The sequence below is a fragment of the Topomyia yanbarensis genome, chromosome 2 (genome assembly GCF_030247195.1).
Source record: "Topomyia yanbarensis strain Yona2022 chromosome 2, ASM3024719v1, whole genome shotgun sequence".
Taxonomy (NCBI): domain Eukaryota; kingdom Metazoa; phylum Arthropoda; class Insecta; order Diptera; family Culicidae; genus Topomyia; species Topomyia yanbarensis.
Genome location: NC_080671.1, coordinates 2,777,032 through 3,065,389, shown reverse-complemented (window position 1 = coordinate 3,065,389; position 288,358 = coordinate 2,777,032). Strand labels below are relative to the sequence as shown.

The 288,358-nt window shown below is 40.6% G+C and overlaps 9 protein-coding genes and 1 long non-coding RNA gene across 14 annotated transcripts in view; 7 read left to right on the top strand and 3 right to left on the bottom strand.

Annotated features, from left to right (window-relative positions):
- LOC131678923 (uncharacterized) overlaps positions 1-2,941 on the bottom strand; it is a 14,957-nt gene extending 12,016 nt beyond the window's left edge. Inside the window, exon 1 of the long non-coding RNA XR_009303759.1 lies at positions 2,825-2,941. This is a non-coding gene — a long non-coding RNA (uncharacterized LOC131678923). The remainder of the gene's footprint in view (positions 1-2,824) is intronic.
- LOC131678920 (uncharacterized) overlaps positions 1-82,962 on the top strand; it is a 466,403-nt gene extending 383,441 nt beyond the window's left edge. Inside the window, exons 5-10 of one of the 2 annotated variants that reach the window (XM_058959363.1) lie at positions 36,552-36,596; positions 68,518-68,615; positions 68,677-69,015; positions 69,104-69,253; positions 69,342-69,901; positions 80,351-82,962. In XM_058959363.1, coding sequence (XP_058815346.1) covers positions 36,552-36,596; positions 68,518-68,615; positions 68,677-69,015; positions 69,104-69,253; positions 69,342-69,901; positions 80,351-80,783 — 1,625 coding nt within the window. In that variant the 3' untranslated portion in view covers positions 80,784-82,962. The remainder of the gene's footprint in view (positions 1-36,551; positions 36,597-68,517; positions 68,616-68,676; positions 69,016-69,103; positions 69,254-69,341; positions 69,902-80,350) is intronic. The other variant, XM_058959364.1, reaches the window with a different exon arrangement.
- Positions 82,963-110,907: 27,945 nt separating this feature from the next.
- LOC131678922 (adapter molecule Crk) lies at positions 110,908-162,206 on the bottom strand. 3 transcript variants are annotated; one of them, XM_058959369.1, is made up of 4 exons: positions 161,832-162,206; positions 139,526-139,573; positions 138,646-139,465; positions 110,908-115,365 (listed from the first exon to the last, which is right to left on the bottom strand). In XM_058959369.1, exons 3-4 carry the CDS (start codon positions 139,411-139,413, stop codon positions 115,357-115,359), a joined length of 777 nt encoding a protein of 258 aa, XP_058815352.1. In that variant the 5' UTR covers positions 139,414-139,465; positions 139,526-139,573; positions 161,832-162,206; the 3' UTR covers positions 110,908-115,356. The 3 variants fall into 3 exon arrangements, with proteins under 3 accessions (XP_058815352.1, XP_058815350.1, XP_058815351.1); XM_058959367.1 differs by lacking the exon at positions 110,908-115,365 and having other exon boundaries at positions 138,243-139,465; positions 161,832-162,205; XM_058959368.1 differs by lacking the exons at positions 110,908-115,365; positions 161,832-162,206 and adding an exon at positions 139,661-139,789 and having other exon boundaries at positions 138,243-139,465.
- Positions 147,384-149,429, top strand: LOC131678233 (uncharacterized). The gene has a single exon (XM_058958225.1). It carries the CDS (start codon positions 147,384-147,386, stop codon positions 149,427-149,429), a length of 2,046 nt encoding a protein of 681 aa, XP_058814208.1.
- LOC131678231 (uncharacterized) lies at positions 149,607-150,155 on the top strand. Its single transcript, XM_058958223.1, has one exon. The coding sequence runs from the start codon at positions 149,607-149,609 to the stop codon at positions 150,153-150,155; it is 549 nt and encodes a 182-aa protein (XP_058814206.1).
- Positions 150,161-151,642, top strand: LOC131678230 (uncharacterized). The gene has a single exon (XM_058958222.1). It carries the CDS (start codon positions 150,161-150,163, stop codon positions 151,640-151,642), a length of 1,482 nt encoding a protein of 493 aa, XP_058814205.1.
- On the top strand, positions 155,149-156,294 carry LOC131686268 (uncharacterized). The gene has a single exon (XM_058970535.1). The coding sequence runs from the start codon at positions 155,149-155,151 to the stop codon at positions 156,292-156,294; it is 1,146 nt and encodes a 381-aa protein (XP_058826518.1).
- A 12,173-nt stretch (positions 162,207-174,379) lies between the features above and the next one.
- On the bottom strand, positions 174,380-254,133 carry LOC131678921 (sialin). The gene is made up of 6 exons (XM_058959365.1): positions 253,719-254,133; positions 213,463-213,551; positions 176,501-177,414; positions 176,301-176,433; positions 175,940-176,181; positions 174,380-175,870 (listed from the first exon to the last, which is right to left on the bottom strand). Exons 2-6 carry the CDS (start codon positions 213,479-213,481, stop codon positions 175,670-175,672), a joined length of 1,509 nt encoding a protein of 502 aa, XP_058815348.1. The 5' UTR covers positions 213,482-213,551; positions 253,719-254,133; the 3' UTR covers positions 174,380-175,669.
- A 10,315-nt stretch (positions 254,134-264,448) lies between these two features.
- LOC131686266 (uncharacterized protein K02A2.6-like) lies at positions 264,449-268,758 on the top strand. The gene is made up of 2 exons (XM_058970533.1): positions 264,449-265,205; positions 265,352-268,758. The coding sequence occupies exons 1-2, from the start codon at positions 264,449-264,451 to the stop codon at positions 268,756-268,758; spliced, it is 4,164 nt and encodes a 1,387-aa protein (XP_058826516.1).
- A 2,942-nt stretch (positions 268,759-271,700) lies between these two features.
- On the top strand, positions 271,701-274,468 carry LOC131680715 (mitochondrial import receptor subunit TOM70). 2 transcript variants are annotated; one of them, XM_058961423.1, is made up of 3 exons: positions 271,701-271,998; positions 272,209-272,541; positions 272,605-274,468. In XM_058961423.1, exons 2-3 carry the CDS (start codon positions 272,264-272,266, stop codon positions 274,043-274,045), a joined length of 1,719 nt encoding a protein of 572 aa, XP_058817406.1. In that variant the 5' UTR covers positions 271,701-271,998; positions 272,209-272,263; the 3' UTR covers positions 274,046-274,468. The 2 variants fall into 2 exon arrangements, with proteins under 2 accessions (XP_058817406.1, XP_058817407.1); XM_058961424.1 differs by having other exon boundaries at positions 271,710-271,758.
- The last annotated feature ends 13,890 nt before the right edge of the window (positions 274,469-288,358 follow it).

The following is a 288,358-nucleotide window of genomic DNA, read 5'->3' as shown; positions in this document are numbered from 1 at the left end:
CAAACACCATTCTACAAATCCATCAGTGAAAACAAAAATCTCCCTCTTTTTCGAGAAAAATAATAAAGAATTATCCATCAGCAACGATTGAAGCGCTGACGTCACAAAAGCGTAAAGCGCGCTCAAACGGGAAACGGCCAAAAATTGCCTCCCTGCCAGGTACCGCTGATACACAAGCAGAAAAGGGAAGCTGATTCAATTTCCATCAATTCATTTTGCAACCAATTTCCCAGTGTTGGCCCACTCCAAAAGCATAGGAAAAATAGAAAGACATAAAACTTGACGAAAAACTTTTCCTCGGTTGGAACTGTTCTCACATACATACACGTATGCGCACAAACGCTCTCGCATAAAAATCATTTTCATATCATAAAATTGTAAAAAAAATGAAATAAAAAATCATTTAAAATAGTCTCCGCCTATTTTAGATTGTACCCCTCCGTTTCTGTGAATACATTATACAGTCTCTTCGTTTGCTTTTTTTATATCCCCACTCCGTGTCGCAGCAAGCTCTGTGTTTCCATTCGCTTTTTACATCGTTCGGTTGTTCAGAGATGTTGGCGAAGAGAGAGAGCGAGCGAGGCAGCACATTGCACAACGCACTCGCGCCAACCACCAATACACCGTTGGTTGAACTGAACGATCGTTTGGTAGCGGTTACCAACAGAGCAACCGGGAGAGCGAGCTTTCGATTGCATCGTAGCCGTAGTAGATACCGTCTGAGTCCGCATACACGTGACTTTTCCTTTTTTGTATTTTTGAAAAGCTCTCTCTCTCACCAACTTACTGCTGCAGTGTCGACCTCGAGCTACCAAACCAACACAACACCAACCAACTCTCGCACTCTCCGATACCAGAAGCAGCATAAATTTTCGTCAAGTTTTTTTTGCTTCTTTCATCTGTATGTATGTGTTTGAGCAACTTGTGCAAATAAGCCCAATCGCATAGGCAAAACATACACTTTTGAGTTATACTTGTTCAATGGAAATCAACTCTCGTCAGTTCGTTTATACTGCTGAACGATTAAAGACGTGTAACACACGCAACCAGTGTTTGTTTGAGAGACACGCAACCAAACACAAGCAGAAATAAAAAGTTAAAGAAACGAAGCCTTCTAGAGGTATCGTCTCATTATACGCGCGAGCAAAGCCAACTACGTACGCCTCAAGACGAACGGACGGTCGCGAAACCACACGACGGACGGGGTTTGCGAGGTGGCTGGCGCAAGCAAGGAGTAGGTAGTGCACACACCCCGACCGATCCGCGGGTCGCTCTCTTGTGTAATCCCGTTTTTACTATCGCACGGACAACGAAGAAGCGAGAAGAAAAAAAAATTGGATCAAAGATTTCGTGAGTGTTTATCATCGAGACCGATTAATTGCGTGACGAACCTCGAAGGTGAATCATATGTTTTCTTGTTGTTGGCCTTGCTCGGTGGAAGTGTTGTACGTTTTTTGTTTCGGTGAAATGACCAAATATTGGCCCATCCGTTTACAAACCTGCTGCTGCTGGTAGTGTGATTATGCGGTTCGATCCAAGCTAGCGATGTGATAGCAAAACAATAGCAAACTGAAACGAGCGAAGCAAATAGAAAAACAACAAAACGTAGCCTGCTTTGATTCTAGTGATTGCTGTTTCGATAAGATTCAGTGCAAAGAAGTTCCAATCCAGTTGTTAGCTTTTAGTTTTTTTTAAGTCCTTTATTTGTGATATGTTATTGTTACCAACGAACACGACTCCGCTGAGTGAATCTTCTTCCAATATGGTGATATCGAAAGTGCGCTCGTGGGCTTCCAGTCGGGGAGAACATCATCATCACCATCATCATCATAATCATCATCATCGGGAGGACAACAACAATACGGCCATGTCCGTGAAGCGGGAGCTGCTTCGGACTCCGCCACCGGGACAACGATGTAAGCCGAAATAAGTTACATTTTGTTTATAATACACCTTCCTTCACCAAACAAAAATTGTTATTTTGACGGTCATCGCAGGTAGCCGCGCGTTAACAAGCATTGTCTCGCATTTTTCTCGCTGGTGTTTTCACCACAGATTTTATGGGGAGGGTGATGAAACGAGGGTCCTTGTCGGTTTTGTGCAAGAAAACCGTACTGCACGTTATGTACGTTTCATCATCGTGTGTGGAGTTGAGAAAAATGCACCTTACAACTGGTCGCCTTCCGCGATTCCGATTGTGCTGGGTGCCGTCGCTATCTTGCACTTTTTGAATTTTTCGCTTGCTGGTGGCTTGCTATGATTTGCGTCTATGTGCCCTATCACCTATCACTGCTCTGGTGTCGGTCAAAGGGATGAAGAGGGTGAACATTTTTGGCGAATGCATTAGGGGGTTTTTATATTGCTTTCGAATTATGATTTTTATTGAATAATTGATGGAAAAGACCGATAGCCTTCTGTTCGATTTTGGTGCTGGTGGAATTTGCGGTAATTTTCGCAGTGCGGGTGGATTAGCTGAATAGAGTTTGGTTTTTTCAACGTTATTTTTGCGTGGATTGCGTTTCAACGTTTATTCGAAATCGTTGAAGATTTTTAGCAGAAAATGTCTTGACGGATACAAAAACTATTTGACATAAAAGCAAACATGTTAGTATCGGTGGAATTTACAAAGTTATTCTTCAAACGCGAGACTGCGTTTGAATTGGACACCGAAAATCTAGTGATTTTTTTCACCACGCAGTTTTGATTGAGGAGGTGACTAAAATTATGTTCACAGTGATGAGGTCCGACTAGAAATCACGTAGAACCACCGGACATCTCACAAAGTACAAATAATCGGCGAAAAAAATCGAACAAACAGACTTACGTAATTTGGCGTCAATTGAACAGCCATCCTCGCGACGTACTTGTTCGCAGACAACGGCAACATTTTATCCAAGAGCACAACACACACATATGTTAATCATCACTTGCGAAACAAATAATTAGGAATTGATTAATTTCACATCTCAATTAAAGAAATTTATCCCGAATCGAAGCACATGTGGAAAAGAAATGACGAGACCGAAATTTTCACGTGCTTACAAGGCAAGGCCTACTGTTTTTTCACCGACCTATCTGGAAAGCGTTTTCAATGGGTCCATCGCCGCTAGTCTACACTGTATGTTTGCTGTACAGTCAAAGAAATCGGTCGACATTTCGTCCAACGTTGGTGTACCTGTGAAAAAAACACGCTGGACGTTCGGCAGATGTGAATCAAAACCTATTCTCTTTGTCAAATGTTTGACTCAGCGTACTGCTGCTTTTAAAACATCAAGATTTTCTTTTGATTCTAACGGTGTCTCTATATAACATTTCACAAATTTTCAGTAAAAGCGTAACTTGATGGTTTTAGATGTTAAATTTTAAAAGCGACCGAATTGTTATCAACAGAAGAGAATGTAAACAATGAAAGGTTCTCATTGTCAGATAGTAGTTTAAAACGGTTCACTTGTTCTATATTTTCTATTTTAGAGAATCGATTTTAGTTGAACTTATTTCAGTCTTTTTACGATCATAGATTATACACAATGTTGAAGTGTTATCTTATTTATATAACCGTTATTATATTCAAAACAAAAAAATAGACTAAAAATCAATCATAAACTAATGTATTTGTAGCTCTCCAAATCATGCATTTTTGAGTTCTGGGATCATTGGATTATCGAATTTATTAAAAATTTCCCGTTCAGTTTGATCGGTAGCTACTTCGGCGTTTTTTGATGTTTTTGTGAAATTGATTTTATTAATTAATCTATTAATTTTTTTTGGGTTTGGATTTTCGTTAGAACCTGTTGATCTTTGAATCCTCAAATCTTAGAAACCTGAAATCATTAGAATGTTGGATTATCGGAGCATTGAACCGTTGTATTTTCGAATCCTCGATTTTTTTATAAATCATTGGAGCTTGCGATGTCTGTGTCTCTGGATATGTATACCGTTGAATCTTTGGATCAATAGATAGCTCGGTTCTTTCGTATCATAGGATCTTAGAATTTTACATGACTAAATCTTTGAATCTTCCAATCTTTGGACCACTGAACTGTTGAATCTTTCCAATCCAATTTCTAGATCCCACAATTTTCATTTTTTTGTTGTTAATTTGTTATTGCAACTTGGATCATTAGATATTATAATTTTGTGGATCGCTAGACCTTTCTGTTCTTTTAGATTTTTGAATCTTTGAAATTGATTACTGGATCGTTGGAGTTGGGAATTTCTTGCGTTTTGTTTTTTGGATTTGAATCTTTGAATCACCTTTGGAACTAAAAAATATATAGAATAGTGGATTATTTCACGTTTCGATTACTGAATCTTTTGATTAATCATTGGAACTTGTAGTATTCGTGCCTTCTCGTCTTTAGATCCACATATTGTTAATTCTATGAATCTTTGGACCAATGAATCGTTCAGTTCTTTAGTATTTTAGGACCGTTGGTATTCATGGATCTTCTAATTTTTGGTTCTTCGGATTATTTAATCTTTAAAACTTTTGATGTTGGGATAATCTGTTCTTTGAATGCTTGGCCTATTTGGTTCGTTGAATCTTGTAATTCCTGGACCCATTGGATCCTTTTGGCTAGGTGCTCTGGATTATAGGTGATTGGAATTTTTGGTTGTTTAGATCTTCGTATTGTTGGATCTTCAAATGTTTTAATATTTGGTATTCCCAATAGTCTTCTTCAGTGCTTGTCTCACTCAGTCAGATTAAAGCCAACAGCTGAGTAATCCGGACAAGAACGTAGTGATATCTCATCAAAGAAGATTATTGAGAGTGATTTAGATGAGAAGTAAGTTTCAGAATGGTAGCTAGAGCAGTTATTAGTAATGAAACCTAAAACAATTATTTCAAACTGTTTTGATATAAATAGCGGATTGGTTTCCTAACTCTTATGGAATCATTTGTATTAAAATCAATATAATTTTTTATACTTTCAAAGGTATTAGAAACATTAGCTTTATATTCTTTGAATTTGTATTTGAACTTCGAATAATTTGCATAAAAAAATCACTAGACTGCAGCACTGTTACCATTAAATCGGAAGGTTCTATAATTAGCATGTAATACTGTAGATGTATCATTCCCTTCTTCGTGGATTCTTCTGGACACCAACAAATTCGAAATGCTTGCCCTATGTGCTTCCATTTTTCTTCGATGATCTTTTAATGAAATACCATAATCTCTTTTTTGCCTAACATTTCTGGGGCTTTTACCGAAATCTTTATTCTCCTCAAACCAGTGCGTGTTGAGACACTGATGGTTAAATCTTATCAGGAGTCTTTGCCGCTGGTTTGAATGAATCTGAAAAGTTATTTGACGTCCTTTCTGGAGCTGAACTGACCCGTAGCTTCCGGTGACGAAAAACGTTAAAAAAAGCAAATATATCAATCTTCTTACGAAATATCAAAGAATAAAGGATTTATAGCACGCAACAAGTGTGATCTAAGTTTTATGGGCGGCTATAAAACTACCATAGAACCTAGTTCGGTACTAAGGATTCCCTATTATTCGCTAGCTTACCTATACAAGTCAGTACCGTTTCTGGACAATTGAAGCTTGTTTGTAGAGGAGGTATCCAACAATTCTTTTCTCTACAAGGCAAATTGCGTACACGAGGGTAAACAATTCCATTCTGGAGATAGTTAAATATACAATCTTAACGTCTAAGCTATATCTGAATTATTGTTAATCGTATTTGAACAGCCCTATGGCTCTACGAGTAAGCTTTACTGTGCTTGGGATCTTTTTAACATTTATAACTTTTGAAAGATGGATGTGCAATGTTAGGGATACAACTTGAGTGATGTAGAATACACTATTATTCATACAAAATCATATTGATTCCTATATTGCAGTTGAAGCAGCCTATTTTTCAATTTCACTCCAAATTGGACAATCCAGTAACTGGTTTTGTGTTAAAACTGCAAGTTTAAATCGAACCGCCTGTGAATCTTTGGTGGACTTATTTGTCATAACTAACGTGCCCTTTTATTGCGCTTTTAGGACGTATACCCACTTGAGTTAAATTCGGTGCATAATTTCTACGGATTTACAGATTAACTTGTGAAAACTATGGATTTATTATTATTTTTCCCGAATTCTTCTAAAAATATTTGGAAATGTTTCGTATTTGATTTTTTTTATTAATTTTTTATCCTGTACCCCAATGTTGTTGCAGTCTGGTCGCAATCAACCAGAATTCCGAATGATAACTGATCTGTCAAGGCCCGTTTTGAGCTTAGCGAAACAATTTTTTCCTTGACTGCAAACAAGGACAGAAAAATTTCTAAAGTATAGTTGGACCCTAAAACAATACAATACATTGAATTTCAGAATTTCATGCCACCGGTTATTATGATGGATTGATTAGACTAATTTAAACGAGTTCAATCCGAAAGAGTATCGCTAGACAGTACGCCGATGAAAAAGATAAAACATATATAGGATTATAAAGAGCAAAGAGTAAATTTGAATTGATCAAAATTTGTACAAAAAGAATATTTCCTAATTTTTTTTAAAATATAGTTGGGTTTTGCGTTTCGAAACACTCTCACCAGTAACTGGCACAGTCTTGACAAGCAGTTGCTCTAAAAGTCACATGTCTTGTATGATCGCCTAAACAATTTTGGTTTTCTGGTGAGAAGACGTACTCCAAATCTTGTTTTGGAATTGCGAACAAATCGCTTGCTACTATGCAAATTAGAAACTTTGTAATCAATTTCGTAGATTTTCTAATATTTTCAATCTCATGGCATTAAAACAGCAAAAAAAATCTCGTAAGATCGTAGTTTTTAACTTTATTGCAGTTCTTTATTTCGCATGAACTGATGTTCATTAATAGATCTGGTTCGAGAGGACTCCCTTGCGGAATATTATTAATATCGGCTAATTCGAAGAGTTTCGAAATGGCACTGAGAGCGGCAGTTCAAGGTAATTTGTTGTGCACTGGAACGATGAAAACTGATTTCCATAACTGAGGCAAAATTGTGATCGTTCTGTGATATTTTAAAAAGTCAACGGAGTGACTTCCTTAAACAGGCCTTTTACAAAATAACAGAAAAGACACCATTTGGTCTGGGAGATAACGAAGCTTCAAGCTTGGATTCTGATGATATAATATTCAAGTTAATTATGCGTATCGCACTCACTGGTCTTCGAGATGAGCCACTCTACAAATGACTATATCTATCTGCTGCGAGGATATAGTCGACGAACACATTTGAAAACTTCACCAAAGATTATGTATCAGATTCACGGGCCGCGCGCGATCATTCCAGAACACACGCAAATATGCTAAAGGCACACGGTTATGAAATAGAACTTATACACGCGAAGTTACAAACACGGTAGCACACGCGACACACAAACGCACACGCGATAGAACACGTTAACGTACAAATGCTCGAGCCCTTTGCGATAATATACGTGATTGCGGAGTCCCTACGCCCGCACATATCTGAACCGTACAATTAATATCACATTCAGAATCAGGGCTGGTTGCAATTGGCGTTAAGCAGTGTCTAATAGTGCAATTTAGCCTCTTTATTAATCGGAGTTCAATAGCCATTCGCCGTATTTTTGGTGCAATATACGAGAAACTCTCAGTTCTTTAGCAGGAAATCATATCACTTGATTAGGATTTGATTTTTTCCAATTCGGGAAATGAGAGTGCAAAGTTTTCTAGTTAAGAAGAAGAACGAAACGATTGATCTATCGAGTTCAAAGAATTTTTCAGTATATCTTGCCATAGAACGTTGGTAAACCTCATAAAATTATGGGAAACTGTAACGCTGGATTTCATTCGCGTGAGCTCCAAACTCACGCCCAATAACTAATCGCTCGACATTTATCTTTATCGTATCGGCCTCACTGATTGCAATCTATGCGCAAGTATTACCAAGACATCAAGCACGTTGTTTGGTCGTATACAAAAGACCTTGGTGCCAGGCCCCTGTTAGAAGATACCGGTGCGGTGCTATTCGATATCCTAGTAGGTGATATCTTGAAAAGCCGAGACCTGTTTTATATGTCATCGTCATTGATCTACTATTATTTGTAAACCATAACTGTGCAAGTTTTAGCTAATGTGGCCAGCTTCGAAATCGGCGATATTTCTGAAAATCTGAAGGTAATTCATATCTTCGGTTTCGCGCATATACCAGCTATCGCGTTTATTCCACACAGTTGAGCTCTACATGCGTCCGCGTCAGTCAACATCGATCAAAGGCATAGCAATTCTTGTAATCAGGGTGGTAGATATACTGATTTCTGATTTTTTCACGGGTCTACGGATTAACTCGTGCAAGCTACGGAATTTTCATAACTTCTTCAGAATTCTACGGAAACTTTGTAAAAAAATAATACGTGCTCGAACTCTACAATGTATGTATGCCCAATAATCGTAGCGTTTCCTCACACTCAAAATTGGTTCACTTTTCATGATATTTCCTAACTCTGACATGTATGCTTTGCACGATTGAATTCCGGAAACAATCGATCCAGTATCGGTTGATGAATTTGAGTAGGAATAGGATAGAATTCCGAAGAATATTCCATTGAGATTTTGCTCGTATTCTTTCTAACACATTTGAATTAAACTGTTATAAAAGATACTTGTTCAATTGAAGTACAGCTCAACGTGAATTCGCATAATGCGCGAGGTAAGGTTCCTCCCGTTTAAGCTAATATTATCTCTAGGTTGGAAACTCGGAAAATTTCTCGATCGCTAAAAAAATTCAGGTGCCCCAGTGCCATTCAAAAATAATACTCTTTGGTTAGACATATTCAAGTTCATTTGTTTGCATAATCTGCCTGATCCAGTAAAGACTCGATCATTGAATTTATACAAATGGTTTCTGCAGCAAAGTATTGGTCCACGGGACTGGAGACAAATAACATTGATGGTTATTCATAAACCGGGATAACCAGTTTTCGACCACAATTCGTGTCGACCGATTGCACTGCTGGTCTATTACACCTAGACAATTTGGTTGAGGCAAACGACTTGTTATCAAAATTCAATTTATCTTTTGCAACAAAAAAGGCACAAACGGTTGTCTTGCGCTGCTTTCAACAAAAATTCAATTAGCATACGCTCTCTGTATTCTTGGCCTATAAGTCATCTCGGATAAACTTCAGATTCTCACTTAAGTAATATTTCAGATTCTCACTTGAAGTAATATTTGATTGTTTATAGCACTACCTAGTGGCAAAAATGTCCAACAGTTTAATTGCGAAACCTATATTTTCAAACAAAAAATCTTTAAAATAAAAAGTTGTTCTGGAGCCCCCCGACCGATTATTTTGCGATTGCTTGCAAATAAAAGGGAAAAGTCCATTCTACCACATACTGAAGTTTTAGTGACGCCGATTTTATTTTTCGAATAAACTTGTTCTACCAAACATACCGTGATTTGGATGGATCTTTTGGATCTTAGGTCCTAAGATACCTTTAATTTTTTGTATAAATTTTTGGATCTTTGAATCTTAAAACTTTTTAATCTTTAGATCTCTGGACCATTGCAAATTTGTCGCTTTCAAATCAATGCAATTTGGATGCTATTTTATTTGCTGGAACTTCACATACTTATGCATATATTCCCGTCCAATTTCCTTCGATTTTGCTGTTTGTTTGAACCTATTCTAACAAAATAAATGTATATAAGAAATTCCGCATTAAAAACGTTCTCTCATCGTTCAGACAGCAAATAGAATCCTTTACAGAAAAGCCCTAGATCATTCGACTCTCTCTAACTTTCGATGTTTTCAGAAGAAGTGATCCTTCCTCCAGAGCGTGTTTCCGATTGTTCTAATAACTCTACGTCCACCTTCTTTTATATCTGAAATTCCTTCATTTCTGAGCAAACTCTCTAAAAGTGTCCCGCTTGGAAATTTCATTTTATTTCATTTTAACAATTATGTAAGCATTTGATTTGGTATTATCGATAGCTGCATATTTCCCAAAAAACAACCCAAATATCCTTTTCAAATGTAATTGAGTAAAATGCATCAAATCTACAGTTAATATTTGTGCGATGTAGTATACTTCATGAAAAAAACGAGAAACCATGGCAAACCTTTCAGGAAACTAAGTTTTACCTGGAAAACGCCGGAGGGAATTTTACAAGTAAACCGATGTGACCAATGTACCAATTCATACAAATAGGTGGCATTATGGATGGGATTCGATAGACTTGAAATAAACTTCCCCAGATGATAAGATTCTGATCCTAATATAGATTCTTGCGAAAATAAATACTCTTTTGGGACGATAACAGTGATTAACTTGTTTAGTCTAGTAACTCTTGACCATTGATAGCATTGAAAATTGTATTTATTCGCATTGTTTGCCACTGCCAGCTGTCTCCTCTTCTGATCTCGTTCAAACTAGAAGTTAAAAGCAGGAAAGCAAACTAACAAATTTTACCAGCGCCACTTTGTTACTCATACACGCAAAAAAAGAAAAGTTTCTATTAACACGGTTTCGGACAAGTCGAATCTTGGATTCATTTTGGCCCGTAATTCAACAATATGGGTGTTTTCGGAACAGGACTAACGAGTAGATGCCAAATTTCGATGTCTGACGCCATTTTGACAACCAAGATAGCGACTTTGGGCGGTAAACGGATCTACACGTTTATCCTGTTCCGGAAACACCCGTATTGGTGAAATTCGAGCCAAACGCAATCTTCAAGAACTGTCTTTTACACTTCTCCAAAAATCCAAAAGGACTTAGAATAAATTTAAAAAAAACCGTGTTAATTTTCGAGATCCGTGAAAAAAGAAACTTGTTCAAAAATCGTCTAAGTCTTCTGCATTCAATGTACCGCGGCTTTTTTGCTGGGTTTTCGGAATTAACAAGGTTTTTACATGGATTCCGGAATTGACGCGTTTTTTACACGGTACGTATCCGCCGTGTAAAAAGAAACCTTAGTGTAGCTTTGCAAATAAATCATAAGTCAACCTTATTTGATTACAATTAAATCAATAATACAACTACGATCGTTTCAACAATAACATTGTTGATTACATCAATAATGCGACTCGAATAAATGAGAGCAACCTGGCTTTAGTATACAAATAGGATTATAGCAGATTGAATCAATTTGTGAATATTATTAGTGTTAAGATAACAACAATCATTATTACTCAATAATGATTGTCATAAACCAGAGTATTGTTATATTTGCAATGCATTTTGCAGAGTGCATGCAGAGCCGTAGCGTGCGGTTGGCCAGGTTGGCCCCCGCCAAGAATACCAACCTTAGGGGGGGCGCTAAAATCTTGATCTGCTTAATAAATTAAGTGAGGTTAAGTCATAAAATAAGTCAGGATTGAAGTATCATTCCCAGGTACAGATAAAATTATTGTTAGAAAGTCGAACTGAAAAAGAAAGCTAAAGCAGACAGCAAAAAGGCGCATTACTGAGAATCTACCAAAGGCGCCAGAAGACTACGCTACGATCCTGTTAGTTCAGAACAAACAACGAACAAGACAAAAAAATTCAAATTTCAACAAAAATAGTGAAAACTATTGCAAACTTTTTCCACTCGTTTTCTCAGTTTTATAGGAACAAGAGGAGCGGAAATGTGGTCATGGGCAGTAAAGCACGCCGCCTTTATAAAGCTGTTGCTGTAGATCGTAGAGTAATTATCATCAAAAGGATAACTCCAAGCCGTACTATGAGAATTGAAGTCTCCTCAATGCTCCGCAATGTTCTGCACTAATTTGAATCTCTGGTTGAAATGTCACATGAGATTTTTGATGTTCCAGGAAGCGTTGAAAAGCTTTGTTTCTTCTGAATTGTCTAACACCAGGGGCTGTTTTCTTCGGATTTGTGGCAGTGTTTTTTCTTGCAGGCATATTTAGCGACCTTTTAAGAGAAAAAAAATAATTCTTCCGAAGACCCATTTGCTTGTAATTAGTGTAATACTGCATGACGCGCAGCACAAACAACCAACCATGCAAACGATCCTTGTCGAGGAAGATGCAAAGCAGGAAGAAACACCGCATTTTGTCCCGTCCAGTGCGATTGTCGCTCAAAATCTTCGCTCACTGAAGCAAGATGTCATTGAAACAGACAGTCTCGTTCTTCAGTAGATCCACGCATGCCAAGCTCGAATCGAAAACTACACCATCGATCTCAACTTTGTGAGCGGGCATGCAAACGCGTTTGCTTTAGACAAAATATCACAATTCGCAAAGTATCTAGTCACTTTCGAGATAGCTAGCATAGCTGAATATTTCTACGTTTTGCGGAATGTTAGACTACTTCGCGGACTATCTTTGATCTGAAAGAAGATCGGATACGGACGAAACCAGTTCAATGTGTTTAATTTTAAACGGAAGCTCGGAGTCTTTTGGGGGGTCAATTCAGGAGAGTTTATTTATGCACGGACCTAGAGCCGGACGCAAATTGAAAACTGAAGAATAGAAAGAAAGAGACAGAAATCATGGGGGATACGATTTGAAAGACAAGTCTGAATTTGATTGTAAGGGAATAAAGTGGTCATCTATCTACACACGATGTATAAAAAAGCTTGAATCGAGATGGGACTTGAGTTTGGAAATGCAGTTTTTATTTTGTTTTTTTAAGCCAAATGTTTTAAAAATCAATGGAATGTCGAAATCTGATGCACATTCGAGAATTTTTTTGGATATTTATTTAAAGATCTTAGTTTAAAAATTAAAAGTAGCAGAGAGGCAACTTCGTCAAAACAATAGCCTTTTCAAGCCCCAGTATCAACTCAAATCCAGAATTTACCAAGTTCCATAAAGGCTATCTTTAAAAAATTCTGGGTGGCAGTAGATTTCGACATTTCTTTACATCCTAAGCATCAAAAATTCGAATTATGCGGGCCACGACCATCTTTACCGTAACTTGGGATAAGGAAGGAAGTGTTGATGTGGTACTTACTTAACGGAAGGCCCCGACTCAGTGACACTCCCATAAGTACCACGGATGGGGTAGTGGGTGGGTTGTTAGTCAGGATTCGCTTCAAGCAAGCGATGCGACTGAGAATATATTTTCGTGCAGGTTTGAATAGTTTATTGTACACGAAAATCTTCTAGGCATTCTCTGGCTAATCGTTTATCTAGATTGTTTCATCGAAAACAACTTGAACTCCGGACAGCCGGCTGTCGGGAGTGTTGTCGACAATGTAAAATGGACCGTAAACAATGAGTTTAAAAGTGATATGGTGGTACATTCATAAATTATGCCACGCAAAGATTATCCAATACTAACTCTCTGTCATATTACCACGTTATTTTTCCCCTTTATGTAATACGAATCAAATCCTTTTAGTTTTTCCTTCATTTTGTAGTAGCACTTTTATTGATACTCGCAAAAGTGTTCATGTTCTATGGAATTTCCTATATACATGGCGCAATCGTGCGTAAAACGGCCGATTGCGTCAAAGCACATGACGTGCTCCTCTCCCATTTATGTCACAATTAGTCATATCTCTTCCTCCTAATAGCGTGGCAGAATTTATAAATGGTCCTTATTGGTATAATCACAGGCATATTGAGATCCCGTAACTTGAAATTTTCTACCTCGTTCGAGTAAACGTTCCGATATTACAATGAAGACGCGAAACAGAAAAAAATATAAATGCTGCGTTCCTAAACGATATTAACATCATGCACGAATCAAAATCCCCCGTTTCCAAATAGTACGTACTTATTCTTAGCTCAGTATAATTGGCTGATGAGTTAATGGACTAAAAGTAAAGCATTAAATTTGACCATAAAACATTTGTTCCTCGTGCTGAAATGACTGCCGCAAATTGGTAATTGGATTTGAATTGATCTTGCGAATTATCAATTCTCCACCTTCATACATAATTCAAAAGTCGATCACTCAGACAAGACCATGCGTATTTCCCACACGCATTAAAGACCCAGTGGATTCGTTTCCTAGTTGGTCAAATAAACACTGAACAAACAAATAAATTAGTTTGCTCAGTCTAAAACAAAATGGAGATTGCTTAACTATTTGCATTTAAAAAAAAAGATCGGAAAAAATTAGTGACATAACCAAGGTGGTTCATTTTCAAAGATAGCACTGCTGATGAATCACTGTATAAAAATTGGTGATAAGGGACACGGACGAAAATAGCTGACCACCGCCTGGAGTGCTTGCCGAAAGCTGTGTGTCCAAAAAGTTAAAGTTTGTACTATTTAGGTCGATCATATAAACATGTAAGATTCAGCAATAACGGATTACCAGAAGCGTTTGTTTCCCGTAACAAATCAAATAGAATCAAATAGGATCAGAATACTAGAAACAGCGCACGTCGTTTTCTCGATTTGAGAGGATGAAAGGAAATATTTTTATCTGGAATTACAAACATTGTTCGTGTTCTGAGAATGTGATCGAAACACCCTATTTCTTCCTTTGTAACTCTTCAACCGGACTAATTTTTGCTCAGACTACACTGTGTACGTATGACAATCAGTATCGCTAGTGTCAGCAGTGTGAGCAATATACGTTACTTGTCACGCCACCAGCGACTGTAAAGCTACTACATCCAGTAGTGCTTGAAGCTACAAAATAGCACCACAAAGTTAAGAAAGGAAACAAGATAGGTGACCTAAAAGAAATCAACAATCTGCAACACAGCAGCAGTGATGCTGGTATGGGTAAAAGAGTTAACCAAGAACCGAATGATCTACTCGTACAGTTTTACGTCCGTCGCCTTTAACCCAGTCATGCCCATGTTGTTTGTGGACAACAACGTTTTTAAACAGCTATAACTTTTGATTGAGGCAAGATTTGCTCACAAAAACAAGTAAGGCCAATGAATGTGACTATTGCCTTTCATTTGAGTAATAACAGTTACAAGGATCAACTCTAGATGCGAAGTTATTGCAATTAATCTGACTCAATTCCGATGGAGCAGTGCTGCCAGGGACAGTTTACGTAAACAACGAAATTTTTTTTTTTCATTTATCTTCGTTATGGTGCAATATTATTGAAAACTGATAAAACTTATCGATTTATACTGTCTTTGGCTACGTTTTCCATGCAATTGGACTATTGTAAATATTCTTGAAGAATTGTATAGAGCATTGGAAGGTAAAAATTGAGCAGCTTCCAGCACTCCAAGGGAGGCACCTATCTTTTTGACCTATTGTCTTTTTGACAATAGACGTATCGTGTTTCTTGATCTCACCGTTTTCAAGGAAAAATAGTTTTGAGACCCTACATGCACTAGAAAAAAGTGGGTCATGAAAGGGTTAAATACATAGCGTCAATTGATTTTAAAATCTTAACGAAATGCTTCGTCCGTCACCTTTAAACACCTGATATTGTATAATATTGCACTTATCTTTAAAATTTCACAAAACTTCCCTATTGATGGTATTGCCCGAGATAGGTATTTTTTGGTTTTTCACGTCACTTTAGAAAGATTTTCTAAAAAACAGAAAAGTAGGCTGACAAAGAAAGCCAAACTAAACATCAAAGGGACGCGATAATTAGACTCCGCCAAGGGCGCCAGAAGACCACGGCGAGTAAAGCATTTTTATGCCAAAAAAACTGCAACAAATTTATGAAGTGAACTCTAATTCATGAAGAAATAAAACAGTACAGAGAACTAATACTATTTGTAAATGTAAATATCTTGATAAAACTCTTCAAATAACAGTATATAGCTAATATAAGGCACACTGTTAATCTAGCCACGCAACAGATAACTCGACCCGAGAGACGAAAGAAATTAACCAAAAAACACCACCTCATCAAACCATAAAACGTCTGGTTACCTAATTGACTTAAGGTGTCGGCTTTAAAAAAAAAAACTTGCCTTCGCCGCCACTGTCTGGTAGGCTTTATTCAAATTTTTCGGGTAAACCAAATTTCCCCTAACGAACCAAATAAAAAAAAACTGCATACATGTTCGCACGGTCACAGTTCATAAAGGGCGTCCGAATCCGCGGAAGCTCGATCGTAAAACTCATTAGCCCCGTTCATTAATTAGACATCGCTCATAAAGCCGAAGCTGTAGCAGCAAGCCCCGACCCCGAGCTTGGCTTCTGGTGTAATTTGAATTTCTTTTCCAACACTTGCCGAGACTAGCACTAGGCAAATCGTAAGCCTACTGTGGTGTGGTGTGGTGTAAGAGCAACAGCACCCTTTGTCTGACGGTTTTGCTTGACAGGGTCAAATTTTCCGCTGCAAACGAAGCAGGCGCGCAATCATATCAACATATCGACGTTTCGACCAGTGTGATTTAAACCAATGCTTATGAAAATGATGTACATTTACCTTATTTCCGAATCGCCGTCTGACTGACTGAGGCTTACCGCGAGAGGAAGAGAAATTGCATTTTTATAGGCCATTTAAAGTGCAATTCACCTTACCTTACCTCTCCTCCGGTGGTGGTGGTTCGCTTTTAATTTGAATCAACCAACAGTGAGAGCCGGTTCGTTTGTTTGTTGGTTATGAAAAGCAAGATAATTAATTACAATTGTTGCCTATTATAGCCAGCTCTCTGGTTGAGTGCCGTTTCATGCATGTTTAAAAATTGTACTTAGTGTCTTTGGTACAAGTAAGTGTCACTTTCATGTTTAATAATGTAAAAATGATCCGATCGAGGCCTGGTTGAATATTGGGCAACGATCGATCTGCAACACTTTTCCGACCGACAAGCTGAAACCAATTAAACACATGAACCCAGCCTACTAGATCCGTGCGTGATGCTTCCGTATCGATGAGACCATTTACATAACGTTCTTAAAACTCGTTGCGTTTGCTCACCAGACCCAAGTCGGTAAGGTAAGGTGAACCGAACGCGTTGTGAGGCGTAAAAAAATTATTTTTTCGAAAAAGGCTTCTCATTACTGCATATTTTTTATGCATGCACAATTGTACGTTAAGCTGAATGGTTGCGCTTCTGCTTTTACGATGTTACCAGCTTACCATGTTTTCTGCTGCCGTTTTTCGCAAGCCAAGGCTTGCTGTTGTTTGGCTCGGTTGCTGCCGGAGGCCTTTTTTGTTTCATTTAACTGTAAGCAAATTTTTCCTCCACCCATCAGCTGAATGCAGTTTATTTATCAATTATGGTTTAATTTTTTCGAGCTCTTCGCAACGTGTTTACTTATTAGGCTCATACTTTTTGGACCGCAATTATGCGCTTGAATAATCCTTTTAAAACCTGTCGCTGCAATGGGGCTTGAAGTCGCATCACGTCGCTCATTCTCTCATGCCGCGCGGCGCATAACTGCGGTTCTCTGTGACTTGCAAAGTACCGCAGCAGCAGCAGCAGCAGCGGGGTACACCACTCTGGACGTAATTATTATAATTAAAATAAAGTGAATAATAATTAATTAATGAGATTTCGTTTCGCACGCCGCGGGCCCTTCCTCTGCCGCTTGTCGATCTAAAAGCGATTCGCGACTATAATGCGATGTGTGGGTGGAAGGTGTGTGTGTGCGCATGTGTGAGAGTTTGTGGCCAGAAGGAAGTCCATGAGGCGAAACCAATTTGCTTTTCGCGCGAGCTCCATGCAAAATTTATGCTCTGAATGCAAAACGATTAACAATTTGAGTCGAGGCTTCGCAGTAGGCAAAATGGAGAGTATTAGTTTACACTAAAAGCTTGTGGCACTTTGGTCCGCCGAAGGAAAGGGTACGGGATTTTTACGAAATGATTTAAACAGGAAATGCATAATTATCGCTGAAAAGGGATTTAGAAAACGAAAGGTGAGCCTAGATCCCGAGCCGTCAGAATCGCATCGAGCTACCCGTGGGAAGACGAATTGAAATATTAATCTAGTTTTTTTGGAAGGAATGTTCGACAAAAAGGAACAAGATCACAGATAGCAGGCGGTGGATTTGGTCTGGTGTATTTGATCAAAACGAAAGGAAGGAAAATTTCGCTTTCAAACTTCCACCCCGCAGAATAGCATAGAGCGGTTGCAAGGGAAGAAATCTACCTGAGTTGCACAAAATTGTGGGCGCAAAAAAAAATAACAGTGAGATGCACCGATCATCACTCACACTGAAAACGTTTTTTTTTTTCCTTTTTTCGTCGAATTTCTTTTCAACTTTGCCAGTGCCTACTTCGATCGGCATAATCATTCACGATCATCGTCGACGTCGTCGTCGTCGTCGGATGCCAAAGGTGTTTCGAAAAGGGACTCAAAATTTATGGGAAAAAGTTACGCATATGTCACAATTTTAGTTTTTTTTTTTTTATTTGAACACATGCATTATTCTCTCCCTCGACCAAATAGGCTAGGATAGCAGGAAGGTAGCGAAGATCGTCTTCCTTTTCTTCTGAAAATCATTATTCAGATTTTTCCCGGAGTTTCAAAGTGGGAACAAAAAAAGAAATCGAAATCGATTATTTCCAATGTCCTGATTTCCTTATATTCCGCAAAAGGATGGGAGTATCGGCAGTACACAACGGAGATAATTTATTATGTCAGATGGTTCACACTGCGTGAACCAATCATTGTCGATGGTTGGTGTGTGTGTGGGTGAAAAACTGCAGTTGAAATAATAGTTTTTTTTGTCGGGGAGTGAATAGAAATATACTATTCTAAGTCATGTAACAGAGCCAATTTTTGAGAATGCTTCACCGAGTAATCTTTAAAACTCTGGTGTAAAATAAATTCATGTTTAAGCGAAAATCCTGTAGTGTTGGCCATTGCTTAACCAGAGCACAATATTTTTGTCGTGACCAGCAACTTTTCTTTCAATATAGGGACCCCTTTTCAAAATTTCGGAAGAAAAATGATGTAAGATTTTGAACGCTTATATCTTTTGTTGTACTAAATGGATTTAATCAATTTCTTCGGCATTTTGTCGAAAATATTTGTACCAATGTTGTATTAAATTTTGGAATATGTAGGACATTCATTATCAACGGAAAAATAGTGTTTTGAAAAATCTTTCGAAAACGACTCGGAAAAGTGAAAATTTTCAGCCCATCCCACACAGAGCCGTCAATATGGTGCACCAACCGAACAATAAAATGATGAAAAGTTTTAAATACAGGTCCACTACATGTTTGTTCCTATGATTATTCGTATTGGGTTGATTTGACGAGAGTAGTTGGTGGGGGAAAGCCGCCATATTCGTTTTGGTTATGCCATTAGAAACCGGACGGAAAGGAAAGGCTCATGCACGGCACGAGAACGAGCGAGAAAGCGATAGTAGTGCATATTAGCATATTAGTTAATAAAGCCTTGATGCAAAGCGTTCGGTGTGAGCTGCGAAAGGGGAATGATCATATGTGTGTACGCAGTAAAAAAAGAGATTTTAACATTGCTATTTCAAAGCAGGAAAATATGAAATTTGTTCATTTCATGAATGAATGTCTCGACGAGCTTAGAATCCAGCGTACCCCCTATCAACGCAGACGCCAACAACAAAGTTTCTTTTCAGAACCACCATAATTATTATAAAGAATAACTTGAAATATTCTCACATATTTCATTGAGTATCAATCGATTTGAATTACAAGTCAAACGAGTAGTCATGACACTCCGGTTATGTCCTAGACATTACCCACCCATCTTTTTTTTTTCTTTTGGGTAAAGCTCAGGACAGTTTGGTGAAATTACTATTTTTGGTACTTATCTGATCTCTTGTGTATAATACAATTCCAACATAGATTTTGAGCAGTGACAAGAGGCCACACATCTTTGTCGATAGTACCAGCAGAGATAATACTTTTGGATTAGCGTTCGCAACTGCAAATTTCCTGCCAAACCAAGCAGTTTTTAGGGAATTTGTTTTTGTTCGGTAGTGCCAGTGGACCATTTTAACAATTAAATATTATTGAGCCGAAGCCTGTTTTTAGAAGATTGTCTAGATTATGGTAGAATCTTTTTTCATTATTATAAAGACGTCGTTTTTAGTATTTTGGCGTTATCCCATCAAGAATTCTGAGGGAATTTTGTTTAGGAATCCAATAGTATACTTTTGAGTGCTGTTTTAGAATCCTTCGGATTCAATCGTTTTCGCAATCCATGTCCTTCTCAGTTTTTAACGTTATACTGCTAACGAATCCAAAGGAATTCTTCTCGAGACTCTGGTGAAATCCTTTTCGAAATTTTAGTGGAATCCTACTCAAGATTTTGTTTAAGTTCTCTGGATTCAGGTGGAATAGTTGAGGTAAAGCTTCTGAGTGCTCTTTCTAAAGATAAGTAACACGAAAGAATTTGAAGGGCCAGTATATTCAGCTTGTTGGATTTGCAGTATATTCATTTAAGATTCAGTTCAGAACTTCTAGAACCTTAACTGACGATTCTCGCTTCAGCACAATTTTCGAAATAGTGTAATCAGACTTGATTGTTGAGCGTTTGCGAGAGAAGTAAATAACGAATCATTTCGAAGCACTCAGTACCATCCTGTTGATGTAGCACTAGGTCAAACAGGTATCCAACTCTAACTATAAGAAGCTGATGTCCTTGAGATAACTTCAAGCTTTGCAGTGAAAATATTAAATCATTGAGATAAAGCAGAAATATATTAGGTCCGATATGACTACCCTGCGGAATTTCTCGGAGCTCACATTGAAAGGAGAGGTCAATACAGGAAAGGATCATTGAACCTACACGTGTCTCGCTTTATAGCTACCGGTTGATCTTGTCAAAAGCAGCGTATATATAACGTCGCCAAATTGCGCTACTTTGAAGGACTTGTTGATGAAAGATGCGTAGGACACAAAATTTGTAGAAGTTGATCTTTATGCATAAATTCATTCTGTATCTCAGAAATGTAGTACCTGTCCAGTACAATCAGACATTCCATTAGCGTGACTGGAAATAACTGTCAAATTCATTCCCAAAGGTGGCCGCGTCACTTATGAGTAGGCAAAGTGCTTTAGACCGATCTGACGATAGTCTGACCTCCTTCCTTCTCAAATCAGTGGAACGTTTAATCGACCACTACATTCGGGATGGTAGCTTGGGTGAGCATCCGCTGCATGAGATGCAACATGCATATCAGCGGGGGAAGTCTACTACCACCCTGTTACACAATGTTGTCTACAACATTGAAAAAGCTTTTTCACAAAAGCAATCAAGTTTGGGAGTTTTTCTCGATATTGAAGGTGCTTTTGACAACGTGTCTTTCGAATCCATTTTGGAAGCAGCACGAGATCATGGAGTACCTTCATATATCACGAACTGGATACACGCAATGCTTAGCAACCGACATCTGTGCTCATTGTTAAGATAAGTAGAGATAAGGAAACTGAGTGTCTGCGGATGTCCTGAAGGTGGTGTGTTGTCACCACTTCTATGGAACCTTGTCGCCGATAGCTTGTTGAGAAAACTTGGATTTCCGACGTATGGTTTCATTAATTATTGTCGAAGATCAAGTTAAGTACGTTTGGGGTAATTCTTGATTCAAAACTTAATTGGACAGCTCACATCGATTTCAGGATCAAGAAAGCTTGCATGGCCTTTGGCCAATGTAGACGGGCTTTCGGCAAATCTTGGGGACTCAAACCTAAGTACATTCAGTGGATCTACACAACAATTGTTAGACCAATACTGGCATACGGGTGCCTTGTTTGGTGGCAGAAGGGAGAAGTCATGACAATCCAATCAAAGTCAAACCATCTTCAGAGGATGGTCTTGATGGCGATGACTGGTGCGTTCTCGACAACACCTACTGCTGCTCTCGAGGCGCTCTTGAACATAAAACCACTACATGTGTTTCTGAAACAAGAAGCACTTTCTTGTGCATACCGTCTTAAGGTTACTGGGCTCTGGAACAGTAACCCAACAGATCGTGTAACCAGCCACACAAGACTGTGGCCCCAAACACTTGTACACTTGCTCCCAGTGACCTTACACTCACATGTAGTTTTCCTTTTAAAACTTTCAATGTGAGAATTCCTCTTCGCGAGGAATGGCTGTCTGGCTGGATGGAGCGACAACTTGAAGAATGCGTAGTTTGTTATACTGACGGTTCTTTGTTGGAGGACCGAGCCGGTGCTGCACAGTGGTCGGAAACGCCAAAAATGTGAACTTAATTCACTAGAGGCCAAACCATCGAATACATTCACAGGGTGTCTTTGGAGGAATTGTTCGTATGAATGTTTCCCACAATCTGATAACAGTTGAAATTAGGCACGGCTTACTATGATCAAGCTAAAAAAATAACTTTTTATACTGACGAGGTAGAAAGTTGGTGTCTTCGACAAAGTTTTAGAAATGTTCATTGTGAAAAATTTTGTTGAAGAACTTGAGCTTGTAGGATTAAAGGTTATCGATTTATAAGGCGTTTTCTATGGCAACCCGCTTAAATCTAGTAAATCTGATTTTTGAATGGAAAAAGTAAAAAAATATGATAAAGTAAGCTTACCCTATTCATAGGGTTTTAGAGTGCCACGCACCAAACCTTGTTAGCTTTATTGTGTATAGTTTAGACAGTTAAAAAAGTACCTGTTCGTGCATTTTGGTTTGCACCTTTCTTTCTTATACGTAGTTGAAGTTGGCGTAAAAAAATGTAAAAATCCTTAATAACTTTGAAACAAATGAGTCTTTTTACATAGTCTTCGAAAAAATTATGTAGCTTTGATACCTACACATTTGTCTTGAACATAGTTTACACGAGAAGTCACAATGAAAAAAGTTATATTAAAAAACTAGATTTAAGGGGGTTGCCATAGAAAACGCCTTATAAATCGATAACCTTTAATCCTACAAGCTCAAGTTCTTCAACAAAATTCTTCACAATGAGCATTTCTAAAACTTTGTCGAAGACACCAACTTTCTACCTCGTCAGTATAAAAAGTTAATTTTTTTAGCTCGATCATAGTAAGCCATGCCTAATTTCAATTATTATTAGATTGCGGGGAATATTCATACGAACAATTCCTCCAAAAACACCCTGTGAAGCTGATGGTTTGGCCTCTAGTGAATTAAGTTCACGTTTTTGGCGTTTCCGTGTTGGTGTCTATTGTCATGAGATGAGATTAAGCCAATCTTATTCGCTTGGTAGATACTGTTACCGTATTACAAGCAGAAATCTTTGCGATTCTGTGTGGCGTACAATCCGCACTTCAAAAGGGAATTTGCGGTAAAAGAATCTATTTTTGCTCTGACAGTCAGGCTGCCCTGAAAGCACTTAGTTCGCCAGATTCGAGATCGAAATTAGTAATCGCATGTCGAACTCAAATCGAAGAACTTAGCATTTCAAATGCTATCTACCTTCTATGGGTACCCGGTCATTCCGGTATTACTGGAAATGAATGGGCGGACGAATTGGCTAGAGCTGGCGCTGCGACTGATTTCGTTGGTCCAGAACCAGTTCTACCACTGTCGATAAGTTGAATTAAGCACAAGATTCGCTCTTGGGCTGCATTCGAACATGCCAACCATTGGCGTAGCTTGCAAACTTGCGTTCAAACAAAGACTTTTCTGCCGGGTTGTGAGTCCGAAAATGTCAAGAAATTTGTTGCATTTTTCCAAGCACAACTGCAGTATTCTGGTCAGGGCACTGACTGGACATTGCAAACTCAATTATCACATGGCTACTATTCAGCGCGCTGAGTATTATTCATGTGATCTTTGTGAATCCGATTACGGAACACCATATCATTTGATATGCAATTGCCCTGTATTAATGCAATTGCGTATTCGGATTTTTGGTTCTCCATACATAGATGAACCTATGTACAGAGAGCTGAAATTTAAGGATATGCTTTTGTTCCTAACCCAGTGTGGTAAAGAGCTATAGTTTTTAGCCGTATTTGAATGCCTCCGGGGTTGAAAGTTTTATTCCTGCTATTGTAGCACCTGCAGATCGGTCAGTATCACTCCGGGGGTGCAGAATGCTCTGTTTTAATTGTTCTGTGTCGTTGCTTTCCTTACCCCTAACCTTACCACTTCCCTAATCTTTCCCATCAGAAGAATGATGAAAAGGCGATTCTTGGCACAAATCTCCGATCAACATGGGGAACGGGCCATTTGAACCAGACGCTACTGATTCCTGATTCCTGAACTCCGACAAGACAAAGTACATAGTAGCCGGTAGTGAACGAGGCAGTCCGAACGGTGTTAGATCTGGCCTGTAAACAAATGCGTTTTCGGAGATATCTAAAGTACCGTAGCCTGCGGACGCGCACAAAATCAGTCCTGTGGAAAGTACCATTGGGCTATCGTATGCTCGATGTGTTTGATAAAATGGCCTCACCGGAACAATGGTTATTGGCGGAGGAACACAACGGCATTAAAATTTTCAAAATTAAAATATATGCATCGCAAGAAAAATATTGTTTTAATTTTTAACTGGAAAAATCGCATAGTTGGCAGCACTGTCGCTAAGAGCTAATATTTTTTCTGGACTCCTTGAACAAATTCCTGTAATTTAATTCAATCAAACCTGAAACTTAAAAAAAATTAATGATTTTGGTAATTTATCAAAACGAGGGATGCTCCCATGGCCCGAGGGGTGGTTCAATTGACACAAAAATTAGGATTTTAACAAATGAAATGCCTCCAAAATTGGTTAAAATCCGTGAAGTTCGATTACATGTGCCTTGTTGACCAATTCGCGCGGAATTACCCATATGTATTTATAGGTAGTGTATTTCTTCCTTGTGCGTTGTGAGCCTCAGCGACCGTATATTTGATTGCAGAATTTTCGCTTGTGTAGGCCACACGTGTTCTGTTAATTCAATATTTCTTTTGTTTCGATCCGATCGCATTTAATATAAGTTGAGTGCATTTCGATTTCGACTCATCAGGATCCGACACTAACTTAGAGTATGAATAACTTAGCGCCAGAGCTTGCTGCTAGATCCCAGAAGGAAACATGTGATGTCCCGAATGAAAAGAAGCGCTGAAATGCTTCGGAACACAAATCGCCTTTTACGCGCAAATGTTCACCAAGTATTCCGGCTAGGGTGAGAACTGGTTTTTACCTAATTTTCTCCTTATGTACAAATATGGCGATCACATTTGCTATTCCGCTCTGACTATTTCATCCTGTTCCTGACTTCGATGTCTTTCCGTCCTGATCTCTTTGTACTGTACAAACCAGAAAGTATTTACGATTTAATGTTCAAATCCCCAATTGCATTGTTTTTTCTTCTTGATTATCCTTTCCAACTTAATTTTAAGCATCACTCTTTGATTCTTCCAGTTTTTTCTTCTTTATCTTATATTGTTGAGTTTCCTTCTGTTTGCGCCTGTAAAATTGGCGCCCACACTGCATTGCGCTTTATTCTGTTTGTTAATCTCAATTTCCTTCTTCTCCTTGCTATCCTAAAAATCGCCCGAATTCACAAGATGAACCTTTTTTGGCTCGACAGTTTTAGTACCACATATGACCGCATTAAGTGCACCAATATTATTTTATATTTTATGTACTTAATTTGTTTAGTTTTTGTCTAGTTTGCTTCTATATTTATTCAATTCTGCCTTTTGAGTTACACAGGACAATAATTCAATTCTTTTTTTTTTATTTTTGATTATAGAGGTTTTAACCTTAGGGTCGTTCGCCTCTTTGTCGGGTTAGAGAAATCTCTTTAGAAAAATCTCTAACCCTATATGCGGGGTTGGGAATTGAACCCAGGTGAGAGACACGAAAAACTTACAACTACTGCAAAGGGAATCTGGTGACAGATCATACCTTTTCGGTCGAACTTCTTAAAGGCGAGAGTGATCAAGGCTGTACGCATCAATCCACTGCGTGATTGTGATGGTTTGGGTAGAAGATGAAATACCGTCCGAGTCATGTAATCTATCTATAAGAAGGACCGTAAACTTGATACTCACACGTGTTCTGTTTAGCAGACTGTGATTATTGAATGAATTTTTCGTTGGCGAATACGAAAGCGAGTTTCGAGAAAAACCCTCCATATCGGACCAGATATTTTTCCTGTGACAAATTCTGGATAAATTTTAAAAATACGACTTGCGGGTTTATCTGTTGGTGGACTCCAACAGATAATACCGATAGAGCTAAAACTGTTGAATTAGCGGTTACAACTGCATATATCCTGCCAAACCTACTAGATTTTTGGGATTTGGAACAACTTTTGTGTCCGGTAATGGCGTATAACGTATAAAATATTGTTTAGCCGAGTTCGATCACTGTAAAGTTTGTTTTTAGAACACTCTTAGGATTCTGATGGCATGCTTCGTTGGATTGTGGTTGAATCTTTTTCAGGATTATAATGAAATTCTTCTTAGTATTTTGACGGTATCCTATTGAGAGCTCTGCAGGAGTCCTACTGAGGAACGTGATAGAATATTTTTGAGTATTCTCATAGAATTCTTATAGAATTCTTCGGATTGCATCGTTTTCGGGATCCATATCCTTCTCAGTTTCTAGCATTATATTGCAAACGAATTTGAAGTAATCCTTTTCGAGATCCTGGTGAAATCCTTTTCAAGATTTTGGTGGAATTCTACTCAAGATTCTGCTTAAGTTCCTCTCTGGGTTCAGGTGGAGTTGTTGAAGCTTCTTTCTCAAAATGAGAAACACTACGGATGTTCATGATCTCTTCAGGATTCTGATGGAATCGTTTTACGTATTTCAAATCTATTCAATTATTGTGATGAAAACATTGCTCAGAGTTGTGGCGGGTCCTACTCAATATTTAGACGTAATTTTGTTCAATATTGGGCCCCTTTTCAGAACGTCAACATTCTCCAGCTCAGGATGCTACTGATACCCTAATCAGGATTCTGATGGAGTGTCAAATTAGCAGATTTCCACAAAAAATACCGAACAGGAAAAAATTACAAATATTTTCGAACTTATCTTATTCGATGTAAAAAAATAACTAAAAAGACTTAGTTCTAGGAATCAAAGAATGGGTGAGTCGAAAGAGGCAGTTGTCTTATTTGGACCTTGCACAGTATTTGAAATGGCTGCTACAATATCTAAAACTAATCAACAAGTTGCGTTCAATTTTCATTGTTTATTTAGTACATCCTGGAACTAGAATTAGTGTAATATCTGTCATAGTTTCTTTCCCCCATTCTCTCTTCTCTTTATCCTCAAGCAACGCCACGTAACTATAAAGGTCAGATTGCCACATGTTAACTGCGAATTATATTATGCGGATACAGTTAAGAAAAATTGCAGCGCATAAATATTTTCAATGTTTTGTTATCTTTCCAATTTTTATTACAATATGCTTCATTATAGAAATCGTGAATTAAACACGATATGCTGATAATGTTTAATTTTCGTCGCTCTCATGTTAATGAACGGTTTTACAGGTTCGTGAAATCTTTTATAAGAACTACACTGAAAGAAAAGTGTCAGAAATTTAACGCGAACATTTATTTTCAATATTTCATAGTAGTTTTAACTTCGTTGATTCACATTTCTTGTTTGATTCCTTTCCTTGAATTAAACACAATACGAGAAACAAGCGTATTAACGCCAACTAAGCAACAACTTATGAGTTTAGTGGCGTCCTTCTTGAAGCAATTAACTGTGAAACATATCAGTTTGCGGATGGCAATTCATTCACTTTCAAATGTCCAAATAAAGCGTATTTTCTTTAACATCCGGATGCAAAAAATTAGCTCTCTTGGTATTTAAAAAAATAAACTTAACCGATAATTGTTTAGATTACTATTCTTAACATTCCACACAGTTTAGACACAGATGGTAAAACTTAGTGACGATTTACTCCCACAATCTATTCGTCTCTGCTGCATTATTTTAATACTCTTTTTAGACAATGGCTCTTTTTTTCGGAAAAATGGATTGAAATTTGCACAAGCTATCAATTTTCAATATCGCTGTCATTTTTTTTTTTTTTCAAACACACGATTAACAAATTCATTGTTTGGAGGAAGTAAGCTTTTCAAAAACTTCTATCTAGAATCCGTAGTTGAAATATTGTGTGAGAGCCAAAATTCGCCTATTTGAGTCTACATTCTTAGTCGTAAAATTAAAAGCAGGTGATCTGCATGCAATGTTAAACATTATTAATTACGTTAGAATTTCCAAAATATTAAGTTTTATTCAACTCGCCATCGCAAAATAAAATAATCAAAACGAAAAACGCTAGTTTGTTCATTGTATCGCACTAAAATTTTGAGTGAATTGTCAAGAAAATGGTTTGGTATTTTTTTAAGTTACGCCCTCCTCAAATCATGCTTGTTAAAAAATCTAATCGACATTCGCGAACAGCTAAAAGAACAGTAGGTCTTGTGTACTACCTTGAAGAATTCTCTTAACTCTGTGAAAAAATTTCAAGCTCCAATTTTTAAAAACTACTTCACAGTGTACAACATGTCGGAATTTGGGCGAGAATTTAGCAAAATGTCAGTTTGACCTAGATTAGAAGTTTTGAAAAAAAACTATGCGGTAATTTTTTGTTAGATCTTGACCAACTAAAAATCACGTTTAGATTTGTTTCGAAGTAGAGAAAGACAATTGATATTATTTTAACATAAACTCCACCAAACTTTAATTAAAATTCGTCTAAAGCTTAAGTATATTTCAATTTAATTTTTCTCTCTTTTATCGGATAAATCGGGAGTTAATTGAAACACGATAGGGACAAGTTCCTGAAGGGGAGATAAAGTGGTAAATTGTCTAAATTGTATATTATCCAAAGTCGGACCAGCGCTTTATCCGTGTTTTCCATTTGGTAAATTGATGCTGTTGCCCTAAATCGTTCAGTGAGCCTGTAGTGCTTTTACTTGCACGAATGCTTGTTATGAAGTGTTAAGGTATTTATTGATTTAGCTCAGTGAATCAATATCATTGATGAATAAAACAAATAGGAGTAGCCCTTAGTGGTTTCCTTGAAAACATCGCATATAATTTCTATATAAGATATCCTAAATTCTTTGCCGATCTCAACACATGTCAAAACACGCATTTGGTAATGAACCCTCTCCAATAGTTTACCTAAAACACTAATCTGGAAATCCCGGAAAGACAGTATCAACTTCTCTTATACTAGTTCAGTTCGCACAAAGGAATGAAAGCTACGGTAATGTTCGTCCTTCATTAGGTATCTATAGATTGCTCGAAGCTCCTACAGAGCGAGTAAAGGCACTTTAACCTAGGCTTATTAGCCAGGGCAAGGTGTAAATACCTCTGTCCCATCCCAAAGGACCAAAGGAGTGACATTAAGCTTCTTAGCAATGTCACTCCCAACGATTTATTATATCCACTTAAAAATGAAACGGTCGGTACGGTTGTCCTCGTTTCTTCCTACTTTACGATTCAAAATAATTCGTTAATTAAATGCGACATGAAAATCTGCTTCAAATACTAATCTTGACAAGAAAAACATTTCAGAATAACTGCAGTGTTTTCCAGGATGCTTTTCAATACTGGCTATGTAAAGGTTAGAATAGAATAGAATATAGATTGCTCGAAGCTCCTACTAAAATACTTCGAATAGTGCGGAGTAAAGTATAAACACAATTTTTTAATTGGAGAATTTTACACAGATGTACGCAAACACACCCGAAAACATTTTCTAATATGTCATACACTAAGGTGAACAATGAGCTAACATATTATTTTTGAATTGGTTGTTCTCTACTTGATCTGTTTATAACTGACACATTGGATACAGTTCTACGATTTAACCGGATATCGAAAGATATCAAAACAGGGTTTTATCTTCTGTAGGGGAAACTGGGGCTAATCATCAATCAGCATACATCGATCAATCGCTGTTTTTGTACGAGGAATCGCATATTAGAATAGTTTACCTCCCAAGATGAAATCAAGTTTGTCTGATTAGAATTCCAAGCAAAGGTTTTAATCTGAGCCCAACAGTCATAGTCGTAGTTAATTTATATATTTGAAGAGTTTCTTCACATTTTTAGACGCATTAGTACAACTTCTGGATATTCCCAGTCTTTTTCACAATCGCTCAGTAAAGTTCGGTGAGCCGAAGCTGAAGGCTTTTTTGGTGAATTGATGTTATTATCAACGAAATCTGTGCCGCTAAATCCGGCCAAAATATTGGACGGGTACTATGGTTCTCATATAAAACAAGTTTTACTGAAGATACTCAGAACGATAGATTTCCGCATCTATATTTCCTGTAGTGTAAAAATGGTGCACTTCAAACCGCAGAAGCATATCGCTTGCCATACCAGTACTTTTTGATCAAATTTTTACACCTGTTCGCATCACCTACATTTTCTCCTACATACCAAATTGATGCTAGGTCAGGTAGATACTGAATCCAAACAGTTCGAACAATTTATGTCAACGTTTTTTGTATTTATTTATTGAGATTTTAACCCCAAAGGGTCATTTGCCTTTTTTGGAAATAATATAGTATTCAAATCATAAAAATTAATTAAAAAATCATAAAATATTGGTGCTGTCTAGTCTGGCTGTACGGCTTCTCTTATTAATTTTCTTGCTGGCTTTGCCTTCTCTCTGGCTCGTGTTTACGTCCATATCATCGTCGCCAGAGTCATTTTTGCTGTTAGATGTTTGGTGTTTCTTGTGTTTTAGAGTGATTTTGGTATGGCCGTATTCTTTCTTATTAATTTATACCCTAGGTTTGTTAGCTATTGACTTGGGGATACCGTGGAATATTAGTTGTCCGGCATTTGTTTTTTTTTGCTGGCTGTCTATATTGTATCAGCAGATGTCGAAGGTTGTTTGATGGTTTGTGGTAGATATATTTTCTTTGGTTGTTTTGGCGCACGTAGTGTGCCGTCTGGTTACAGAACTGGCACATGGGCGTCTTCCCAGAGTATGTGAATAGGGCTCCTTGTACGTAGTTAACACCTTGAGATGATCTGCCCTCGAAAGTCAAGTAAGATATGCTGGTTCAACCGCAAGGAAAAAGTTTCTCCAAGTGTCGTTTGTGACGGATTCCAGTTATCTATACGGCAACATGAATTTTTTAATATAATCCGTGCTATTGCAAAACAGTGTAGGCGAATTTCCGCCAGATCAAGGTTATTATGCACGGGGATCTTCGTTTTGACGTTTTCATATTCGTCGTCGTAGAGCAAGTTGTTTTTCGTTACGAAACTTTCCGCCTTGGCTAAGGAGTTGAGCATTATTAGTACTACTTGTCTCGTATGATGCAGTTGTATGTGTCACATTTCTTTAAACAGAATTTCCATTTTCACCTTAATCAACTGTTTCGCCTCGCACACTGTATGTCTAAGACGAGTCTGCGAAAAGTCAATCGCGATTGTGTTCTCCCATAATGGGCCAAAATTTATTTTGTGGTTCACTCTTTTTACTCATAGTTGGGGGCAACGGGACTTTGCTGTTCTATAGTTTACACGTACACGCTATAGCGGTGTGACGCAGGTAGTATTTTTTGTTTGTGAGCTGTTCACAAGCTGAGCGTTTTTTTTACTTCTGGTGTCCTACGAGATGAGAAGCCAGACTGTTATGCCAAAGTCTAAAGCAACAGGCTGCTCTCGATTGATGAGAATCAATTTTTATTTTTCTTGCTTTTTCCGTTTGTTCGGTTATTCTACTTTCGTCATTATTTTTTTTCCTAATTTCTCATTTTATATTTGCGTCCATTTTCATTATTTTCCTTCATTTTTCTTTTTATTATTGCCTTATTTTAAATTTTATCAACTTGCTTTTCTTCTATTATTTGAGTTTTCTTCTTTTTCAATTCGTTTTTACATATTTTTAATATTTGTTTCATTCTATTCTTCACTTTCATTTTCACATGTTGTCATTCATTTTCTCGATTTATGTAATTTTAATTTGTTTATTATTATTTTTTCGATCGCCTATTTTTTAACATGGGGTAATTTCGGAAGAGATGCCGCGTCGGGTGAGATGCCGCACTTTCTATAATTCGTATATAGGGTCACCTTTATACGGCAATATGATATTGTGAGATTGTCTTTCGAAGAATTACAACACTGGAGATTTTAAATAATCCTAATTATTAACTCACGACAATTTTATTAACATTTGTATGCGTCCAGTTGCATCACAGAGTGCCGAAAGTTTTGCAGTACCACATTAAAATTCCATTTTTTTTAAATTTTAATTTCAAAGGAAAATGTTGTCGTGCGGCATCTCTCCCATATAATTGGGAGAGATGCCGCATCAAAATTGCTGGTGAAAGTGAGCTCCATGCTGGTGGTGACTTCTACTGAATTAGTTATGGGATTTGCGTTTCGACTTCGTCTCATCAAAATCCGACACTAACTTAGTGACAGAACGTTAATCCGGCGGTCATTAGTATTCCTACAAAGTATGGCTGTAAAAATTTGACACTACTACGAGCCATCAACTGTCGAGCAGAGTCAATTAATATACAAGACTTGGCCCTTCAGATTTCGGAAGAATTCTCCAGCGGTTTATATACCTTTATTTTATGAGAAAGATAATAAATCGAAACCCCTCCTATGAGCAAATTCAGTGCACGCGCCAATTTTTAATTGTACAAACGCACCGCGAGTAATTTTAAGTGATTGTGATGCAAGTATATGTATTGTAAAAATGCGACGAATCTCTAGAAATAGACCCCACCGTATGCTTATCTTACTATCCACTCGGGCCAAAAGTGTGACGCCAGCCTTGCTGCCGATGTTATTTACTTTTGCTAGGGTTTTTAGTTTCCAACACTCAAAACTTTAGTCACACGGTCTCAAGGGTGAACATATAAACGCCCGTTCCCTCACGATCATGAAATATCCACGGCCTCACATCTGAATCGTATACTCAATATTACAATCAGAATCATGGCCCGCTGCAATAAGCCTTAAGCAGTGTTCTAGTGGGTGGCATTTCCCGTCTCGTCTGCAATTGTAATGAGTGATTCTGATCATATGGCTCATACTGACTATGGGTTCGCTATGACCATAATTGGTTATAGCAGCAGGAAAGCGGAAGAAAGCATGGGATCGTAAACGATGAATATTGAAGTTTTACTGTTGAAGCTGTCCAAGTTCAAAGTTAGGAACCAAACAAAACCTTGACGACAACTGAGCATCATCATTCCAGGGAAGATGGCGCAAAGCAAATCGTAGGAACGGCCTCGAGACGGCTGCCCAGACCACCGATGCATAGCGAACTAGACAGCAATAGCGATATCATAAACAGTGCATATTTCGGAAATCTTTTGTTGTACGAATCCTTAACAAAGGTGTCTCTCCGAATCTTGTTTCCACAAAGTCCCTAATTTAAAATCGATGAATGCTTACGAGTTAAGGAAATAACGGAGCACTTACATTCATTACAAAACATTTGATTATTGCTACACCAGTTGAAGAAAAAATTTTAGATTGCATTGAAGAGGTGTTGCACTAACCATCATAAAATGTCAAGACATTTTATGATGGTGAGTAGCTTGATGTTGTCGGCATTGGGAAGTTTAAGACATTTGAGAGAATAGTAGACATCGTTCATGTATAACAGAAAGATTTTTTGTCCCAGGGTGCTGCCCTGTGGAACTCCGGATAGCTAAAAAAAGCTATCTACAGTTTTTAATGCACATTTGACGGCCAATTATATAAGAACGTGACAAACTCAAAAAAGAATGTTGAAAACCGAGTCGTTTGAGCTTTGCAAGAGCTACACGGTAGTTTAGCTGAAGTAAGGTCTTTGTTTAAAGTTTATTTATCCAATTGAAAAAGAATCATTTAAGTCACAGCAAACGTGTCATACGGTAAGATTGGCGAGGAACAAAACAATGCTACCAAATTTTTCCCGCCTACTGTGAAAGTTCTCTCGAATTAAGAACTACGTTGAAAAATCAGAACGAAACTTTTGCTAGGACGTACGTACTAATGAGAGCCTCTCTTGTTTACTTTCTCTTTCTGTGATTGTGATGTAATTATGAAACTTTTCAATAAATCAGTAATAAATTTTCAAGGTATCTAACAAGTTTATAAGCATTGTCTTGTTAGGCTTATTTATCTAAATCTGTTGTATTTTAACGCAAAAAGTATGTATGTACTAAGGGTTAAGGTTAAGGGTTAAGGGTTCATTTTGGAGAAATCCCTTTCTTTACTATGTTTGTAGAAATAAACTATTTCTACGAATTTAACAACGGAGGAGAATATAAACAAATAGTATGTCTCATATTCAGTTATATCCGATTGGATAGTTTCTTCAGAAACACAACTTATGAAATTCCTATCTCTTTTCTCAACGGGTCTCTGCAGACCCCGCATCACAAAACTAAACAGAGACCACAAACTGACCCCAACCCATCCTGGTTGACCATCAATCAGACCCGTAATTCGTCACGGTCAACGAGTTCGTTCAGTGTCAGCCCGGTTTGTCACACACACGCGCATGGACATTTTGCACTATTCCAGCTGGAACAAAACTGATTAAAATTTTCCAACCTCCGTCACCGCCTGCCTGTCAGTGCAGCACGCGCCGCCTGCTAGATGACCGACCCCTCTGCAAATCTGCATCGAGAACCTCTTCTAATTCCATCGACGACAACGTCGACGTCCAAGCAGGCGAAGTAAATTGTGTCTCCTTTCAGACCTGACAGGGTTCGGGGTGTAAAAGAAAATTAAATGACTATCCTTCGGCGAGATATGGGGTGGATTTAGCCGCGTACCGTTCCATATCTAGAGCAGGACTGGTCCTTCTGCACATGTCGATATATTTTCATTTTCCCCTCGCTACCCGCCCGCCCCCGACACGAACGACCATCCCAGCTTAATGCAGTGACAGAGTGTATTTCACGGGGGAGGTGTAATAAAAATGGAACCTTTTATATCCAAATGAAGAAAAGATCTTCGAAAATGTGCTTGAACATGGTTCAAGCAGAGAAGAGTAAAAAGGATTCTGCGGCATCCGGTCAGCACCACCAACAAACGCCGAGAGCTGAGAATGACCATCTGCCCCCGCTCAGAAAGGTCACGAGCCACAAGCAGATGGATGTCGCTGGTCGGGACATTATTAAGAGGACATTATACCTATTATTTACAGCATTCCGGTGTGTCCCTGCGAGTATGAGACTGCGTTCGCTCGTACGGTGCGACAGTATCCTTTTTGGCATCTCTTGACCATTTCGCATCTATATTTTACGAGTTACTTATGGATCTCCGTCCGTCCGTCGCTCTTCATGATTATTGTTCCCAGAGGGTTTTAAAATTTATACCCGTACGCATCGTCCCCTGTCAGGACGACAGTTCGTAAATTATATCCCCGGTCACCCACCGTCGCAGGGGTCAGTACCGGTGCGGGCAACGAAACCGCTGCTGGTGCCTGCTATTGAGCCATGTGATCCGGAACAAGAAGGGGAAACAAGTCCAAATATTTTTATGCAAATCGATCACATTTTATGTGAATATTAGCGGTAGCGAGACTGCAGAAATAGGAACCACTGACACACAGTAGGCTGCTGCTGCTAGGGGACATGCGTGACGATCCCGGAGGGCGACAAACATTTGACCTTCTGTCGTTTTGCTTTACGGTTCGGTTTTCAGGCAGAACCTGCAGACCAGAAGTCATTTGCATCGATCAGTCGTCCACATTAGCTTAATTAATTGTTTTCAATTGTGAGCAGTTTTATGCTAAATGAGTGGTAATAAATCGTTGAGGTAAGTAGAGGAAGCAAATATTATCGTTTGGCAGTTCGGGTGACTTTTTTTTGTGTCATGGGGACATAAAAAAACGATGACCAGCATGAGAGAGAATGTTGGTTTTGTGCACAGTCATGTATAAATTATAGGCAGTTTGACATTCTCCGGAAAAATGGAATCAAATCTCGCTTCCCTCGGTGAAATGAGTATGCATATTTATTTGTCCGAATCGGTTGGAATGAGAAAGCTAGTTTTTTTTTGTTATTGCTAATCTCGTTTTGCGGAGCATTTTTTTCCTGGTGAAAAATATCCAGCTGAGAGAGGTGCACTAGGAAGGACGAGAAAAAATGCAATTTACTGCTTTTATCTTTGTTATTCTAAATGGTGTGTAATTTATTTGCCGTTCTCTTTTTACGCACATTTTACTGCTGCAACCAAGGTGAAATCCCAGCACGGTTCTGTCCTCACCTTGCTGGTTATAACTTTGGTCATTAGGCTGTGCCGATCCGAAGAACCACCCCGCATGCAAATTTGATAGAAAAAAATATTAAATTCCCGGCCAGCGCAGAAACTTTCACGGGAACTGATAAAAATGGTCATTCTCGTCAAGCAGATGGTCGATTCCCGGCAAGGTATTCTAAATACGAAACCTCTCCGGTAGTCGAATTTCCTTTTGTCTATGCAAATAAGCATGTGATTTTATGTTCGATCTTTTTTTTTGCTAGGCCCTCCTCTCAGCTTCGTTCTTCACGACGCGTACAGGTTTTCTCTAGTCCGGGCCAAGCGTAAAATGAGCATTTACCAAAAGCAGCAGAAGCTGGCATTCTTCTTTTTCCTGCTCTCAAAACAACCAGCATAGCAGTGCAAGGGAATGCACAAAAGAAACGGAAACAAGGTGCATTCGCAGATGCATCCATTTGCCGTTCCCTTCTTTTCTCTCTATATATGCAAAGCTGATTTTCCAATATGTCAGCATAATTTGTCTTCGTCTAACTGCGTCGTGTTCTCGTTTTTTTCTTCTCTAACAATTTTCTCCGCCACAGCTTTTATACGATTTATACTAACAACGGCACCATTCCACTTTATCATTGCAGACATTAGCCGCCTCTCGAAGTCGCCGTCCCCGCCTCCATCCCATGGTAAGTTAACAACCGATCGCAACACATAAATTATTACCGAAAATTACCTATTCAAATTGATATTCAACACTTTTTTTCGTTGTTGTTGTCCCTTGCTGGGCAACCCCTTTCCTACGTCACGTGCCAAAAATTAAGTCGCCTCCGTTATTTTTTTGCCAATCAACAATCAATTGGCTGTTTGTAGTTCCGGCCCATTTTTTTTTCGTTTCGCCGCACAACAAACGCCACCAAGAAATAATAACCCCTTCAAGATTCGGGATTGGCTGTCGTTTTGGCAGAGCGGCCGCGTGAAATGAAGGACGGGCACCAGAGCATATGCTTTGGCCGGAGCTACACAGACACGCGGGTTACCCCGAATGTCGCCAAAACGGCAGCAGACGACACACGACCTAACACGAAGCGACGACCGACCGACCGACCGGGGTTCGATCAAGGATGATTATCGGCTCCGTTGCATACATGTGTACGTGATCGTTATCGGTTGCAACCGATTGAATCGTTACGGTAGTGAGGATTATGAATTGATTGTTTCCGGTTTAATGACATTTTTTCTCCTATTTCAAAAAGTCCCCGTTTTTTTATCGAATCACGCGCAATTGTTGCAGCGTGATAATCGATGCTTCTGCCTACTGCGATTAGAATGGGAGTAGAGCAGTGGGAGAGAAATTGGTCTACAGCGTCTACAGGCTACTGACATGTTTTTATAAGAAATGTCATTCGATACACAGTGGAACAGGGGGCAAAATCGAGCTACAATTTGACAACTTTGGGTTTGATCTATACACAGGGTGTTTATTTGCTTCATGGTTCAGGTTCAACTGAGAAAACCTCAAAAGCGGCCATTTTTGAAAACGAAAAAGACAGTTGTTGTTTATTTGTGGCTTAACCTTTTGGTCATTCGCCTTTTAGAATGTTTTGGTTACTTACAACTACAATAAAATGTTCTCAAGTTCGGAAAACAATGGAACAATCACGTTTTTACATTACGTAAACAGGACCATGGACAAAAATCATGTGCTCTTCAAGTATGTTCAATTTCCCTTCAGAAACGCTCGCATAACGCTTTTATTAGTGGAAATATTTGTTTTAGTTTTGTAAACTTCAGTCACGGTTTTCGACGTGTATATTTATATTATATTTCCTAATTATACATCATATTATCATGATTTAATCTGTTCCACAATATTCCGCCACGTCACTCGCTCAGTTGCTGCTTGTCTCCAACCTCTCAGGTGCCCGATACTCACCAAGTTCTGCTCCACTTGGTCAAGCCACCGGGAACGCTGCGCTCCTCTCCGTCTTGTACCTTCCGGGTTGGAGGTGAAAACCAACTTGGTTGGGTTGTTGTCCGGCATCCTCACAACATGCCCCGCCCACCGTACCCTTCCAGCTTGAGCTACTTTCCGGATACTTGGCTCACCATAGGGTCGCGCAAGTTCGTGGTTCATCCTTCTCCACACGCCATCCTCCTGCACACCATCGAAGATCGTTCTCAGCACCCTTCTTTCAAAGACTTCGACCTCCTCGAGCATTGTCCACGTCTCGTGCCCGTAGAGAACCACCGGTTCAATCAGTGTGTTGAACATGGCGCATTTCGTGCAGTGGTGGAGCTTCCTGGATCTCAAAGTTTTGTGGAGCCCATAGTAAACACGACTTCCAGAGATAATACGCCTTCTGATCTCCCGGCTGGTATTGTCCGCAGTCACCAATGACCCTAGATAGATGAACTCGTCAACCACCTCGAACTCGTCGCCGTCGATCGTAATACTACTGCCCAAGCGTTCCCTATCGCTATCGGTTCCGCCAGCCAGCATGTACTTCGTCTTAGACACATTTATCTTCAGTCCTACTCGTGCTGCTTTGCGCTTCAGTCGGGTATACAGATCTGCTACCGTCTTCTTGTTTCTGCCGCTCTTCGCATTACACCTTCCAGCGCTATATTGAACAGCAGGCAGGACAACCCAACGCCTTGTCTTAGTCCCCTGCGTGTTTCGAACGGACCCGAGAGGCCGCCCGAAATTTTGACACAACACCTTACATCATCCATCGTAGGCTTAATCAGTCTTTTCCGCTTCCCAGGGAAGCCGTTCTCGTCCATCATTTTCCATAGCTCTACACGGTCCACCGTGTCATAGGCGGCTTTAAAGTCTATGAACAGGTGATGTGTCGGGACCTGGTATTCACGGCATTTTTGGAGGATTTTCTGTATAGTAAAGATTTGGTCGTTTGTTGATCTGCCGTTGATTCAACCGGCCTGATAACTCCCGACAAATCCATTTACCAGAGGTGATAGGCACCGGAACAGAATCTGGGGTAGCACTTTGTAAGCGGCATTTGTCACTGTGATCGCTTTGTAGTTTTCACAGTCCAATTTGTCGCCTTTCTTGTATATCGGGGTGATGACCCCTTTCTTCCACTCCTCCGGTAACTGTGCTCTGTCCCAGATTCTTTCGATTATTCGGTGCATGTATTCCGTCAGTTTCTCCGGGCCCACGTTGAAGAGTTCCGCTCCTAGACCATCCTTACCAGCTGCCTTGTTGTTCTTGAGCTGTTGAATAGCCTCGTTAACCTCATTCGTAGTGGGCGCCGGTACATCCCCATCGGCTGCGACACTGACATAATCGTCCTCCTCGAACGCCCGATTGTCCACCTGCGCACCATTCAGATGTTCATTGTAGTACTGCCTCCACCTTTCGACTACCTTCCTTGTCTCTACACATTTCGGCCCGCGGCACAAAACCGTTCCGAGAGTCATTCAGCTTCTTGAAGAACGCCCGTGTTTCTTGAGCGCGATACAGCAGCTTCATCTCCTCTCTCTGACTCTTCCAGGCGGCGCTTTTTGTCCTGAAAAAGACGAGTCTGCTGTTTTCGCTTCCATCGTCCACGTTCTGACGAGTGGCTTGAAGCAACATCGCTGCGCGTGCTGCATTCTTCTCGTTACGTACGTTGTCGCGACGTTGGTTTTCCACAGTCGGTCCCAGTTATACCGCGGCGGGCGCCGGTATCTTACACTGTTCACTACGGATAGCTTTGGACGCAGTTTAACCATCACCAGATACTTGTCCGAGTCGATGTTAGCGCCACGATAAGTCCTTACGTCGATAATGTCCGAGAAGTGCCGTCCATCAATCAGAACATGATCAATTTGCGTCTCTGTTTGTTGCGGTGATCTCCAGGTGTATCGGTGCAGAAGGCGGTGCTGGAAGAAGGTGCTCCTTATGGCCATGTTCTTGGAGGTGGCGAAATCGATTAGTCTTAGGCCGTTCTCGTTCGTCTGCTAGTGGGCGCTGAACCTTCCAATTACCGGTCTGTATTCCACCTCCTGGCCAACATGAGCATTAAGGTCACCGATGACGATCTTGACATCATGTCTTGGGCAGCGATCGTATTCACGCTCCAGCTGCGCGTAGAATTCGTCCTTGTCGTCATCGCTGCTTCCGAGGTATGGTTGCACATTCTGTCGCTGACCGGCCACCATCCGATCCCCCACCATCATAAAAGCTGTTCCCAGTTCGTGTTATTACGTTTCCGACGTGTTATTACCAAATCGATTTTCTGTACGTGAGCTTTATGTACTTTATGAACATTATTCACAAATCTACTCATGATTTTATTCATACATTTAGGAACATTAATTCACAAAATCAAAACAGTCTGGATATTTTCTCGTGAATAACATCACGAAACTAGGATTTTTTTCATGAATCTATTCAATCCTCGTGAAATAATTCATGATTTCTAATATATTAGTTCATGCTCGTGAAATAGTTCACAATATTTTCTTATATTATTTATGTATTCGTGAGCTGGTTCATGATGCACTAGTACGATAGTCACAACAGACCAATCGTGCTAGTGAAAAAGTTCACAAAATCAAGAAATATCCGTGAACTGGTTCATGATTCCTAGTGCATGATTTACGATCTATCCTGTATACTTGTGATATTTAGAAGATATCCCCAATCATTTTCAATTTCATGTAACATGGTCATGAAATCGTCACGTGAACCATTTCACAAAATTTGGAGTACAGTGAAGACCCGTTTTTATCAGCCTCTTGAGACATTTAATTTTCTTTCTTTTTAATAAACCGAAGCTCTTAAAATATTCCTCTGTAATGCCTAGATATAGCCTCGTAACCCTTTCTGATTATTTATTTCCCTTAAAACCCGACCAAAAGTCGAAAATTGCATGTAGTACTTTGGGTTCTAGTACATATATTGTCCTTCAAATGATGCTGCCGCATGCTATTTTAAGTGAATCGTTCCAAAATTCCCATATTTGAAATGTTGGCACACCCAAACACTTTCAACCGTCGCGTTTTGCTCACATTTTTTATCGAGCGCTTGAAATATCAGTAATATTCAAGTATAGCTGGATTTTGATAAAAGTGCCGGTTTCGAATTTGGAATAATGGAAAGTTATGCTGACGGCATGTACTTTATTTATATCTATTGATGCTAAAAGATATTATATTGTTTGTTTATGGAAAATGTCAATAACTTTCACGTTTTTGTAACAGACGGTTTCAACACACGTTCATGCTAAATTTTTGAAATACTATTTTGTCCACGTATGTCCACTATATTTCAAGGCAATTTTTGTTCCTCTAAGGATTCTCCATTTGGAACATTATACATATCTTGCCCGAATTTGCCCGTTTTTTGAGTAATCTTTGATTAAGTGGAGACGGATTATAAGATTTTCAGTTTAAAATTTGAACTCGTACTTTTAATTACTGGCTGCACCTCCGGTTGTCGCAGCAAGTCGCACAGTACCTACTGCATTTTGATCAGGAAGAATTGTGTATTTAGTGGTGGCAATTGCATTGAGATTCATAACCATGTTTAAAAGTTATAAAACGTGGAACGCAAAAGACATAATTAATGTTGGTCGTTCATATTGAAAACCAACGAGTTCAACAGAAGTGATCGCTAAAGGTTCCAAATTTTAAAAATCGATTTTTAGACCATAACCACTTGGAAAAAAAATTGGTAAAAAAAGTTTGGCGCTTTTCAAAAGAGAGTCTATATCATTTTTGGAAAAACAAAATATGCAAAGTGGCTTTTTGTGACAAAGTCTTCATGTACAGAAAGTTTCAGTAAAATCTGAGAGGGTGCTGCCAACATTTGTTCGAGTTGGCGCGAAATTCGTCCCCTAATCATTTTCAATTTCATATAACATGGTCATAAAATTTCTACGTGAACTATTTCACAAAATTTGGAATATTGTTCGTGGAATCATTTTTATCCCATGTACTATTTCATGAAAAGCCATATATGTCCAGCTGTTAGCGACCAGTAGGGCATCGCAAAAATTTTTTTTTGAATTCTCATATTGCGACAAATATCAAAGTAAGCTCAGATGCCAAATTTCACATCATTTGGACAATTTTAGACCCCCGCCCACTTCGCTTGAATTTTTTTGAAATTGGTGTTATGGGAAAATATGGAGGAAAAATACATTAAATGCTATTATAACTTTTGAAGTAGCAATCAGAAAATTACAATTTATACCTCTTTTGAAAGGAAATAATCTTAGTATTTGAATGGAAATATTTTTGTTTCTGGGAAAATACGGGAAAGTGGGGTACTGGGTCATTTTGGCCCCAAAATCTCATATTTTTAATGATTTTTCTGCTCCGTGATGCAAATCATACATTTTATCATAAAATCGCACATATTAACTCCATTTAACAACGAAATTCTTATTTGATTTACTACTTTTAGTGTAAAATATGCTTAGGGATCACATGAGAAAACTTTCATTCCTGGAAAAATAGGGGAAGTTGAGGTATTAGGACAAATAACGAAAAAAATGAGATTTGTAGAGTAAATAGCAAAAAGTTTGATGCTTCTGAATTTTAACTCTAACGTTTTTATTTTTGTTTTATTCCTCAGAATTTTACACGTTCAACAAGTTACATTTTATGAAAATTGATTGAAGAATAATAGAGATATATGTATGAGAAAATGATAACATTTAATATGAATGACAAAAAGCCATTTAACCCCAACTTCTCGTATTCGGACTAAGGTCAAAAGGGTTCCGTTTGATTTCTGAGATTTTTTCACATTAGAAAAACTACAAAATATGTATGATTTGCGTCACGGAGCAGAAAAACCATTAAAAATATGGGATTTTGCGGCCCAAATGACCCAGCACCCCATTTTCCCGTATTTTACTAGAAACAAGAATACCTCCATTCAAATACTAAGACTATTTCCTTTCAAAAGAGGCATAAATTGTAATTTTCTGATTGCTACTTTAATGTATTTTTCCTTCATATTTTCCCATACTACCAATTTCAAAAAATTTCAAGCGAAGTGGGCGGGGGTCTAGAATTATCCAAATGATGTGAAATTCGGCATCTGAGCTTACTTTGCCATTTGTCACAATATAAGAGGGGGGCCTTTGAGAATTCAAAAAAAATTTTTTTTGCAATGCCCTAGCGACCAGTAGCAGATACGATCAGATATAAGAAAACTATTAGGGCCTCAAACATCGATGTTCATTTGATAAGATTCAGTTTGATGTCTGGACAGAAAACAAAAACTGCGCTGAAGACTAAAATACCATATAGAGTTTGTGATATAGTTCACAGAACAATATACCTCGAATCAGCCATACTTTTATGATTCAGTTAATATTGTCACGTTACTCCAAGTGATAAATCCGATAGTATCCAAAAAAATAACATCGCGCTAAGGCTTAGCTTTGCTTAGCTTAGTTGACCACCCGTGAGTTTCCCGTAATTGATCAACGCTAGATTATAGTATGATCAATAACGTAGATGGCCACGCCCATGCAGGTCAATTTTCGGATGGGAAGGAATGTTAGTTCAACCCTTGTGACTAATATGACCGAGGAATTCTCTGCATCATCCACAAGTGTCGCAGGATAGGATAAAATGTGAAAAAATTCACTGCGAAATGTTGATAACAAGTTGGCATCTCCACTCTCCCTATCAGACACGTTTCCATCACATATTTATTAAGCGTAATGAATATAATAAACACAACGACAAGGCCTTTTGTTCCATCGGCGGCCCAGAGGAAGAATGGATGGGTGAAGAGCAATACTAGCAAAGACCGACTACCATATCAGCGGTTCAAACTAGAAAGAGTGACGCAGAGTACTACATTGGATGATTTTGAAGGACCAGGAGTGCGTTTTTGCGAAGTTTTAGCTTCGATGGACTTACATTTTCTGACAGAGTGTAGTTCTGGAGTGTTGAAATGTTTACCACTACAGCAAAAGTAGTACAAAGCTAGTTTCAGACCTTCAAGGGAGCTTAGAAATTATTTTTGGAGGTATTCTTCAAGGTAGATTTGTCGGTAGACGGTTCCAGATTTAATAAATAAAAACTGGCACATTTTGACACATCTACAGATCGCTTGCCACACAAAAAAACTTTTTGTGTAATTTGATAGTTTCATCTTAGACCAATTCAAAAAATTTCTTACATGAAAGATTGATTTTTTTAAATACGGTTTTTAAACCAAAGCTTTGAAAGTTATACCTTGGCGTGGTATATTAATAGCCGGTTTTTTATAATATGCTCTTACTTAGTGTAGAATTAGGCTTCAGTTCACGCAATCGTGATTTTTTTCATTAATTTATGAAACGATTTTTTCCCGTGTAACAGCATTGTCAGGAATACGCCGCGTTGAATATGAAGTTAAGACTCATCCGCTAATGAATTCGAAAGAAATGGTTCAGAAATTTTCAGCCGTGACGGATTTTTCCCAAGTTCGCCCAGATAAGTTTAGAATTGTGCTATTCTATATAAACCTAGCAAATGATGTTACTGGCGAAAAGCCGTTTGATAATGACTACCACGTCTACATTCCCGCTTACAAAATTGAGTGCAATGGAGTAGTCACTGATTAGAGTTTGACTTTAGTGGATGTACTGAAGCACGGGGTTGGCATTTTCGCGGACTTCATGCTTCAGCGAGCAAAGATTTCGAATGGTAATCGCACTGGACGGAACATACTATTCTACCCTTCAAACCATATTAAAACATCCAACTTTGTCCAACGAGTTCTTTGCAATGTCAAGTACCTTTCAAGTTCACCATCTAACTGCTTTACCGGCGGCAAAAAGGCTTGGAGAATTTTTTACTATAGGCAATAAAAGAGCTGCTTCTTAACACGTCTGGCGGAAGCGGAAGCAATTTTCAGAGCGTTTATGTTGCACGTTTGTTATTGTCATGATGTTGCACGTTTGGTATGCGAACAACGAATGATTCAAACGGAAACGCCACGTGAGCTAGACTTTCAGCATAATTATCATAATTATGCGTTGATATGATATAATAATAAAACAAAATCGAAAGGTCTTTCCCCGGTAATCGCCAAGCCCTCTGTAGAAGTTCATTCTGAAAGGTTTGGGAATGGGCATCTTCTAGTTAAAATGATTTGATGAAGGTTCGAGCTTGTTAGACGCGAATCAATTCACCAACTCACGCAGAATATTGTCGGAACAGAGAGGCACATCTAGCAGCTCTTCCCTTCCAGTACGCTCAAATGTTGTCTGAATTTCTGCGTCGAGTATTTGCAGATTTGTAGTGCTTAAATACTCCAATTTTCTGAAATTTATATCTTGCTTTATGAGTGCAATTTCTTTTTGTAAGGCGAAAGGGTATACAAAAATAACATTCAAAAACAATTTTATGATGGAAATCGCAACATGATAAGCGATTTGATGTACTAGTTCTGCAAGGTCATAAACATCATCATTCAATATCAATTTCATCGCAATGAAGCCTAATGCGTTGATTTTGAGTCGCATCCACATGGAAACTTAATATTGCTTCTTTTCTAATGTCTACCCATCATTCACACCCAACTTCAAAAGATAGATCGTTTATTAACTTCCTAGCGCACGCGCCAACACGGTTTAAAGATGCTTCAATTCTATTATATCGAGACAAACACCCTTTAATACCGAACACTTTCATTCCATTGATTTATTTACCGAGCTACTTCGATTCTAACGTTAGGGTCCCTTGGGTTCTAACCGAGGGGAGCGAGACCTTGACTCGTTTCTTTCTTTAACCTTTTTATGTCTCTCTCTCTCTCCCCATTGACTCTTTCAGCAAATGATCCGTGTAAATTCGCGGCCAAACACATCCTTTCCTGGGTTTGTTGAAGGAGCCCGGTCCCGTTCACAATTTATTGATGCCTTTTTAAAAGACTATAAGTTTCCCTTATTCTCCGTTTACCTAATAGTTTTATAGGTGTTTTGCCGTTCTTGTTGAGAAGCGACGAAAGAAAAACACACACTACGCCGCGTCAAACGCTCTGAAAGGCGACAACGGGTTGGTTGAGTAATACAAACAAAGAAAGAAGAAAAGGTAATCCTTTCGAACTGAATAACAGTCACATATTTAGTTCAAGGGTCCCTAAAGCTCAGCCACGTGTCGAACAATCGAACGGTGTAGATTCGTTTCACCTGTCTATCTACCAGGACGGGAGAAGCAGCTAATCTTTAACGCGTGTGTCGCCTTAAACAGCTGCTGGTTGAGAATGCCTTAAAAAATTTACATTTTTGATTAAGTTCAAATTCAAAAAAAAAACTACGAACGATCGAAGGAGGCTTGGATTCAAATTTCGCACACGTACGACCCGTCTCATGCATGAACTGGCGGGGTGAACCAGATGTCGGGAAAATTCACCACTAGAACCGAAGATTACCATGTTCATTTCTGATTCGGTGATCAGATCTGGAATGGAAAACCCATATGGTGGTCAATTTTAAATAAAAATTAATGGGATTTCTCCATTCCAACCCCTGTTCGTATCACTGTTCGCTCGACTGCAATCGCCATTTGATATTCTAAAACAGAATCGAACGGAGAACCCTTGTTCGAATGCTCTCCCATTGCGGCGTGGGATGGGAGATCAGATGTCTGCACCTTATCTTCCCGGGTGGACCAAAGCAGGCGGTGAGCATCTGGCCTGCTTCGCTTACTCTCTGTTTGCATATCGTTTTCGGTCAATGGTGAAAATCCTTTTACGAGCTGCCATTGCCAAGCCAAGCGGGATGGAGGAGAGTCTGGTCCGAATTTAAATCCACTGCCCTGCCTAGCAGCACTCAGAGATCGACTGCTGATGGTCCGATCAGTGTGTTGTACGCCAATATTCACATAATACAATTTAATGCTCGACTGAACTTTCGGTCAGAAGTTTATCCTTTCGTGTGCATGAGTAGGGGAGTTTTACAAACTGGACTGGAGGACTGTTGTAGGATAACGAACTGAACACAGTCAGTGATCCAGCTATAGCTTGACCGGTGGAAAGTATTATTCAAAATTTATATGCAAAAGACCAGTGATGTTTGGTGCAAAATCACTGCCCCCGAACCAGCGATGAATATCAATGAGCTCCAGTTTTCTGCTGACTTTGCAGCCAAGGAGGCAAAAAATCAACGTGGCAATAAAAATTCATATCTCGGGCATCAAATATTCATCATCACCCCCTATATGCATATGTGACCGACCAAGCTCCATGACTGACCAACCTAGCTGGCTCTGATAAGGGGATTTTACCGCACTCAATACAACCGAAGCAAGCCAAGGCATGGCCTGCTTGTGTGATAAGCCAGAATGTGAAATCGAGCGGAAGATTGAGTAATATTCACTGACATCGATTCGGTTGAAAAAATATTATTTTAATTCAACGAAGGAAAATAACAATACTGATTATAATATATCATTGGTTAAAAACTCATTTTTTTCAACCGGAATTGGTTAGTTCCCGCTTCACGGCGCAGTTGTCAATATGGTTACTTGGATGATAAAATAAACCGAACGAGGCTGTCAACAGTTTTAGCTTCCGATCAAGCGGGCTGGGGGTAAATATGCAAGAAGAAAAAAGGTCGCCACAAACAAGAAAATGGAAAATCGAAAACAGAAATCAACCGCACGGAAAAGGGAAAAGATGGCCGTTAGATTTGTGTGTTTGATTTAAAATTAGCTATATTTTGAATTGGAAATTCATTTACAAACGACGAGGGAAAAAAACTAACTGTGGCACAAAAGATGATGTATGGCGATGGAGATAAAAGCAGTGAGCAACATGCAGCAAATATGGTAACCCTTCTTTTTACTCGCTCTCCCTCCTCCTCCCTCGCTGCCTTTCGCATGTTTTCTGCTCGGTTCATGCATATTGAACCGTTACAACATATTGCCACATGATATGCGTGCGTGTTCGGATTGGCTGCAAACCTAGTAACCGAACGATGAAGAGAGAGAGAAAATCAATCATCTCTGTATAACAAATTTCGTATAATTTGCTATTCGCACAAATGCAGCCCGGAAAAAAGACCATCTGCATTCAACCCCTTTCCGCACATGAACAAAAAAAAACCCTTTCATCCCCTATTGGACGGAACAAATTTTGGAGAAAAGTCCCTGGCAACAATACAGAAAATTGCTACTATCACTGATCAATAAACGTCATAAATATCAATTTTAAAACACGTCATGACCTCTATTAATTTGGATTGTGCAACTAGAGAAAGTGGCATGGCCTGCTGCTGTTGCGCCTACCAAACCGACCGACACCGATATATGCGACTGTATAATACGGGCCATATCAATCATCGTGCGTTTATATGCGCGTGCACTTTTTCTCGAATTTGAAACATCCTTTCGCCTACTTGATGATACAAATTGAATACACTACACACACACAGTGGAAGCAAGGCGCAGGCCGTTAATCCGAACGCGATCAATTACGAAACCATCGAAACTCGGTGGCGGCGGCGGCGGAGGAGCGATAATCCAGCAAAGCGTGAGCCCATAATTTATCAACACGCTTTTTTAATGTCAACCCTTCCACCCCTGCCTGCCTTTTGTTGAAAATTGAACCAAATAACTGTTTCGAAAAGCTCGCTTGTAATTTCAATTTCAATTGCTGGCCAGACCAGACCAGCAGCCATGTTTTAAACATTTTAAACTTCGTTAAAAATTGTTTTATTTTTACCCCTCCGGCTTTTTAATGGCGCCCATTCACCAAAATCAACCGCGCAGCAGCCTACTGCGCAAACGAAGACGACGACGACGGGGCTCCCGGGTAACTAATAATTGACAACACAATGGCGCTGATTTGGCTGATGCGATATTGGTTCGAGTTTTGCTTCGGTTCTCTCCTGCTAGATCCTGTGATCTATGTTCTACTGGGGGCTTGTCTTTGGAATGGATACCCATCACTTGGTGGTTTGGCTATGCTCGGGGCTCTATCGGTTCTAGCGAGGGCGCAACTGATGGCGCGTTAGCGTGAACGTCGATTGTCGACGGAGCTGCCATTTTTTTTTTGAGGAATATTTATGGCCAGTTCGAGTATATCGTAAATCAGGTAGTGTTTTGTACACGAAAAAGTCTTTGACGTGGGAGTTATTCTGAGGTACACGTAAAAACGTAAAAAAATCTAAATTTGATTCTATGGAGATTTATTGAATCAAGTCTACCAAATCATATAGATATTCATGATTAAGTGAAACCAAAGCGAGTAAAATCTTTTAGTTTACTACCTCAAATCCCTACATATCAAAAGTAGTGTTTCTATAAGATTCTATTGTGACTAACTTTGGTTTTTCCTGACAAGTTAAGATATTAAAATCTTTTAAGGTTGAAATATAGTGTTTGATCGAAATAAAGAAACATGGAACAATGAAATCGTTTGGTTCAATTTAACGTAAGCAACACTCTCGACTGCCGGCTGTCCAGAGCTGCAGTTGCTTTTTTTTACAAACCGAGCATTTCCCAATTAATTCAACAAACAATAAATCTATCACAAATTTTCGGCAGCCGGCTGCCCAGAGCAATAAACACATGATAACATTTCTGAGAGTATAAATATAAGTATAAATCTTATCATGGTGAATCCCGATTTGTGTAACTCTTTACCCCATTCTATTAACAAAAACCGTTTCTCGTTGCAAACGTGAAGAAGTTTTTGTTAATCCATAACAACCGTAAAGACGTGTCCGGTGCTATTTCAAAGTATAGAGCTCTCGAAACGTGAACATTGAGAACGGATAGCTACTCCCAGGCCCCATTTGTTGATTTTCTGTGCAATTTCGCTTGTTTCGGTCAATCACGGAACGGTAACTACGAACTGTACGGTCATCATGCTCATGTTCACGAAGACATTTAAGGTTGAATATAGTGGACCCATTTTAATTCAAGGACTGGAATAGTTCTAGTTTTTGAACGCCACTGTCCTGAACGTCATGACTAAATTTTTGTACTATCTGACCGGAAATATGCATAACAATTTACAATTCTGTAGAATGTACAATTACCGCAAAAAACATTATTTTCAGGAAGCAGTCATTCTCGGAAACTCTTTTCCACTTTAACAGTTTAAAAGTTTGGTGATATCCAACGGGGAAAACAAATCGAAATGGTGAGTTAAACGAAATCAGTTATATGAACAAAATTGATCCCAAAGGCAAGATTCGAACCTGCAACCCTTGGGACTCCAGCCCAATGTACAAACCCTTAATCTATCCCTGGGCTATGATGATGTCCCAGGAAGAATGAAACATACAAGAACACTGCCTCTAAAGTGAGATCACACACTACGACACCTGCCATCATGCGCATCTGATCAATTTAATTTCCCCGCTAGATACCAAGGCCCGAGTTTTTATTATCGTCTAGTGTCTAATTTTGGCTCATATCCCACCGGATTTCAATGGGTAACAGAGCTAATGAAGACTGCCGATTTCTGGTACATAACCCAATTAACAGATGTATGACGAAAGCAAACCCGCCGTTCGAATTAAACAAAAAATTCATTTTTTTTTGGTTTTTGACGCAAGTGTTAATACCATATTTATTTTTGCCCTGTTGGATACCTTGAGCTTGTGCGACCACCCCTGGCTGCTACTCTGTTAACGATCTGGACTAGCTGAAGTTGTAGAGGGAATCAGTAGACAAATTAGGCTTGGAAGTTGCGAAACATCTTTCAATGTGCAACTACTAGTAATCCTAAAGTGTTTATTGAGCAATACCGGCGCCGGCCAGGCCCGAACGTAGATCGCGGAAGGAAAAGGAAGGATTCCGATACTTGCTTTTGATGGAGGCCGTATATGCTACTGCGCACTCCGCAAGTATCACAGGAGGAGGATATTTGTTAGTAAGTATAGAAGTTGGATTCTACTTCTTCATTACCGACGCCAGAAGGGTGACTCCACTATCTGGACTAGATATCGATCCATCAACTCATGGACCGGGCTCCAACGGCTTTTACTTCCCTTCCGAAGGAAGACGTGACCACAGAATTTTTCACCTCAGAAAAATCACAACGACCTCGGCTGGGATTAAACCCAGACCAACTGGAATGAGTTGCAGTCGTGCTTGCCACTCAACCACCGGTGCCCCCTGTTGGATACCACCAAAAAAGTCTTAAATAAGATTTTGGCACCTACGTCAAAAACCAAAAAAAATTCTCCTTTTTTACGATTTGACAGGCGAGCGAGCATATTATTGCGTCGTTAGCACCGCCCCATTTGCAGACTATGAACGGTAGTTGGGAAAAAATAAAAATCCGTGTTTTTTGTCGTCCCTGACAAACGTCAATAGCAAAGAACTGCTCGGTTTAGATCGTTTCCCAGTATACCAGCTCGAAACAATTTTGGTGACTATCGAACTACCAACAAACAATCAACCCTTTACAGAACATACCAGCTTGAACCTTCGTTCGAACCGATTACAAATCTTGATAGCTCCTAATTTACCTGGAGTTTTTCAACAGAAACAGTCTTTCTCAAGGCTACCTATATTTTTTCGACAATCAATCTTTCTCGAGACTACCTATATTTTCTATTCAGTCTTTTTCAAGACTAAACATTTTTCAAGAATAATTCAGCCTATAGAAATTTTAATACTTCCAACATGTCTGGGTCCTCCCAGAAAGGCCGTGTATCAAAAATTAAAAATAAACGAAAGATAGTAACTTCTCCTCTCAAAATTCAATTGATTGCAGCAACTCATTCGATGTTTTATCCGAATGTGAAGCTGACGAAATTTGTACATTTCCTCGCATTGTACATAATGCCAACGAGAATAAAAACCAATCACCTCCGCCGCCGATAGCAGTTAGGTTCTTCGACATCAAAGCCTTTCGAACTGAGCGTTAGACGTTCCTTCCGGACGTGAAAGTCTCTTTTCAGATTGGCCGAAGAGGAGACTGTCGAGTTACAACGGAGGACTTGATTGACCACAAACGACTGCTCCAGTATCTTACGGAGAAATTATATAAATTTTATTCATATGATTTTAAGGCAGATAAACCATTCAAAGCTGTCTTGAAAGGGCTACCTCATGGTCAAAGTTCGGATGAAATATCAAACGAATTGAAAAATTTACTTGGTTTTTCTCCTTCACAAGTTTTTCTTATGAAGAGAAAGGCTACCGGCACTAACACGCCAGTACGTTCTGAAATTATCCAGGAGCTTTATTTAATTCATTTTAACCATAATGAGGTTAATAATTTAAAAGTATTAGAAAATGCACGTTTTATGTTCCACGTCCGAGTAAAGTGGGAACATTATAGACGACGTGATGGCAGAATTCAAAAACTGGCCCAGTATCGTAGATGTCAAGGTTTTGGGCACGGCACAAAAAATTGTCTTTTGGATTCCAAATGTATGATCTGTGGTGATAAATCGCATATAAAAGATGCTTGTCCGGTGAAAAAAAAACCACAAAAAGTTTCAAATGCGCTAATTTTAGCGAAAACCATAAATCGATTTTTTGGCCTTGTCCTATACGAAAAAAAAGCAACAAAAACAACAAATAAAAAAAATTCAGGTATACTTCAGGAAAACAAGCTTAAACGTGCTAATCCGCTTCAAAATAGATTAGCTTCTCTACCTATACAAAGATCTTCTATCTCCATCAAACCATCCTATAATGGTGTGTCATCTTATGCTTAAGTGGCAGGTAACACAGCCAAAATAACGGCTAGCACGCCTCCAATCTCGTTTGCACCTAACGCTTCCTTTAGTCCAATGGATCTAGGTAGCACAACGGAAGAAAAATTGAATTTCTTGCAAGAATCTATGCTACAGCTGATGATTGCTATGTTAAATTCTACCTCCATGTTTGAAGCATTTCAATTGCTTTTTTTGCTTTTTTTGCTTTTGCTAACAAAATTGTAATGAAATTAATGTTTAATATTGACTTTAAATAATCATTTAAATTTATTAAATTGGGATGCTCGTTCATTAAAAACGTGCGAAGATGAATTTTTCAACTTACATAATAGCCGTTGTGAATTTTGTTATTAATCGATTTGATCGAATTGTTAGATTCGGCGGAAGATTCGCAATAGCGGTAAATATAAACACTCGCTTAAGCCACACCCATATTTGATTCGGTGCTAAAAAGGCGTCTTTTGATATGATCAAGCCAACCTAACTTGATAAAAATCGAAGCGCAGACGCCTGATAAGAAACGAATCAATTATGGGTGTGGTTTACATGACGAAATAATTTTATCGACCAACCCTAATGTGTTCCAAACCACCAGAATTGTTTAGAAATATGTATAAACATGTGTTTGTTGATACAAAAATATTGAACCGTTCGGCACATTACCATAATGAACACAATATTTATACGACACCCAGCGAGAGATTGTTGTCTCGGCTTTTGCTATTTCCTCTTGAGTGAGTATCGACCTCAAAAGTAGAGGTACGGTGACCTTATGTACCCGACACAACTGGGTCTTATTTCACAGTCCATTGATCTTCTAGTGAATACTGATCACAGTCCCCACGGAACCAACTGTCACATAGGGAATAAACACGGTTCCACTACGTCGTTCTTTCTCGTAGATATCCTTTGCTTTAGTTCCAACTCCAACGCAAGCAACGAACTGGCGATACCTTCGCAGGTCCAAACTAATTCATCATCGCCTTGCAGTCGCACCAAAAGACTATTTTCACTTTTACCAGCCAGTGACCATTCATCTTGGCCCAATGGTCAACCAGTACGGGTCATGCAACATCAACTTCATCCTACCAACTCGGCGTGTTGCCGATCCGCTCCAGAGTGGGGATCTGAAGGTCTACCCCCTGTCGAAGAACCCGCTGTGGGTTCGAGGTGGCCCATCGAGTGTCCTAGTTCGTGATGTGTGGACATTCCGATGATGTTATCGCACCGTGTTTTTTTTGCCTAAAACATGCGATAAATTAATAACGCAAAAACTACTAAGGTTTATGTTGCCAGAAAAATTATTTTTGGGGAAAACATTTGCCAGCAAGTTGCTGATCTGACAGCGCATCTGCAGCTGCGGCCAGAAGACCTCGAGTTTCATGGTAACGACAAGCAGTTATCGCACATCCTTCTCTGCCTTTTTCAGGAAAAGGAAAATTTTAAACCCAGCAATCAACAATAATGGCTCGAGTCCTTAGAAATTTGACATTTTCAAATGAATGTATTTTCTTAACTATTCTTTCAATCGAATAATTTTATAAGGATGAAACAAAGGTAATATTTTTCTTTTTGCGAAAACTGCTGAAACAAGTCATTCAACCTTATTTCGAAGGAATCCATGCATTTTTCTGTAGATGTCGCTCTTCATCCGGTGCACACCTTCTTCAGTAACGGTCTTGGCCTGCTGATTGCACCAAATCTTCATTCGACGGATCTCGCTGAAGACTGTGCCCTTCATCTTCAGCTTCTGCTTCCTCATCGTCCAATACTTCGCTATTGGACGTAACTGGCTAAATCTTTTCGAAACGCAACGGACCATCATGGCACTTAATTGCGGAGATTCCTTCACTTCCGAATTCATAGTATTATTCATCGCAAAAAAAATACTGATTTTCTTGCCACAGGAACAGATCCCTTGCCAAATCATAATTTTTTCGCCAAGCTATCCGCGAAAAATTTGAGCCCCAGAATTTATTTGAAATCGTTTATTGCACAGGTCGTCAATCAAAACACATCCATCGAGTTTCATCAGCACCTAGTCGAGCAGCTTACGGACCTGGATTCTGGCCACTGTTTGTTTCTCGATGTTTCGGATGGGTTGTTTACTTGCTCAATAATATTTGTAACCATTTTGAAGACGGATTTGCCGCGGAGTACAGCGATTGGCATTCTTTTTTAGGCAAATGTTATCCAAATGACCCGCACCTGCAAATGATGTTTCATTCCGAGGCTTGGTTTGCACTGCGATATGTACATTTCTAAAAACAAAAATCTCAAATGTCGTCAAGATCTGAGCACAACAACTTGAGTTACAGGTATTCACAATCTCTAAATCTCTAGCCGGCGAAAATTGGTTAAAGTTGAATATGTGTTTTAAGTGTATGGATTCCTGCGCAATTAAAGCAACTGTAGTCAATTGAGTTGACAAGAATCATGTATTTATTAAAAAGACTACATTCATTAATCCTGACTTTTGGAGAATCTAATCCAAGTTTTCCATATTCTTTTATCGCAACGACGACTTATCTTTCAATATAGAGGCCAGAAATTGGAGGGAAAGTGTTTGAGCGTTAGCAGCTCTCATGGTAGTATATTTACACTAATCATTTGGAAAAATGTTTAACATTTCTATCAAAATTCAAAGTATATATGACTTCTATGAATAACGCAAAAAGTTTCGAAAGTGGCGCAGGAAAATCCAAAATTTGATAGTCAATTTCAAGCAGAGCCATCAATATAGTGCACCTAAGAGACCTAATGGAATAGTGGGAAGTTATAAAAGTCTCGCATGCATTTTTGTGTTAAGTGCGTCATTCATCGTTCGCTAGTCGAATGAGAAGCATCTGGACCCACGGTCAGACAGTGCAGTAAGAGGAAGGTAATCAGAATTTTCGTTGCCCAAAAATTATTTGCCATACTTTTTTGGTAATGTTATGACGGATCATTTTTTAGAACCAATGTGATTTTAATTCTCAATAACGACAAATCAAAATCATCCAAATCGATCCAAATTACATTCGTCAATACAACAATTATAACATTTTGTCGAAAATATTTTGGGTTGTAATATATCAAAATAACACTGAAAGCTAGGAATATGTTCAAGAACAAAACACGGTTTGTTCAGCCTATCAATAAAAGAAGCAGGTGGACAATACACGAGAAGTTTAGCTTAGAACATTCAAACAAAAACCATTACAAATTTTGAAGATGTATAAACAATATTTCATCGATTTTAGAACCGCACAAAATCTCAAGCGTGTAGAAGTTGAAGTCTTTAGAAATATTTTTGCAAAAATCTATACTGAAGACCAAAAATCTCGTTTTATGGCGCGACAGAAATTATAGACCGTTATTTGGTAGGCCCTTAAAAACTTTTTTTAACATAACTTCTCCAAAAAGTTCCAAAAAGTTGTTCGTCTTGACAAGCTACCAATTTATTGTTCTTCGTTTCCATCATAGTCCACTTTTCCCTTTACTGATAAGCGCTTATATTAATTCAATTCAATATTCTTTCATGTAAAAAAACACAAACCTTCATCCATGATCTTTAAATATGTCCCTATAGTGTAAAATTGTAAATCCCCAATTTTAAAAAATTTAAGAAAAAAATAGAAAATTGGCCCCGTTAAACTAATGCAAAATAAACGTAGTGGAAAAAAGGATAGTGCAATTAGACTACCTTCTCATCTTACACAGAGAAGAATCTAAAAATCCCCACGCTTTAGTTATCAGTAAAGCAATCACTCAATTGCAGCTATCGCTTTGTTACCTACCCACTACACAAACAGTATGGAGTATTGCATGAAAACGTTTAACCTCACTTTTTTGACAGATTAGAGAGTTTGTTTACATGGACTTAGAAAATAGGACCTCCATAGTATCGTTTCCCCCGGGCTAGGCAGTGAAATAATTAAACACTATTTTTTCACATCATGACCTCGCGCAAACCAAAGATAGCTACATCAACCTTCGAGTAGAGAATACCCCCAAGCATTTTTTTTTGCTATAATTCAAATCTATCATCCCTCGTGATCCTCGATTTCCGTACGACTTCCAAGGTTAGAATCCCGTTCAGCTTCTGTGTTCCCGGTCCCCCCCTCCGGTAAGCAAATGTTTTTATCGTTTCCTGGAAACCTATCTGGTTGCGGTATAATTTGTTGAACCTTTAGCTGGAACGGAACTCCAATCACGGCCAGCTCTCTGCGAGCACATAAAACTTACCTCATTATAATTCTTGCCTCCCTGCGGGACGCGTTTCCTTGCAGCATGACGCGAAGCGGGAAGATTTCCACGACTTCGCTAATTTGCGCCAGTCTGCCAGCAAAAACTTTATTTTATTCACAAATCGTGATTTCAATTTCAATTAAACACTTTTATTGCTATTAAATTACGAACCGTGCATCGCAGCAACCCTGCGGCGACGGTGGCCGCGACTGGCAGAGCGCCACCGAATCAAAATGGTAGCGCGCAGCATCCAATCCAAATCCAACGCCTGCTGCTGCTGCTGCAGCGAGGGGTGTGCAGGCGGTGAAACAGTCGACCAAACCGAACCGGAGTATCATTTCAGCGAAGCCACGCCACGTTTTAAATTTATAACATGGAAAACATAAATCTCGCTCGCACAATACACACTCGCGCCGTTGACGACGTCGTCGTCATCGGCGGCAATCGTGATTGGCTGCTGCAAACCGGCAGAACGTCTGACAGAAGAAGAAAACGAAAAAGCATCAAATTCAAATCGCGCATCGAACCTCGCCGGCTGATGAGAATCGTGGAAAAAAAACTCCCTTAATTTATGCAGCTTTCGGTTGTTTCTCTTATTCTCTCGTGTCGCCGAACAGCATACTTTTCCCTCGCTACCCCTCCCTTCTGCGGTGGGCTCGTCTCGCACCCACCGGTTGGCACCGGTTGTGCAGCGGGCAGATACAAATTTGGTACCGCCATCCATCCAGTCAGGCGAAGTAAATTTACGTCTTCGATTTTCAGGAGAAGCGCGCGAGCGCGAGAAAAACAGATTGCAATGAAAACATAAAAAAGCCCACTCTCATCATCATCAGAGTAGTCGCCGACGAAGATTACACCAATAATGAGCTTGCCGAGGTTCACCGGCAGTCGCCGCCATCGGTAATCAAGTTGGCCCTGCCACTTTACATCTCTTTTGACTACACGTGTTATAGGGTTCTTTATACAAGGGGGAAAAAAGGGGTTGATTTAAATATTTAAACAGGGGCGAAAGGGTGCCGAAAGTATTGCGTCTATTCAAATAAAGTATTGAGAGAAAAACAGCCCGAACCCCTTTCACCCGGAATAAATGCATATTTAATCAAAGCGGGATCGCATCACCATAGGCTCCCTATACCTTTTGATGATGTCGTTTTTTGAAAGGTTGGGTTTTGTACGGAATAAAAAATTACCTTGCGGTTTCACACGGGGACACATAGGAGGCACAGAAAAGGTGTGACATGTAGTAAATTAACTCTTAAACGGTGATTATGCTATCTCGTTCAGATCGGCGAACGATAATGTTGTTTATCGTTTGAATCGCAATAAATTGACACACTTTACGTCTGGGTATTTAATGCGATAAAGTGGGGTCCAATAGTCGGTAGGGTTACGTGCGCAGGTGAATATTTAAAGTGGGTTTAATTGAATAGGAACAGGGCAGGTGGAGGAATACGCTGATGTCGCACGATGAATATATCAGAACGCGTGAGAAAAGAAAGGTTTTCGGAACGTTTTAGCTGATAATCATCGTTTTTTGATTGAAAATAATGAGCTCATTTCTGAGAACTGATTGGCATGCATTTTCAACGCGAGGCGATGATAAGCGATTACCGTAGAATGTGAGGGATCTGGAAATATACCTAACCTAATTTGAGTATAGAAGTATTGCTTTAAAACAGTTAAACACTCACAATCGGTAGCGATGGAAATACCCATCACATAATTTGGGATAGCTAGATATCAATTTGAGAGGAATTGAAGGAAAAGTGAAGCAGCACAAATCAGCAAAAAAATCGCACATTTGCACGACCTGGCAGTAAAAACGTGTTAGATGTAACTCTCTGCTCCAACAGTATTCTGCATTAGTTGGCCGACTGGCTCGTACTGGTGAAATGCCGAACATACTCTAGACTCAAAAAGTTATGTAGACGTAGACGACGGGTTGGAGGCATTTAAGTCGGCCTTCAAAGCTTACAGAAAAGCCCTAGCGATCCTTTGGGCGTAGTGGTTGGAAAAGCCTCTGCACAAATGTCTCAACGAGACTAGTAAATTCAATAAGTTATTTTCTAAATCGAAAGACTCCATTAGAATACTCGTTTGACGAAGATGATGAGCTATCCCTGACGACTGCCTCTAAGTCTAAGGTTCGGATTCTTGGGCATTTGCTCGTAGAATTGTGGCAACCGGATCGATCAAATGGACGATTGAAAGTTTTGCTCCGTATAAGTTTCCCAGGAAAAGGTGGAATCATTACGGTTCTACTTCAAAGAGGACATGATGAGACAAAGAGCTTTAGACTGAGCAGTCTGATTCTCAAATCAGTGGGACGTTTAATTGACCACTACATTCGGGTTGTTAGCTTGGTCCAACACCCGCTGCATGCAATGCAACATGCATATCAGCTGAGAAGTCTACTACCACCTTCTTAAAGACGTTGCCTATAATATAGAAAAATCTTTTACGCAGAATCAATCAAGCTCAGGAGTTTTTCTTGACATTGAAGGTGCTAACGTGTCTTTCGAATCCCTTTTGGAAGCAGCACGAGATCACGGAGTACTTATATATATTACGAACTGAATACACGCAATGCTTAGCAACCGACATTAGTGCTCATCGTTGAGACTAGTAGAGATAAGGAGTGTCTGCGGATGCTCTCAAGATGATGTGATGTCACCTCTTTTGTGGAAACTTGTCACCAATGACTTGTTGTGGAAACTTAATGAGGTTGGGTTTCCGACGTATGGTTTCGCCGAGGATGATCATATAATGGTATTCGATATTTGCAGTAACACACCTTTTGATTTTATGTGGAAAACCGTATCTCTTTTTGGTCTGCTCACATCGATTTCAGAATCAAGAGAGCTGGTATGGTTTTCGGCTAATGCAAACGGACTTTTGGCAAATCATGGGGACTCAAATCCAAGTACATTCATTGGATCTACACAATCTAGTAAAAGTTAAATCTTCCGAGGATGGTCTGCTCTAAATGCACTCTCGAACATATAGCCATTATATGTGTTTCTGAAGCAAGAACCACTTTCATGAGCAAGTAAATAAGGGATTGGTTTAAAATGGTTTTCATTTAGATTGTTCAAATTATACTCAATAACAGCTAAGCATTCTCAAAACATTTACTCCAAAACGTAAAATAAGCCCAGACCGAAAATTTATGCTGCTTTTACTGGACTAAAGAAACACTTTTCTGTTCAGATCGTTTGCGTTGAAATTCACCATTTCAGTACCCGGGGAGGGCAACCTATTTTTTAGATACATTAGATATCTTAAAACGTTGAATAGTGGTTTTGACGAGCATAGAACGCGTTGGATCTATTAATCAACGCAAAATTTTACTGAGACACGAGTTATTAAAACGAATGTGTAATATGAGTTTTGAAGGTCTTGAAATTGCATGTCTATGTCGAAATATATATTCCCCACTTCTGAAGCCTAGGTAGGATACACTAACTTTCCAGCAGCTGTCGACAAGATCAACCACCAGATAACAGTTTCTAAACTAGACATGCTTGGATTCGGTGACTCTAGTTTGAGTTGGTTTCACTGCTATCTATCTGGACGAGAAATTGTTGTAAAAATTGGAGACTGCACGGCTTCTCCATTTGCTGCCAGCTCTGGGATTCCGCAGGGTAGTCATCTTGGACCTTTCATATTCTTGCTCTACCTCAACGACTTAAATTTCTCGGCAAAATGTATGAAGCTATCGTGTGCCGACGACTTTAAACTATTCCCCCTCATTAAAACATCCACCGATGTTGAATTCTTTACAGTTTCAGTTGAATAGTTTTATGAATTGACGTCATGTCGACAGGATGCAACTTAATGCTTCTAAATGCTCAGTCATCCCTTTCGGCCGCAAACATTCAATGATCATGTTCGACTATAATATTTCTCAAACTGCTCTTCAACGTGAATCATCCGTGCAGAACTTGCTAGATTCAAAACTGAATTTCAAAGAATACATAGGATACACCATTTCCGAAGTTTCCGAACTCTTCGGATTTATTGTTCGTGTTACAAGATAATTCGTTGATGTACACTGTTTAAAGGCACTATATTGTGCTTTAGTTCGTTCTACGCTTGAGTATGCAGCGTTTGATTTGGGTATTATAAAAAAGGATATTCAATACATCGAAGCGGTCTAAGCGGTCCCGGCCTACTCGTCGATTTAGATCTCCTATCCGTTCATCGGGATGTTTCCAAAGCAACTTTTATCGCCGATCTACTTCAATCACGAATCGACTGCCCTGATCTTCTACAGTTATTGAAGTTCGATATCCGTCGTCGTAGTCTTCGATTATTTCGTCTTCCTATTGCCTGAACCAATTATGGTCACAATGAGTCATTCGCCAGTGTCGTTTATTCAACCGATGTTCCCACGTCTTTACCTCTCATCTTTGCCATATCTTCACCAAGCGATTGTTTGTTAATTCCTTGTCAAGTTAGTTTTTGTCCCTATGTTAGTTCTACTGAAGCAAAATTAGGGTGTTAGAGTTAGTTGTAGAAATACGCTGTGAAATGTATCATTTGGTTGTTTTTAATCTGTTGGTACCAACGATGAGGAGGTGTTATGCCTGCTGGAGAGAGAGAGAGAGAGAGAGAGAGAGAAAGAGTTGGAATGAAACCTAACTCCAGGGATCCTTTTCATTGCTTCAAATGCACTGAGTGCACGCTGGTCTGAAAATCTAGCGAAATTGTCTTAGAGCAGCTGCGGCTGCTTGTTTTGAGAGCCATTTCCGCGACTTCCGGAGGGTTAATACTGTTATTTTTAGCTTCATTTAGACTTTCAGGGCGCTGATTCTGATTTCGACGTCGAAAATGTAAAAATCAAAATGGTTGATCCAATATGGTGACTGTGCTTGGCTAAATTTCATGTTTTTATATTAGCCTAAAATGTCTTACAAACGAACATTTGAAGTCACTGATTCTGATTCTGACGTCGAAAATGTTAAATTGAAAATGGCGGATCCAATATAGTGACTGTGCTTGACTAAATTTCATGTTTTTTATATTTGTCCGCCATTTTGAATTTTTTAAATTTTGTTATCAGAATCTTAATCAGCGACGTCAAAAACCACATAATCTATTTTTATGCTAGTTGAGAAGTTATCCCTGTCTCTCAGAATTTTTTTGTAAACCAACATAATAATAAACTTCATTTTTGCATATTTTGATAAAAAAAATTTCATGGAAACTGATCACAAAAAATACTACAAAAATCTATTATTTAGTGCAATGCTCTTTTATTACTATTTTAGTGCTCTTTTGCGACCATTTTATGGTTCAATTTTACATAATCTATGGATCAAATCACCCCTTTTTATGGATCATTCACATTGTTTAATGAATTTTCAGTTTTGTTTTATGGAACATGGACAACTTCTTTATGGATCGTTTTACAATCCTTTATGGATTATTTTCAATATTTTATATGCAAAAGTACATTTTCCCATAACAAATTCAATTTTTTTTGTGCTAGTTGTACACCTTACATCCCTAAGAGTTGATTAGAAGAAAGAATTCGTCAACGCTAACTAGAATTCCAATTAAAACCTAGGAGTAGTAGATAGGACGTATACTCCCACTACATCGCAAGGGGTTAAATCCAGCCCCCTGTCAAGGATGGCATCTTTGTACAGCCAGCATTACTGCCATTAAAATCAAAACAATAATTTTGGATCGAATCATTAAAAGCTGTATTTGGTTACTAAGTGCCGATTTTCTGAATGATATGGTAGTTAGTCATCCTGCAAGATGCAAAACGTCCTGTGGAATGCTTGAATTTTGTGCATAGCGCCGAACATAATTCTTTGTTTAGGGCTTTATAGCTATAACGATCCATATATGGTCGCTGTGAAACTCCCTATGTTGGTATAGGGTTGCCAGGGAATTGATTAAATCGTATTTCTGTATAACGAAAACAGCTGTGGCAGCTGACATCACACAATTTTGAGCCCAGAAGCATTTGATCCCATCTTCGTCAATTCCCATTAACATTTATAACTTGTTACATGACCCAATTCAAGAATTCATAGGTTACTTGCAATTTTGCAACTTTTAATTTTGCAAGATGAATGCAAAAAAGTGTCCTTTAACCCATTTATGCCCCTGTTGTTTGTGGACAACAACCTTTTTAAACAGCTATAACTTTTTATTGAGGCAAGATGTGCTCACAAAAACAAGTAAGGCTAATAAATATGTTCATTGCCTTTCGTTTGAGTACTAACAGTTGCAAGGATGAGCTCTAGAACTGAAGCTATTACAATTAGTCTGATTGGATTCCGATGGAGATGTGTTGCCAGGGACAGTTTCCGTTGACGACGAAAAATGAATTTTTCATATATTTTCGCTATGTTGCAATATTATTAAATATTGATAAAACTTATCAATTTAGACTGTCTTTGGCTACGTTTTCCACGCAATTGGACTATTGTAAATATTCTAGGAGAATTGTATTGAGCATTGGAAAGTAAAAATTGAGTAGCTTGTAGCACTGCGAGGGAAGCACCTATCTGTATGAAAAAAGGCTTTTCGCGTTTCTTGAACCCACCGTTTTCACCGCATGTAGCACTAGAAAAAAGTTGGGCATGAAAGGGTTCAAAAAAACTAAAACATTCTGTGGTTAATGTTTAAAAAATTGTTTTTTTTTGCGAGTATTGTCCTAGGTTCTCGGGAGGGGCTCCCCGTCAGAATCACATACTACAATTTGCAGACGAGACAGTACAATATTCATTGTACGGATCAGGTATGTGCGGGCGATTCTATTCTGATTTGCGGGCGTAGGGACTCGCGATCGCGTGTATCATCGCGAAGGGATCGAGCATTTGTATGTTAACGTGTTCGATCGCGTGTGCGTTTGTATGTCGCGTATGCTAACGTGTACCTAACGTGTAACTTCGCGTGTATAAATTCTATTTTATAACCATACGCCTTTCGCATATTCGCGTGTGTTCTTGGATAATCGCGCGCGGACCGTGAATTTAATACTTTATTTTTGGTGTATGGCTCAGACGCTATAAGAAAGTGAGACCGTCCATATCACTAGAGTTCACGGACATGTCGCCATGGAACGTGTTGTCTAGTGGATATAAGCTTTATTTTTTGATTGGTCCTACTGAATGTGTGGACCTAATTTATTAGGACAGAGGGTAATGGTTTCCGGACGTGATCGCGACGGACGTTTGTAGTTTCGCATTTGAAACTTCGTAAGTGCTAAAACGTTCATCTTATTACCGGGGTGTTATCAAGTTTGCGTGATCGCGGGCGTAGGTGTGCGATGTTAATCGCGAAGGGCTTAAACGTTCGTATGTTAACGTGTTTGTGACGTAGGCTCGCGTGCATGTGACTTCGCGTGTACAAAACTGGATTTTGTAACTGTGTGGCCATTCCTATATACGCGTGCGTTCTTGGATCGTCACGCGGACCTTCATTCTGATAGTTAGTTTTCGAACAATTCACATTCTGACAGGGAGTAAGTTACCCCATATCACTAGAGTGGATATGAGAGCTATCTTTTTTGGTTCAATTGAAGGCATGGACCTAGTCTGCTGATATCAGAGATAGAAACATCCGGAAGTGACAAATTCATGATCGTGCAAGCGCGAGAGTTTTTAGGTTCACGCTTGAGACCGCGTTTGAAAATTTATAAGCACTGAGACGTTATCACCGGGATGTTATCATGTTTGCGAGATCGCGGGTGTAGGTGCCGTGGATGGTCGCGAAGGGATCAAGTATTTGTATGTTAACGTGTTTGTCACGTGCATGTGACTTTGCGTGTATAATTTCGATTTTATAATCATGTGGCGTGTATTTTTGAACGATCGCGCGCGGCCCGTGAATCTGATGCTTAATTTTTAGTGTATGGTAAAGATGGTAGAAGAGAGTCAGTTTTCCCATATCACTAGAGTTCCATGTCATGTCGCCATGGAACGTGTTGTGTAGTGAGTATGAGCGTCATTTTTGGTTCACCTGGAGGCATTAGTCTAGGCTGCTAGGACCGGGGTTTGACTTCCCGACGTGACCTTTCAAGATCGCGCGAGTGGTGGATTAATGTTTGAGACCGCGTTTGTAAGTTCATAGGTGCTACGTTTTCTTAACTACCGGGGTGTTTTAATGTTGGCAAAATAGCGGGCGTATGTGTAGAGGATTGCATTTGCATGGTCGCGTTTGTGACCAGGTTTGTGTTATCGCGAGAACCACGAGCGTTTGTGCGGTTGGACCTATATTAGTATAGATAGAGTATAGATAGAGTATAGTATAGAGTATACTAATAAAAGGAATCATAACACGCAGAGTAAAGAAAAAAAGATGCATAAATTAGAAGTGCATAAATTGAACCGATAGTATTTTGGTATACATGAGTAATGGAAAAGCAAACTAATAAATGTATAAAAGAACAGACTAATGAAGTAGAATAGAAAAACACATGTAACATAAAATCGAACAACTTTAACTCGTTCAAATGTTGTTTATTTACCATTAGCGACAATTGCATTCTGTTAGACTTTCATCATGCTATGCTGACCGAGAATGGACGATTCATGTGCGTCGGTAAATTAATTGTTCCTTAATACATCCAATCCAACCTTCTCGAATGAATAGAATTGAGTGCACAAATAGAACACCGGAAGGATTACCCACTATTATATCATATAAGCCAGTTCTGCATCCATTCCCTGACCCAACGATCACAAATATTCAGACGAACATATACACAGATAGACATACGACTAGCATATAACAATTGTAAACTAGTACCAAAAACTACCGATAACTAATATATTTCTACTGATGTATTTATCAAATTAATTTAATTATTAAATTAGTTTAATCAGCCTGCGCACGATGACGAAGTCGACCGATAAATGGACACACAGTGACCTCCACTGCGAGCTCCTCCACCAATACTACCATTAAGCTGTGGAATAATGCCATCAAACACAGCCCACAGCAAAAGTCAATCCACGTCGACCCGCCAACCGGCCACGTCAGCGCGCAGAGGCTAGTCGTTGAGCGTTAGTATGGGTTGGCGCAGAGTATGAAAAGACATATAACATAGAAAAGACCCATAAGCCCTCTCGGTCCCGTCGATGTGCCACATCATCTTAAAGCAATTGTCTGTCAGAGGTTCTGTAGCACTTATGCATGCAATATGCTTGATGATGTTTGCAATACCGTCAAACCCCTCAACCTAGGGGAGGGAAGGTTTAAACGATTTTCATTCTAAAATAAAGTAGTATATGTCTGGGATCACATCCAGCATCTACAAAAAATTAGAAAAGTCCTCGTAGACATCGTGGGTAGGCGAGGGTAGGGCTTACTGAGATTGTTCACGTTTATCAACGGAGGGAGAGTCAAGGTATTTCTATCCACGTGATCGGCCCCACATATTATCTCGTGCTTCGATTCATCGCTAATATAGTGCAGGAGTCGGTTTTGCCACTTTTTGCGACATGGACACGGCAATGACATATATAATATTACACATAATTCTATTTAAGATCGTTTACAATGCAGAGATTGTATATCCAAAGATGGAACTTGTAAAAAGCGTCTCCTATTGGTATATTTGTCGTTGGCAATGCCTTCTGTAGATCGAATGTCAATAGAGCTGTGCTCAGAGGTTTTTTCAATTTCTACCCATTCTAAAAACTCGTTTTTTTATTTGTTGTTTTTTAAGTTAGACTTTCCATCCGCCAATATTTGGGAATCTTTCAAAGACTCATCCAAAGAGTCACAGGTTTTGCAGGTGTCCGTCGCTTAAATTCGGTATTAAAAATTTGTCAAAATAAGTTATATGGAATACATTTTCCATTTTTCAGTTCGAATTCCCTGAAAATCTTTCTCCATAGTGCGATTCATATACCGGAAAAGAGCCGATAAACTCACAGACACGATTCAAAGTTCCAAGTTCTTTTTTTGATGGACAGGGAGAGATATCCCGTTTTTCCATTTCCCTCGGAGTATGAGAGAATGACTACACGGCTTTGGTCACAGAGCTAGGGATACAGTTCGCTGAAGGCACCCGCTCTTAAAATCTAGCTAAATCTTTTTTGAGCACTTGCCTTCGACGCCTTACTACTCTCGTAAACACTACTAACGCTATACGTATTTAAACTATCACTAAGGCATGTGAAGTCCAGACGACACCTTCTGATCTTTTCAATATGTTTCACAGAGAAAATGGGGTGAAATCATCGAAAGGTTTTTCTTCGATCGATTGGGATCAGACCTTTGCATAAAATAAGAAAATGGTCCTAATTAACGTGAAACCGTGATGACCAGCAATAAACAAATCAGAGCTTCCTGTTCCATTTTACGACAAATTTTATCTTTAACTTTTTTATTTCAGCTAAAAATTCATTTGAGATGGTTCATGAAATTTGGCCGCGCAAGACTTATGCTAACAAAATTCCAACTGCTACATACTGGTAGTGGCTACTATGATTACCTTACAAACGTTCTGCTCGGAGAATGAAGTGGATGTGATTGTTGGAAAGAAATTTTCGCTAACTTCTAGCCAAAAAGCTCTTAGTTTCATTGAATACAAAAATTCTTCACAGTTTTTTAATGCACCTTTTTTTTAAACACTATTCGAACGACAGTAATTATAACAAACAACACTGTAAATGTGATCCTCGTTTTAGGTTATTGTGCTTGTGAAATCAACAGTTTATTTTTAATTATTTATTGAAAAAATCACATTTCATTTGACTTCCAAAAAATAATGGAAAAATTATTTTTTGCTTTCTATCTTCAATCTGAGTTGACAGTTGCACAACCGATCCTGTCACAACATAAATTGTTCAGTTATTATTTTCCTCTAATTTTAACATTTATGGACATAAACATTCATAGAATTAAACATTCTAAAATAACTGGTAGTCATTGTCAAGCCCTTGAACTTGATTCCGCAACAGTGAAAGCAAACATTGAACATTGCCCTAGGTCGAAACTCAAAACGAAACATAACAAAATGCCGCCAGAAATTCGCCTTCTCGTCTCTCGCCATTTCCAACGCAATAACATCTCAACCAGCTGGAACTTAGGCATGTACATTATCCAACCTAAAACGTCATCATCAACAGTGATTCCATTTGTTAAACTTCCCCCTGCATTTATTTTCTTCCCGGCATACCTTCAGAAGGGGTTCTTACTCACGATCGCAGCAACCCTTCTGCATCTGTACAACGACAGTCCGCGCGCACCGCGTACATAGTTACAACAGACTGAGTGGTTAAAACGCATCCCCTCTGCCTAGAAACAGTTCGGAATGAATTCGCTGCGCCTGCTGCGATATGTCGGCAAATTGGTTCCCTTCCGCCCTTGGCACACACTATGACGGATAGGAAAAATCCGCGACTGATTGGTTAAATGCATGTTTTGATTTTAAAACCGGCAGCTTCCCTTCCATTTTTGTTCCTATTGTTGTTTTTTGCAGTCGTTACTTTTAAATCATTTCTACCTCATACGGTAAACGAAAGGGGTTGAACCGGGCGCCCTTCGAGTTTTGAGAAAGAAAGGATTTCCTCTTCAATGTGTTGACTTCTCGATTGTGGAAGAAAGTCATGCCGAAGCTTCTTCGTTTTCTCCTCTATTGAATGGTGAGAGAAACATTTTCTTAACTAGGTCATTGACAACATATTCACAGCACGTGGCCATCGGCACCCTTCCGATTAATGTTCATCCCTAATAAGACATTTTATTTTATTTCTCCTTTCAGGTGATGTGTACAGTGATCGTGATGATGGAAGTGATCGTGAACAAGCCATCAGTCCAATACCGATGGAGCGGCCGGAACGAGTTACTCCTCTCAACCTGGTGAGAAATAATCAAATTTAAATCAAGAAACTCTACTAACATACTTTTTTATAATTAACAGATCACAGACGCCTCCCGACGTACACCTTCACCACCCCTTCAAACGCCAGGCAATGCCCCAAGCAACAATAATATCGGAGTCGCTCTGGCAGCTCTTCAGAACCAGCTTCCGCTGGGTTCTCTGTTCCTGCAGAATCAGCTGGGACTTGGAACGCTCGGTGGTCTGTCCAGTCAGGAATTGAACGTCCTTCAGCAGGCTCTTCAAGCTCAGCAAGCTTCGTTCCAGCAACAACTGCAAAATTACATGCTCCTGCAAGCTCAGGGAACTCCCGGTGGAAATGGTAACGCAACCGCCCAAGCCACGGCTCAAGCAGCAGCACAGTTTCTCATGCAGAATCAGGTAATTAAACGAGTCATCTATCCGAAAGGAATGACACTATCAATCACAATCTCTTTCTTTCTCTCTTCTCGTCTTGTTTTGATTGTAGCTGAACCCTAGCTATCCCACTCCACCTCAGTCCATTACTAACAGTTCTTGTGTCACGACTGCTAATACTAACAACACGCATCCTCCCGTTATCACAACCAGTGCTACCACTAACCTTAAACTACCGCACGATGGAGCACGATCGCTGCAGGTTCGACCCCTCCAAAAACTAGTTCTTTAGATCTATTTACTCTGCTCGGTAAATCCTAATAATCCATTTTCCGTTTCTCTTCCAACAGGTCCAACAAGCAGTGGCCCAACTGCAGGCCCTTCAGCAGAAGCAACATCAGCTTAAAACCAGCTCCACTCCTACCCCAGCCAATCTCTCCGGAACGTCTCCGCTGCACAGCCCAGCCGGCAGTCCTGGTCTACATCATCACCATGCAACCTCCCACACCAACCTGCTCGGATCTAGCCAAACGACCCCACCGAACATCAATCAGATGAACGTCGGTGGCATCCTAACACCCTCCACTCCCAGCTCCGGAACGCACACCCCACAGATGCAGAAGCACCATGCGGCCGCCCCTCGTGCCCTAGAACCGTCGCCCGAGGAAACGACCGATCTGGAAGAGTTGGAGCAATTTGCCAAAACTTTCAAACAGCGGCGGATAAAGCTCGGCTTTACCCAGGGTGACGTGGGTCTGGCGATGGGTAAACTGTACGGCAATGATTTCTCCCAAACGACGATCTCCCGATTCGAAGCGCTGAATTTGAGCTTCAAGAACATGTGCAAGCTGAAACCGCTACTGCAGAAGTGGCTCGAGGATGCCGACAGTAGCATCTCCAATCCGGCCGGGTGAGTTTGATTTTTTTTTTTTTTGTTTTTACATTTTAGTGCAATAAGCCAATTCGATTCGGAACATACGAGAACGTGAACCAGATTAATTCTGGGTCAATTAGAATGCGAACACATAAAACCAAGTGTTTCTCGGGATTACGATTCGAAACTCGCGGTTTAAAATTGGCGATCTCATCTAGAGCACACTTTTTTATCGAGATGAGTGATACTTCGGCCAAACACTATAACTATTGGCTTCCAGTGTTTTTGCGTAAGACCAAGCCTTCGTGATGTGGAATATTTGCTGTAGATGAAAATGGAACTTAGGGTTTTGGAACCATGGCATTTATTCAGTTCGATCATGTCAGGCATTCAGTGCTGATAACGTTCAACTAATTGTCTCAGGTGATCTGATTCATTTTGCATAACAACTTAAAATAAGTGGTTTGGTTGTGTGTTTATAATGTTTAAATCAAGGTACATGATCTGGCATCACATAACTGTGAAGCAGTAATTTCTTAAGGTGAACATGCAGGTGCTTTAACCCAACGTGGTATAGCCATGCACTGCCTCTAGAAGCATAACTGTCCCATGAACATGGGACAGTTATGCTTCTAGCGGCAATGCACATATCAAATGCAGATTAATACGTATCAGCTTTGTGAACACACGGCATACCACAGACAACAATCAGTCTCCAATACCATAACCTGAACCACAAATTGTTGTCCAATTTGTGGCTGCTGTTCAAATAATAATAAGAAGAAGAAGAAGGACTGCAATAGCTGCAACAAGTACCTCAAAATCAACAACCAGTGCCATCAGGCTAGGCCCGAAATGGTATGAAGCAAAGAAGAACATCTAGTTGCGAACATCAAGACAGCAACCACGATGATGATACGATTGGAATTGTTTGGATTTCTGAAGAATTTATGTTTGATGGTATCAAAATTCTTGAATTTGCATTAGTAGAAGACTAAATCTCATGGTTTTAGAACTATTTGGTGCTTTGATTCCGAAACAAACATTCCGGAGCAGGTTCCCGTGTGTGGTCGTTCGAAAGGTCGAATTGTCATATGGTCCCATAACGATAAAATGGAAAATGTCATAGTTGGGAGCCTTTTAACTGACGGGTACTCGGGTTCCATTGTCGGCATATTTACAGATTTGTTTGACACACAACGGATATCTGCCTTCTTTCTTGATATTATTCCGGAATGTTTTTAAAATCGCATGCTGTGCTGTGTGACACTTGATATAGGCACGATAAGATTGCGCAGCCCAGAAGTCAGTTGTGTACATCGAAATTTCCTGTATTGTTACTCGTCTTTCTCAAGTTGAATACGCCAATATAGAGCCAATACAAACTCAGCTGAAAAGGAAGCTTACTGTCAACCTTCGTTATAGTTTCGAATGTCATTTATATTATGCATCAAATTTATTATATATCCAGGATAAACCACATAGCTATAATAATCCACTCCAGCAGTATACAATACAGCCCTATACTTTGAATTTGAGTATATTGACTAACATTACATTATTAACACCGATCCATTTTTTCTGGTCGCATGCAATCGATATTGTTCTACAATTCTTCAAGTTTGAGATTGTTCCATGAGTTGGGTTTCAAATTCGGTACTTGTGGAGCACGATCCAATATTTTCAGAAATAAGTAATAAGTTTTACAAATTATTCATACCATGTTTGGAAGTCAGGGCCGTGTTAAGACTACGCGGGATCCTTAGGCTTTATTGAGCTAAGGGGACCCTATAATTGAACAGGTATGAACAGCTGTAGAGTAGGATGATCAAAAAATGATTCCCAGTATTACGGAACCATTTCTTCTTCATGCCACCCTGAGACCTTAACCAAAATTGAGCCACATCAGTCAGCCGTGTTGAAATTATTAAAAAAAGGTGCGTTTCAAAATATACGGACAAGAAAGACGATTTCAGATTTCCACAACCAGGTGTTGTTGCTGATATCCACACATCGTCTAAAATCGCAAGCGAAACTGAGTACATCTTGAAAGATTATTTGTTTTTCTAACCGATCTGACCGATAGTAGCAAACACGGCCTAACACACTATATGCGGTGGTGCGAGTTTGAGCTCAGGTGAGCTGCGTACAGTGTAATGGGCTGACCAGCTATTCTATAATATTTCCAAACGGTGTAATATGAACTTTGAAAGTTGTAAGACGTTGTTTGAGAACTAAGAATGTCTCGGTCAATAAGGAGGAATGTTGGAGTAGGTTGGGTTAAACGTCCATTATTGGAACGTTATCCAGGGTAGCAAAAATTTCATCGCACATACTCCGTTATGTGTAACTAGCAGTTTATAATTTTTGGAATATTTGATGTAATTTGCACTTATATTGTTTCAATTAGTATTCTTCCAGGCATGATAGCTTTTGTATGTTTCTGATATGATGAAACTAAACGGAGTCGACTTAATACCTGAACCATTTACGCGCCCTGTGGAGGGTTAATAAAATCTAGGATAAAGTTAGAGTTGATTTTCAAACTGCCAATCCAGCCAATATGTGTCGAATCTTCGTAAGACCTCGAGAAGACACTTTCCACGCTTTCATGTGGATTTGTCCATTTCCAGACATTTTTCCACATGCGCAGAATGCTTGCCAAACAAAGTTTTCTGATTGGTTGGCCATGGTCCAGTACCTTCCAAACTTTGTATACGCGGTGTACCAAACGTTTCATTGCATTGTTGTTAAAAATAAATCGAAACTTGAATCGAAATGTTGGATTGACGTTTGAATTGTTTCAACAGTTATGCAGCATCGCTCTGGCGCCCTTCGAACATCTTGATCACATGGGGCACGGTACAGTGTGCGATTTCGAGCTGCTACCGATCTATTGTTACCTACACGCTAAAACGTTATAAACAATTGATTGCGACTATTTTTCGATGTTTAGTCTGTAGAATGATTTTATATTAATCCTAAGCGCAGGCCCCTAAAATCGCGGTGCCCCTGGCCCTGGCTTAGTGTGCCCATTAGAGTACCCAGAAAAATGATGAATTTTTGACAACTCTATCGGCCCACCCCTGAGTCAATTCCTAGTCCCACTAGGAGTAATTGCTCCAATTTTGAAGCAAATCGGACAAGTCTAGCTACCGGACCAACGTGCCTGAAGTTTGTATGGGATTTTTCGACAATTTACATGGAGAAAATTCACTAACTCGCATTTTCGCCGCTAGGTGACACTGTGTGCATCGTACTATCACTGTAAGTGAAAATAAGAAATATAATTTAATTGCCTACAACTTTGTCGAAGACTGTTAGTTAATCCGGCTTTGTTAAAGAAAGTTATTAAACTTTTAACGAAGTGATGTCTGAGTCGAATCGACTCAGGCATGGGCCGATAGGGGTAATTTTTTTCCTGTCACTCTAGTGCCCATGCATAAAGACGATACTGTTGGAAGTGTGTTAGGATCATCGCACTACATGCAAACAACCAGTTTTTGTGCATCAAATGGGAATTGAAAATGGAAAAATTGTGTTTTCCAATCTCGAGCCGGTGTTTTGGCTGGCAGTGTACTATGAATGAAAAATAAGTTTTGTTCACGTGAAAAGATTAGGACCATGCTAGAAATTGCATACTACAGAAGGGCAGATATTCAATGTTACCAGCTTTAACTCGGTAGGTCTGCTATGCTCGTGTGAGGTACGCTAAATTTCCATTGATGATAGCTTATTCTATTGTTAACAATCCACCACGCCTCAGATAAATCGAAAAAAAGGTAAAGCATCGATTTTGCTGTATTTGGTCAATTTGCGAACATTGTGTTTTCCAATCAGTAAAAAATATTGATTAAACAGGTTGTATACCCCAAAAATGATATTGTTCACCTAACTGAGCTTACTTACGATAGTTTAATGCCTTCGGTTGACCATAAAAAATGTGGACGGCAGTTTCCGCCAAAAGATGCTCTCCAATCAACATTAATAGGAACTTTTAGCGAGAAAATATTTTAGAAACTGCTTCAGAGGGAGCATTAGAGAGGCTCGACATATGCCATTTTCCAGGATAGCACTTTTGTAACCAAGATTTTTTATAAAAATGTTTAGACGATTTTAAAATAGAGGGAAAAATAATACGCAGATTTTTTTTAGATTCTGGCAACACTGCCGATGTACCATAACACGTACGTATCAATCCTCAATATTTCAGAATATGTTCATCGCAAACACTTTGTGTCTTCCACAGAATTCTTCACAATTATTTTCTGAATCACATGAACTCAGTTGGAAAATCAAAAGCCGATTCAATCCACCTAACAGTGAGACTGGATCATTCTGATAACATTTCCCAATCAATTACCTTTGGCTGATGATAGATACAAGACACGTTAATAAGCCGTCCTCTGTTCAAAATCAAACAGAAAGCATTTTCGGTGTCAGTATTTATTATAATTTATTTCATGGACTTGTTGACTTTTCTCGGTGAAAATGAAAACTCAAAATTTTACCATTGTTACAGGTAACATTTCGGCTTACTGCTCTTCAGCCATCGTCGGACGCATAAACTTATATCACGAATCTCCATTCACTCGTACTATTGTTCACTCTCCACTTAGAGATGGACGGGTATGGGATTTTTCGGACCCGAACCCGAATATTATTTTTGTAAGCTTACCCGAACCAGACCCGTACCCGTATTTTATAAAAATACAAAACCCGAAGCCGACCCAAACCCGGCTCGCAAGCGTATTATTACAAAAATTACAAAATTACAAACCGTGCCCGACCCGATCCCGATTTTCAATCAAAAAATTTAACCTACTTGATTCGAAGGAGTAGAGAAGCCCAAAGGCTAGATAGCTATATTTTCATTTTTAAAGGAAATTCGCTTACGTTCGAAAACTGTCACCCATGAATTCTACAAAACAAAATGAAATGCAACATATGAAAACATATTTTACATAATTTAAGGTAAAAAATGAGAGACAGGGCCATGTGCCTAATACAAACATAGAAAAAAAAACTCCGCCAACTTTCGTCTTTCGTGAACTAGTATGTTGTAAGGTTTGTATTATCATTGCACAAAACATATTCCTGTAGCTTGACTTTCAAGATATGAAACTTTATGACGTGTGAGGGTTGAGTTTACAACGAGTTTTGTATCATAAGCGTGTTATTTTCTGTATAACACGTGTAAACATTACCAATCCTTCAATGATTTATCACATTTATTGTTATTGTTGAATATTACCACAACTCAAAATCTCTCAAAATTCATTTTATTTTTTTAACAGTGTTCTAATAGAGAACCCTTCATCTTTTATGAAACGAGCCCTAGAAAAAGTGACGCTTCAATGACCCAGAGAAACTCAAAAAAATCCTATTTTACAAAAAAATGAATAACTTTCGCAATTTTCATCTGATTCAAAAAAAAAAACAAGTGTTTATTTTCATTGGTCGTTAGCAAGCTTTCAGTTTCTCTCAAAAAATATTTTTTTAAATTGCTTTATCTTGCCCAAAATTTTGAACAAGCGCTCATTTTTCTAAAGACGAAGAAAAATAAGAAAAAGTTAAAAATAAACTCGAAATACGGCCAGAACTATTAGTCGCACTAAAACGGAATGCTCGGACAACCAAAAATACATGCAATTACCTTTAATTAAGGTTCTACTAAGAAAGTTTGGAAAAGCGGCCATCTTAGAAAATGAAAAAAGCAGTTTTTTCTCACACCGTTGGAAAAATCTTCAAGAAAATCAATCAGTAATACTCTATCAATGCCCGAAATACATTGATTCATTTTCATAAAGATGTTCCCAACGGTGTGCGAGAAAACTGCTTTTTTCGTTTTCCAAGATGGCCGCTTATTGAGGCGTTCTCAGTTGAACCTTAAACATAATAATATTCCATGTCGATGCGCTATAACCGTAGATATTTGGGTTTTACTAAACGTACCTTTTATTTTAAAGATGAAATTTATTTATCACTCTGACTCGAAAACTGACGGTAAGATGTTTGGACTTCAATTTTGGATTCAGTATACGATTTTAATTTACAACATTAATACTAATACTTCAAAAATGCTCGAAGAACTTCACAAAAAGCAATGTTTGCCTGTTTAATAGTACAGTCAAATTTAGATTATGAACTTCCAGTTCAAAATCTATGGATAATCCCGTTCATTCGATACACGCTAATCTATAGGACGACTCTATGTCAAAATGGAAATATAACGCTTGCTTTAATATTTTCCAACAAGGATAAGTTATCACTTTCTGATATTGGCGGGAAAAGGTCATCCAAACATTCATAAACATATTTACGGGTAAATGCGAAATATTTCGTAAAAACCCGACCAAACCCGTACCCGGTGATAACAAAACCCGAACCCGCCTCGATTCCTACGGGTACGGGTTCGGGTCGAGTATCGGGTAAAAATACCCGTACCCGCCCATCTCTTACTCTCCACCGCTAGGCGGGCGATCACTCTTCGACTGTCTGCGTTGCTCGCTATTCCATCACTTATTACATAATGTGTGCCCTTTTGCTATTACAAGTTTGATACAATGCTTCTACTGTTACTAGACTACATACGGGGAACGTGCCATTTAAGCCAATATATTCTGATTCCTGATATTTAAGAGACCTGTACTGCCGTTCTACGCATAATTGTCCCATGTATATAGGGAAACCCATAGAATATGGGACAAATATGCTTATAACGGCAGTGTATCAGATCTTGGCAATTGATAGAACAAATGCAAATAAAACGTTTGATGAATCGTTCGATCTCACTGTCAGGTGAATTAAATCCGTTTATTGAATGTCCCAACTACTCGCATGTAATTCAGAAAATTGTGCTGAAAGATTCTATAGAAGATTACACGTCTCTGCTATGATAGGGTTTTGAGATGTTAAGAATATTGAAACATATGCAGTATTGACGAAAAATTTAATTTGCTGCGATTTTTTAACCCATAAATAAAATAAAATCATAATATTTTATTAAAAATCCTAGCTAGTTACAGTTTTTGGTAAAATTGTTGGACACAACTATTTATAGCATTAGTTTTTCAGTGTGAGTGAACTAAGTGAGATGCAAAAAATCAGTTCCATACAAATTTTAAACGCAATGCTTAAATCCGAGGAGCAACTAATCGCTCCCACAATTTGCACGGTCATTTATTACCAAGACGAAAATCCTATGGGATTTTCTCTTTGTTCCATTTTAGAGAGTTAGGTTTGAAGTAGAAAACACGCTAGTATTGCAATGCTGCAAAATACTGAATGGGCCAAAATCCCGACAGATTACCTGCAGGGGGCCATACTCAAGGTAAAAAGTGACCTTGTGGAGTCAAAATGAATGGATTCTGTGTTATGAATTATTACACAAAATATTGAAGATTCTTATTGAAATGTTTTCATATTTTAAAAATAGTGGAAATATGTAGCTCTCCGGAAGGATATTTTAGTAAAAAAAATCTACTGGAAACGTTATTTTTAATAAGCGCTCAAAAATGCATTAAATGCTTACTCCATGAAAAAATGAGGGATTAAAGTTCTCTCTTTGGAAAAATGGTCAAAACAGAAACAGTTCGAATTCGTTCATAAAAGAGGTGTATGTGGATTCCTATACTTTTAATCACACTTCTTGTTTGCGCAATGCACCATAAAAGTTGACAAATTGTTGTGGAACATAACTAAAACCCCAGTCACTACACGCCAAACTCATTTTGAGAAGACATCTTATGCAGCCAACTGCGTTATTTGACGCAGTCAAGCCAGCAGAAAATTCAATGGCAGTTCTGATTGTTAATTTGGGTTCAATTTAAGCAACTGATCGTTTTTCTTTATTTCAATTATAGAGGTTTTAACCTTAGGGTCATTCGCCTCTGTTTTTGCGCTAGAGAAATTCCGTTAGAAAAATCTCTAACGCTATGTGCGGGGTTGCGAATCGAACCGACCAAATATATTAGAATATTTTTACTAGGAAAATTCCGAACTGCATGCAAAATTATTTTGTTTAATTAGGCCTATTTAAATCCATAACACTGTAAAAACAGCGTTGCGCTGGATGAACGGAAAACGGTATTATATATATTAGCAATCGATGCGTCCCAACATACTTTCTGAAAAATAATATTGCCCAATCACCTGAAGCAATATGTCAAAGAAAGTGTTTAATACTTACATGGTTTGAGCTTCGTAACAACTTGCAAAAAACTATATAAAAACAATAAAAATAACTATCCAGCACAAGCAATATTCCTCCACCGTACCTGAAGATCCTGATGGAATCAAATCGAAAAAATCACTGCACCATCTAGGAAAATCTCCCTGCAGCCTTATGCCCCCGGGACAGATTTTATAGATCAAGAAACATCACAAAAATGAACACAGCTAAAACACAAGAACACAAACACTTCTTAAAATACAGTTATGGACATGATAGTCACGGGGAAGAAATGGGAACTGTAAATTAACACATGATATTTTTTCCGTCATTTTCTGCCGTAGCTGCTTTCTTCGACCAAATCCACGAGAACACGAGACTCGAAAATAAGTATTGCGCAATCACCTGAGCATTGTTGCCTTCACAAAAATATAAAAAAAAACTTTAAATTCGTGCAATATTCCGCCAACCAACAGAGAACCTGCCAAAAAAATAAATATTTCACTTCACCATCTAACAGATTTTTTCCGTTTTTTATCCGTCCCTCCACGACTTAATAGCTTCGTGATCCGCGACGGTTTCCGCAGACCAAAACGCGACACTGCACTATTCCGAATCAAAAAACGCGAAAAATTCTTGGAACACCATTAGAGAGTCTTCACGGGAAAAAAATAATGCTGACTGAAAATGTTCACCCGATACTTTTTTTCCGTGATTTTCCACCGTAGCTTGCTGCGATCTATTCCACGAGAATGCATCATAATCTCTGCAGCTGTGCTGTTGTGGGCACGTTCTCGGCTATTCGGAATGTTATCAACGAAGAGCTTTTATGCTGCTCGCACTTGCTCAAAAAACGTGTGCGATATTTATTCGAAAAATAGTGTCTTTAAAAAAATGATAATAGTGAATAGTCTAACGAAAGAAGCTAGAAGGTCGGTACTTTGAGATAAACTATTGTCCTTCGAGACATCTGAAAGTATTTTAAAGCCATTTAAAATAAAAATCATAACTGCTACAGTTACCTATATCAATTGAACCATTTTCAAGAAACATCATATTTCTTGTGAATTTCTTGTAAAATGAAAAGTACAATACAAAGAGCCTCAGTGCCTTCGACGAAGTTTTTTAAAATTTGTTTCTTCCTGAAAACTACGAAACTAACTAATTTAAACAAAAAGAAACGGCTCACAAACTACGTAAACACTCCCAAAGACATAGTCAGACTAAATTGTTAAGTTTAACTAAAATGTAAAAAAAATCCTGCTGCTTTATGGACCACTGGGCATTGGTTTGAGCAGCTTGTGCCGTTTTTGATTAACGTCAATGCGTTCGGAGAGTTGGGGTAATCGGATTATAAATTCATTGTTAGTATATTGAGAATAAATAATGAAATAGTGCGTCGATTATTTGCAACAATCAGATATCACTAGTCAAGATTAGTACGAAAGACGGCATTCTAAATAACGACAGCGAAAGCACATGGGAGTCGCATTCGTTCAAAAAAGGATTCGCCCGGTAAATTTTCTATCACAGCAACCGATGAAAAAATATTAAATTTTCTGTTCGAGCCTATTTTGAATAGCTTTTAGCAACAATATTTTCACTTGTAGATAAAGCAAAATAGAAAATGAATCTATATCGCTGCGTAGCAGCTTCTTTAAAAAAATATTACTATTACCAATTCACACCAGGACGAATATGACTAGTAAAATAATATTGAATCCATTGAATCAGTACTTACATGGTTTGAGTTTTGATCTGCTCAAAAATAATACTCCACCACTAAACCACGTGAAAAACGAAAAAAAAAAAATCACAGCACTATCCAAGAACAGATTTTTCGCATCCGTTAGTCTGCTGCCAAATGACCCAGGGACAGTTTCGACTGGACAAACACTGCACAAGAACACTTCCTGGAACACCACTGCGGACAACAATATTAACACGTGCAAATATTCAAATGCAGACTCCAAATGAATGCCCAATATAATTTTTTTCGTCCGTTTTTCACCGTAGCTTGCTGCGATCTGTTCCGCGAGAAAGCATGGTTTCTGCGGCTGGGCGGTTATGGGCACGTTCTCAGCTCTCCGTAATGTTGTCAACATAGAGCTTTTATGCTCAAGCTTGAGTTTTCAAAGCAAACCCAGAAATGTAATTTTTGAATGCTTCGTAATCGAAAATCAAACGAACCAGGAGTAATAGAATTATTTTACGAAATTGATAAAAATTAATGAATCGATATTGTCTAAAATCGCGTACGTATTAGAACCCAACTGATAACAATTATTTTCTTCTATCTCCCTCTTTTCCAGTCGCATGTTCAGCCCGAGCACCCTGACCAACACGGCCACCACACCGGAGATCGTGGGACGCCGGCGCAAGAAGCGCACTTCGATCGAAACCTCCGTCCGGGTGGCCCTGGAGAAAGCCTTTCTCGTCAACAGCAAACCGACCAGCGAAGAAATCACCAACCTAGCTGACAACCTGTGCATGGAGAAGGAAGTGGTGCGGGTATGGTTCTGCAACCGGCGCCAGAAGGAGAAACGGATAAACCCCCCGAACGGTATGGAAAGTCCCACCCACTCGTCCGGTAGCAGTGAAATGTTCCAACTACCCACGATGTCATCGACGTCCTCCTCCATATCCGGCACCCTCGGTGCCATGCAGAATCCTCTCTATCAGCCCCACCATCCGCTGTCAGCTGCCAGCAGCAACCAGGGCATGCCGGGAATCAAGCAGGAATGACTAATAAACGGGGGCAGCGGTACAACGTTGTCCTTCGCGAGTGATGAACCTGCTCTCGGTGGCTCCTCGCCAGCACATCAGCATCCGTTTCTGATGTAAGCAGTTCCAACCGTCCCATACCTTGAATCCTTTCTCTGTCTCTCTCAAACCCCTATTGTATGTCCACAAGCACATATCAACCATCATCGAACCCTGGAGAGTTCCGGTTAACAGTCATCTGGCAGTGCGCTTCTGAGAAGTTGCTAGCAGTACCCCCGCCCTCCCGTGAAAAAAAAATCACATCAAATCTTAATTTATTGACTCAACTGAGCAAGGATATTTACATGGATGTGTTCTGTAAAGCAAACAAATCAAGCGACGAGAGCGAATAACTTTAATTAAATCAATATTAGGTGTCGTGCGTTGTAGGTCATCGACGTCGTGTGTAAAAAGATGTGCATCCCTAGAGAAGCAATCGAAGAAAAACTTTTTTATAGGAGTTAGGAAAAGAAGACACGAGAGCCACAATATCATTCCAAAAGAAGCTTTAAGCATTATTATTTCTTCTAACATTCCTGCTACACCTTCCCCCACTTGAAGAGGAGAAGTTGTTGCATAAAGCGAAGAACTACGTCGCGTTTGTAAATGCATGAAGACCGACGAATGCTCGTTTAAAAGTTTTTTTTTGTTACTACTCAAGAAGCAAAACTTTGCAAGGACCATTGCCACTTCTTCGCTTTATGGAACAAGATCTGTACATAATTCCAAAACTGTAAATTGAGTTAATGTAAAACATTAGTTGTACTTTTTGTTTCGCTCCTTTTGTCTGTCCATGTGTTCCAACTTGACGTCGCTGGGTATTATGTTTGGAAAATTCCTAACAATCCCAACTATGGCCTGATATATTTTTGTGCAATTCGCATACCGGTGTTCTCATTAAAACATACGCTATTCCTATCCAATCGGTTTATGCCTGTATGAAGCGTAGTTTTAGTTAAAATTACTACTTAGTCTTATTAGAAAGCACCAAGCATGAAATCCACGTTTTTCGTTTTTGTTTTTGGAATTTTCACACACACACACACCCTTTTTCGAGTATCATAAAAAATTGACACGACAAGAAACAAATATGTATACTAAAAACAAACCATGTACTATTTAAAATTATAACTGAAAAGTAAACAAAGAATACGTTTAGACAAACAAAACCAATGTGTAGTAAAGTGTAAAATTTCCATCTTTTCGGACATGTTCCTACAACAATCTGTGGAAACTACGGTGATCGAAAATCACATTCTGTAAAAAAATGTAGTTAAAATCTTGCAAAACAACTCTAAAACAAAATTAAAAGTAAGGCGTAAAAATATATCCAAAGAAACAGAAAACCTACAAATAGTAATTTTTAAGGAGAGAGCAACTGAACGTAACTAATTTCCACTTATCAACACCCACTCACACACACACCTAAAATACAAAATAACAAGAGGCTTCAAATTTCACTCTTTTCTACAACTAACTCTGCAGTAGGAACCAATAGTAACAAAACAAACGTTAAAAAGAGAGAGAGACGAGAGCGACGCTCTCTGCGCAGCCATGCTCTCCCAGTCTTCCAGCCAATAATAAGACAGAATAGAACAAACTCGTAAAAAAAACGATACAAAACAGCAAGCATAGATATTGTTTATTATTATTAGTAATAGCAGTAATAGTAGTAGTAGTAGACCCTATTATAGTTCAGAACGGATTAAAGTTCCTATTCATTGTATGCATTGGTCACATCCACAGCGTGTGCGGTTAGCAATTTTCAGCTCTCCGGAGTTCTCTCGCAGGACATTGACGAGTTATAGTTGAGAGGCGAATTGTTAGAGATATTTTTTTTGTTAGATTTGCTTCTTCCCAAAATTTTCTGCAATAACACGAAACCGAGCGCGCGGAGGAAAGAAGTCATTTCAGTTATTTCCCCCGGTGCGGTTGGAATGAAAAAGAAATTGTTTGAACAAACTGGTGGAAATTATGAGAAACAATGCACGAACAAGTTGAACGTGAAGTGAACTAGTTTTTGTCTACATATATATTTTTCTATTGTATGGTTCGCGATACTATAAATAAATCAATTCAATGGTGTGTACATAAGTGACGAAATGGGAAAAGAACAAAAAATCAGCTATAAATAAAATCCTAGATGAATATGAGTAAATAAATACTGGAAAGATTGAAAAAAATGTTTGTTTTTGTGTTCTACAGAATATCCCTCTTTCTTTGCTCGCCTTCTGATGTAAGGTGTAATAGCCCAGACTAAAGACGTCAGTTACTACCGAAAGAACGGCTCTGAATGATCAGTTTATCCACAATCGGTTTCTTAGCCTACTTGATATATTTCTATACACTACATCTCTTCCTTGTTTTCTTAGTGATTTAAACTTCTATGATTTTAATTACATCTATATATTGAATAATCCTTTAAATAACTAGGCTTTTTGATTTGTCTTTTAGTTTCACGAAGTCGTACTGGTCCTGTTTTAGCTCTGTCATCTTCTTGCATCTCTGGCTTCTCAAAAGGATTTGCAGATACTAGTTTTATTGCATGATTTACATGCCTGTCCATCTCAGCTCCTGTTGCCATGTTTTTGACAGTCAATCTTGTTCCAGCTCTTTTCAATACCATATGAGGTTGTGGATTGAAATTGGTTGTTAATTTGTTTCTTGTGATCGTATTTTTAATAACTACTTGATCACCTAGATCAATATTTGAATTTTTAGCCTTTCTCTTTAGATCTCCCGACACTTTTCCTTTTTCTTTCCTTATTTTATCGATGTCCTGAACTGCATTGTATGTTTCGTCAATTTTTTCACTATTTATTGTTGGAATCTTATCTCTAATTCTTCGTCCAAACAGAAGTTTTGCTGGTTCCACGTTCGTAATAGAATGAGGAGTAGAACGATAAGCAAGAAGAAAATTTTGTAGATCTGTTTTCCAATCCCTTCCCATTGCAGCACTAATCTTCACCGTTTTCAACAATGTTTTATTGAATCTTTCTACTAGTCCATTCTGGAACGGTGCGTATGGTACCGAATAGTTAATGTTAATTCCACTATTGCTACAAAACTTCTTGAATTCCGCTGAGTGAAATGGTGGCCCATTGTCACAAACTATTTCTTCGGGAAATCCGAATCTCGCAAAAATAATTTTTAGTTTGAAAATGGTGGCGCAGGCTGTCATTGATGGCATGATCTCTATTTCAGGATACCTCGAAAAATAGTCAACAATAACTAGTAGATGTGTGTCATTTCTAATTTCAGTGAAATCAAGAGCAACTTTTTTCCATAGACCTGTTGGTATTGGTGATCGTATCATTGGTTCTGTGGAGTAATCAGAAACTATTAGACATCCTTGACATGCATTTACAAATTCCTCAATCATGCAGTCAATCCTGCTCCACCAAACTTTCTCCCGTAAGCGTTTCTTCATTGCAACAATTCCTAGATGGGGTTCATGAGCCAACTCTAAAACACGTTTCTGCAAATATCTTGGTATAATGATCTTTTTGTTTTTTAAAATAATTTTCCCGTCTGTTGATAAATCTTTTGCGATCATTCTATATCGATACAGTACTTTGGGCCATCTTTTCGTTGGATATGATAACCATCTTATGAGCTCGGTTAATTCGGCATCGTCTTTGGTAGCATTGATTATTTCGTCAGAGGAAATTAAATGAATTATCCTTTCCGCTTCCTCGTCAAAACTTTCAACAAAGCTTCTATCTTCCTGACACAATCTTGAAAATGGGTCAGCGATATTGGCTTTTCCTGGATGGTAAATAACTTTGAAATTGAAAGACATCAGCCTCAATATCCATCTCTCGATTCTGGCACTTGGTTTTGCTCTTTCTCCAAAAATGGTAACTAGCGGTTTGTGGTCCGTAATGAGCCAAAAAAAATTTTCATAAAGATAAAAATAGTATTTCTCGGCCGCCCAAACTAAAGCAAGAGCTTCACGTTCGATCTGAGCATACCGTCTTTCAACATCAGAAAGCGTTTTGGACGCATAACTTACAACACGAAAAATTCCAGTGGTATCTTTCTGGAACAAAACAGCTCCTAACCCCACAGGGCTGGCGTCGGCCATGACAAAAGTTTCCAAACGTGAATCATAATACGAAAGAGTTTCATTCTTCGCAAGTATCGATTTTAATCTTTCAAATGCTTCTTGATGATTAGCTGCCCATGTGAATGAGATACCTTTCTTTGTTAGTGTGTTTAAAGGTTTTGCAATAGTAGATAAGTTGGGAATATAACGATTTACAAAAGTTATTAGTCCCAGAAAACTTCGTACTTCTTCGGCTGTTCTAGGCTGCCGAAATTTTAAGATGGCTTCTAACTTAGTACTTGAAACTCTAACTCCTTCTTCAGATAGGTGATATCCAATAAATTCTAATTCTTTAACAGATTCTACAGTTTTGCTTTCGTTTAAAATTACGTTTCTCTCGCGTAAACGGTTCTTGACAATTTCTGTTCTTGTTTTCAATGAACGCTCGTCAGGTGCGTGAATTAGGATATCGTCAATGAAAATGATAATCCACGGGAGATCGCCTAATATGGTTTCCATGCATTTTTGAAACAGTTCTGGCGCTGCCGATAACCCGAAAACTAAACGCTTGTATCGCATAAGGCCAAGCGGAGAGATAAACGTCGTGATATATCGACAATCTTCTCGCAACAAAAGTTGATGGAACGCTTGTTTGATAGCGAACCTTGTGAAAAATTTACTGCCTTTTAATCGAGAAGACATTTGTTCCATTGTCGTTAAAGGATGAACTTCTCGTATGACAGCCTTGATTGCTTCTCGTAAATCGATTATTATTCTTACCTTGAATTGAATATTTCAAATTATTAATTATTTAAAGCATTATAAAATAGTTATAACCTCATCCGCAGTTTTCCGTTTTACTAACATAGGTGAAACCCACTCGGACGCTTCATTCACTCGTTCAACTATATCCTGGCTTTCTAATTCCTTTAATTTGAGTAGAGTGAGTTCTTCTAATGGTATAGGTATTCGCCGAATAGATTGTCTTACAGGTGGGAATGATTTGTTTATTTTAATCGATGCATACATATCTAATATTTACTATTATTTATTATGTAAAATAGTTAAAATTAAATTACTGCCCTTTACCTTTAATAGCAGGGAATGGTGTTTGAGAAACTACATGTAGAAACTTCACGATGCCTAGAGCTTCAGATGTTTTGCCAGATAGTAGTGAACACTTCCCATCTTGAATAACGAACAATGTTGTATCACAACTTTTGTTTCCAAGCTTGATCTCTGCATCTATTTCTCCAAGCACTATCAACGGTTTGTTACTTCCATAAGCCCGAAAAATCTTGTTACTGCCCTTCCTAACATCAAACCCTGTAAATTCAACGCGTTTTATCATCTTCCAATCAGCCAAACTCAATACATCTGCATCTGCGCCTGTATCCACGATAAACTTTACCGAAACTCCACCTACATCAACCTCAATTGATCGTTTTCCCTCTAGATGGAACAGATCGTGAATTTCGACCTTTTCGGTAACATCGTCAACTTCTCGAATAAACTTCTGTTTCCTGGTTTGTTGATGGTTTTGATTCTGATGACTGTATGGTTTAACTCCGGGTACATTCTTACGAGCCATCTTATGGAAACTTTTCCGATCGGTCTTACAGCATCTCGCGAAATGTCCGAGCTTTCCACATAACCGGCATACCTCAGAACGTGCTGGACATTTTGGATCATTCTCCAAATGGTTTACGGAGCATCTGTTACACTTAACCTTCTTTCAAATTGATTTGACATATATCTGCCGTATTTGATGCTGGTTTGTTTCGACCAAAGGGGGAACAACTTGACAGCTCCTATACAAATCGTTGAAACCACTTTTTTTGGGTCTGTGGGTCTAAAATGGCGGATCAATCTTTATTCAAGAGCAATTTCTAAAAAAAAGCGTAAACTTGTTCAAATTGAAAATTTTCTTGTTCAGATTTTTTACTTCCGATAATTCATTTTTGAAGACTTTTTGGGTTTGGTGTTGTTTTATTATAAAAATAATGCATCTTTATTCCGATGCATTATTTTTAAATGATTCATGATTTTTTGGAATCATCAGCATACAAACAAGCGGCGTTTATGCTAGTGAGTGAGCATATTCATTTGGTTTTAAGATATTAGGTAGTAATATTTGCATTGCAATGTAAACAACACACACAATGATACTGGACTGTTTTTCTCCCTCTCCGATGGAAAATGAGCTGTCATCAGATCTGAATTTTGTGGAAACCTTTGCACCGTAAATGTCGCATGCTGTCAGAAATAAACAATCGAAGTCAATCCCGTCTTTGTTAAACACGAAGTGAAAAATGATAACCACAAAACTAAATGTATTTAAGATTAACGACAAACTTTCGAGAATATGCGAAAGATATTTCAAGGGCGACGGGAGAAGAAAAAGTTCTCACTAGAAGCGCACTCAAATCAAATCATGCATTTTACATTCGGCACAATGTGTAATCCTTTTATGAAAATCCAAAATTACGAATTAACTTGTTTGTATTTATATTAAACTATTACGCTGTTTTGAAATTATCATCTTGATTACCGCTTCCGAATGTAAATAAAGAAAACAAGTTCGTAAAAGACGTCACGGAATTATTTTCTTGCATAGAAATTTACAGTATCGCAATTTGTGGACGGAGTTCTATGGTGGCGACATCATTCGAAACACGGTGGTTTCATGCAACTTAGGCCAAACGTCAAGTTGCGGGAGGGTTGGTTTCGAAGCTCTTGAACCTGTTACATCAGTGTCAATCATCAATTAATAAATATAAACCATAATATTGGTATTACATTTATATACCTGAGCTTTAACGGACTCATGTGTACGACCAACCTTCATCATGTCGTCCAAAGGTCTATCGCATTCGAGATACTTGGCTCTAAGTTTACCATCTGATTCTGTAGCGAACACTATTTGATCCATAATCATATGATCCAATTGATCACCAAAATCACAGTTAACAGCTTGTGATCGTAGACGCACAACAAAATGGTCCAGTTTCTCCTGAGGGTTAAATTTAATTTGACGAAATCTAAACCTCTCATAGCGTAGAGACATTTTTGGCGAGAAATAATCATCCAAAACGCACGAAAATTTGCGGTTTGTGCGATTTTCCTAACATCTGGTCCACCGAAACACATGAGAGCTTTATACTTTTCATCGTGATTTTCAACTGACTTGAGGGCTAAATATGCCATAAATTGGTCTTTCCATGCTTCCCACCTAGAATTTGTTTGACCATCACCATTTTCTATAAAAGGCACGATATTGAAATCCAGCTGAATATTGTGAAATAAATTGAGTTAGTTTTCCACTGTTCCTTTTATTTGAAAAAAATTCAGTTTCAATTTATTCCTTTTATAGCTTCTAATTAGGTTACGCATCCCAGTAACCATCACATAATTGTGTTTATGTTTCTTAGCAACGGTTGTCAGGATTTTTTTTTTTTGGAATCTTTTTTTTTCATAAGCGTGAAAAATCTAATCAAACGAACGGATGGTTCTGATTACCGATGGACTTGAGTCCCATCGTTAAGAAGGTAAACGAACGAACACATGGTTCTAAATTCGGATTAACACATGGAATAAATTGCTCTGAATTTCTAATATTTTATCATGATATACACTCTACTTACACGGGACATCCTGTCAAAGTGTTTTTCTTCACAACTTGTAATGAAAACTGGACTGTGAGAAAATTCTTGAGATCTTCGCGTATTCTTCGAGCTCCCACTCGTCGCCAATGTAATAGCCCAGACTAAAGACGTCAGTTACTACTGAAAAAACGGCTCTGAATGATCAGTTTATTCACAATCGGTTTCTTAGCCTACTTGATATATTTCTTACACTACAGAAGGCATAGCTCATTATCTCAATTCTCCATTGTGCCGCCAAAAATTCTTCTATCAAACACACCCACCACTAGATAGTCTGTCTTCTTCCACGACAACACATCACGGCAATGCGGAGAAACAGGGAGTGTCAGCGATTTGTATACCACAAGATTCGTGCGCGTGCGTAGTCTACGAAACTTAGGCTGACTGAACAAACTGTTAGAAGAACTATTCACAGCCGCAACACTCATTTATATGTTGCGGCTAACATCAGTATCACATGTCACTAGTATTCAAAATATATGCACCCTTATTTTGTTTACGACGAATGCGAGATTTTTTTCGAAAGCGGTTTGTATTCCCGTTTACGACAGCAAAATCAAATGGGCTTACTATTCGATCGAATCGCTTTCGAACGAATCTTGCATTGCATTGTCTCGCGCACAAAATGCATTCGTCTGAAATTCTCGATGTACAACAAGTTCACAATTTTATTCAGATACAAATTTCTTTGCTTCGCAATTTAAATTTTTTGAAAATATGGGATAATATTTAAGATTGGTTTGAAAATTGAAATTATTTTTTATATTTATGCTAAGGAAAATACATTTTGATACATGACATCTTAAAAAGAGGAGTTCAGATCGATATACAAAAAATATCAATGCAATTTTATTCAGACTAAAGGATGCAGTTAGAAATATTTTTAAAAACTTGATATACAATTTGTAAATTTTTAATAAGAATAATGTTGATTAAAAATTGAAACAAGCAGAAACACTAGTAGAATTTTTGTAAGAGAATAGACATTCTCAAGAGGGGTTGATTCAAATATCAGTAGCAGAGACCATATCAGGGAAAGTGAAGAGAGGGCGGACAACAATGACAAGGAAAAAAGAAATTAAACTTAAAGTTTTTTTTACAAACGGAAGATCAATGTCAGGACATCATGAACCGGATCGCCGACTGGCCTCCTTGAATCCGCTGGGAAGTCTTGGGATCAGATTACCAGGTAGCTGTTAGCAAGTCAACCAAAAGATAAGAGATGAATAAATTTGTATGTCTGTCGCGTTTAAAAATATCTATATGAGAGACATATAGGAGATATCGAGGGTAGTCAGCACATCTCGTACTGGAACAAAGACGAATGAACACGTTTAACGGAGACAAGGACAATAGCCGCACGACCAGACAACATGTTCAGTGTTGCGATCACCACAAGCGCAAAGGCCGCTATCCACGACCTTAATACGCCAGAAATGCGCATTCAACGTACAATTATTGAACATAACCGGGAGATACAAGCTGAAGGAAGTCACGACCTTCATCCATCCCCTTTAACCAAGGGTTGTTAATATATTTGGAATTCCTAAACTTCCATTGTTCCACGAAATTTGTCAACTCTCGAGAGTTCTCTGACAATAAATAGTGAAAAACAGCGCGATTTTTGAAAAATATAAATAAGCTACGTTTCGCCTTTCTTATTACCCGAAATGGACCAACGCGCAAAAGCTCAAACTAATACTTATATCTGGTAATCTGGTACGATTTTACAGATAAGGCACTCGGGACCTCCCATATTTCCCCCAGGAAAAACAAGGAGTGCTTTCCATGCTCCAGCAAACGGAGAGCCTCATTGAAACTGTAACGATATGGGCGTGGCTGTTGATAGATAAATATAAAACCATAAGTTTTGTGGGAGAATGTTTGCAGCACAACCTCACCGCTACTGCGATAATAATTAGCATAGAAGCTGTGCATAGCTCTCATTATCTAATGAACGTTACGGTGTGCTGTGCACTACAATGCTTAGTATCAGCATCTTAGCTGTCAGATAAATTCGCGTGTTTAAAGACCAATCATGACGTTTATATGCAGTTTTATAATTTCATCGTGCCGTTGTTGCCGTAAAAGGATTCCGTGTATTCCGATCAAATGGTTTAATCGAGTATACAACGTAGGGCCTAGCCACCAGACGAAATATTGTTTCACTCGTTAATCTGTCTACGAACCGGTGCCAATAACCGCGTTTTTCAGCTTTCATTTCCGTTTCTAACGTCGCGCATATTCGGAAAAAATTCGGCAATTCGACGTTTAGAAAGTCCGCGTACTATTCGGAGCCCATCACGGAGTGGGAGACCGTCCAAGATTGGTCGCGCCCGGTACTCGTTTCGTTTGACCTTTAATCGCAGTGTAGTGAATCAAGCCAGTCAAAACGTTTGACACTTCGTTTTGCACGTTTTGATCCCCAAAATGCTCCTACTTAGTGCTTTTTCGAATAATGTTAAAATCCTGGAAGATCTACGTCGGAAGTTAACCAGATTTTATTTAAGGCAAATTTGCATTATTCATTTATGCATTGTGTTAAGCCTACGAAAATAATAGGACTGATGTTCTATAACAGCACCCATCACGGGACACTCTGAGGCCTTTACGAGGATGCTTAGTAAAGGAAATTATTCTCCTCTTATTTTATCAGTTTATCAGAATCTGGCTCTTTAGTGAACAGAGAAGCGTAGAAACTAGTCGTGGACGATGAATCTTTACGATTTCTTCTCGGAGCGTTTCTCAAAACAATGCTTCAGTTTTCCCCGTATAATTTAAATGCGGGATATGTCGACAGTTCAAGCGCAGTCTGGCCACCAAAAGGAAACTTGCTCTCCGCATTTTCCACACTGTGCCTTGTTTCTACAATAAGTAACTCTATGGTCACATTGTTTGCAACGACGGCAGCTTATGTTCCGCGGTACAAGACACAACAGTTAGACGTTTTGAGGAACAGATCCGACAAAAAGCTCGAAATGAGGCTGATGGAAAATAAGTTGTTCTTATACTCCTCGATTTTTGCTGAACGCAATTGCTGGCATACCAGAATTTTCACTGATTGAAGCGACGGGTTCTGGAAGGAACCAACCCCATATTACGCAACTAAGACCCCTCTCGGATACTACACCATCAATCTCTACTTCACGGGCGTGTACGTACACAAAATACTTCTTCGTACACGCCCGAGTGTTGTTTAGTTAGATCAAGCGGAATAACGATTGGTGTTAAAAGGCTAATATTTGCTCTGGAAGTTGACCAGTTGATGAGTCCTCAAAGTTGAAATTTATTCAGGATGTGTCGTAGTGTAAACATCTGATCGGCCGATTATCGCAGTCGTACGATTCAGGCAAATGACTGGGCAATGCGTAATATAGACCCTGTGGTTCGCCACAGTAGTCCTTAGCCTCTTGTCCAGTAACTCCTATCCCTACCTCCCCGCGGTGCCAGCTGGGGTACGAGTAACCATAGGAAAGATCGGGTAACCAACCCCGGTGGGACCATGGTCGTATGCTGACAGGGAAGGGCGCTCCTCTTTTCGGAGGGTGAGTCCATCCAAGCGCCTGTTCCCCATGTTAGAGGCGGCTAATGTATCGTACTCGTGTCAGCGTGGGACTCTAAACAGAGCTGACACGATGGTCCTCCGGCGAGACAGGGGGTTGGGAAAGGCCCAACAAACCGCCCGGGAAAACTAACCTTTACGAACAATGAAGAAGTAAATACGAATCGGAACAATCGGCGAAGACCTACGCGACGAAATAAGGACTACGATTGGAAACTCGGAACATGGATCTGCAGTTCACTCTTTCGACAGAATAATCTACGACGAACTCCAACCACGCAACTTTGAAGTCGTAGCACTTGCTTGACAGGACAAAAGGTATGGAAAAGCGGGCATCGGGCGGATACTTTCTACAAGAGCTGTGACCCCACCAACGTAGTAGTGCTGGGTAGGATGCGTCAACGCGTGGTTGGATGGACTCCGATCAACGCAAGAATGTGTAAGTTGAGGATCAAAGGCCGTTCCTTCAACTACAGCATCTTCACCGTACACTGCCCACACGATGGGAGACCCAACGACGAGAGGGAAGCGTTCTATGTGAAGCTGGACGAGGTGTACGACGGCTGTGATATGAATGCTCAGGTAGGATGGGAGGTAATATTTAGACCGGTAATCGGGCCAAACAGCTTGCATACCGTATCGAATGACAACGATGCGTGAACTTCACAGCCTCCCGTGGCATGGTAGTCCAAAATACCTTCTTCCCCCGCAAAGATATCCACCAAGCAACCTGGAGATCACCTGACCAACGCACCGAAAACCAAATCGATCACGTTCTAATCGACGGGCGATTCTACTCTGATATCATCAACGTTCGTACCTACCGCTGTGCGAATATAGATTCGGACCATTACCTAGTTGCAGTATGCATGCGCTCAAAACTCTCGACGGTGTACAACACTTGTCGTATTCGGACGCCAAGGCCCAACATCGCGTAACTTCGGGACGGGGGGATTGCCCAAGACTACGCACATCAGCTGGAAGCAGCACTACCCACGAAAGAACAGCTGGGCTCAGCTACTCTTGAACATGGCTGGAAGGAGATCCGTTCCGCCATAGGAAGTACTGCTATAGCGGCACTAGGTACAGCGATTCCAAAACTAGGAAACGACTGGTTCGATGATGAATGTAAGCAGTTAATAAAGGAGAAGAATGCAGCACGGGCGAGGATGCTGCAGCGCGGACCGAGACAGAATGTGGAGCGATACAAACAAACACGGACCAGGCAAACCTCGGTCCTCCGGAGAAAGAAGCGCCAACAGGAGGACCGAGATCGCGAAGCGATGGAACAACTGTATCGCGTAAACGACACACGGAAGTTCTACGAGAAGCTGAACAGTTCGCGCAAAGGCTACGTTCCACAAGCCGATATGTGCAGGGCCTTAGACGGCAACCTTCTTACGAACGAGTGATTGAGAGGTGGAAGTAGTACTATGACGAGCACCTTGACGGTGAAGCAGCAGAGGACGATGGCGGTATGGCAACGGATCTTGGAGCACGCGCACTAGAGGATAGACACTCTCGAGTCCCTTTGAATCTCGAAGAGGGTTACGGCAAGGTGATGGTGTATCGTGCCTGCTGTTCAAAGTTGCGTTAGAAGGTGTAACAAGGAGAGCGGGGATAGACACGAGTGGCACGATCTTCAGGAAGTCCGTCCAGCTTCTTGGCTTCGCCGACGACATTGACATAATGGTAGGGAACTTTGAGGCGATGTCGGAAACGTACATCAGACTGAAGGTTGAAGCCAGCAGGATTGGACTTGCCATCAACGTTTCGAAGACAAAATACATAAGACGAAGAGGTTCTTTTTTTTACAGAAGACTTTTATGTCCTAGCCCAGTACACGTGCTATTGGTAGGGTCCAATCTACCACACGGGGTGCACTGGGGGCGTGTCGGACTCGAATGGTGACCAGCCATTAATACCGACTAAACTCCATTGGGCTCCGCCATCATTCCTCCCAGGAACCACCTCTCGGTATTACTTCGGGGGGGATGGCTATACTAGATGTACTCATTCACTCTCACTCATGCGTTCATACATCCTGTATGAGGCTTACTTGGGTGCTCTCTCAATCGCACTTTGATTCACTCTCAAACACTCCCACATGAGGCTGACTTTTGTGCTCACCTTTTACGTTCCATGCGAGGCTGACTTGTGTGCTCACCTTACTCATTCCTTGCTAGGCTGACTTTTGTGCTAGCCTCTACCATACCTGTGAGGCTGACTTTTATGCTCACCCTTAACATGCCGTGTGAGACTGACTTGGATGCTCACCCTTTCACTCCTCTGCCACGCCATGAGGCATCGATAGCTAAGTTCCAACATACTACGCTACGACCCTCCCGTCTTGGCATGAGGCAGTCCACTTATACGCCTATACACTCACTCTTCTGTCTTGCTTCGGGGTGGCTGGGTTTACCCCTTACGCGGTTGCCATTCGCTGCGCCAAACCTGCCTCGGCATGAACAGACCATTCACTCCCTTTTTTTTGCGCTTGGCCTTTTTCGCTCCAGCTAACCAATCACTAGTTAGCCGTGCCCGTCGTCTGTTGCTCGGTTCGCCAGATTACCTGTAGCCTACTGGCAATCTGGATGGTAGCAGCCGAGACTGCGTTCCACTTCTCCACCGATTGACACATCCGCTGAATAAGGGTATCAGAGGTTGTGTCCCAGCCACAGACGTCAAGCATTGCTCTTCTTTCGACGTCGAACCGATGACATACGAACAGTATGTGTTCGGCAGTTTCGTCTACACCTGGGCAGTCCGGGCAGACTGGGACCTCCACGTGCCCGAACCTGTGGAGGTACTGTCGGAAACAGCCATGGCCTGACAGGAATTGTGTCAGGTGGAAGTGAACTTCCCCATGGGGTCTTCCCACCCAGCTCGATATGCTAGGTATCAGGCGGTGGGTCCACCTACCTTTCCCACTCACGCTGCCATCTGGCGACCGAGGTCACCCTGGTGCGCTCGCGGGCTCCCCTATTTCCACGTAACTCAAAGCACTCCTCATCTTCCCGAATGACCAGCCCGACTGGCATCATGCTCCCTATCACGCAGGATGCATCGTGTGATACCGTGCGGTAGGCAGATATCACTCTGAGGCACATCACGCGGTAGGTGCTCTCCAGTTTCTGTAGGTAACTTATTACCCTCAGTGCTCTTGACCATGACGGGCCGCCGTACCTGAGGATAGATACGGCAACGCCTGCCAGTAACCTACGTCTACTGGCGCACACCTTTGAGCTGTTGGACATCATTCTCGATAGAGCCGCAACAGCAGTCGACGCTCTCTTGCACGTATAGTCGACATGGCTGCCGAAGGTCAGCTTGTCGTCTATAATGACTCCGAGAGACTTCAGACTTCGCTGTGAAGTGATCGCGACTTCTCCCACATGGATAACTGCATGTTGTGCCGACTTGCGGTTGTTGACGATAACTACCTCCATCTTGTGATGAGCGAGCTCCAGGCCTCTCGCGCTCATCCATTCCTCCACCGTGCTAATCGCGTGTTCTGCGGTTAGTTCTACCTCAGGAATTGACTCCCCGTAGACCTCCAAGGTTACGTCGTCGGCAAAGCCGACGATCTTGACCCCAGGAGGGAACTTCAGTCTCAGAACCCCGTCATACATGAGGTTCCATAGCACCGGGCCTAGGATCGAGCCCTGCGGGACTCCGGCGGTAATCGGAACCCTTTTCTGACCGGCATCGGTCTTGTATAGCAGTACGCGGTTTTGGAAGTAACTTTCCAGGATCCGGTACAGACCCACCGGTAGGCTAAGCCGGTGTAACGAGAGCGCGATGGCATCCCAGCTTGCGCTGTTGAATGCGTTCTTCACGTCAAATGTCACTAACGCACAGTATCGAATACCTCGCCTTTTTCGTTGGATCGCTATCTCAGCAGTATTTATCACTGAGTTGAGAGCGTCCACTGTGGACTTACCCTTCCGAAAGCCAAACTGGTTGCTTGACAGACCGTCCGTACCTTCCGCGTACGGGGTGAGCCTGTTGAGGATGATCCTCTCAAGCAGTTTGCCAGTCGTGTCGATCAGACAGATTGGTCTGTACGCCGATGGATCGCCTGGTGGCTTCCCGGGCTTCGGCAACAGCACCAATTTCTGCCTTTTCCATCTATCGGGGAAACGGCACTCGTCAAGGCATCTCTGCATAGCTAGCCTGAACATGTTCGGGTTCGCTATGATCACTGCCTTGAGAGCGTTGGTTGGAACTCCATCCGGCCCTGGAGCTTTGTTCATTGCTAGGGATTTAGCCATTGCGAGTAGTTCTTCATTCGTCACTGGAGCCACCATTTCGACCGTGCCCGCACTGTCTCGTAGTGCAGGTGGCCAGGGGCTTGTGGCTCGAGACGGGAAGAGTACTTCGATAATCGTTGCCAACCGGTCCGGAGACAGTTCTGGGGGTGAGGAGCCCCCTTTGGTCTTGGCCATCACAATCCTGTAGGCGTCACCCCACGGATTCGCGTTGGCACTCTCACACAGGTTGTCGAAACACGCTCTCTTGCCGCTTTTAATGGCCTTGTTAAGGGCCAATTTCGCAGCTCGAAACACTTCACGGCGGTTCTCTCTTGCATCCTCGGTGCGAGCTCTTTGCATCCTACGTCTAGCTCTGAGGCAGGCTGACCGTAGAGCTGCAATCTCGGCACTCCACCAGTATACCGGGCATCTACCGTTTCTTGGCAGTGTTTTTCTCGGCATAGTGGCGTCGCACGCGCGTGATAGAACAGCTACCAGCGCATCCCCGCTTAGACTGTCGGTGTTGGCCTCCAGTCCCAGGGCCGCGGTGAAAGCTTCGCTATCGAAGTGATTGGACTTCCACCCGCGTACCTGACAGGGATCTCCCGCCCTCGGATGCTGCACACCATAGTTGATCTTAAAGCGGATTGCTAAATGATCGCTATGGGTGTAGCCTTCGTCTACCCTCCATTCCATGCCTGGAGCCAGACTCGGGCTGGCAAAGGTCACATCAATCCACGCCTCCACTCCGTTTCTACGGAATGTACTAGCGGAGCCATTATTAGCTAGCACAGTATCGAGTTTCGCAAGCGCTTCCATTAGCGCTTGACCCCTGCTATTTGTACAGCGGCTGCCCCACTCCACTGCCCAAGCGTTAAAGTCTCCCGCTATGACTACCAGTTTCCGGCCCACTAGGTCCGACGAGAGCCTGTCGATCATCTGGTAGAACTGTTCTATTGGCCACCTTGGTGGGGCGTAGCAGCTGCAATAGAACACACCATTGATCTTGGCAATCGCCACACCCTCGGCGGAGGAGTGTATTACCTCTTGAACCGGGAACCGTCCCGTTGTACAGATTGCCACCATTCCAGACCCGTCCGACACCCAATTGCCGTTGCCGGCAAGGATGCGGTACGGGTCTGATAAGAGGGCGACATCTTTCCTCGACTCCGAGACCGACTGCCACAGCAGCTGTTGGGCTGCTGCACAATGGTTAAGATTTAGCTGTGTGACGTTCACGGCTTCTTCTTATTTAACTCACCGAAGGGACACGAAGGTCCGCCCATAGCATGTTTATGGGCTTGCTTCTTAGCGGTGCAGATAAGGCACTTATGTGCCTTAGTGCACCCCCGCTCTTTATGTCCCTCCTCGCCGCAGCGACGACATAGTTTGCTCCTATCTATGCCTTTGCACTCGTATGCTTTGTGGCCGGACTCAAGGCACTGATAGCACCTATCCACTGAAGGCGGCTGGGGTATACTAATAGGGCATACCGACCAGCCGATCTTCAGCTTCCCTTTCTCGGTTACCTTTTTGGCATCCGCCTTCAGTAGCCTGAGGTAGGCTACTTGGGTGCCAGAGGGTCCATCTCTCAATCGCACAGAGGCCCGCTCGATTGTGACGTCGCAATGCTCCTTAACGGCTGTGACGACGTCTTCTGCGGTCGTGAACTCGTCCAAGTGCTTGCACTGGAGAGTCACTTCCGCCCCTAGCGACCTGACTTGGGCGCCCTCACCAAGGACCTCTTGGGCCAAGGCTTTGTATACCGCACTAGATTGTGCGCCTCGCTTCAGCACCAGAAGCATTTCTCCCGTGTTGGTGCGTCTCACGCTACGCACATCTTGCCCAAGGGCCGAAAGGCTTTCGGCCGCCTTCATCGACTTTAGGACATCGGCATATTTGTCCTTGTCGGTTTTCAACCACAAGGCCTCGCCTCTGTCCTTGGCCTTCTTTGCGGGCCGCGGTACCTCCGGTGTCGGTGCCGGCTTCTTCCTGGTGACCAGCGTCCAGGGGTTTGGGCCCCCCTGCCCCGGCCGCGCCGGGTTGCTGGTACCAAAACTCTGCTCAGCGAGGTCACTCTCACCCTCGCTTACCTCGCCCAAACGGCGTTTGACCTTAACGGTTGCACGCCGTGTGGTGTCGCTTTTTGCACCCTCGCCTGGCGACTTCCTAGGGCGCTTCGCGTTCGACGCCGTCTTGCGATTGCCCTTGCCCTTGCCTTTTCCCTTCGAGGGGAACTCGGCCGCCGCTTCAAGCGACGTGGCTGCTCCATAGAAGGTGAAGGGCACTGTCTGAGTGCCCGTATCGACCTTCTCTTTTCCCTCCTTCTTGGAGGCCACTGTCTGGGTTTCTCTGTCGGACTTCTCCCGACATTCCACCCTCTTGGCATAAGCCTGCTGTTTCTGTCTTGCGACACGAACAGTTTTTCGGAGTTCCAGGAGACTCTATTTTAACTCCTTGCTTATGTTTTGCTTTGCGCTAGTGTACTCGATTATTGCATCGAGCTGCTCCACCACTTTGCGCATCGCCGATAATGGCCCGTCCGGTGCGTTGGTAGGGCTAATGCCTACCGCTGCTGGGGGGTCACTGGTGCTTTCAGATGCAGCACTCATCGCTCCACTACTCTCCCCACGGGGGGAGACCTCGCCAAACAACCTCTAGCGAAGGGGTTTGGCACCTCCGACTGTTTATTTTTATTTTTTGTTAACTCCATGTAAAATCCCACGAGTAGCGCGAGAATAGATGTCCGCCACGCCAGAGCTCCGCATTAACGTGGTAAGGGACGCTTACTGTGAAGGTTGCCCAGGTACCCCACAGGCTCCGTTAACGATCGAGCATCTTTTTCACCCCCTCGATCACTCATCCCTCGGCACGGGTCGCTTCACGCCTTGGAATTGGGGTTACGACCTACCTTGCTTTACGTGGTGACCTCGGCCCAGATCATCACAACCATCCTCCTTTACCAGGGCTTTGGACCTGTAGCTCTGGTTCTCAATAGTTCCATGTACGTATATTATTACAGACATGCTACTATTGAGATCCGTCATTTGCTAGCGGAGAAGAGGTTCTAGAGACGACAATGTGGACCTCCCATCCCGAGCTCGGATTGACGGGAACGCAATGAAGATGGTCGACGAATTCATGTATTTGGGCTCACTGGTAACCGCCGACAATGATACCAGCAGAGAAATTCAGAGACGGACCTTGGCGGGAAATCGTGCCCACTTTGGACTTCGGAGGACGCTCCGGTCGAACAAAATTCGCCGCCGCACGAAGTTGATTATCTACAAGACGCTGATTAGACCGGTGGTCCTCTACGGCCACGAGACCTGGACTATGCTCGTGGAGAACCAACGCACCCTTGGAGTTTTCGAACGAAAGGTGTTGCCTACCATCTATGGTGGCGTGCAGATGGAAGACGGAACGTGGCGCAGGCGAATGAACCATGAGTTGCATCAGCTACTGGAAGAACCATCCATCGTGCATACCGCAAAAATAAGACGTTTGCGGTGGGCTAGACACGTCGTAAGAATGTCGGACGACGACCCGTTGACGATGGTTCTTGAGGGAGACTCTACAGGAACAAGAAGACGGGGCGCACAGCGGGTACGGTGGATCGACCAGATAGAGGCCGACTTGCGGACCCTTCGAAGACTGCGAGGCTGGCAACAAGCAGCAATGGACCGAGTGGAGTGGAGACGACTTCTGCATACAGCAAGAGACAACAAGGCTCTAGCCTAAATGGTAAGGTAAGTACGATTCAGGCAACGGATGGAGTGTGCCAAACAGAACACTGGAGATTAGCTTATAGGCTATATTGAGGAACGTTGTCAAATATGGCGCTTCTAGAAAAAAAAAATTTCTTCCACCAAGATCATCCCAATCATGCACTTGATTGCTTCGGGCAGCTTATTACTTCCTGATCGGACGTATAACCGCTGCAAGCGTTCGGCTTCTAACTCGCTATCAATAACATAGGAAAATAGCGACTATCTATCAAAACATGACCGATTTGACTGCACACTTCGCCAACTGGGTATTTCCACGTGTACTTACGAATATTCATTCGTGCAATATAGATGCCATAGATAGATAATGTCTATTAAACATACCTCTGACTAAGTGACTACGCCAAGATTAGTCAGTCTTTGGAGGAGGCTTTCCTTATTGATATTCAGATCAAATAATTATTCCTGCGACCTGTGCATTTGTTCCCTGATGATGAGGCTTTAAGTTATATTTCGTACACTCTCCGTTAATCTTATCTCTAACCCTACTCCGACTGAGAGTTACCCGACGGAGAATTTCTCTCGATACCGAGAGAAACCAATCAGCTCCCAGCCAAATTAGAATCCACCCTACAGCGTATTCCTCGACAGTGGCTTCGTCCCGATCTACTCGATCTAGTCCTGCAGAGGTCTGTCTAGTGATTTCGGCCGGAACGTAGCTTCCGGTTCGTTGGCACCACACCGACCCGCTGCTGGCTGTTCGTCGCGGTCTACTCGATCTAGTACCCGACGGCGGATCTAGTCCACTCACGAGCTACCCAGTAGGGTGTCGAGGTCGGTCTGGCGATTCCGGTGGATCCTGACGATTCCGGGTGGATCCTTGCGTCCGTTTCGCTGGCGCCCCGATGACCCGAACCTGGTGGTCCCCCTGATTCCGATTTGTTGTTTCACGGCGGCCTTCTAGTCAGCGGCGCTGCGGAAATACTCGGACAAAAACGCATCAAATGGAAGTTTACCTCTCCATGCTTCCTAAGCACCCAAGGCGACACATTTTTATTGAGTCGGTGGGGTGGGTCCACCTTCCTTTCTCCGCGTTGTCCCACCCTTGCTGCACTTAGCCAACGAGTCCGCTTGGAACAGTCTCCTTGCATTTCGAGCATTTCTCTGATGGTAGCATTCTACGACCTCAACCAGAATGATGCAGATGGGAATCTTCCCGACAATGATACATACCACCTCCGACGATATCGTTCTGTACACGATCGCGACACGAACAGTCATTAGGCGAAATGTGCTTGTCAACTTCATCATGTTCCGCTTTGAGTTCAGTGCAGTAGCCCAGGCTTGTACACCATACCCCAGTATTGCGGAAGAGACACCCGCCAGGAAACGTCTCGTGTTGTATCTTGCTCCTCCGTTAGTCGGCATGATCCTTGCCAATGCGTTAGTTGTTCTCGAAGCCTTCTCACATACGTAATCGACATGCCTGTTGTAATTTAACCGATCGTCGATCATCACTCCCAGGCGCTGCAGCGCACGCATCCATGGGATGGATTGTCCTCGACGCTAATAACGATACGCTGGATTTTTTACGGTTGCTGTCTGTCTTTTGGTGAGCCGACTGCAACTTGACGTCGGTCATTTAGGTTTCCACGATGCATATTGTCTCTGCCGTCCACATCTCCACCTCCTCAAGGGTCTCGCCGGTTATCGTCAGGACAACATCATTTGCAAAGCCGACGATCTGTGTTAACACTCGATTGTACATTATATTCCAGTGTTGGGCCGAGTATGGAGCCCTGAGGTACTCTCGCCGTGACACTAATCGACCTCTTCCCCATGTTCGTTTCGTAGACCAGTACTCGGTTCAGAAAGTAAGCTAGTAAAAAAGTCCGGGACCCGCAATCTAGGCTCCCTTTCCGGAATCCGAGCTACCTCTGCGATAGTCAGTTCTCACTTTCAACATAGTTCATCAGGCTGTTGAAGATGACACTTTTCAGAAGTTTGCCAAGAGTATCCAGCAGGCATATAGGCCGATACGATGCTGGGTCTCCTGGTGGCTTCCCTGGTTTTGGCAGCAACATCAGCTTCAGGATCTTCCATCTATCCGGGAAGTAGCATTTGTCCATGCATTTCTGCAGGACTATTCTGAACATGTCCGGACACGTCTGGATCGCTGTCTTCAGTGCCACGTTGGGGACAGCGTCTGTACCGCGAGCTTTCTTCGCTTTCAGCCCTTTTGTCACTATAAAAAACTCATCGTTGGAGACTCGACTGTCAGCAGTATTACCACCGTCTGTATCAACGTACGGCGTAAGCGGCTATGCCGTTGGATCGTGCTTCGGCAAAAGAGCCTCCACGATAATTTTTAGTTTGTCAGCGTAAATTTAATCTAACGCCATTGGACCGTGATCTTGGCCAACACGACACGGTAAGCGTTGCCCCTGGGATTAGCGTCTACTTCTCTGCACAGCTCCTTGTAGCAGGTGGATTTACTAAGCACTATCTCGCGTTTAAAAGCGGCATTGGCAGCCCGCAATGTCACCTTACACTCTTTTCTAACTACCTCAGATCTTGCTTTCCTACTACCTCGGCATTATTATGTTCCGCCTTCACTGTTTCCGACAGCTCATTGGCATTCAGAATAGATGTGAGGCTGCCAGATCCTTGTTGAAGTCCTCTATTTTCCCCTTCCGATTGCCAGTGCTCACACTTTGCGTTACAGTGCAATTCCACCGACCAATGGTGTAGGGGATCGCCTGGTGGTCGCTATGTGTGTACTACTCACTCGTTAGCCAATTCATGCTATCCATCAGCGACGAACTGCAGAATCTTACGCGGATAATGGATTCCCGACCGTCTGTACGGAATGTGCTAGCGGAACCTTCGTGACACAGCCTTACATCCAGCTTCGCCAGGACTTCCAACAAGCCGTTGGTTGCGTTGGTCAGCCTGCTACTCCACTCCTCGGCCCAAGCGTAAAATCTCCTATAACAACCGGCGTTTGTCCGACCAACCAGTCGATTAGTGCGTCCAGCATCCGATTGTACTGCTCTGGTGTTCACCGTGGGGGAGCATAACAGCTACACACGAATACGCCGTTGATCCTGACGATCACGAAGCGTTAGTGTATGCTGTCAAGCACCTCTTGGAAAGGGAAACCGCCATCCCTTGCACTATACACAACCCAGTTACCGTTATCTGGAGGAACGCGGTACGGGTTTGCAATAATTGCAACGTCGCACTTTGTTTGTGTTGTCAACTGCCACAAAAGTTGCTGTGCAATGTCGTAATGATTGAGATTAAGCTGGGTTATCTCCATCAGCATTGGCCTGCCTTTGCCTTTTTGTACTCTGGGCATAAGAAGCCTCCCCCAACAAACAATTATGCTGGATAATGGCTTATAAAGTTCTTGTTCTGCTTGTTCCTTCGTAGTAAAGGCTTGTTCAGCTTTCGTTGTTTGTTGGGCCCGTCATGTTATCCTTGGTGCAGAGTAAGAGCTTCGGTTGCTTTGTAGTCTCTAGCAATGTGTCCCTTCTCCCCACATTTTCTGCACAGATCAGATCTGTCTGAGCCCCAACAGTTGCTTGCCTAATAGCCGAAACCCAGGCACCTGAAACAGCTCTCCGTTTATTTAGTGGCTCTAGGGATCAATCGTAACGAGCATACCGACCATCCGACTTTGATCTTACCGGTCGACAGAAACTGGTTGACTGCGGTTGGCGATAAACATATCGTTGACTGTGTGCCACTATACACCTTACTCAACCTGATTGACATGTGCTCTTTCTCCAGCTTACATTGCTCTATTAGTGCGCTCCTCACTTCGTCTTCCGTTGTGATCTCGTCCAGATTCCTGAACTTCCCGAACTAAAGCTCTCACGTTCGCTTCTCCTCCCACCGCTTCTGCCACGAGTTCCCGATAGGCCGAGCTCTTGATCAATGGATCTTTCTTCAGCTCGAACAGTACCTCGCCTTTCTGAGTACGCCTGGTTCTTATAACGTTCTCACCCAGCTCCTCCAGCTTGGGATCCTACCGCACCCTTTTGAAGATACGTCACGCCGTCGTTTGCTTTGACAACTAGAGCATCTCCCCTATACTTCTCCTGACGCGGCCGAAGGTCTTCTTCCATCTTTTGCTCCTTTTCTTTCTGTTTTTTCCCTACTCTCTTCTGCGGTTTCTGCGATTCGCCATTCACTCTGCAGATGTCGGCTGTTTCGCTGTCTTTCACCGACCTTCTTGGGCTTCTTCGTTTCCTCCTCCTCTCCTGGTGTTTCCTTTTCACAGAACGAGAATACCGGTCATACTTCGGCGTCTCATAGGCTTATGATTTCGCTATCCCCGTGGTCTTCAGCGTCTTTTCGGCGGGCGCATGCGAGGGTTGGCGCGGAAGCGTTACCCATCCTTACTAGGGTAGTGGAATGGCGTGGCTGTCGGTCCGTGATTCAATTTCAATTTCTATTCTGCTTCACTGCTTCGCTGTATCCAACAATGTTCCTCGCGTTCTATCTGCGGAACGCTTGGCTTTCTCGACGTACCGAGCCTTCTGAAGGCTTCTTTCTCGAGATGCGTTTTCTCCCGAATGAAAGTCTGCTGAAGGTTTCTGTCCTTGTTGGTAGAAGTCCTGTCCCGTTCCTCACGTCCCGACAGCTCCTTGCTGCGACTACGACTTGTCGTGGGCCTTCTTAGACATGTCCTCGTATTCAACTGACGCTGGTTGGTGTGCCATGGGGGAGGTAGTTTGAAAACAAGTTGTTGCTCGCCACACCATGAGAGGGCACAATTTGTACCGATCGGCTAACGGTGTCTTTGGAGTATAATGCTCGTAGTTACCAGGCTGGAACCTGCCGACATAGCTGAGTAAATTTTCTCTAATCCGCATTGATGGCCTTCGCATGGTATCTGCCCTGCCTTCCTGTTAGTACATCCTCCAGTAAATATAGATCGGCTCCGATGGCCGGTGTGAGCTTTGGCTCCAGTGTCTGGTTGACGTGGATCGCCTTTGCTGACAGACCGAATGTTCTTCGCCACACCAGGTTCCCCTTCTTTAATAATACTGTTCACTTACGGAAGTCGTAACGTTGCTTTGCCTTTTCATGGTTGTTTTGTATGCTTTCTGCGATGAACTGCTAAATTAACGTAATCTTCGATAACCGCATGTCCTGTGCCTCTTTCGGGTCGCTCTGACAGTTCAGTTCTTGCTATTTATACAGATCTGTCACTGCCGAAATTTGCAGCGTGCGGAGTTACGCCGGTCGCCTCATGTTTAGCTCTGTTGATAGCCGGTGAACTTTTTTTTATTTATTAACAGATTAAGGCCGAAGTGGCCTGTGCCGTATACAAAAGATTCCTCCATTCCACTCGGTCCATGGCCGCGCGTCGCCAGCCACGCAGTCTGCGAAGGGTCCGCAAATCGTTTTCCACCTGGTCGATCCATCGTGCTCGCTGCGCGCCACGTCTTCTTGTACCGGTCGGATTGCAATTGAGAACCGTTTTCACCGGGCTATTGTCCGACATTCTGGCTACGTGCCCGGCACACCGTAGTCGTCCGATTTTCGCTGTATGACAGATGGGCGGCTCCCCCAACAGCTGATGCAACTCATGGTTCATTCGCCGTCTCCATGTGCCGTCTTCCATCTGCACTCCACCGTAGATGGTACGCAGCACTTTCCGTTCGAAGACACCAAGTGCGCGTTGGTCCTCCACGAGCATGGTCCAGGTCTCGTGCCCGTAGAGAACTACCGGTCTAATCAGTGTCTTGTAGATGGTCAACTTCGTACGACGGCGAACTCTGTTCGACCGAAGTGTCTTGCGGAGGCCAAAGTAAGCACGATTTCCTGCCACGATGCGTCTACGAATCTCTCTGCTGGTATCATTGTCGGCGGTCACCAGTGAGCCCAAGTACACGAACTCTTCAACCACCTCGATTTCGTCGCCACCGATGCAAGCGGGCGGTTCTCATTCTCTTCTCGTGAACCTCTTCCTATCATGTACTTTGTCTTCGACGTGTTGATGGCAAGTCCGACGCGCTTGGCTTCTCTTTTCAGTCTGATGTAGGCTTCCTCCATCTTCTCAAAGTTTCGTGCAATAATATCAACGTCATCGGCGAAGCCAAGTAGCTGAACGGACTTTGTGAAAATCGTACCACTCGTGTCGATCCCTGCTCTTCTTATTACACCTTCCAGCGCGATGTTGAATAACAGACACGAGAGACCATCACCTTGCCGTAACCCTCTGCGTGATTCGAAGGGACTCGAGAGCGTCCCTGAGACACGTACTACGCACATCACCCGATCCATCGTCGCCTTCACTAATCGCGTCAGTTTGTCCGGGAATCCGTACTCGTGCATAATCTGCCATAGCTGATCTCGGTCGATAGTGTCGTATGCGACTTTGAAGTCGATGAACAAATGATGTGTGGGCACATTGTACTCGCGGCATTTCTGCAGTACTTGACGAAGAGCGAACACCTGGTCCGTGGTAGATCGTTCGCTCATGAAACCCGCCTGGTACTGCCCCACGAACTCTCTTGCAATTGGTGATAGTCGACGGCATAGTATTTGGGAGAGTACCTTGTAGGCGACGTTCAGCAGGGTGATTGCTCGGTAATTACAGCAATCCAGCTTGTCGCCCTTTTTGTAGATAGGACACACGACACCTTCCATCCACTCCTCCGGTAAAATCTCCTCCTCCCAAATCTTGGTAATCACCCAGTGCAGCGCTTTAGCCAGTGGCTCGCCACCGTGTTTTAGTAGCTTGCTTGGTATTTGGTCAACCCCAGCGGCTTTATTATTTTTGAGCCGGCTGATCTCCTCCTGGATTTCTTGGAGATCCGGAGCCGGTAGTGTAATGTCTTCCGCGCGTGCTCCCAGGTGCGTTACCGTGCCATCCTCGTCGTCTGCTGCATCGCCGTTCAGGTGTTCTTCGTAGTGCTGCCGCCACCTCTGGATCACCTCACACTGGTCCGTGAGAAGATTCCCGTTTGTATCTCTGCACATGTCGGCCTGTGGTACGTGGCCCCTGCTCGAGCGGTTCAACTTCTCGTAGAATTTCCGTGTGTCTTTAGCGCGGTACAGCTGCTCCATCGCTTCGCGATCTCGGTCTTCCTGCTGGCGCTTTTTGGTCCGGAAAACCGAGTTCTGCCTGTTCCGTGCCTGTTTATATCGCGCCTCGTTCGCCCTCGTGCGGTGTTGCAGCATTCTCGCCCATGCTGCATTCTTCTCTTCGACTAACTGCTCGCATTCGCCGTCGTACCAGTCGCTTCTTCGGTCCGGGCCCACCGTACCTAGTGCAGTGGCTGCGGTGCTACCTATGGCGGATCGGATATCTCTCCAGCCATCTTCAAGGGCAACTGCGCCTAGCTGCTCTTCCGTTGGTAGTGCCACTTCCAACTGCTACGCGTATTCTTGAGCCACTCTGCCATCTTGTAGCCGCTCGATGTTTAGTCGCGGCGTTCGGCTTCGACGAGAGCTATGCACTGTCGAAAGTTTTGAGCGTAAGCATACTGCAACCAGGTGGTGGTCCGAATCTATATTCGCACTGCGATAAGTGCGGACGTTTGTGATGTCCGAGAAGAATCTACCGTCGATTAGAACGCGGTCGATTTGATTTTTTATTACTTGGTCCGGTGATCTCCAGGTGACTTTGTGGATATCTTTGCGAGGGAAGAAGGTGCTTCGGATTACCATTCCACGGGAGGCTGCGAAGTTCACACATCGTTGGCCGTTGTCATTTGATACGGAGTGCAGGCTGTTAGGCCCGATCACCGGTCTGTACATTGACTCCCTTCCTACCTGTGCGTTCATGTCGCCGATGACAATTTTCACGTCTCGCACAGGGCAACCGTCGTATGTCTGCTCCAGCTGCATGTAGAACGCTTCTTTCTCGTCGTCGGGTCTCCCTTCGTGTGGGCAGTGCACGTTGATGATGCTGTAGTTGAAGAAACGGCCTTTGATCCTCAACTTGCACATCCTTGCGTTGATCGGCTGCCACCCGATCACACGTTGGCGCATCTTGCCCAGCACTATGAAGCCGGTTCCCAGCTCGTTGGTTGTCCCACAGCTCTGGTAGAAGGTAGCCGCTCGATGCCCGCTTTTCCACACCTTCTGTCCCGTCGTAGATTAGATCGTAGATTATCCTGTCACATCCTGCGAAGCCGAGCGATCTGCAGTTCCATGTTCCGAGTTTCCAGTATTATCTTCTGTATTGTTCGTTATGTGGGTTTTTTAAGGGGCGGCTTATAGGGCCTACGCCAACCACCTGTCTCGCCGGTGGGCCATCGTGCCAGGACTGCTTAAGGTCCCACCTGGACACCAGGACAGATTTACACCTTCCGAAGAAGGGTAACCCCCCCTTCCCTGCCAGCATACGACCAAAGTTCCCACCGTTGTTGGTTACCCGATCTTCACTAAGGTTACTCGTATCCCAGTCGACGCCACGAGGAGGCCAGGGCTAGGAATTACTGGGCAGGAAGCTAAGGACCGCAAGTGGGGTCTATTTTATGCCTTCAGATACAAGAGGCTTACGCACTGCCTAGTCATTGCCGACCAAGCCGGTGAACTCCATCTAACGAATACATGTTACTAGGACTCTGTTGACCCTGTTGTTGACCATTGGACGCCGTCTTCATGTTGGTAATTTTGTGTCGTGACAGTAGCGATTTAAATGTCATTGACTCAAATTGCTTCGCATTGTCGGAGTACTATCCGAGAGCGTGAGAATTTCAAAAATACTTCCTTCTCCAGGAATTCCGGTTCAGTTCATTGAAGCTTCTTCATTTATAAACAGGAGGTCCAGGATTCGATTTCGCCTATTATTCACTGTAGACATTTGTCGCATGTTCAGTACAGACATTCCGTCCAGTAAGATAGTACTCGCCCTCGAGAAAGTTGATTCAGAAGGGTCTGGGAAGGCATACCCGGAGGGTATGTTCAGGTTAGTTGAAGGCACCAAATAGTAAATGTGCCGTGTTGGGTTCAATGGACGTTGCGATGTCAAGTGCGGAGTCTATGTGCTTCTGAATAATTTCTAAATCACTTGCTGAATCAGGGGGAATAAATACAACACCCGCACAAAGATTAGTATAGGGGCCACGAATATTTACCCAGAGTTGCTCGAGATTGTGTCATTTTTGTGTTTGGATGAGAGTCGGTTGGAGACTGCAATGAGCACACCACCACCACGTTTATTCCCTGCACTATTGAGATCACGATCATTACGATATACCGAGTACCTTGAGCCAAATAATTGGAGCGAGTTGATTTGATCATTCAGTCACGTTTCGGCCAGAACAATAACATCATGAACAACATGCGAAGCAGCGACGAACAGCTCATCATTTTTTTTTTGCGTAGCCCTCTCACGTTCTGATAGTAGGTTTTTAGATGTCCCTGCAATTTTCCTCCTGACGGTTGAACTTGATGTCAAAGTCATACGCGTTCAATATTAACAACCATGTACTCATTAGCGCCGTCGGGTTTTTCATCGACCTTATGTAACTCAACGCTGCGTGGTCACCGTACCCCGTAAACCGTAACAGCAAAGCGGTTTCGTGTAATGTGGCATTGCCAATATCGGTGCCGACACAAACGCTGCTTTGAGTTTCAGGAAATACTGTTCCTTCTGCGGATTCCAGGAATCAAGTTTTCGTTTTCGTTAGTTCCGTGATTGGAGCAGCGATTCTTGAGAAGTCTACGATGCATCGCCGGAACCAATCACAAATACCAACGAACTTTAAAACTCCCTTTCTAGTTGATGAAGAAGCTAATGCTTTCGATTTTGTCCTCATCCATTTTCTATCCATTTTCATTTGGAATGTAGCCGAGATACTTGATTTCACGCCGGCAGAAATTTGATTTTTCCGTTGATATAGTCATGTTCGCGTGCCGTTTGGCTACCTCCTCGAGCGTCTTTATGTGTTTCTCGAAAGTCCTGCAGCAAATGATGACGTCATCCAGGTAGTACTTCCGGCTCCATGTCTGCAAACAGTAGGCGTCATCGAACGCGCTAGGGCTTGACTGGCTGTACACAGACCAAATGGGACAACCTTAAATTGGATGTGTCCTCTCGATGTAGTGACAAATGCCAAAACGCATCCTTCAAATCTATCGACGAGGGGGCCTATTCTCACAGTCACATCACTTGGTGACTAGAAGGAAATTTTTTTCTAGTCACTAGGTGACGTGACCGTGAGAATAGGGTCCGTCTTTCGTCGCTAAAATGGTCTACCGTACTTTTTCCCACGATGACCATACGTTTCGTAAAACCGTACAACACGCTCGCGGAGTGCTTGCTGTCTCGACGCCATCTTTGATTTAACTGACAGCATCCGGGCGAAAAGTAACATGCCACCCATTTCTGGGGAGTTCAGAGAGCAATTTTCTTAGAGAGAAAAATATTACGCTCTTTACTTCAATTACAGAAAGATATTTGAATACTCATTTTTTATTGAACGCCCGTACGGGGACATTGCATAGTAGCGTTGCTTGCGTGGTACTGCTTGTCCGACATCAATATCCTGCCTATTTTTCCGTTTTTCGCTTTTGGGAACATCACAAGTTGCTGTTGTTGCTCAACAATCAGCTCTTCCATGGACTCGTCTTCTTTCAGCTCAGTGTCCTGTACGTCGGTCTCCAATGTGAAACAAACCGCTTTAACTCTGATTTTTTCCAGAAGTTTATTCCTAGTTCCTGTTCTCCGGACCACGGATAGAAATCATCGTTCGGAAGTTAGCCCACTACTCCTAGGTTCGAAGATCTTCGAATAAAAATAAGAAAAACATAGTTCAACGAAAAAGGTCAAACAATAACCAATACTTGCTTTAATTTTCTTTCACCAGTAAAACACAAAGTTCAAGCAATTTAACTGAAACTTTATTTCTCGCTAGTACCTTCCACCGGTTCGTACTGCTTGCCATCGAGTAAAGCAGTTGAAACTCCTCCTCTGTTTCCGGGTACTGCAGTCACTTCGTCTATGTAATCTTTACGAATGCGCTTTAATGCGATAGATAAATTGGAATAATCGTCCATTTGCTTAACTTTTACGCTTTGTTTCACTTCTTCTTCCGTTGTTTAGCCCATTGTCACGGTCAATCTCTCTCTCCTGATTCAATATATTTTCTTATCTCTCTTAAATAAATTTTATTTATATATATAGTGCAATTATTTCGTACATGGAGCGTTAACTAAATTCTACAAGCTACGAATACATCTGTTTATTTTGTTTATTTTTTTCTTCCTGAAGGATTTTTACTTTCAATTTTGCTTTCGCTATTGTAAGAATATGTATTTTTCATTCTGAAGGAAGTAAGGAAGGAGTAGTAAGCCTGTTTTGTATTTAACACGAGAATAACGCTAATTTTTATCAATTGTCAAACTGGGTTACACGAGTGAAACAAACGACTTATTTTTTTCATCTTCTTTTTCTTTAATCAAAGATCGAATCAGCCTTCTCAGAAAACTTACATACTAGTAGATTGTGTTGTTGACTCTGTCACGACTGTCTCACTCTTTTACTCTTTCTGCGTTATTTGTGGCGGTGTGTGTGTTTGTTTGTTTTTATTGCACATTAAGATTAGTATAATTGTTGTGATCGATTGATTGCATCAACCAACGCTTTCATTGGCAATCGTGGGGTTTATCGAATGTTATCCTCATTTCGAGAGCTCCTATTTTTTATGACGTGATTCAAATTGTACCGCTCACTTAGAGGAAATATTTTGATTGGTAAAAACCCGTTGTTATAGGGAAAGATCAGTAAAGACAAAAATTCAAACCTTCTCATAACTGATACTTTCGAAGTGGGGTATGACTCTCTGAGAACACTTCCACTTTCGAGAACGTTACAAAAACATTTACAAAATATATATACCTATTCATCCACTGTTTTCGTTTTTGTTAGAATATTAAATACACTCTTTCTATATCCCGTATCATATCTACATAATTGTGTCGACCTAGGAAAAATAGACGCGGAAAGAAGGATACCAAAAAAATGCAAAAGCACTACAACACAATCGGTTCGGATTGCAAACCTACAGCCTCGGTTGGAAGCAAGGTTCCCTAGCTAGTCGTCAACACCGTTTCTATATTGTAGTTTCTGTTCTGTTTGTGTTTTTCACCTAGTAAGGCCTTGTGCATTGCTAAACTGCTACAATTGCTGTTGGTTGGGTTGTTGGAATCGTGTCGCGATGATATACTCAGCTCTCGTCTTTCCCTTTTTTCTTGAAGACCCTTTTACCCGAAAAGAACATCCAAGTAAGCAAAACATTTCCAAAATATGTTTTAAAACTCGTAGAGAATTTCCAAGCTGTTTGCTATTGGACGATTCCACGGTTCGGAAAATTACTCAAAGCGAGGCGCTTAAGCAGCTATCTTATAAACAAATTTTAGTTGTTTGATTAGACTGGAAATGTTTTTCTTTCAAGGTCTTCGAGAAAAAATGTGAAACTCTTTCACAGGAAAAAGTGACCCGACGAGAACTACTACCGCTCCGTACCGTACCGCGCTACAAAGAACGAGAAGATGAAGCTTGAAGTTTGAACTGTTTCTATAGTGTCGGAAGGAAGAGGCTAAACATTTGACGGACTTTTACTTACTCTGGACCCATTTTGTTCGTTTGTATCTGTTTTGTTGTTATTTGGCATTAGTAGTCGGTAGTGCAGTTCACTAGAAACCTATTTATTAGTTTTTTTTCTGCTCTTGAATATTTTTATTTCACAAACTAACATCACAAATTATAGAAAATTTAATTTAAACTCGAAATCTTTTTTTTATGTTACATATTTTCTGATAGATTTTTCACACGTTTTATGGTAAACTATCTAATCTTTCGGTAGTTAGTGACGGGATCGTTGTTAAATTTACTTGTTGATAGATGGTTTCCTTGGTTTTTCTGCTCGCTTGCCTCATACATTCTTCTTTAGCGTTGCAGCTATTAAGTCTTTCTCGGGGGTTTATCATGCTTTGTGCTAGAGGCTGAAAACGTTTTTATTTTGTTTGCTTTTTGTGTGAAAAAAGTAAATATTTGTGTACAGCACAAATATATACAGTAGAGTGACATGAAAAAATTGACTAAATGGAATATATAAAACAATATATAATATATAAAACACTATATCGACATACAGAACACAATCGTGCTAAAAATCTTTTGAAAATAAATACTATGAAACTCGGGTATGTTCAGGAGCTTGTATTTATTTTTATTTATTTTACAAAATTGTATAGGAGATTCAAAGTAGAACTGGAACTGAAACATTCACATCCCCAGCAGAGTGTTTTGTTTTATAATTTCGAAAAGTTTTGCTTCAATATTTAAAACTGTTTTACGACGCCGTTCTATTTGAGGCTGATTTTAAAACACGTTTAGAACTATGTTTTAAATACATGCAAACTTTTCAGTACAGACACTTATTCCCGATAGACTGGGGAAAATCAATTTGAATGCAGTGATGCTGAAGGCATGGCAAGACATGAATTTTAAACTGAATAGAACATCCGCTAAAACTGCTTATGGGCACAGCATGTTCTAGTTTTAAAATTTTCAGTTTTATATAATAGAACTGTCAAAATTATGAAGCTAGAACAGAAACAATTCTGAACATGCTCTAAGTGCTAATATAGAATATGTTTATAATGCTTTGAGACATCGAACAATAAAGAATATACGTATGCGTTCCAATAGCTTGAGCTTGAGCTTGTGCGACCACCCCTAGCTGCTACTCCGTTATCGCCCACTGAGACGTTCAAAAAATTGTTTCAAAATCGTTCAACACGGGTCCAACGATGGACGTTTGTTGAACGGTTATTTGGACGTTGTCCAAATTGGTCCAACGAACGTCCTTCATTAGACGATTTTGAAACCAACCGTTCTTAGAGGGCGATCTGAACTAGCTGAAGTTGCACAGGGCTGAGAGTAGCGAAACTCTTGGAAATTCCAAAGTGATTACCCAGTCAAAAAGAGCAAGTTGCTGGCTAACGAGGGGGCTATTTGCCAACTCGGATGCGCTAATTGCCCTTCAATTTGCCAGCAAATTGCTGGCAATTAGGGGGCTATTTTAAATGCAACATTTGGGCGATTCGCCACCGTCATTTTTTTGTCGCTCTACCCGTCCTTAAATCGCCCCTAAATCGCCCAGGGAACTGGTTATTTAATCGCCCTTGATTGCCTAATATGAAAATTACAAATAATACTTATTTTCGGATTCATTATCTACTAACATAAACTTATCAGTACACTAGGTAATCACCACCAAACGATAGGAAGAATCAATGGTGGAATTTGTACCAAAACTTACCACAATCTGACTTTCATTAAGACTCTAGGTCAGAGATCTTGTTCTACTATACTTACACATGATTTCACAATTTCCCACATTCGTTAGCTAAATGAAGTGCACTAGACAAACAAAATACAAGCGAGAACACGCCAATTGTTTAAAAAAACAATTTTAAGCTTTAGTCAAACATGAACCGCCATGTTTGAAAAACGCAAAAAACATCCAAGTCCATTTCAGCCGCCAGAAAATTTGTCTAAGTCTTGGTCCAAGTGTTGAAATTGCATTCGCAAATTGCACAGGCACAGGCGAGTTGAGTCAAACGTCAAACTGTTTAAATCGCCTGACCATGTTCGTCCGCATTTTTTTGACCGGGTATTGATCAATACCGGCGCCGGCCAGGCCCGAACGTAAATCACGAAAGGAAAGGGAAGGGATATTAGTCCGATACTTGCTTTTTCTAGAGACCGTATATACTGCCCATTAAAGCATAAGAGTCCCATATTGAAAAACAGCAAGCCGAGAAAAACGATGCTCAAGATTCACTTTTTCTTGAGCCTTATGGATGGGACAACCATGTTTTGGTATTTTTTTTCGATATTTTCTAAACAAATCTGGTAATCTTATTTGAGCATTGTGATTCAGTGGTCATACAGAATATAATCCAACAGATAACTCATTTTCGACAAAAATCCATATGGGACTGCTATGCTTTTATGGGCAGTATACTACTGCGCACTCCGCAAGTATCACGGGAGGAGAATATTTGTTAGTAAGTATAGAAGTTGTGTTGAAAACTGCCAATCTGCAGCTGTCATCGTTAAAATCAAAACAAACGAAGAAGAAAAAAAGGAACGGGAGAACGTGGGGAAAAGAACGAAGTGAACTTCTTTCGAGACATAGAATCTTTTCAAGTGCATCCCAGTTAATCCTTAAATACAGCCTCGATCGATGGAAAGACTGGTCACTGTGATTCATCGCCACAGAATTTGTTACCGCTGGTAGCTTCCGGATCGTGTTCCATTATGGTTTCTGTAGGAGATAAAATTGAACGTGAGTTGGATTAAATTGTGAATTCTATATAAGTAAACTAATGAATTAATAATGAATTTGAGCTTAAAAGCTATCTACAGTATAATCTGCTAAACGGACGTTTCAATCTCCTAGAATCACCCGCAATCGTAAAAAAGTTGTATTCTACTTCTTCGTTAACGACGCCAGAGAAGTGACTCCACTATCTGGAATAGATTTCGATCCATCAACTCATGGACCGGAGACCAGCGGCTTTACTTCCCTTCTGAAGGAAGGCGTGACCACAGATTTTTCACCTCAGAAAAATCTCAACGACCTCGGCTGGGATTGAACCCAGGCCAACTACAACTATGGCCACGCTAACCACTCAACCACCGGCATCGTTCAAATATACGTATGCGTTCCAATAGTTACCTAAACTCGCATGCCTTCATTTAATAAATGATGATGCAATAAACTTAAAATCAAAATGCAAATTCTGCACGATTTTTCGAAAAAATGCAACTGCAAATATAATCCACAATAGACGTTTACGTAATTCCAACCAGACATTTAGGTAGAGTTTGGAATAAACGAAGTATACATGCAAATCTTCTCACAGATCAGTGATCAAACGCGTATACCAAATTGAGACGAGGTTTTCGACTGCGAATCGAATCCCATTTATATAGGCACTAAATCGTCAATTTAAACAGTCGGCATGTGAAACGAAAGAAGAGAGGAAGGGGGTTGGTACGGTATTGAAAGTTAATTTTATCTTTTGCTGTGTCGATAAAGAAGGGAAGTTTTTTTTATAAACACGGCTCTATATTAACATTGCTGACAGCCATAAAGGTGCTTCTGAACTAGCTCTATTCTGGCATACTGATTCTCTTTTTTATCACTAAATATGCCTTAATGATCTCTATAGAACTATGAAACCGTAAAGAATATGTTTAGTATGCGAATATAGAACATTTCTAAAACCATTAAATAATGCTTCGTGGTCTTTTGGGTATATTTCTTACTCCTAACCTTACCACTTCCCCAATCCTTCCCATCAGGGAAATCATGTAAAGATGATTCATGGCAAGGCACAAATCTCCCATCAACATGGGGAACGTGCCATTTGAGCTAGATGTTACTGATTCCTGAGTACCCACAAATTAAAAAACTCGTAGCTATGGCAATTTTACCCGATTTGGATACCACGGAATAAGAAGCTATCGAAATTCACATGTCTTGCACGCTATCTGTGGACGTGGCAATATGAGTCAACCGGAGACTAATAGAAACCACGGACTCACACACTGAACTAGAGGGCCTAGGTTTAAAAGGGCCCGGCAGTAATACAAGCCTTGGGGCCCGACGCGGCTCTCGACGGCCCTGTATACAATCACTCTGAAAATCGATTTTTCAACCAACGGAGTCTGCATATTATCTAAAAGATACAAAACTTCATAATATGTGCTCCAAATTGCTTGGATTGACCACTTTGGCCACCTTCGGCGGTACCGGAATCTGCTTCTCAGAAATTTCTTACTCGATTTTCTAAAATTTAGTCTCAAATGAATGTTGTAGCTATTAACTGCTATTAAATTCTATTGGAATCAGAGTTGTGGTTCAATGTCTCTTTGACCACATTTTGAATCGTTGAGGATTCCGGAAGATCCGTGGAAATGGCCAACTTCCGAAATTGGATCTACGCGTTGTTCACATATATTGCGACTCTCACAATATTAGGCTTAAATGAAATGAAATAAAACCTCCGCATATTCAAATAAGATAGCCAGTAGACAAAATTGAACTAATGTTATTAAGCTAATTAAGTATGATGTTTATTATTTCAAGTCTCTCAACATCAACACGTAGCTTATCAAGTTCGTGGCTGGCGAGCCATTGTATATACGTACAAGGTGTACTAATAATTTAAAAGACATTTCCACAATTTTATTGAAGATAACCTGCCATGGAATCGTGAAAACGCGACGCGAGACAGGACACAACACTTATTATTCTTACAAACGAAAAAAGGGCTTAAAATTATCTTTTAGTCGACCGGTTTCGGGCACGATGTTGCCCATCTACAGGACGATGTCCGACCTTTCTTTCGTTAGCACAATCCCCCAGCGATTTGTGCCATGGAGAAATGGGAGAAAAGAAAAAAAGCATATTTGCACCACTAGGTGGATTAAAACAGGAATCATTTTTCTTATTCAATTAGTTTATTTGATAAAACACGTAATGTAAATGTATGTAATTTGCTTTTGTAATGAAAATGTTGATGAAAGTTAGCAAAAAATTGTAATCACATGTTTTCAGAAGAATAATACAAAACATATTTAATTTTTTTTTCACTAGCCGGCCGCCTTTCGTGGAAAAATGCTACGTTATTTACAAGGGGGAGGTTAGAATTTTGTGACAAAATGCTACGAGGGAGAGGGCACAAATCGTTGCAAAAAGCTACGTCATTTGTGTACAACCCCTATGTTTTGGGAAGATATTCAGGACGAGGGGGGGTTTTGAACTCCTACATCTGGGTATCGATGAAAAAGTGGTGACATAGTTGACAGAGATGTTTCGTGCCAGCTTGAAGTCGCATCAAATCATTGTTGGTATGCGATACAGGTGAAAGAGTGCACTTATGAGAATGATAAAAAAGATAATACGGGCAGTTGAATCTGTGTATTGAATTGGTTTTTGGAAAGCTGCATACGAGAGACATATAGAGGAGATTACTGCTTGCCAGTACATCTCGAACCGGGACATTGGGTAAGTTTCCTCGGGCCCGAAGAGAGTCCAATAGTTGAGCTCTGGCAGAACAGCACTCGGCGCATGCCCAGACAATATGGTCGATATCGTGATAACAGTTGCCACACGCGCAGATACCGCTATTCGCGAGCCCAATACGTCGCAGATGAGCGTCCAGTGTGTAGTGATTGGACATGAGCTGAGACATCACACGGATAAAGTCTGCCAAATTTGTAACGCCCTCTGACGAGAGATATTGAAAAATTCATTGAAGCAGATTGGTCTTTCGTATATGTCACCTTCTAAAGCGTCCACCTCAGCCAAACAGTCCGCTTCTTCATTACCTGGAATGGAGCAATGTGAGGGAACCCAAACTAAAGTAATCTTGTACGATTTTACAGACAAAGCACGCAGGAATTTTTATATTTCCCCTAGAAAATATGGAATGTGCTTTAAAAGATTCATCGAACGGAGAGCTTCTATTGAGCTGAGGCTGTCCGAAACAATAAAGTAATGATCGGTGGGCAGCGTATCAATAATCCTAAGGGTATATTGAACATCAGCGAGTTCTGCAACGTAAACAGACGCAGGATCATTGAGATTGAGAGAGGCGGTGAGGTTTTGATTGAATATACCGAAGCCAGAGGAATCGTTGAGAATTGATCCGTGCGTCGGTGTTAAATATCTTGTTAAAGTCGAATTTTCGAAATTTTCTATGAAAAGTGTTTGGGATCACTTGCGGGCGTATGTGATCCGAGGTTTTGCGAATCGCACCTTTTATGAATGTTTCGAAGATTGCAGTTAAATCAGAAACGTGAGGGAGCTTGACACGATTGGGATAATATGGAGAAATATTGATCCATGTAATCGAAGCACAAAGACATAAATCGGGATTGAGAATTGATCTCGACAAGCCTCTCGAAATTGGCAATTACCAACGAGTTCAAAACATTGCATCGGATGAGCAATCGATATGAGAGGTTCCAAAATCTATTTTTCAGCAGAAGGACGCCCGCTAGCACTTCTAGACTCATCGAGTGCATGCATCATAACACAATACGCAAACAACAATTTTGAATTCGCTCCAGTTTGATGAAATGTATGTTCGCTGCGGAGCGGAAACAGAAACTCCCGTAGCCCATCTACGATAATATCGTTGTTTGGTACAACCTGATTAGGTTTCCTGGGTGGGCACCCCACCATGTTCCTATTTTAGATACCCCAGGTACTTTAGAGTCGAGCCAGACCTCGAGATATTTGAAAGTTAAAACCTGACCAATAGTTTGACCTATAATTTGAAGCTGTAGTTGTGGTGGTTCAGGCTTCCTTGAAAATACGACTGGCTCAGTTTTCTCCGTGGAGAATTCGATACCTAGCTGGAGGGCCCAAGCAGACAAATTGTCTAAAGTATCTTGCAATGGTCCTTGCAAATCGACAGCTTTGGGATCTGTAATAGAGACCACACTGTCATCTGCAAGCTGCCTTAGCGTGCAGGAATTCACAAGACATTCGGCAATGTCATTCACGTAAAATTGTAAAGAAGGGAGCTTAGATTTGAGCTCTGAGGGAAGGCCCATTAGAGTGCCCAGAAAAATGACGAATTTTTAAAAACTCTATCGGCCCACCCCTGAGTCGATTCCTAGTCCCACCAGGAGTACTTGCTCCAAATTTGAAGCAAATCGGACAAGTCTTGCTACCGGACCAACGTGCCTTAAGTTTGTATGGGATTTTTCGACAATTTACATGGAGAAAAACCACTAACTCGCATTTTCGCCGCTAGGTGGCACTATATGCATCATACTATCACTAAGAGTGAAAATAAGAAAGATAATTTAGATGCCTACAAATTTGTTGAAGACTGCTAGTCAATCCGGCTTTGGTAAAATAAGTTATTAAACTTTTAACGAAGTGATGTCTGAGTCAGTTTTGCATGGGGCCTAGCAGTGCATGATTGTGGATCAATACTTGATTCGCACGAACACAACATTTTTGTGAAATAATGGTTAGGTTTAGGTCAATAGTATGTTCGGAAGATTTATAGTAAGTAATATGAGTCATGTTTTAGTTAGAAAATTTTAGTTCCACATTTTACCGCATAGAGGGCGCCAACACTAACTTTTTAACGAAAAGAGATAGATTAGGTGTCTTCCACAAAATTGTAGAGCAAGCATTTTTAAATATTTCTTCCGAACATCTCGATATTCTATCTCACTCCTATGAAAAGTTAGTGTTGGCGCCCTCTATGCGGTCACAGGTGGAACTAAAATTTTCTAACCAAAACATAACTCGTATTATGTACTACAATTCTTGTGAATATACTATTCTGCTAAATGTAACCATTATCTCACAAAAATGTATAGTTGGTGGTAATCGATTACTGATCCACAACTATGCGCTGCTAGGCCCCATGCAAAACTGATTCAGACATCACTTCGTTAAAAGTTTAATAACTTCTTTTACCAAAGCCGGATTGACTAACAGTCTTCGACAAAGTTGTAGGAAATTAAATTATTTTGCTTATTTTCACTTACAGTGATAATACGACGCATATAGTGCCACCTAGCGGCGAAAATGCGAATTACTGGGTTTTCTCCATGTAAATTGTCGAAAAATCCCATACAAACTTCAGGCACGTTGGTCCGGTAGCTAGACTTGTCCGATTTGCTTCAAATTTGGAGCAAGTACTCCTGGTGGGACTAGAAATCGACTCAGGGGTGGGCCGATTGAGTTTTCAAAAATTCGTTATTTTTCTGGGCACTCTAATATACAGTTCAAATACACTTCTATGTGGAAAAAGAATAATTTCTGTATGAATACAGTTGCCACAGAGCCGAAGAAATAAATACACGTGTCTGACACACATAGGCAATGTTCTGTTTGATAGTCTTTAAAACTTTCCAAACTCCCTTCTCAGGCGAGTATTTTGCTTTAAATGACGATCCACTCCCTGAAAACCTCTTGGTTTCTAGCATGCCATCGGGTACATCACGTCCCTTCAGCATGTCGGCACGATTGCCACGCGACGCTGACGATTTACGGCTATACTACCAAAACGTCAGAGGACTAAGAACGAAAATCGAGGACTTGTACTTGGATGCTCTTGACGGAGACTACGATATTTATGTTCTGACGAAAACTTGGATTGATGATCGTATTGCATCGATGTAGCTCTTCGGGGATTCTTATACGGTTTATCGTGCGGATCGAAGCGCACATAACAGTGTTCATGGTCGCGGCGGGGGAGTTTTGATCGCTGTTTCTTCCGCACTAGCCTCCTGTGAATTTGGTGTGGATAGTTCATCAAGCATTGAAGTTGTTTGGACGAAGATTACTACGCAGACGAAGAACTATTTTATTGGAGCTGTTTACATTCCTCCAGAAAAGCAACTTGACTGCACTATTACGCAGCTTCATCTCGACTCTATAGAACATGCTTTTTCTCAGACAGAAGCAAACGATGTGATAATAGTTCTTGGTGATTTCAACCAACCAGTACTGATGTGGGTTTCTTCTGGACGTGGATACGCTTACCCTAACCCGTGATCCTCGACAACAAATCCTGCCAGCCGCTTACTTCTGGACGAGATGAAAGCCATCACGGACTAAATCAAGTAAGCACGATTTCCAACCATCAATCCCGTTTTCTTGACCTTGTCTTCGTCAGTGAGAATGCTTTGCCTGAGTGTTCTGTGAGTAAAGCTTCCAGTGTTATCGTTCCTTTGGATAACTATCATCCCGCATTAGAAATATCCATTTCCATCATTAGTTCACCACAATATGAAGAAGCTTTAGCTGTGAATCGTCGTAATTTTCGCAAAACTGATTTAGCAGCACTACGTCTCACCCTATCGCTGATTGACTGGAGTGTACTACTTGATCAAGTTGATGTAAATCCTGCAGTCGATCTCTATAACCGATTACTCATTGACTGTGTTGAAAAATCCGTGCCTGAATATCAACCTCCCAAGAAGCCTCCATAGTCTAACGCTATGCTTCGGAATCTGAAACGCATCCGTGCCGAAGCCCTACGTGCGTACGCAAATCGTCGATGTCCTATTCTCAAGCGCTTTTCGGCACTCGCCAGCAATGAGTACCGCTGTTACAATAAATTGCTGTACAAAGGATATGTGAACCGCATCCAACAAAACTTACGACGAAATCCGAAGGGATTCTGGGCTTTTGTTAAAACGAAGAGAAATGAAACGGGTCTTCCGTCTAGGATGATCTACAATGGCGAAGTAGCGACTACAACGGCCGAAAAATGCTCCCTATTTGCCAGCTACTTCTCAAGTGTCTTCATGACTGATGTGCCATCTGCCATCGAGCTCGAAAACGCGACCCGAGATGTTCCCATTGGTGCAGTGGATATGGATGCATTCACTATTTCAGTACAATCGGTTCTCTCTGCAATACGAAAAACAAAATCGTCTTATGCTCCAGGACAAAGTGCTATGCCGTCTGCTGTTCTGAAAAAATGTTCCAACATCTTAGCGATCCCACTGACGCACCTTTTCAATGTGTCGCTTCAGCAGCGAAAATTTCCCGATGATTGGAAGTTTTCAGTTATGTTTTCGGTACACAATAAAAATGACAAAAGCAACATCGTGAACTACCGGGGAATCACTTCGTTGAGAGTTGAGTCAAAAATCTTCCAAGCGCTTAGCAACGAGGTGCTGTTTTTTTGCTAGTACACATTACATAAGCCCTTGTCAGCACAGATTATTCCCTGGTCGATCGGTTGAGACGAATTTAGTTAGCTTCACATCGTTTTGCATTGAAAACATATCCAGGAAACTCCAAGTGGACACGGTCTACACAGATCTTAAGGCCGCTTTCGACACAGTTAACCGTGAGATACTGCTTGCAAAGCTTGATAAACTAGGATGTACCTCGAGATTCTGCCACTGGCTTCGATCCTACCTTTTTCACCGCGAGTGCGTCGTGCAAATTGGGGACAACGTGTCTGAATCCTTTTGTAATAATTCCGGAGTTCCACAAGGTAGTACACTAGGTCCATTACTATTTTCATTGTTCGTGAATGATGCGGTCTTTGTTCTAATACGTGAAGGGAAACTGTTGTTTCGCCGATGACTTGAAGATATTTCTTGTGATAAGGAATGAAGCCGATTGCCGTGAGTTACTGTGTCTCATTGATACATTTTACAATTGGTCTCGAAGAAACATGTTGATCCTTTGTGTTAAGAAATGTTTTGTCATCAGTTTTCATCGTACAAGAGACATGCTTAATTTTAACTAAGCAAATCGACTTTTAGGTTTTATGTTCAAAATTTCTAGCGAATTCCGGGATCCTCTGTGTTTCAAAGCTTTATATTGCTCACTGGTGCGCTCGCAGTTGGAATTTGCAAGCATCGTATGGTGCCCTTATCATGCAACGTGGAGTGAAAAGATTGAAGCTGTCCAGCGCAACTTTGTACGATATGCTTTACATCAATTGCCTTGGAATGATCCGTTGAACCTGCCACCATATGTGAACCGTTGCAGACTATTAGGACTACATACTTTGCAAGAACGTAGACATACTTCGCAGGCCATATGCTGCAGCAAGGGCTCGGAAATTGTATTCGGGAGTTTTGCAGCGACGGGATGCATATGTGAAAGAGAACTCAAAGACCCTTACCGGTCTTCAATATTGTACTGTCATCGTAAGGGATGATGCGAACAAGTCAGAAAGAGATAGAGAAAATTTCGTTGAAAAGATCTTATATGGCAAGCAATGTGTTCTTGTGGTTTGAAGACTACCATTTTTTACACTACCGGAATCATAAAGGCGCAAATGTATCTATCTGTCTTCAGAAGAAGTTGCTGTTTCAGCCGGATTTAAAGTCGGTGCACATCACGCTAAATTGCCTCAAGGAGAAGGGTATAGATTTACTAGTTATTAGCTGATTGTGGCAGTTCAAAACAATTAGGGGAGAAGGCGTTCAAAAAATGTGATGAAACACTTGTCCGGAAGTTGACAAAAAGTGTTGAGCTTGAGCTTGTGCGACCACCCCTGGCTGCTACTCCGTTATCGATCGGGACTAGCTGAGGTTGCACAGGGAATCAGTAGATAATTATGCTTGGGATTAGCGAAACATCTTTCAATGTGCAACTCCTGGTAATGCTAAAGTGTTTCTGATCAATACCGGCGCCGGCCAGGCCCGAACGTAGATCGCGGAAGGAAAGGGAAGGAATGGTTAGTCCGATACTTGCTTTTGCTAGAGGTCGTATATACTACTGCGCACTCCACAAGTATCACGGGAGGAGGATATTTTTGTTAGTAGAGTATAGAAGTTGGATATACTTCTTCTTTACCGATGCCAGAGAGGTGATTCCACTACTTGGACTAGATATCGATCCACCAATTTCATGGACCGGAGACCAACGGCTTTACTTCCCTTCCGAAGGAAGACGTGACCACAGATTTTTTCACCTCAGAAAAATCTCAACGACCTCGGCTGGAATTGAACCCAGGCCAACTGGAATGAGTGGCGGTCACGCTTACCACTCAACCACCAAGTTGGAAGTTGACAAAAAGTGTTCGATGACAAACTCGAAAATTCGTGACGGAATAATATCGCGATGGTCCATGCAAGCCAAAAATGTGCTTATTGGCGCCGGTTCTACGACGGGTTAACAAGTGTAACGTCAATGAGCACTTTCTAGGTACTTCCTTTTCGCCAAACAGGTTTGTCCTTATTCTGCTCCAATACATATGACATACCACGTTGCGTTCCCTCATGCAAACGATTTACCGTGCAGTTTTCATTTGCTTTCTTATCATTCAACAATATTCCAGGCAAGTATAATAATGTTTTTGAACCAGCTGTACCTGCTAATTTCTCACACTCCAGCAGCGCTGCTTCAAGCAGCCTTCGGATATACTACCAAAATGTACGTAGATTAAGGACCAAAATAGACACATTTTTTCTGGCTATTGCGAAAACTGAGTACGACATAATCGTTCTAACAGAAACCTGGCTGAAAGATCAAATCTATTCCGCACAGACATCATTACGCCGTTTTTAGGAATGATCGGTCTCCCTGGAACAGTCGTAAGACTCGCGGGGTAGGGGCGTTTTGACAGCAGTATCGGATGAACTAAACGCTTATTTTGATCCTGCAACCATCTTCAATGCGCTCGGACAGTTGTAATTCCTTGTTGATACATCGCAAAACACGCTCAATACCGACGTTAGATACTTGTCCCTCGATCAAAGATTTGACGTGGTGAGTATCTATGAACACGTAAAATCATTGGGCTCGATAGTATTAAGTTTTAATCCTCCTGCTATTCTATTTGGCGACTATAACCAGTCAAATCTTCAGTGGCGTATGTCGGAGAGAGAGAGACAGAGAGAGAGAGAGAGAGAGAGAGAGAGAGAAAGAGAGATACACCGTATGTTGACTCGCTGTTCTCGCATATGCAGGCTGCCTGCTGCGCTCTCCTGGATGAGTTTAACTTGCATGGGCTCACCCAAATTAATTCGCAATTATCATCGAAACGAGCACCTGTTGGATCTCGTTCTCGCAAATGATATTGCCCTATTGGCCACATTGTGCCACATTGAAAAATATGCTCTTAATCAACAATTGGGACTTTTATTGAATCGTCCATCATGGGTTTATCGTCGGAGATTTGCTCTGATCCCGATTCCAGCCTCATCCTTGAATGGGGTTTGGAAGTAATTTGCCTATGTGTGGTAGGTGGTCATCCGTGTATGGTTAGCTCCAAGCAAAACCGCCAATTCGTTGAGCAACCCCGATTCGAATTGACGCCTCTGATCTGTAGTAATATATTCAGGGCAACCGAATCGCGAGATCCATTGAGAATAGAGTGCTATTGCTACCGTGTTCGCCATCATATTTTCCAACGGTATAGCCTCGGGCCATCTGGTGTAACGATCTACAATGGTAAGAAGATATATGTGACCGTTAGATGGAGGCAAAGGGCCCACTAGATCGACGCGGATATGGTTGAAACGACACTTAGGCAGGCCGAACGATGCCAACGGTGCTGATGTATGACGCAAAACCTTTGATTTTCGGCACGCTTCGCAATTTCTCACAAAACCCGGCGATATCCTTATTTATTTTCGGCCAAACAAATCTATTTGACACAAACCTCCGTGTTGCTCGTATACCAGGATGACTGATATTGTGAAAATGTTCCATAATCATACGGCGATGCGGTTCTGGTATGAATGGGCGAGTGAAAACTGTTTCCTGAGAGTTATCGAGGAACTCGTGGATTTGAGTAATTCTTGAAGTTCTGGGTCGTTGCTCTGATCTAATGCAATGGTTTAGTAATTTATATGCGATGGAGAACTGATCGTGTCCACCCTAGACAGTGTATCTTCTGCAGCGTTTTGCTTGCCGGCGATTTGTTTTATATCTGTTGTGAATTGTGAAATAAACTGCAGCGCTCTCTCCTCACGAGATAGACGACAGGCAGAATTCGAAGTCATAGCGTTTGTTAACGGATTACGATCGGTGAAGATCGTTAAACGACGGCCTTCTAATAGATGTCTGAAGTACCTGACAGCCATTTTCATTCCCATCAGCTCTCGTCCGAACGTGGAGTAGTTGCGTTGACCTGACGTGAATTTTTCCGAATAGAAACCTAGCGGCTGCCGGACTACGCAGGAAAATTGCTGCAGAACAGCTCCAGCTGCAGTGTTGGAAGCGTCTACAAATAATCCCACGAGTTTCTCTGGATCAGGGTAATACAACAGCGCTGCTTCCGCTAGTGATTTTTTTTGCAGTTCTCAAACGCTTCAATTGCCTCCTCACTCCATTCGATGTTTCGTGAATCATTTTTCTTGTTGCCTGTGATAAGGCATCTCAGTGCTGCCTGCATATCAGTCGCTTGACGTATGAATCGTTTAAATCCATTTATGAGAGCCAGGAATCTTCGAAGATCTTTGACTGTTGTTGGTCAAGTAAATTTCTGTACTGTTGTGACTCGACTGGGTAACGGTTTCACCCCATCATTACCGACCAAATAACCAATGAATTCAACCTCTTGTTGCGCGAATTTGCATTTTGGCAAGTTAATGACTAGATCGGTCGAACGAAGTCGATCGAAAACTATTTGCATGTGCTGATAATGTTCTTCAATTGAAGATGAAGCGACGCATATGTCATTGATAAAGATGACTACGAAATCGAGATCTCCGAAAATCCTGCATTCTGGTAAATTCAAAAAGGCCGAATGCAGTTATTACGGCCGTCTTAGGTATGTGTTCCTCTTCCACAGGTATCTGATGGTATGCTCGTTCAAGGTCTAGTGTGCTGAATATCGACTTACCGTGTAGAGCGTTCAGGAGATCGTGTATGTGTGGTACTGGATATCTGTCTGGTATAGTACAATGGTTCAGATTTCGATAGTCTCCTACGAAGCGTAGCCCTCCAAACTTTTTGGGAACACAATGCAGTGGGCTCGCCCAACTACTACTGGACCGGTGACAAATACCAAGATGCATCATAGTTTGGAACTCCTGTTTGGCAAATGACATCTTATCCGGTGACATCCTTCGTGCTTTACATGCGACGGCTGGTCCTTTTGAAATTATGTGGTGAGTTAAATCATGGCGAACTTCAGCACGAAGTGTTGACGGACGTGTTATAACCTTAAACTCTTCAAGCAAGTGCCGGAATGGATGATCATAACTGATAGTTGTAACGAATGCACTACGCCGCCTGTAGCTTTGAGATGTGTTATCCCGTCTATGATGCGTTGATGTTTGAGGTCCACCGTTAGTCCAAAATGGGACAAAAAGTCGGCTCCGATGATCGCGGTGCTAACATCAGCTACAAGAAAGTTCCAAGAGTATCTTCTGCGGAGTTCAAGATCCGCGTGCAGGAAACGTGAGTCAAAAGTGTGTCGATTAAAAAAACGAACGTTGTTAATCCTGTCGAAAACGCTTAAGCGGCGGCTTTCCTTGTTTAAGCCCACCCCCGCCGTGTCAGATGGGCTGGTACTTAGTTTTTTGACGAATTTTCAAATGAGCACGGCGCGCGGCACTGGTGAGCTTGTGAACCGTACTTTTTGTGATACCGACAAATTCTGTCACGGTCGCTTGTACCTTGTCGAGCACGCGAGGATGACCGGCTTCTCTCGCTTCTGCCTCTACCGACTACTTTTAGTTTCCGGATCTCTGCAGTGAGATATGCGATTTGCTCTGCAAGCTCCTCTTGACTGGGAAATGCTGTTTGCGAATTCGTGGCTGCTACATGCATATGCGAGAGGGAAGATTCAACCATTTTATCTGCCATTTCTGCCAACTTGGACAGTGTGCCGTCGTGAATCGTCAAAACTGCGGGGAGCCGGTTTAAAAACATCTTCACAAGGCCATCGTCGACTATTAGTCCAGCTGCCAGGTCCTGCATTTTGGCCAGTAGATGTGTCAGCTCCATGTCGCCCAAATCGCAGGAATTCAATAGTAGTTTTCCATTTTAGCTTGTGCCGATATTTCAAAACGGCTCAGCAGTCTGTCCTTGATAGCCTGATACTTGTCATTTTGAGGGGGATTTACGGTTAAATCTGAAATGTGGCATAGAACGCTCTGATCCATCATTTTGAGCCTGATTTGCGAACATGGGCAGTATATCAGACATAAGCTATCAACCTTCATTAGCTTTATACGCACGCATTTATGATGCTTGTAATGTGCCCATCACAGCATGCTGTTTTTTCTTTTCTTTGTTTACTCTTTTGTACGTCAACGTCTTCGCTTTCAAAATGTCGCCTAATGAAAATGGAATAAAAATTATGATTTTGGACACATGGCTGAGTGAAACGAGTATGCGAAAATTAGTAAACCACTTCAAAATTCATCACTTCCTGAAACAAACAGAAAACTCGAAGTTGGACCAGAAAGGGGTATCTCTGATTAAGAAGAATAAATCAATGCCGATACGTATGATTTGGCTAACCAAGCGGACACAAGTGTCGAAATTCTTCGAAACTCGCTAAACAAAAGAAAAAAAAGCGAAAAAAGGCTTGGAAATTGCATTCGAAAGTTTTACAGCGACTTGATGCATATATTTAAATGGATAAGCAGACCTATGTGAAAGAGGACTGTAATGAGGATGCAAATTATGCGATCAGGTCAGAAAGAGAGAATTTTGTTGAAAAGATCTTATATGGCAAGCAATGTGTTCTTTCGGTTTGAAGACGACCATTTTTTACACTACCGAAATTATAACGGCGCAAACGTATCTATCTGTCTGCTGTTTCATCAGGATTTATAGTCGGTGCACCACTCCAAATTGGTTCAAGGAGAAGGGTATAGATTTACTAGCTGATCGTGGCAGTTCAAAGCAATTCGGGGATAACGCGGTCAAAAAATGTGGTGAAATACTTGTCCGGAAGTTGACAAAAAGTGTTCGATGACAAACTCGAAAATTCGTGACGGAATAATATGCCTTTCGCAATGGCCCATGCAAGCCAAAAATGTGCTTATTGGCACCGGTTCTACGACAGGTTAACAAGTGCAACGTCAATGAGCACTTTCTAGGTACTAACGTGGAATATTCAAACCGTGAGATATTCCTTTTCGCCAAACAGGTTTGTCCTTATTCTGCTCCAATAGAGGAATTCCACGAAGATCCGTCCGAAAATCATTAAAATCGTGACCGACCATCTTAGATTCCGATGAAAGTTTGCACGTTTCACCGTCATGGGAAACTAAATATTTTCCACAGGTAATAAGATTATTTTGACTCAAGAGCAACTTTTCAAAAGGGCGTAAACGTTTCTACATGTATGAATTTCAATTTTTTTTGTTTGATTACTATATTTTATACAGCAAAACTATCTAAGAACGAGTTACAGGGAATGAATACTTCTGTTTGTAAAAAATATACACTGCAAAAAATGTTGTCATTTTTCAAAAAAACAAAAATTTATGATAAAAATTTAAATTGCGAAAAAACCCATTTTTTTAATTTTTTTGTATTTTGTTACCAAAAACCTAAAGAGAAAAGAAACATTTTGAATGTGATTGCATGATGGAGAAAAAATCGGTAAAAATTTTTTCTAACAATAACTTCGTACATATTTTTAAATTTCATACTAATTGACATATTGTATTGTAATTTTTTTACAGAATATAATTCTAAGCACCATATAAAATCAAAATGCATTTAGTAAAAATCTTCCAAAATGCGATAGATTTCGAGATATTTGAAATTTTGCTCCTTCAAAAACAATTAATTCGTGTAATTATGCTCTTTTTAAAAGTTATTCGCGTTACCCCATCATAAAATGCCAACAATCTAATGTTTCTCGTTTTAAAGATGTAAAAGCAACTTTTTAGTGTATTTGGATCATGGAGAAGCTTTCAATAAAAAAGTTTTCCTAGCAACAACTTTTGACATATTTTTATAATTCTTACTATTTGCAGTCAAAAATACAATTTTCTTTTTGAATATGATTCTAAACGCCATTTTAATTCGAAATGCTCTTAACAAAAATTTTCTAAAATGTAGCAGTTCTCGAGATATTTTAACTTTTGTTTTAACAACACAATTATTTTGTTTAATTACGACCTTTTCATAAATTAGTCGCGTTTCTCCATCAACAATGATAGGTTTTTCAAAAGGTCCGTAAACTTTCCTGCTACTTTCTCTTTGACATCTAGGCGATATTGTGAAACATTTGAATGTTACATGAAAACAACCAAAATATGATTGAACTATATAGTTTAATCATCAGACCCTATGGTTCAAATATATTTTGGTTGCTTTCATGTAACTTTCAAATGGTTTACAATATCGCCATCATGTTAAAAAAAATTTGCAGGAAAGTTTACGGGCCTTTTGAAAAACCTATTATTTTTGATGGAGAAACGCGACTAATTTATGAAAATGTCGTAATAAAACAAAATAATTGTGTTGTTAAAACAAAAGTTAAAATATCTCGAGAACTGCTACATTTCAGAAATTTTTGTTAAGATCATTTCGATTTAAAATGGCGTTTAGAATCATATTCAAAAAGAAAATTGTATTTTTGACTGCAAATAGTAAGAATTATAAAAATATGTCAAAAGTTGTTGTTAGGAAAACTTTTTTATTGAAAGCTTCTCCATGATCCAAATACACTAAAAAAGTTGCTTTTACGTCTTTAAAACGATAAACATTAAATTTTTGACATTTTATGATGGGGTAACGCGAATAACTTTTAAAAAGAGCATAATTACACGAATTAATTGTTTTGAAGGAGCAAAATTTCAAATATCTCGAAAACTATCGCATTTTGGAAGATTTTTGTTAAATGCATTTTGATTTTAAATGGTGCTTAGAATTATATTCTGTAATAAAATTACAATTTTGTATGTCAATTAGTATGAAATTTAAAAACATGTACGAAGTTATTGTTAGAAAAACTTTTTTACCGATTTTTTCTCATCATGCAATCACATTCAAAATGTTTCTTTTCTATTTAGGTTTTTGGTAACAAAATATAAAAAACCTATTTTAATCCACCTAGCGATGCAATTGTGCCTTTCTCAATCATGAATCACGAGAATGTGTGCGTTTATATTCATTGAAAGCTTTTAAATGCATATATTACATTTTATTATTATACATCACATGACAACTATATACAGGAAAATAAATCATTATTCGAGTTCTAAAATTTTGAAAAAGAAAAAACAGCCACGGTAATATTGAACTGAAAAAGGTGCAAAATCGGCAGTCCCAAAAAGTCAATTTTTATAAAAAAATTTTTTTTCGAGATAACATAAAATCTCGACGTTTCATGCATTTTAAAGATGTTTGGCATCAAAAATACGAATTCGATTTCTGAAATTTCATGAAAAAAAAATTGAGTTCCGGCTTATTTGCACTCAAAAAAAAAGTAAACGTTATGCCTATTGATTTTACACATAGATTTTTGCAATTAACGGAGGCATATAGACACTATTTGCTGGTACATAAACCTTATGTGTGTATTTACAAGAAATAATAATCTTACATTCAAATTTCATAACTATTAGGCACATAAAACCCCATTCTATAACAATATGCACATATAACTTATGTGTGTGCATACATAGTTTATACAGTTGACACATAGAAGGTATGTGTGCGCGTGATAACAATAGCATTTCTTCTTCATATGAATTTTAAGCGGTTTGAAGCAAATAGAATTAACGTTTGGATTTTTTTCAGTGTGGGAATTTCATATGTGACCGGACGGTTTAGTCTATATTTCCGGAACCATATAAGCGATCCGTACGAAATTTAATAGGCATCTATGGGGATATTATAACTATCATAAGTTTGTGAAAATCGGCCCAACCATTTCCGGGAAACTGATGTGAGTTCGTAAATTTTGAAAGATGGCCGCTTTTCCCGGGCACTTCCGGAACCGTCTATGGTGGTCAATGTAGTCAACGAAAGTTTGGTTGGCCGTCGGTGACCTAGAACAGCAAATTTAAGTTGTTTGAGAGACATTTTAGCGAAATTTTTACCTTTTTTGCTTTCATCGGAGTATCGGTTTGAATCACAATTTGCTATGTGATCGCACGCCACAATCTGTAACTCCGGAACCGGAAGTCGGATCGGGATGAAATTAAATAGCCATTTACGGGGACGCAATACCTTTCATTTGAGGCCAAGTTTAGTCGAATCGGTCTAACCATCTCCGAGAAACCGATGTGATTGTTATTCTGAATTTAGATACTTCCGCCGGGGCTTCCGGAACCGAGGATGGTGGCCAATGTGGCCAAATAGACTTTGAATGGATGTTAGTGACCTAATACTACAAATCGAAGCAGTTGTGGTCATATTTTGGAAAATTTTTCACCTTTATACATTCATTGCAGAATTTATTAAAATCGACATTTTCTGCGAGTCCGTACTCATCACCCTGTAATTCCGGAACCGGAAGTCGGATCCATTAGAAATTCAATAGCAGCCTATGGGAACGTTGCACCTTTCATTTGAGACTAAGTTTGTCAAAATCGGTTCAGCCATCTCTGAGAAAAATGAGTGACATTTTTGGTCACATACACACACACAGACGCACATACACACACACATACATACATACACACACACAGACATTTGCCGAACTCGACGAACTGAATCGAATGGTATATGTCACTCGGTCCTCCGGGCCTCCGTTAAATAGTCGGTTTTCAGAGCAATTGCAATACCTTTCTATTGAGAAAGGCAAAAAGTTATATTGAAAAAATAGATTTAAGGGGGTTGCCATTGAAAACGCCTTATAAATCGATAACCTTTAGTCATACAAGCTCAAGTTCTTTAACACAATTCTTCACAATGAGTATTTCTAAAACATTGTCGAAGACACCAGCTTTCTATCTCGTCAGTAGAGGAGACCGGGGCTGGTTGGCCAAGTTTTGCTTTCGGAATTTCTGTACTCATTCTGGTTAGACTTTATGAAAACCGGTTTGCGCTGTCATGAAGATACAACCCTTGAGCACATATGTATTTTATTCATTAATGAAAAAAAAAATCAGGGAAAAAGTTATTAGCAAATAAATGCGGAAAGAAAAATCGGCCAACCAACCCCAGGGCTGGGGTAGGTTGGCCGAGTTTGGTAAAATAAGTTAAACACGTTAAATGTAACAGTGGAAAACTTTTAATTAACATTAACATCGATTTTTCGTATATAGGTAAGGAAAATGAAATCCACTCTTCACTTTTTAGTCTTTTTAACCTTTTTGGACTTAGTTTTGACAGCTTTAGTGAACTTTTTACCAGCTCTCGCTGATTTTTTTTCAACGTACGCTTACGTTTGATTTCATTTTTCTGCTCCTCCAATACTGCTTTTATTGAAGAATCGGTTAAAATTTGAGACGATTGGCGTTTACGAACTTGCCACTTCTTCGAATCAGATCGTGCACTCGCCTTGGGAAGAGGTCTGACGTCTTCAGAGAGGCTTTGTTCGGGGTTGGGTCGATCTGTGACAAATCCTGCCAGAAACTCCTCAGGAGGAAAAATTTTAGGATTGAAGGGGCCCACTCCAAAGACTCTGAAACCGGTTTGGCATTTAATTCATAAAATATTGGAATCAACTTTTTTATAAACAATTGCCGACTTTTAATGATTCGAATCTCTTATTTCTATTTGGTAATAATTTTAAAGTATTTTTATTACTTATTTCTCGTGTATATTTTTCCTTATAATCATCAGTATTAGCATAATATCAAATTTTGTTTTGAAAAAGGTTGGAATTTCACAAATATCAAGGTGCACATTACCCTACACTTAATTAAATGGCCGAGTTGTGGCCAACCAGCCCCGCACAGAACTCGGCCAACCTACCCCATTATATATTTTTGAGAACAATCACGATTTACACAAACAAATATAAGGTTATAACTGGTAACCGTTATACCATTTTGTTGGGTTTTGAATACCCTTTCCAGCAGTAGAAAGTTATTGAAAATCGGATTAAATTGATTCGCTTTACTCATATTATTTTTCAGAAACAGAAATTTACTCACCAGTGCCGAAAAAAAGAACAAACGTGCTCCTGTTCAAAAGACACCACCAAAACACCTGAAATTACGTCGATGCACTGGTGACCTAATACACCAACAAAATCACTATAGATGTCGCTACTGTGACTAATAGCTTTTTCATAAAAGGCACTCGGCCAACCTGCCCCTTCGGCCAACCAGCCCCGGCCACCCCTATAAAAAGTTAATTTTCTTAGTTCGATCATAGTAGGCCATGCCTAATTTCAATTGTTATCAGATTGTGGGAAATATTCATACGAACAATTTCTCCAAAGACACCGTGTGAAAATATTCGATGGTTTGGCCTCTAGTGAATTAAGTTCACGTTTTTGGCGTTTCCGACCACTGTGCAGTGGGAACTTGCGAGAGAAGTTAACAACCATCAAACCATCGGCCTGGGCATAAAAGTTGAACACCTATCGATCCACATCTCGCTCAACACTGAACTGATCGCGGTCGCCAGGAGAATCTCGACCCCCATCAGCTGCTCCATCGTATGCATCTACCTTCCACAGGGGGTCACCAATATAAAAAATCAACTAATCAGCCTGATCAACCAGATCCCAGCCCCATTCGTCATCCTGGGAGACTTCAACGCCCACCACTCGGCCTGGGGCTCGGACAAGTGCTGCCACCGAGGCAACGAGATTGTCCAACTCATCGAAGAAGTCAATGCCGTCATACTTAATGACAACAGCACTACGTTTATCCGCGGTAACACCGCCTCTGCTATCGACATCACCTTTGCCTTTAGCTCCATCGCCGAGATATGTGGCTGGTCCACGGCCAACTTCCCCATCGAACTACACATCAACCACCCGCCACCTAAAACCACCAGGCGCTTGCTGTACGACACCGCCGACATCTATACAATCCCAACTCGACCGAGACCGCACGTACACGCCGACCAAACTCTCGGAAATGATTGTCACCGCAGCTGAAAAAAGTATCCCCCGAACCAGCGGTGCACCACCACACCGAGCCGTACACTGGTGGAATCCGTAAGTCGCCGCCACCATCAAAGCGCGCCGGGAAACACTTACACCCTACAAAAAACATCACCCAATCAACCCCTCCGTGACCAAAGAGCGGACAACTTTAGGACGCTCTGGAACGCCGCAAGGAAAAAAATCCAAGCGGCTAAGGAAACAAGCTGGATCAACTTCGTGGACGGAATTCATCCGGACTCTCCAACTACGGAGCTCAGTGGAAAACGCCGACAAAACGGCAACTCCCTAGCAGTCAACGACATCACCATCACAGACCCTGGAAAAATCGCGGACAGGATAGGATGCTATTTCAAATCGTTATCCGCCGACGAAGCTTTACCGGCAGCATTCACCCAACGAATAAGAAAACTCCATACCGCACCTACTACCTTCACGCCAGACTCCACAGCCATCTACAATAAACCCTTCACGGGATCTGAGCTCGCCGTCGCCCTCAGTACTGCACCAGGGGAAATCCGACAGCCCCGACAGGGTGGGCTATCCGATGCTTCGGCACCTCCCCCCGGAGGCAAAAGGGCCCTCCTAGAATCATTCAACACAATTTGGGAAGGCGGGTCCTTCTCAGAGGAATGAAAACTGGCCCATGTGGTTCCCATCCCCAAAAAGTGCCGTACACCTAGCGACTTCAGACCAATCAGCCTGCTATCATGCACATCGAAGCCCCTGGAGAGGATGGTTGACCGATGACTGACCACATGGCTGGATGACCATAAACATCTCGACCAACGCCAATTTGCCTTCCGGAAGGGACTCGGAATTCTCGACGTGGCAAAAGCCTACAACATCGTCTGGCGTGAAGACGTACAAGAATTAAAGCGATGAGGCATACAGGGAAACCTCGGTGTGTTCATTCAAAACTATCTAACCAACCACCGCTTCCGGTCTGCATAGACGGCACACTATAGGACGAGTTCCGCTAGACCAGCGGAGTGCCGCAAGGATCAGTACTAGCTGTGACCCTATTTCTCGTGAGGATGAACTCGCTCTTCGCCACGCTGCCCGGGGGCATCTACCTATTCGTACATACGGATGACATCATCTTGGTGGCCCGTACAAGGATATGCCTCCAGGTGGCCGTCAACGCGGTCGGCCGATGGGCACTCACGACCGGCTTCAACATCGCAGCAGAAAAGTGCGCCATGACACATTGCTGCAGCACATATCACCCAGCCAACGCCCGACCAATACGCCTCAACAACATCGTAGTTCCGTTCCGAAAGGAACCAATTGTTCTCGGGATCACGCTCGATCGGAAACTAACCGTGATGTCACATTTCCGACGATTAAAAATGGACTGCGAGAGCAGAAAGCGGCTGGTCCGCACGATCTGCCCTAAGAACAAACGCCGAGCAGCACTGAACGTCGCAAGATCCCTAATACATAGTAGAATATTTTACGGGGTCAAGATGACATGCCGAAACCTGGATGGACTCTCCAACAACCTCGGGCCCCTATACCACGGAGCGGTTAGCCTCCGGGCTATTGCCGAATACCCCTGACGAAGCAGCCTGTGTGGAGGCCGGAGTACCACCCTGCACCGAGTGAGACCACCGGCCTGGTACGACTCCGGACCAAATGTCGACAACAGCCTTGCTCGTATAATAAAGGTCGGTGGCCACCCGAATCTTCACCATGGTACCTCCAAATCTTCACCGACGGCTCCAAGGCTGGCGACGGAGTAGGCGCGGGAATCGGTGGCCTTGGGGAGCTCCTCGTCCATCTTTTTTCGCCACATCTATGGAGGAATAATTCGTTAGATCCCGAATCACATATGACCGGAAGTGATCCCGAATATTTGTGCTTCATCTAAAACAAAAAAAAATAGTATCTGAAATGTATCGACGAAAGCTTAATAATGTTAGTTTGTTGTGGGAGACATTCTTAATCCCCGGCACATGGACCTCATAGAGGGTGGTTTACATCCCGTTGACGATGGCGATCATGACACTGAGCATGTTGTCTGGTCGTGGTGTCAGATATGCGTTAACAGATTTCCTTCGTTCCAGTGAGGAAGATCACACAACGCAGTTTCGATTTGGGATGTCTTGGCAAGTCGCGATATTCACTAAGAAGCAGAACTCTGGCCATTACAATCCATTTGTGTAATTTTGACTGTTTGCAACAGCCGAGTTCGCTACTGCGGTCCCTATTTAAAATATTGAGTGCTCTTTTCCATCAATCCAATCACTGATTATCTTGCTACGATTCTGTAACTTCATCCGCAACATTATTTAGCAATGGTAATAAGATATCCGCATAAGATAAACAATTGGATTAAAAAAATATCAGACCTTCGGTCGAAGCTTAGAACTGTTTTGTGTGGAAATGAAGAGCTTTGAAGCTCCATGTTAACTGATTTAATTCGGCCTTTTTTTATGGACTGACGTAATATTATAACCGTAATTTCCAATTCCGCTGACATCCCTAGCACAAAGCAATACTCTGACTTTAGCAACAAAGCATACTGCTAGCCTTTGGCTGCAATTATTGTTGATAGATTCGCTATTCTTGAACTGTACACATCGAGGCATATCGCGAATTTCGCCAAACGCAGGACACGGCGAGAGATTGTGTTTGTTGAACGTTTAGTTTTACTTGTTGTGGTTTCTGTTATTGATTTCAACAGTTGTTGGACTTTTTGTTGCAATCTAATATATTTTCTGATCTACATTCAGTTTCAGTATCGTCTAATTTTGCTTTCATCGGTTTGCAATGAACGCTCACGGGTGAATAATAAATTGTTTTTTTCCACAATCAGTTTAGAATGTTTTTGTTTTCTTTTTCTTCTGTCTACTCTATACACTTACGCCCTAGACTGAATTTGCTCCGGCATCGACTACCCACGTCATAACAAACATAAAACATAAATGACTCATGATTCATACATCCTAAACATAAACTAATCTGTACAATTAAATAAATCCCTCATGAACATAAAATAAAACAACTCTACCACGGGTTAACCGCGCCTACTGTCCACTCCAATGCTGGACGTCACCGTCGATAAACTCTACGTGGGTAAAGGGAAAGTGACCTACCTTACCGCGCAGCTCACCCTCCCACTGGCCGTTGATGTTGGTTTTGATGACTTTGATCACATCGCCGACGTTCAGCTTCAGTGCCGTCTCGTCGTACGCATTCGGCACTCGTTCCTGTTTCACACGGGCCAACGCTGGCAACTGCCGGTTCAGATTAGATTTGAAGATGTTGGAATTATCCGAATGGTGTAATCCCACAACCGGGGGCCCTTGATGTAGAGAATTTGCTCCTGCACCAGCCGCATTCGGTGGCCGTTCGATAATGTTGTCCTCATAGCGGGTAACGTAGGGTACCGGTATCTGTCCCGTCTGTCCTCGGCTGTTCCGGGCCGTCCACCACTGCTCCTCGTCTTTGCTGATGATTTCCAGAATCTCACCCTTTTTGAAGGGTAAATCATCCGGATCACTTCCTTCGAAATCAAACTTCCCTATCACCTTTTCGTACCGTCTGATGGCCGGTCGTCTCAGAGGAGTCGTGTCCAGATAGTGCAGCTTGTAAAAGGTCAGCAAATCTGGCAGATCGGAAAACGTTTGGTCACCGATTCGGAACATAAAACAATCCTCCGCTGCTGGGATCTTGTTGATTATGTAGTGACTAACTTTGGAATCCTCCCGAACACAGAGCACAAAATCTCCCACGATGGTTGTACTGTCGCGGACTAAAAACACACCGCTTTCACGTTCGCTCATCAGCAGATCCGTTGCGTCTTGGCGGGACATCGGACCGAAGTACCAGGCTGCCCGGTCATACACATCGAAGGTTGACATTGTTGGGCACTTTCCGGTGCACTCCTCGTCTCTCCTTTCGGGATGTTGCTCACTAGAAACAAATATATATTTAGACTTATAAAAATAACATTTATAATAGCGCCATACTTACAAAACAAACTTCTAGTTATGCCTCGAAATTTAATATATTACGAGTTATCTAAAATTGTAAAACGAGAAAGTGAAAATTATTAGAAAGCAAGCAAAACACTTCAACTACGTGCGTCATAATTCAACTTTAACCCACCACTTTTGGACGCTTTTCTCTTAATGGAGGCATTTTAATTAAAGCATTATCCACATTTCCTACGTCAATGCAACCACCGACGTCGTCGCGAAGCCACCGCTACCGGGTTAGTAGCAGTGAGGCTTGATCTACAAAAGTCACGCTTTTTCGCATACCACCTCAGTAGTCTCTTTAGTACCTAGTCATATCTATACGGTGACAGCAGAGTGTCAGCAGCAGCAGTAGCAGGGAGAGCAAAAAGCTAGCCTCTTCAGATAAAAGTGTAAAATGCAATCGTCACACATTTTCGCCAGTTGCTAACCCTTCCCAAACAACCCCACTGCAAGCTGCTGTGTGCTGCTTATCTTTAGTGCTCACTCACTTACAACGGCTTCCTAGCCGTTCATAGTTGAAAAGGTACGTGACTAGGCTGCAGCATGTTCGATACATAAGTACGGAGACGACCTCCAATCACTCTGTTTGTCTACCACATCTTTACCGTACGATGTGGGTAGTTTGTGATGGCGAATAGTTTCTTTTTGGAATTAAAAATCCAAATCATAATCACTCGAGATTGGATATGGGCAAGAATATTTTGAAGGATTACATTCGGGGTCACCTGCTACTTGCTAGTCATAGAGTAATGTCTGCTTTACAAAATTATTTCGTGATACTTACGGAAGTGTAATGGAGTCGGTGGACTTCCGTTAGGTAGGTATCACACAAGCATCCCATTTTAGCCTCATTGGCAACTCCAGCAGGGAATGGGTGAAGGGGAGGAGAAAGTTGAGCTCCCTAGTTCAACGAGTGATGCTCGAGGTGGCGCACAGTGGCGTAACTAGACCCAATTCCTGGCCAAAATTATTTTGCACGTTTTTAGTCAAAGAGTAGTAAAAAGTGATTCCTTGCAGTTTTGGACAATATATGAATAAACAATTATCATATTAATCCTCCTAGCAGTGTAATGCAGAGCCAAAATAAAAAATAAGGAAAACACTTTAATTTTGATTTATTCAAATCTAACGATGTTATTGGGGGCCATTTGATCGATCGAATCGATCAAAAGAATCGACTCTTCAAAAAGAGTGAATGAATCGCGATTCTCTTTTAAAGAGCTGCGATTCACTGATGGAGTGACAATTTATTATGAACTCAACGAGAACCAAAAATAACCGAATGAGTTTGCCGTGAAGTTACAGCGCTTCCAAGCGTGCTTCGTCTACCAAGCGCAGTGGTAATTTTAAACTCGATTATCTCGAAATACCGATTAAAAAAAAATGGTTTTCCCGTGATCACGATTCCTCGAATACCACTCAACCGATTGTCTTTATTTTTTTAATTGATCGTAATTAATTTTTCTCATACCTTAACAATTCCTTTCTTATGTTTGTTTTGTAGAGGAGAATTTTTCAATACAATTTTAAAAGCCTAAAACTGCGATTTATTAGGAAAAACGTTCACGAATGCAGGAAAAATGTTGAAATGTAGTCTCCGGTTATTCAACTAGGTCGACTAATAGAAACCGACTAAAGTTACAATTATTTTGTTCAAGATGTGTGGTTCGATGCACGAAATTAGCGGTAATCAACTGGTTGGCGTACGAACTGGTTTTAGTTGGGTGTTGCAAAATCCGTTTTTTTCGGCTCGGTGCATGAAGTTAGCAGTAAAGAATCACGAACTGGTTACGGGCGGGTGTTTAAAATCCGCTTTTTCGTCGTGCATGCTACTCTCTAACTATCAGAAATGAAAATAATTTCCTCTGCCAGTAGTAGGTAACGACACAAATTGATTCATCCACCAGCCGTGTACAATTCACAAATATTTTTTCCCGGTATTGTACAGCCCTTGGAGAACCCTGTACGCTCTAAACAGCTCTACACAAAAAATTTAAATAAAACTGTAGCGGACCTACATTTAAAATTTCTCATCATTTCAGTGTCCGGTTGGTGCATCATATTGAAGGCTCTGACCGAGATGAGCTGAAACTTTTCCCCATTTCCAAGTAGTTTTTTTCGAAAGATTTTTCAAAACAGGTTTTCGTTATTAATGCATGTCATACATACCTCAAAATTTTATACAACATTGTTGAACTTATTTTCGACAAATTCCGAAAATTTATTAATTCCATGCAGTATGATATGAAAAGATATGAGCGTTCCAAACCTTACACGACTTTCATCCCGAAATTTTGAAAAGGGCCCGTATATTGAATGATAAGTCGTTAGCCACGACAAAAACGGAACAGCACTTCATAGTATAATGGGTTCCGTCGCGGTACTATTTTCGAAAAATCACACTTTTATTTGCTTACTTTGGGGTCTTAGAAATAATGTCACTGTTTAGTTACTTAGTAGTTTGGAATGGACAGGGCTTCAGAATGTAAATTTAGCAGGAATTTTATCTTTTTGCTAAAATTAAATGATTTAGCCTTACAATATGTTTGGCAAAGTTGTTGTACTTTACAAGCCCTTTATTTTGCTTTAAACAGAAGCTAGGGTGGTTCTAACTTTAGCAATATTTAAAATGAAACTTTTGAACGGTTCGAGATAGAGCTTGACTATTATCGATGAAGTTGTAGAACAACACATTTTAGACAAATTTGCTGAAGACACGCAAGCTCTAGCTTTTATACTTTCCATTGCCCGACAAATCCAAATGTAAGCTGCTGGGTGTTCCATAAAAACGGTTTTATTTCTATAAAAAGTTTTCATTTTACACTAAAGTACCCTATGGACAAGGGTACAAGATTATTTTAAGGTGCATAATTTTCTTTAAAACTCCAACTACCAAAAAATTTTCGTTTGAAAGGTATGAGAACTTTTTTATAAAAAAATATAACTTTTTCATATAGCATTATCTTCGATTAGGACACTTAACATTAAATACCGTTGTTGTCATATGATATAGCATCAGGAATCAGGAATCAGTAGCGTCTGGCTCAAATGGCACGTTCCCCATGTTGATCGGAGATTTGTGCCTTGCCAAGAATCGTCTTTTCATCATTTTCCTGATGGGAAGGATTGGGGAAGTGGTAAGGTTAGGGGTAAGGAAAACAACGACACATAACAATTAAAACAGAGCATTCTGCACCCCCGGAGTGATGCTGAACGATCTGCAGGTGCTACAACAGCAGGAATAAAACTTCCAACCCTCGGAGGGATTTAGAACCTCTACTCAAACAGTGAGCGGATATATCAACACCCTCGAGGGGATATTGAGATAACAGAACGACAACACCCCCGAAGAGATATTGTCATTCAAATACGGCTAAAAAAGTATAGCTCTTTACCACACTGGGTTAGGAACAAAAGCATATCCTTAAATTTCAGCTCTCTGTACATAGGTTCACCTATGCATGGAGAACCAAAAATCCGGATGCGCAATTGCATTAATACAGGGCAATTGCATATCAAATGATATGATGTTCCGTAATCGGATTCACAAAAGATCACATGAATAATACTCAGCGCGCTGAATAGTAGCCATGTGATAATTGAGTTTGCAATGTCCAGTCAGTGCCCTGACCAGAATACTGCAGTTGTGCTTGGAAAAATGCAACAAATTTCTTGACATTTTCGGACTCACATCCGGCAGAAAAGCCTTTGTTTGAACGCAAGTTTGCAAGCTACGCCAATGGTTGGCATGTTCGAATGCAGCCCAAGAGCGAATCTTGTGCTTTATCCAACTTATTGACAGTGGTAGAACTGGTTCTGAACCAACGAAATCAGTCGCAGCGCCAGCTCTAGCCAATTCGTCCGCCCATTCATTTCCAGTAATACCGGAATTTGCCGAAAGCCCGTCTACATTGGCCAAAGGCCATGCAAGCTTTCTTGATCCTGAAATCGATGTGAGCTGTCCAATTAAGTTTTGAGTCGAGAATTACCCCAACGAACTTAACTGGATCTTCGACAATAATTTCAGAGTCAAAAAACTGCAATGGACGAGCTCCGGTTGTAATCCTTCGTTGCGCGAAAAGCACCATTGAGGTTTTATTTGGATTAACTGATAGTCCAACATGAAGACAACACCGCTCAACAACAAATAAGGCTTGTTACTATGTTTTAATTGCCGCAAGGTTCTACTGTATCGATTTTGTTGGCTATTTTCGGCAAATTGCCGAAAATAGCCAACAAAATCGATACAACAAATAAGGCTTGTTGCATCAAATCAAAAAGTGTTTTAATGCAAATACCGGTGATCATTATATGATAATCATCGGCGAAACCATACGTCGGAAACCCAAGCTCATTTAGTTTTCTCAACAAGCTTAACGATGAGCACAGATTTCGATTGCTAAGCATTGCGTGTATCCAGTTCGTGATATATGAAGGTACTCCATGATCTCGTGCTGCTTCCAAAATGGATTCGAAAGACACGTTGTCATAAGCACCTTCAATATCGAGAAAAACTCCTAAACTTGATTGCTTTTGTGAAAAAGCTTTTTCAATGTTGTAGACAACATTGTGTAACAGGGTGGTAGTAGACTTCCCCCGCTGATATCCATGTTGCATTGCATGCAGCGGGTGCTCGCCCAAGCTACCTTCCCGAATGCAGTGGTCGATTAAACGTTCCACTGATTTGAGAAGGAAGGAGGTCAGACTGATCGGTCTAAAGCTCTTTGCCTCCTCATAAGTGACGCGGCCACCTTTGGGAATGAATTTGACAGTTATTTCCATAACTGACATACTTCAACCCGTCGGTTGCCACGCGGCCTCTAGGCTGGTTTTGTCCGAAGAAAGATAATAGAGTTATCAACCTCCTAGTGGACCACAGCCAGTTACTGGGGAGTTCGCCCGGCTCTTCCCAGGCTCCGTTCGCCATTGAGAATATTTTAAACCCCCTCAACAATTTTACCCATAGCACGGGTCGCATGACACTATGGAATTGGGGTTCCCTGTTTGGTGTTACCACCGGAACAGGTAGTCCGTAGTGTAATTTTTAGCCGGTTGAAACAACCACTACCGACACTACACGGCTTATCTAGGCTGTTCGGAGAAAGAAGCTGACATTGATGGACAGCTCCCATAGATGGCCGAACAGCCGGCTGATATAGCATGCTTTGTAGTATAGATCGCAAAAAATGGCAAATACAATATTTTTTACGTATTGCAATATTTACTCATAAAATAGTTTATTTTTAGTAAAAAGTATATATAACTTTCTAACGAGAGATGCTAGATGTTCGGTACATCGAGACAAAATGCTCTCCTTCAAAATATCTGAAAGCTTTTCTAACGTGATCCTTATGAAAAATTAAAACTGTAAAAGTTATATAAAGAAAACCATTTGTTAAGAAACATCCTATTTTTTTGGTAAATTTCTTGTGAAATGGAAAATACACGACATAGAGTTCCAGTGTCTTCGACCAAGTTTTTTAAAATTTTATTTTCTACGAAGCTCTATCTTGAACCATTTAAAAGTTAATTTTAAGATTTTAAAAAATTAGAACCACCCAGATTAAAACGCTAGGTTCTATTATTCAAAAGATATAAGAACTTATGATATCAAAAATAGTATTTTTGTAATCAACTTTATGAATTTTTAGAAAATAACGTATTCGTAATTTTTTGCTCAATTATAACTCTAGTAATGATCTTAGTTATACTTGAAAAAGAATTATTATTTGTTTGCCCCAATGAGTGATATTGTTGGCGAAAAAGTGCTCATAACTCATCAGCAAAAATAATTAGATATAATAGTTGCCATGAAACAGATATAAATAGTTGCCATGAAACAAGTTATTTTCCTTAAAACAATCTTAAAGTTGTCTGTAGACTACTTCACTTTTAAATCAATACCGCGAGAGTTATTTGACTAAAACAGTTTTTCTGATAAACACTAAGAAAAACCCTAACCTTCAATTTTAAAATAAAAGTGTAAGTTGTAAAATGAAAAGTATGATAGGTAGAGCTCACATGTCTTCGGAAAACTTTTCCAAGATTTGTCGTTCTACAACTTCGCTGAAGGTTATTTGCCCCTAGCTGGAATAATTAAAAAGTTATTTTTTTGATCTTGGTACAATTACCCTATCTGTTTTTTTAACAAAAAAAGAGGCCCGCAAACTACGAAAACTTCTCCAAAGACTTATTAAGGCTAAGTTGTTTAGTTTTAGAAAAATCTCAAAATTCCTGCTAAATTTACATTCTGGACCACTGTGGAATGGTAATCCTTATTTCTATGACCTCACATGGACTACAATTCCAAAGTATTGATTTGAGTTGTTCAGTTTGGAAGTTTTGTGTGGTATCAGATACGACGAAAAATTGACCATCGGGTCTTCAAATGGGCGTAGTATCCTTTGTCTACTACCAAAATATCAGTCCTGTGCTCGTATAACCAATATCATTTGAATTGGGCTCGCAGCACATGGCACGTCTTGAGGCGACCAACGAGCACCGACGACAACAACATACACTATATTCCTCCGGCGATAGCGAGCAACATGCGCGACGAACCGCATAAAATACCCACGATCCACCTATGCTAGAAGATCTGCAAAAGCAAAATTCAAATATCTGGTGATGTGGTGATCTGGTGGGCAGGTAGCGCAATTGGCATGCACGCTTTGCTTATTTGCAAAAAAGGGGGATGCTGAATATAATAAAAGCACAGCACGAATTGGATTGTAACCTACTTAGGTATTTATCCCAGGCTGGTAATATTCTAGTACAATATAGTACTTAAGCCCTGTAGTCCGCGTAAGAAAACAGAATATATTTCGAGCAGCCTATTTCTAAGTTATAAGTAAGGCCAGATTTGATGAAAAAGTCACTGTTGAAGCAAGAAGAAAAATTAGGGAAACTTAATTTTGACAACCACCCTACAACTCCGACAAAGCGGAGAATGGTTTATTCCCGTTCTAGCGCGTAGCGTTCTTCGATCTATCTCATCCATCTGATGCAGGTAGACACGAAGCAATAGGCCTTTTTGGCACGATCGTTCGCCGGTCGCTGGTCAGCTGATCAAATGTAGGTCAGAGAAATATAGCTTAGTATCAAATATACAGTCCACGCAATTACACGTTTTACGCGTTTCTGTTCTCGCGCAGTGAATTTTACAGTTTTTAGTTTTCACTTCAAGTATCCGAAGAACCAACAGTGCGCGCGAACATTTGGTCCTTCGAGCCGGATCACGGTGACGGTTTTCGGATACTTGGCGGGACGTTGTCCCTTTGAAAAGTGACACTAAATGCCGGGCAAGTGCTGAACAATTAAAAGCCCGTGAACAATAGTGAAGTGCTCCATTTTCGACGCCGGACAACGCAGTGGACGCCATCGTGAAGCAGTTTCGCGGCGCCATCGCTACTGGAGTGCGACGAAGACAATTGGACGGCGACGATTGCAGCAGGAAGACCCACGATCCGGACGGGATCTGGTCTAAAAATACCAGGGAAGTACAGTGTATGGTGGCTTGTTGCATGTGGCCACCGAAAGTTGTGACGGTTGCAAATAAAGTTATGAAATGCATGCGAGTTTTTCTTGGCGAGTGCATGAGTCGTGTCCACCATTAAATTTGGTCTCGGTATTTCGCTGGTTATCTTTGGCTGTCGTTTGCTCCTCTGTGCGATTATCCTTCGCTGCTGTCAATTGGGTTGATAAGTCTGTATTCTGTCTCGCGAGGTCGCGGTCGTGGAACGTCGAGTCGATCGGTGAATTTTCGGAAACGGGAGTGCTAGTGAAGGTGATTAGTGCGTGATAGTTCCTGATTTCTACAGTGCAGTGAGTGAGAGGTGTAAAATTTGAAAATGGTTGGTGAAGTGAAGGCACTGTTGAAGCGTGAACGACAGTTGCAGAACAGTTTAACGTTCATTGACAAGTTTATTCAGAACTATGACGATGAACGGGATGCGCGACAATTAAGTGTGCGATTGAACGTGCTAGAGCAAGTGGGTGCAGAATATTATACGGTGCGTGCCAAACTGGAGCTTCTACAGGAAGAAGAAGAGGAGAAGAAGCAGGCTGGTGCTGAACCTGCAGTGAAAGAGGAAGCATTGCACCACCTCGAAGAGACAAACTACCAGGCAATGCACGACTTCGACGATCGTTTTTGTACCCTGAAGGCTGAGCTACTAGAGCTGCAGTTGTGCAAGGACCCGTTGCATACCAGCCACAACGACTCCGGTTCATCGGCGCATCGGACGTCTACGACTATCTCCCGAGTAAAACTTCCAGAGATACGACTTCCAAGTTTCGGTGGACGAATTCATGAGTGGGTAACATTCCGTGACACTTTTCGTAGTCTCATCGACCAAAGCGCGCAGCTGAACGAGATCGATAAATTCACATACCTGAGGGCGTCACTTTCTGGTGAAGCGCTCCAGGAAATTAACTCGGTCGAGATTTCTGCTGCAAACTATGATGTGGCTTGGAAGGCGTTGCAAGAACGGTACGAGAATAAAAAGCTGCTTGTGAAAGCGTACTTAGATGCTCTCTTTTTCATCGAGCCACTGAAGAAGGAGAGTTACGACGGGCTTAGTCAACTGATCGGCCAGTTTGAGAAAAACTTGCAGATGTTAGAGAAGATTGGTGAGTCTACAGAGAACTGGAGTACGATTCTTGCCTATATGGTATGCACGAGGTTGGATTCCTCGACACTTCGACAATGGGAATCTCATCATAATTCCAAGGATGTCCCAAATTATCGAGATTTGATGGGATTTCTGCGTAGTCAGTGCTCCGTTCTGCAATCCATTTCCATCCCATCCAAGATGAACAGCGATCCACGTTCCCAGAAGGTAGCAGTTTGTCATACGCTTGTGAAGACATCTGGGAAGTGTCCATTCTGTGGCGAGTCGTGGCATTCAGCGTTTCAGTGTGCGAAGTTTCAGAAGCAGTCTGTTCCAGATCGCATCAGCGCTGTTATGAGGAGTAAGCTTTGTCGCAACTGTCTGCGTCCAGGACACGTTGCAAGAACCTGCGAGAGAGGAGCCTGTCATCACTGTCATCAGCGTCACCACTCGATGCTGCATACTGAAACACCGCAGACAGGATCCTCCGTTTCACTTCCGCAGTCAAGACCTCAGACAGTACCCCAGCAGCCAAGACAGCCACAAACCAAGCAACACAGTCCGAACCAACAAATACACACTCATCCGACCAATGCACAGACGAACACCGCCAACTCGCATAACACAAACACATCACCGTCCAACACCAACACAGCCTCCACTAGCCAAACATGCATAGCACTCCCCAACGCACCTACACACAATATTGTTCTCTCGACGGCGCTTGTGACCGTTAAGGACCGTCACGGCAATTCGTTGCTTGCGCGAGCCTTGCTAGATTCTTGCTCGCAGCATTGCCTGATGACGGCTAGTTTTTCAAATAAGCTTAAGTTCCGTGAATCGCCAGCATTTTTGTGCATTCAGGGCATTGGTTCGTCGAGTGTAGCGTCAACAAGATCCGTTAGTGTAGCAGTTGCTGCACGGTCAAGTGAGATTTCGTCGTATGCCAAGGAGATGTGTTTCCATGTTTTGCCGAAGCTAACATTGGCGTTACCGACAGCAAGCTTCAATCCATCGCAGTTGTGTCTACCAGAAGCAGCAGCTCTTGCCGATCCCTGGTTTTATGAATCCGGTCCGATTGACATGATTATCGGGGTGGAGTATTACGTCGACCTGTTTGAAGAGGGTAGATACAAGGCAACTGAAGACGGGCCTACTCTGCAGAAAACTGTTTTTGGCTGGATAGTTTCCGGTCGCGTTCCCAGTTCATCATCTAGCGGTGCAATTTCGACGACCAACGTTTGTTCAACAGCCGAGATTCAAGATCAATTAGCCAAGTTGTGAGAGTTAGAAACTTGTCGAACAACCAGCACGAATTCCACGGAAGAGTCGGCGTGCGAGAAAATCTTCAGCGAGACTACATTCAGAGATGAAACGGGAAGATTCGTAGTCACACTTCCAAAAAAGCAATCGATCATCAAGCAGCTCGGTGATTCTAAAGGTACAGCTGTTAAGCGGTTTATGAGTTTAGAGCGACGTCTGGCAGCGAACCCGGAGTTGAAAGCGCAGTACAGTGAATTTATACACGAGTATCAAGCTCTTGGTCATATGAGCGAAGTCGTCGAAGATACTTCAGACACCGTTTACTACCTGCCACATCACGCTGTTTTGAAACCTGACAGCACGACTACGAAGCTGCGCGTAGTGTTTGACGCTTCATGTCGAACTAGCTCAGGGTACTCTCTGAACGATGCTCTAATGGTCGGTCCTGTCGTACAAGACGATTTGTTGGATGTTATACTCAGATTCCGTCTACATCGTTACGCACTAGTCGCGGACATCGCAAAAATGTACCGCATGGTGCAAGTTCAGCCTGCCGATCAGCCTCTGCAAAAGATTCTATGGCGAGATTCATCAGCAGAACCCATCAAAATCTTCCAATTGACTACGGTCACGTATGGCACGGCTTCCGCGCCGTATTTGGCGACAAAATGTTTGCAGACATTAGCAGAAGTGGCCAACAGACACACCCTATTGCTGCGAAGGTGGTCCGGCAGGATTTTTATGTAGACGATATGTTATCCGGATTAGACGAACCTGAGGAAGGTAGAATGTTTGTCAACGAGATGATCAGCCTAATGGAATCAGCGGGATTCTCGTTACGAAAGTGGAACTCCAACTGCAGGGAGATTCTGTTAGAGGTACCAGAACATCTGAGAGATGATCGCACTATTCTCCAGCTTGATTCCCCAACATCCACCGTTAAAACGCTAGGTTTACTGTGGGAACCCAGTACAGATCGATTCCAATTCAGCACCCCGCAGTGGAACTCATCGGCGGTCATCACCAAACGCACCGTTCTGTCGGATGTCTCTCGACTTTTCGATCCACTCGGACTGGTAGGGCCCGTGATCATACAGGCCAAGATGTTCATTCAAGAATTGTGGAAGCTTGACTGTGGTTGGGATGAACCACTTGCCGAAGGCATGCAGGATCGCTGGCATGAATATCGTCGAAACTTGACTGGCCTTGAGGGATTGTCTGTACCTCGCTGGGTTGAAATCAGATCCGATATCATCGACACACAGCTCCATGGGTTCTGTGATGCCTCTGAGAAGGCATATGGGGCCTGCATCTACGTGAGAAGTATCTCCAATAGCGGATCAGTTGCTGTACACCTACTGGCATCGAAGTCTCGTGTCGCCCCTCTCGAGAACCTGAAAAAGAAGAAGCAATGCCAAACGATTCCGCGCTTGGAGCTTTCTTCAGCTTTACTCCTTTCCCACCTCTACGAAAGAGTGGTCAGTAGCACACACATCACAGCCCCAGCTTTCTTTTGGACAGATTCGATGATTGTTAAGTGCTGGTTAGCATCATCACCGTCGCGATGGAAAGAATTCGTTGCGAACCGAGTTTCAGAAATCCAGCATATAACGAAAGGCAGCATCTGGAATCACGTATCAGGAGTTGAAAACCCAGCCGATATAGTTTCTCGCGGCATGACGCCTGCGCAGCTGCAGTACCAATCGCTATGGTTTGGTGGACCTCACTGGCTGCTTCCGGAGCAAGATAACTGGCCGGGAACACTGCAAGCTTGCGAAGACCGCATTGACAGATCAGTACTAGAGGAAAAAGGAGCCGTTGTTGCAGTTCTGAAATCTGTTTCTCCCGGTGAGCTGTTTAACCTGCGATCAACTTACACTGGATTGGTGCGACTCACAGCATACATTTGTCGGTTCCGTTTCAACGCTCAAGCTGCAAATCGGAATTGCCGAAACCTTGGAAGTTTAACCGTCAAGGAACTCGACGGCGCTGTACGGACACTTGTCTCTCTGTCTCAGCGAGAATGTTTCCCACAAGAGCTGGCGGATTTGACCAACAATCGTCCACTACGTAATTCATCGATCCTTTCGCTCAATCCTCAGCTAATTGAAGGCATACTCTGCGTTGGCGGCCGGCTACGGCACGCACATCTGTCTAACAGTCGTGTTACCGACAGAATAGTCGCCGCGCCTCATTGGGCAACATTGAGTAAAAAACCTACCATCATTTACTGACACAGTCTAGACGACATCCTGCTAAAGTGAGTACGAGAACAAATGTCAAATAACGACAGCTTGAATGGAAAATAATATCCGAAAAACAGTAGTGTGCTTTATATCACGATATATCTCTAAACTTAGGATTATGTTTAATATTAAAATATGTGCCTAAATCTACAAATTATGTTCGATACATTGCGTTGCGAACACAAGTTTTATTTAAAGGGTATAAAATGAATTTTGTATCCCTTTCCCAACAACTGTAACACGAATAAAGGAATGGATAACGGAATCAGAACACTGCCTTTGAATAATGATCGCAACAATATACAAAATTCATTTTTGGCTAGTAAGTAAAAAGCAAACACGCCGTTTCGCCAGAACATCTGCTGTGAATGAGCTTCATAATTCTCATTGTTTCGTCCGGGTCTACCAGCATGTCCCTGAACAAACGACATTAACATCAGAACATGTAGACAGTGACACTAAACTCATCGCAATGTCTGAGCCTGCTCTAAACCGATCGACGAATGCACCAGAACCATTGGACGTTACCGTATACCCACACACCTTTAGATGTCATCGGATGCAAGAAGGCGTAGATAGTCGCAGCCACACAAGCGTCGAACGGCCAAGAGTGGTAAACAATTTACGTTATTGGGCTCAATGCCAGGCTGTAGGAGGACGGTGTCATCTAAAGAGTTCTCGAATCTGTGCGAGTCGTCGGATACAAAGTGAAGTCGTAGATTGCCACCACCACAAAAGCGTCGAACGGCCAAGAGTGGTGGGAAAATTTTGTCTTTGGACTCAATACCAGCCCGCAGGAGCACTGTGTCCTCTAAAGAGTTTGCGAAGCTGTGCGAGTCTTCTGATGAAAGGTGAAGGCGTGGATTGTCGGCACCATAAACGCGTCGAATGGTCAAGAGTGATGCACAATTTTCGTCGTCGGGATCAATGCCAGCCCGCAGGAGTACGGTATCGTCTAGGGAGTTTGCGAAGATGTGTTAGTCATCTGATGAACGGAGAAGGCGTAGATTGTCGCCACCACACAAGAGTCGAACGGCCAAGATTGGTGGGCAATGTTCATCGTCGGGCTCTACGCCAAACCACAGATGTACGATGTCGTCTAGAGTATTTGCGAAGCTGTGTAAGTCATCGGATGAATGGAGAAGGCGCATATTGTCGTCACCACACGAGCGTCGAACGGCCAAGAGTAGTGAACAATTTTCGTCGTCGCGATCAACACCAAACCGCAGTTGTACGATGTCGTCTAGAGAATTTGCGAAGCTGTGTTTGTCATCGGATGAATGGTGAAGGTGTAGATTGTCGCCACCACACAAGTTTCGAACGGCCAAGTCTGGTGCGCGATTCTCGTCGTCAGGCTCAATGCGAAACCGCAGTTGAACGATGTCGTCTAGAGAGTTTGCGAAGCTGTGCGAATCATCGGAAGCAGGGTGAAGGCATAAATAGTTGCAACCATACATGCGTCGAACGGCCAAGAGTGGTAAACAATTTTCGTCGTCGGGTTCAATGCCAGGCCGCAGAAGTACGATGTTGTCAAAAAAGTTTGCGAAGCTGTGTGAGTCATCGGAAGAAAGGGGAAGGCGTGTATTGTCGCCATCATAAAAGCGTCGAATGGCCAAGAGGGATGAACAATTTTCGTCTTCGGACTCAACACCAGCCCGCAGGAGTACTATGTCCTCTAAAGAGTTTTCGAAGCTGTGCATGTCACCAGATGAAGAGTGAAGGCGTGGATTATCGCCACCACACAAGCGTCGAACGGCCAAGAGTGGTAAACAATTTTCGTCGTCAGGTTCAATGCCAGCCTGCAGGAGTACGATGTCGTCGAATGAGTTTGCGAAGCCGTGTTAGTCATCGGATGAATGGTGAAGGCGTAGATTGTCGCCACTACGCAAGCGTCGAACGGCCAGGAATGAACAATGTTTCTTGCCAGGCTCAATGCCAAACCACAGATGTACGATGTCTAAAGAGTTTTCGAAGCTGTGTGAATCATCAGATAGTGGGTGAAGGCATAGATAGTTACAACCACTCAAGCGTCGAATGGCCAAGAGTGTTGAACAATTTTCGTCGTCGGGTTCAATGCCAGCCCGCAGGAGTACGGTGTCGTCGAAAGAGTTTTAGAAGCTGTGTTTGTCATCGCCAGAAGGGTGAAGGCGTGGATTGTCGCCACCATACAAGCGCCGAACGGCCAAGAGTGGTAAACAATTTTCGTCGTCGGGTTCAATGCCAGCCCGCAGGAGTACGATGTCGTCGAAAGAGTTTTCGAAGCTGTGCGTGTCATCGGATACAAAGTGAAGTCGTAGATTGCCACCACCATACAAGCGTCGAATGGCCAAGAGTGGTGGGCAATTTTCGTCTTCGGACTCAATATCAGCCCGCAGGAGTACTGTGTCCTCTAAAGAGTTTTCGAAGCTTAGCATGTCGCCAGATGAAGAGTAAAGGCGTGGATTGTCGCCACCACACAAGCGTCGAACGGCCAAGAGTGGTAAACATTTTTCGTCGTGGGGATCAATACCAGTCCGCAGCAGTACAGTGCCGTCGAAAGAGTTTTCGAAGCTGTATTTGTCATCGGGTGAAGGGTGAAGGCGTAGATTGTCGCCACCATATAAGTGTCGAACGGCCATGTCTGGAGCGCAATTCTCGTCGTCGGGCTCAATGCCAAACCGCAGTTGTACGATGTCGTCTAGGGAGTTGGCGAAGCTGTGCGAGTCATCAGAAGAAGGGTGAAGGCGTAGATAGTTGCAACCACACAGGTGTCGAACGGCCAAGAGTGGTGAACAATTTTCGTCGTCGGGCTCAATGCCATACCATAGATGTACGATGCCGTCGAAAGAGTTTGCGAAGCCATTTAGGGATCCTAATTAGGGCCACTCTTCGGAGCTTGTCACTTTGTCAGTTTCACAAGGAAACTTCAAACCTTCAAGTGTCTAGTAAAACTTAATATAGCTATCCAGCATAGACTGGTCGAAGATAAAACAGGTCTGTGGATCAATAGTCGAGAGATTTCGAATATTCGGCGCGATCAACAAGTAAGCCAGCGCAAGCAGCAGGCGTACTGGGGGGGAGTGTTACCGACAGAATAGTCGCCGCGCCTCATTGGGCAACATTGAGTAAAAAACCTACCATCATTTACTGACACAGTCTAGACGACATCCTGCTAAAGTGAGTACGAGAACAAATGTCAAATAACGACAGCTTGAATGGAAAATAATATCCGAAAAACAGTAGTGTGCTTTATATCACGATATATCTCTAAACTTAGGATTATGTTTAATATTAAAATATGTGCCTAAATCTACAAATTATGTTCGATACATTGCGTTGCGAACACAAGTTTTATTTAAAGGGTATAAAATGAATTTTGTATCCCTTTCCCAACAACTGTAACACGAATAAAGGAATGGATAACGGAATCAGAACACTGCCTTTGAATAATGATCGCAACAAGTCGAAAGCATCCGTTCATTTTGGATCGTCGTCACCCTCTAGCAAGGATCGTAATGGAGTACTATCATCAGAAGCTGTTCCACTCGGGTCAACAGTTACTGATATCGGCAGTTCGAGAACGATTCTGGCCGACATTCGCCCGTGATTTAGCAAGAAGCGTAATCCATAAGTGCGTCGCATGCTTTCGAGTGAAACCAAGAGTCCAGGATCAACTGAAGGCGGATCTACCGCCAGAAAGAGTCACACCATGCTTACCGTTTCGTCGTGTTGGAGTTGACTACTGTGGACCGTTTTTAGTAGGCTACCCGTATCGCAAAAATCGCCCAGTGAAGTGCTTTGTAGCCATCTACGTTTGCCTGGTCACCAAAGCAGTGCACCTGGAATTAGCAGCAGATTTGACAACCCAGGCCTTCTTGGCCACACTGAAACGTTTTTCATCTCGGCGAGGCAAGCCGGAACTCATCATGTGCGACAATGCTCGAAATTTCGTCGGCGCAAAACGGGAGCTTGACGAGCTTCGTAAATTGTTCAACAATCAGCAGTTTCAAGAACAGGCGATAAGGGAAGCGTCAGAGGACAAAATAGACTTCAAATTCATACCAGCACGATCGCCGAACTTTGGCGGACTATGGGAGTCAGCAGTGAAGTCGTTCAAAACCCTATTCAAACGCACTATCGGAACACGAAGTTTGATTCACGACGAAATGCTTACAGTACTAGTACAAATCGAAGCGATTTTAAACTCTCGTCCGCTTACACCTGTTAGCAACGATCCAGCAGATTTCGAAGCGTTAACTCCAGGACACTTTCTGATTCATCGGCCACTAACGGCAATACCAGAACCAAACCTGGACAGTATTCCTGAAGGTCGACTAGCAGCATGGCAACGAAATCAGCAGTTTCTTCAGCAATTGTGGAAAAGATGGTCGGAACAATATCTGTCTGATCTGCAAAACAGAACCAGATGGATGCGACGGAAGGAAAATTTAGCGATTGGGACCATGGTTGTCCTGAAAGACGAAAATCAGCCCCCACTGAAATGGCAGTTGGGGCGCATAACGGAAATTCATCCTGGACCGGATGGAAACATTCGTGTCGCAACAGTACAAACGAAGGATGGTAGCTACCGAAGAGGGATTTCCAAAATCTGCGTGCTACCCATCCGTGACAACTTTAACTCAACGCCCGAAGAGACCTAGATGTCTCCAGTTGCGGAGATCCAGAGGATCTCCGCAACCACCAGTTAAGTTATGTATGTTTTTTATTTTCAAAAAGCTTATCAGAATTTTCTTCCTCAGTCGCAACGTCGAGTTTCGGTCATCTCCCGGAATGCTAGACGACCCGCACTCAAGCTAAATGAGTATCCTTGTTTGATTCCCCACATTCGGAGGTAATCTGTTTTGTTTCGGTGATGGTCCATGTTTTTGATGTTGCATGCTTGCATTATGTTCGAGTTTGTACTGTCCTCCGTGAAGAATCTGTTCTAAAACCACACATCACGCTTGGTTTATTCGAGGTACAACTACGTCTAGCCTGCAACGGAGGAAGAAGTGGTCAATTCATCCTCTTGATGTCCACGCCGGTGTCGTTGGCGAGCATGACCAGCTCGACTTGACGATTAAAGCAGCGTAGAGATCCATCGCAGTCACAGCACATTCGTAGCATACCGAAAATCACCAGCGTAACGTCGAAACTCACCGCACCCGAGCAACATCTATCAGCATACCATCATCGATGACGTCACCATCACTAAAACTATCCGATCACAGTAGCAGCAAACCAATGAATATTCGTTGGTACTTACACCGAAGTCCTGAGAGACGCACCCAGTCCGGCGGAATGTCCGTTGGAACCAACCAAGAAGTCACGAATCAACGGCAACCAATCGTGATCGAGTCCACAGCGAGAAGGAAGAATGTCCTGCAAAATTTCCAGTTCAGTCAGCACTCCAGCTAATAAACAAACAGCAGAAAAACCAGCAAAATCACCACTTACCAGCAGCGCAGAAATGCATTCCACCGTACCAGCAAAGGGCACCGACTGCCCACGAATAACAGCAACAGCGAGATGGTTTCGGTAAACTATCTTCACACAGCAACAGCACCGACACAATATCAGCAAAACAACAAATACGTTGCATCTCGAATGCACTTTCGATCGACCCAACAGCAGAAGAATTATCACCAGTAGAATTGGGTCAAGGTCAACCGATCAACTGTCGCACTGGCGGCACCGAGTATTGGCAAAACACAAGCCGAAAATATTGCTTAGTTTTTGTGATGAATTATATAATTATATACTATGATTTGAAATGTAGATTTGAACAGTAGTTAGAGTAGGAGAGATATATATTGAAACTCGCAGAGATTTCAAGGCGGCCGGCGTATGTTGAAGCAAGAAGAAAAATTAGGGAAACTTAATTTTGACAACCACCCTACAACTCCGACAAAGCGGAGAATGGTTTATTCCCGTTCTAGCGCGTAGCGTTCTTCGATCTATCTCATCCATCTGATGCAGGTAGACACGAAGCAACCCGATCAGAATGAAATAACAAGATTATAACAGAACACAATTTTTGTAACATATTGTGTTATAAATTAGGTCTCGTTAGTAGTTAAAATAACAGAAATTTATAACAAGTAACAATGCGAGATATAGTTTTGAAATATTTCTGTTATGTGTTTCTGATCGGGAATAGGCCTTTTTGGCACGATCGTTCGCCGGTCGCTGGTCAGCTGATCAAATGTAGGTCAGAGAAATATAGCTTAGTATCAAATATACAGTCCACGCAATTACACGTTTTACGCGTTTCTGTTCGCGCAGTGAATTTTACAGTTTTTAGTTTTCACTCCAAGTATCCGAAGAACCAACAGTGCGCGCGAACAGTCACTAATTGGCATTCGAATGACCCCAGTAGTTCTCACCTATCACCAAATTATCAGCCCTGTAATCGTGCAACCAATGCCAGTCTAACTGGATTCACAGCGCATTGTGTACGCTTCTTCTGCGAGAGGTAATAAACGAGCACTGACGCGCGGCACTATACACGACATCTCTGAGACAAGAGCGCTCTTAAAGTTAGTCAACAGTTAGTTAAAAAAATTAAAAATGCTATATAAATGAATGTAACAGGAGAAATACAAATGGGGTTACGAAGAAATTTAAGAATATAGGTTTTATCATAGCAGGATAGTATTAAGAAAACTTTGTAACATGTTATGTATAATAAAAGAATCTCTGCACAAGAAATAGGAGTAAAAATTCGAAAAAATTAGAAAACATTCAAAAGGTGTATTAAAATATATTCATACTCTATGCTGTTTGCACCACTAAGAGGCCTAAATTCTATTTTTACAACGAAACACGAAAGCCTTTGAAATACTATATAGCTTCGCAGAACATCAGATTGCACTATCTCTTGCCATTGTATGGATAGGAGTATTACCTTGAATTAATTTTGATCACTGGCGCGACCGTGTGATAGAATTATGCATTTTTCAAATGAGAAAAGAAAATATTTTTTGCTACTCTACAACTTTGTAGAACATTCAAATGATCCATCTCTTACCGTTATACAGATAGGAGTATTCCCTTTAAATTGCTAGGCCCACTACCGCCACCTGGCGGAGAAATCCTGAAGCTTTCCAGTGAAACCAAAACGTCCTTTTATTCCTCTACAACTTTGTGGAACATCATAACTTTCTATCTCTTATCGTTTCAGAGAAATATGAGTTTTTCCTAACTTTGTCCCACCTTCACTCGTGGTTCACATATATGAGATAAGCGGAGTACGCCCTTTGCGAATGTTAAGCAGCAGTATCCAACTTTAAACGTTGGTTGGATTGTCTTGCAGTCTTCGACAAACTTGTTCAGCATATCTTCAAAAGCTTAACTCCTTCCTAGGTCAGTGATCGGAAGTTTACAGCGACCTCTAGCGGCGATTTTGTGAACTGCGAGTGTTTCCCCATACATTTTGGCCAAAAATCCCATACAGACTTTAAGGTCTTTGGGGGAGGGGTTAGGGTTAACCGATTTCGCTCAAATTTGGACAGTGCCATTTTTTCATGATTTGGAACGACGCTAGGGGGTGTAGGTTGCGAATTTTTTTTCTTCATATAAATCATTGTCACCCTAGTGTGCATGGATGATTGCAAAGGATTCGAGCGTTTGTATGTCAACGTGTTTGATTGCGTGAGCGTGAGTGTAGCGGTGTAACGATTTCTTATTTGCGTGGGTTCTTGAATGTTCGTGCGGATCGCGAGTTTGATGATTAATTTTGAGTGTACAGTTAAGATGCTAGAAGAGAATGAGTCCCCGCATATTACTCCAGATTACTAGGTTTCCGGAGGTGACCGATTCAAGGAAACGCGCTTTTCTATAATAGCGCACAATCACCGATGTGTTCTATGCGCGCGGATGATCGCAATTACATGTCCGTATGCGTGGTCAATTTCGTATTATCGTGCACGACTCGAGCGTTTGTATGTTAACGTGTCGCATGAGTGTTTTTTATGCCGCGTATGCTAGCCTGTGTATAACTTCACGTGTTTCAATTTATTTACGTTAACGTGTAGCCGTTTGTATATTCGCGTTTTTAGTGTTCGCGCGGGCCGTCATTCAGTTGTTTAAATTTGAATGCACAGTTCAGATGAATGGAGTAGGTGAGCTCCCCCATAAAACTGGAGTCTCCAACTGTGCCGCCCTGAGACTTGCTTCCTTGTACTTCATATTTTTGAATATGAGCTCCCTGTCGTTTGCATGTTAGCATTTGAGACCCCTTATATAAATTCGTAAGCGCAAACACGTTGATTTACTCGCCCGGACATATGGAAAAAGATTGTGTTGCTGAAAGTAGGTGTCAACAATGCCGTGATTGTCACTATACCCAACTGTTTCCAGAGAACAAAGCAGTCAAGCAGTTTCGATTACATCACTGAAAACCAATGCGCAGTTTCACCATTACCAGCTGCATACACGAGAGAGAAGGGTTGCAATTTGCGTGTTGCAAGTACTAGCAGGACTCTACTAGAAATCAGCATCCAGCTCGAGCGCTACTGGATTCGGGACGCGAATTTTGATTTGTCAGCGAGAGAATCAGTCAGCGGATGGCAGTTTGTCTCAGATTGAACTTCCAATTTCTGCCATCGGACAACGCAAGTACGTTTCAAATTCCACTCGACATTGAAGGCTAGTATCACGGAATATACGGATGACCTGTTTTGTCCTCCTAAGGGTGACTACAGTTTTACATTTTTTACAGGCAAAGATTTTTATATGGATCTTAGACGCCAAGACTGTTGAGAAAGAGATTGAACTGCGTATTCAGCTGGTTTACAGCTTCGTAAATAGGCCTGTAACTCATTCGCTACCCTAGTAGATGTTCCGGAAGAAAATTGGACGCTGCAGCAGACATCAAAACATCGAGTTCAGCATTGGGATTGCACTAGAAACTGAGTACAGCTCATCTAAGGTATATGACCGAAACACCTTGCTTTGAGCCTTCCAAGATTGTAACCAAACGCACTGAACTGAACTCTCCTGCATAGGAAAATTATTCGAACCATTTGGGTTAGTGAGCACGGTTGTCGTTTTTGCTAAAATATTTTTGCAGGCTTTACATGTCTCGTTGAAACTAAACCTGATCTGAAAACCCTGACCGCTGCTTTAAACGAGCCATCCGATGTTTCGAGCAGAAGATATCCTGCAGAATCGTAGAGCCTAGTGCTTCGAAGAACAATCAGCTTCTTAAAAATACGAAGATTTTCGTCTCATCCATTTCAACCTGGATCATTTCGCATCGAACAATCGGTTTAGTTCATGGACTAGATTACGCATGTAATCCCTTTCCTCCACAGCTTAACTCGAAAGAGCAAGGGTCAAAATGTGGAACTCGGCATTCTTACATAGCTTGAACTACATCGGACTTAATAAGCGCTGTGAGGCTTAAATAGGGGGCTTTCCCGGACGAAATTGTTGTTCTGACCAAATCCTAATGTCTCCCAAAATACTGTCACCGTCTGGTCGACAAATCCTGCTTCATCTTTAAGACACAAGATTTTGCGGATACGCGGATGAATCGGTGCTGCACCATATGCACCAGACGAATCATATTTCTCATTGCAGACTGATATCATCGCGGTTTCCAGTATGCCAACCGGGAAACCACTGTCAATAACATTGCCAACGCTGCGACTTGTGAAGAAGGTCGCCAAAATTGCATCTGCAAAACTTATGCATTTCATCAATTGAGAACCTCTCAAATTGACAACATTTGGGACTGGGAAATTTAATATCATTCTGTAGTATTACATTGAAAATCGTTTTAAGTTTGCACTTGATTAGGAAAACAAAACGAAAAAATATTCAACTACCATATTTCAAACCCACCCCACCTTACGGTTAGTATTCTTCATCTTCTTCCCTCGAACGTTCCATATCTATTATCAATTTTAAAAAGCCTAATAAGCAAACATAAATGTGACCACCACCGCTCCCATGTTGCAGCACATGCAAGCTATGCATTTTCGGGCAAATCTCCCAGCGTCCACTGACTGATTGCTGCTGAAGTAAATTATTGTTTGTTTTCTTCCCAGCTTCTCACCCTATATTATACTCGTTGATATGATGGGTGTCGTCACTTCACAGAATGCAAAAAATATGGAATATGCTCCGGCGCAGCACCGTACCTATCCGGACGCTTCGGCGAGGACTCGTTCAACTGAGGACAGCTACTTACCGCAGAGAATAATTGTTGAGTGTCCCCGCGATCTCAAGCAAAAGATGGGATGAAAGACGGCAACCGACGACAAAATCTGTTAATTTTGATCACTCCCTGTTACGCCATCGGAAATGCCTCGAAAGCGACCGGTGCGACACTTGCCGTTGCTGGTGGATCTGCTTGCGTGGGGAACGCAACTCATGCAACGGGATTCCAGTACCGGACGCTGGTGGGACCAGTTCACGTCTTCACTTGATCACAAAAACCGTTCTCGAAGGCCAAAATATTAATAAATTTTAAGCGGTCCAGCGACACTACACAGTAATAAGATGAAAGCACTGCACTTTGCGTTTTTTTTGCTTTTTAAGTTTGACAGTTTGAGCTGCTGTCATCCCATCAGCAAAACTGCGGTGAGCGCGAGAGAAAAAGCTTTTGCCGAGCCGAGGGAGTGGTTAGTTGAAAGTTCGATTGAAAGTAGAGCAAAAGCTGTAAACAGTAGCGCATTAAGGGGTTCCACCGATTTTCAGACCTCAAATATTTTGTACACTTATGGAGTTTTTTTTGAAAAACACCGGGGCAGTGGATTACAGAAGAGTTGCATTTTGTATCAGAAGAGGAGGCCACTAGACGTGTTTCATTCCCATTTCTGCTAGAAAGTGCAAAACCAGTGCAATCCACTACCCCGGAGTTTTTTAATGAAAAACGACATTAGTTTAAAATGCTGAGTGCCGTAAACAACCAAAGCAAGGGTTTTAAACACCAAAGCGTTCAGTAGAAAATTCAATAAAACAATTCTGTTACCAAACTCTCCGAAATATTGGTTATTCAGCAAAATTTTCAGATCGTTAGCGGCATATTTAAGTAAAGGATTGGTAACTTGTTCAATAATAATTATTGAACAAGTTACCAATTATTTAACAATTACGGGGCGGTGGATTGCACTGATGTTGCATTTTCTAGCAGAAGAGCTGGCCACTAGACGTGTTTCATTCCCCCTTCTGCTAGAAAGTGCAAAACCAGTGCAATCCACTGCTCCGGTATTTTTCAATGAAAAACGACATAAATGTTAGCGCACCAAATAAACAAACAATTTAATAGTTGAATTTGACAAATTGCCTGTGAAAATAACCCTTTATCAGTTTTTTACTGAAAATTAAAAGACGAACGGTGTGATTTCTTATTTCAATTACCCTAGAATGTTGCACTTGCGTTTTCCACCCTAGTACGTTGCACTGGGGTATAAATGTACCCCACGCGTTTGATCGCAATTTTCGCAGGTAAAAATGTAACCAAAAGCAATGTGTAATACGTCCTTTTCTTCGTTTTTTAATGACGAAAACAGCTGCGTGAGTGAAAGTAAGGAATTTATTGATTCAATGATACATAAACTGGCTTGAACAAAATAAAAAGGGAAAAAATCACGGTTTTGACTTTTTTCACAAAAATTACTATAACGTTGCGAATTTTCAACCGATTTGAGAAAATCAAATGATTCAAAAACTTGAAAGAATGGTCCTGAAACAGCATAAAATGAAACACAGATATTTTTGAAAAAGTGCAATTATTTTGAAGAGTGAAAGTTTAAAAATCGTATTTTGGAAAATACCACGAAATGGGGTGGAAATTGAAATGAAAAAATATTTCTGACCAGTAATACATTGGTAACACGCAACGTTACTGTTACAGCAGTTATTGTGCGCATATTATACTTGCGAGCCATTGCTTTGAAAATCTATAAAAAAAATAAACAATAAAGCAATAAAGCAATAAAAATCAGTAAAAATGAGAGCTATTTTTTGTTTCGCTTCAAAATTAAATTAATTAAATAAATTATTAAAAACGATTATATATTACTAATTGTTACTTACGTAGTAAAACAACCAGTATTTAAACTGGTATTGTCACGAATCACATTGCCACTGACAGCACGAAACCTGACGAAACACTAACGGCAACCGTACCTCAGTACAAATGTACCAAAAAATAAAATTTCAATGTTTTGAAAAATCTACAGCGCTGTAAGAGCACTGTACCGGACAAATAGAAGTGCTTCTAAATTGGTTCGTCATTATTTTTAAAAACGAGCTACAGAAAAAAACAAGTAACAATGTGAATCCTCGTGAAATTTATTTGGTTTTATATGGACTTTATAAACGTATGCGTTAGAAATAATTATTTTATTGCGGTCGGAATTTAATTTACTCCATACATATATGATTCTTTAGTTAAACTTGAGCTTGTATGTAGTGAGTTTAAAATGAGCTGCAGTTTTCTTCAAGATTATAACACTAGCATGAGCACTAATCATATATTTTACCTGCGACTACAGATACGGCACACCCAAGAAATAATCATCTAGCTGTATTTTTAGAAATAGGCCAGTTTAACATGTGTACAGCAAGTAAAGCAAATGAAGAGTCAAATCAGATAACAAGTTCTTTTTGGACCCACTGTAAGTTAAACTAGGGGCAGATCACTTGTGATGCATTTTTAAAAATTAGCGAAATTAAATGCATTTATTTCCATCAAAACAGAAATTCATAATGCATTTTGCGTTGCGTGCAATGTCTTTTGAGTTGCGTGTAAGACGTCAAAACCCTACGAAAAAACTAGCCCTACATTCCACAAAATGTCTAATAAAGTGGATCAGCGTAGGACGCTTTTTGAACAAACTTTTCTGCGAGGGAGTGCAAAGTTGATGCAAAAATGGAAATTAAATGCATTTTTTCTAATTTGATGCAAATTTTTTATACATTCCTAGAGTGATCTGCCCCTAGAAGTTAAACCATAAATAAAAATAGGTTCAATCCACGACCAAGCAAGATTCTTAGTTTCAATGGGATTGTCGCACTAAACCTGCAATTATCACGTATGATAATAATCTTGCAATGGATCACTTTACTTGTTGGCGTCGGCTAATTCGCAATCAAAATAAGTAAAATTAACATTGAGTTATTCAGTCGAACAAAAAATAGGCCGGTCCTAATGTGGATGTACAAATCCCGTCTTATATCTGTTATACGATTAAGCTGATACTACTGATCATTATAAAACTTTGTTTATACCAGCCGATACATTGATACGTTAAATGTTTTCCTTGTTTGCCCCTAAGCTCGAATACTTCAAGTTTCCCAGGGTAGTGTAACAACACTCGTAAGCTTTACTAAGCAACTTGTATCAAATCCTCAGCAGAAAATCATATAAGCTTGAAATAATCCACCACCATCCACACAACACAACGCAACAACCAGTGCAAACCAAATAATCGCTCTGCCGCTTGCCAGACGAAAACAAACCAAAGATCACACGCCAGTGAATACACCGCAGCGACACTGGGCGCGCGTTGGTGAAATTATCTGAGCGCGCCACAAAGAATTTCAAGAGCTCTTCTCCACACTCTAGATCGTTTCAGTGTTGGGTGTATGAAAGTTTACCTCTGACATCAACATGCGCTCACACATAAATACGGTGGTGTATATCTCGCTTTTTTTTTTTTGAAAACGGCCAGTAAGCATACTGTCAAAATTCACTTTAAGAGAAAATTCTGGGCAAACCATTAATCGCTGATTAAAAATCACAACAGCAGACGAAAGAGAAAACTTTTATTTTTCATAAATTGTTAACATCCATTCTTTGTCCGGAATTTTCTCTCAAAGTGAATTTTGACAGCATGCTTATTGGCCGTTTACAAAAAACATGCGAAATATGAACGAAAGAGAAGCGCTCGTGTTTTGCTTGGCAGAGTGTGGGGAGCAATTTCAATTTCTCTTTACTGCACAGAGAATAGGGACATCACTGCCGGTGGCAGTGTGCAACGTTTTGACTGGCTTGTTTTTCTACACTGAGATTAAAGGTCAGACAAAACGAATACCTGGCGAGAACAATCGTGGACGGTTTCCCACTCCGTTGTGGGCAGAGAGTGCTCAGAATTGTACGCGAAAAGATCCTATGAGGACTTTTTGAACTTCAGATCACCCAAATTTTTCCGAATAGCTCGCGTAGCTTAGAAACGCAAATAAAAAACATGATGCAAACTGAAAAACACGGTTATTGGCACCGGTTCGTCAATGGATTAACGAGAGAAACAATATTTCGTCTAGCAGCTGGGCCCCATACACGGAACAAAGAATTCTTTATCGGCGACAACAGCATTCCACGCAAATTCACATTCAAATGATAGACGTTTCGCAATGAAATTATAATAATGTATATAAACGTAATAATTGTTCTTCAAACACAAATTTATGTGACAGAAAATATACTCGCGCTAAGCATTTTCTCCACAAAACTTATGGTTTTATATTTACCTACCACCATGTCTACATCGTTACAGTTCCAAGTAGGTGTTTCAATCGATGGAACTTGGAAAGTACTCCTAATTTTCTTGGAGAGAATATGGGCGATCCTAGATTCTTTATATTGAAGTCGTTCCGGATTTCCTGATACAAATGTTAGTTTGAGTTCATTCGGGTAATAAGAAAAGTGACACTTAGGCTGTGAACCATTTGGTGAAATTTTTAACTTATAGTTAAAATCTGACACTTCGAAAGTTATTTGCAAAATAACCCTACTCTGGAGCATGGTTAAAATTGACAGAGCGATAGTTAAATTTGACAGCCCGATGGTTAAAATTTTGCCCATGATGGAGACATTTTCAGTACCTAATCGAAGTTATCAATGTTTTTCAATACAAAATTAAGGGATAAGAATGGAAACGATAACGTGTTGTGTTAATATTTGTTTGGGTTATTTCATGATGTGGATGTTTACTTTTCGAGGCTATGACTGTCATACTTAATGTAATAAGAAAAAAACTAATTTGAAAATATCGACAAATGTTCACACCTCTACCAACTTGTGGTCATCGCAGCTGTCAATTCTAAATAATTATCCATATGTCAACTTTTGAAATGGTTCGCTCTCTCGGTTAAATTTATCCATTCAAGAGAAAATAATTTTCGAACTGTCAAATTTTAACTAAAGGTTAAAAAAATCGCCAAATAGTTCACAGCCTTAGATTAGAATGATAATGAGAAGGCGGACACTTAGGCATTGAAAGGTAATATTTGTGAAATATCGCGCAGCTTTAACGAATTTTTCAGTTAGATTTAGAGTTGGAGAACGCTCGAAAATTGGCAAATTTAATGGAAGTTTAGGAATCCCAAAGGCATCAACCAACCTTGGTTAAAAAGGATGGATGAACGTCGTGACTTCCTTCGGGTGGCATCTCGGATCATGTCCAATCATTATACGTTGAATGCGCATCTCCGGCGTATTGGGGTCGTAAAGAGCGTTCTCTGCGCTTGCGGTGACGGCTATTGTGACATTAAACATGTTGTCTGGTCGTGCGCCTAGTGTTCTACACACCAAAAAAACTAAATTTCACCATTGAACTATTTCGAAACTTACCACAATCTAACAAACCGTAATTGACGAAATGATGAAATATAACCGTGTTCTGTTTAATTTTACATGAAAGATGTACTTTCCAAGCGCAGTTCCATAAAATTATACATTTTAAACCAGCGCCATATGTGGAGTAAAATAACGTGACTCACAAAATTCAACGACATGTTAAATTAAAATCAAATGTAAAACTATTTCATCTTTGATGCTCGTATAGTCATGGTCAAGAGACGTAAATTTACACGATTTTTTCTAGTTGTGCAGTGCCAGATCTGCGTTAAACGAATCCCTTCGGCCTGGTTCTAGTCCGAGAATATTACGCACTGCTAATGTACTGGCGGATCGCATTCACTGCAATTGAGTGAGTTTAAGCAGCCCATTTTTTGACCAAAGTTTCAGACAAATCAGATAGAAGACAAAGGGCTACAGGTTAACCCCGTTACTCCCCCCCACCTGCACTATTTTTTGGTCATGACAATCTGGTATATACAGTGTGACCTAGCGGTGAAAATACGACCAGGTGGGTTTTCTTTATGTAAATGTTTCAGAATGGTGCCAAAGATTGATCTCTGGTATCTATCCGTAAAACCCGTTCCAAAAATATCCATATTGATTAGGTTATTGAGAACTCAGCATTTGCCATAAAAAAGGGGGTGCCGATAACCGACCAAGTTTGGGTGCCGACAACCGATTTTAGTAACCTTTTTGAAAACTGAACTAAAAGAATTGTGGCGAACTGCTCGATGCCATTCAATGTTGAATCACAAAATAGAATAAATTCACATCATAAATATTAAATGCGCATACTTTTCCGATCGGTTTACTTCTTTCTATAAGCAAATCATCAAAAAAAAACATTCAAGTAGAGTTTCACTTGTTCAAAAAATATATTGGTTGTAGAACAGAACATGCGAGTCTGTTTGCTTCAGCAATCGGTACAAAAAGATCGTGCTAATATAACACATAAATGATATTTATCAGAATGTCCATGTCTACTTTCTGTCAAAAGTTACGTAGGGGTGCCAACAACCGACCAGTAGTGCGGGCAACCTACCACTTTCCCCTATTAATTTCGAGAAAAACGAGCTTGAATCGCAGCATCCTTTACAATATAATTTGAAATTATTTTTTGCTATAATTATTGCTTATTGTAACATATTTCAAATCACCTAAAAGTCGAATGTAGCCGAAGAAATTCTTTATCCAGTGCTATGATTATTTCATTTTTTAAGATTCGGAGGGATCCTCTTAGGACGGCGACAATGCCTTTTCTCTCTGAAAAAGAGGAAAATTTTTAAATATGCAGCACGAGTTCAAAAAATAGTATCTGCTCCTGCTAGATTTAAGAATTTTGAACTGAGTTTTGAGTAGATCTTAATTTTAAAAAGTGTAGAGGATGTTGCGGTATTATGATACATCCTGGGGCGACATTATGGAACCATTTCGAATCGACTTTTTCATACAAGTTTGCATACAATAAACCTTTCGTTTCGGGATGCGTAATGTCACCCCTGTTTTTATACCTCGCCACTTATCACGTTCTATCTTGTATAGCTATACCGTAGAACACATTTGTGGTTGTCGCTGGCAGTGTACCGATGTAGTGGAGTGAACTGGTTTTGCACTTTCGAGCAGGTGCAAATCAATCGAAAAGCCCAATTGATTAATCCTCTATCTGTATACCGCTCAGTAAAAATCATGAATATATTGAACGGAAAGATATTTGAGTATATATTATATTATTTCATATTATTATATTATTTCTCGCCAAACATATGATTACGGCCTAAAAGCCAACTGTCAAAATCCACTTTGAATGGAAATTCCGGACAAGCCGTTACACGCCAATCACAGATGTTGATAGTAAACGAAAGAGAAAAGTTTTCTCTTTCATAAACTGTTGTGAACTGTGTTCGACAAGTAACAGTTTGTCTGAAATTTCCTTTCAAAGTGGATTTTGACAGTTGGCTTTTAGGCCGTAATCCTATGTTTGTCGAGATTTTATTTTATATTATTTTGAGCGAATAGAACACTACTCTTCGCAATGTGTTCGCTATAGCGCATCAAGAATAGCCTGTCGCTCATCAGATGGACGTAAAAACAACTTTCGCAAAAGGAACGCTAACGGCAGAGATGATGATGATGATGATAATACTATCCGGGGGCTTTGAAAAGTAATCAAATTTAATTTATCGTCACCAGAAGTCTATATACGGAGGAGGCTTCTTGTGCGTGAAATGAATAGTGATATGTATTGTAGTTACATGTTAGTGGTTAGTTACATTTTAGCGTGTATTCAGCAAATCTTTTAGCGCAATCGCGCAACACTGCTGTCAGTTGATCTGATTGAAATAAACCGTGAGATCAAAGAGAATAGGGAAAGAGACGAAGAGTGAAAATCAGTCAGAACGGCGACACTCCCTTTATGATGATTTCAACACTAGAATTTTGGCAACCGCTTCCACAGGCAGCACTTTAAATGACTCCTATTATATTTTGAAAACAAACCGTATGTCGATCGTTGGATTTGTTTATCAAACGATGCGCATTTCGAAACAAAGAGATGAAATAATTCTATAGCTTGTTTTTACTCATACATATACTGTAGAATGCACCTCACAATCACGATTAAACCAAATTCTGACGAAAATTGAAATTTCTTTTTTAATAGATGTACAATACTTATCTCCTCCAACTCAGGCATGAGTAATGTTTATTTACATTGCACGATTGGTCTGCTCAATAAGGTATTTTTGGCTTCACACTATTCGTCTCTTTCCCTATTCTCTTTGCGTGAGATATGTCTCATTCTAGTCAAATAGAATAGGGAAAGAGACGAATAGTGTGAAGCCAAAAATACCTTATTGAGCAGACCAATCGTGCAATGTAAATAAACATTACTCATGCCTGAGTTGGAGGAGATAAGTATTGTACATCTATTAAAAAAGAAATTTCAATTTTCGTCAGAATTTGGTTTAATCGTGATTGTGAGGTGCATTCTACAGTATATGTATGAGTAAAAACAAGCTATAGAATTATTTCATCTCTTTGTTTCGAAATGCGCATCGTTTGATAAACAAATCCAACGATCGACATACGGTTTGTTTTCAAAATATAATAGGAGTCATTTAAAGTGCTGCCTGTGGAAGCGGTTGCCAAAATTCTAGTGTTGAAATCATCATAAAGGGAGTGTCGCCGTTCTGACTGATTTTCACTCTTCGTCTCTTTCCCTATTCTCTTTGATTCTAGTGTGTGTTCTAGGATGTGTTTTCTAGTGCTAAAGAAAAGTCCCCCTAAAGCTGTTTCTCCGGTTCTCTGGCTATTGCGGTCCTAGACAGGTCAATTGGATCTTTCCGGAGTGTCCGGTCACAGGAAGACCGTAAGTAAAATCACATAAAATAGTGGCGACGAGGAAAACGGTAGTGGCCGAATACTTTTTACGGCACGGCGCTGAAAAAGAACTGGTGATATTGCAGTTGTCGACCGGAACGCGATTAGCTTTTCGCGGCGTCAGCGTCATTTAATACAAAAGAACAATCCGAAATAATTAACCCTTTTGTATCCTTTTGATAGATTGGTGAAGAAAATAGTTCATACAAATTATAATAGAGATTTTTCTTTCTTTAATAGTTTAACGACATTATTACACAGTAGGAAAAAATGTTCGGCGGTAATAACTGCTGCTATTACACGTTGCCGGGAGAATCATCTGGGGTTTGCTGGAGTATTTGGTGGTTGCTTTGTGGTATCTGGTGTGGGTGATGATTTGTTCTGGTGAGCGATAGATTTTTTTTTGTATTTGTTTAAATATGGTTAAATTTCAAATTAATTTATTTTGAACCGATTGTAAAGTTTTATAATTTAGTTTTATAATTTTACCTAGATTTTGGCAAAAATGGCAAAGGTCAATCTCGCCGATTGGATAAGGCGTCCATTTCCGGGTGAACAAAGTTAAGGAAACAGAGGGGAAGGACCAGATGTTTATGTTGGGTGGAGATTATTTGTTCACAATGGCAGAGAAGCTTTATCCTACGGAAACACTGATGGACGAGGTATCGTATGAGATACTAGTTCAAACGCTTAAGGAGAGATTTGACAAAACTGATTCAGTCCTGCTCCAAAGATATAGTTTTGGTACGAAAGTACAGAAAGATGGAGAATCAGCAAGTGACTTTATTTTTTAACTAAAACTTCAAGCTGAACATTGTGAGTTTGGTGACCAAAAGAATCCCTATACTTATACCTTATGTTTGCCTTATATTTGATCGCATTCTTGTTGGGTTGACGGATAGCTTGCTTAAGCATTGCCTGTTTACGGAGGATAGTTCAAATTTCACGCTAGAACAGGCGGAAAAGATTATCGCTACATGGGAAATGGCGGCGACTCATACAAAAGCGATGGCGAATAATGATGTTGGCTTCGTTGCTTCGCTAAATACTAGAATTTTTTTGATCAGAGGAAGAGGAGCAGTTGTTCAAAGAACTAGAGAACAAGCAGAAAAGTTTCGCGGTTCGGTGAAGAGTGAAGGCTTGGTTTCCGATCCGCGATACATCCGGCGGAAGATCGTCAACATTCTTCGCCAACTCGTTTTCAGTCGCAGCGTTCTAGGTACCTAGGGTTCCTTTAGTTAAATGTTCTAAGCAACTGTGATAAATGGTTCCAGGTTAAAAATTTCCGGTGAAATTGATGTTGGGGTTGAGTTAAATGGTAAAAAGGCAACATTGAATCTTTTGGTGCTTGATTATGATTTCCAGTTCATTCCATTGCTGGGTAGGCCATAGTTGGACGAATTCTTTCCCAACTGGGGAATTTTTTTAACGATCTAATGCCAGCAAACAACATTATGGACAAAAGCAATAATTGTTGAAATCAAACTAAAATTTTCTGATGTATTTGTCAAGAGCTTTTCTACACCAATCAAACATTTCGAAGCAAATTTAGTTTCGAAAGGTGATCTTCCAAACTTTACAAAAACGTATGACGTTCCTTTTCGGTTAAGGGAGAAAGTTTTAAAATGTTTGGATGAGCTAGAGGTAAAGAAGGTTGTAATTCCTATTCAAACTAACGAGTGGGCATTCCATAAATATTTGTGTGGGCAAAAGTTTAAAGTTTTTACCAACCACAAACCGTTGGTGGGAATTTTTGGTAAAGAGGGCAAACATCCAATATTGGTGACAATATTATATATTTGTATGATTTCGATATCCAGTACAGACCATCTGCAAAAATGAGCAATGCTGACTTTTGTTCACGATTCCCATTGGAAATTTCAGTTCCTAGTGAATATGATCAAGAATATATAAAAAGTAGCAATTTCGGAAACGATTTGCCTACCGACTTTGTGGCTATTGCAAAGGGAACAAAAAACGACACTTTTCAAAATTACATCAAATTGGATACCTACCACGAGGCCATTTAGCAGAATATACATTGATTTTGAGCATCGTACCTTTTTGCTGATAGTGGATAGTTTCTCTAAGTGGGTGGAGGTAGAATGGATGAGGAAAGGTACAAATAGTTCAGAGGTCTTAACAAAACTTATTGAATTTTTCGCTCGTTTTGGATTACCAGACGTTTTAGTATCTGCCAACGGTCCTTCGTTCAACTCGCATTCATTCAAAAGCTTTCTTAACAGACAGGGTATACAAGTACTAAACAGCCCTCCATATCATCCTGCTAGTAATGGGTAGACGGAGAGACTGGTGAGAACAGTGAAGGATGTGCTCAAAAAGTTCTTATTGGAGCCAGGAATGTTATAATTGACTTCAGAGGATCAAATAAACTTATTTTTGTTTAATTATAGAAATAATAACTTGACGTTGGAGGGCAGTTTTCCTTCTGAAAAAGTTTTTGCTTATACGCCAAAGATGTTAATCGATTTGGTTAACCCCAAGAAAAGTTATAAGCAGATGTTAGTACCACAAACTTAGTTACAAACAGATGCACTTATACCTGGGGATATTGTGTGGTACAAGCATAACATGCCACATGTACGTGAAAAATGGTTAAAAGCATCATTCTTCAAAAGGTTTTATTACAGATCATGGTTGGAAACGAGGCGACAACTATCGCTCATCGAACTCAAATCAAAATCGCTAAGGATGGACAAAGAATAGTACGTCAGCCAAGACCATCAATACGAATGGTCAAAACTGGTCGGCTGATCTTGGCTGTCGTTTATCCAGAGATAGCAACTGTAGTAGAAGATAATATATTGTCTGGCAAATACCAGATCGAAACGAGAATCAACCTGATATAGAGAGAAGAAAAGTTAGTAGGAAAAGAAAACTTCCGTCTGATCCGGTAGTGCTCCCTGGCCTACAAAGGCGATCGAAGAGAGTTAGAAAGCCTAGATTATATGAAGATTATGAATATTTTTGAATTATTATTCGTTCTGAGATTAGAAATAGATTTTTTTGAATTATTGTTCATTCTTTCCGAAGGAGGGAGAGCTGATATGTATTTTCGTTACACGTTAGTGGTTAGTTACACTTCAGCGTGTATTCAGCAAATCTTTAAGCGCAATCGCGCAACACTGCTGTCAGTTGATCTGATTGAAATAAACCATGAGATATGTCTCGTTCTAGTTTACAAGTCTCACCGTTCGGATGTGTTTTCTACTGCTAAAGAAAAGTCCTCCTAAAGCTATTTCTCCGGTTCTCTTGCTATTGCGGTCCACCTATCTATAGACAGGCCAATTGGATCTTTCCGGACTGCCCGATCACAGGAGGCCGTGAGTAAAATCACGTGAAATAAGCGGTTCCAGAGATTCGTGGAGAAATAATAGAATTTTCGAAAATGCAACCACTATTATCGTAGCAGGATCGTTGTAGGTAATGAATGTGGCGAAAGCTCTTCCGGTATAACCGATGTTAAGGTCATCAAAACCTTTTTGGGAATGCGAATCAATCAGCATCAAAATCACAAAAATCAAAATAACTGACTGTAAACCGATTTCAACTGCTTTGGAAACACAATTTAAGTTGCTTAAAGGAGTAGAGGAGAAAAGGAATATCAAACCATACCGAGAACGTAGATGCCGCAATGACAACAAGGTCGGATTTAGTACCTTGAGTTATCCAAACGAGATACATTGGGTACATCTCAAAAGGACGTGTTGTTTTAAAACATCTCCGAAAAAATAATGAAATACAACAAATCTTTTTAAAACATTTATTTGTAAATTTAATATGAGTAAGGCCATCAGAAACAGTAATGCAAAAGTTTCTACGCATCGCAAAAGCACATTGTAAATAAAAATTGTTTTATAACCGACATTTGGCTAGTTCTAAAACTGTTTCTATTGAGAGTATACGCAATGTTTTTATTATATTTTATTGATTAAGAATTTGTATACATTCCTTACTACAGTTGACGTTAGTTGCAGTGCGATTGGCGATTATTATCGCTCAAAATTCAGATCATGTAGTAGGTATATCGCATTATTTCTGTAAGTATCTGACATCACCTTTATCATTTAGTCTGTCGGTTTTTTTTTATTGTTGTATAACTTTTTTTGAAACGTAGCTTATCAAGTGGTCAACTAAAGGCACATGTTAGAATTCCATTGTTGTTTTATCAAAATTGGTAAGAAATTCAATCTTCTGTTCACAAATTTGGATTTAAACATATGCATTTTTCTCTGGAGCACTGGTTACATTAAAGCTGACTATGTTAAGTAATTTTTGTTCACAAACATGGCTTTATTCGCAAAATCTAACATGGATCAGGAAGGCTGTATTTATGATTTTATTTTGTTGCTTTTCTCTGAGTTGAATACAATATTTACGCGTTCACAGTTTACAGCACTGAACTACTTTCGCCGGAGACGAAAGCCGTTGATCTCCACTAAAACATGAAAATCAAAACAGCACCAAGTGAAGCTCGATGATTATGAATGCTAGTGTAATGAAACTCTGCCCATGTAGCACTACAACTCCGTCGATTTGAAATGTGTGGTTTTCTAATTTCTCTTCCCTACAATTACACCTATAACAACGAGTGATGTTACACCTTGGATTTGCTTTTCCACTAGTCGCATCTGAGACACAAAATAATAAGTATAAATGCTAAAGCAAATCACGAAAAGCTACTATCATCATCCTATTTCACTTAGCTTGCATCTAAAACTTAACGCTCGCTCTTCAAACGATTACATTTACATAAATCTTAAAATTTTCACCTAAAAACACGTTAAAAGTTAGGTTTCGCACCACCCAAACCGGTACGGCACGATTGTGATTCTCAAGTAAGTATATAAGTATGATCGTAAATTTCATATACGAAAGCTACGATTAAGTGCAAAGCTGGAGAATTGGTTCTATCCAGGTTACCTCTCACAGTAATCTGCGTTGTGTAGGCACATATTCTCCAACGGAAATTAACTCTGAATAAAAGCTTATCAAGCCTTTCATTGGAGCTTGGATTGATCATTGTGCGTTGTGGCATTTTAGGAGGAGATTGATTTGTTATTTTGGTTCTGCTGGTTCAGTGGCACACCTTCCTCAGCCTCGTGATTGGTGATGCCTCGTTCCGGTGGGTTGTTCCAAGACTGCAGCTCGCCCGTTCCCATGAGGACATAGGCCGAAGAACCGACAATGTAAACTACTGCAAGGATCCAGAACACAATCTGCCACTGGCCGTAGGTTTGCTGAAAAAAAAGACGGAAATCGAACGTCAGAGGCGACATCTATTGCAGAGTAGCATGATAGTAACTTACGTTTTCGTGTGTCAAAACACCAACCATGTAGGCGGACACAAAACCACCGAACGACGACAGGGTATTCGCCATACCGAAGATAGTTCCGGAGAAGTTGGGCGCAATGTCCAAACCGTTGCCGAGATAGCCAGCTGTGACGGCACCGTTCAGGAACAGTGCAAGGGTGAAGATTGCCACAGCCCAGCTGCGGTTTTCGCCCATGTAGACTTGAACGATCATCAGGAATCCGGGAGTCATGACGGCTGTTGAGAACAAGAGGATTTGTCAGTTGTTCCGAAATGGATATATAAATTTATTCTTATGTGGTAAAACCCTTGATATGAAATTTAATTGAATTCTTGAATTCGAAATAGATACATACCGAAAGCTGTGAAGATCTTGCGAGTGGCTGTGGTTGACAAAGCTCCAGTCTTGCGCAGATGATCGGCCAGGTGGGAAGACATAACAGCCATAGCATATTTGCCAAAGTACGGCAACGAAGACAGAAGACCGTTCTAGAGAGAGCAAACATACAAAGTTCCATTAATCATACTGTAAAAAATAGAACCCGTAAAATCTTACCTCCTTAATGTTAAAGTTCAGAATGTACTTCATATACGTCGGCAGCTGGTTGACAACGGTAAAGAAGCCAAACACCGATGCACCGTGAGTCAAAATAATAGCCCAAACTGGAGCCGAGGTAAAGATCGACTTCCATGGCACGTAGGTGGGTTTCCTAGTTTTACCGACAGCACCGATCGCGCTCTCAATTTCATTTCGCTCCTCGGCTGAGATTCGTGGATGAGATGCCGGAGTCTCGAATACGACCAGGAACCAAATGATCGACCACAGCAAACTGATTCCACCGGTGAAGTAGAACACCGACTGCCAACCGACGGTCGCTATCAGGAAGCCGCAAATTGGCATCGTAATAGCAGCTCCCAGCGAAGAAGCCATCATGTTGGAAATAAACTTTGACCGATCCATCGGTGGGATCCAGACTGCGGTCAGTGGATGAATGGCCGGCCAGGATGCCCCCAGGAAGAAGCCTAAAACAGCTCGCAATATAACAACTGCAATGTAATGGGTGTAAGCGGCAAGAGGAATAACCAATGTCAGTACACTGGCAACAAGCATGCTGTATCCGAAGACGCGTCGTCCACCGACGACCTCCGCTAGACGGCCACCGGGTAGTTCCGTTAGCACGTAACCCCAGAAGAAACTGCCGAGCATCAGATTCTGCTGGTACGCATCCCACTCGAACTTGTCCTCTTCCGCGATCACACTCTGCTCGGTTGTGGTGGAGCCACTGGACAGCGCCGCAGCTGTTTCGTTACCGAACGCAAGGGCATCGTCACCGGCGGTTCCGTTCGAGAGATTCTTCAAGGTTTTGCACATTACCACGATGGCGATCGTGAAGTTCACCCGCAGGGCATAGTTCAACATGAACCCGAAGATGACCATAATGTTCAGTACTTGGCGACATGATAACCAGTCTGGAATGATATAAAAGAAAATGGAAGAGATTATTAGCTGAAACAATTACCGTAGCTGGAAATTCGGTTGGTCAGAGATATTCATTTATTGCTTAGAAAAGTTTTAAAATGGAAATCTACTCCAAAACATTTCATATTTCAAAAGTGTATTCAATCGTTTAGAAAACGTTTTAGGGCTTGTTTGTTTTCGATTACCTTTCATTCTTACGGTATTCACGGTACGGTGAGTTCACCGACATTTCGTGCGTATTGAACACTTTACGCTGACGTCACAAATGAACTCAAGTGTTCATTTTTGACAGTTCGCTTGTACTGTTTACATGGACTTAGAAAAATTCTTTGCGAATTGTTTCAAGCGTCTAGTCGTCCACAAAATTTTTCTAAGTCCATGTAAACAGTACAAGTGAACTGTCAAGAAAAGTGAGGTTAATTGTGTCCGTAAAGAACCTAATATAATGCCACTTGATGGTGGGTCTACCAGTGAATCGTCAATAAATAGTAGGCTATAAAGAACAAAATTGACAGCTCTGTCTCTTCGTTTATGGCAGCCATGGCGAAAGCAGAAAAGGAACTACGTTCGACGGTTTGTAATTACCGCCGGCTTCACCCTGAAACGATGAAGCGCCACAGTGCACTTTGTGAAGTTCCAGGCGAAAAATAAGAGTACCGAGCGCGAGCCGGGTTCCGGCCGTTCGACAGTTTTGTGAGATCGGAAAGTGCAGCAAACGCTGAGGCGGAAGACGGAGAGTAAAGTGACTAAATTCTTCAGCGCCTTGAATCGGGAAATCGGTGCTACCGGCAGACGGTTAAAACGTATTTGGGCAACATGGACTCGTCATGAGGAAATCGAGGTCGGCCGTGTCAGAAGTGTAAGAAGCACCCCAAAAGCAGCGGTTTAAGGTGCTCTTCAAAGACGTCTTCCCTGTGAAGCGCAACGTGGATCATGAACGACGCGACGTACTTGACACTCGGCAACTACTGACAGGGGACCGGCTGTTAAACGTCCCCCAGGAAGAATGTGATCAACGACGTAAAGTATATCTCCTACACGAACTTCCCAAAGATGGTTCTCTTATGGCTGACAATCAGTGAGAAAGGGATGTCAAAGCAGGTCTTGTTTTCTTCGCAACTAACGGTCGACGGGGGAGTTGTACAGCACGAAGTTCTTACCGGAAATTGTGGCCTTCATTAAGAAACACCACCAGAAGGACGATGCCGTGTTCAGGCGGGCGTTAGGAGATCCTAGTCATCTCCAAGAACGTCAAAGCCCCCACCCCACGTTCCCCAGCTGTGGTCTATGGAATATTTCTGGACGAACCTGAAGTCGATCACACCTCTAACAATTTCGTGGCGAAAAAAATCAAAGGAACTGATCAATAAAGCAGCTATACAGTTGAAGTATATGCCAAACCATTCCTATTCGATGGCTGTGGCCAAAGCTCCGACCTGTGGAATCATTTTCGTGAAACCATGAATTAATACAGGAAATAATAAAAAATTGTTTTGTTTTGATATCTTTTGTTGTTTGCCTTTTGTTTATTTGGGTTTTAACCTGACCGGCCATTCACTCGCTAAGTAAGAGTGTATATAAGATACATTTATTTTTTGCGGGAGCTTCCTAGTTCTTGTATCTGTATGGCGCTCCCCGTGGTGTCGGGACTTGGGCGGTCTTTCCAACTCCGTAGTGGCATGGTAATGGGGTCACTCTCTGGGTGTCGAACAGTGTAGGTACTTCGGAATAGGGTCATGGGAGACCTCTTCAACGCTGGAGCGGTGTGACAGAGGGTCATTAGTGGTCGTGTTTTTGGTGATGGCGGTTGGGGTGTTGTTCTGGGAGATTCGATGACAGTTGGATGCTTCATATCGCATACGGTCACGGAAAGCCTCCCCACAGCTCCGGGGACTGCAACAACTATGTTTGTGTCGGTTTTGTCTTGGGGTACCGAAAACAATGCGACATAGACGAGTGTCATCGACGGCATCATCCAACGCTGCGTACCAAACACGACCAGGATGCTACCAAGTAGTGCAGGGATGATGGCAAGTAGGAAAAGCGGGACAGTAAACGTACGACGACACTGTTTCAAAGCGTTCCTGTGACGCTGCGCGGGAACAATCAGCCCGTGTCTGTATACATTTTCAGGGAAAAAACAATAGTCAACGAAGAGGTGGTGAAGCAGCTAGGTATTGTCGGAGCAACGCAGTGAGCAAGCTGAACTTATCGCGGCAGTCGTTGCTAGCCGGAAGTAGCAGTTACGTTTCCGTCCCTGAAGGACCTACCTGGCGATGTTTACGAGCAATAATGTTCACATTATGTCAACACTCAAGCTAGGTGATTGGCAACCATGAGAACCGATTGCAATGGATTCAATCAGGATTCTCGGTTGAGAGTTTGGTCATAATGAAAGTTGCCCGTTCTAAACCAGCGGAAGTTCGAAGATCTAATCGGGTCCCAATGGAAACTATCAACCGTGCCGACCAGTGATTCAAGATGAGGCTTCTCTGGATAAATGATTGTTTCAAGCTCCCGGATAGCTATTGCAGCAGATTGCAGTTCGGAGAGGCGTACGCACACCGACTATTTTAACGGCGAGAATTGTGGGACCTTTCTGAGTATCATGCTAAAGGGTACATACACAAAGCCGGACCGAAGAAGCTCGACGAGTCGGATCCCCGCGTACGTGGTACGAATGGTCATCAATCCCAAGAAGCCGTCGCATCTTCTGTGAATCTCCCTCAAGACGATGCTGTTGAAAGGGCCAGCTCTGGTGAATACATTGCTCGACATTCTTTATGCATTTTAGGAGAAGCGGGTCGCTTTCAGCGAGGCTCTGAAGGAAATGTTTCACAAGATTCAGATTTGGTGAGAAGATTGACATGCGCAACGACTGCTTTGGCGTGAGGACCCAACAAAAGTTCCCGATGTGTATTTGATGGATATCGCCACGATAGGTGCGACGTGTTCGCCCCGTTCAACCCAATTCGTGAAGAAATTGAACGCCGCAGAGCATTCGAAAGAGTATCCATCCATTGCCGATGCTATTATCCGGAAGCATTATGTGGATGACTACTTAGACAGCGCTGACGAAGTTGAAGAAGCAGTAAAGCTGGCACGCGAGGTCCAATTCGTCCGCTCTCTCAGTGGTTTCCATCTGAGGAACTGGCAGAATTCCGCTGAGATACTCGCATGAGTTATAGAGAGCGAAGCAGTCACGGAGAAGTGTCTTGATTACCACGGTTGGAGTTTGCTGGCAGCGGTAATCGGAATATGGTTGATGAAGCTCGTCATCACTAGACACTCACTGGTAGTCAAGAACACAGGATTCTAATGTGACTCTAAGACGGTGCTGGTCTGGATATATTCGGACCAGCGGAGACATCGCCAGATCGTTGCTGATCGAGTGGGCCTAAGCCGAAAGCGGGACAATGGCGATGGCTATCAACGAATGTCGCTGATGATGCGCCAAAAGGCAGCCAAAATTCCGTACACAGTCCGCCCGATTGGTTCTCCAAGCTGGCCTTCTCGTATCTTTTATATGGTAGTCACGTGAGTATTGTCGTATTCGATAAGAATGTGAGGCAACAATCAAAGATCTTTCAAATACGGGAACGACTCAGCCAACTCCACGTATCACATAGACTGCTAGGGTAGATAAATCTTAGTAATCGTACTCTTTCAGCATAAACTCTAAATACCACATAGGCCATCCACAACGCTTCAACACAATACTCTGAGACTCGATCTCGATTCGTTTCACGTTTTCCGTCCACTGCAAAAATCTCCTTTGATAACCAATTGTATCGTAATCTATTCGCCGATCATACAAAAAGCGTAAGTTGATACCGAACGTTCGGATTCGCACATCTCCTGTTTGTATTCGGTCTTCTTTGACTAGGGTTCGCGCTATGACTAAGTTGTTCGCTCTGATTCCACGTCGATATTCTTAGCATTGGTGGTGCTGGTGGTGATAAGAAATGAACTGTTGATATCGGTAACGAATGACCTGATATCTCCAGTAGATGTCATCCGGATTGCCTACCGAGAGAAATGCGCTTCGCCGACTCCGACCAGCTTCTGCTACACTTTAGGATTTTCCAACGCTCGGTGGTTGACGGTAGAATTACTGGAACTTGTTCTGGAATCTGTACCATTGTTGGACCTTACAACCGACATCGTCACTGGCATTTGGAACAGGAATAAGACCGATCTGACTCTACGATGCTGTCTTAATACCAGTTTTTTTTTTATTTTACAAAGACATTCAACTAATTCCAACATAACTTTTCAAAACCAGTGCAATCTTTTCACGCTTATCCCAGTCCGTACGAGCAACCTTAGTGTAGATCTGGAACCAACCCCGCTAGGATTCTTGGTCGTAAGCTGGCAGAGAAGAGGAAAACCAAACAGCGTCGATTCTCCATGTCAGGAGTGGCTCTAAACAGCGTCTGCCACGGAACGGGCAGTTGAATGAAAAACGCAGTGTCTCGCCAGCTACATCCAACATCGCTAGGCGTCGCAGCTCGGGTATGCCGAATAATCAGCGACAAGCGACCTACGGAGAGTATCCGAAACATAATGTAAAACTCGCCACCGGGGACAAAATTGCATAGGTCGGGAGGGAACAATTTTTTCGTTCAGTAACTAGAATGGAGAGCTTCCACACCACCAACGACAACGGGACTAAGTTGGATCAATCGTGCCGCAGCCAGACGCGTGGTTATGTATTGCACCGATTTTGAATGAAAAAATTTCGAAAACGCACCTGGAGACCCAAATGGTGAAACTGATTTGCAAATCCATCATTCGACGTTTCTCCGATGTAATTTTTTGTCAGCATCTTTCGGAAACCGAACGTCGACTCTGAATATTGTGGTCTAGTGCAGCGGTTCTCAACCTTTTTCGTTCCGCGGGCCCCTTCGTAATTACTCAGGGTTGTTGCGGACCCCCCGGCTTAACATTCACTTTGTGTAGTGACCAAATATTATTTTCAGTCTGTTACAAAAAAGGTCCTTCCGAGATAAATAATTTTCTTCCCGGACCCCTGGGGTCTCGCGGCCCCCTGGGGTCCGCGGACCTCACGTTGAGAATCGCTGGTCTAGTGTATAAGATTTACGCAAGGCTGTCCAGCAAAACCGGTTCCGGGTAAAAGAGAACCATGCAACTGAACATACAGCGACTGACGACTGAGAGTGTTATCCAAAACTAGTAACTAGGACCAAGCTAGCGTTGGAGTAACACTATTTCTGTTTTGCGTGATGTCCCGCAAGAAAAAGAGTTCTAATTGAACTGATGAGAATAATAATAGAATTAATAATAGTGAGTGCGACCTAGACAAAACATCGGCCTAAAAAGGGTAGGTATGCAGTGCGAAAGGCTATTCAAGAGGTGAAAATGCTGAAGCCGTTGGCAAGGATGGAATTCCGGCCGAATAATTTCAAGTCGGGAATGACCGGCTGTACGAAGTAATCCAGTGTGTGATCGGTACAGTCTGGGTGGAAGAGAGGATGGACTGGTTGAATGGGCTTATACGCCTTACCCACAAGAAGTGCAACACATTCGAGTATAACAACTATCGAGGTATAACGATTCACCAAGGAGCTGAAACCTTTGCTGGTGATTATCAAAGTGGGTTTCGAGAAGGACGACGATCAATGACAGACCAGATTATTGGCCTGCACCAAATCCAAGATAATTTTCGGCTATACACCTTGCGTATCATCTGTTTGTGGATTTCAAGGCAGCGTACGATTCTGTGATACGAAACGGGCTGTAGCATGGTTTCTCAACAAAACTGATAAAGCTGATTCGTATGATGCTGGATGGAGCAAAATCAAGCGTTAAAACAGCCGGAGAGACATCTGACTCATTTGAAACGTTAGATAGATTAAAATAAGGCAAGGATAAGGATACACTCTCTAATTTATTCTTCAAAGTAGCGCTCTAAGGTGCGATATGCGAAGATCAGACATCACGATCACATCACAATCATCACGAGATGTGATATGCTTCATGGCTTCGCGGACGGCGTCGAATTCGTTGGCGTTGATCGCAGAGTAGTGACAGAGGCAATTGTTCCGTTCAAAAGGGAGTTTGTGAGGTAGTTGGTAGACAGCGAGGCAGTGCGAATAGTGTTGGCTAGAAATCGATGGGATCAGGTACGGTACGGTACGGGATTATGGACGAATTCGTATATCTTGGCACACTAGTGATATATAATAACAATGTTAGCTGCGAGGAAAAAAGACTTGTTGCGGTTGCGAACAGTACATTCTACACATATAACATATTAGGTTTTGACATAGGTTTACTATCATAAAACTATAATATGACCAGGAACGCGTACGCTACAGGAAGCGATTATAACCTTAATTAAACCTCATTAGGAGCGTTTGGTCATTAGATGGTGTTCTCAAAAGTGTGGAGTTCTGTAAAAAAAGAACCCTAAAAATTAGGCAATATTCAAAATTATGAACCTATGGAAGAAGTTTTCACCATAATCCCGTGATGTGACTCTAACGCAAAGCGCGGCTGTATCGCTCAAGCACAATTTAGTTTCTTCGTTAGAAGAAACTTCGTTTGAAGATAGATAAGCACTCGCCGAAGGGAAAAGTACTATGTTATAGGCACTGCAGGTAAAATGGAACTGAGTTTCTTACAAACCACAAAATTCTTTACCATAAAAATTGTATTAAATTTTGATTTCACATAACGATTTAAACCTAAAAACTGTTGATATCAGGAAATACTGGTTGATATACTGGTCATTTAACACTGGACTGGTGAAGAAAACTGAAATTTTATTTAATCACACGGAATTCAGGATTTTTTTATTTTGTATTATATGATGGACGACAAGAGAAAAAAATTGATTGGTCGAGATGCGTGTCACTCTCCCTTGTCATATGTACATTTTTACCACATTTCCACCTTTCCCATCCTAATTCCGAGATCTTTTTCACGCAAATATTTAAAAAATCTTGTTTGAAATTTTATCATAATTATGGTATAATATGTTCTGGAATCACGACTTGTGTGCAATTATCCAGCAATGCGTTATTCGACGATGAGTATTTTTTTTTTAACCTTAAGGTGTCCGTCTCTACCTACTTTCCCCTAATTCCTTGGGAATGACACAGGAAGAATTCCAAAGCAAATCTTATCAGTTAATTTTGGTATAAGTTTCCAGTCATTCTTCACTTCCTGGAAACGACAATACAGATTTTATAGCTACGAAAGGTGAATTTTTTACAACCGGTAATGAGCAATTTGTTTCTTTTTCCGGTCTTGGATTCCTAATTTCTTTCACCTGCCTCTGATACTATTGAAATGATTTTTTTTTATTCTGAGTAACTGTTTTGTCCAAGTTAGGAACAGAAAGGAAGACAATTTTCCTAACTGTAATAAAACTGGGGTTATTGCCCATAAATTTTAAGCAAATTCAATACAATCTCTTCTCTTGAACGACAAATATAAAATTGTATTTCTAATTTCACGGATCTGACTTAGTTTTGAAATTTGATAGTTTGAATAGATTATTGAAATGCAAATACTTTGGCACATAGCTTAAGGTCTACCAAATACAAATTTGTATTTGGTTTAACTCAGAATGTTGCAAAATACGACCATCTTTGAAAACCGAAAAAAAACTTTAGCTGCCCTTTGCGCAATCTTTATAAAACCCAATCGACGTATTCGGGGCATTGGTAGTATACCACTGATTGATAGAAAAAACTGCTTCTTTTTTCGTTTTCAAAGGTGGCTTCTGTAGGAGATAGGCGCGTAGAATTAAAAAAAATAATAATAACATATTGAGAAACCGTAATCTATATTCGTTAATGAAATTGTTAAAATTTCATGCAAATTTTTTCCTTAACCCTATATACTGTGTTTGTCTTGATGCGATGAAATCAAATGGAATAAACGATTTTAGATGAACAGGCCTTGGTTGTTGTCACAGACAATCAAGTTTCAGTTTCTCTCAAGACAAAAACGTCAGAACGCAACAACAACAACAAGTTTCAGTTTTTGGAAAGAAGTCGATGAGAACAGACAGGTCTGGTCGCGACAGCTGCATTTCAAAGCTTTCCCAATTAAACTTTAAAGGAGCGATTGGTTTAACATTAACGAACATTTCGCAGCCTATTCAAAGTACAGTGAAGACCCGTTTATATCACTAAATTTTAGGCTGATAAAATCGGGACATATATTTTTCTTTCTTTTTAAGAAACCGAATATCTTAAAATATTCTTCTTTAGTCCCTTCCCTAGATAAAGCCTCATAACCTTTCCTGATTATTTAGCTTAAATTTCCCTTGAGGGGGTCTGACAACGCAAAATTTAAAAAAAAATAAGATTTTTTTTGTTGCATATTTCGGATCTCTAGGATAAGAAAAATATGCTCAAGAAAGGATTTACTCGAATTGAGCTTGGTTTGTCTGCTAGAGCCCATCAAACTACCAACTATCAATTTTCATATGAAGCGAAGATACAATGCTTTGCAAAATATTAATTCGGAACTGTCCCGCCTAATCCAGGACGTCTGGTCACATTAGTATAGGTGTTAATCTACCCGACCACGATAAAACCCAGGACACTAAACTGTCCATGTAAGTAAGAGGAGATGGAAATGGACTATCGCTCAAACGTTCACTTTCGCAAAATGACAACCAACCTTATTGCAGAGCTCCAACCAGCAACAGCTCGTCATTTCACATCAATTAACACCAATTACGGTCGCACAGCTCAGCAGTCACATTTCCTGTAGGGGGAATGGCGCCGTTTAATGATTATTTTATTGGAACATCCCAGACAGTGCCCGGCAACGAAAAAAAGCGTTGATTAAAAAACAGGACAGTATTAAATTTTCATTGACAAAATTTTTACTAAAAAAAAATTGAAACGAACGATTAATCAAATAACGAAGCTTAACCATGCTACAGATGCTCATACATCACACAAAACATCTTCAGTGCAGTGATTGAGGAAAATATCGACTTCATTTAGGGACATACCACCAGGGTCAACATTATTTTCACTTCAACTTGCTGACCGTGTAGACGCATAATAATGACCATCCAAGCAACCGGGCGGCGACAGCGCGTGAATCGTACGTCAAAACCAGACGGTGCCCTTATCATTCAGTCAGTACAACATACCTACAGCAGTTGAAGTGAATAATACGCGCTTGTAAGTACCGAGCGCACATTTGTAACCGAAGTGCACTAGTATTAGCATCCTCCTCGTTACAAGTGGATTGTAAGTAGAAATATGATCCTCTGATTACAGGCAATCTTGATTTATTACAGACTGCAGAGGCGTAGTGGGGTTGAAAATGACATGCATTACATGCGACATGTGCATGGTAGTTAGCGAAGAAAGTTGGAAAATAGTTCAGAGCACTTATTGCACGTGTATATCGGTGTAATTGAAGGGGACGCATTTTCACGCATGATTAACAGATATGCAGATAGATGGAGTGCAGTAGCGGACCACTTGATGTGCAATTCAATATGACAAGACAAATGTATAATATAGAACGTAGAAACTAGTTAGTAACGGGAGAGGAAGTAAATATGTATTACGATCGATCTATCTACGACTGTTACTACAAAATGAATACAAACTGGAATTTTATTATTATTCGAAATTAAGTTGAGTTTGAAAAACTCAACAACGAACTGTGATTTTTACCAAGGTTAAATGGAAGAATGAGTCTTGGGCAAACTTCTTCCCTTGTATTTGTTCGACACAAACGCTGTTCGATGATTTCTTTCTTCGTAAAGCAGACACCGTCTATGCTCATAACACGCTGTGCATCTTTGAAAACCAGACAGCCACATGCCAGTACTGTTAATAGACTTAAGGACAGCTTTGCGCTGAATTTCTAAACTTTATTTTTATTTTACTTTATAGCAGCGTCTGTTTTGGTATGTTTTAACAGTAGTTTTTTTTTTTTAAAGTATTCCACGGCAGTTGCATTCTATGGTCTTGAAATGAATCCGTCTGCGAGATGATTATCGTTATATTCGTTATATTTTCAGTCGCTATCAGGGCCATTTTGAGTCCTGATCTGGCAAGGGATTCTAAGCAGTAGAAAGAAGACTCAGGACAACCTGGATACGTCGGACCGGAAAACGGAATCTTCTTTTTATCAAGTTACATACGTGATCTGATACACTAACCTTATTGTTGGTAGAACTAAATTCCTGTCGCAGGTGTTATGTTGGCTGGCGAATAACGAAAAATACGCCAATCAGTTGTTTTCGACGAGACAGAGATTTGGTGCAGGCTCAAAAAACGGCCCGGAAAACACTTCCTTAATCGCAGAAGAAATACCGATCGGCAAAGATCCACGCGATGAAACAAGGACTACGATCGAAAACATGGAGATCAGAACTGCAAAGCGCTTGGCTTGCGGGTGTTTGATCGAAACCTGCACGATGAGTTGAAAATATAGCAGAAACTTCGCTTACTGGGGCAAAAGCTGATATCGAACGGCTACATATTACCGGAGTGGCGACATAATCGGCTTTATGGTGCTGGTCATGATGCGTGATTCAACCAGTTATCGGTCTGGCTATCCACCTGAAGACCACTTAATCAAACTGAAAACTAAATGGGCTGTTCAACGGAAAATTTTTCTTCGACGTTCGTGCACATATAACTTCGACCCGCAATCTGGTAGCGGACTGTATTAGCTCAAAACTGTCAACGGTGTACAACACTCATTGAGCAGGGAGGCCGAGGTTCAATCATGGATATTCAAGAGTTCAAAGTATTTAAGGGGTGATTGATGTATGTTCGCTGAAGTGTCACGTCATTTTCAAACTTACATGAACATTAATTGAAATCCGTGGAAAGCGACTAAAATGTTGGTGCTGGTTGCAACATTTACTGAACTAAATCCAAAAGCGAAAACTGTAAGCAAACATTGTTAGCTACCCATATGATCGATTGACTAACATGTGATTTAGCAGCAATTAAAGTCGAAATCACCACCGTTAATTCTATTGCTATTGTGTACGTTTCTTCACATTATATCACGGTTTTCCGGATTATTCAATTGACACTCAATAACCTAATACAGAAATTCAATTTGCGCACAAGCTAAAAAATGAATAAAAATCTAGTAATATAACCGAGATTTATTAACCATGGCAATCACTAATGATTAAGTGCTTATTTTTGAAAAGATTTAGTGCTACGTCTTCTATACTGATGGTACTGGCTGTCGATTTTTAGGTACGTGACGCAGCTTTTGTCGTTGTCAATATTTCCTGACAGCTGACATCATTCTGGAAATGAGTTTGACGGAGTCGCATGTATTTTATATATTTCATTCGCTTTTTATATATTTATAACAAATCAATAAACGAGAACACTTTTGTGTGCCCACACAAAACACACGTAATTTACCATTGCGTACGGAGATTTATTTCCGCGGCGACTCAGCATTTCGAACATCAGTTAATAACACTTGAGGGTCAGGTCATTCAGTCCGATTTCTTGGTTGTCGCATTCGTCCATGTATCGTCACTGCAAGTGTCTTGTATATTGCTGATTGCTTCTACTTGCTTTTTCGGTTTGCGACCGCGAAACCAGCTTCCTTGTTTGCTGGTAGCTTCTTCTAATGCGTTGCAGAACGGTATGGCTTATTTAGCATCTTTCTTAACCTTCCGGCAGTCGGCGCTTGTGCATTGAGTGCACGCTGCTCTGAGAAGCTAGCGAAATCGTCTTAGAGCAACAGCAACTGCTCGTTCAGAGGGCCATATGCGCGACTTACGGAGGGTTAATAATTCGTTTATTTGATACGACTCAATGCATTGGCTTAGAAGAGCTTTGGATCTTTTATGTAGTTGCAAGGTTTAATAAAAATTGCAATGCGATTTATTTGGAGCCTGTCAGATCCCGTTCGCGCGAAATGCCATTGCGAACAGAGATCCTTTTTCGCTGGGGGGAATTATTCGTTTTTAATTAGCTTCTGTTGATAGTTTAGCAGGTGTTGCTGTATGCAAACTATGAATTGAGGGGCTTACGTGTCGGCGCTGTCTCTCTGGAATGTGACACTAGACCAAAACAGCAGATCGACGTTAGTTCAAAATTGGAAGTATCCTAAACTTTCAATATCCCAACTTTCAATATCCCAAAAGAGAAGAAGTTCGTTTGCAAATAGAACTTCTTCTGTTTTGGGACATCAAAAGTTGGAAACCTTTTAGGTGTGTTCACAAGTTATGTTTCCGACTTTAGACAAGCGTCAGTCTGGTGCCTTGGTCAAGTGCCAGATTCTAAAGATACAAATTCGAAACGCAAGTCCTTCGATTTATAGGTGTTAGTAGTTAAGCAACAGTTTGTGCTGAAGAATCTATATTTGTTTTGTCTTTTGTACTACCGCACAAGAGTTTCCAGCGTGCTGATTGTTTATAGTACTGACATGTGAGTGTCTGATTGTCATAAGTGCACAGCGTCGTCTGAGAACATGTAGATCCAGGTTGCAGAGTAACGAAGGAAGGAATGGGGTACTTTACTCCAGTTATTCTCTTTGATGTAGAGAACTTCTCCATATAACCATAAAAACACCATTTGAAATACTCGCGAGTACAGATGTTCTTCGTAAATGTGACATACATTTTGTTAATGACGGTGCAAGTAAGTAGTGTTAGATCTTGTAGCCAAAAATTGCTTTTCTCATCGTCCATAAATACAAGGATCTTGATTATAGTGTTGCCACAAATAACCACGTAATTTAGGTTGTTATGTAAAATTAAAATTTTCTTAATGCTATCAGCACTGAACACCCGACTTGGTAGAACTCGATAGAGGCGACTTCCGTAAGCCTAACCTCCATTTTTACCTTCAGCAAATGTTCCACATCACGAATGCTCGATCTCCAACTCCACTCAGATGGAATATAGTCTTCAGGATGTCCCTCATGATGTAATTAATTTAGGCATTATTCAATTTACTGACGAAGATATTCTAACTGCTATGAGAAAGTTAAAGTCTTCAACATCGGCAGGACCAGATGGTATTCCTTCCATTATAATCAAAAGATGCGCAAGCGCATTATGTACGCCTTTAAGACTAATTTTTAACCAATCGCTGTCGCAATCAACGTTCCCCGTCTGTTGGAAAAAATCAGTTATGTTTCCGTTTTTTAAAAAAGGTGACAAGCAAAATGTTGCGAACTATCGTGGCATAACTTCACTCTGCGCTGGCTCAAAGTTATTTGAAATATTAGTAGGAAATGTGCTGTTTCGCGAGACCAGAGCATATATATCGAAGGACCAACATGGCTTTTTTCCTGGTAGATCGACAACTACTAATCTAGCCCAATTCACTTCGCTCTGTATTAAAAATATTGAACTTGGATCTCAGGTCGATACTGTATACACGGATCTCAAGGCTGCATTCGATCGTGTAGATCACACTCTTCTACTGGCAAAGATGAAGCGGCTGGGCGCTTCGGATTATTTTATAGGGTGGCTTAAATCATATCTCGTAAATCGTTCTCTGTGTGTAAAATTAGGAAATAACGAGTCATACAGTTTCATCAACTTGTCGGGAGTGCCTCAAGGGAGCAATCTAGGACCGTTGCTTTTCTCGTTGTTTTTCAATGACGTTTGTTTTGTTATACCTCCTGGGTGTAGACTTATATATGCCGATGATCTCAAACTATTTCTTACTGTGCGGTCAATAGAAGATTGCAAGGAACTACAGAAACACTTAGATGCTTTTTGTTGTTGGTGTAATCGCAACTTGCTGGCTCTCAGCGTGTCCAAATGCTCCATAATATCTTTTACACGTAGAAAAAATCCAATACTGTGGAACTACACCATTTCCGGGGAATCGCTAGAGAGAATGACAGTTGTCAGAGACCTCGGTGTGCTTCTGGACTCACAACTGACATTCAGAAATCATTACTCTCATGTTACAGCACAGGCAAATAGAAATCTCGGTTTCATTATAAGAATCGCCAAAGAGTTCACTGATCCATATTGTTTGCGGGCACTCTATTTTTCACTTGTGCGATCTGTCTTGGAAGCTTCAGCACCGATTTGGTGTCCTTACACAAGCATTTGGATCAACCGAATAGAAGCAGTGCAGGCAAGATTCCTCCGTTTTGCTCTTAGAACTCTGCCGTGGCGTAACCCAACAGAGCTACCACCGTACATCGATCGCTGTCGTCTGCTCGATATGGAAACCCTAGCCAAAAGGCGGAACACATTTAGAGCAGTATTTGTTGGGAAGATATTAACTGGTCAAATAGATGCTCCAGATATTCTCTCACAAATAAATGTCAATGTGCCCCCGAGAAGTCTCAGATCGCATAACTTTTTAAGACTCGAGTTTCGACGCACCGAGTACGGTCAAAACGAACCCATTAGGGCGATGTGTAATGTTTTTAATAGTGTTTATGGCCATTTTGACTTTTCTGTATCTTGTGATGTTTTCAAAAATAGACTAAGAAGGTTGACGTAGATTTTAAGATTCATTTTTTGTAATATTTGTATTTTTTATTTGTGTAATGCTGTGTACTATGTTATTATATTTTATTGTAGTGTGAATCCATTGTAATCAGGTGTGAATATATGAAAAGATAATGGGTTTTTACGCCCATTTGAGGATTGCTTCTGAAGTATATCCTGAAATGGGCTTTTCCCATTCAACTACATTTCATGTAGACCAACATAGGTCAGATGAAAAATAAGAATAAATAAATAAATAAATAAATAAATAAATAAATAAATAAATCTCTCGCGAAAAAGTCAGCAGTCTATAGCCACCGTATTTGGTCGGAGCATCACTTCCTATTTCTGTGGCTCACTTTAATCTCTACGGATCATCATGGCAATAATTGAAGTAATAGTTTCTATAGTTCTTCTCACAGAACTGTTCTTGTCGTTCTCTACACATGGACTCGAGCAGAAACTCGAAGCACACTGAGTTTCGTGACCGTTGTCTTCAGTGGCGGATCCAGGGGGAGGGTCCTGAGGTCCTGAAAGTTTTATCTCCTTGAGAAATTTTAAAATAGCTTCTATTTTAAAATCGTTCTAAAATCCAAATCATTCCAAACCAGATTCGACAACCAAAACTGATTTTTATTAAAAAAAAAAAAAGGGTATTACATGCAGGTCGGACTCAATTATCCGGGGATTCGATTATCCGGGTGTTTCTAAAAAAAATCAAATTTCAACTAGAATGTCTGATTATAGTGCTAATTCGATCATTGGAGCCAACAAAACTTTTTTTCGGGGGGTCTAGGGTTCCTCCTCACAAATTTTGGCCTACCTCAAAGTGGCCAAAAACTAAAACTTGGGATCGACCTTCACGGATTGGACTAACTAATTTTGAAGAAATTGATCATCTACAGCCAATATATAATATCCCAAATTATTGTGTCATTTTAACCACCCATCGGTCCATGGGAACACTCCTAATTTGAACTAATTGTTTCAAAAAAAAATTGTTATTCGGATTATATCTCTGGTACTGTTTGCACTAGAATCAATTAGAGAGAGTGTTGCCAAATATGCAACTTTTTAGTTTTAAACTAAAAGTACATTTTTCATGTAATACACATATCGGTTACTGCAGGCCTTTTTTACACATAAATACTTACTCGGTCGGTTTCTGGCACTCTCTTGGGATAATGATGACATGCTTTTCAGGATTCTGTTTGGATACTTTCTAGAACTCTGATCGAAGTTTTCTCAGCATTCCGATGGAATCTACTTAAAATTTCGATTGGATCCTTGTCCCTATTTCTATGGCTTTTTCTCTGAATTTTGATGCAGGATTCTAGAGAAAAGCTTATCAAAGGTCTAGTGGAATCCTGCTCAAAACAGCATTCTGCTGAAGATTATGATTTTTTCAAGATACTGATAGAATCATGTTTCTACTTTCAATGAAATCCGGTGTAAAGTTCTGATGAATGTCCTGCTGTGAGTTCCAGTCGACTTTGACACAATGCTCTTCTTCCATTATCCCCTTCAACAATTGATTCCTGCTCAGAATTCCAATGGCATCTTTAACCCATTCATGTCTATGTTGTTGATAAATAACCACGTTTGTAAACGACTATAACTTTTGGTTTACACAACGTATGTTTACAACGAAAAGTAAACTAATAACTGGGACTAATATCTTTCATTCGAGCACTAACAGTTATAAATATTATGAGTAGAACAGAAGTAATTACAATCAATCTTATTGGATTCCGCTGAAACAGTGCTGCCACAGTTAAGGGATAGTTTATTTAAATGGTGAAAGTCAAATTTTGGAATATTTTCGTAGCCCAGTATATGTAAATATTATTGAAAACAGATAGAACTTTTTAATTTAGACTACCTTCAACTACCTTTTCCATGGAATTGAACTTGATCGGAAGGTAAATATTGAGCAGCTTGTAGCACTGCGAAAGAAGCACCTATCTTTAGTAAACCAGGTTTTTCGTGTTTCATGATGCCAACAGTTCTAAGAAAAAATGGTTTTGGAACCCTATACTGCCGTTATAAGCATATTTGTCCCATGTTCTGTGGGATTCCCTATATACATGGGACTATTATGCGTAGAACGGCTGTATATGCGGTAGAAAAAAGTAGGTCAAGAAATGGTTAACAATATTCTGATAAGAGACCCGGCAGTCTGTGGAGGCGATTTCAATTCTTGGGTAGCTCAAGCTACTTCTACTTCTTGCTAAAGCCGCCGAGAAGCCATCATCTGCGTAGTGACCACCTGACAATCCCGTACGACATTGGTCAACTAAATGATGTTACAAGGACAAGGACCAGGATCTCTTTGTGGAGACACCGTGAACTAGAATGAGGATTAAAAGAAACAGACGACCCGCAGCTTACTTTTTTTATAGTATACGAGTAATCGAATCATTTACCCGGAAAATCGAAGCCCCGGTTAATCGAGTTTGACCTGTATTGCAGAAGACACTTAACTTGTTAAAAAATTTGCCTTAGAATTCTTGCACAAATATCTATAAACAACTAATACATGCCGTTAACTCATTACCATAATAAATAATACATGAAAACCAACTAAAAATACAAATCACACCTTGAAATTCTGAAAAATCGGGTAGGGCCAAAATAGGTACATTCACATTTTCCATAATAGGAAAATTTACCCTAATCATTTGATTTCCAATTTCTTCGCAAATACAGCTTATATTCATAAAATAACACAAAAAAAGTTTGGTTCGATTATCCGGGTGATTCAATTATCCGGGGTGAGATTTTTTTCGGATAATCGAGTCCGACCTGTATTACGTATTGTATATTGAACATTTCAAAATCGAAATTTTGGACCCCCACCGAAATTCTTTTCTGGATCCGCTCCTGGTTGTCTCGGGTGGTTGGGAATAGCAATCGTCTTCATTATTTTCCTATTAATTTGTTAAAGTGAAACGACATACAAATTTGTTAAGACTCAACCAAGAAAGTTTGGAAAGGCGGCCATCTTGGAAAACCGAAAAAAGCAGCAAAAAAGCAACGGTGTGACCGTTGAGAAAATCATCATGAAAATCAATCAGTAATTCTATACCAATGCCCGGATATATTGATTCATTTTCATAAAGATTTTTCCTTTTTACGTTTCCAAGATGGCAGCTTATTAAGGCGTTCTTAGTTGAACCTTAAGAGTCACCGAAAAAGTATGTTTTTTCCTTAATTTATTTGTGGAAAAATTTCCGGGAACTTTACTGTTTTGCAGTCGATGTTGTTATTGTGACATGCAGGGCCGGCGTAACGATTTTTTTCCCGAATGAGTAGTAAGAAGAAAGTAGCATAGGGGTCGAAAGGGTATCCCATATATAGCATAACGGAAAAAAAACGCTGTAGGAAATTACCTAGTGGACCGATCCTTTTCAAACTTTTAGATAATAAAATATAACCCATTAGTGAGCTTTTGACATATTTACTTCATTCAACTTTAATACCATAACCACTCATTAGCTTCTGTACAACATCTGGCTACAGCTTCTTCTGTACAGAAACCCATTTTTTCTTCATGTCTTTCTCAGATTTGACCTCCTTGGGATGCTTCCGTAGTGCCTGCTTCATAATTGGTCAGTATTTTTCGATGGGTCTTCTGGTGCGGTGGGATTCATGTCCTTGGGTACGAAAGTGACCTCGTTGGCTACGTACCACTCCAGGACAACATTTGAATAGTGTCACGGCGCTAGATTCAACCAGAAGATCGTTGGACCCTCGTGTTGCGTCAACAGAGGAAGCAGACGCTTCTGCAAACACTCAATGAGGTAAATCCCCCCGTTTATAATACCGGTAGTTACGAACATCGCACTCCATTTGCCACATGAACAGATCGCTTGCCAAATCATGAATTTTTTTGGCTAACTCTCAAAGTTTCTGCTTGCTTACTTCTCCCGGAACATCAAACTTGTACTGGTGAAAAGCAGTAGCCCCGGGAGGTGCCGGAGGTCCGCCTTGACGTAAGTCTCATCATCCATGATGAGACAATGAGACGTCGTCAGCATCTGGGTATACAGATTCTGGGCCCGTGACTTTCTTACCGTATTTTGCTGTTCGTCATGATTTGGAGTCTTTTGCATTTTGTATGTATGATCCTTGGCTCTCTGAACGAAAGACTTGGACAGATGCAACTTTTTGGCCATACCCCTGACCGAAGCATTTGGATTCCACCTAAATGCCTTCACTGATCACTAATAGAACATCCATTCTGACCGCATTTCTCCTTCCGTTCGATGCTCAGAGTTTGGGAGTAAAGTTTAATCACAAGACTCACCGTTGACTGCACGATTCCGAGTTGTTTTCCGAAATCCCGATGTGAGAGTTGAGGATTTTCTAGGTGCTTGCGCGAAATCAATTCGCGACGTTGCTTTTCGCGTGACTTTTTCTAATTTTCGAAAAACTGTCAGCGGTAAAAATACAGTGTAAAAACTACACTCTAAACTAATAATTCATTTATTTGGTTTTTGACGTAAGATTCAAAACCTTATTTAAGATTTTTTGGGGATAACAGTGACAACAGATCGAAATGGTGAGTGAAGCGAAGTAATTATGTGAAAAAATCTAGCGAGGAAGTTAACTAGATCAAATGAATTGGGTGGCAGCTGCGGTTGTTTGTGGTCTCGCTTTGGAGGCAGGGCACGATCATTGTCGCCAATGCGATAATCATATGTTCTTTCTGGGACGTCACCATATGACCGGGATATCATAAAGGTTTGTGCATTGGGCCGAAGTCTCAAAGGTTGCAGGTTCGAATCCTACCTTTGGGGGGAGATTTATTTAACATATTTAACATTTCGGTCTATTTTCCCCGTTGGATATCACCTACAAGCACTCTAAACTACTTCTAGCCAAATTTTCAAGAGAAAATACTCAATGGGATATTTTCTACAGCGTGTTTTCCGTGATGCAATTTTATATGGGACATCCTTTATTTTTAGAGCATTTCAATCGCGCACATTGTATACTGGAGACACATCCGCAGTGCTGCATTCGGTAACCGTAAACAGAAAACCTTCCTACACGGTCGCAAGTACTCATATTCGACTCTCTTTCCGTATAAATTCTCACACTGTGACAGCAACATATAGTGTCAGTCATACTACGTGAGTGCCTTTGCGAAAAAAATGTTCTGTCTTTTCGCTCTTTGTTACCATGTTTTAATTGCCGCAAGGTTCTACTGTATCGATTTTGTTGGCTATTTTCGGCAAAAAAATTTGCCGAAAATAGCCAACAAAATCGATACAGTTTTCGCTCTTTTGTTCACTCAGTTTGACTGAAGCCTCTCGATGACAGTCAGTTTTGAAAATTATTGTCATTAAGCCTAGCAAAGGAAATTTTAAATTCTGCACGATGCAAGTCTTGAATTCAATATTACAGTTCAAATACATTACCTATTAAACAATTGGTTTGGTTGCTAACCGAAAATTGATTGAGAAATATTTCATTTTCATTTTAAGATAAGATTTTCGAGCAGCGTAAATTGCTCATGTAATGTCATGTTTAATAATATAATATTCATTCTGTATTATATGGGATTCCCTAATAACATAAAACTTCTGTTTATTCGCAGTCTAGAGCACCCAATCACAGTAGGCAGGGTTAAAATGCAAGGAAATCAAAAGAAATAGGGTATACGAGCCCTTATTCATCTCATTAGTCAGGTTGTCACACTATTTCGCTGATAACTCGGCTTACAGTGATTGGATTACGCTTATATATGTATTAACATCTTTGCTTCGTTCCTAAAAAACAGTTCCATAAAAGATCTAGCTTGGAAAATGTAAAATATTCGCGTTTGAGCGAAGTGAAAAGTTGAGTACGACGCACCCTTATTCATCCTACCATATGAGCTAATGCGTTGAATAGAGATAGCAGATACTGCTCTAACTAATGTGTTCAAATGCGTGAGATGAATAGAGGTGCTAAGATGAATTAGGGCACAGTAACCCTATATGATGTGTTTTGATCATGTTGATGTGTTCGGTTAGGTGAAAATATGTTCTGTCTGTTGATAAATATTTTAGCAGTAAACCAGGTCAAAAACAACATGGATTACTACCAATTCAGGAGCATATAAGCTATAAGTATTCTTCAAGTTTAACTAACAGTATGTTACTGATTTCGATCAAATTTAAAGCAAGTGCAAAGGGTCAATAAACACTGTCTAGTGATTGAATCGTATATCGTTTAGTGAATAAAAACAACGCTTGTTGAATTGGCGTGGTAGACAAAAAGGAAAGAGAAATTATCATTGTGCTGGCACTTGAATCGGCTGTCTGCGTCTTGTCATTTTTTTTCTCTCTCCCTCGTCACTGTTGTTGGTACTCACTATGCTCAGTTTCGGTTGCTCAAGTTCTATCAACTGAAAAAGACGATCATTTTGATCTGTGACCGAAGCTTTGCGTACATTTTGAAGAAAAAGTGATAGTCATGATTTTGTGCAACTCTGCACATGCGTATCAGACTTTAAATTCTAGGTTTGGTACACCCACTACCCACGTTATCCGCCGGACTGGTCATAAACGGGTCAAAGACCAAATAAGTTTGACCGAATATCGATCGATGGTCGATGAGATTATAGACTCAGTGGTGACAGCGAATAATGACACCAGGCGAGAAATTCAGAGGCGCCTACTTTGAGCTTCGAAAATAGCTACCATAATTTACATGGCAGCATCTTCAGTCAGCTAGAAAGCTGAAAATCTGTAGTGAACAACATGACACCAGCAGTGATGACAGCATGGACGACAACGGAAGCTCTACAAAAAGCACACTGAGAGACTCCAAGCGGTAATAAGCGATATAGCGAACGGTTCCTCGTTCCAACAAGAGAAAATGGATCTTGCTTTTGGGGAATTTACGTACATATCAATTAATAGCCGTCCAACAAATTATTTTTTCAAGGAGACTGTAAAGAAAAGATTTTTTTTGCTCGTGTAACCAGTTGTTTCATATAATGGAAAACAAATAACCTGAATGTTTCCATACATCTGTCATAAATAATGTTAAGGATAAGGTCAAGGGAATCTGGGCACTACAACCACACCTGATTTGACAAGAATGGAAGCCAACACTGCTGTCAATTTGGAGCCAACCATACGGAAGTACTCACAACCTGCTCATAAAATTACTTCAATGTTTGTTTGATAATAAAATCAGATGCAATTTGCAGCACCCAGATGGGCATGAGTCAGCACGATTTAAATTACTGTGTTGTTGCCAGTTTATTTCTACAACTGACGATAATCTTCGATTATGGTCGACGGGCTAATTAAACTGATAAAGGATTTGGTCCACAGAATTTTAGCTTCTGGGAGGATTTTTCTATATGTGCAAAGTTGTTTTCTTCGGTGAATCGCTAATTTTTGCATCAACTATCCAACAACTAATTGGTTTCACATTAGATCGTTAAGAAATGGACAAACAATTTCATTCCATTTGGATATATCTAAAACTAACACTAAGATAGTTAGCACATCGCCTACATTATGTCAGACAATCCACGGCATAGTAGAAGTAGATAAAACAACAAAACGCGGCGTGTTAATTACATCGAACATTATAGTGGTAATAATACTGTTTTCCCTTCTCGCTTGATAAACTGTTAACCGAATATTGATAAAAACAAAAGATAGCAAAGTCACACCCAACTTTGATAACCGACGTTTGTGCCCCCATGGTAACAGTAGGCTATGGTATTACGATGCATCACCCGTCCGTCATAACAGTGTAACATATAGACAGCCCATGTCACATTTTCTAGTTCAAACATCTACATATCTTGTTCCAACAAATCGTAGTCCATTACTTTGACATGTCCCGGAACTATAAGGACAACCGACGTCTGGCTAGTCTAGCTAACACTGCAGTATTATGTCTATTGTTGACCAGATTTATTAAATAGTTTGTTTATAAAACAAGCTCCTCATACAACAGCCACAATCACTCTGATTCACTTTGTTCCATTTTTATGACCTAAAAGTTTTATTCACTCAACTTGATCGAATGAAAATAAATTTCTCTCCGGTCGTCACGGGTCAATTAACGTGAGCTTGAACTGAACTTCTGTCTGTTTCCCGTCCCGTTGGTAGAAATACAGAGAACAGACGTCATCTCTAGTGTTTGACTTGCGTAAAAAAATATTTATTCAAATGTCGTAGTAGGCCAAGCCGCCGTGAGTCTGACCAAAATGACATCTAATAATTCAAAATGGCCAAAATAATCATCGTCCTAGTTTATAATATACTGATACGACGGTATGTTTAGCAGGTTTCTATTCAATTTTTATTTTTAATAATTTGTTCGAACTCTGAGGTCTGTTCTCTGTGGTACAAACCCGTTTGGGGACGCCCTCATCATCATATATCACAATGTCACGCCACGCTTCATTGTAATGATTAACGCCACTGATCAGTGTATCTACACGCACTGAGAAGGTTCTGGAACTGTGAATCAATCAATTTCACTTCATGACATACTGTGTGTGTGTCATGAAGTGAAATTGAGAAACCCGCACTGCATCTGTCGTCTGCAGTGCGGGTTTCTTAACAAGCTGGCATCAGTGAAATTCGATTACGTCTCCGTTTGTCGGTATCGCTCGGAGGCTGATTTTTTGATTGACTCAAATTTTATCAAGCGACAAATTTTGCCCCCTGAGGGGGCTCGCCTTCTCGCTATCAGAGTCGGCGGGCAGAAAACTGATCATTCATTGCTTTATCTTGACGCGCAATATGTGACGCTTCACACGTTCCTCAGCGTCATGCGATTGCGATTTGCAGCTCGGTACGATAAGAGAGAAAAAAAAGTCGTTAAGCAGTGTGCAATTTTGGACTTTTTCGATGATTTATCTTCAGTAGCGCTCACCTAAATCCTTTCCCTAAGCCAACTGTCAAATAATTTGAAATGACTATCAAGTTACGCCGATAATGTCAATCAACGCATATCTGGCATAATCGTTGAAAATTCATGAAGAATAATAATCCAAAGTATTAAAATTAATTTTACATATAAAGAAATATACCTTTAATCCATTATTGAATGAACCGATTTCGAAATAAGCGAAAAGTGTTGCACCAGATAAGGTGTTCGTAATATGTCTATAGTTTTAATTAAACAAGCAAATGCGAAAGGTTATCGGTCGAACAAACATTTGTATGGGGCAAGTAAATATTTTCGAAAAATCAGTTGTCGATTACGCCTACTATCTGAGCTGAACACACGCTCGGTGTGGCCAATCGAAATACCGACGGTTTCGAGTAGTATACAGGCATGTGATTTGTTGGTTCGGCCGTCAGCTTGGCTTAGGTTGACAGGCACCTTAACGACTATCTAATAAGCATTATAGTCGCATTAAGTGATGTTTAAAATCAACTGATCGCAAAATATACGGCTGCATTACTGCTGTGCCATGAAAATGCTATTTTTAATTGAAAATGATGTTGTAAATATTTTTTTGAATTCTGATTTACATGAAAAATACAAATATGCTGCAGGAAGCACCTGAAATGCAAGTACTATGCTACTTTACTGCAAATACTAGTGCTTGGTTGTTACCTGTGTAATGTCAAAAACTTTGCAAAGAGGTGATGGTAGTAGGCCAGAATTGCTCACTCCGCTTCATGAGGTAATGGGTCTGTTCCAGCGCACGCTTCTTGCTCCCAGTTATTTTGGAGCAAAAAGGAGCAACAAAACTCGCTCCTGTTTACTCAGGTATACTACAAGAAAAATGAGTAGTAGCAAATACAGGAACAATTTTCTCCCTGTTTATTCCAACATATTGTCTGTTTGATTGTCAAAACCAATTTGAGGCATATAAAAAAGTAACGTATGTCAAAGAGCCATTTAGTTCGAGTAAACCCAACTAGTTGTATGTAAATATCTAAAAAGTAGTATATTGTACACTACCAGAAAACTAAGAATAGTAGATAATTGGACTGATTTATTGCTCGAATGCTAGCATATACCGGCAGACGTTAATATCAACAATGCACAAGGTTCGCACAGTATTTCTTAGACACTTTGATTCAATTCCGCCGTCTCCCCGGTAATCAAATCATGTGGTTCCGGAGTAGACCTATTGAAAACAAATCACATTTTAAAAGAGCTAGGGCATCTGTTACATAAGTCATCCTAATATCTCTAGTTATAATACCCATTCGAACATATGCATAAAATAGTTGTTAGACACGAAGCAAAATTATTTATACCGATTTAAGTGCAATTCATTGATTGTAGGACGAGTGATCAATCAAATAATGTGACATCATATTCAATAAGACGAAGAAGGGATCATCTACCATTTTTAACACGAGAACAGCATGTGATGCGACCATCGTAGCAACCTGCCTCGACGTTGCTTGGCAGCGTCACGAATCTGTCCGACTGGAATTGAACTTTGAATTGTTTTACATTTACGCCCGTACAGTGAATAAACAACTAGCGGAAGAGGTACAGAAAATAAATAGCTAGTTAGAACTAATTAATTTGTTTTGATTTGTGATGTTGCGGTGACATTAAAAAACGTCATCGTCTCGTAGCAACCAGCCCTCAGTAACATCATCTAAGCCGCATATTTAGAGCTTCGATTTAAGTTATGAAAATGCAACGTATTTTATGACATGAGCGTAAACAACGATGACGCTTGAATAGAATATATTTCAATACAGCTTCCAGTTCAGCCCTTTGATTTTATTAACTCCCCACCACATAACATTTGTTGTTGTTTACTGATTGATTGAGATTCTTGCCATTCTAGCGAATGTGATCTGTGCTATTCGTGAGTCAATTGCGATACGCAATTGTTTTAATTTCGAAATATTTTTATGAGACGATGACTCATACGTTTTTTTGTAAAATTTCTAGTCACTTATTTCTCTATGCCATTTTTTGAAAATTTTATTCGATTTCCCTGTCGAATTGCAACATTTAAACAATATGATTTCAAATTTACATTGCGAAATATTGAAAATTGAAAGAATTCAAATCGGCCGATATGAGTTATGATCGGAGGCAATCTAGCGAGTGAGGACTCTGTCGTATTTGAACGTACCAGCAGCCGCCCTTTCTCGTTCAAAGTCACATAACTCACAAACTTTTTCCTACCTGTTTATTTCAATCCCTTTCTCCTGCATTATCTTTCCGCTCCAACAATTTTAGTTCAATATTTCTCTCTATCTCCGTCTCAGTCCCTACATCCTTCACTACCTCTACTCACCTTAGAACATTTCGTGAATGCTATATGAAACAAAACCGAGAGTGTAAAAGCGAACTGGTTCCGATCATATTTTCTCGCTTCTCCCGGAGAAAAGAAAGCTGCCATATGAAACGATCAGTCCCTACGGACTCCACATCAAAAACGCGGTATTGTAAGAGTACACGACATGGTCGATTATTGTGTCGGGACAGAATCCACCAGCGTCAATAAGGAATGATTAAAATGAGTTCACTATAGGGAATAAAAAGGTTTGTGACAGTTGTGAACATCATGTCAACAATATCAGACAATTTCATCAGTTCTGCTCTAGGGTGAATCTCTGATTGAAATGTTGAGACACTTACTTCTTTTTTAGTGTCCCAGGTCAAGCTGAAAACTCTTTGCTTAATCTCAAATTTTCAAGAACAGGAGCAGTGCTTTCTCGATTTATTATATTTAGTACCACATTAGGAAAAAAAAACGTTTGGATTAAACAAAGAATCTCAGGTTTTTTCGTTTTTTTATATTAACCTCAGCTCGCTTTAACTTTTCTGCGATTAAGAGCCACTGAAGAGAATACTTCAATTTTTCCTCGCAGTTATTGTACGCAGGATATGTTTTGATCCGATTCATGTGGATAATCCCCACAGTAGGAGTACTTTTCAGCATTCCTACTTCAAGAATCATCCCCATGATTCCTTCCACACTTACTACACCAGTCTGGGTTGCAATGTGCGGTTGTATGATCCGCAGGTACAAAAGCAAACCTGCAGACAAACCTCGCCGATTAGGTCAAAACCGTTGAATGTCACCAGGTTCAAGTTTGAAAGGGTGTTAATTCAAATCGGAGTAAGTAACATTGTATTGAGTTCGAGAAAAACTAGTTTAAAGCATTTTTTGCGTTATAATTAGAAATATTTGCCACAACTCTTGCCATTAGTAACCTTTACCAAATTGGACAAAAGTCGAATGTAGCTAAAGATTTTCTTTATCCAGTGCTATCATTATTATTTGAGATGATGTGACTTAGTGCGGTCTGACTACACCGACCATATGAGTCTTCTGCGATCATTAGCTAATGCATCCGCTTGTAAACTAGCTTCCTTAAAGAAAATCACCCAATCCCGTATTCCAGCAAGTTCTAGCACCAGCAACCACTCCGTCGATTTCGACGTTGCGAGATGGTACATAAACGCGGTTATCCCGGCCGGCCAAAAAAACACGTCGCAATCAATATCATTTCCCTTTCTCACCCACCTTTGCCTGAACGAAACGTCGAAATTTCAGTCAAGGCTGAATAATGTTTTGTCAGGTCTGTTGAAATTCTTAAAATATCAAATTCTTTTTTTTTTCTCTTTTTTTTGGGTCAGTAGTAGTGTCGGTCTGAACCTTTTGAGTCGGTCCCAATTTGAGTGCCATTTTACCAGCAGGATATGTTATCTTTCACTGGGAGTCATCAGAGCCTCTTCGTAACTACAATTCGAAAGAACCGCAATTTTTATTCCAACAGTAATCGTGTGAATAGAATTTGAGTGATTCTCAAGAATGAACGCAGCATTGGTGGATTAAAAAATTGCAAAATTCGGTCATCTTTTGATGAAGTGTTTATTGAAAGAGCAAATGTAGCTTTTGCCAAAATAAGGAGTCGGCTGTTCAGTCAGTAAAAAAGTTAATCATATAGTATAAAAGAAGTTATTACTAGCAACCGAATCATGGCGTGGCTTACGTTATAAAACTAATCTTTTTTGCATACATTATGAGGTCTTTACATTTTTTTTATACCCTCCACTATCCCCCACACCAATGAGCTCGCACAGAGAGCCCCCTGGTAATGGACACAACAAGTAAACAAAAAGAAACGCGGAGATCAAAACAACAAACAAAACAATATGAAATCCCAGTGGAACTTAGTTCCTTTGAAGGGATTCACATTTAATTCCTCGAACTGCCCACAGTCGAAATTAGGGCCTGTGTATTGATAGGTTAGTTGTAAGTCACAACAAAACTAGTGAACAAGTATTGTCAGGCCCGTATGCAAAGGAAGAGTTTTTGAGGTTCACGAGGGTTTTGAATTACTTTTAAAAATTTGTTAACTTCCAGTTCAGGAAAAAAAAGTATACTGCGAGCCGTTTTGACACATAAATTGTCACTTGACTTCAGTCACTCTAGAAACAAGTCGTTGAAGAAGCCTTGCGAGGGTGGCTGGAAAGGGATGTATGTCAAGTTGATCGGCTTCTCTGGATCGATTCACGTTTCGTCAACTTTCGATATTAGCAACAGTTGCGAGTAGGCCAGTAACACAGCAAAGGTCGGTCAGCAAGCTAACGACGGAAACTAAGGAGAAAAAACAGAAACTCGGGGAAAATCCGAATAGTTATCTTGCGAAACTTCATCACTGATGATCTCTCCGTCGGAGTGGCTGGCTTGGGAAAATGAGCGTCTGCATCAGGAGAAATACCGCCGCCGAGGAACTCTCAGTACCAGATAAATAGAAACGAGTTGCGCCAAGAACCAGTCTTCCCATATGAACATCGAACACCATGTTCGCTCTAGTTCTGTGCTCATTTTATACCCACATTTCGTGTGCAAATTTGAACGCGCCAATGCGTACCAAAACACGTGCATGTGTTCGTCTGCACATCCGAACCCCATGTACGTACGCGGTATTCGTACACATAGGATCTTGACACTAGTTTTCTCTTTCTCTCACTCATCATCACTAGCGTTGACGCATTTTGTTTTGTGCATGCCTTCCTTGTGTACGCACACGATGTTTAAACCTAAGTTTGCACATCGTTCGCTTGGGTTCGGTGTTCGATGCAAACCTGTACACAAAGGCAAAGTATGTTTGAGGTTGAACGCGTGCACGAAATTTTGTACACGGGTGCAAACTTGTCGATGTTCATGGGAAGAGTGCCAAGAACGATAAGAACCCTGGCTGTAAAGAGATGTAAATCATTATTGTCGACTCCTCCCAATTGGTTAGTGTGTTGACAGGTGACTGTATTTTCAGCAGACCAAGCAGGTCCGGTATACCGCGAAGGTTGGACAGCAGGCAAGAAAAAGCAGCAATGGAAAAAACACGAACGATTAACACAAAATAAAAAGCAAGAACGCAATCCTTACTACAGTATCACCTAAGAGTGGCCTCGCATGTATAAGGATTACGAGATACAAGAGGTTTAGTCGGTAGACGCAACTATTGGTAAACAAGATTCGGCCTTCCAGACCTCGGAAAAAATCTTCAAAGTTTGAGGGTTTCTATACCTTTCTTTTATAAGAAACGTAAAAAATCTAAACACTCCCCTTGGGAATTTCCTGCGCACGGGCCCGAATGTTATGATATATGACTCAGTACGTGCCCAAGATATAATTTTACGAGATGTCTTTTACAGTCGAAGAACGGTTATCAGAGACATCTAATATTCACCTCCACGCTTTGTCCGTAATGCGTGGAACACAAAGTGTAACATTTAAAAATTGATTTCTAAAATATCAAAGTTCACTCATAGGCCACCAAAGTGTAGCATTCACCAATATAAAAGTCTCGATGAGATGCAGATTCAAATTGTTTAAAATCGTAGTGCTTGAGGAAGCATTAAAGAAAATATAAATAGCACAGCGCTTCGTTGACGAAAACATCCTCCCTGATTTGGACATCAAAGTTCGAATGATGAATATATTTTCAACCCGTCCTACTGCATCATTCTTCCTTCTTAGCCAAGACAAGCTTCAACTTCAAACGACACTATCAGACAATGAAGACCAGATTACCACTGAACAGCAAGAAAACGGAACTTCATACGGGACCTTCGTATGATTGAAGGAAAGGCAAATTTCTCTCAGGAGTTGTCCAATTATAGGCACTCCAGCGATGCAAAGTTGCTGTTAATTCCACAACTGCAGATATCTTGCCAAATCATCAACTTTCTGAAGAATTTGTCTGTGACGACAATTCAGAACAAATCTGGAATATCCTCCTACGTAAAATTTTTCACATGGAATTTGTCCACAGTCCATTATTTCGTTATATTAAACATTCATCACCGTTACAGCTTTCTTGCTTGGTTTTTGGATTCAGCATCCTGTTGGGATGTATGCTGACATGTTATGACCGAAAACCTTCTCGCAAACAGATTCGCTGAGCATTACTGTACGCTGCTGTGAACCCTTTGGAAAAACTGCGCCCACAGATTCCAGAACTCTTTTGAACTGCTCTAATAATCTTTACTCGTTATTTGCAGTCAGATTTTCTTCTTCAACGTCTAATATTTTTTTTACGATTCAAAGTTAGTGTTCTCCGATAACGTTTGAGAATAGTATTTAGAATAACTCCACTATTTATTACCTGAATCAACCCACACTAGACGAGGGTTACTCGAGAGCTGCAAAAAAAACGAAACGGTAATAGCCATTGGGAAGAACGGAATCCTTGCCGAACTTCTGAAAGTCGATAGTTATCCGCCGGACAAAGCATTCCACTGCGTGATCGGGATGATCTGATTGGAAAAAGAAATGCATTCGGATTGTCTATAAAATTATCTACCGTGTTAGCAGACCGCGCCCATTGTATGAATCCTTTGACTAGCGGGTTCACCTTCTGTTTGTCGATTTTAAGGTAGCGTTCAATTCAGTGAGACAGAACGAACTGTGGTAGATAATACTTTAACATGACTTTTCGACAAGGCTGATTCAGCCCTACGCTGGATGGGTCAAAACTAAGCGTTAGAATAACCGGAAACACATATTACTCATATTACATATTATTGGGATGAAACAGGGCGGTTTTTTAGATTTGTTGTTCAATATGGAAGATGCGATGCAAAGATCTGATGTGCAAAAAGGGAACTATCATCACAAGACCTCATATGCTCCTTGGTAGAGCAACGGTGTTTGTGCCTTTTTAAAGGGAGGAAATGGATTGACTCTAACGAAACAGCTCATAGAGAACGAAGCAGTTTGAATGGTGTTGAATGAAATAGGGTACGGCACGACATTGTGAACGATTTGATATTTTTTTATCATTAGTGATATGTGATAACGATGCCACGAGATGAAAAAGTTTTGTTGCGGCTGCAAGTAGGGCTGAATTCCCGTAGACTATGGATATTCGCTAAACTTACTTTATACGAATCGCTGATACTCCCTGTTACGCTTTAGGCCATGAAGCGTGGTCATGTGTATAAATATGCTGAAATCGGAAGGCTGAGAACGCACGGCATAGCGCATGATGTAACGCGAATGCCGAAAGAGAGACCAGCTAAAGTTATGCTCACCAGAAAACCTCAAAGAGATCGTCGACTTCGGGACAGATCCCGCACTTGATGACTAGTGTGTAATCGCGGTAGATGTAGAGGTGGCTCAACTACTGTCTAGCGGTCCAAGATTGAGTAATCTGGAAGTCTGAAATACGGCTACGATTCGGGGCACCCGTGCAGTGTGAGTGGCTCTCGCGTTTTATCTTCGATAGCCTTTGAACATGTTTGAGAAGCTTATAAACTTCCTTCAAGTTATTATAACATGTCGCTCCTTAAGTTTTTGGTGGTTTCCAGGGATTCGCCAGATTTCCTTCAATTTTGTAACGATTTCTTGAAGTTCTGCTGTGCTGGACTTCTTAAAACTACTCTGAAATTCGGCGTCCTTCTCTAAAATTCGTACTGATTCTCCCCTCTCCATAGAACTTCTACGCAATTTTTTTTAAAATTTGTCTCAAAGTCATAAAACTTTCTTGAAGTTTGAAAAATATCCCTAGAAAATGCCGCACCAATACGAGTTTGATGTGATATGCCTATAGTTTGTAGAAACTTCCTACAATTTTCTAGAGGAAATAAGAGTTCCTGAGAAATTCTCTGATTGGTGAAGGATCCCTTGCAATTCCGAACTTTCTTAAGGATTACTTTCGTAATACTTCTCTCATTAACATTTCATAGAAATACTATAAAGCATAGTGTGAATCCTTGAAAGTTGTAGAACTTGGCTGAGAATCGGAGAAATTGAATAGTACCATCTCTGAATATCTCCTGGCTTGCTCAGACTGTGAGTACGATATGTATGTATTTACAGAAACTTGGCTGAACAGTAATACGTTATCCAGTGGTGGTGGAGTGCTTATAGCATTGCGTTCAAAATTCAAAGCACGTTTGGTGTCCCTCTCTAATGGTGACAGCGTTGAGCAACTTTGGATCGCTCTCACTCTCAACCATTTCACGCTTTATATTTGTGTGCTTTACATTCTACCGGATCGCGTCAATGATTTTGATCTCACTGATCAACACTTGCGCTCGCTCTCATCTATCACGAGTCAAATAGCTTTGAACGACACGGATGCAAAACGTTCTACAATAACTTTATCGACCTCCCGGCTTCTGGACGACTATAACATCGCTGGTCTTGTTCAACTAAACGATAATTGTAACAGCAACAATCATCTGCTTGATCTGTGCTTTGCTAGTCAAGAATCACCCCCAAAAGCTTCTGGAACCACGTCAATGGACAGAGAAAGGAAACTGGACTGCCAATTCACAAGTCACTCGAAGGAGTTGAATCATCATGCTTGCCCGATATATGCAACTTGCTCCGAACACACTTCAGCAGTCACAGTCAGCAGTCTGGTGTTCCTCAGGGCAGTCATCTAGGACCCTTCATATTTCTGTTCTATCTTAATGATTTAAACTTTGCAATAGATTGTTTGAAGCTATCTTTTGCTGGTGATTTCAAACTATACCATCTAGTTAAAAACCTTGAAGATGCAGAATTCCTACGGAAACAGCTAGATTTGTTTTCAAACTGGTGCAAAATAAATTAGATGGTATTAAATGCTTCAAAGTGTTCAGTCATCTCTTTCACCCGCAAACGCTCATTAATTACATATGACTACAAAATTTCGCAAACTGTTCTCAATCGAGAAACTTCTGTGAAGGACTTAGGAGTTATTTTAGATCCCAAACTCAGCTTTAAGGATCAAGTTTTTAGAATTTATTTTTCACGTTACTAAACATTTCGTCGATGTCGATTGCTTAAAGGCGCTGTATTGTGCCTTAGTTCGCTCTACTCTCGAATATGCTGCTGTTGTTTGGTCACCTCATCACCAAATTGACAACCAGCGCATAGAAGCTATTCAGCTTAAATTTGCTCGCTTTGTTCTTCGTAATTTACCTTGGAGGGACGCGCTAAACCTCAGTTCGTCGAGATGTTTCAAAAACGGGTTTTAATTGCTGATCTAATTCAATCAAGAAGTGACTGCCCAGCTCTTTTTCAGCTTGTGGATTTTCCTGAAGTTTACAAAGTAAAACTAAAATACTATTAACGTACTACCAAGCTATAAAAAAGGTATGAAAAACCTTTTCTTTTTTATAACGGCAGCTTCTATTAATTTCAATTATATGAGATGTTGTTTAAACTTCAATATAATACCGAAAAAACATTTTTGTTCAGTAAAAAGCTACAAAACCCCTCAAACCACCCTCAAGTTAACCAAAAAAAACCAATCCCTAATCCTTAAAATGTGGGCCACTCGGTACAGTCTAAATTTATCATTCACTTCCTGTATTCATGAGGAGATAACATTTTTGCTAAAAGAAAAAGATCACATTGGGAAATTTCCGCTTCGAAGCAGTCCTCCGGATTTGTTGCGGCCTACTGCGACCGCCGCCATGTCGCAGGCGTTGATTTATGTGTGTCTAGTTATCGCGCATTCTTATCGCGCGCCGACCGACTTGCTTTGCCCTCTCAAGTGTGCTTCACCTGATTGATCCCCATCCGGTTATTGGTTGTTATTAATTTGTTACCAAGAGTTGTTCACACACACTCCGATTGATAGTGGATTATCGCCAAAAGTCCTTGCGGTTAAGCAGGCCAATCAAAATTTGTATGTGCGTGTATATGGAAACTTTGTGGCAATCGAGTACTGTTTTCCGTTTTGTTTCAAAACAGTGCGGCAAGCGTTGAACCCATATTTTTTGGTGATTAGATTACTAGAAATTATAATTGCGTTAATGATTGGTGTGTTATAAATAACCAAAATTTGAGTTATGAGCTGCGAAATACTCAAACTGTAATTGCTATAGTAAAGCGCTAAGGAACTTCAAAATTTCATTTATTCTATTCAGTGTTATGCGAACTTTCTTATACGGTAGTTCTTTCAGTAGTTTAAGCGATTATTTGAAATTTCGTAAGTATTAAGTTCTATGAGCACTTTATGTAGCTTAATGATTTGCCAAGAAGTTCAACGGAATTTTTATGAAGCTTCCAATGCGCTTTACAAGCCTTATCCGTTTTTGTTATCACTGCTATCACTGACAGTAATTTGATTAGTACGTCTATTTGGCAGTGGCAAAAATTGCTATTCATAGCCAACTCTGACGTGTAACTCAAGCGCATTCGAGAGTTTTAGTAATTTTAAGTGAAGTGACAAAAATAACGGAAACTCTTCACTTGACTTACCAGCAAAACCAAATGCTCCGTAGATTACGACGTGGACCGTTGAACTTCAGGGTCACATTCTGCGCATGAGTTTCAGTCGTTGCTAGCAGTGCCCGGCGTGATTGACATGTTGTTGAATCTCGTTCATTCATTTATTTCCTCTCACTTACTCGTAAACCTGCTTTTTTCTGTATGCTCGTTGACGACTTTATGCTTATTTGCGTGACGTGCAAGCTACCTGATGCGAATGTGCGCTGTGGTGATGAACAGGCGTCCTGGTGGGCCGAGTGGGCCGGTCTCGATGACGCACTTTTGCTTGAAATACTAAGATGAATGTTTTTCTAACACAGACCACTTTGTAACTATTTTTAAGTCGTCATCTTACTCAATTCGCCCATGAGGACGTTTTAGAGGCGGTCAACTCATCCTTGATTTGTTACAAGGTTGCATTTCCAAGGAGCTTCAGGAAAAGCGATCCGCCTACTATGAAAATCGGTAGCTTGTGGAAGCTGTCAAAACTGTTTTTTCAAATATTGTTATTGAAAATGTTCGCCGAACTCTAAAGAATGTCAATGATCCGATAATTTAAGCCACCCAAACTGCACTTGATAATGTTCAAAATACGCCTGCATCGCAACTGAACACGATTAAATCAAATTTTGAATCATGCTAGCACATTCCAAACCAGATCATACAGCGAAAACTGCTCGTAACGCCATAAAACCATTTCATCTCGTGCCAGAATGATATCACCTGCGCGCTACCACTTGCAACCAGGTTATCTAAGTAGATCATTGTACTCATATCTGCACTTACACTGAACGCTAATGTGCTCGAAATTTCGATTCTCGGAGGAACCTATCTGTATTGGAAAATCGTCGCCTACTTAAATGCCATAACTGTCTTGCAAGCAGCCGATGATGACACTGCGATAGTAAAAATAATGAGGTTAACAATCGTACCGTAAAGTATCATCGCACAGTTGAACCTAGTGTACAAATGTGTATAAAATTTTATTACCACGACCGGCCGATTCTACCATACATAAGAGATAGACATCTTTCATTTGAAAGTTTCCCTTCCATTAATCGCAATTGAATTGAATGTCGTCGTGATAGACGGTATCTGATTCTAGGCTCCCAAGACACGACAACCATCATCAGCGGAACGCGACGTGATAATCCGATCGATAAACAACAACCGGTATGACAGCCAGCTAGCCAGCCAGCCAACCGCAGTCAGTCAATGGCACCGCGTGCAAAGTAATCCATCAAGTCGTCATTGGAATAGGAAGTTTTTTTTGTTTTTGTGTAAGCAATAATGAGTCAAATGTGATAAGGGTCTAGATGACGGTTGCATGATTGTACACTTTGCTCCCGAAGGGCGTTTCGTGGAATTTTCGACGGTTGAAATTCATAACATGATCATACAATAAATACAAATCTGAAATAAGACGACTCATAAGGCGAACTAAAGTATGTCAAATAATATCCCAAATTTTGACAATTTTTTTATTTGGAAGCACTTTCTATTTGTATCGTATGCACAATTCACAATTGGAGGACCTCTTGACTGTAGTAGCAGCAGGTCAAATCTGGCCAAATCATTACAGAACCCTTAAGCGACTTAATAAAAGGAGGAGTACGTTTGTGCAGGCTTATTTGAGCTAGTAAAAGAAATAGTACTTTTGTTCCGCAGCTGCAAATTCCTAGCCGGATCAGAAGTTTTTTACCGGTAAACTCCGAAGGTATATTTATCCTCACCGGCAAAATTAAGTTTTCCCTAATGGATAAAATTAGCTCTCGCCCAGATTTTTATGTATGTAGAGAAATTTATCATAGTGACTAAACTTATGTTTTATATGTTTCAGGTCATATCAAAAATTTGTATTTTATGTTTGTAGTCACACGAAGATTCTTTGAGATAAATGCTTACCTTTTCCGCCTGTAGTCATTCTCTAGAAGACAAATACTGCTATCCAGTAACTCCACCGAACTCAGTTGTTGTTGCTTGACGTAGCGCGTCTGGAATGTGAAAAAAATAAAACTGATTAGCACATTTAAATACCAGGTTGATTTGTTTTTCTCATTGCTGAGTCGATTTCCATTTCGAAAGTTCGTACACTTAACAGTGAGGAGATTTAGCGATAACTTAACAAAACAATATAGTTAGGTAATTGTTAATACAAAAATTTTTTAATCGAAAATCAAGCATATCTAAACAAACTCATCTGAGGTACTATATTGTCAGAAGATGGCGCGCTTATCCTGGTGATTTTCCGCCATTTTTAATGTATCTGCGACAGACACGCGCTTTTATATTCCACTAAACAGCCCGTAAAAAGTGCTGAATGATTATCCGCTTAACTTTTCAGCAGTGCTTCAACTTTGTTCCTGGGCGATTTTGTTTATTCTATACCAAATTTAGCCCGCTTCAGCAGCGAAAAAATAAACGTAAACATAAGCGATTTAGTGCCATTAGGTGTGTGGACATAATGAACTCTATAGAGGAAAATAAGAGCTTGAAAATACGAACGAAAACGTGACCTCGGAATAGATAAAAATGCAAAGGACTCCCTTACTCATTTGAAATTTTGATTTGGATTCTTGAAACACAAACCAGATGCACACCAATTTTTGCTTCCCCAAATTAAAATCTAAGCAAGCGATGGACATTGGTATAGGAAAGTTTGACAAAGGATCACCATGCCGCCCTGATTTAAAAAGGTCCTAGCAAGCGTCAAAATGAAAAGTTGATTTGTGCTAGCAAGTCTAGGAGTTCCTTCAACATAATATCATCGATTTTTGCAAGATCTGTGAATACACAGCACCGTCAGTGTTATAAACACTGGATTCTAGAAAAAAAACACTCAGCAAGAGCAACAGAAGTGCGAAAAGAAAAACAGCACAGCAAGTCAAACGGGCTCCCGTCCTAATTTTTGTTCAGGTCTTTTCTATATAATCGGGCCTTTATTTCTAAGAAAGTATCGCGATACACCTTGGAAGAAGTCTAGATATTCCAATCTGACAAGTGAACAGAACAAAGCAGAACATTATTGATTCAAGACAGTGTCAAATTTTTCTATAGGTGCCAAGGTCTGGTGGTAAATATTATGCTTAGACGGAACAAGCACATGGTTTAGTGTGCATTGTTAAGAGCGCTTGAACTAAACACAACTGCGGCTACTGCAAATCGCGATGTTGTACCGAATAACTAATCCAATTTGTGACTGTCAACACTATACTCTTCAAATGTGTCATCAACGTGGGCGAATATATTGTCTAATAATTTCGATCGATTTCATGGAAACTGCCGCCGCATGAGACACTACTTATGTACACTTACACAGGGACAATTCGGTAACCGCTGAAATTAATTTGAGTGATCCATTGGAGCACGGCTTAGAATGTAAACATTTGTTGATCGGGCGTCAACGAATTCGTATGCGTAAACAAATCAGAAGAATTCGAATTCTAATTGAAACTAATGCGTTATCGGTATATGTGGAGTAGACTGGTTCAATTTTTGACTTTTACCTCCACCAGGCTCTACTGATTCCTTTTATGGCCCTTAGTAATTGTGCAAATTTTGGTACCGATCCAAAATATTCAAAGTTTATATGGAAGTTTGTATGGAAAATCGGTTAACATTGAAAATAAATTCATAAAAAATCACTTCATCAATAAATTTATCAGAAAACTATTTATTTCTATTCTAATGAAAATTCGTTGAGAAAAGTTACTAACTAAAGAAGCAACATGACTTCAAAACAAGTGGATTTTATTATTAATCATAGCAACCCTGCTTGAATAGCTCCATCGTTATACCAGTGTAAACACCGCTCGCGTAGGGTAGATACAGCTATTCAAGCAGGGTTGCTATGATTAATAATAAAATCCACTTGTTTTGAAGTCATGCTGCTTCTTTAGTTAATAGCTTTTCTCAACGAATTTTCATACACTTACAATGTTCCCCGAATGTGTTCAGTAGATGAATACCTTTAGAAATAAAATTAATTGATTGATGAGGTGATTTTTTAAGAATTTATTTTCAATGTTAACCGATTTTCCATACAAACTTCCATATAAACTTTGAATTTTTTGGAGGGTCCGTAGACACAACCGATCGGTACCAAAATTTGCACAATTACTAAGGACCATAAAATGAATCAATAGAGCCTGGTGGATCTAAAAGTCAAAAATTGAACCAGTCTAATGTGGAGTCACCTAGTAGATGCAAAAAACTTCAGAGGATATTTTAACAAATCTTTGCTGGGGAGAGGAAATTAACACGAAATTGTTTCTAAATTAGTAAAAAATTCTGGATCATTCACGTTTTGACGTTACAAAACATTGAACAAAACATTTGCGAATCTCACTTTTAGGGGGATTAATTCGTAAAATCATAGCAGCTATTTTTGATAGGTATTCCGAAAACACTATTGACGTAAGCATAGACGTTTCAACGTATACAACCAATCACTATTTGAAACACCTTTTTTTCAAAAATTGCCGTATTGCTTCGAAAATACACAGATCATAAAGTGTGGAAATATATGAAGTGGTCCATACCCAACTTGTCAGGATGATATGTAGTTAAAAAGCTATAATAATTAATTGAGGGGTCACATATTGAAGATACAAACTTTGTGTTTTCAGCAAAGTTGTCGAAGGCTTGCTCTATAACTTTGTCGAATCTTAATATACATACACATACTTGCTAGAAAGTTGATGCTTTTAGGGAGATTAATCATTAAAATCACAACACCGTATGAAATAGCTTGTAATGTCCACATATTCCTCCAATGATGTTATTGACCCAAATTTAACGATTTCGGCATAATTAAGGAAGCGCCTAATTTTGCTACAAAATCACTGTGCATTCGAACAATTTTTTACCTCCGCCCCCTTCGTTTGAAGTTTTTGGCCGACGGGAAAATTTATGGGCAAAATACATTAAATTCTATATCTTTTGAGTTGGCTCTCAGAAAATTATAGTTTATGCCTTTTTAAATGGAAAAAACTTTAGTTTTTGATCGCAAATATGTTCGACTCATGAAAAATACAACAAGTGGGGGTTTTGAAATGTTTTGTCCTCTATAAGGTGAACGAAGAACGGTGATTCTAGTTATGTACGGTATGCAAACTAGAGTCGATGGCGGATCCAAGGCATGTTGTCTTGAATTATTTACATTTAGAACAACATAAGATGTTGCTTCAAGCTGTTCTCACCTCCTATTCGACAGTTTTCATGACGCCACCCGCGTTACGGCTTGGTATGATCAAACTGGTGTCCAAGGAGGTCAATTCTGGTTACAATGAAGCTGTTCATTTCATTGTCGTTTCAAATAGTAGAATATTGCAGAAATACGCGAGCAAATTATTTTTAACACGGAAAACCATTGTAATTGATCTAAACCAAATGTTTGAGGGAACAAAATCATTAAATAACCGTAGAGATACATTAAATAAGCGTAGATTTTTTACCATCTATAAGAAATCGAAAATATTTTATAATGTTTAAATCTGCAAACATTCTATTAAGGTAGGGCTGGTTGACGGATCGATGGCTTCGGAACATGGTTTTCCATGTATACGAAATGGTTAATCGGAATTCAATAGAACTAACACCTACCCAAATCATTAAACTAAGTTATTTTCACGAATAAATATATGGACATGGACACATTTTTTTCGGTAAACCGCTGCCAGCCAGTAGAAGTTGAGATAGTAAACGCACACACATGATTCTATTAAAGGGCGAACACGAAATTATTGCGACACCGAAAATGTCATGCCAATTTTCTTATAATGTTTAAAATCAAACCAAAATTTTAGGGTAGTTTTATACATATATTTACTTCAAAAATCAAAAGAAACTTCTCAGTCCGCAAGAGCAGATGGCCTGCCAAATGAGATATTTGGAGGCGAACTTCGACATTTTCTTCTTCTTAAATTTGTCGTCCACATAGAACTTGCTCTTGCCGGTGAAAAACTCCAACCCCGGAATTTGCTTAAAATCGGCTTTTATATACGTTTCGTCGTCCATCACACAGCAGCCATATTTTGTCAGCATCTTCTCGTAGACCTTCCGTGCCCGAGTTTTAGCCGTCGATTGTTGCCGCTCATCGCGGTTTGGGAAGTTCTGTACCTTGTATGTATGTAGTCCAGCTCTCTTCTTTGCATTCTATACGTAGCTCTGCAACATGTCGATCTTTTTAGCCAAATCACGGCTTGAGACGTTGGGATTTGCTTTAATCATCCGCTTCATCTTTCCCTCCGTCTTTTTGTTCTCCGGTCCCGGTTTTCTTCCAGCTCCTTTGCCGTGGTCCAACGTCAACCGCTCCTGTAACCGCTTCAACACTCTGGAGACGGTTGAATGGTGAATGTTCAACATATTTCCCAACTGCCGGTGCGACAGGTCAGGAAATTCCTGGTGTTTGGAAAGAATTTGTTCTCTCGACTCGCGTTGGTCCACCTCCATTTTCGTTGAATCGAAAAACACGACTTCGAGTTTGACAGCATGTAAACAATACACATCAATGAGAAAGTGTGCAAAATTTGGTTGATTTTTACCCAATGGTAAAAAAATTATGCCCTGTTGAATGTGTCGCAATAATTTCGTGTTCGCCATTTATCACCCTGCCCATTTGTTTCCGTTGTTTGGAGCAACGTCTATTTGTTCAACGCATTGAGTCAAATTTGCTATTTCCAAACACCAACGACAACGATCATGATACTAAGTGCGCTTTGTGCTGTTGTCCGAGCCAGCGCGAAGCGAACGACGAACGACAAAACAGTTACTTTGATATTGTGTACCTTGGCTGAAGAACTTACTGTTACTTCAATTCTTGCTGCGGTGATTTGACGAGATGAGTAAATCGCAGAAGCAAGAAGTAGTGCTCTGATCAAATACGGTGTCTATAAACTTCCCACCCTTTCGCATAAGACTGAGCATTCACGATGTGAAATATTTGGTGAGAATAGAGATTAAGCTAGCGGAAGTCGCCTTTGTCGAGTTCTGCCATTTCAGGCAAACATTGTTTAAAACGTTAGAAAAATTGGTCCAGACGAAATCATTCATTTTACAAGTTATTTCCTGCTATTTATTGTAAAAGGCGTTGATCGTTAAAGGGTTAATATACACGTCAATAATAGTAACCAATCACATCTGATAGCAGAAATGGTTGCCAAAACTAGTCAAATTGAATTATTTCTATACAATAAGAAGATCTTCAGGTAACTACTTTGTAAGAAGATTCATGAGCTGCAGGGCGACTCCATATGGGTATTCAAAAAATAGATATAAAACACCCAAGGATAAGATGAATGGTTGATTACATTCAATTTCTCAATTGCTTTTTCTTGACGCAGAACACATGTAAACGATTTTTGCACGTAAAGCTTAAATCAATAGTTTACAATAAGACGGCGCTACAGTGATTTTTTTTATCCGAAGATCCTCAAAAATAGTTATTATTATTATTTCGATTATAGAGGTTTTAACCTTAAGGTCATTCTCCTCTTCGAGTTAGATACATCTCTTAAAAAAAATTCTAACCCTATGCGCGGGGTCGGAATTCGAACCTGAAAAATAGTTTTTTTTGCTATAAATCACGATTTTGAAGATATATTAAATTGATCAAACGTGATTTTCTGGTGTATTTGTCCAGACCTACAATCGGTCGGTATTCACGGACAACTTCTGTGCTGGTTTCGGTCTTACCTCGATGGAAGGCAACTCCAAATCAGCATTATGGACTGTCTATCTGCACCATTATTCGCTACATCCGGCATCCCACAAGGAAACCATCTCGGTCTAGTAATATTCCTCCTGTACTTTAAAGACGTCAATACCAAATTACACGGACCACGCCTTTCTTTCGCTGACGACATGAAATTTTTTCGACAAATTCGGGATAAAATCGATGGCGAGTCTCGTCAGAGTGAACTGGGTAGCTTTAGTACATGGTGGGATCTAAACAGAATGGTTTTAAACCCGAGTATATGTTCAATCGTTACGTTCACGCGGAAACTTCATCCGATTCAATTTAACTACCATTTCTTCGACTCGAGCATTTCAAGACACCCTCACGTCAAGGATCTCGGAGTCATCATGGATCCGGCACTAACGTTCAAACCACATACACTAAGGTTTTTTTTACACGGGGGATACGTACCGTGTAAAAAAAACCGTGCAAAAAAAACCGCGTTAATTGCGAAATCCGTGTAAAAAAAACCGCGTTAATTGCGAAATCCGTGTAAAAAAAACCGCGTTAATTCCGAAAATCGTGCAAAAAAAACCGCGTTACATTCAATGCAAAAGACTTAGACGATTTTAGGAAAAGGGATGATTTCGGAGTTTTATCAAAAATGTTCTAAGTCCTTTTGAAAGACTTAGACGATTTTTGAACAGGTTTTTTTGCACGGATTATGCAAGTAGCGGTTTTTGCTTTTTCCAATTCCTTAGGTTTTTGGAAAAGTGGAAACGTCGGATCTTGAGGTTTCCTTTTGTCCCGCACTTTAACAATATGGTTGTTTTCGGTACAGTGTTAACGAGTAGGCACCAAATATCGATGCCTGAGGCCATTTGGAATACCAAGATGACGACTTCCGGTCTAACAGAATTTTCAATAACCCAATCAGTATGCATATTTTGCGAGCGGGCCTAATGAGCGCATGATAGAGATCAATGTCTGAGGCCATTTTGAAATACAACATTGAGACTATCGGCTTAGCGATATTCTGTATAACTCACAACATGGAGTGTTTTGGAACTGGATTGACAAATATGCAGTTGCCAGAGGTCTGACGTCATTGTAACACCCAAGATGGTTCTGATTATTTAGTATAAATATCCAGCGTAAAACAAAAAGATACATTTATTTTTGTATATTTTGCATTTATAAGATAAGAAAAATGTTCTCATGAATGGATTTACTCGAATTTGAGTTGGTTCGTCTGCTAGAGCTCATCGAGCGAATCTTCATGCGAGACTCAAAGTCGAATCAAAAAGCTGACATAATCAGGGGGAAATAATAAAATCAGGTCTTCGCTGTATTATTAAGGGAGGCGTCTGGTGTAAAGTGCTCAAACCGAAAGTTATTTTGTTTTACGATTTTGAAGGCAAGGAAACAATGCATCTTTTATGTAATGTTAAGCTTTAAATTTGTACGTTTATTCTGTACGAAAAAAATATTTGCACGGCCTTATTCTGCGCGGCGTGTGACGTGAGACGACGAAACTCACCTCACTTTACGTGACTTTTCTCACCCGATTCTGAGAGTCGACTCGGGTGAGGTGAGATTTCTCATTGCGGTTAAATGGGAGTCTAACGTCACCCGAAGTGACTCTTCAGAATTGGGTGAAGTCACGTAGAGTGAGGTGAGATTAGTCGTCTCACGTCACACGCTGCGCAGAATAGGGTCGGCAGCCACGCAGAGCCACACATACGAGCGTTCCAAGAGTAGACGTCCAACCATTTCCACGTCGAGGAGCGCCGCGGCTAACACGATGACTCTTGATAAAATTGTTTGACACAGGAAATTAAGTAAAATTTGTAAAGCTTAGACTTGTAGTTACTCGATGAATCCAAAAAAAAGTTCGAGTTTAGGAAAATGGCTTCATGTAAACCGAAAAATCTCATATTTTTCTGTAAAATTCGTGCACTTTTCTTCAAAATAATAGAGAGAACAATTTTTTCATTCTGTTTTCTGTGGTTCACCGACAGGCTACACATATTGTGCATTTTCATAAAAAAAATCAAGTCAATTCTTTGATTAGTTTTTGAGTTATCGTGTTCACCAATTTGAAAAACGCGGTTTCGAAAAAACGCTATTAAAGGATACTCCATATCAAATTGCATCACGGAAAAAATGACGTGGAAAACAATCCATTTGGTATTTTCTCTTAAAAATTTTGGTGGAAGTAGTTTAAAGTGTATTGTTCACACTGTATTTTTATCGCTGTCAGTCTTAAGAAAATTGTTGCCGATAGATTGAAATCTGCGTGTGTCACAGCAAATACGCGCGAGGAATGCATGGCTGTTTAAAACAAAAGAAGTTCAGCGTGGTCACCGAGATTGCGGGAGACTATTCTAGAGGCTCAATACTAACAATTAAGCGGATAAAAAAGAAGTCGATTTTTTTGCCCACTACACCAGACGCCTCCTTAAGATGAATGAGATGTACACTAAAGCAGAGATGATGCTTATAGAGATGCGCGAAGACTGAAGCCAAAAGTTCCAATCGAACCCAAAACAACGGTTCCAAACTAGCAATGTAAACAAATATGGCGGATTTAGTAAGTAATGCGTGGGGGAGTATCGAGATTGAAATGAAAAGAAATGCATGTCTGCATCCTGCATCCTGGATACATTTTTTCTAGTGCAACGAAAAACATGTAGACAGGCTCAGTAACGTAAATCAATGCGTTTCCAAGTTACATCATTGAGTATTGTGGGAAATATTTCAAAAAAGGAATTCGCCAAGCATTCATTAAAACTACAAGTCACTCGCTGTTTACACAATATTCCTGGTTGCCAAAACTAGCAGACAAATAATTTGTAAAACCGTACAGCCAAATTTACTGTTTTTCTCGCCGCGTGTCTTTATATTTAAAACATCGTCTTGGCACTAAAATAGAAGTTACCATCTTAGATGAAAACATGACTTCCGGAATTGACATCCGGTATCTATTCATTAACGCTATTACAAAAATTCTCACATTGTTGTGGTAATTGAAAATTATACTAAACCGAAGTAGCCATCTTGATTTTCGAAATGGTCACAGACATTGATATTTGGCACCTACTCGTCAATCCCGTTCCAAAAATACTCATATTGATTGGGCTTTGGAGAATTCCACAGAACCGGAAGTCGCCATCTTGAATTTCAATATGGCACCAGACATCAATATCTAGCGTCTATTCGTCAATTCCATTCCAAAAATACCCATATTGATTCGATTTTAGAGAATTCCAATGAACCTGAAGTCACCATCTTGGTTTTCCAAATGGCCTCTGACACTGATCTCTATCATGCGCTCTATTAGGCCCGCTCTGAAAATATGCATGCTGATTGGGTTATAGAGAATTCCACTGAACCGGAAGTCGCCATCTTGGTTTTCAAAATGGCCTTAAACATCGATATCTGACGTCCACTCATCAATCCCGTTCCAAAAATACCCATATTTATGGGGTTTCAGAGAATTCCACTGAACCGGAAGTCGCCATCTTGGTTTTCAAAATGGCCTTAAACATCGATATCTGACGGCCACTCATCAATCCCGTTCCAAAAATACCCATATTGATGGGGTTTCAGAGAATTCCACTGAACCGGAAGTCGCCATCTTGGTTTTCAAAATGGCCTTAAACATCGATATCTGACGTCCACTCATCAATCCCGTTCCAAAAATACCCATATTGATGGGGTTTCAGAGAATTCCACTGAACCGGAAGTCGCCATCTTGGTTTTCTAAATGGCCTCAGACATGAACATTTGGCATCTACTCGTTAATGCTGTTCCAAAAGCAATCACTTCCACTTTTCCAAAAATCTTCGAAATTCTTTGCATTCAAAATGGAAAAGCAGAAACCGTGTAAATTTCAAAATCCGTGCAAAAAAAACTTGGTCAAAAACCGTCTAAGTCTTTTGCCTTCATAAGGATTTTTGCTAAAACCGTGTTAATTGCGAAATCCGCGCAAAAAAAAAATTGATCAAAAATCGTTTTTGCCTCCAAAAGGACTTAGAACATTTTTGCGAAACCCGTGCAAAAAAAATTGTTGAGAAATCGTCTAAGTCTTTTGCCTTTAAAAGGACTTAGAATATTTTTGCGAAAAACCGTGTTAATTGCGAAAACCGTGCAAAAAAAACGTGCTAATTGCGAAAACCGTGTAAAAAAGCCGTGTAAAAAAACCGTGCAAAAAAAAACCGTGTAAAAAAAACCTTAGTGTACTTCATACATCGTGGATAAGGCATCAAGACAGCTTGGGTTCATCTTCAGAATAGCGATAGCGAATTAAAAAAAAAAAAAAAAAAAAAAAAAAAAAAAATTAAAATCACTCTATGGCACATTGCTTCGGTCAACACTAGAATATTGTTCTGCTGTTTGAAAGCCTTACTACCAGAACGGCGTTAACAGAATCGCGGCCGTCCAACATCGGTTCATACGCTTTGCACTCCGACATCTCCATTGGAAAAATAGAATTCAGCTGCCGAGCTACGAAAACCCTGGAAGCTAGTCAATTACAACACGGGGGATAAGGGGATTTTTTTTGCGAGCGTTGTCCTACTGGAGCTGTAGAGCTAGGTTCTCGGAAGGGCTCCCCGTCAGAATCACATACTACAATTTGCAGACGAGACAGGCAATGTCGCCCACTAAAACACTACTTTAGGCCAATTGTAGCGGGCCGTGATTCTGAATGTGATATTCATTGTCCGGTTCAGGTATGCGCGGGCGTAGGAACTTGCGATCGCGTGTATCATCGCGAAGAGCTCGAGCGTTTGTACGTTAACGTGTTCGATCGCGTGTGCGTTTGTATGTCGCGTATGCTAACGTGTACGTAACTTCGGGTGTATAAATTCCTTTTTTATAACCGTGTGCCTTTCGCATATTCGCGTGTGTTCTTGGATAATCGCACGCGGACCGTGAATCTAATACTTTATTTTTGGTGTACGGCTAAGATGCTAAAAGAGAGTGAGATCTTCTATATCACTAGAGGTCTCGGTGATGTCGCCATGGAGCGTATTGTCTAGTGGATATGAGCTTTATTTTTTGATTGATCCTACTGAATGTATGGACCTAAGTTATTAGGACAGAGAGTAATGGTTTTCGGACGTGACCGATCCATGAGCGCGCGAAAACGGACGTTTGTAGGTTCGCGTTTGAGACAGCGTTTGAAAAATTATAGGAGCTGAGACATTCACATTACGTGATCGCGGGTGTAGGTGCCGTGGATGGTCGCGAAGGGCACAAGCATTTGTATATTAACGTGTTTGTCACATGTATGTGACTTTGCGTGTATAATTTCGATTTTATAATGATGTAGTGTGTATTCTTGCTCGATCACGCGCGAACCGTGAGTCTGATGCATAATTTTTAGTGTATGGTACAGATGGTAGAAGAGAGTCCGTTTCCCCATATCACTAGAGTTCCAGGTCATGTCACCATGGAACGTGTTGTTTAGTGAATATGAGCGTCACTTTTTTGGTTGGTTCGACTGAAGAAATTAGTCAGGACTGATAGGACCCAGGTAAGACGTCCAGACGTGACCGTTTCATGATCGCGCGAGTGGTGGGTTAATGTTTGAGACCGCGAAGTTTAAAGATGGTTTGTTTATTTAACTACCGGGTTTTTTTTCATGTAGGCGAAATCGCGGGCGTAAGTATGTGTGGATTATTGCAATTCCATGGTCGCGTTAGTGGCCAGGTTTGTGTTATCGCGAAGGCCCCGAGCGTTTGTACCTATATGAGTATAGATAGCGTATAGTAGAGATATTCTAATAAAAGGATTCATGACATGCCGAATAAAGAAAAAAAAAGATGTAAAGAGCTTGATTAGAAGTGTATGAATTGACCGATACTATTTTGGTATACATCAATAATAGAAAAGCAAACTAATAGATGTACAAAAGAAACAGACTAGCGAAGTAGAATAGAAAAACACATGTAACATGCAATCAAACTCGTCTAAATGCAGCAAATGTATATTTACCATTAACGACAATTGCATGCTGTTAGACTTTCATCATGCTATGCTGGCCGGGAATGGATGACTCACGTGCGTCGATAAATTCATTGTTCCCTAATTTATCCAACCCGACTTTCCCGAATGAATAGAAACAACTGCACAAATTGATCACCAGAAGTATTACCCATTATTCTATCATATACGCTAGTTCTGCATTCATTCCCTGACCCAACTGCCACAAATACTCAGACAAACACATACATAGATAGACATACGATTGGCACATAACAATTGTACACTAGTACGAAAAACTACGATTATCACAAAGCGAAACTAATAGGTTTCTACTTATGTATTTATTAAATTAATTCAATTATTAAATTAATTTACTTAGTATATGTACGATGGCGAATTCGACCGATAAATGGACACACAATGACTCCCACTGTGAGCCCCGTCCACGAATACCGCCATCAAATTGTGGAACAATATTTGCAAACACGGCACACAGCAAAAATCAATGCACGTCGACCCGCCAGTCAGTCACATCACCGCGCACAGACCAGTGGTTGAGCGTTTGTATGCGCAGGTGCAGAGTATGAAGCAACATAGAACATAAAAAGGCGCATAAGCCCTGTCGATCTCCTCGATGCACCACTATCGTAATGCAATAACCATCTTAAAGCAGTTGTTCTTTAGCGCTGATGCTCGTAATATGCCTGATGATGTTTGCAATACCGTCAAACCTCTCAACCTTGGGGAGGGACAACACGGAAGATAAGAGGAAAAATGTGCAAAAAAACCAGAAATTTTTTTCCTAAGGCGAAAGCGATTCGCGAAGTTTCATTCTACGAAACGTTTTCACGATCAAACGGACCGGACGTGCGGTCGACTTGTAGACATCCCACATCGACACAGATTTTTCATTAGGGTCGCAATGTACTCAAATGGAGAAAAATCAGTTTCAATATTCGGCGATGCTTTTCTAAATGTAGTTTTTATTGCAGGTATAAATTACTTTTTGATCATGTTTTCCCTGAAGCATCTTTGGTTAAACCTTATGACAATATAACAAAGAATTTAATTCCTATGTGCTTTTAGTGGGTAGAAACTAAAAAAAAAGGTTAAGCCCAATTTGCATTCCAGTCGTGATTTCGCCCTTCAGCAACCACCATTTGCGAAAGGGCTAAACCGTGAACACAATTTTTAGAAGGGCGCGGTAAATGGGCTAAACTGACTTTGTCTTGCTGGGTAGGGCTGGGTAAATGGGCGAGTATACTTTTTAATAGGGCTCAGCAAATGGGCGCATAGAAACCCAATGTAAAAGAAAGGGCGCGTGAATCTTTTCTTCAAATTTCATGAAAATATCGAAATATTCGAATGTTTATGTGCAACAACTATCGAGTAGACATGATCATAGTAGATATTGCTTATCATTTATATAACAGAACCGCCGTTTATTCTTTTATTTGTGAATAATAACCGTACGCCCGCTTCTGTCTAAAAATGTAAGTTTGGCCTTTATATTCCATATGAGAAGAAGGGCCTAAGTCGAAATCTCGAAGAAAATGCATGTTTCGCCGTTTTGTTTTCTTTAATTATACATCGAACTAAAAACCATTTTAACTAATTTTCACCTCAATCTTGTAGTATTTTTGTTGCATAATGTCGTAATAGCGAAAACGCAGTTTGTTTACATTTGCGATTTAAGCCCTAATGAAAAATCTATGTCGACATGTGTGCCGACGAAAACTTTTTTTCTGCACTCGACAATGACTGTTAGGTTAGCAAATGAGCAAAAAAACATGGCAACTAAAAAAGGAGGTACATGTCGCGTGGGTTGCTGCGATCTGCAAGGAAACAAAACAAAAAATGATCACTCCTCGAAGACGAACGAAGGACTGCCACATCATTGAAGGAGATCAGGTTGTGGATGCAGCAGTCGTTTGTGACAGCTTAGTTAGGGGAAAAAGTTATCATTGGTGGTACCGGAAACTGCAACATCGCAGCAATGATGCGGTACAGAAACGTGCGAGTATTGGCATTGGCGAGTATTGGCATTCAAATCGAGAGTTGTGAATTCTGAGCCGTTCGTGAGTGCGGCGTAGAAGATAGAAGTACCTCTGAATATTTATTCCGTCTTATCTCAGAATATCAAGAAACATCCGATTTTACTATCGTTTCAGGGAATATTTTCGGCTTTGCTGATTATGACGAGCAGTTCTTTCAACAGAAGAGAACGAAAATGGTCTAAAGGTGACGTTGTGAGATGCGAAAAGTCATGAAACAGAACGTCCTTACAATGCAACGGATGAACATCCCGCGACACCAGTGCGTAGTTCCAGTCGATCATCGAAACAACAGTCATCGCTATACTACCAAGAAAGGATCAGTTTGATCAGTCAGTACAGTACCAAGCTAAAATTTTTCTGAAAATTTTGTTTAAATTTTGCTCTCATTTCGTCAATTTTTGACCGAATTGGATGGAACTGGCTTTAAAAGATCTGGAATTTAGTCCAGTTTCTATATACCGAGTAGTGTTCAAATCTGTGGACCGGTTCCGGAACTAATCCGAATTCCCTTGGGGTATATCCGGCATCCCAGTAGGGTGACGGACGAGTTTTGAAGAAACATCCCATAAATTTAAGTAATTGTATTTTGAAATGTGCTACATATGACTATTTCCCGTTGATCCTTCACAATAGACATGAATTGGACCAATCTTGGCCACCGGAGAACTGTTCCGGGAGAACCTAAGAAAATGTATATATTTTTCTATCATTCCAGCGATTTGGGTTCATAGCTTTATACGAAATGCGAAGTTCTTCCAATCATACGGTTCTACAGCTCCCTCAAGGTCATTCCGGCACCGGTTCCGTACGGATGGACATTTGACGCCATTTTGAAAACCAAGATGGCAGCTTCCGGTTACCACAAAATAGTGAAAACCACCATCAATATGGGTGTTATTTGAAAGAGAACGGCCAGCAAAAGCCGGAAATTGATAATTGACGCCATTTTGAAAAGCAAAATGGCGATTTCCGGTTACCACAAAACAGTGAAAAGCATCATCAATATGGGTGTCATTCGAAAGGGAGTGGTCAATAGAAGACAGAAATTGATTTTTGACGCCATTTTCAAAACCAGGATGGCGGTTTCCGGTTATCACAGTGCAGTGCAAACCGCCACCAATAATGGCGTCATTGTAAAGCGCTAGCGATCAGCCAAAGCCGGAAAATGATTTTTGACGCCAATTCGAAAACCAAACTGTTCCAAAGAAACAGTGAAAACCGTCATCAATATGGGTGTCATTAGAAAAGAGATGGTCACTTGAAAACCAAGATGGCGGTTTCCGGTTACCACAACAGTCAAAAGTATTGTCAATATGAGTATCATTCAAAAAAGGGGGGGGGGTCAATAGAAGACAGAAATTGATTTTTTCGCCATTTTCTAAGCAAAGATAGCGGCTTCCGGTTTCCACAAGGCAGTGAAAACCACCGTCAATAATGGTGTCATTGTAAAGCGGGTGGTCAGCAAAAGACGAAAATTGGTTGTTTACGCCATTTTGAAAACCAAGATGGTGGCTTCCTGTTCCAAGGAAACAATGAAAACCATTGTCAGTATGGGTGGCATTTGAAACGGGGTGATCAGTAGAAGACGGGAATTGATGATTGACGCCATTTTGAAAACCAAGATGGCGGCTTCCGGTTTCCACAAAACAGTAAAGACTGTCATCAAGATGGAAGTCATTTGCGAGTGGATGGTCGGCAGATACGGATATTGATTGACGCCATTTTGGAAAGAAAGATGGTGGTACCACAAAATAAAATATGTGCTGTTGTGACAGACAACTAAGTTTCTTCGTGACTCAAAAGGTACAGATTTAGACTAATTTTCAATATAGTTCAGCGAAACTTTTAAAACTTGCTCCCGTTTCGTAGTCATTACGATGCGAGAATAACCGAATTAAATCATATTGTTGTCAATATGTTGAACGCAGATCTCAACATGATTAGTTCATTCTTGCCGATTTTCACATGGGCTATCAATCGGCAATATTATTATAATAATAATTTTCGATTTGGACATGTGTATTTTTCCTCGTTCAATACTGCGGATCGTGATCGTGCGTTGCATTGGAGATGTATTTGTTGATTCACGCGTTCGTGGTTGGTGTCGGTGTCGGCTTCATAGTGTGGTATACGTGCAGGTGTGTGGGGCTTCTTCGATGACTTCATCGTTTATGGAGTGATTGCTGGCCTCAATTAAAGCAGTGGATGATATCAAGAAGTTTTGACTCGTGAGCCGCTGCCGAATAATGTGCTGGGGGAACGACGGCGACTGGGATGCCGCGGTTGCCTACTTTTTTCTTTACTTTGTAAGTAAGGGTTTTCCACTACTCGGGTTCTTGTTTGTCCGGCGTACCCTTCTTTTCAGGGCGGCCTAGGTGTTTCTACAGAATTACGGATTTTCGTTTCACAACAAAAAAAGGTAAATAAACTAATAGATTTACCGACTTTTATCCCACCAAATCTCCTCTTTGCTGCACTCTGTCGATGAAGTTGATCAGCTGCTTCTGACGATGGCGGGAAGGCGGGCGGTTTCTTCCGACCAGCCGGGAACACAACGGCCGCGTTCTCCTGCTGGTGTCGTTGGCTGCGCCGCCAGCGGTCCTTGACTTTTAGCTAGGGAGGTGAACTTGGCTCCTTTGTTGGAACCTCCCTGGCGACGATGGCGAATTATCGCCGTATCTACTCGCTCCCCGTGAGAGATCCCAGAAGTCACCGCAGTGTACTTCCCAGGGAGCACCTTTGGCCACCCTGCTTCGCTCTCGTTGAAGCTTAGCTGTGAAGGAGAGCTAGGCTCGTTCGGCTGATCCTTCACAGCGAGAGCGGAAAGGCGTCTTCTGGGTCCTTTATACTTAGCCGGGGAAGCGAGTTGCTCCTTGGCGCTTAGCTTCCTTTTCCGGCGACCCGACACCAAAACACTTGAGTACCCGAACCACGGGTCGGCACTTTTCGAACGGGATTGTCACGCGCACTTCACCGCACTGGTTATTGTGGCTGGAAACTGTCCCGGAAAAACAAAAAAACTCGGGGCGTCTGTTCGATGCCGTGGTCCGTCACTATCTAAAAACCTCGATAGCCGCCTTCTCCACGACACACAGTGTCGCCTAGCCGGACAAAACCTCAAAATTTTATCTTAGATTTGTCATGATTTAACATTTTTCTCAGTTTCTTAACAGGTTGAATAGAGTCTTCTCCAAATATTAAATCCCGAAGACGAGAGTTTAATTTGTTACAGAACTTCAAAGGTGAAATAGATGTGAATTCTGAGAAAAACTCTTTTCAAATCTAAGTTATTCAAATGAATATATCTTTTTAGTTAAGATTCCGATTGGGGTCAAACTGATTTCATTTGAAAGGTTATTCGCTGGACTTATAGCTGCCATTCGATTTAGTCGATACAAGCCTTTCTTTTCGCTCAGACATGAAAAACAAGTAATAAATCGAGCAATAGTTTAAAGTTATAATATTCAAAGTGGCTGTACTTTTTTTTGAAACGGTTCGGAAAGATCGCTTGTTGTTCATTATACTTGAAAATTAGTGTACTTTTCGAAAATGAATATCTTGTTTTGCCCCTTTCTGCCCCAAGGTATGAAAAAAGGTGATTTTTCATGATACGTCTGAAGGAGATGCATGGTAGCCTTTGACTACCCAGGGTTCGCAATATAATTTATAGATGTGTCTTATCATTATCAACAATTGAAAAAATGTGTATTCTGCTAAAAAATTCACCGCTCCTAATTTTTTGAAAATGAATTTTCGGAAATAGTGCACTTTATTTTCGTAAATGTTGAATTTTCGAACCACCCTAAGTGCCAAAATTTTGAGGATTTAAAAAACAAAAATGAACATCAAATATGAATTCAGCGTCAAAAAATTACCCTAATGTGAAGTTTTCATCAAATTCGGGCCACTTTTGAGGTTTTGTCCGACTTTTGTATGGAAGGTGATCACTGTGCGACACGAAAAAACAAACACCAACACCAAAAAACCGTACCGCCGCATAGCTATGTGTAGCATATCCAGCACACTTATTGCAGCAAGAGGAGAGCGGTTGCCTATCCAACCCCTTTGTTTCTAGTATACAAACTTAAAACAAAAATTAGTACACCTATCTGATTACACAAAACCGTTCGACGATTGTAAGGACGTGACCCCTATCGGCCTACCCCTGAGTCGATTCCTAGTCCCACCAGGAGTACTTGCTCTAAATTTGAAGCAAATCGGACAAGTCTAGCTACCGGACCAACGTGCCTGAAGTTTGTATGGGATTTTTCGACAATTTATATGAAGAAAACCCACTAGCTCGCAATTTCACCGCTAGGTGGCACAGTATGCATCGAATTATCACTGTAAGTGAAAATAAGAAATATAATTTAATTGTGTACAACTTTGTCGAAGACTGCTAGTCAATTCGGCTTTGTTAAAAGAAGTTATTAAACTTTTAGCGAAGTGGTGTCTGAGTCAGTTTTGCATGGGGCCTAGCAGTACGTGGTAGTGTATCGGTACTAGGTTCTAACAAACTAAACATTTTGTAGAATAATGGTTAGATTTAGCTGAATAGTATGTTCGGAAGAATTGCACTACATAATACGATTTATGTTTTGGTTAGAAAATTTTAGTGCCACCTGTGACCGCATAGATGGCGCCAACACTAACTTTTCAACGGAGAGAGATAGAAATTAGGTGTCTTCTACAAATATTACCGGTTCTATTTACTATAGAATCCATTCGAAAAATGGTTTTTGAAGAAAATTGCTCAAGGAGCTTAACTTTTCGCGGCAGTGATGCCAACTATGCGATTTTTTTCAGTTAAATATTAAGTTTTTTTCTTATTACAAATATTTTAATTTTGAAGATTCTAATGTCATCGTGTTCTGTAGATATTTTTACATAAAAAACACTTATAATCTCAATATAATTTGAGCGCATCCTGATATGCACTGTTTTGAAGGGAAGAACTCGAATTTTCTCATATAAAAATCCATTTTTATTGGCCAAAATCGAGAAAATCTTCAAACAGTCATAAAAATTGACCCTGGTCTACTAAAAAGCAACCAAAAACGTAATTTTTCATAATTTCTCGTCTACTTCACGATAAATTATGTGTGAACTTAGAATACTCAAGTTAGTTTTTTTATTGTTGTGCGCCTGCGATTTTATATGGGAAATAGCGTTTTTTTGCTTCAAAATATCGCTGATTTGCTATTTGGCTGAAAAAATCGGATAGTTGGCAGCACTGCCGCCAATAACTAATATATTTTCTAAACTCCTTGAACAATTTTCTTCAAAACCCATTTTACGGTTTGGTTCTAGAGTAAATAGAACCGGAAATATGTTCAAAAGGAAATCAAGGGTTTTGACAATTTGCCAAAACGGGGGGGGGGGGGGGGGAGTGCTCCCATTTCAATTCATGTCTATTGTGAAGGATCAATGGGAAATAGTCATATGTAGCACATTTCAAAAGACAATTACTTAAATTTATGGGATGTTTCTTTAAAACTCGTCCGTCACCCCACTGGGATGCCGGATATACCCCAAGGGAATTCGGATTAATTCCGAAACCGGTCCACGGATTTGAACACTACTCGGTATATAGAAACTGGACTAAATTCCAGATCTTTTAAAGCCGGTTAAACAAAATTTTCAGAAAAATTTTAGCTTGCTACTGTAAAGGTTAACGAACCGCGAACGAATGGGGAAGCAGTTTCAAATATGACAATTTCAGAAACTGAATCGGCATCTTACGAAGTCAGCCTTTAACTTGGGCCAGGACGGTGTCAATTACCGACAAGGAAAATCCCAGTTTTGATATGTACATACATTATTTTGTGAAAATTTGTACAATTGTGTGTTGAGAAACAATAGTTCAAAACAATAAGATATTTAAATCTTATTAACAACGAGTTGCGTTTTGTTAAACATAATTTCGCATATACTAATAAGCATAATTTGTCCTCGATATCTGGTAATACTGAATCATTTAAATGAAAAAGGTTCAAAATTGCAAATTTTGACTAATCTGTATCAAAATTGTAGTTATTTCAACGCATTCCGAAGATGCAGCCCATAGTGACATGCATCACGTGAACCGGATTCCTGCACAAACAAGTTGCATTCGTCCATCGATTCTTCGAACCCCTCCTCGTGTGTCATCCGGCGGTCACTTGTATGCACACGACCAAGAGCACAACTACGACAAGTCGTTTTCTTTCTACATAATTGAGCAACTTCTTCGCCGTAGCTATCCCCGGCTTTGGAATTCCTCCACCAAACGAAGAAGAAACGCATATTTCATTAACATCGCGGGATAACGCGATCACCCCGCCATTCCCATGCTGGGCATTCCGTTTATAAACCTGATTTATCTTTGTGATCCCGGCTATTTTTAAACCTAAAGTTCGGTTGGTGAATAGGGTGAAGAGTCCATTTTTTGGTGTGTCTTAAATTCATTGCTTTCAACGATGTCTTCTCTGATCTGGTACGATTTCCGATCATTGATATAGGTATTTAGCTCAAAAAAATTAATTTCAAAGACGTATCACTCTCTAGCCCCGCGGCCATAGAGCAGGAATTCCTGTCCGTTAATTATCCCTCTGATCAAGTGAATGTACGAACACGAACCCGCCCCGTCCCGGTTTGCCTTCAGGTGGTTCAACCCGATCTGTGATCGTGTCAGATAATCTCTGTGTAGGTACCTATATCAGGTAGAAATAAAATTTTCGCTCTCTGAGGATGCTTTTGCGCACTCGCAGTAACCTTCACATTTAAATTCGCACATAGATAAATTCTGCCCAATCATTCAGCAGTTCGGAAGTTTGGGTCTGCTCTGTGATATCAAGCAAAAACAGGTTACCGGCGCACAGCACTGCTGTGCGAAATTCAGAGACAAACAAGCTACCGAGTGCGCGTGCTTCCAACGTTCAAGGTCTCCGGACATTTGTCATTTGACTCTTATTGAAGCGATTAAGATACGATCGAGAGATCGTAAAAATTTAACGCCAAAAATCCCCAACAAGTGATTGAACCGAAAATACGTAAACCAAAAACGGGTGTCATTTTGTGATCACGAGACTCGACAGTTGAAAAAACGCATGCAGACCAAAGCAGGCCAGACCAGAAACGTGTCTATATAAATCATGAATAATTCATGCGTTGGTATGGTGACGCGTACAGCCAGCGCAGAGAGAGAGGACGTTGGGAATTGCGTGAATCATCCCTCCCTCGATTTGACTGGCGTCAGCAAATGAATTTCTATCCAATCGAGTCACGAGTGGTTCTAGTTGGCCACGAAATTTATCCACAGGTAGCGCCGCGGTAAACCGCGTCGCTTTTGAACGCGAATGAGTTTGCAAATGTACCGTTTAATCGCGTACGTAGGGTAATGATCCTGATTTTGCCCAATTCCTTTAATTATCCAACCGATTGGATGTTGTGAGTTCGAGTAGAGTGTGCTTTCGCAAACCAACGTTTTGCTTCGAATTTCAAGGTAAGAATTTGCGTGGTCGGTTTGACATTTCGCTTCGCCGGAACGCATATGTTTTACGTTTCTCACGTCATTTTTGTCATTGTGCTGTTTATTAAAAGCGAAGGTTGACTCGTATCCGGTCTAAGAATTAGTAATAGGTTCAAAACAGATACATGAACAATTATCTATCTATAGGATTGTGTTTGGAATGCTTGTATACCGTGTCGTAGTTTTCCGCTTCACTGACGGTCACATACATTGTAAACAAAAATACGCATGCACTAGCAATAGACAGTGCTTAAATCTGTTGATTTTGCCACATAATGGCAGATTTCAGAACGTGAATAAAATTCTGATTTACGAATGTGACCGTCACCTGCAGGAAGCTATTTAACATTCAGTACATTATAGATCTCAATGGGAACGATAATCCCAACTTGAAATCGTCTAATTTCCTTGAAACATTCCATTGTCATTGAATACATATATTATCACATTATCGCAGATAAAGCGAATAATTTGACGCTCAAACATCACATGTTTGCGGACTGTCAGTTCAATGGCACCGTGATTAGGTGAATTAGAAGCAACGCCACACGTGTGATGTCACCCTTTCGGATGAGCTTACGAATGCAGTTTTGCACCGCTAGCTTAGATTTAAGCGAAGACTCCATATCAAGAAGACTGATATCTCTTTCCTTCCCCCATACAAACGAGAAGCGACAGAGGTTACACCGCCTCTATTGGAAGAAGGGAGGAAGCTTTATGTAAAAATGTATATGTGTGTGTGCATCACTATGGAAAGTACCACCTTTACCCGCAAGTGGCGTTGCTGTTACTGTCTCCGGATTCTGGACAGAGTTGCCAGTCTTCTTGATATGGAGTCTTCGATTTAAGGTTAAGATATGTGGAAGCCACGTTGCTAGGCACCGACTCGCTTGTTTACATTAGCAAAAACTGAAATATGAAGTGAAAATTCAAACAAATGAGAGTTTCCGAACATTTTCCTTCGGTCATCTGCACATTGGCAGAAAATTTGAAGTTTTGTTAGTAAACGATTAAAGTTTCGCGAGTGTTTTTGCAGTGGTTTGTGAAAAAAGTGCATTTGAAAAAGTGCAATGAAAACGAGCAGAAGAGTGTTTCGAAAAGAAACCCCAAGTGAAGAGGGGTGATATTTTCGCACAAAATAGGAGTTACAGATGGCATTCCGTCAAAAACTCGGATTGATTGCATATGAAAATATTCTAGCTTCCTTAAGTAGCAGTTTCGTGGGACACCGGCAAGGTTAGTGTGTTGAAAAACGTATTTTTATATTTGCTCATGTCAGATACATGGTTAGGCAGGATAGAGGTGTGTGTGTGTGTGGCGTAGGAGCTCTGTTGTGGCTCGCATGTATAATGTCCTTAAATTCAATGGATAGCGAAAAGTAGCTTGTTTAAAAAGGGTCATTCAATCGTTTCTCGGAGAAGACTGCAGACTGCTATTGCATTTCATTTCGATCCAATTTCTGGTTACGGAGTTATGAACTGATGAATACGTTCACATAAAGAAATCCTGATATAAACTGATATAACCATGATACCGAGAAGATACGAATCTTATTAAAATATGCGCAAAATTATTTTTGCAGCGCATTCTTTTCCTATCCATTGGCCAAAACCGCCAGATCCAAAAGTCGCGTTTGATGTAGCTAAGTTCCTGAATTAAAGTTCCGTTGGCCAGAGACGACTAGCGATTTTCATAATTTTATTCTCATATTGAATGAGAATTATTATTGCATTCTATTTAAATCATATTTCCGATTCTGTAGGTACGCAATCCTCCAATTACCAGATCTTGTTTTATCGGAAAAAAAATTAACAAACATTGATTTCTTCCATTGGTACTTCAATCTAGACAGGGGATTTATTTTACCATTAAAATGATAATCTCTGTCCGGAATATTTACCACTAAATTGTAATTAGAAACTTTTCTGTCCCTGGTACGAATGGTACAGGTACCATGGATTGATTTCCATATTCCATTTGACTCAGTTTGATGCGAGCGGAAAATGTATGGATGTGTGTATTTGGCAGAAATGTATCATCATTTCCTCAGAAATGGCTGGACTGATTAGCACAAACTTAGTTCTGAATGAAAAGATTAATTTTCTATCGGCTGCTATGAAAATTCGTTCCAACTTTTGGTTCCAAAGTATTTAAAATTAATTTCACATTAAAGGGTGTCACGATCAAAAATTGGTCAACTGCAACTTGACGCATGTTTTTCATCGTGCTTTAAAAAAATCTGCGCACCCCTTATTTTTTTATGTTTGTTTGTGTGAGACATCATGCCTACTGTTTGATTTTGACATACATGCTCTTCAGTTGTGAAAATGGCATTGAAGCAAGAGGAGCAACGGAGCAAAATTTTGCTCCCGCATCACGAAAATCCGAACTACTCTTTCGTCTACAACCATGCATCGCGCTAAAAAACTAGTCGAATTGTCGACTTACAAGAAGATGGTAACTCCAAATCGTGACTATAAGTAAAATAAGTCCGCCAGCGAACGATCGTCGAAGCTACATATGAAGATACTGACGAAGTTGGATTGTGTGGTACAAAAGGACGAAACCTACGTCAAGGCAGACTTTAAACAGTTTCCTGGACAGAAATATTATACGTCGACTGGATGAGGAAAGCTTGCAGAGATGTTTCAAACACATTAAGCTGTTAAAGTTCGCAAAGAAATAACTAGTTTGGCAGGCCATCTGTACCTATGGCCTGAAGAGCGACATTTGCAGCGCAACCGTGACCATCCACCAGAAAATGTATGTGCAGGAGTGCGTGGAAAAACGTCTGTTGCTTTTCCTCATGCAACACAATTGTTCCATTTTATTTTGGTCGGATTTGGCATCTTGCCTTTACTTTAAAGGCCTCGAAATGGTATTCCGCGAACAACATACAGGTAGCCCAAGGACATGAACGCTGCTAACATGCCAGAGCTCCGCCCAGTAGAAAAAGTTTTGGGCAATCGTCATGAAGTCGCGAACGACAGTTGGCGCTGGCGTTCTGTGGCGAGCAAAATGACCAAGTAGGCTGTGCAAACCGTGATTAAAGAAGTCAAACGAAAGGCCCGATTGAGTGAATAGTTTTTCTTTATTCTGTATGAGTTTAACTTGTAAAAGAAACATGATGTGATTTTTTTTATAAAAATTTGACCAATTTACAAACATTTCAGCCAAATAAATCGGGAAAATAAGATCGACAAACACTTTTGCATGTGCATGTGTATTACTGTATAGTCGTAACGCCTTTAATATTTGTGCGCGAAACTGTGCTGGCTCAAGTACCTTCCAAAAAGCATCAATTTCTAATTTTCTCACAAAACTGTTCAAATCCACAAATTTCTCATGTAGAAGTCAAAAATAAATATGTTTAAATAGACAGTCCCTTATTGTGATACAATAGCACGTGAGCGATCAGTGGCCGCAGTGCACTAGTGCAGATATTGTAGCGGTAATGTTCTTCCATCACAAAACATCAATATATCACCCATATTCTAAATTAAGTTGAATGAATTTTTTTCTGCACAGTATACCTTCGAAACGATGCCTTAAGACGGGGCTCAAAATGTAATGTTGAAAAATTTATCTGATGGTGTCCCCATCTCAAAATTTACCTAGATAACGACTGGATCATGAATCTGATTCAACAAAAAACAAAATATGAACATATTAAGCATTTTTCGGGACCTGATGGTTTAAATTTGTCTGTGACAAAAATCATCAAAATCCTACTTAGCCGCTTGCGTGTTGTGGCTGGTAGCCTGAAGCAAAGCGAACGCGGTTGCTTACAAGAGCCGTTTTACGGCAAAGTATCGTGGCTACGTTCCAGCTCGTTACGTGGAGATATAGAGCGTAGTCTTCTCTCCACGCATAATAATTATTGATTAGTGGGGCGTCGGACAACTTTAGAAAATGCACGTCATTAGAGTCGAAAATAACGAGCATGATGAAAGATAAAAACGCTATCATTGTATATTTGATGTCATCTAGGAAGCTTGAATGGGGATTCTACTCCGGCAGAGAAGGCATACCACGTTGTATCCACTCACGTTATGTACCACATGATTTAAAGCTTGTCCTATTTCGAAAAATTGTTCGATCCTGTTCCGCCTCGACAATTTTTGGACACAAAACCTAACATAAAGTATGGTTTTTTTTGAGTGACGACGGTTTCGGTTCCCATTCCTCGTTGGCAAACAGAACTGCTGTGCTATCGAGACTTCACGCGGTACCAGTCAGTTGTTTAGCGTTCATGCAAGACGTCCCAAGTAAGCATTATAAAGTAGCCTAATATCTGCTTTAGACCTGCATATGGGGTAGTTTTAAAGAGCCGTTAAGCCCTATATCCAAATATAATGCTGATATTATGCCACAAAAGGCGAAATACTGTGCTATTACTGTGCAGAGATTGACAGATAGGGGATTTCGGGGATAAAATGGTCCGGTACCCGACTTTTCCGTATTTTCCAAGAAACATAAATATCTCCATTCTAATACTAAGGTTATTTCTTTTAAAAAAGGTATCAATTGTAAATTTCTGAGTGCTACTTCAAAAGCACAGCATTTATTTTTTCTCCATTTTCCCATAGCACCAATTTCAAAAATTTCAGGCGAAGTGGGGTCAATAATTGACCAAATTATTTTAAAATTGGAAAGTGAGCTTACTTTGACATTTGTCGCTATGTGAGAGGGGAGTTTTTGAGAATTAATTTTTTGTTACGATGCCCTATTGCAAAGTACAATAACTTTCCCGAACATATTGTCAGGCTAACTCATTTACTTTTAGTAAAGAGTAAAATTTCTACTAAATTGAAATATGCCGAATAAAATTTTCAAGAGAAGTTGCATAACAAATAAATCCACAGCATCACAAAAGCATTATATCGGCTTTATATTCGCTGTATAATAGCACTAAATTTTAACATTTCGGATTTCATTGTCTAACTAGTGCCAATTTGATGATGGTTTGTACTTATCTAACTAGCAGTAAGTCGATGTTACTTACTGACGAGAAGAATCCAAAACATATTCTATATTAGAATGTAACAGTCAGATATGAACTTCAAGTGTAAAAATTGCACTACGTGCACTACGGTCCTTCAGCATAAGAAACGCTTAAGGCGATCTTCTACTCGCGAGGCCTAAAATTAGGGCTCAATTTTTGGGAATAAATTGTAAAGCATCTACTCAATGGATTTAGAAACGTTTTTTTATTTTGAAGATACATATTTTGACTTTTCAATTTTACTTTTGAAGACGAAAAGAAAAATCTCTCGCGACCTTGAAACTTCATTGATGACATTGATGTTGAAACTGCATGGGTCCCGCTTAACTAAAGTTGTAGCAAATTGGGTAATCTGTAATCAGAAATCTCATAATTTCTATAATCATAGTCACGTGTGGTATGTTTAGACGAGAGGGATTTCTTTTATTTTATAATTTGTAAAAGTTATGTAACAAGTTGTGAAAATTTCCAATATTTACGTTATTTTTTTACTTATTAGGGACCATAAAAATGGAAAGAATTGACATTTTGCAAATCCCTCTCGATCAAACATAGCGGTATGTTTTCTGAACAATTGGGGAAAAAAATTATTGAAATCGGACCAGTACTTCTATGGAAAGTCTAACTTGACCGCTTAAAAATACTACTTTCGGGAAAACGCGTTTAAAGATAAAGTACGGTGTATAGCTCGATATATAGCACAAAATTTTGTTAGCTGGCCGATTAATTTGTCCGTCAACCTTTCCTTTCCTTTCCCACCTACACCTTTGTTTTGTTTGTTCTGTTTTCGTAATCTCGTTCCCATACGCTTCTCAACATGTCCGACGAATTCTTTCTTCCGTACGATAATCTCGTCCTCAACAAAAAAACAAGGAACTATTCACAGACGGCGCGTTTGGTATCTCAGAAACGGCCGGATATGGGTACCTTTCAATTCCCAGAAACATACCAAGGAATATGATTTTCACCAAATCCTTTCTGTGGCGTACTTTCAGAGACATATATATTGAAATTAAACGAAGAAAAAAATCGATTTTTTGAAACCGTGAGAGTAGAAGACCCCCTTAATAAAAATGACAAAAGACATGGATAAAAAAGATGGTTCTGTCAAAAGTATAATAAAACAAATAAAAGTGCGACTGTTAGAAAATATTGAAAAACTAAAGTATGCAAAGTAGCCCCGCACTACGGTATCAAGTAAGATCGATAATAACAGAGAAGGATCCGTTTACCTTTTCCATAGAGAATCGATAAAAAGTCATTCAGAGTTTGAAAAGTTGGACAATATTTTCAGCTGCGCATCATATTTTCCTGTCTCAAAATGTTGTATTTTTTATAGGGGAGCCCGGGGCTATTCGGACCTACTTAAGCAAATTGCCCTTTTAGGTGGATAGATGTGAAAAAAATAACCGGTCAAGGGTACCAATTGTTAGTTTGAAACCTACATTTTGGTGACATAAAAGGTTCATTTTCACCTTTCAATGGCAGCACTAGGCGACGATTTGCAAACCTCTACGGTTTTCCATTCTTTTAAAATGTAGGGGTAATTCGAACCTCCCTACGGCAATTCAGACCGCCATTTTTCTTTATATTTTTTAGAAAGGAATTATGTTTACCTATGACATATTTATAAGAGAAATTCCTTAAGAAAAAAAATAAATTGCTTTACAAAAACTTAATCTGGTAAGTCACAGCTATCGATTGGCGGCCCATGTATTTTATTTGCAGTGGCGTGTGCGCATCCGCAAGCCGCTGAACGGTGGTTGACGGAATAGGGGGTCCGAATAACCCCGTATGCTCATTTCGCACAGAATCACCACTTCTCGTCTCGAAAATATCTGTGTTTTCACCCAAACAAAAATTCTTCCATTAAATAGAAGCCTCAAGCTTTCCAAAACACTTACTTTTTTATTTTTTCACTTTTATTTATTGCTTTAATCACGGTTTTACCAATATAATGTTTTGAGGATGGCAAAAAATGAAACACGTTGTATAGCCTTTCTACAAAGAACAAAGAATCAGAGTAGCGGTTCCAGTCAGAAAGTCTTGCTATTGTCTGAGAATTCGAGGGGGTCCGAATTACCCCCACTGTCTTAATAGCCCCGGGTCGCCCTACTACCACAAGTTATTTTATTCAAATACACAAGTAGTCTAAACAACATTTACTTAATTTTGTATAGTGTTTTCGATCAACTTGGTCGAATGTACAAAAGCCACGATTCTTTAGTATTGAAAGTTTTGCATTTTTACGTGGTTTTCATCCCTCCCGGATCATTTTATTGCGTATTGATTGGATTCTGCTTTATACCACCTATCATAATGGCCAATAAATGGTCAGTACCCAAAATACTGGACGAACCCTATCAAATATTGAATACAGGAAGATTGACAGAATTAGGGTTACTACACTTGTTGTCTCGAACGTCGTTCTTGCATCGAGGGATTTTAATTGTCCCGAACGGACGAATGGGTACGACAACACTTAACATCAACCGCCTCGGTATTAATTCATACTGCGGGAATATGAGACATTGTTGTTTACCTTCGCACAATGTATAAGGAATCAAAACGAGTAAAGCTATTACTAATTCTGTTGCTTCACAAGCTTGCATTATTCCTATTCCGAGTGATAGCAGACTGGACTAAAAATAACTGAATCAAATCATTCAGCGTTATTTCGAAAAAAATCTCGCAGTTTTCTGTTGATACCATCAACCGGTTACACATTCTACAGTCACGGTCTTGGCTAGTTGATTCCATCAATTCTTCGTCTGACCAATGTCGCTGGTGACTGCTTCTTTCGCTTCGCTCAATATTGGATGGAACTGGTAACGATTTTGCGGAGTCAGCTCTTTTGGCATGAGCTGAATCCATTGTCGTTGTACCATTTTAGTACGCCCTTGATGTTATGGCAGCTGGCTAGATCTGACCAAAAAGTATCTGGACCATCATGGATTTTATTGAAAGATAAATTCCGTTTTTCCCCCTTCAAATACGTACGAATTCATAGCCTTGTTCATCAGACAAAGGTTGATTTTCTTGCCGCAAGAGTAGATCCCTTGCCAAATCATATTTTCTTTAAAATTACCCACCAAAACAAACTTGAATCTTCTAGGAACCATGTCGCGAGCAGGAACCTTGGTAATTGCTTGAAATTCTTATAGATTTCATTATCGATCTACCTAGAAATATCAGCATAATTCTGCTGATTTTCGGCAAAAATGGACAGAGACAGCTTTAGTGATGATGTGATTAGCGAGTACAGTACAGCATTCAAATTTTTTGTCAAATCAAAATCCACGAGGTATCAGCTTTGATTTTTGACGAGTGGCTTTCAACTGCAGTTGACGATAAAAGGTTTCACTTCGAAGCTTCTTATGCATATTGTGGCCAGTTATGAGAGTTTCCTTGTCAGAGTCGGAAAATGTTTTTTTCATTTGCCAAAATCAGGCGAAACTGACGAAAGAACGAAGCTTCTTTCCATACTACTAGCACTTTGCGAAATCGAAAATGAGACAACGGGCTAGGACAAAGCATGCATGTAGCAGAGCGTTTTCATTATTCTCTCCGCACGCTCGTTTTCGCTCTGAGATTCAGAATGATATTGGCAACTTCGATGTTGAACTTACTGCTGGGGAAACGAAAATACACTAGCAATGATATTTATTTGTCGATTCTGTAGATTTGCGAGCTAATGATGGTATTGTAAGACGGAAGCCTGATCGGTGTGCATATTTCTCACTTTAACTATAGTCTAGTTGCATTATTAGATGCACATTGCAATAATTTCATTTAATGAATGAGAATCGCAAATTACTGAGTGTGCATCAAAACGAAATTGCAACTTCGGATTGTCATAGGAAAACGAAAGTCGCTGCTGCTGCTGCTACTCGTTTTCGTAGAATCGAGAGCATTTAGCGACGAAAGAGGCAGGGAAAGGACGAAGATGAATTCTCTGAACTTCGTCGTTTTAGGCTCTGTTCCTTGTACTTTATAATCTCTCGAACCACAGTACCTTCGGGATAATCTAGCATTTTGCCAGCTACCGAGCTAATGCTAATGGATTTTTGAGTGACTGTGCATTGTTCCCTCCTGCATGACGATTAGCTCAGAACCAGGTTAGTCCAAAGCTACACTGAGCGGAACTGGTTACGAGTAACAAAACGCCTGCATATTCAACCATTGGGAACACAGTTACCGCCAAAATTAAATTCCCCATATCTAAATGATTTAGACATTAGAACTAAGTATTTCCTGATCATCGCCATGGAGCAATTTTACAAACATGACGGCTTATTTCGAATAAACCAAAACAGAGACATGTTGTCGCATCCCAACAAGCTTACCTTCAATGAATGTGGTTGAATCGACATCTACTTGTTTTTGTGCTAGTTGTTCTCTTAATTCAGCTCTAGTATTTTTCCTGAAAATACCGACTCCAATAAGGAATCTGAGATGGCCTCGAGGGATGACGTCAGCTGTAGGTAAAAATGATGCTTAGGCTTACGGAAGTCGCCTATCTTCAGTATCATCACCTTGGCAATGCAGTACTGATATCAATTGATTCGTTAGCCCAAGCTAAAGATTTCGCCAAACAATTTAAAATGCGTGGTTCAAAGTGACTGTGTTGAAATTAAGACTCCCGTGTAGAAGGAAAATGACAACACAGTGGTAAGAATCCATCACACTTGATACTTGAAAAAAAATTCCGGTTTTAGGTACGTGTGTTCTTCTGGAGAGGATGCAGATCGAATGACCAGTTCCCTCCTACTTGGCTATACAATTCAAACCCAACGGAACTACAATTAAATATTCCCCTATGCAAGTACTGTAATCAGACGACAAACCATGGAAGACATTGTGCGGAAGATGGTTAGGATAATGCATCACAACCGATTGCCCGCTCAGCTCTTCAGGCTATTATAACAACTGCAAAAGCAGCATTTAGCACCCCAAAATCAACTGCCAATACCATCGGCGAGAAAATTAATACCAAAGACGGTAGGTGTCCGCTTGTAAATGAACGTTAATTTTATAGGTGCCTTCACACCAAGCAGGCACCCAAAAATACATCTATTCAAGTAAGTAAATGGAATAATTTAATCTTAAAGGGTGTCCCGGTCAAAAATTGGTCTCAATTAAAAGCATATTTATTTTGCAAGTTTAATTCATATAGAGTAAAGAAAAAATATTCACTCAAACTTCCTTTTTAGCGAGTGCGAATTTCCGGTCTTTTCATTTGACTCCTTCCATCAAATTTTGAACATTCACTTTCATAGCCACAGACCACCAGTTTACTTTAAAAAGCATCTCGCTGACAACTGAGGTTGAGCTTCCGCTTGACGATTGCCAATATTTTTCTATTCAGCGGAGCTCTGGCGTGTTGAGAGAGTTCATATACCTCCCAAACGGTACACAAGAAATAAAAGTTGGTAGTAGAGGTGTGAAACCTGTGCGAAGGATTGATCATAAATCAGTGCAATCGCTAGAGCTATCAGAATAGTTTATTCCCAAAAACTTTCCCCACATCTTAAAACAGAGGCAACAATATCAAGCCGCTATTCATACAGAACGCTATCTAAGGGCGAATGACCAAATAAGTTAAAGCCCCTATAAACAATAATAATTATGATAACAACACTATCCTAAGATCAGGATCTTTTACTGTTTAAATGTGAAAACTGCCAAATAACTTAACGAACAAGACTACTGAACGACTCTTGACTGTAACATATCGTGTTATAAATTAGGTTAAATTAGGTTAAAATATCAGAAATTTATAACAAATAACAATGCAAGATATAGTTTTAAAATATTTCTGTTTTGTGTTTCTGATCGGGAAGGGAAGCAGGATGGGTATATTTTCCGTAATTTTGAGATTGGCTTTGGATACGACCAGAAGGTTAAACTGAACTAAAGACCATCACCAAGGAAGAGGAAAACTCCACACAGGGTAACAAACCCGTCACAAAATATTCCATAGTTACAGAAGAATCGAAACACTCACGATGTTCACGAGCTTCTATCAAGGCCCAACAGTGGCGGCGCGAGGTGTTTTGCCGCTCGGGCCAAAAATTAAATTTGCCGCCCCTTTTATAATGATTTTTCAAATGAGTTCGATTTTTTCCCACCTATATGAAACAAATATGATAGAAGTATTAGAAAATGTCTTCATGAAAGTGAATTTTATCACATTTTATTGTCAATATTTGTTCATGGCGGTAGTGCTGCGCATAAATTTGCTCGCAAAAGGTGGCGCTATGACTCCGCTCACATGTTAGCGTCGCGCTATTGGTAGATTCTTTATAAAATATAAGATATTAGTTATAATTACCCTAAATGTAAAATTAAGGTATGAAATGTGCAAGATTCAAATTAAATCAAATTAAGTGCAAGATTAATTAATTTTAATATTATATAACGACAAAAAATCGCGAAGTTGCTAAAAAAATCCTATTGAATGCATCACAATTATTTTTTTAAAAATTATTTGTTTTAAAAACTTACATATTTAAAAACACTGATCATAGAATGGGACAAATCATTTTAAAATATAATTCTTGTGAATTACTGGCGATCAACCATGCCTTTTTTTAAATTCTCTAGCTAAACGATCAGAGAAACTTAATATACCTTTAACCCCATTAAACCCATTTCTATCTATAACTATAAGTTTTGGCTAAGGCAAGACTAGCTTATAAAATTAATTGTTGAGATTATTAAATTAATTGTTGAGATTATTAAATTTCATTTGAGCACTAGCATATATAGGGGAACCCGGGGCTATTAAGGCAGTGGGGGTAATTCGGACCCCCTCGATTTCTCAGAAAATAGTAAGACTTTCTAACTATCGTACAAATTCGTGGAACCGCTATCCTGAAACATTAATTTTGAGAGCTGAAGTTGGTTCTTTGTTCTTTGTAGAAAGGAGTAACAACGTGTTTCGTTGTTTTGCCATTCTCAAAACAAAAATCATTATAATGGAAAAACCGTGATTAAAGCAACCAATAAAAGTGAAAAAATAAAAGGCAAGTGTTTTGGAAAGCTTGAGGCTCCTATTTTATGGAATGATTTTTGTTTGGGTGAAAACATATATATTTTCAAGACGCTCACCACTTTTGTGCGATATGAGCGTACGGGGCTATTCCTATTTCGGTCCCCCTATTCCGTCAACCACCGTTCAGCGGCTTGCGGCTGCGCACACCGTTGCACACGCCACAGCAAAGAAAATACATGGGCCGCCAATCGACAGCTGCGACAGACCAGATTAAGTTTTTGTAAAGCATTTTTTTTTTGTTTCTTAAGGAGTGTCTCTTGTAACTAATTCATAGGTAAACATAATTCCATTGTAAAAAAATTAAAGAAAAATGACGGTCTGAATTGCCCCGTAGGGAGGTCCGAATTACCCATGGCTGGAAAAAGGTAGAGGTTTGCAAATCATCGCCTAGCGCTGCCATTGAGTGGTGCAAATGAACCTTTTATGGCACCAAAATGTAGCTGAGGTTTCAAACTAACAATTAGGACTTTTGTATCGATTTTGTTGGCTATTTTCGGCAAATTTGAGACTAAGAGAAACGAAAGCAATGAAATTGAAAGACGGATAGGTATTCTAGAGCGAATCAGTTATAAACTTAGAACGGAAAACTAGAACTAGGCAGGCTCATATGGGCATGATCGAAAGGAAATGTGAAGAATTTTTTGCCTTCTGCAGAGTAGGAGTTGGGCGTTTCACCCAAGTCTACCGCATGGTCTATGGTAGAACATAACTCATCATCATGTTTTACCGCCGACGCCGGACTTTTGACCGGTAACTTTTTCACAACTATCCACCTAAAAGGGCGATTTGCTTAAGTAGGTCCGAATAGCCCCGGGTTCCTCTACGTATTATTCGTAGAACTGAAGTAATTGCAATTTGTCTGGCTAGATCCCGCTGGAGCAGTGCTGCCATTTTTCATGCTCCTTGATCCCCACAGTTTTGATGAAAAATTGTTTTGGAGCCGTATATGCGCCAGGGAAAAGTCGGACAAGAATGGATTAATGTATATTAAATAAATATTAACTTTTCATACTAAATTATCACAATGTTCACTTTCTTCTTGCCTTTGGAGTATTACAAATAACACGGTGCTATAGTGATTTTGTACTTTTCAAGTGACTTAGAATAGGTTGTAGATCTCATAAAATGCAATTCAAAATAATGTTGTATTCCTTCAAAATCTTGATATATTGCAAATTTCGTATTTCCGGACCTTTGCCGCTAAAAAAATTCTACACTTCATTTTTTAACCGATTTTCGATTTCTGTATTCTGAAGAAAAGACTTTTCCAACGCACAGAGGAGTAACTGGGGTCGAATCCTGGCCAAAACTATTTATTGCGGCTATTGCTGTTATTATGCCTTAATGTGAACTAAAAATAGTAAATAACTAGTTTTTGGGACAATTTGGTATGTATCCACCTACCAGTGCAAAGGTCATTTTTCTAGACCCTCCCGAATACTAGTATTTTCGAGGTCATCTTTGTGAATACATTTGTTTTTCCCGATGCATGAACAATTAGTCAGTGGAAAAAGGAGAAAAAAGGGATACCTGTGCATATCTTTATAGATATACATTTTGCCAAACATAGTATTTGGCCCTACAGCATTTTGGTGTACCTCAAATTAGTGGAAATATCAATATTTTCAAATCGCTTGGAATTTGTGGATCGGAAAAGATCGGAAGAGATTGAATGTTTTTCGGATAACCGGAATCTTGTTTTGTAATGTTTAGCAACTTTGCCGGATCTTGCCGTATAATGTAACTTTTTTATCATTCGAATTTGGAATAAAAAGTTAAAAAAGGGTGTTTCTAAAACTGGTCCAATTCACAGAAACACTACTATTTTCGGTTATTTTTAAGCTGAGATAACACAAATAGTTGTGTTCAATTACGTTTGTTATAATATTGTCTTATTTAATACAGTCATCATCATTAGAAAGCGATTTTGCTGAATATATAATAAAAAAATGATTAAAAACCCCTTAAAATATCACCATTTTGCATCCATGCAAAAAATCTTTAGCAATTTTTGGCAACCTCTTTATTTTGCCACAATATGCAGTATGCTTTTAGGTATCTAAAACAATATAAATAAATAAAAAATAGAAAAAAAATTTTTTTTAGTTATTGGCCAAGAATTTGTTCTAGTTACTCCTCTGTGCAACGGTATGCTAAGTTATGTTCTTTTGTTTAAAATACTCTGCGGGTTTGGGACAACATTTTGTAAACAATCAATATTTTGCGATTTTTTCATGAAAATTAGGAAAATTACTCAACATTCTTATTTTATTAAAAATTTAGAGAGATTTAGTTCTGCATTTAACGATCTGTTTATCTCCAAATTCGGTTAAAAATGGTAAAGTTAATTTTTGTTTCTCCAAATTAGATACTTGCTTGCATGAACTCTTAAGAGATTAGTTAGGCATTGCGCGCATTATGGCATTCTATAATCGTAACTTCCGTTATTTTTCCTAATTTTAATTTCAAAGTTTACACACATACTTTTAAATGTATAAGGAATCGAGCAAAAAAAATTTTATATGAAACCGTCCCCTTAAAAGTTCATGCGAGCAAGTTTCTAATTTGGAGAAAAAATGAATAACTACAATGCCATTTTTCAACTGATTGTTATGAAAAATACCGCATAATACTTTTAACAAAAGAACATAACAAATGACCGCGTAACTAATTGTTTAGACCCGAGAAAAAGTTTTTTTGCTACAAATCAATCTTTTAAGGGTATATTAATTTGATCAAACGTAGGTTTGTATTGTATTTGATCAGACCTGCAACCTTTTCTGGAACACTTTAAAAGTTACATTATTTTATTTTATTTTGCGGCAGAGTGTAATTATTCATTATGGTGCAAGAGTCAACAATTTTTTTAATAGTATTTGTAGTATTTTTATAATAATAAGAAGGTCGCCGAATGGTGAACACTTCCCAGTATTCGCCAGCTTCTAGCTCGTGCCTCAGCTTTGTAAGTAATTGCTTATCACACATTGAGTCCTATGTGCTCCCAAACGTCCCTAGGTGAAAGGTCATATTTTCGAATTTACATAAACAAACTAACAATCGTCATCATTATCTTAGTGACCTAGTGATTGTATTTTAGATTTTCGATCTTGGACCGCCAGTTCCATGGACGCCCACCGCACGCGCATCTTCCTAAATTGTGCACAGCCCACAGTCGACAACCTTTTTCAGGTCATAACTTTAACTGGTTTCTCTTTCGTCATTCCGCACTACAAGCCCAGTTCACTGTAGTCTGCCAAGTATACAACCACGCTGATAGCCTTCCAATGTCAGCATGGTTGTATACTTGGTACCGTTGGGGGTTCAGGCGTCTGCGCCATTCTCCATTTTCTACTGTGCTGCCGGGTATTGAACGCAAAATTCTTCTCCTAAACAAACCAAGCACTCGATATCCTGCTTCTTACAACATTCATGCCTCATGGCCGTACAGAGCAACAAGGAGTATCAGCGATTTGAATAGAGCAAATTTTGCGCGCATCCTTAGGCTGTGGGATTTTAGCTGACTACGTAAACCATATTCGCAGTAGCAACATGATTTTTTCTTTCGCGGCTAACATGTCACTGGGGTTCTAAGATATATGAATTTGTTGTAGCGTACCCCATCAATTTCCACCTCGAACCCAACACGACTGCGCGTTCTCTACCAGCTACCATGTACTTTGTCTTGTCAGAGTTTATAGCCAGTCCGATTGTTGCAGCTTCCCTTTTAAAAGGCAACAATGTCTCTTCCACTGCTCTACGCTCAACGCCAATGATATCCATATTGATCGCAAAGCCAAAAAGCATGATGATGGTTCTGTGTTCTCGTGATGATGGTTCTGTTCCTTTGCATATCAGATCAGTAATAAATTTCGACTCCATATATTTTCCATAAATCCACGTGCTTTACAGAGACCGAGCGAGAGAGCAATAGCACCTTAGAATCTAGTACATTGGGACACGAGGACTACCTTGCAGGCAGCACACAGTGGGGCAGAATACAATTTTCGACGCTCGAACCCTCTAGCGCCCTGGGTATGTATCCTGGAGGATTATCAATAAAGTCAAAGTATAATACAAAAAGTTTCTAAGAGTGATAGATGTTATCATGACATTTAAAGGATGTTTTAATCATAAATATTAAACAAAAATATCTTCCATAAAATTTGTATTAACCCACGAAGCGGCAGATGGCGACAGCTGGAATTTTAACGTTATAACTACGAAGAGAAATAAGTGGTATGTATTCCATGTACACCAGACTGGAAAAGGAATCACCCTGCACGGTATGTTATCGTGCGTCTTACCTATAGGCTGGTCGAAAGCTCAAGGAGGCAATACCAAGGCCTGCTATGATGAACTCCACGTGTAGGCACTCACGTTGCGTGTGAGTGCACAGAGTGATACCGTGGATGTTCACAATACGGTACAACATGTAGTTAAGTCTCATTCGGAAGTGAGACAAGGTGGGGCTTTTTTCTACAGACATATAAAATAAGGAAAAAATAAATAATTCATGTGAAATAATTCTAGCTCGCTTCAAAATTTTTGAGTAATCTAAAAATATGCAAATATTTGCTTGTTTTTGAATTCAAATATAATATTTCGGACTGAGAATAAATTTGTAAAGTAATTTCTAAAAAAAATTATTCAAACGCTGGGTGCGTCTTGTCTTCCCAACTGCCTTATCGTTTTTAAGCTCTCGGATAATCTTCTGTCTAGAAATCAGTGAACAAAAATGTTGGTTTGTTTACCCCTTGCTAATCGCCGGTTCCAAAAAAAAATCATTTAGTCGAAAAACGTACGCTACCGCACGAAATTAACCTTCTATAGAACACTTATTAGACCGGTTGGCTTATCGACTATGCTGGACCAAAGTACCCATTACACGTAACAGGAAAGGAAATACCTATCCAATGGAATTAAAAGATTGAAAACACAAAGTATACTTTTTGAGTTAAAGATATTAAAAGACAAACAAGCTGTTTACGGTAAAAGTTGAATAACTTGGTAACAGTTGAGATTTGATAGTTTGTGTAGCATGATTTTTGACGCCAAATATGATTCTCTATCACCCCTCTAGAGATTCTTAACGATGAACCAAACACCCTTGCCCCCTTCGCCCCCTTCGCCCCCCCCCCTAGCGCCGCCACTGAGGCCCAACCGAATGATACGGAAACGTCTGCGACCATTAACACCTCAACACCCAGAGTCTTTCCGGTGTTAACGTTGGTTGCTTCTGCAGCGGCCCTTAACTGTTTGCCAGGGAGCTGCGCTTTGCTACTTTGTTGGAAATTCTCTAGCGACTGTGGTGATGCAATTGTCGTTCGAGTTATCCTCCACAGCGAGAGTGGCTGATAGCTTTGGATTCATTGCGATTAGCTGGAGAGTTGACATTCTACACCTAACTAAACCGACAGAACTTGCAACTTAATGTGAACGGCGCAGAACCGTGATGCGTATTATGCTTTGCCAAAACAAAGCACTCTTCGGTGAATGCGGGTCAATTATAGTAAATTTCCAACCAGTGCTACAATGATACCCTGATGAGTTACAGAAGAAGTGAAAGAGTGCATATTTGTCTCTCATTTGGTAAAAAAGGTGAGCTTTGAAACGAATTTCTGTCTGGTTTCAATGTCTCTCTTGAAGCCTACCCCAGTTCAGTAAAAATCGGTGGGTCAATCCTTCATCAAAAGTGATAATCCTAGTTGAGATGTCTTAGATTTTTTTCCAACTCCAAGGATTTTTTTTTAAATCAGAATGTAGACCAAAATGATTCTCCATAATTTCACTTTAGAATGATTTAAGTTTGGTAATATTTATAAACATTACGGTTGCAGCTTGGAAAATAACCCACATCCGCATCTAGTTGAGCCTTTAATTCCTACTACCTAAAGTCTCACATATCGAACTATATCTATTAAATAAACAGCAATAAACATTTGCAGTCATTGACACCATGTGTGCCATTCGTACTGAGCCAGAGTACCGTGAGTAAGGTCAGTGTTGCACTCGTCATGTTTTCTTTTAAATGTATAATCAACACACATAACTACGCAACAGAATGGAGGCTCGGCACCACTAATGCCACCATTGAACCGAACCAGGCACGGAAAGAGAATAAAGCAAAAAAAACTGAGCAAGAACTGAAAGCAACATACCTACATCCTAAAGTAGGGAAAGGTCGAGAAACCGGTGCAGTATGAATCAATCACCGGCCTGCTATTCTTCTTCTAGTACTACTAACACACGGAAAGAGCTGACTAGATAGCTGAATGGTAATTGCTCAATCTATTACATGCATGAATTATTTGGCGCGTTTTCATTCTCCTCGTATCTTCTTTCTGGCAGCAGCTGCTAAACACACAACTGTGCTGTGAATCGCACACGTGTTTATTTAAAAAAAACGAATGTGCGTCCCATGATAGCGAAGATAAAAATCGTGACGCTATCAAATTTAGTACTGGTTTAATTTCCCAACAATTACTGTTTCTAAATCCATCAGGCTTGAATTATACACAACTAAAATTGTAATGTATAAGCGATAAAAATCGCCTGACACTTTCCTGTTGATAACTTTCATAACCGCACACACAAAAAAAATATTAACACACTACCAACGAAAAAACTACTATCTACTAGATCGACAACTGTCACGAATTGTTTACTTCGTATAAAAATAGTTTGAAATCTATCTTGGTCTGTATATCAACATTTCTATAAATATTCAAACACCATACTGCGAGTGCTTAATTGTAAAAAAGCTGTCCTCAACGACGAAAAAAATTAATCCAACGACACACATCAATCTACTGCAAGTGGTACCTACGAACAAAAAAATCGTAAAATGACAAAAAACCCACTTTTTTGCTCGTCTCCAAATCCGGTCCCAGCGTTCCGGGTACTTAGACTTTTGCTTATATACACTATCGGCTGGGACGCAGTAACTACACCGATCAAACACACCAAGCAACGGCTTCTGACTGACGGTCAACACTTTCCACTTTTTTGTACACTTTATATTCACTCGCAAGACACACCTTTAACTTCCACAATTTCACGTCCACACGGGTCGGCTGCGAACAATAAACTGAACGGGGCCGTCGTCTTCGCGTGCTTGTCGTAGATCAATCGCAAAACGCAACCAGTCAGTCGCTAGTAGGCGCTGAACCACCACCCAACTCAAACCAGAATCCTCTAAAGCAAAGCAGCCGCGGCAGAGGTCGCTATACAAAGCTGTGTTGCTACGTCTCGCGTTCGCACATGTAAACCGACTGGGCGACTGGTATTTATACACATTTGGTTTGGTTTGGCTATTTTTCATTCTTTGCTGCCTTCGTTTGTATTTTCTACGTCTACAGTATCATTCTCCCGGGGTTCTCATCGTTCGATCGTTCTTACAGATGTTTGTGCACAGCATGTATTCGCACGCAACCACGGAACTGTACTTTTATGCCACTTCTATGCTGACGCATGGTACGAGGTTAATTGTTGGTTCGTTCTATGCTCAAAGACAGATTAAGTCATTGCCACTGAAAATAATAAATTATAAATCATAAACTGGAATTTCACTTTAATTGCAATTTCGGAGATGCGCAACTCAATCAGCCACTTTTCCGTGTATTTCATGCGTACTTGTCTTCGGTCTAATCGAAAATCAAAGTCGCAAACTTCTGCACGAAAGGTGGAAACATTTCTCTATAAAATGGGTGAGACTGTCATTTTTCCCATAGAAAATAAAGAAGTAAAAATGGACACAAACAATTGATACTGTTGAAGTCCCGTCGTACTTAATTGTTCATGCTTAATTCCAATTGTGAGCAGAATCAAAACGATCAAAAATAACAAATGTTTACACCTTTATTGAAACATCGTGGATTTCCGTTAGTTTGCAGTTACCTAGTGAACGTTACGGTATGGGAGGAGACGCATGGTGAATTGTTAATGCGCATTTATAGCCGGCACGAGTTAATAGTTCTTACCTTTAAAAAGCTGAGCTCCCGGTAAAAAATTATTACAATTACGCTTCCCTTTAGTATAGTGAATGAATTACCTTCAAAAGGGTTCCCATATTCTTGAAAACAATTTAAACTATTTTTTTTCCTACCACATTGTTGGTTGGCAATGATGGCTTCGCGCAGTTCCGACCGGTTCACACCGAAACATGCGCAAGTATTTACTATCCTCATACATTCGCAAAATTCGAGGTGTGCAATAGTGTGCCATGCCTGGCGCTTGCCGTCTCTCCAGTAACGGACTGCGGCAGCATGATGAATTATCACCCAGTAGGCATTGATGAATATTCGTGTTTTGTAATGGAGCACTGACACCCACGAACACATCTCTACCCTCTGATGCTGAAAGCTGAAGATTGTTTTATCAATTAAAATTCCTCCAATCGAGATGTAGCACTCTGCGATAATTGATGTTAATGAACGAATGGGCGAATCTTGGTACATAGTGACAGCATTGGTCTGGAGATGCACGTGATGCTTCATTTGGTCTTTTTGCCTGACTGGTGTACGTTCTGGAAAATAATCTGACTAACCTAGCTATTCCATGCAATACTTCCATCAGCGAAAGAAATCGCAAAAAACGGTCTTATCTTATCACGACAGCAGACAATTTTCCTGTCCCTTTCTTTTGGAATCGTGATTATCAGCCGAGCGGACATGACCAAAATTTCTCGAGTCAGAATGTGATAGCAAAAAACGTGCCAATAATGATCCGGATGTCATACCCAGCAATCATGGTCTACTAATCTTGTATGCTTGCTATAAGCAACCAGCAACCAGGTATATGACGTTTATTTTACGCCCACTGTGATCTTGCTTTTTTGGCCACCAACCTCTTCTTAAGTCCAGCAATTTTTTTCCTCCAAATTCAAACGCAAAATCCAGGTCAAAATGATTCAATGCCAATGCAGCCTGAAAAGATTATTGTCGAAGATTCCACGATGTTACGAAATTATTCAGTACACAATGACACCAGATGGTACTCAACAGGCGAATAATTAAGCTCTGAGAATGTCTGCGTGAGCCAAGCCCCTTTTCGACCGAGTTGTTTTATTTTCAGCTCAGCCTCTCCATACAACAGGAAGCACATGCGCAACCAGTTGGTTGTGTGTTTGAGAGGTGTTAGGGTAACTGTCTACATTTTGTTCCTATCGCCTTTATTATATTTTATAGAAAGTTTTATTTTTCAATTACACTGGTTTACAGTAAATTGCATCCTGAACATTTTTATATGAATTCCGTAGTTAAAGCGAAAATGGGTCGGATTTTTTATATGGAGCGGATTTTGCAATATCGCGGAAAAACAATCTTAAATTGAAAAAAAATGTTTGTCTTCTTCATCGTAAATATCTCTAGTTCTACTTTGTCGATTTTAACAAACTTCGTTTCAAATTTTCGGTGATTAGATTACCCATCGATTGCTCATATAACATGTTTTTGTTACAATTACAGTTTGATCGCTATTTATACATTTAAATGATAAAAATTGTCAATTCCTTTTAATTTTTTCATTAGTTTAATTCATGGATGTTGAAGTTTAATCGATTAGGTATGTTGAGAGCAACGCAAGGCAATCGTTCCTCCCTTTGCCTTTGCGGAAGTCAAATTGTGTATCTGACAGTAAGCCATTTGCTTCGGTCGATACGAGTTGTGGTCGGAGGCTGGTTTTCCTGGTTTTTGGATGACGATGACACTCACTTGTCTCCGATCATGTGGGACAATGTTACCCCAAAGAAACTTATTAAATAAATTCAACAAGCGTCTCTTGCCAGAGTCTGGTAGATTCTTCAACAAGTTGAATTTGATTCTGTCTGGCCCTGGAACTTTATAGTTACATGATGAGAGAGCAAGTGAGAATTCCACTATCGAAAACGGTGTTTCGTTGGCGGTATTGTGAGGCGACGCGGCGCAGTAGATTTTCTGTGCCGGAGCGGAATTCGGACAAACCTTCTTGGCGAAATCGAATATCCAACGGTTTGAATATTCCACGCTATACAAAACTGTGTTGCTACGTCTCGTCACAATGATTGTAATTTAGCAAGTGTTTTAATGAATCAATTTTGGGGATAATACTTCTGCAGTTCCACTGTAAAACAGTGATCAGATCCCTGATTCCGCCTAATAAGTTAGCCATCGAAGGATACGATCGCTGTAAGGAGGGGCCATTGTTCAGTCAACTGTTTTAAAAATGTTCTTACTGTTGGTAGAATAGCAACCAGCAAGCTTTTCAGAGGATCGGTAATGTTGAAAGCTATGAATATCCAGTCCACAATGTCAGAAAATTTAAGGAATCCCGTTTTAGGTTGAGTTTCTGACTGTAAAATTGGAGCACTTGGGATTTTTGGTGCCCCGGGGAGTGCTGAGAACTTCTGGTTGTATTTCAATTTCCCAAAACCAGGAGGTATTATCTTCGGATTTGTACCAGCACTTCCAGTTGATGAATTATTTTTATTTTGTACCCTTGTTTGGGACAACCTAGGACCCTTACGAGGAAGTTCAGGTGAGTTTTGATTAGGTCTTTTCCTAGAGTTTCCAAGCGGAGCCAAAGAATGCCCCTCGCAAGGGTCGTTAGAGGCGTTATCGTCAGTTGGCAAGAGAGCGAATGGGTTTTCGGAGATAAGTGGAACAGCTCTTTGAAGCATTTCTGCGTAAGAGCGTCTGGAGCGATCTTTGGCGGATCGCTTCAGTTTATCCGCGCGAAGTTTGTACGTTAGGCATGTCAAAAGTGCATGCGGATTCTCCCCACAGTAAACACACTTCTCAGCGGGCCTACTGCAAGTATCATCCGCATGGCGTTCCCCACATTTACCGCACCATTGCTTGTGATCTAGCTGCTTGCAGTTGGAACAATTCATGACCCGCGGTACAAACAGACGCACAGGTAGACGAGCTCCTCCCACTTCAACGTAGCTCGGAAGTGCAGATCCGGCGAAGGTTACGCGAAACGAGTCTGATGGATAGTAATTCCCATCTTCGATGGACTTTGAGTGCAGTTGCTTGCACTCCAAAATCTTAACTGATTGAAGGTTACGGTCCTTCATCAGATCATCGACAGTTAGACCCGCATCACTTACCACACCGTGGATCTCCACATCACGAGAAGGAATGTAGACGCGATACTCCAGCGTAAAGAGGCTATTTCTAACGATACCATTGGCCGGTACCGGTAAACTACATTTTTTCGGTATATTTAGATTTGCACAAGCGGCTGTACGGCTACAGCGACGCATCACTACAGCTCTTGCCAGAAGGGTAGCCAAACCGAGTACATTTTCCCGTAGAGCAGTAGAATACATTTTTGTTTTGCTGCTGTACTCCGACTGCTCGGTGCGAGTGTGGCGTATTAAAGTTTGTTCTCTCGCTTTGTACACTTTTCTCTGCGTAGTCAAAGGGAGAGGCCCACACACGAAAGCGTTGATGCCGGTCGTGGCGTAAACGAACCGCATTTATTGTCGTCGTTTGTGATTGAAAATATTGAAAATCGTTTGTGATTGAAAATATTAAAAAGTGTAAAATAAGGAAAGAGAAGCTGTACCGCTCGCGTGTGGTGGCTGTACTGGGGGCAGTATTTTTTGTCATGTTACCACTTTGCTTACAGACTGCCGTACCAGAGTCGAAATTTTTTTTTTTTTTCGTTTACCAAAATCTGACGAAAATGACGAGCGAGCGATGCTACTTTCTAAACCACTAGAACATTACGAAACCGAAAATGAGACAACGGCCTACGACAAAGCATGCGGGTAAATTCAATTCATTATTTCCTCCATACATTCGTTTTCGCTTCGAAATTGAGAACGACATTAGTCTCTTCGATATTGCACATAGCGCTGGCCAAACGAATAGAAACTAGTAATGATATTTATTTGTCGTTGTTCTATTTGGGAGAATTACAAGCTGGCGATGATATTGGACGACGGAAGCACTATTGGTGTGCATATTTCCTGTGTTTGCGGCGTTCTAGTTACATTTTATGATGCACATTGCTATAATTTCATTTAATGAAAATTAAAATAAAAATCGAAATTACTGATTTGAAATTAAAACGAGATTGAATTTTCGTATTGTCATAGGAAAACGAAAGTCACTACTTCTGCTACTCGCTTCCATAGAATCGAAAAAAGAAGGGGCGTTGTTTTTATTGTTTTGCTTTGTGTGAATTTAGTAACGAAGGAGGCAGCGAAAAGACGAAGGTGAATTCAGTGAATTTCATCGTTCATTGAATGGGTATGAGAATTTTTGGCCCTGTGCCGTACAGTGCTGGGCATCCTGCAATAGCGTCGAAAGAGAAATGAGAATGCAGGCAGAAGAATTGCAGCCGCAGAAAAGGTAGGCATTTTGCATCCTTGGCTGTAAGACATTGGGGGAAAGTGGGGGAAGTGGATCGACTATAACATCATCTCTCTCCGAATCAGATACACGTTACTCTTCCCCATAAGATTCGTTCGGAGGGTGATCCTTCTGTTTGTTCTATTTTGTTGCGGAGCAACACGCTCGACCGCACTATTTAACTTATTTTAAAAAAATCAAAAACGATAAAAAGAATAAAAAATAAAAAATATCGATAAGAAAAGTAAAAAAACGAAACACTGCACCAGTTGGTTCCTGACGAGCTGGTAGGTGAATTGATCCTTCGTTTCTTTTATCCGTCACCCGCATGACTTTCACACAGTAGAGAGCTGGTATAGCTCGTCTAAACAAAACCGTCTTTCAGGTTAGAAAACTGTTTAGAACCGCACTACACTGCACTGTCTGACACAATTTAACGTTTATAATGTTTATACTCCAGCCCTTGCTGGGATAAACACCTTCACCGATATCGCCTAACTCAAGGCAACACACTCGACTGTATCGAAAGAGCGTTCGGTTACGAATGATGACGTCCATCAATTGCAGTAAGGCCCACGGCGCTGCAGCCACTGTTGTGATATCGGAATGATGTAATTATGTCCCAACGCAAGTGATGAATATAAAAAAATTTATCACTAATACAAGTTAGGCAAGTTTTGTTGTGCTCGTTTAACAAATAACAAACAGTGAGTATTGCGCACTTCTCACCAACCAGGACTCCGCACTTTCAAAGTGCGAACTGCGAGTGATCAACCTGCTACTTAAAAATGCGAGCTGTCGAAAAATATATTTTAAGTGATAGAGATGGATCTCTCATAGGCAGACCAGTCAATAAGAAGAATCTATTAGAAGCATGTTAATTGCGCAGTGCGGCTCGAATCCAGTTTATAGTGCCACAAGCAATATTAGCTATGATGTCATCTTCAGTCACCCACTAAGGCATTAACTCCAGAGGCATCTGTCATACTTGTAGTGATCTGATGTTAGAGTGTAATAACTGTAGTGATCTGATGTTAGAGTGTAATAACGTCTGAGTGTAACGCCAACAGTTCAAGAGAGGGTAGCGAAAGCGAAAGATAGAGAAGAGCACCACTTGTAATGGAAATAGAGAATAAACGTATCACTTTTAGATTGACCATCGAACGGATAAGTCGTTTTAGTTTGTGCGGTCCATTATCCAAACACTACATTTGGCGACGTGGAGGAAATTAAGTGTGAAAAAAATCAAATTTTTCGAGTGTTGTGTTGACTTCGTGGTTGGAAGAATGCAGCAAAGGTAAGCAAAAGTGATAGTAAATGGGGTATTTCCGACAGTTTGTTTTTGCTGACGCAATGAGCGGAAAACAAAATGGTCGATAATTGAAAAAATGCTGTGTGTATTGAGCAACCGTGTGCTAATGCAAATGTGTCTGCCAGCGAAAATGTGAGGTTTTGCGGCATAATAAAAAGGGATTCAAAAGATTGGCGATTCTACGTTGAAACTGCTCGCAGATAGCGCTGGAAGGAAAGTGTTACTGATTTGATTCTGTTCTGTCATAGTGCATATATTTTCTGTAAACATTGGTAAAAAATGACTTTTAAACACCAAATTACCGATCAATTTGTTGATAATTGTTTATGAAAATGAAGGAAAACCATCATTTTATAAGATGATGAGTAAACATCTTGCGAAAAGAGTGTAAAACATAGTGGTTTCTAATATTATTCGTAGAGCTATATGCGCGCTGTTTCGAAATGTAATTTGTTGAGCACCGTAGCCGCCGCAACAGCATTTCCCGTTCGTCCTAAGTTAAGCTAAACCTTCATGAGATGGTGTAAATTCATGAAACTCTCCAGATCAGGCGTGGAAAGAATATATCCGGCTAATAGGAAAGTGTCAGCTTTGTATCATGCACAGCCGATCCTTCTCTCCGATAGTCTTCACTGAATCTCCTACGTAGTTCAAAATATGAAGGAGTTTGACATTGGTACTGATTGGGTCTCGGTTTCGAGTTGGAACTTTATTTATGGAACGATTTTTTATAACCACAATAATACCCCGATTACATTTCGAAGAAATGTATGAGTGAAATAGTTGCAAATGGCTGTAATTTCAGAATAATTGCAAATAAAACTAAATTTCTTACTCGTTTCATTCATATTTTGGCAGTGGTAAGCTTTATCCGAGAAGATAATGAAGATTTTGTTGTAAGCTACGACTCACTTACGGGTGAAAAAAAGCAAACTGTATCACTTTGCCAGTTCATGAGCTAAATCATAGGTGTCGCATGACTAATTTTGGCTTTGCCGCAAATCGCCAATAGAGTTTTTATTATCGAAGTGATGGCAAGTGTGTGCCACCAACCTGAAAGAAGACTGCAGAGAGAGAAAAGAAAGCTATGACAACTGTGTGTCGAAATAGAAAAAAATATGGCAACTGTGTGCCAAGTATGGATGTTGTGGCAACTGTGTGCCGAGAGGGAGAATATTTGTGGCAACTGGGTGTCCAAGTGAAAAAAAGAGGGAGCAATACACATCTTTTCATTTGTGTTACCTGTATTTCGAGAGAATTATCGGGGCAACTGGGTGCCAGAACGATAATGAAGGAATGGGGAGAATGAGAGAATTTTTATATGTATTGTACCATTTACTGGTTGCGGTATGTGGGGAATGAAAAGATCTAATGTTGTATCCGTAAAAGTGTTCGAAGGCCTTTTGCACAACGGCATAGGAAACGAAAAAAACATGGGAAGAGAGTTTGGTTTGTTTGAAGAGATGTCATTCTATTTTGTTATACCATGAAAGTTAGAGATCGAAAACATGTTCATGTTACTTTTTTATTCGTTCTACGCATTGAATTGCTACTGAAACGTGTTCATCTTTGTTTTGTTTAGGACGGATGCGATGCAGCGCATCAAACCGCTTGAGACGGTGGCTGACAGATAAAGTCTGCCAGTCGAGTGGCAAAAATGGAAGCGAGAGCTAGAGCGCTATTTTGATGCTTTTGGCGTTGTCTCTCAGTGGGAGAAGAGATCACAGTTATTGCATTTGGCTGGTCGACACAACTGCCAAATTGCTAAAAGTGTTGAAGATCGGATTTGATGTGGCTACAATCCAAGAGCCGCCCAAGATTACCTTTCCGAAAATGAAAGGCATAGTTGTTGAAATCCCTATTGATAAGGAGATACAACCAATCCAACAAGCATATAGACGCGCGCCAATCGCCTTGGAAGAACAAATTTATGAAAAGTTGAAATACTTGCTAGACATGGACATCATCGAAAGGGTGAATGGACCTTCTCCGTGGGTCTCACCGGTTGTTCCAATCGTGAAAAAAGTGGAGACCTACGCATCTGTGTAAACATGCGCAAAGCAAATACAGCAGTTCTTCGTGAAACCCATCCATTTCCGTTGATCGAAGAACTTGTAAGCAGCGTGAAGGGGGCAGTGAAGTTCTCCAAACTAGACGTGAAGGATGCTTATCATCAGGTAGAAATATCAGAGGCGTCACGAGTAATTACAACATTCATAACAAAGTATGGACTTTTCAGGTAAGGTGCTTTAAGTGTTATTCAATTACTTCGAAATAAATTAATATTATAGTTAACGTGGAACTGATTTCGATTTTATTAATTCACATACAGATACAAGCGTTTAATGTTTGGCGTAAGTTGTGCCCCAGAACTGTTCCAAAAAGTGATGGATACAATCGTTGTGGGGCTAGAGAGAGTAATGGTTTATCTCGATGATGTGGTAGTGGTAGGGAAAACTCAAACAGAGCATGATCAACGTCTGAAGGATTTGCTGAAACGGTTTAAGGAGTACAACGTTTTGTTGAATTGGGACAAGTGTCAGTTCAATGTAGAAAAGCTAGAGTGTTTAGGGCATGAGCTGTCAGTTGAAGGTATCAGACCAGTAGAAAGTCGGGTTTCAGCCATCAAACAATTCCGAATACCGTCTAGCATAGCAGAACTAAGGAGCTTTCTGGGATTGATTACGTATGTAGGAAGATTCATTCCAGACCTGGCCACAAAAACTGATTCTCTTCGAAATATGTTGAGGGGGAACAAAAGGTTCCAGTGGACCAGTATCCAACAATCTGCCTTTGAAGAAATTAAAGCAGCCGTGTTGAAAATTGAAAATTTAGGTTTCTTCGATCCCCGGGACTCAACGATCTTGGTAGCCGATGCGAGTCCATCAAGTCTAGGTGCTGTTCTAATGCAAGAAACTGCTCGAGGTGTAAAAAGAGTTATCGCTTATGCTAGCAAATCATTAACAGATTTAGAACGCAAATACTTCCAAACGGAACGTGAGGCGTTGGCGTTGGTGTGGGCCGTGGATCGATTTCGGTTATATCTTCAAGGAGTGACATTCAAATTGGTGACAGATTGCAAACCTCTCGAATTCCTGTTTAGCCCGCGATCTAAACCATGTGCTCGAATCAAACAGTGGGTTTTACGTCTTCAATCGTATAGTTACCGCATTGTCTACGAACCAGGTGTAACAAATATTGCAGATGCATTATCTAGGCTCTCCTCGTCAACACCTGAACAGTTCGATGTAGATGGTGAATATCACATATCTTTGTTATCGGAAGCGGTAACTCCACAAGCAATAACATTAGAGGAGATACGGGAAGAATCGCAAAAGGACGAAACCTTATCCGAGGTGATTGAAGCATTAAACGGGGGACAGTGGACAGACAGATCCAATCCGTTCAAACCATACCAAACAGAGCTTTGCATCCATCCATTGTTCTGCGAGGCGAAAGACTGGTTGTTCCAAGTTCTTTGCAACCTAGGATGCTGGAAGTGGGTCACGAGGGCCATCCAGGTATTGAAGTGATGAAACGTCGTTTGCGACAAAAGGCTTGGTGGCCTGGTTTGGACAAAATGACTAAAAAGTTCGTCAAAAGTTGCAAAGAATGCACACTAGTATCTGTTATATTACCATTTGCTAGCCCCTTGAACTCAGGCGTCTTCATGTTTTTCCCTCCTTTATGTTGGTTGTATGTAGACTATCGTTGAGTACAGTTGGTGAATAAAACGTATCTCAAGATAAACCCGTGTTTTATTAAAGTAACTAAAACATGGTGTCAGAAGTACTCGAAGGCTTCTGAAGTGCATTTTCAGCGTCATTTGTGATATCGCTGTTGAAGTGTTTCTCGATTAGTTCGGGCGTGTGGCGTCGCTAAAGTGAGCGACCATTTTGTTTTAACGAGCTCAAAATAAATAAACGTACTTCTCATAAACATGGATGAGCATCAGTTTGAGATTTTTCTCCAAAGGCAAACTGAAATGTTTGCGCCAATGCTTCGAAATAACGTACCTGCTGCAGTGCAGGTTCCGGCCGCTATTCCAGTTCCGCAACCGTCATCCCTCTCACTAGATGGAGACATGGACGAAAACATGGATTTTTTCGAGAGAAGCTGGACAGATTATGTCACTGCAACAGGAATGGATCAGTGGCCAGCTGCAGACAACCATAAAAAGGTGAGCTATCTCCTTTCTGTCATAGGAGAACCTGCTAGGAAACGATATTTCAACTTCGAATTGACGGAGGAAGAAAAAGCAAGCCCGGAAGCTGCTCTAAGGGCGATCAGAAGTAGAGTTGTTGTCAAACGAAACATTATTATCGATCGTATGGAGTTCTTCTCGGCAATACACTCTTCCCGGGAAACCACAGACGAGTTTGTCACACGCTTGAAAACTTTAGCCAAGTTGGCTAAGCTGGGTAATCTTGAACAAGAGTTTGTTGCGTTCAAAGTAGTTACAGCTAATAAATGGCATCACATGCGATCCAAAATGCTTTCGATTGAAGACATCTCATTATCCAAGGCTGTAGATATGTGTAGAGCAGAAGAAATTGCAGCCAAACGATCCCAAGAACTGGCAGTACCAGAAACTGTAAATAAATTACGTAAAGTCAGTAAGCCTGGATTAAAAAACCTGCGGTGCAAGTTTTGCGGTGAACGTCACGAGTTTTCAAAAGGTTCATGTCCAGCTCTAGGTAAGCGATGCAATCGTTGTAAGAAAAAAACCACTTTGAAAAGGTGTGTAAAGCCAGCGGCAGAGACGTAAGCAGGAAAACGAAGCGGATCAAGAGAGTCAAAGATGAGTCAACGGCCTCTGAATCAGATTGTAATTCTACGACAGAAAGTGAAGAGTCCTCTGAAGATTCCGAGAATGAGTATGAAATCGGTAAAGTGTATGACAATTCGGACAATGGCGGAAGTGTTCTGGCGGAACTCGACCTCAAATTTGGAAACGCCTGGAAATCTGTGATTTGTGAAGTGGACACTGGTGCTAACACTAGTTTGATTGGGTATAATTGCTTGAAAAGACATGTCTGTGAAGATCCAGTGCTTTTACCGTCAAGCTTCCGTTTACAAAGCTTTGGTGGTAATCCTATTCGAGTTTTAGGCCAAGTGAAGATACCGTGCCGTCGAAACGAAAAAAAATACCGGTTAGTTCTTCAAGTGGTGGACGTGGATCATCGACCACTATTGTCAGCAAAAGCGTCCCGAGAACTTGGATTTGTTAAGTTTTGCAAAACTGTTTCCTTTGGAGAGTCCAAATCTGAAAAGCTGCTAAATGTATATAGAGTTCAAGCAGAAAAGATACTAGCGCTTCACGATGGAATTTTCAGCGGTTACGGCAAGTTTTCAGGTACGGTTTCGTTAGAATTAGATGATAGCATTCCTCCGTCAATCCAACCACCAAGACGGGTCCCTATAGCTATGCGAAATAAGTTGAAGCGAGAACTCGAAAATCTTGAACGTGAAGGGTTGGTGGTGAAAGAAACAAGTCACACTGACTGGGTTAGCAATCTTGTGATCGTACAACGCAATGGCCCAGAATCGAGTGTAAGGATTTGTTTGGATCCAATCCCCCTAAACAAAGCATTGAAACGGCCCAATCTGCAGTTTACCACCCTTGATGAGATACTTCCGGAGCTAGGTAAGGCAAGAGTTTTTTCAACCGCTGATGCCAAGAAGGGTTTCTGGCACGTTGTTTTGGATGAACCGAGCAGCAAACTTACAACGTTCTGGACTCCGTTCGGACGATACCGCTGGACTCGACTACCGTTCGGTATAGCTCCCGCACCGGAAATTTTTCAGATTAAATTACAGGAGGTTATTGAAGGATTAGAAGGTGTTGAGTGTATCGCTGACGACGTGCTGATATATGGGGTTGGCGACACTCTAGAGGACGCTTTAATCAACCACAACATGTGTCTCGAAAAGCTGCTTGAGAGGTTGGAATCAAAGAACGTGAAGCTAAACAAATCCAAGATGAAGTTGTGCCAGACAACGGTAAAATTTTATGGACACTTGTTAACCGATGAAGGTCTCAAAGCTGATGAGAGCAAAATCCAGGCAATTCGAAACTTTCCAGTGCCGACTAATCGTAAGGAGATTCATCGCTTCATTGGAATGGTGAATTACCTGAGCCGGTTCATTAAAAGTCTTAGTGCAAATCTTACAAATCTTCGAAAGCTTATTTCCAAATCAATACCTTGGAGATGGACAAAGATTGAAGCCGATGAATTCGAACAGGTTAAAGCGCTCGTATCAGATATCGGAACACTTCGTTACTACAACGTCAATCAACCTCTAACAGTGGAATGCGACGCGAGTAGCTTTGGCCTTGGAGTTGTTATATACCAAAGCGATGGTATTATAGGATATGCTTCGCGTACGCTGTCTGCAACTGAAAGAAACTACGCACAAATCGAGAAGGAGTTATTAGCGATATTATTTGCGTGCGTACGATTCGATCAGCTAATTGTCGGTAACCCGAAGACAGTTATTAAGACGGACCATAAACCTTTACTAAATATATTTAAAAAGCCACTCCTGTCGGCACCTCGAAGACTTCAGCATATGCTTCTCAATCTACAACGCTATAATCTGTCGATTGAGTTCGTTATTGGTAAAGACAACGTTGTTGCTGATGCCATCTCTCGTGCACCTTTTGACGATCATGCAGCACAGGATGACTATAAGAAGCATGATGTGTACAAGTTAACTAAAGAAATAGAAAAACTGAACTTGACGTCATTTCTAAAGGTTTCGGATAAACGTCTAGATGAGATAATTGATGGAACTACGAACGATCAATCAATGCAACTCATCATTGATTTCATTAATCGAGGATGGCCGTCATCGATTGACCGTGTACCGGATGGCGTGAAGATTTATTTCAGTTGTCGCGACGAACTCTCGACTCAGAATGGAATCATTTTCCGAAATGATCGCATCCTGGTGCCTCACAATCTTCGAAGAAAGCTTATTGATAGCTGTCACATTAGTCATAACGGAATCGAGTCTACCTTGAAACTAGCGCGAGCAAACTTGTTTTGGCCTGGGATGACTTCTCAAATTACAGACGTAGTAAAAGAATGTCCGATTTGTGCCAAGTATTCCGCTTCACAGCCTAATCCTCCAATGTTGACGCATAGTATTCCGGTGTATCCATTTCAACTTGTTTCAATGGACGTTTTTTTCGCAGACTATCGTGGTTGTAAATGCAAATGGCTCGTCACTGTGGATCACTACTCTGACTTCTTCGAGGTGAACAATATCAAGGATTTGACTCCAGAATCCGTCATCATGGCTTGTCAACAGAATTTTGCGCGGCACGGTAAACCTCAGAGAATTCTGACTGACAATGGTTCCAACTTTGTCAATTCGAAGATGGTCAAGTTCGCTTCTGATTGGGACATAGAACATGTTACATCGGCCCCTCATCATCAGCAGGCCAACGGAAAAGCTGAAGCTGCCGTGAAAATCGCCAAACGACTTCTCAAGAAAGCCGAAGAAACAGGAGCAGATTTTTGGTACGCGCTGTTGCACTGGCGCAATATCCCAAATAAAATTGGATCCAGTCCAGCCAGTCGTTTGTTTTCCCGTGCCATTCGCTGTGGTGTACCAACGGCAATATCGAATCTTCTTCCGAAAGTAGTAAAAGATGTTCCTGAAATGATTGAAAATAACAGAAAGAAGGCAAAATACCAATATGACAAGAGAACACGAAATTTACCGGATATACAAACAGGATCTCCAGTTTATGTTCAACTGAACTCCGAATCTTCTAATCTCTGGACACCGGGGACGATTTCCAAGCGCTTCAACGAGCGGTCTTATTTAGTCGATGTAAATGGTGCTGAATATCGTCGCAGTCTGGTGAACTTGAAGCCTCGTAAGGAATCCTCAACGCTGCCAAACCGTTTTGAGCCATCCGTTCAACATAGTTCACTAGCCAACTTCCAAAGTCTTGAGGAGCACCATCCAGCTGGTTCGGATGACGTACGAAGTCGAACTGTGAATTTTCCAACTGCTTGTCAACCGACTTCAGAGAACACGTCTACTACGATTGAGTTGCTGGAATCACCATCTTCATCACAGCCTGTTGCATTACCACGTGGTCAACCATGTGCTGCAGTCTTGAAACGACCAATTGACGCTCCGATTGCTACGTGCGACGTCAGTAATGCAAGGCCAAGAAGATTGATAAAACTACCAAAGCGACTTAAAGATTACCAAGTAGAGTACAAGTAATTTTTGTTATAAAGAAAGGAGGATGTTATATTACCATTTGCTAGCCCCTTGAACTCAGGCGTCTTCATGTTTTTCCCTCCTTTATGTTGGTTGTATGTAGACTATCGTTGAGTACAGTTGGTGAATAAAACGTATCTCAAGATAAACCCGTGTTTTATTAAAGTAACTAAAACAGTATCTTCAATGGCACCACCAGAACCTACGATCAGGACTCAGATGCCTGATAAACCGTGGGCTCACATTGCTGTTGACTTCATGGAACCACTTCCTTCCGGTCATAATTTATTAGTCGTAATTGATTACTACAGCCGATTCGTAGAAGTGATTGTAATGAAGGAGACCACTGCTAAACTAACAATTCAGGCCTTGCATGAGACATTCTGCAGATACGGTATTCCAGAATCGATGAAGTGCGATAACGGTCCGCAATTTGTGAGTGAGTCATTACAACAATTTTGCAAAGAGTATGGAATAGAACTATGCCGAACAACACCATATTGGCCCCAAGCAAATGGTGAAATAGAACGTGCAAATCGTGCACTCAAGAAGCAATTACACACTAAGTCAGACAAAAGTTGTCCAGTAATGTCTTTCGACGACTTACACAGTAAAGTGTTATTTTTACGGAGCTGTCAGCAAATTGTTTAAAAAATTGCGGTAAGATTTTCATTTTTTAGCGATTTTCAGTAATTTTTCGATTATTTTGCAGAAACCCGCAATATTTTTCACTGAATGTATCAGCACTTCTGCTTTTTTCGGTACATAAACATTATCCAGTAAAATACTGACTGATTGTTCGGCAAAACTGTACCAACATTACCGAACCTCGTCAAAAAGTTGCAAAACAGGTACAGTAAATCATATGTCAAGTCGCCATTTTCAGATGATACTGCTGACTGACCAGTATTTTTTTGACGTTTGGATAGAACGTATTGCGGAGAATTCGGTAACCGAATTGATTTACTTAACTGATTACCGATTGGTTTGCTGTTCAAAACCCCAGTAAAATTTTACTGTACCCAGTAAATCAAATTAAGTGTGTACAGATTAGCCAGGAATCGACAAAATCTGACTGGAAGTGGGAGCTAAGAATGTATTTGCTAATGTACAATTCAACACCACATTCAACGACTGGAGTGGCTCCATCAGCTCTAGTGTTCGGAAGAGTTCTGAGGGACAAGCTGCCTGCGCTTCCTCGAATTGGAATGAAAATTGGAGGAGAGGTGCTGGATCGTGATAGGGAAAAGAAAATGAAGGAATCTGAATATTCAGATCAACGTCGTGGCGCAAAATACTGTACACTTATGGAAGGAGATCAAGTTGTGGCGAAAAGAATGCAAAAAGAAAACAAACTTGCAGCTAACTTCAGTCCAGAGGAATTCACTATTACGAAGCGTTCCGGAACCGATTGCCCACTTCGGTCAAATGATACCGGAAAACTTGTCCATCGCAACGTATCTCACTTAAAACCACTTACGGCTACAGCTAGTGACAATCTCAGTGGAACCCCTACACCGGAAAATCCAGGACTTGCAAATAAAGCGGAAGTCGATACTCAACAACAACAACTAGCTACAGAACAAAAGAAGAAAATTGAACGACCTCAGCGCATCGTTAATCGACCGAGATATTTGAACGATTATCAGCAAGGAGCAGTGGAAGTGCAAGACCATTGAGAAAAGGAGGAGTGTAGTGATCTGATGTTAGAGTGTAATAACTGTAGTGATCTGATGTTAGAGTGTAATAACGGCTGAGTGTAACGCCAACAGTTCAAGAGAGGGTAGCGAAAGCGAAAGATAGAGAAGAGCACCACTTGTAATGGAAATAGAGAATAAACGTATCACTTTTACATTGACCATCGAACGGATAAGTCGTTTTAGTTTGTGCGGTCCATTATCCAAACACTGCAATACTGACGGTTATTTTATAATTTTGAATACTCTATGGAACTTTTTCGATCACCGAATCATGCAATCTGCGATGCAAAAAAACTAAAAGATTCATTTTTTGTTATGGGAAACTTTGCCACTGCGACGACTATTCCGGTTATCCTTTGTTGCTTTAGATATTAAAACCACTTCTTGAAATATTCACTGTTGATTTTGTTTGATTGATGTCACTGTTAGTATGGCCCTAGGGGCAGATCACTCTATGAATGTATAACAAATTTGCAGCAAATTGAAAAAAATGCATTTAATTTCCATTTTTGCATCAGCTTTGCACTGCCTCGCAGAAAAGTTTGTTTAACAAACTTCCTACGCTGATCCACTTTGTTCGACGTTTTGTTAAATGTAGGGCTAGTTTTTCTGTAGGGTTTTGACGTCTTACACGCAACGCAAACAACATTGCACGCAACGCAAAATACATTATGAATTTCTATTTTGATGGAAATAAATGCATTTAATTTCGCTGATTTTTAAAAATGCATCACAAGTGATCTGCCCCTAGGTATGGCCCTTTCCAAAAAAAAAGCGATGAAATCTTGAGCGTTTTATCAAAACGTCATATCTGCAATGAGTTACTCTCTTTGTTTACTTTCTCTTCTGTTAATAATTCGGTCACTTTAACATTTATCCCTCAGCTCTTTGCATAATATGCTAGTTAAAACTACCGTCTTTCGATCTGTACTGTAAAATAAGTGAAAAGTGTTATAGTGACGCCGTAAAAATCGAAAGAGAAAGTAAACAAAGAGAGTAACTCATTGCAGATATGACGTTTTTAAAAAACGCTCAAGAAATACACTTTTTCACATTATTAAATAATCATTTAACGAAAGCAAAAAATTTTTGCTTTCGTTAAATGATTTTTCCCTTGATCCCACCCATGTATTTGCGTTGAACTCATACGTCGTATTTTCATGGCCCTCTGTCATAAGAGAGACAATTTCGAAAGTTTTTCGAACAGAGAAAATGAGAGAGTTTTGGTAGTCTCTCGGAAAGGCAAGAACTGTCATCGACATTTGGCAAAACAGCGGTGGTGTGTCGTCGCGAAGTGCTATAGGTATATAAATATTTTTAACGTGAAAACTAGAGAATTCGTGGCCAGGAACAATATAGCATTGTTATAGGAGCAATAGGAAGAGTACTTCTAGTGAATTCAAAAGCTATCTATTACATAACAATCTGTTCCGGTGCAGACCTTGTCGAGTCGTATTAATTTGGCGATAAGCGGCTTTGCGACTGCCAAACCCAGCAGGAAGGCCTTCCGTGAACAAAACGGTGATGTTTTAAAATCTATTAGGTAATTCGAGCGATTTTTATCATTCCGTATGAATCGATAATCTTTAGCTTTGATGGATTCTCGGATTCCGTCACAAAAACATCACCCATAAAACACCCTGATTCATCCAAGCAAACACATGTCCTGCTAATGTTTCGTAATCAATGTTTTTTTTATCACCAGCGTGTGACATTTCGACTCGATGCTAATCTCGCGCTCTTGCACTTATAGATAAAACAAAAAGACCTGACAGTAAAAAATATTGTGAGATAACAGTGGAATAAGGATGAGCACGGGAAGTACGGGGTCCACTTTTCCCAAGTGGCAGCTGGCTATACTGATCGGTGCCCCAGTTGCACTGGGGATCGGTTATTTGTACTGGAAAAAGTCCACCGAAGCAGAAGAATCGGACGACACGCTGACGAAGAAAAAACTCGGTGAAATCAAGGATAAGACCATTTCGCTTGATGGGGAGAGTACGCACGATGCACCTTCAAAGCGGAAGACTCTAACGCCACTCGAGGAAGCGCAGAAACACAAAAATGAAGGGAATGTTTATTTTAGGTATAAACTATATAGTAAATAAGTGTTAAAATATGTTTAATGCCTGATAAATTTGTTTTATAGAGAAGCAAAATACGACTTAGCAATACAGGAGTACGACCTGGCAATCGAGAAGTGCCCAACAACAGAAAACAATGACTTATCTACGTTCTACCAGAACAGAGCAGCAGCGTATGAACATCTACAGAAATGGAGCTCTGTAGTGCACGATTGTACCAAAGCGCTAGAGTGTAATCGAAAATATCTTAAAGCCCTCAAGCGAAGAGCAAAGGCCTACGAGCAGCTGAAAGAGCTTGCCAAATCCCTGGAGGATATAACGGCTGCCTGTATTCTGGAAGGATTCCAAAACAAACACACACTCATTCTAGCGGATCGTGTTTTGAAAGAACTTGGTCAACAGCACGCCAAAGAAGCTCTGAAGGAGAAACACGACGTCCAACCGTCAAAATTTTTCGTGAAGAACTATTTTGCCTCATTTTCGGATGATCCGATCAGGAAGATGGTGATTGCCAGCAGTGAACCGAAAGGTTTCGTAAAAGCTAAACTGCTGCTGGACCAGGGAGAGTACGACGGTATTGTAGCAGCATGTACGGAAGAAATCGAATCGAGTGAAGCCGATTCCGAGTACAAAGTGGAAGCAATTTTATTGAGAGCAACGTTTTATCTGCTAACAGCACGCTATGAAGAAGCGGCTTCTGACCTTGACACCGTAATCGGCATGGAGCTGGCGGATAAAAAACTGCGAGCTAACGCTCTTATCAAGCGTGCGTCACTTGCTATGCAAACGCAACCAAATACACCGGAAGAATGTTTCACATATTTTGCCCAAGCTGAAGAACTAGACCCGACAAACAGCGATATCTATCACCACCGTGGTCAGGTGTTTATTCTGATTGAACGACTGTCGGAAGCCATAAGCGACTTTGCCAAAGCTTGCTTACTCTGTCCCAACTCCGGTATAATAGCAATTCACAAGTGCTATGCTAGCTACCGGCAAGCAATGATCAACAAAGACGAATATGCCCTGCGAAAGGTGATGGAAGGATTCCGCGATGCGATCGAACGTTTCCCCGACTGCGTGGAATGTTACAGTTTGATGGCACAGGTACTTTGCGATCAGCAGGAGTTCCAAGAAGCGGACAACTTTTTCGAAAAAGCAACCAAAATCGAACCAGAGAATGCACAGATTCTAGTCCACAAAGCGTTACTGCAGCTCCAATGGACGGCGAATCTCGATGTGGCCGTACAGTTGATCGAGAAAGCAATAGAAATCGACGATAAGTGCGAATTTGCCTACGAAACGCTTGGAACCATTCAGGTTCAGCGGGGACAACTAGCGGAGGCGATAAAATTGTTCGAGTCCGCTATAAAGCTGGCCAAAACGGAAATGGAACTGGTTCACCTATACTCGCTTAAGGATGCCGCCATCGCGCAGGTCAACGTCACGAAAAACATGGGTTTAGATATCGCATCCCTGGCGCAACTGTCCCAAGGACCATTTTAAGTCGGCTTTCGGAGAATACCCGAATCAACATTTATTATGGATTATAATTTTACAGAAAACCTTAAATTCACCAGTGCAAGCTTTTACCTCATCTGTTAGTTTAGCCTGAATTTTGTTTTTGTTAGTTTGGACCAGCGCATCCATGTGCTGAATGCCTGCTGTTGTAGTTCATCGTCCCTCGGATAATTTAGTGCAAAATGAGTGTGGATCACTAGCTAGGGAAGTTCGCTCATAAAAATTATATATTTTTAGAAGTCGATTATTTCACAATTCGGTAAAAAACAATAAAAAAGTACACAAAATTACAAGCAAACCTAAAAGAGTTACTACTACGTTTTAGGCCCTATAAGTAGTCTAATATACCTATTAACTAAACTTGGCCGCTATCGTCTAAATAAAGTTAAGAGTTAAGTTAATCTAGTATACGGGGCGGTGGATTTTAACTTAATTACGAAAGAATTTCAGTTTTAGTCCCGAGCCACTTTAAAAACATGAACATGGACAAGCTTCCATTTCCAAAAGTCCGAAAAAGATTACTCTGCGAGGATTGATCCTATAGGCAACTTTCAGTCAAGCCTTACCCCATAATCATAATTATGGGACGGTCTAGCACCTCTCGATTCGGCCAAAATGCAATCGTATTGAGCTAGTTCCGGATAATGGTTTTGCGGTGCAAGCTCGAAACCAATTTTCCTTTGAGTTCGCTGGAAGAAGTACTAGATTATCGATATGTTTTGGTATCATAGAATTACCATAGACTATTTCTTCCGAAGAAAACACTGGTAGTTCACGGTGTAATAGAATGAGTGACCTTGCCCTCTTGGTAAATGTCAGTCATTCACTCAACAAGCTTTTACAATTTTCAATCTAGTATTCAATGATATTTTGAGTTATTCACCCTAATTCTTGTTTACGACAAATCCGCGGTTCGTTCGAAAGCGATTGGAACGAATAGTAAACCCATTTGATATTGCTGTCGTAAACGGGAATACAAACCACTTTCGAACGAATCTCGCATTCGTCGTAAACAATAATAAGGATAATTATTTACTATTTTTGGGTCAAGATTCCCGAGTTTAACAATACTAAATGTGCTACTAACAAACAATAACGTCTCAAAAAATGTGTCACCTCACCTAAAGTGATGGTTCGAAATAACCTCCGCAGCAAAACGAATAAGACTAATCAATTCAGGAATTTTGTATCCCTTCCTCAACGCAACTGTAACATGAATAAAGGGAATGGATAACGGAATCACAACACTGCCTTTGAATAATGAACACAACAATACAATAAATTTATCTTTTTTTTAAATCGGTGTGACAAATTATTATAACAGTTAATCTAATCGCTAAGCTTTGAGATGAAGGTCCGCTCACCTTTCGTTTTTGGTCCACCGCGTCCACGAAGACCATCTCGAATCACTCGCGTCTGATTCTCTTGGGCTGCTGAAAAGGTTCACTTTCTCCAGGCTGGCCACTGTTACCGGCTCTGCCGGAATCTCGACCTCAGCCAACCTGAACACTAGCTAGCGCATCTTCGGCTTTTACAGGCTTTTTTGGTTTGTTTCTTCCAACAGGTCTTTCACGGAACGGTTGAAGATTCTCCACTGGAAAGTGTTCCGCTTCAGTGCCAGCTTGATTTAAAATGGCGTGGATGGCGTCAGTATAGGCACCAGCTCTTCTTTCGTCGTAGATCCCTTGTCGATCTACAGTCAAAATTGCCGTTGTGCGAGGGTCGTTCTCATACAGAAGATCTTTTTGGATATCGCCGCGCAACAGACGATACAGTACGAAGGGATCATGCTCCATGTCCAAGATCAGTGCCTGGGTCATCATCGTTAGCACCACCTCGCCCATCGAGTCTGCCACATCTCAATCGAGGTTGACGAATCGGTGGATTCCCGTAGCAACCCAGATCATATGGGGTTTTCAAGAATTTCAGGTGGCATCATATACTCATTTGGTGGCTCAACCCAATCATAACCCAGGACCCTTGCAGCTTCTACTACAGCTTGAGGAAGCACCAATCACCCTGGTCGCCATTCATTAGAGCATAGTCACATATGACTGCTAGGGCTAAATCCCTCTCCGTTTCACAGTGCCCACGATTTGCACCAAGTCCATTGGGCATTGCAGGGTGAAAATCTCACCACTGAAATTGGTTCTGGAGCGACTGGACGTGGAGCTTACCCTTCCTCTTAAACTGGCTTAGCAGTCCATGTTCTGGAATAGCCTTACTTACCTTACCGTTCAGGCTAGAGCCTTGTTGTATCTTGATGTATGCAGAAGCCGTCTCCACTCCACGCGGTCCATTGCTGCTTGTCGCCAGCCTCGCAGTCTTCGAAGGGTCCGCAGGTCGTCCTCTATCTGGTCAATCGCTGTGCGCCCCGTCTTCTTTTTCCTGTAGGGTCGCCCTCAATAAGCATCTTCACTGGGTCGTTGTCCGACATTCTTACGACGTGTCCAGCCCACCACAAACGTCATTTTTTGCGGCATGCGCGATGGATGGTTCATTCTCCTGCGCCTCGTTCCGTCTTCCATCTGCACGCCACCGTAGATAGTACGCAACACCTTTCGTTCGAAAACTCCAAGGGCGCGTTGGTTCTTCACGAGCATAGTCCAGTTCTCGTGGCCGTAGAGGACCACCGGTCTAATCAGCGTCTTGTAGATGTTCAACTTCGTGCGGCGGCGAATTTTGTTCGACCGGAGCGTCCTCCGGACTCCAAAGTACGCACGATTTCCCGCCAAGAGCCGTCTTTGAATTTCTCAGTTGGTGTCATTGTCGGCGGTTACCAGTGAGCCCAAATACACGAATTCGTCGACCATTTCGATTTCGTCACCGTCAATCAGAACTCGGAATGGGAGGTCCACATTGTCGTCTCTAGAACCTCTTCCTCTCGTGTATTTTGTCTTCGAAATATTGATGGCAAGTCCAATCCTGCTGGCTTCAGTCTGATGTACGTTTCCGACATCGCCTCAAAGTTCCGTGCCATTATGTCAATGTCGCCGGCGAAGCTGGACGGACTTCCTGAAGATCGTGCCACTCGTGTCTATCTCCGCTCTCCTTATTACACATTCTAAAACAACGTTGAACAGCAGGCACGATAGACCATCACCTTGCTGTAACCCTCTTCGAGATTCAAAGGGACTCGAGAGTGTCCCTAATACTCGAATAACGAACATCACCCGATCCATCGTTTCTTTGACTAATCCTGTTAGCTTATCCGGAAAACCGTACTCGTGCATTATCTGCCATAGCTGATCTCGATCGATTGTGTCATACGCCGATGTGAAATCGATGAACAAATGATGTGTGGGCACGTTGTATTCGCGGCACTTCTGCAGAACCTGTCGAATCGCGAATATTTCAAGAGTACTTATTCAAAAGGTCCTAAGTGACATTGAGCTCGAACTGAGAAAAACGAGGCTGAAGTTTCATGGACCTTAAACAAATCCCTATTAGAGAACAAATATGTGTTTTGATGAAACAATCATGCCAATATAGTCCAAGGACTATGCTCTTTAGGTAAATAATACTAAAACAATGAAATATTTAGTGCCAATGTAGTTTTTAAGCGCTTTAGAATGATGCGTCCTTTTGAAAATTATAGGACCTTTCACATAGGTCTTTTTTCGGTCCTAAGAATCATACGATGCTGCACATAAGGCTTTTTTGACATTAAAAATGTCTTACTCCACTATCTGGGGCTAGGTGTCATTCTAAAATTCAAACTATCTACCATGTAACGAAACTATGTAAGGTTTGCACGCTTATAACTCCGATATTACTAGATGGATTTTAATCATTCATACACCAACCGATTCAGAAACACCTAACTTAAATATTGGTAATAATTTAATATCTCCCCAATAAAAGTAGACTTTTGGAAATTGGTAAAATTAAAAAGTTCACGAAAAACGGGAAAATTACCATTCGTGAGGCAGATTTCTCAGACACAGCCGTCAAGAGAGGGCAGCTTAGTTACTCAATGAAACACGAAAAGTCATAAATAGAAGCAACGCATGTCCGTTTAAATCAGTTGTTGCTCTTATCCCATACGAGCAACATCGTCTCCGGGCGATGCAATAAGCGCTAACGATTTTCGGTAACGTTAGCATTTGCACACACTCGCACCTAAGTGACTAAACCATATACGGTTAGTTTATAAATAGAGGTGACGCGTACCCGTCAGGGATGCCAGATTTTTAATTTAAGCTGCAGATTTTTTCGATGACGCAGATATTTGCAGATTTTCTAGTTTGGTTGCAGATATTTGCAGATTTTTTAGTTTTGTTGCAGATATTTGCAGATATTTGAATATAAAGACTTTTGGTTACACTAGCTTTCCTGACATTTTTGTTCTTCCCAGACTTTTAAAATTATTATTGCAGACATTTGAAAAAAGTACCTGGCATCTCTGGTACCCGTTTGAATCAGTTTTTGTTCTTATGTCGAACGGGTAAGATCATGGCTGCAGCGTCTGGGCACTACAATAATGTTGATAATACCGTAAGAAAACACGAAGTATTTCTGTAGGTAGGTTTGAGATAACTTTATTTGATTCTTGTTCGTCAAGTTATATAATGCTAACATAGTTCGATATCGATTGATATTTCATGCACTGTTTATCACAGTCCCTTATTGACTGCCATACCCTGTCATACCCTCTGCCTATAGTAAACAACACATCCATGCGCGGCGTCCATATGCAAAAGCTCAAGTTACCCACTTGAAGCTTTTGTCACATGACGTTCTGTCAGATGACATCTCAGAGCTTTTTATAGCACGTTCCGTATGACAGTTCTTACTGTCAACTGCCGTCCCGTGAATGGCAAATTGTTTATATACAAAGAATATTTCGTACGTATATCACTGCGAAATATTCTTTTTCAACACTTCCCCACAATTTGCACATTCAATACACCGAATAACTTTCTGTGTATATTTTTAGGTAACCCCTTAGTGAAGGCATCTGCAGGTTGATCGACGCTTGGGATGAACTGTAGTTTTACTCTACCATTTTTGATGAGATCCCGGATGAAAAGGTATTTGATATCCAAGTGTTTCATCCGTTGATGTGATCTTGGCTCCTGTGCTATGTTGATACATGGGATGCTATCTTCCATTATGATGAATGGTGTTATGTTTACATCCAATTCATTGAGAAGTTGTGTTAACCACACTCCTTCTTTCGTAGCAGCGCAAAGTGCTATCAGTTCTGCTTCACTTGTTGATAAGCTTACAGTCGGTTGTCGTTTCGTTGACCACGAAATAAGATTACCGTATAGTAGAAATGCGTATCCTGAAACTGATTTCCTATCATCAGGATCATTTGCAAAATCTGCATCGGCAAATCCTACTAAAGCTGGATATTCGGTATTTGATGAATAAATTATTTTTGTATTGCTCGTTCCCCTCAAATATCGCAATATTCGTTTTAATCCTGACCAGTGCCAATCGGTGGCGCAGTTAGCATATTTGCTTAGGGTGTTTACCGCAGAGCAAATATCAGGTCTAGAAGTTAGTGAAAGATATTGTAAGCATCCCAGCAGTTCTCTGTATGGCTCTTCAGTGATTTTTGCCTCAGATTTTGACCATTTCGTGTTGATATCCAATGGTGTCCCCACTGGTTTACAATCAGCCATCCCAAATCTACTAAGAAGTTTCTCCACGTATATTGTTTGAGAAATTTCAATAGTCTGGCTTTCCAAATCACGATTTATCTCCATTCCCAGGAAGTGCTTAATCTCTAACATGTCTTTCATTTGGAATAACCTTCCAAGTTTCTTTTTAATCCACGTAATTGCTTCGATGTTTTTGGCAAGTAGTAAAATGTCGTCTACATATAGTATTACTATAATGCCTCTAGATTTTGACTTATAGATGCAGTTGTCATTTTTGAGAGGGACAAAACCTAATGTTTTCATTGCATCATCAAAATGTTTATTCCAAGATCTGCTTGCCTGTTTCAATCCATACAAACATTTGTGTAGACGAACAGTTTGTCTTTGCCCATTTACGTTTGGTGGAAGTTTCGTGTATATTTCTTCTTCTAACTTCCCATGTAGAAATGCAGTTTTGACATCCATTTGATGTACTAACAATTTATGCTCGTTAGCAAGGGCTAGTGCTAACCGAACACTCTCTAGTTTGGCGACTGGTGCAAATGTTTCACAGTAATCGAATCCAGGACGCTGTGAACACCCTTTTGCCACTAATCGTGCTTTATATCTTCCATCTTCTTTCATTGAGAAAACCCATTTTGAGTTAATTGGTTTAACTCCTTTTGGCAAACAGTTAACCACTGTCCAAGTACCATTTTGATGTAATGCATCAAACTCTTCTTGAATAGCATGCTTCCATTCTTGCCAATCAGAAACTTTCTTCAATTCCTCAATAGTTTGCGGAATCTCTTCGTTGAAAATCATTGCTGTTTTTGCTGTATAATCGGAATACCAACCCGGTATCTTTCTCTCCCTCTTGCTTCGACGCAATGATTGACCATCATCGACGTCCTCTCTTTCGTCTGTTGGATTTTCATTTGTACTTTCATAGTCAGTTTCGCCAACTGATTCTTCAAGTGAATCTAGATTATCTTGCTCTGTTTCGATGAGTGTGCATTCTTCATGCTGTTCTTCATCAGAAGGAAGGATAGCATCATCCTCGTCTTCGTTCTGTTCTCCTTGGTTTAAGCGTGTACATCTAATTAAATCTTGACCAGATGATTCTACGAAATCCATGTTTGTGTGGTCAATATCTTGATTGGCTCTGGTAGATTCATTGAATACTACATTTCTGCCAATTTCTATTGAACGCGTATCCTTGTTCCATAATCTAAAACCATTATTTGCGTACCCCACAAATATCAAAGGTTTTGTTTTGAAATCTAATTTCTGACGCCTCTCTTTAGGTATTTGTTTAAATGCTTTACACCCAAAAACTCTTAAATGATTCAAGTTTGGTCGCTTTTTGAACCATTTTTCATACGGAGTTTTGTCCTCTTCTATCCCACTTGTTGGAGATCTATTGATTAGATATGTTGCTGCATATAATGCTTCTCCCCACATATCTTTCGCTAATCCACTTTCGTAAAGCAAAGTTCTGACCTTTTCCATTAAAGATCTGTTCATACGTTCACTTACACCATTTTGCTGCGGTGTGTATGGAACAGTGAACGTCATTCTAACACCATTTCTTTTGCAATGAGCTTGAAATTCGTTACTTGTATATTCCCCTCCATTATCACACCTTAGCATTGAAATACGTCTTTCGAAGAATGCTGTCGCCATTGCTTCGAATTCTTTAAATTTCTCGAAAACCTCCGATTTCTGTTTCATGAGGTAAACCACGAGAAAGTGCGTATAATCATCTATAAAGGTTACAAAGTAACGATAGCCATCATAGGTTTCCTGCTCCATGCTTCCACAAACATCCGAATGTATGAGTTCCAGTGGTCGTTTTGATCTTGGCAGCTGCAAGTGTTTAAATTTGGATGCAGCCTGCTTCCCCGCCATACAACCATCACATACATTTGTTTCACTAATATTTCCAGAAGTTAGATTGATACCCTCAACCATTCCCTTCTTAATTAGTTTCTCCAAACTCGTATCACTGATATGGCCAAGTCTTTTATGCCATGTTTCCAAACTCACCTTCTTTCCGAACAATGCTAAGTTTGTTCCATCTTCCGCCGACTTTTCTTCCCGAAATAGATCAAGGTGGAATAAACCATCAACGAAGATTCCTGAAGCAATTACTTCATCTTCAAATTCAAAGATAACCTCTTCATCCGTAAAAGTAACCCTTTTACCATTTTTGCTAACCCTTCTAACCGAAAGGAGATTTTCTTCAAGACCCGGAGTAAAAAGAACGTTGTACAATTTCAATTCTTTTATTGTATTGTTACCCACAACACTCTTTAATCGCATTTTTCCAACTTTTGTTGCCCGTAAATTCTGGCCCGCTTTCGCCGTCGAAATGGTGATTGGCTTCTCTAATTCTTGGACATCTTCCAGCAGCTTCTCGTCATTAACCATATGGTCGCTTGCTCCTGAGTCAATTACGAATCTGACTCTCCTACCACGATCCGCTTTGGTCATCATTGCAAAGCTCTTTTTAGGCTCCATCTTTTGCTGCTTCTTGAACTTATCTTTCTCCTTCGCGTTAAACTTTTTCATTAGTGGGCATTTATTTTTAAAATGCCCAGTTTCGTTGCAACCGAAGCATCGGGTTACCTCTCTCCTTGGCTTGTACTTTGAAGACAGCGCAACGTTTTTCGTTTCTGTCTGCTTCTCTTCCCCAGCTTCAGCATCAATAAACATTCGTTTGATCTCCATGATCGGCTTGGCACACAGTTCTTCATTCGTCAGTACCATCAGAGCGCCTTTGACGTGTCGGTACTTGTCTGGCATGGAGATCAGTAGAGCATGAACTTTTTCCGATGCTGTCATTTTTGAACCCATACGATCTAGCTCGCGAATAATCAGATCGTACTCATCAAAAATCATGGACAATTTGTCGTGATGTCTTTGTTTGATGGTATACAACCGGTCCCGCATATTAACCATAGCGGCTGTACCGCCCTTTTGGTACGTTCTGACCAGAGTATCCATGGCTTCTTTCGCATAGTTGAGCCCAATGAGTTTATTCAAAACATCATTGTTGACCATCATGACAATCTCGTCCAATGCTTCGACGTCGTCATCAAGCCGTTTTCTGAGCTTAGCCTTCCTGGCTGTTTCTAGCTCTTCCGAGGCACCTACTACTGGTTCGTAGAAGTCCTCTTCTTCGGGCGTTCGTAGCAACGTGTGCTGGAGTTTCATCTTTATAAGATGATGTTCCATTCGCCATTTCCAGGCTGGGAACCGCAACTCCGAACCGTCGAATATCGATTCGCGGTTGACGCTACCGAAGTATGCCGTCGTCGGCACGGTGCGCTCGAGAGTTCCCCTCTCGTAGCCACCACCTCTTCTGTCCTCGAGAGTAACCCTCTCGGCAGATCCTCCAGCTTGCTGCTGGGTTGCCATCCTCTCGGCAGATCCTCCAGCTTGCTGCTGGGTCGCCATCCTCTGCTTGCTCCCGAAACGCTGGTGCTCGCTGGATGCCGTTTCTTCCCGAAACGCTGGTCCTCGCCGGATGTCGCTTCTGTCCGAAACGATGGTTCTCGCTGGCCGTTTCTACCCGAAACGCTGGTCCTCGCCGGATGCCGTTTCTGCCCGAAACGCTGGTCGTCGCTGGATGCCGCTGCTACCGGAACGATGGTTCTCGCCGGCCGTTTCTACCCGAAACATGTATCTTCCAAAACAACTATTTTACAATAGTCCAGGTGGCTAGTTCCAGTTAACTACTGGGCCCATAACCTGTTGATAATACCGTAAGAAAACACGAAGTATTTCTGTAGGTAGGTTTGAGATAACTTTATTTGATTCTTGTTCGTCAAGTTATATAATGCTAACATAGTTCGATATCGATTGATATTTCATGCACTGTATGACGTTCTGTCAGATGACATCTCAGAGCTTTTTATAGCACGTTCCGTATGACAGTTCTTACTGTCAACTGCCGTCCCGTGAATGGCAAATTGTTTATATACAAAGAATATTTCGTACGTATATCACTGCGAAATATTCTTTTTCAACAAATAAGCGGTAGACGCTATGCATTTTCGGCAGCGGTGGCCGTGTGCGGATTTTTCGGGTACCAGCACGGTGTCACAGAATGATTTGCAAAGTGGGTGGGCGGGGTGGTTTGGATTTAATTCAATACGGTGTGTGCTGCTTAAGGTTCAAGTTACCTTTTTTGAGCATGTGTTAGATTTGAACGCTGGGTAGTATGGGTAGGAAAAATTGTGTTCAGCTTTGCCACCAGATTATCCATTTAAACCTTTTCAAAACTCTAAAAGAAGAATATCAGCCGATTTATTAGATCACAACGATTCAAATCATACAAAATAGCTGCTGGAAAAACTATCGGTTTCGCTAAATGGTGCTTTTGAAAAAGTGGCTGTGATTTTTTGTCACACTACCACACCATACTGGGGTACGCAACACAACTGCGCAATGAAAAAACCACAGCCACTTTTTCAATAACATCATTCGGCTAATCCGATGGTTTTTCCAGCAGGTATTTTGCACGAATTGAATCGTGATGATCTAATAGATCGACTGATATTCTTCTTTTAGAGTTTTGAAAAGGTTTAAATGGATAATCTGGTGGCAAAGCTGAACACAATTTTTCTTACGCACACTACCAAGCCTTGAGGTAACTTGAGCCTTAAGAGTGTTGCGTTTGAAAAAAATATATTTATTTTTATGCATGCGTGTGCGTTGTAACTTGTTAATCCATGTTTACGGCGCTTTGTAGCTGCGTAGGGTAAAGAGCCTATTGGTTTTCATGTTTCATATATCGGTTATATGTTTTTTATCAGTAAGGCATCTGACAACGTGCTTCTGTAGTTATTGCACTGTTCAGCAGCGTAGTATTTTATATAGGAGAGTACACTCAGGTTTTTTTACGCGGATTTTGAAATTTACGCGGTTTTCATTAACGCGTTTTTTTTTAAATTTACGCGGTTTTCATTTACACGGCCTGTATCCCCTGCGTGAAAAATCTGAGTGTAATTGCATCGGAAACAATCACATTCCCAGCAGAATTTTTTGTTTTCTAATTTCAAACACTTTTGTTTCGTACTGCACACAACGAAAAATTTTAAAACAGACCTTACCGTCCCAGCAGCAGTTTAAGCGGCTGTTTTCTTTCGATTCAAATTCAAGCCATGGCTTAAGCGTTACTGGACTTAAAATTGTTTTCCCAGTTTATCCAGTCAGAATATCTGTCCTACTCTATGTCCCAGTTAAGCTCAGCCGCAATTGAACTGGAATTCTGGCTGGTTCCAGTTCGTACACGGGCTCCAGTGACACAACCGATTCTAACTAGAATCGGTTGTGTCACTGGAGCCGGAATACGAACTGGAACCAGCCAGAATTCCGGTTCATTTCCGGCTGAGCTTAACTGGGGTATTTAAAACACAGTTCTAATTGCGTTTTAAAGTATAAATTTTAAAATAAATTTGTTTTAAATTATGAAACAAACCGCTGTACTGAAGATATAATTATGTCAGTCCTATTACCACATAAAACACCTATATAACATAAAACGCTGCAGAATTGGTTTAATAATACAATGTTTACACTACAGAGTTATAACACGTTTTAATAATTAGCAACAAGAAAAATGTCACCAAGATAGCATCGTTTTAACTGGTAGTGCGAACGTTGCATAACAATGTAATTTATCAAATAATTTCATTTTTTCCACCACTAATCTATCAAGAAATACTAAAACTTAAGATTGTTTAATTAAGTTCATTAGTACATTATTGAAAATTTAAATGGAAAATGAAATTTCATATTTCATGGAGAATCTGTATATTTCCGTTGGCGGGCGTGGGCTTCCTCATCACAGCTCTCAATATGGAACTTTTCTTTTGAATATATTTTCTGGACAGACCAGCCTATTTTTACTAGATGGATCAGCCAAATAATGCCAATCACCTAGTGAGATACTTGATTAATTAATAGATTACCGTTAAAAGACCTTCAATAAATTATGTTTTGATGGGGAGGGTATATAGCAAATTGTAACATATGAAAACAGGCGAGTGAACAAGAACGTGAGTCGATATGTGTGATAGATAAAATTCATTTGCACGCTCTTGAAAAAGCTACATTTTTAATGTCACCGTGGTCGTGTCCTGTACACAATCCTTTAATTTTTTTTAGCAAAGGTAGCTCTTACGACGAATATTGAATTTCTTCAAAGTTTTCGGCAAAATGAGCACCGGAATACGAATGTTCTTCATTACTATGGCAAATAGTTGCACTGAATTCAACAGAAATCTTGCAGAAAAAAATTGCGGGAAACATTAGTTTATATTAACAAACCATTGGCTGGAAGAGGTTAAAACCACCGAATGGCATGTTTTTTTCCATACGTTTATTTGACACGGCATTTGCAAAAGCTTTTTACGCCAGTTTCTTTTTTAACATAGCACGTTACAAAAATCCTTAAGACTAATTTTAACTATACTAGTAATTTGTCTAAAATTCTAACACTGAAATAACTTTATCGTTTGCTTTTTTCCTTACATTGTTGTATTTCATAATGATCTAGTATTTTCAGGTGTATTTATTTACCTTTTTTCTGTTATTGTCTAAATTTAAAAACTGAATATATTAGGACACTTTAATTGGTGAATGATTAGCCTTGGACGAGAGTATGAGGAGATGAATTTAATTAAATTTTGACAGACGCTGTTTTTAGAAAATGATAGATAAGTTCCATATATAGAGGATCGCGATACGCCAGGATGTCTCTAACAGGAACATGGATTGGTCTTCCTCGGACTTGTAAAGAATCTACTAATTGTGATCTGGCTTCACGATATTCAGTGCAGGACCAAACAACATGCTCAATGTCATGGTAACCCTCTCCACAAGCACAATGATTACCCTCAGCGAGCCCAATACGACGGAGATGCGCATCTAAAGTATAATGATTGGACATGAGCCTAGACATCACACGGATGAAGTCGCGACTTACATCCAACCCTTTGAACCATGCCTTCGTTGATACTTTAGGGATAATTGAGTGTAGCCATCGTCCCATATCTCCATTGTCCCAAGATGTTTGCCAACTAGCAAGTGTCCTCTGTCGAGAACCGCTATAAAATTCATTGTAAGCGATGGGTCTTTCATATATTTCACCATCTAGTGCACCAATCTTGGCTAAATTATCAGCTTTCTCATTTCCCGCAATAGAACAATGGGCGGGGAGCCACACTAGGGTAAATTTATAACATTTTCTTGTTAGGTTACTCAGAGATTCTCGTATCTTCCCCAAAAAGAATGGATCTTGATTATCAATCCTCTTTGAGCGTAGAGCTGCAATTGTGCTGAGACTATCAGTGAGGATAAAGTAATGGTTCGAGGGTAAAGTATTAATTATTTGCAAACTATAGTGAACTGCTGCTAGTTCCGCTATATAAACAGAGGCGGGTTCTGCAAGTTTGAGAGAAATTGAAAAAATATTGTTGAAAATACCGAAACCAGTGGCCTCACTGATTCGTGACCCATCAGTGTAAAACATTTTAAGGCAGTCTATGTGTTGATATTTACTTGTGAATATTTTAGGGAGCTCTCGCGAGCGTAGATGATCCGGAATTCCACGAATCTCTGCTTGCATGGACGTGTCGAAGAATAAAGTGGATTCAGGAGTATCTAGTATATTGACGTATGTGGGAACATACCTAGCAGGCGTTATTTCTTGTGACATGTGATTGAAATACACCGTCATGAATCTGGTTTGGGGTTGGAGCTCAACAAGTCTTTCAAAATTTTCAATTACCAGTGGGTTCATAACCTCACATCGAATAAGTAAACGAGAGGAGAGATCCCAGAATCGGTCTTTTAAAGGAAGAACTCCCGCTAGTACTTTAAGACTCATCGTATGGGTCGACTGCATGCAACCTAAGGCGATTCGTAAACAACGATACTGTATCCGTTCCAGTTTAATAATGTGAGTGTTCGCAGCTGAACGGAAACAGAAGCACCCATATTCCATTACTGAAAGTACTGTTGTTTGATACCATCTTATCAGGTCACTTGAATGAGAACCCCACCATGATCCAGTTATGGTTTGCAGAAAATGTATCCTTTGTAAGCATTTCGTTATTAGATATCTAATGTGGCCTCCCCATGTGCCTTTAGAATCGTACCAAATTCCAAGGTATTTGAAAGTCAGGACTTGAATCAAACTTCCTTGAAAAAACGACCAACTCTGTTTTCTCCGTACAGAAATCAGTACCCAGCTTTAAAGCCCAACTTGATAAATTATCCAAGCTGTCTTGCAGTGGTTGTTGTAAATTTATAGCTTTTGGTCCTGTGGCAGAAACCACACCTTCATCTGCTAGTTGTCTTAGAGTGCATGGGCTAACAATACAATTATCAATGTCATTCACGTAAAAATTATAGACAAGAGCCTTGTGGGAGGCCCATGCAACTTATTCTGAATGTCGCCAAATCGCCATATGAAAAATGCATGTGCTTTTCTGACAATAAATTGTATAATTATTTAAAATCGGCGAAAGACCACATCGATGTAGTTTCTTCGAGAGAACATCAATGGAGACTGAGTCGAATGCTCTTTTTATGTCTAAGAAAATAGACGCCATTTGTTCTTTTTTTTGCGTAAGCGAGTTGGATTTCTGACGAAAGTAGCGTCAGACAATCATTCGTTTCCTTTCCTCTCCGA

Bases quoted from the DNA above. Each gene is read 5' to 3' on its own strand.
- LOC131678922 (XM_058959367.1), bottom strand. From the start codon at position 139,413: ATGTCAACCTTCGATGTGTATGACCGGGCAGCCTGGTACTTCGGTCCG.
- LOC131678233 (XM_058958225.1), top strand. From the start codon at position 147,384: ATGGTTGGTGAAGTGAAGGCACTGTTGAAGCGTGAACGACAGTTGCAG.
- LOC131678231 (XM_058958223.1), top strand. From the start codon at position 149,607: ATGAGTTTAGAGCGACGTCTGGCAGCGAACCCGGAGTTGAAAGCGCAG.
- LOC131678230 (XM_058958222.1), top strand. From the start codon at position 150,161: ATGTTATCCGGATTAGACGAACCTGAGGAAGGTAGAATGTTTGTCAAC.
- LOC131686268 (XM_058970535.1), top strand. From the start codon at position 155,149: ATGGAGTACTATCATCAGAAGCTGTTCCACTCGGGTCAACAGTTACTG.
- LOC131678921 (XM_058959365.1), bottom strand. The intron at 176,434-176,500 runs GTAAGATTTTAC...TGCTCTCTCTAG, and splicing joins TGAACTTTAACATTAAGGAG to AACGGTCTTCTGTCTTCGTT. The intron at 176,182-176,300 runs GTATGTATCTAT...TGTTCTCAACAG, and splicing joins CAAGATCTTCACAGCTTTCG to CCGTCATGACTCCCGGATTC.
- LOC131686266 (XM_058970533.1), top strand. From the start codon at position 264,449: ATGGATGAGCATCAGTTTGAGATTTTTCTCCAAAGGCAAACTGAAATG. The intron at 265,206-265,351 runs GTAAGCGATGCA...ATTCTACGACAG, and splicing joins AGGTTCATGTCCAGCTCTAG to AAAGTGAAGAGTCCTCTGAA.
- LOC131680715 (XM_058961423.1), top strand. From the start codon at position 272,264: ATGAGCACGGGAAGTACGGGGTCCACTTTTCCCAAGTGGCAGCTGGCT. The intron at 272,542-272,604 runs GTATAAACTATA...TTTGTTTTATAG, and splicing joins GAAGGGAATGTTTATTTTAG to AGAAGCAAAATACGACTTAG.